Below are 264,768 nucleotides of genomic sequence, written 5' to 3'. Positions count from 1 at the left end.
TATATTAGAATAAAAATTATGATAAAATAGCTATAAATCTATCAAAGGGGAGTTTGTATATCTAGATGAATTTATGGCTGATGACTTGGAACATTTTGTCTTCCTGTAATTTTGAAAGAAAAATTTTATGTGCAGTCATTTTTGTGTACTTATTTATGCACTTCAGTGATATGATTAGTTGTGTATCAAAAAAAATTAATCTGATTAATTATATCAGTGGAGTACGTAAGAAATACGTAAAAATGATTGTACGTAGCATTACTCATTTTGAAATAAGTGGAAGGAAACCGAAGATCTCTGCCTCATTTCCGACACCTTTGAACGAGTGGTTAAGCATTATTGCAGATTTCTTGCAGTTCCCCCCGTCTTTTCTCTCATCTTATATCCTTTTCACTCTTTCTTTCGACCTTTTTTTTTCTTTTTCTTTTTTTCCCTTTGCCTAAATTACTTATAAATAAAATTTGTTTGCCTAAATAATTTTCATTCTGTTTTTTTATATATATAAATAATTTATAATATTACGGCATTCTTCTCTTACTCGGTATATTATTTTTAACTGGATTTATGATTTCTCTGATCTGTATTAGATATATCGGTCATGACATGATGATCAGATGGTATGATTTTAATCTCCTTTTTGTTAAAACACATGGCGAGGAAGGAAAAAACAACAGTGATCTGACACGTAGCTTGCATTAAATATCAGATTTCAGATCATAGGACCCACGACTGTCATGCCATGTGCCTCAATCCCCAAAGCTCATCTCTTCTTTCTCTATCAACAAAACTGGCAAACTGCGATCTCATCTTTCCCATTCTTGGTTAATTTTCAAACTTGCCCGGATAATTTTCAGGGTTTGGTACAGATCAAGGAAACAAGAAAATTACTGTACAGAATTTGAAGTAGTATTATAACTGGTTGTTCAGTTGGTTAGGACTATTAGAAGTTTATTTGATTGTTAATTTCAGGTGTGTGAAATTAGTCAAAGTGTGTACAAGTTAGTCCAGACACTTACAAATATATATAAAAAATTAAAAATTAAATAAAAAATGGTAATATTCGCTGATCATTATGTGACAAAAAACATACAAAAAAATATAGGATCAATGTTTCCAAAGCTGGATGAATAAATTAGATCAATTAACATGTGCTTAGCTAGCTCGGGTCGACAACTTTTACGTTAATTAACATTATTCATTGTCCAAATGAAACTCACATGTTAAAAATGCAGTTAGATCGGAAAGAAAATTGCTACAGATACAAATAAATTATACAAAATAAATTTATAAATTGATGTATTTTTTTAAAATTTATTAGATCTACTTTATAATAAAAATAACTTTATAATTTAATGTATCACATTAAGTCACATCAACTTATAAATTTATTTATATATAATCTATTTATAGCTAAAATATTTTTCGATCGAAAATATAAGATCAGTTGATATGTTTTTATTGAACATCAATAATTTATCGCAAAGCACTAAATTAATTAGATAGTCAATTACTGATTATCACCGTACAAAATAGGAACCCTTACTTTCTCGAATTATTTATAGAATACATTTAATTCAAATCATAATATTAAACTATATATAGATAAACCAGTTTTTTAATTGGCACTCCACAGTCCACACATGTGAACGTAAGAATAATATTTTTATTTTTTTTATTCCGAACATACCAATTAGCATGCACGGAGAAACAGAGAGAAATAGAGAATAGGGCCAAATCCCACGACTGATGGCCAATGTTGTACGGCCTGTCTTCTTCTCTAATTATTAATTTTGGGCACTTGGTGGGATTTCTCTTTCCACTTAATTAGAGGGGCACATGCAAACCTGTCTTTGCTGAAAATGGACAGGATAATGCTAGTCCTGCGTACAAATCACGGTCACTGATTTTTTGTTTTTTTTTTCAGTAATTAAAGAGTTATTTTTAAATAATAATATAAATTTTTTTAAATATATATTTAAATATATAAAATAAATATATAAAAAAATAAAATGGTCTATTCAAGGGCCACATCTATAAATTTTATACGTGACTGTAGCAGTACCTAAACGTAAAACATTCAAAACAATATTGTATCTATTATGTACATGATCTCCGTCAAGCGTTGAGTATCGAGATATATAATTATTTCTATTTTTCAGTCCCTCGTCTTATTTTTATTATAACTGTATAAATATGATATTCTCTCATTCGACCATTAAATCCACAATAAAATTTTATAAAATTAAATTTATAAATTAAGGTTATTTGATATATCACGTGATACATTGAATTATAAAATTATTTTTAAAAAAATATATATGCCCATAAAATGATCAGTCAAAACAATCCAAAAAAATATTTATGCAGGTTTTTTCATTTAAGAGAATTCGAGATCTTAGTTATTTATGCATGGGGATTACTACGTCTATCGTTGGGTGCTTCCGCTAACTTTTTATTTATTTATTATTATTATTATTTTTTTTTTTGCATCATATTTTTTACACTTTTAAATATTTTAAAATTTTTATAATATTATTAAATAATAATTTATTAATTACTAAAAAACTAAAAAATAAAAAAAAGAAAAGCGGTAACTTCCAGCGTGATCCATCATTTTCTTTACGCATGCAGTACTGCTGATAACTGATTGATGCCAAAATTGTCTGTTAATATATATGTTTTGATTGAACATTGCATTTTCGTACGTGTCTGTTGTTGATTATTTCTCGTTGCATGTGCTACATACGGCCTCAGTCTGGTCGGGTTCAAATGCCAACGATACATCGATCCAGTACTGATAAAGGCTCGAACTCGAAGCGTTAATGGGGCCCCAAAAGCTAGGGACGTAGTAGGCTGTAGTACCCTTTTGATCTGTTGAATTATCAGTAGATCGAGTAGGATCCACGTGTTTATGGTCAAAATTCACGACACAATAGACTGAAAAACTGCACTTTCCTTTTATCTTCCTTTTATTTATTTTTTATTACGTACCTTATAATAAAGTTGCAATTGCACCACATGCCTGCCTTTACCCAAATGCTTCGTAATTATTTACACTGCATCGGCTGTCACATGACCCTATTCTGTAAAAGGGCTTTATTACGTACAGTCAGTAAATATAATTGGTATACAATCAGTTATATAAAATGAATAAAAAAAATTATAAATTTTTATTTTTATATTTAGGAGAATTTACATAAATAAAAAAAAATTATAAAAATAAATTTTTTTTATATAGGTCCCGTATTAATTTATTTTTTTACAATCAACTGTACACTGATTGTATCTAACGACTGCAAAAAATATTTCTCTCTGTAAAATAATTCCAAGTACTGCTGCATGGAGCTGGCGATGGGAATGGGATAGCTCCCTCTTCGAGAAACCCCCAACACACACACACATATCAATATTGAGAATACGATGGTGTAGTTATTGAAACAAATTGTAATTATTTATTGTTCTTTTTAATTATTATTATTATTATTTCATCATTATTTGATATCGTATTAATTTATTGAAAATTATTTGTTAGCTAGATGTCACTTATCTATCAATGATTTGAAATGAGAAAATAATGATAATTAAAATGTTAAATGGTTTCCATTTTGCTGATTTAAGTTTGAACAAAATGCAGTGAACGATTTTATTTTCCTTTATTTTTATTATATGAAAATGTTTCTATTGTCTTCTATCAATAAATTTGGTTTGATTAAGAACCATTATATAATTTGTATGGAAGTGAAAATATATGAAATAATTTGTATAGGCTTGGAATATACAAACTTGTTACAAAGTACCGTTTAATAAAACTATTTTCATCTAAGCATAAGGAGTTCTATTTTCTTAACTCCAAAGCCTATTAAAAGTTACAAATGAAGGCCAACTCGTAAGGTATGTTTGATTGTTGAACTAAATTCAACTCATCTTAAATCAATTACAAATGAAATCTATTACTTTTTCAACTTTTCATAAAAAAACTTAATTTCATTTCAACCTATTTTATACATTTCAGTCTCAAAAGTTAAACTCATGATCTCAACTTAAAAAAGTTAAACAAATTTCAATACGACCTATAAAATATTATTATTCACAACTCAACTAGTACTCAACTTGAGAGACTGAGTTTCCATAATGAGGATTTTCTCGATCCTTTCTCTTTGTTGTCTTGTAGAAAGGGGATAATTTATTTAAATTTATAAATAAGAGAGATCATAACTTATTTATAAATCATGGTAAATGAATAATAAATAAATAAATTATGGGAACGAAATTAATTTGTTTCTAATGACCCATAAAAAGGGGTCCATTTTGTCGACGTAGATTATATTCATCAAGCTGATCATACCATTATATATAGCCATTAATCCATTTGCGCGTCGATTATATTATATGCATGCATGTAGATAGGAAGATATATATCTGTGGACATTTAGACACTCTTCCCAACTTGTTTATCCGCCGGCAAAACGGCATTGCCAGAAGCCACCGGAAGTAGGCTGCTGGACGACTTACGACCTAATTTAGCTTTTGTTAACGTACGTACATGATACAATATTTCCACCATTACAATTATAAATCATGTACATATATATATAGCAACAAAACCATGCATGCACAGACATGATCGTGCTGGACAATATCATTTTATGGCCACATGAAACTGCTTGAAGGTGCATATACGGTCGTGAAAAACAATATCAAAACAGCTTGGTTGTCCTTTTATAAATTATTTACATATCCAAAGCTTATCTGAGTTGATCAGTGCGTGCATGCCCATCCCATCCCATCCCATCCCATCCAGCTCGCATTTTGATGATCTGCAATTGTATGCATGAACAATAATTGCACCAGCTTATCTTCTCACATTTTATATATATATATATATATATATATGTGTGTGTGTGTGTGTTGTGGAAATAATGTTCTCCATCTTTTCCCAAATTTTTTGCATCTGTGCGTTGGAGATCAACTCATCAAGTCTTTTAACGAATCAATCATTCCAAAATGTCAGCACGTCGATCGCAGCTAGAATATTTAATATATACATTAATTAGAATTCTTTTCTGGGAGTCGTCGACTGGTTGCATAGTCCCTCAAATTATACTTTGATTGTTTGTTTTCTTGTTGATTCTTTTCGAGGCATAGGCACTCTTGATTTCTTTGGTTTATGTCGGGGGGTTGGAAAACACGTACGTGGGGACTTTATTGATTACCATTTTGGATTTCTTTAAAAACTATAAATATGAGGTGGGCCAAACCCCACACTATAGAGGCCCATGAACCAGAATTACAAGCCCGTCTAATAGAAATTAATTCAAGGCCGTGACCGCCAAACATACTAATATTGAATTCAAGTGTGACCATCATTAATAGCGAATTAATAATATAACGTATTAACGATAACGATAAGAATATATTTTCTCTAATTAGATACTCCTGTGAGAGGATAAGATCAAGTCTCAACCCAAACCTGGCCTTAAAATCTTTATCTCACATCTCTAAATTTGATCATAAAACACACATAAAAGAGAATGGAAGGCAAAGCCATAGCAAGCTCCATTAATTAAGTGGATTACTCAAACGTCAGACAGACAGTACCACATTAATCATTCGAGCGAGGAGTCGATTTTGTGAACAGCACGAGAGAAGGCAAGCACATCGTCAGGAGCTTCAGTACCATGATCACCTTGATGATCTCCACCACTGTCAGTAACGATGGTTTCACGAATCAATATCTTTACCATTGGGTCGAACCCCGTACTGCTCTGTGTTGTTGTGTTTTCGGGAACGTTGTTGTCGTTGTACTTCTTCTTCTCTCCTTGACCTCTGATCTCTTCTTGCTTCTTGATCTCCGACTGATCCCTTCTCTCTTTATTCGCCTCCATCTTTGTTAATCTTTTGAATCTTTCGCTTTAATTTGCGTGAGCGTGCATTAGAGATTAGAGACGAGCCTTTTCATGGGAAGGGATTCGTTCCCTGTACAAATACATGCAGGGGGTATACGTGTCCGTTGTCGGAACTCTTACGTGGATGATCCTCTCGCATGCATAAAGCAATGGAGATACACGTGTGACAAAGTTGTTGATTTTACGTAAGATCCGCCAAAATTGCACAGAAATTAAGGCGATGTTGAGATGAAATCCGAAATTTTTTGGTATAGAATGAAATAATTTAAGTTAAAATGATTTGAGGTAAAATATTTTATTAGATTTAAAAAAAATGAAAAGAATAAAAAAATGAATAAAAATATTATTTTTAAAATTGAATTTATTTTTATGTTTTGTTCTAAAAGTTTGGAAATATTCTTGTTGATAGAAGATTCTAACAGGCATTAGCCTAAAGCCCACTAATTATGGTTAAATTTAAGCTAAAATGGTAGCAAAATTATTTTGTAGACAAACCAAAACCCCGACATAAACAGATTCAGAAGAGGCTCATAAGAGGAAGATATACCAAGCCTGAAATAAAACCTGCTACATAGTACATGCGGACGCTAGAACATGCCCAAGCCTGCCATGTTGGACGAAATAATTAACTGATAAAAGAAAATAACCAGACCTTAATATGAAAATACGAAAGTATATTGAGGCAAATTGAAACCCATGCCAAACTAACAAGCTGCAATGTGCTGTTGAGAACAATAATGCCCTCTAGTTGACTCTAAGAGAGGGGAGTCAAGTCTCTGACAACTTCGAAGAACAATAACATGCCAGGTAGAATCTCAAAATTTTAAAGGGGTAAAGACCTAATTCATCCTCCGGATGAGCTCATTGATGTAATCTTCGCGATTTCCAGCATCACCTCCTTCAACATAGTGATTCCTCTTCTTCTTCAAACCACCAAGGGGAGCCTTGAGCTTGAATGGCCATAAGAAATTGTTTGCCTCCTTGAAGTGGGGTCCAACAGTCAAAATCTCATGGATAAGGTCTTCCGTGCAAATAATTCCATGCTTACCCAAAGCCTGTGATTGCATGTCACGTTAGTGTAAAACATGGTGTATATCTCAAGTATTTCCTCTAACCATAAAAAGGCCACAAACCTGTTCGACGATGGAATTGTCAGTCAAAGCAATTCTCTGCTTGTTAAGTTTCCCATATCCCCTTTTGTAAATCAATTCTTTGACACTCTTCAAATTTGGATACCTGAAATCATCTACTCTCCATCAACAAGACATTTGAACAAACTACTCATCAAAGAAAAAACACATTTGAACATAAGATAAGCACTGATATAAAATAAAAATGAACAAAGACAACTGCATACCCATAGGTCACATAAGGCTCAACTCTCTGCAGCATATTCACTGTCGCTTTGTTTACTTTCAGAAAGACACCATTGAATATCTGCAACCACAAAAGATAGGTGTGTATCGTGTAACCATTCTATCACTCCCATTTGTTTGTTTGAGACAACAAGGTGACCAAGCAAGGAAAACGATTCCAACCGTATGAAAAGAGGATAATAAAAATGAATCAAGACCATAACAGGGCCAACTCCAATACATGAGCAGCATGCATTACTTCATATTCCATACAAGATCATAATACATTGCACAATAACTCCAAGACCGAAGAAAATATATGGGTCAACACAACCCAGGTTCCTCAAAAAGCACAATCTCATTCTTACCAAATAGTTAGAACAGAAAGAATAGCTTTTGATGACCTAAGGGCAGCAACAAATCCACCAATGAAGAAGTTCCCCTCCAAGGCCATCATTAATTAGTTAATCTCAGGCCATTTTGCTAAAAATTATGAATCCATTTATGTGATCCTATGAAGTTTCAGTACTTGAAACATTGCATCAAAACTTACAAAAGGCAGTAGATAAATTAGAGATCATCCAGCTAGATATCAGTATAGAAATACTCAATAAATATACACATTTGAAATATTTACTGATTCAAATTTCTCTGTTCTTTTGATTTTTGTCTCCAATAATATACAACTTAACAGTTTACCAGACAACCATAGCTCAACCAAAAAGCAATATGAATTACGTAGAATATAAAAAACATAGCTCAATTTATTTTACAAAGCTCACTACTCATTCTTCGAACAACTCCATGTTGCCTTCCTATCCCTTCTTCTAAATTGTTCAACAAAATCGAAGATTAACCAAACAAGATAACAATTTCTGGCGATAAAACCCAGAAATGTTTCTTAGCTATGGGCATAGAATTCAAGACAGAATTAACTTGTGGGTGGCCCACTTTTTCTTACTCAAGATGCTTCAAAGAGGGAGTATAGTCATTAAAGGATACGTTATAAGTCTCCTATTTGGATTATTTAATGCGAATTTAACATTTCACATAACTATGCACATTCCAGCAATGCGCATGCCATATATTACATTTCTGACACAAGTAATAGTAATTTACGTTGTAGTGTTACCTGTCTCAATCGCAGAAGCTGCAAAATCTTCCTTGTCTTTGGGTGCATGGCATTGATACTGAAAGTTTCAAAATTTCCAATAAATCAGAATCAACATTCTGGAATGAGCAAGTACAACTGAAGGACTGTAAAAGACATACCCACGGATCCGGATAATGAACAGCAGCTTAGCTTGTGGGTCAACATAAAAACCTCCCTTAAGTTTCGCCTCACGCTTCAATCGAATCAGCTCTTTTTGCTAATGAAAAAAATTTAGAGAAGAACTTCAGCAAGATATAACACAAAAACAGAAATTCATTCACATACCAATAACTAATGCCTATGACTTCCTATACCTGCTCATCATACTCCTTTGCATAGAGTTTGGCTCTGCTATAAATCAGCTTCCGGTTTTCAGCCCTTTTCTTCTTCTCTGATTCAAGCTCCTGCTTCTTTGCCAAGGCCCATTCCTCATTCCTTTTCTGCTTCTTCAAAACTGACTCTGGAACTACTGGTCCTCCCTTCACTTCCTCTTCCCCCATCTTTCTGTATCGAAATAGAGATAGAACGCTAAATTGTAATGAGCTGAACACCCAAGAACCTCAACTTCATAACAACCCATTGATACTAGTACACCGGTATTTACCACAGCCTCTCTTAAGAATTTGAAAGCAAATTCTATCCCCATAATTCTCTGGCAAAGCTGTCTCCATTTTATCTACGTTAACAATTTACCATGAAAATAAACCAGGCACCAGTTGTCAAGAAAAGCGAAGTGAAGTTGTTTCGTCCAAAAATTCATGCATTTTTAAGATGAGTCCATGTAAACTTTTCTTGAATTGAAAAATCAAAAAGTCATCAGCAAGTTAGGGATGTAACGGGTCCGGTTTGGTCCCATTTTGGACAAAATGACCGAACCGGTACCACAGGTTTTGCATTTTTTAAAACCGATTACGCATAGGTTACCCCCCAAAACCAGTATTTTCAGTTTTACCAATTCTGGTCCGGTTTTTCAGTTTTAATAAAAGGCAAATTTCTAAAAATAAAATCTGTCTTAAAAATAAAAAATTAAAAAACTGCTTTAAAAAATCTGTTTTATTGAAAAAACTGTAGTCTATTACAAAAATCTGTTTCACTAAAAAAATTCTGTTATATAAAAAAGAAATCTGCAATAAAAAAGATAGAACACAACAAAGAAACAAACAAAATAGTTAGATAGATTCACAGCAAAAACAAAGCCAGTCTAGCCCCAACATGTTCACAAACTGATTTAAGAACATGAGCAGAACTTGGGGCTGTTTTAGTGATAATACCGTCACTAAAACAGCCCCAAGTACAGCCCCACTTGGAGCTGTCAGTAATTATGCCATTGATGACTCCAGTATTGGTTCAAAAGTCTTATAGAATCAGACCCCATGTTTTAACACAAAACATGCATTGCAAAACATAATATATAAGCATATATATAAGTGAAGGTAACAAAATAAAATAAATAAGATAAAAAGTAATACCACCACCTTGAGAGCAAAATGTAACAGACACACAAAAGGGTAAAAAAGAAATGGAAGGATCCTTCAATCTCACAAATAAGAAAAAGCAAAATTCTTGAGTAACAAGCATGAGTTATTTGTTCGTTTTTCCTCTGAGAAAGCCAAACCATACCATGAGCCCATCACATTTTACGCCCTAGATCTCTCAACGATCATACGTATCGGAATCCAACCAATTGAAGGAACAAATATTTTCCAAAACTCATTCACGTCTAGGAAAAGATAGTCAAGTATAAAGAAAGAAAGGAGAAGTTAACAGACGGGAGCCGCAAAAAACAAAGAAAAAAAAGGTGGGGGAAGGGAGAATCTCACCTGGCCGAGTCGCCGACGGCGTTGGAATGAGAGGGTGGGCGACGGGTGGGTCTGAGGGAGGCTAGGGTTTTTTTCTGAAAATGGGATTCGGGAATGTGTAGATGTGGGGGCATAAATGAGAAGGCTAGAGGCCAAAACGGCGCCGTTCTCCTATACAAAACGGCGCCATTTTGGCTAATTTGGGCTGGGTTTCACGGGAGTGGGTTGGCCTTCCATTTTCGGCCCTTTTGAGCTTCTAAATCCAATTTTTCCTTATGTTTTAGATTTTTTATATTCCTAAATACTAAATTAAACCATATTTAAAAAAATATTAAGTTAAATTTTAATCTTCAAATTTGTCATCAACTTATCATTCTATTTATAATTATAATTTTCCCATCACTCAATTTAAATGTTAGTATTGATTATTGGCAATTACATATTATTATACGATAATATTACATGTTATTTAGAATTATATCTTATAGTCTATAGACTTATACTATAGTGATTAATTATATGTTATAGTCTATAGACTTGTACTACAGTTTTTATAAATTTAGTCAATTTAGTCTACTTATATTATTTAGGAACAATAACTAGATCATATTAATATTGAATTTAACTAACTACAAAACTTATAAGTTATAGTTATATGAAATATAAATTTATAATAAAATGTAATGATAATGTATAATAGCTAAAGTATAATAACTAGTATTATATATTTGTATAATAGTATTACAAATTTACATGTCATTACAAATTTATAGATTATTAGTGTTTGTACGTTAGTATTAAATATTATTATAAATTAGTATTATAAGTTATTACATTAGTAGGTGTTTACATATGTCATACACAATTATTAGTCAATTTAGTCTACTTATATTATTTAGAAACAATAACTAACTTATAATAATTAATCCATAGGGCCATGTTAGTATATTATTGAGTTTAACTAACTATATGCGATATAGTTATATACAATCTATATAATTAATACTTTAATTATTAGTATTATTATACAATCTATATAATTATACATTAGTATTACATGATATTATAAATTTATTATTTATATATTAGTGTTTATCCATTAGTGTTACATGTTCTAATACATTAGTATTACAATGTTATATGTTGTTATGCATTTTAGTGTTTATATATTTGTATTACATATTACACATATTTATACATTAGTAATTTAGTGTTACATGATAGTAATATTGAAATAGTTATATATTAGTATTAATTATAGTGATTAGAATAACTATATATTAGTATTTGTTAATTGTTCTAGTGAGTTTAATTTATTATACTAATATATATTAGTATTATTAATCTACTAATATCTTATGTACTTATCAAAAAAATATTGAGAATTTATTAGATCATCAAAATTTAGTAATAATATTTGAGTGATTTTCTTTCTATTTTGATTCTTACTTCTTGAAATAAAATATTATTTTTATATATATATGTTATGTTTAAAGCATATGATTAATTAAATTTGCATGTTTAATGTTAAAGTCGTGTTTCGTACGTTCTTGGGCCAGGTCGCTCGGCCGATCTGGCTTTCACTCAAACTATGTAAGGCACGTCGATGGCATCTTTGGGCCTGGGTCCACGATGTTCTGGTGTAGTGGAGCTGGGCCAAGACGAGGCTATGTAAGCCCCCGATGGGTCCAATGCGATTGTACGTAATCCATGCTCGTGACCACGGTGGTGAACTGTGTATGAATACACGGAAAATAAAAGAGAAGTAAACATGCAGATTTACGTAGTTTAGCACTAAGCCTATGTCCATGGGAGTCTGGAGAGGGGAGAATCTACTATATAAGTTTTATTTACAATCTCTCATCCTCATTGTACAACTGATTTAGAAATCACTCAACCAGTTTGGACACTGTCATTGGATGCCGGGTCTGGATGTTGAAGAAGGCATCCCATAGAGCCTCTCAGAAGTCTGGCCAAGAATCCCTTAAAAAGTTCCATCGTCGATCCTAGAAGAAGTCCCCAATCCAAAGTCTAGCCACCCAGAAGTCCATAAAAGATCCTCCTCTAGTCATCTGTCCCTCCCATTTTATCTCTTTATTTTTCCTTCTTTATGTCAAATCACCTTACCTCCCATGTCTTTTCTCTCATCCCATACCCATAAGCCTGACATTGTTTTCTTCATTCCTTTCATTTCCTTATCCCGTACTCCCTCATTTCTCCCTATTTCATCATCTAGTGAAGCCCCTTGGTGGGCTTGGGCTTGGGCTTTGAGGGCCTTAATGAGCCTAGGTAAAAAATCGCCCCTAACATTTAAGATTAAACTGTTATTTTATAAATTATAATAACATTATTTTATATATGATTATCATTTATATTATTATATATATTATATATAATATAAAATATATTATTAAAAATAATTTAAATTATATATTAAATAGAACCTATTGAGGCCAAAAATTTCGAGAACCGAAATCGGACCAATTCTAAACGGGCTTTCAATTTCGAAAACTGGTTCCGGACCGGCCCAAAACCGGATTTTTGGGTTTTTTGAACTCCCCTAAGTTTCTTTGAAGTTTCAAATAATTTCATTTTAATTCATAATCTCAATTCAGAAATACAGAGACAAGACAAATATTTCCGAAAGATATTTTCATGAAATTATTTTTCAGAGAAATAATTAGAGCTGAGAATCGGACGGTCCGGTCCGGTCCAATTTCTAAGGGACCGAAAGGGTTCGGTCTGATCCCGTTTAGGGGGTTTTTCATCCCGGACCAGACCAAATAGAAAATTTTAAAAAAAAAAATTATTTATATATATTATTTATATAATAGTTGTATATAATTAATTATATAATTATATATGGTATAAAAAAATATTAATAGTAGACTATAGTTATACTTATACTAATATAGTTATACTAAATCACTATAACTAATATTTTAACAATAGCTGTAGTGACCTATACTAATAGTCTACTATTAATATTAATATTACTAGTATCACCATAACTAATATTACTAATATATATCTATATTAATGGTCTAATACTATTATAATTTATATAGTTATACTAATCATAATAAGTTAATAACTAAAACACTAGAAATATAACTATATATATTTAGTATGAATGTATTATTATATTATTTAATATATAACTATAATATATAATACTAGTATATATTAATATATTATAAGAGTTATAGTATAAATATAATATATAAATTATAATATACTAAATTACCATAACAGTATAACTAATATTAATATATAGTTATACTAATAGTTTATTATTATATAGTTATACTAATCACTATAATTAAAACTAATATATAGCTATACAATATACTTATATAGTTGTACTAATACTATTAGTTTATTATACAGTCTAAGACTCAATTCTAATATAGGCTATATAGTTATAACTAATACTAATATTTATATTAATACTAATAATGTAGAATATAGTTATACTAACTGACTGATTCAACATAACTAATATTATTAATATAATATAGCCAAATTGAATTACTAATAGTCTAATACTAATACAATTATATAGTTATACTAATCATAAATTCATAATAACTAAATCATTATAAGTCTATAACTATATATATTTAGTATCAATGTATTGATGTAGTCTTTAATGTATAACTATTAACTATAATATATAGTACTAGTATAACTGATCAAAAAAATATATATAGTACTAGTATATATATTAATGTATTAACATATTATAAAAGTTATAGTATAAATTATAATGTATCATATATTATAATTTATAATAGTATTAGTATAGTTAGCTTAATATGTAATATGTTAGTATTAAATCATTATAACTACATAGAGTATTAGTAATAAGAGTATTACTATTATTTAATATAGTATTACATATAGTATTACTATCATTACATATAGTTATAACTTTATTAGTTATAGTATTAGTATTAGTATAGTTATTAGTACTAATAGACTAATAGTATTAGTTATTAGTATTACATATAGTTACATATATAGTTATCACTATTACTATTATTACATATAGTTATTAGTTATAATATAGTTATTATTACATATAGCTATTAGTTATAGTATTATTACTAATAGACTAATAGTATTAGCGTATTACTAATATATATAATAGTATACTATATATATATATTAAATATATCACAATATAATTATATAAGTATTAAACAAAATGTCATTAGATACAAAAAAAAAAGTCAACCGTGGATCGAATGGACCGACTAGACCGGACTGAACCGGTCCTAAGGGAGTTCGGTTCGGTCTAGGGTAGAAAAATCCTTAACCGAATAGGTCCGGTCCGGTCCACAAAACCTCCCCGAACCGGACCGAACTCACCCCTAGAAACAATAACTATTTTCTACAAGACATTGCAAAAATACACAAGGATCTATGTTTGTCAATTATCTCCTAAACAACAAAGTGAGAATGTGTGATTTCATTTCACATGAAAGATTAGCTTAGCTATGCAAATAACTAAATGTACATGAATCTTGTAAGATCAAAACAGCTATCTGAACTGAATGTAAAATAAAAATAAAAAAATCGAGTGGAGTAATGAACCCACGCAAAACCTTGAAGAACTTTTTATATTGAAGTGTGTTATGTGTCCATATATAGCCCAAGAATTTACACCCTAGAAAACCATCTTGCTAGGGGAAGGTGCCCCCAAGCTTATACGCACACATACTATTTGACTCATAACTAATGTGAGATCATAACATACCCCTACCTTTTAAGGCTAGCGCCCACGTTGGTCCAGCACTATGAGAGGGACTTTCACTAGGTTGGGGCAACACGACCCATACCACTGGATCCATAGCCGGTCATTCCGCAAGCCCAACCCGTTAGATGAGACAGCATGGGAGCCCACAACCTAACTCTGATACCACTTGTTATATATCCATATATGACCCAAAGATTTACACCCTAGAAAACCAGCTCGCTAGGAGAAGGTGGTCCTAAGTTTGTATGCAGACATACAATCTCACTCAAAACCAATGTGGGACTATAACAAAGTGACCGAACTGGTCGTAGATTTCTACCTTTCAAATACATATTTTTCTTCATATGGAAAAAAAAAAAACAAGAGAGAGAGAGAGAGAGAGAGAGAGAGAGAGCATATGTTTACTTTGGTTCCAATAGAACCAAACGCGCTTAGGAAATGCATAAAAAATCTCAGAATAAGAAAATGCAAAGGATTTGAGAGTGAAAAGAGAGTTGCTTAGGGATCGCCGGTGTTTTGAGTTTTTTTGGAGAAATGATGGGTTTCGACGCATGGAAAATTGGAGTAGAGGGCTTGTTATAAAATGGGAACTAAGGTTTTGTGGAGGTTGCTTTCGAAGAGTTGATCTCATCGACGGTCCAAAATCGGCTACGATTGTTTAACGGAGTTGACCTTGTATTAACTATTAGATTTGGGTGTTTTGGGGAGCCTGATTATTGGGCTTGAGAACCACAACCTTGGGCCCTGATGACCAGACCCACTGTTAATCCCTCGCCTTAGTCGTGCTTTTTACTTCTCGAAGCCAAAGAATAGATTAGAGCATTCCTATTGAATTATTCAAATACAAATATAAAATTTATATAATATAACATGATTTTACATTTAACCATTTTACTTAAAATTTATTTTCATATTAGATTATTCATCTATTATTTAAAATAATAATAAATTTAATAATATTTTTTTAATTTTTTTCTATTAATTTTTTTTCTAAATTAAGAGCTTATATGAAAATATATTTTTAGTTTTTATTAAATAATATGAAAAAACAATGCACGTGGAAGAATGAGAATGAGGAGTGAGAATAGAGTGTGTGTATAAAGATATTACTTTTTATTCATTTAGATGTGAAATAATAACAATTAAATTTGATTGTAAACTTTAACTTTACTGTAGTTAAAAGTTAAAAATTTTAAAATTAGATAATTCAATATAGAGTATTTTTAAATTCTATTACTTAAATTTCTCATTTGCATAATTCAATAAAGATGCTCTGACAAGTTTTTTTTTTTTTTTTTGAAAGGAAAAACCTGTATATTGTATTCATGTAATTGCTGAGTTACACAATATATCAAACTTTACACACTTAAGAATCTCTTTTGGATGATCTTCCATCTACACCCTCTCCTCTTGTATACTTAATGCAATTTTAGCAAGACTATGTGCCACATTATTACAACATCTATTAACATGCACCACAGACCAGCCTCTCCTCTTCCTCAAAACATCTTTAAGATCTTCAACCACCTGTTCGTGCCTCTCCCAACACTCCTAATAGCTATTCACAGCATTCACAACAGATAAAGCATCACCTTCAAATTGAACTTTTCTTAAATTCAGTTCAGCACACAGTTTCATGGCCCTCCATAATGCATACACCTCAGCTACCATTGCATCTTGCACCTTTGTTCTAGGACAGCAGAGAGAAGCAATTATTTCCCCACTACTATCTCGGATCACCACCCCAATTCCACTTCTGTCCTCCTTGGTTTTCCATACTGCATTCCAATTAACCTTCAATATTTCACCCATAGGTGGTTTCCAATGAGTAGCCTTATTGCTTATAGGACCACTACTGTTTGCTTTACCGGTCTGCTTCACTTGAGCCAACTGAAAGTCTGTCAAACATTGAACAGCCTGGTTAAACACTTCATTTGGCCCTACAAGCTTATTATCAAACACCATGGCATTCCTTCTCAGCCATATCCTCCTCATCACCACAACCATAATTTCCAATTGCTCTTGAGACAGCTTTAGAAACCAGTCTGATCAGAGTTCAAACATATCCCTCTCCCCACTCGACCATTTATGCACTGGACTCCTCTCACAAGCCCATACATCACTTGCCCCCTGCAACTCCATAAGGCATGACAGACAGTTTCATTTTCATTCAAGCAAACTGGACAGGTAGCTTCCTTCACAACAAACCTCTTCATTAGATTCATCTTTGTTGGCAGACAGTTCAACATAGTCTTCCAAACAAAAACTTTGACTACCCCTGGTATGTTTAACAACCACACCTTCCTCCATACCTCCCCTGACTTGTTAGACATCTCCCCTCTCTCCCTTCCTCCTCTATTGATTTCCACATGATATGCACTTCTAACTGTGTACAAGCCATTTTTTGAATATGCCCATATCTGCTTGTCTGGTAGCCCCGAGAGACTAATAGGTAATTTGCATATTATTTCTGCTTCCTCTTCATTCATCACTTCTTTCACTAGCTCCACATTCCATTCTTTTTTCTCAGCTAAAATTAGTTGCTCAACCTTTGGCTCAGCATGCAAAATACTGATGGGGGATTGAATTTTAAATGTAACAGCCCTTGGAACCCATTTATCCTTCCATATCTTAATACTCCTTCCATCTCCCACTCTCCAAACCAATCCTTCCCTCAACAAGTCCCTTGCATTCCATAGGCTTCTCCAAATAACTGAGGGTCTGAATCCTAAGGGAGCATGCAACAAATCAGTATGTTTGAAATATTTCTCTTTAAGCATCACAGCTGCCATAGATTGGGGTTTCATCATTACTCTCCAACATTGTTTTGCAAGAAGAGCTTGATTAAATGCTTCAAGCTCTCTGAAACCCAGTCCTCCATCATTTTTAGACCATCCTATCTTTGCCCAACTTCTCCACTGGATTCTGTTCTCCCTTTGCTTAAATCCCACCAGAATTTTGCCATTAAATAAGCTATCTCATCACTCAGCTTTTTTGGCAATTTGAACACACTCATATAGTAGGTTGGAATTGCTTGAATGACTGCCTTAATTAATACTTCTTTTCCTGAAAGTGATAGAAACTGATTCTTCCAATTACTCAACTTCTTCCCTACCTTATCTTTCACAATGCTGAAAGCCTGGTATCTTGATCTACCAACCATGATTGGCAATCCTAGATATTTCTCACAGTTATTTTGCTCTCTAGCTCCACAATCCCTGATAATAGCCCTTCTCATTTCACTAGCAACTGTTGGACTGAACAAGACTGTTGTTTTATGCTTGTTTAAATTCTGACCAGAAGCCTTTCCATATACCTCCAGAATCCCACTGATCTTCCTCCATTCATTCCAAGAAGCCTTCACAAAGATTAAGCAATCATCTGCAAACAACAGATGAGTCATCTTGACACCCCCACAAGCCACTGCCACCCCATTCAATTCATCTCTTTGCTTTGCTAGCTCAAGCATAGAGCTTAGACCTTCAGCACATATTAGAAAAAGATAAGGAGATAAAGGGTCTCCTTGTCTTAATCCTCTTTAAGGAGAAAAAAACTTCCCTGATCTACCATTAATAAGAGTAGCATATGTTACTGTTGAAATACACTTCATTATCAAATCTGTCCATCTTGCCCCAAATCCAAGCTTCCTCATAACTGCCTCTAAGTATTGCCATTCAACTTTGTCATAGGCCTTAGAGATATCAAGTTTTACAGCCATGCTCCCCACTCTGCTTTTTTGTCTACATTTCATGGAAGAATCTCATAAGCTGCAATAACATTGTCTGTGATCAACCTTCTAGGTATGAATGCACTCTGACATCTTGAGATAACTCTATCCATCACCTTTTTGAGTCTGTTTGCAAGAGTCTTTGCAATGATCTTATAGAATATATTGCAAAGACTTATCGGCCTGAAGTCATTAACAGACTTTGGATCATTAATTTTAGGAACCAATACAATAAAGGTCTGATTGATAGATTCCTTCAACCAGCCTCCATTCAGAAATCTCAACACTGCTTCACTAACATCATTCCCAACCACATTCCAAAAGGATTGGAAGAAAACAGCCCCATACCCATCAGGTCCTGGTGCTTTCATAGGCCCCATCATTTTCAGAGCCACCTCCACTTCCTCTCTTGTAAACTCCTTCTCGAGCCATTCATTCATAGATTCAGTCACCCTGGGCTCCAACTCAGCAATACATTCATCAATACTTTCTTTAGATGGATGTGCACTAGAATAAACTTGTGCAAAATGCTCTCTGAATGCAGCTTCAATACTCTCCTCACTATCCCTCAAAGCTGACTGGTCATCCATTATAGCCATAATCTTGTTTCTCTTCATTCTTTGGTTAGCACATTCATGGAAGAATCTAGTATTCTTATCTCCCATTATGTACCAATTCCTCTTGGCCCGCTGTTTCCACTTTATATCCTCCTGCTCCAATAATGTGCCAACTCTTTCTTGCAGCTGTTTTAATTCAATCATCCCTTCCTGAGACAGTTCCCCTTGTAGCTCTTTAATTCTCTTTGAAATTGTTTCAATTTCCTTAGTTCTGCCTTTATCACTCTCCTTAAAGCAAGTTGACAGTATGCCACTGCAAACACTTAGTTTAGTTTGAACTTTCTGTACAGGTTTAGAGTCAACTATCCACTTCTCCCATCCCTGCTTAACTACTTGTTCACAGCCTTCCTGCTTGATCCAACAAGCCTCAAACCTGAATGGGACTTTCGACCTTCTTCTGTTATAGTCACCATCACCACCAGTGAGCAAGATTGGTAAGTGGTCTAAGCATCTCCCAATCAATGTCTCCACCCTCAGTTCCTTAAACAGTGATCTACAACTATTATTTATCACAAACCTGTCCAGTCTTTCCTTTGTAAAGGATAGATCCTCTTGTTTATTTGACCATGTAAAACCATTCCCTCTGCATCCAATGTCAACTAAACCACATTCCTCCAAGGCTTCTCTAAACATTTCAAGCTGTCCCTCTGGTCTGCTCCTACCTCCTACCTTCTCATTTTGCCATAAAATCTTGTTGAAGTCTCCCCCTACACACCAAGCAGAAGCATTGGCAGGTTTTAATTGCCTCAATAATTCCCATGATAGCCTTCTTTTTCCTGTTTCAGGGTGGCCATATTAACCAGTAAAGTGCCAATCACTTCCTTGCTTCTCCCCTTTAACCAGAACATTAACATGCCAGTTTGAGTAATTGATCACCTCCACTTCCTTCTCATACTTCCACATTAACACCAAACCTCATCTTCTTCCAACTGGATCCACAATTAGGCACCCTTCCATGCCTAATCTCCTTTGCAAACTAGAAATCTTACATGATCTAGCTTTTGTTTCACAAACAAAAACTATATTGGGCTGCTTATCCTTAACCAGCAGGCTAAGGTCTTGAACTGTCCGAGGGTTCCCAAGCCCTCGGCAGTTCCAACACATGATTTTCATAATACCAGGTGATGCTGCTCAGCAGCAACCACCCCTAGTCTGTCATCATTGCAGACCATCTCAACATCTCCTTTCATTCTTTTTCCTTCACTTACCACCTCACTAGCACCTTCAATTGACTCATGATTTCTTTTCAACATAGAGTGAGGACTAGAATACTTACCTGACTCAGGTCTAGCTCTAGTTCTTCTCCTCCATCTACCAGCCTTTTTGTTATCTGAAACCTGGTCAGCTTCATTAGAGTTCAGCTTTTCAACCATCAACCTACTTTCCTCCACAATAGTTTGCACATCTTCCACATTCACATAGGACTCTGTGAGTTCCTTATTCACTTCTTGCTTCATTACTATCAACTGTTCTTCATTAGGCATCATCACCTTGGAGCTCTCCTCACTCACTTCCACTTCCTCATCACCAGTATTCTGTTTGTTATTCCCCCATTCATTCTCTCCATTAACATATTTAGATCTCAAATGATCCTCACTCTCCTCACTCCTAACCTTTGTTTGCTTCCCTCCACCCCTGCCATCATTCTTTCTAGCTTGAGGCATAGCTCGAAGCCACACACTATACTGACCAGAAATCCCTTCCTCAGCCTTACAACCTTCCTTTTCATGTACAATTCTGCCACAACCAAAGCAATCCGAGGCAATTTCTCATATCGAAAAGGAATCCAGCTTTTCTTTCCATCTACTAGAATAGTTCTCCCTCGAGCTATAGATCTCCTTAGGTCACATTTCACTTTGACTCTTAGACACCTTCCCCAAGCAGAGCCATCCTCCTGAACATCCACTCCTTCACCTCCCCTATCGACCTCCATATAACTTCCCCCATCTTCTGATTCATATAGTTTAATGGCAAATCCAGCATTTGTATCCATAGACATGCATGATCAAAGTCTATTCTACTAGGTTTTGTTTCACCATCAAACTCTTTAATCATAAACAGATAACTGTCAAACAGCCATGGACAGCCTTCTAACACTCTCACTTTATCTCTTCGAGTAACAAAAGTAATTACAAAACAGTTACTCCCGATCTCATAAAATTCCAGTGGCTTACTAACTTTCCATACCTTTTCCATCATCGACCTCACCACCTCTTTCCCTATCATTCGATCTGAAATAATCTTCCCTACCAGACTTCTTTCACCTTTCAATCTCAATGCTCCAATTGTATTTTGCTGGATCTCAATCGGCTGCTCTTCTTCATCATTCAATTTCAGACGCTTCCATACTTCCTCCATTTCCTCCATCCTCTCCTCTGCTTACACTTGCAAGTACAGAAAAATCTTCCCTCCTCAATTGAGAAACGAAGACTCACACTTCTTTTCAGTCACTTGTCAAAAACGAAAAGCGGTTGAGAGAAGATTGAATTAAAAATTCTGACAAGTTAATAAATAATAAAAATATAATTATATATTAATATATGTATTAATTTAATATAATTAATTAAAAAATAAATTTTATTAAAAATATGGTTGCTTTAAATAATAGATAGAGCTAATCTATTAGATATCTCCATAGCGAAAGACAGCGAGCTTCAAAAACCCTAATCCCTGCATGCTAAACCCTCCCACACTGCCATAGGTTTATGTCCTCGACCCCGGGCAATTCGGTGTTTGAAGGGTTCACTCGCATGCCCAAAACCCTAATCAGCCAGAATCCACCTGTGGACCCTGCCCTTCTGGCCCTGAAGCCTCGCCAAGTTCTGCTTGCAAACCCAAGCACCATGAGGAAGCCCTGCTCCGATAAGGCCTCCTCTGGCGTCCTAACTGCGGACCAGAATGTCCTCCTCCTCGAGGCTGTTGCCCATTTCATGGACCGCAATGGGTTCTCCAAGGCCCTAAAGAAGTTTCGATCCGAAGCTCAAGTCGAGGTAGATACGGTTCTGTTTGTTTACAGGGACAAAGTAGAGGAACAGGGCATTTGAATGTTTTCGGAGTTTGCGTATTTCTTTTTCAATTTAATGCACGTCGCATGCACTAATTTTTTAGATTTTTGTGTTCTCGCAGAATTATTTTGTTGCTTGGTTAAGTGCATGTTTAGAACTGCAGTGGGTAACATAAATTTTAACTTGAAGTTTATAGTTGTAGAGCTTAAATGGTAAGCTCTACTATTAAAAAATTATTTACTTTAAGGAACCACATGTCAAACATTTTCAAACATGTCACATTTATTGAAAACAATATTAAAAGTACTTTTTGAGGCATAAATGACTTAGAATATCATTTGAATTACGTATGGCATTATTCGAAAAAGCGTGATTGAGGAAAAATCAAAATGATACTTTTTTTCAAACGTTCTTTTTAACTTATTTGAGATTAAAAAGTATTTTAATACGGAATAACCAAACAACCTAATTTTATTATTAAAGAGCTTTTAGGCTATTTAAGCACTTTTTAAGACTTTTAACACAATCCCAAACATGCCCTAAATGTAATTTGACTTGTTTAGGGGCGACAAAGATTGAAGATTTAGAAGGAACTCAATGATGTGACCTGGTGTACAAAATAAAATAAAATGACGTGACTAACTGACCATTTACTCAGTTGACCTGATCTAAATAATTGTGCTCTTGGAATATCAAGTTTTGTGGCCTTGCAATTCAAAAGAATTGGGAATGTTGTTGACCTTATAGCTATCTGAGTATCTCTATTATCAATGAATTAATATGTAATATTGTGAAAATGAACAGGGTTTTTTTCCATTTCAAAGTGTTGTTTAACTGAAGTTGTAAGATGGAGTTTTTCCCCTGGCTTCTTTATACCACGACGGTGATTGGTTTTAAAATTGCTAGAAGTGAGGCTAGCTATATACATTGCTGCAAAAATCTGGTTGCACGAGTTTTCCCCCTGGCTTCTCTATTAGGTTCAAAAATCTGGTTAAACATGTTACATTGGAGAGTTTAAGGTTTTCCATTATAAAAAACTTACAGTCCGATTTGTAGGGGAGATTTGAAAACCATAGACAATAAAATACTGCCATGTAAAGTATGGTTGAACTACTATTTGTCTTCCCATGACAAATCATTCTCAACATTTTTTAATTTAATTGTGCATATCACATGAATTTGTTTTTTCATTTGCCTGCATTCAGTGCTAAAACTTATGCAAAAAGGATGTCTGAGCAAACCGTTACTTTGTATTCATTGATGAGGTGTTTATTTATTGATAATGTGTCTAGTTTCCACTTGCCCACTTATTTTCTTAGAATGCCCATTTCTTGTTGTTCAGTATTTGATTTTTGATACATGAGCTTAGAAAAGTTTTTCAATACTTTACTCCATTGGTCGGTTGTAATTTATTTTAATGGAATGAGCTTCCATGAATTTCTTGTATCATTGAACTAGCATGCACAGGCAATGCTCTTGTATATGTTTTTTTTAGTACCTGGGCTTTTGCCTATTCTTATGATCAATAAATTTTTTTTGCCGGTCAAAAAAAATTATTTGATAGCCTATCTCAATGTTATTGGTCCTTTTGTTGCTGCAGGAAGATGGTTTGAAGGATTCAGCATTGGATTTGGAAGAGATTTACTCCAAGTATCTGGAGGTGTGGTATGATAAGAAATCTCCAATGTTATATGTTTGGTTGTGTATGCACACAAATTAATCAATAATGATATCCTCGTTTATAATGGCTCTTGTGTATATATTACTGTTGTGGTCGTTGAGGTGGGGCCTGCCAACTCCCTTGGTTTTTTTGGGAATTATCCCAAATGTTTTTTACGGGCCTGCCAAATGTTGAAAATGGGTTCTTGGCAAAGCATGGAAAGGGAAGGTAGAGGTTGTTAGCACTTGAGCAGAGCCTATTTGCATCAAGTTGTCAATTGAAATAGGAGAGTAGACAACTCAAATGCCAGCAAAAAAACTGAAACAATCATGTTGTTCAAAATTTTATTATTCTAAGATCTATTGCTCGGTTTTGCACGTTCTGCTCCTAAAACAGAGAGACACTTTCAAGGGAAGATTCGGGTTGGCTGGTCCGGAGGTTCATGGGAGGGGTAGCCTAAGTGAAAAAAAAAAAAATATCTTGGTGATGCTATAGGATCTTGTGAATTATGCTTGACACACTTTCTATATTTGCATTGCCTACATGGTTAACGTTGCAGGATATCTTATCCATAGCGAATATCTTTGAAATAAATTATGTATTGCCCTCGAAAGTTTCTACTTGTTTCCTTAAGCCCCATGTGGCAAAAAACTTTGTATGTTTTTTATTGGGTGTGTGCTGGGCTTTATTGCACGTTTGTTGCAGCTTATGATTGCTTAGTTAATCCATTTGGAGTCAGCAACATTTTTTAGCTATTCCTTTCAGCCCAATATCTCTTTGCCTGTTGACTATTCCCAAGTTCCATGATGTCAAATGTACCTTCAATTTGCCCAGGCGAGAGCCTGCCAGTAAAGCATCTGCATTCTATTTATACAGACGCCATAGCTGATGAGAAAATTCTAAAAAGGGACATGTAAGGGAATAGAAAAGAAGAGTTGGAAAACGTGAGAGGTGAAGGATGCCTTAGCCTTAAGTTTTATAGATCTGTATGGGTGTGTGTAACTGAAGTTGATATCAATAGCAAACTCTACCGCTCACATATATATTTGTTTGTTTTTTCATAGGTAAAATATTTATTAATATTGATCGAGGCCTAGGCAAAGCTTAAGTAATGCTTGCTGTTATTCTATTGTTTATTTACAACAACAAATTCAAGTTTCTATTCTCATGTTATTTGAGCTCTCTGTTATTTGTAGGAATCATTCCAACACAAAAGTCAAGTTCCAGAATGAGCAACGTATGAACAAATTCTTTAACACTGTTTTCTGAATTATGATGTTGGTGGGAGTTATTGCTTGTCTCCCTACCCCCACCCCCCCCCCCCCCCCCCCCCCCCACCAACAACCCCTCCCTCCCTCTCAGTGTCACACACACTAGCAGGAGGATATGCTTTATTTCATAATTCTTGATAGATCTCATATTCTAGTTCTGTTCAATTTCAGAAATAAAGAATGATGACATCATTAAAAGAGATGGCGAACGTGCCTCCACTGTGGCTTTGGAAAATGGAAGTAAGAAAAATAGAAAAAGTAGTGAGGGCGATAAATATGACGTCAGTCAATCTGTAACCGCAGTCCCTCGTTCTAAAAATTCCAAGGAGAAGCTAACAAATGGTGCTGCCCCTGAATCAAGTGTAAGATCTAAAGAAATGAAAGAAGGCAAGAAGATTTCTGATTCTCTTGTGCATGGAACTGAATCACTTGTGGAGGAATCTGGTAAGAAAAGGAAGGAGAAAAAGAAAAAGAAAAGCAACTCAGATTCTGGATCTTTTATTAAATCTGTAGAACATTATCAATTGGAATCCCTGCCTGTAGCAAGTGAAGAAAAACCTAATGAAATGGTACTCTCAGAAGGCCAATGTGCTTGTGATGACACGGAAAAGAGATTGAAGCATAAGAAGAAAAAGAAAGATAAGCTTATTTCCAATTGTCTTGGCAATGCCAAGCAAGGTGGCTTGGATGGAAAGCAAGGGGCAGTTTCTACAACATTTAAGGATGCAGAGTGTTCAAGAGATCTCCAAGTCAATAATTCAGGCTCTCCTCTGGAAGTGAGCAGCGCCAAATCCAAAAGTAAAAAGAAAAAGGTGGATGGTTCGGTTTCTGAACGTTTACTTAGTGCAGATTCAAAGGATATTGATATAAGAGATGCAAATGGAAAGAATGGGAAAAAGAAAGAATGTAAGACACCAGATGAGGATGCTACTAATAATGGTAAGAGGAGTTCCAAAAAAAGAAAGAGATTGAGTTCTGAAGAAAGCGATTTCCAGCCTGTTGAAAAAAAGGCAGCTGAAGAACAGAAACTTAGGAAGGTAGAAGGTGTGGAAGAATCTGAGAGAAGTGAGCAAGAAGCCATGGTCAATGCATCCCTAGGAAGTGATAAAGGTGCTGAAAAAGTAAGCAATGTGAAAGTTTTGAAGTTAGTTCAAAATATTTTCTAAAACCACCTACACGTGGGTAGCCCGAGTGGTAAGGGCGAACTTGTGTGCATGTGCCCCATGTCACAAGTTTGATCCCCCTGGGATCAACTGCGATTTAAGTGGGAGGCCATGGCGGTGGGTTGCTATGCTTGTCTTCCTGGGAGTTTAGGTTCCATTGGGTTTTGTTTTCTTATTTTTTTATTTTTTATTTTTTTTTATTTTATTTAGGTAATAAGAAATTTTATTGATAAAATGATAGGCATAAGCCAGGTACACCGGAAGTTAGGTTCCATTGGTGAGTCCTAAGGGCTCTGCTGTGGAAGTGGTTCCCCCATCATTAAAAAAAGATTCTGAAACCATCTAACAAACATATTAATGGACAGGCATATGGAAACCTTGAAGAAAATGGAGAGGAACTTGCCTTTCAGAAAAACAAGAAGCAACGTAATGGTTCAATTGAGGTATGTCTCTAACTCAACTACTTTCTCACCAATTTTACCATATGAGTGAGGAACATAAGTGGACCACCTTCAGAGTAAAAAATCATATCCTTCAATTAATAAAATGCCTCCAGTGTTTTGATCTATCTGTTCAAAGAATACTATCTCACTGTATGTCCTTTCTGTAGGAACTGTCATATGTTTTTTGTGTTAAATTTCAATGGCATGCAATTTGCATATGCACTTTTCTAGCGATGCCTTGTTTGATTTGTTTTGCAAACTCGGGAGTTGTTGCTCAAATTCAGCTCAATATGAGAAAAATGTTGAGAATGCTATTTTCTAAATTATAGCCCTGTTTTGTCACTATATCTTATAAGGTCCAAAACATGAAGGTTGTGGCCTAAAGGCTTGGTACCTTTTCAAGCAACTGGTCAAAAGGAGTGAATGGAGGGGTGAAGATTGTCCTCCCAAATGTGGATAGAATGTTCTTTGTGACTTATCCAAGATCATACTCTACGACTTATCTCTATTTGTCATAGCCTTCTTTACCATGTTTGCCTATATTGTTTTAGGTCTCCTTGCTATTTATTTTAATGTGAATGTCTTTTTTATTTGATAATTAATAAGAGAAAATTTATTCCAAGTAAATAGGCGTAGCCCAAGTATACAGGATGTATACAAATGAGAACACATACTTACTAGCTAAAACAGAAAATAACTAGGACAGAATAGTACAATCATTCCCACTCCGTACAAGATTATTCACTCAAAAGCTTAGAGTACTAAGAAAAAACTCCGAGTTCCCCCATTCCTTAATGTGAATGCTGTCTATGGCATCATTGTAAGTTGAGACCTATCATTCTCTCTGGAATTCACATTGGACTGGAAAATTAAAGACAAGTTTACTTCAGTATAACAATTATAGTAGATAGTGTGAAGAAAACAGAAAGGTGTAGTAAATGTGAAATTCTTGGTTTATATAAGCCTTGCATATGGAATTGACCCCGAGCTATAAAAAAGTTTGAAGCTTTGAATTGGTTTAGTTTGGTTCTGAAATGCCCCTCAAATAGTCAGCAGTGAATTGGTTTTGATTTATATTCAGTTAGTCAGAACTTTAAAGTAATCACAGTTTCTACTCCTAGGGTTTGGCTCAAGTGGTAAAGGCCTTGGGCTTGAGGGTATGCTTCCCTCAAGTCTAAGGTTCAAATCTCCTTGAGTGCAAACAATTTTTAGGGCCTATTAGATTAGGAGATTTTCTTGAATTACCCGAAGTGAACTTGCGGGAAACTCCTTGCCAAGAACCTGTGCACCCCCGGGATTAGTTGAGACATTGTTTTATGAGACCCGTGCCAATTAAAAAAGAAGAAGAAGTTAAATCACAGTTTCAATTTGTATGGAAATATATTTTTTTATAAGTAAAAATATTAAATATATCAATATGAGTAACCAAGTACATTGGACGTATACAAGAAAACACCTAACCCATACTAAAGAGCCTATAAAACACTACCCAAAAACTCCAAACCCGAATTAGAAAGGATCACACCTCTCCAACCCCAACCCCTTGTTCCCCATAGAACTAATCCTCTACCCGAAAAACCCACTACGAGAACATCTTCACAGTGCCCTCCCTCTAGTCTTCCCTTGACTTGAGCCACCTCCCTTAGGATCATAGTTGATTGTCCTTGAAAGACGTTTTAACTCCCTACTTTTTTTAAAATATGATTTGGTTTCACATACGTGGGTCGCCTCAGTTGCATGTACCATTTCCATATTAAGAAATTTACCGAGCACAAACAAGTTAGCAGTTAGTCGCGCTATTTACAGCTAGTCTCAATTTATACTTTGTTGGGCATGTTCCTATATTTAATGGTAGGCTATCAAAGGTCCTTTCTACATTATAGTTGGGCTTTTGTCTATTTTTATTGTAGACGAGATTTGATGAAATAATACTCTGTTCTATTATTCACAGTGTACACACAAGTATATATACCCTAAATACAAGAGACCCATATACCCTTATATAAACAAATTATAGACAATATATTCTAACACTCCCCCTCAAGTTGGAGCATATACATCATATAAACCCAGCTTGAAACAAATAGGTTTTAATCGACTCCAACACAAGGATTTAGTAAACACATCTGCGAGTTGATCTGCGTACTTCACAAAAGGTGTAGCAATGTCACCACTTAGTATCTTATCTCGAATGAAGTGACAATCAATCTCTATATGTTTAGTCCTCTCATGAAACACAGGGTTAGAGGCAATATGCAGTGCAACTTGATTATCACAAAATAGCTGGAGGGATAGGATCTGGAAACCCAATCTCTTGAAGAAAGTGTCGTAACCATGTCAGCTTACTAGTAGTATGTGCCATTGCCCTGTATTCAGCTTCCGCACTAGAACGAGTTACTACTGTTTGTTTCTTACTCTTCCATGTAACCAAGTTACCTCCTACAAAGGTATAATATCTCGTAGTAGATCTTCTATCTGAGGGAGATCCTGCCCAATCAGCATTTGAAAATGCTTCAACCCTAAGATGTCCATTTGGTCGTTATAGTATTCCAAGGCCAGGTGCTCGCTTGAGATAACGAAGAATATGAATTATAGCATCCCAATGTGAGATCCTAGGCGTTTGTAAAAATTGACTCAGTACACTCACTGCATAAGAGATGTCTGGTCTAGTGATGGTAAGATAGTTCAATTTTCCAACAAGTCTTTGATACATACCTGGATCTCTAAACAACCCCCCTTCCTCTTTTAAGAATTTACGATTGGGATCCATAGGGATGTCAATAGGTCGTGCACCCAACATGCCGGTTTCTTCCAAAAGATCAAGTACATATTTCCTTTGAGATAGGTTGATGCCCTCTTTAGATCTACTGATTTCAATTCCAAGGAAATATCTAAGCTTGCCCAAGTCTTTCGTCTGAAACTGATCATGTAAAAATTGTTTTAGTCTAATAATTCCAGCAGAGTCATTCCCAGTAATTACACTATCATCCACGTATACAACCAACAAAATATGACTTGCATCACTATGCAAGTGAAATACCGAGTGATCTGTTTGGCATCTGTGAAGACTAAATGTCAATACAGCATCAGAGAACCTTCCAAATCATGCTTGAGGAGATTGTTTCAAACCGTATAATGCCTTTTTCAACCTGCATATAGTACCTCGATACTCCTCCTGAGCAACAAACCCAGGTGGTTGCTCTATATAAACTTCCTCATGCAAGTCACCAAGGAGGAATGCATTTTTTACATCCAGCTGAAATAAGGGCCAGTCTAAATTAACAGCAAAAGAGATTAGCACTTGAACAGAAGAGATTTTGGCAACTGGAGAGAATGTCTCTTCTTAGTCAATGTCATAGGTTTGAGTGTAGCCCTTTACAACCAAGCGGGCTTTCAGACGTTCTAAAAAACCATTAGGATGAAATTTGATAGTGTATACCCATTTACAGCCAACAAGCTGTTTACTAGGTGGTAGTGGAACAAGATCCCATGTGCCGTTATGATGAAGAGCATCCATTTCATTTTCTATAGCTATCCTCCATCTTGGATCAGATAATGCATCCTGAAGTGTCTTAGGAATAGAGTGTTTTGAAACTTGAGATGTAAAACATGAGAATGAAGGGAATAAGGCATGATATGAAACAAATTGACTAATAGGATGTTGAGTAACACAAGTTCGATTACTTTTGCGAAGAGCAATAGGTAGAGAGTCCGAATTACTGGGCAACTCAGGATTTGAAGATGGAGGCACGACTGGTTGGGACATGGGAGCCGGTGGCCGCAAGCGACGTGAGTAAACCTGTAAAGGAACGGGGAAGGTTGGGTAAGGTTGGGTGAGTGTGAGGTAGGTAATGGTAGATGATCACACTCAACACTCGAAGATGTGTTTGAAAAATAGGGTATGGACTCAAAGAAGGTAACATCAGCACTCGTGAAATAGCGTCTAAGAGCAGGACTATAGTAGCGATATCCTTTTTGAGTCTGGAAATAACCAACAAAGAGATGCTTGGTAGAACGGGGGTCAAGTTTATCAAAACCTGGACCAAGGTTATGAACAAAGCAAACACATCCAAAGATTTTTGGCGGAAGAGAAAAATGTGAATATGATGGAAACAAGACGGAGAAGGGAGAGAAACTATTAAGAACTGATGAAGGCATACGATTGATAAGATGACAAACAATAAGAACATCATCACTCCAAATCCGTTTAGGAACATGCATATGTAGCAATAGTGCTCGGGTTACATCTAACAAATGTCGGTTTTTTACGTTCAGCCATCCCATTTTGTTGGGGTGTATATGAACATGATGTTTGATGAACAATTCTTTTGTCACTTAGGTAAGTAGCAAAGGCACTAGATAGATATTTTCTAGCATTATCAGAACGCAAAATCTGAACCTTTTTGTTAAATTGAGTTTTAATTTGTTTCCAGAATCTGAACCTTTTTGTCACTTGAGTTTTAATTTCATGAATGGATGCTTTTCGAGTTATTTTCTTTCACACTCTACTCCTTTGGGCATCTACTATAGTTTTGAATGGAACGAGTCTTAGTGACTTTTTCACTACTATCTGTAGCACTTAGATTGTAAATAGGCTTTTTTCTTGTATACTCCCTGTGTACTTGGGTTTGGCCTATTTACATGGATCAATAAAATTTATTTACCTATAAAAAAAAAAATTGTTTCCAGAACACTTGAAATATGGAAAGAAGTTCAGATTTGGCCTTCATAAAAAACAACCATGTCACACGAGAGTAGTCATCAACAAATATAACAAAATATTGAAACTTGTTTGATTCAATATTGATTGGTCCTCATATATTAAAATGAACCAATTCAAAAGGACTCAATGCTCATTTATCAATACGAGGAACAAAAGACACACGATGGTGTTTACTAAGTTGACACCCTTCATAAGAAAAGGGAGACACTTCCCAAGTTCCTAATTTGACACTTCAAAAGAGAAAGTGAGGGGTGACCCAGGCGACAGTGCCATTCAAAAGCAGATGATGAGGGGGTTGTAAGGGCTCGAGTGGGTGACTGTTGAACATCAAGGTAATACAGGCCACCGGCTTCATGCCCTGTACCAATCTTGTTCCCCGTCTTGAGATCCTGAAAAACACATGAAGAGAGATAAAAAGTCATTTTACATTGTAGATTTTGAATAATCTTACTAATAGACAACAAACTAAAAGGAAAACTCGGAGCATGTAGGATAGATGACAAGAATATGGAGTCAGTGAGTTTAGTGGATCCAATGCCTGTAACTTTAGCAAAAGAACTATTAGCAAGAGTGACACTTTTTACAGATGGTACAGTATTTGACTTAGATAGGGCAGAAGACAAACCGGTCATATGTTCATTAGCTCTTGAATCAATGATCCATGGACCTTGAATGGATGAGACAAGACATGCGGATGCTATACCTGAGTAGGTAAGAGTAGCTGTGGAAGATGAAGCCCCTGTGTGACCCAAAAACCGCTCATACTCATTTTTTGATATACTAATCATATCTGAAGATGGGTTGGAGTTCGTTGACTGTGGATCATCTTGGGAAGTGGCTTGATTAGCAGACCCAGATGGTCTACCATGTAGATCCCAACAATAATCCACTGAGTGGTTAGTGCGACCACAATGGGTGCACTTACGAGATTCACGACCTTGAGTATAATTATCTCTGGTATCACGTCCCCCACGTGCACCTCTACCACTCCGACATCTACGCCTAGCAGGAGCAACATAGGAAGCAGTTAAAGCAGATCTCTCATTACTCTGATCAGAAGACAATGTAGCTCGCTAAAGTCGAGAGAATACATTAGGAAATGAGGGAAGCTGTGGACTTGCCAAAATTTGATAACGCACGGACTCATACTCCGATTTTAAGCCAACAAGAAAGCGAACAATATTAAAATCTTCTCGTTGTTTTAGTATACTTGGAACATCAGAAGTGATGTGTTGATACATTTTGAGTTTTTCATATATGCCCATCACTTGAAAATAATATTCTTCCAGGCCCAAAACATTCTGTTCCAATACGAAGAATTGTTTACACAACTCATAAATACGAGTTATTTTTCCAGCATCTGAATACATCTGTTTGAGATGCCCCCACACCTCTTGAGTGGTGTCAAAATGTATTAAACTTGAGCAGATACTAGGTTCAATACTAGTCAACATCAGAGATAATATTTGAGCATCTTTCTGCTCCCATTGAGCAAATGTGGAACTAGTCGAAGCAGGAATTTGATCAATCAGATGAGTACGACGAAGACCCTTGCCTTTCAAAAACATTTCAACGGATCTTAACCACAACATGTAATTCTTTCCATTTAACTTAACCGAAGTTATAGGCATACTAATATTTGGTGCAAGTGACATTGACTCAAATTTAGTTGCCATGGAAAAGATACCAAGATATCACAACAATCCACTTAGAAATAAAGATTTCACCCAACAAACATGAAATATGGACGAAAAACTAGAAAATACAATCTAGAAAAGTAGAAATCCAGATTAAAAACCCAAATCTCGGGCCTGTATCGGGTAAAACAAGTCTGAACCGGTCAAAAAAGTGTTGTACTGGTTCGGAACCGGTATGTATCGGCCGGAAAGTGGCTGGAACCGAACTGTATCGGCTGAAATCAGCTCTGTATCCGTCGGTATCGGGTCTGTTTCGGCCGGTATATGCCCGATATGGGCCTGTCTCGGATCGAGTTCGGGTCGGTCTCGGATCGGGTCCGGGTCTGGCTCGTTTGGATCTGTCTCGGATAAGCCTATCCTAACCCAGGATAGGTTTAAGCTATCCGTGTTACCAAACGGGTTTTATTCCAACCTGGAATAAAACCTTATACAGGTTTGGGGTTATGCCTACTCTAGAACTGGAATACGAGCTTACTTGCAACCGAACAGTATTGGATCGGCGACTGAAGACGACAGCAACCAGGCTTGGTACCTACAGAAACTGCCGGCGAGTTCACCCCTGGTGTCCAGTACCAGAGATGATGCCAGAAAGTGGCCGGAAAGCGCTTCAAACCACCACAAGCCGCCGATGAGCATGGAAACACGCCGGGGAATACAGTGAGCTCACAAACTACACCCGAAAAACACTCTCAAACCATACAGAACTCAGATTCGTGAGAATCGCACTCTGATACCATGTAGATGAGATTTGATGAAATAATACTATGTTCTATTATTCATAGTGTACACACAAGTATATATATACCCTAAATACAAGAGACCCATATACAAACAAATTATGGACAATATATTCTAACACTTATAATCAATTATTATAAATCAACTTGTATTGTATGACCACATTTAGCCGTCGTAATTGACCAAGTCGTAGTCATCAATTAAGACTTTTGTACTCCTATATATATGGGTGTTTCTAAGTTCAGAATATACAATCAATGAGAATGGCTCTCTCATTCTCTCTTTATCTTTGAAACTCTCTCTATTTTGATTGATTCACAACACGTTATCAGCATGATATCTCTAAATCAAACGCGTGAAAAACCCAACGCTCAATTTTTCAACTATGAGAGCTCGGTGGTGGTTCTGGCCTACGATCTGGGCATAGATGCCCGTACCCAGACCCGTATTCCGATTCGGATGGCTGCTTGTACTCACTCTTCCGCCCAAATCCAGATCCATGTTCCGATGATGCAAACTTTTGTTTTCAAAGGCTGGTCAAAGCTCCATCTTGGCTGTACAAGCAGCACTCGTGGTCCCTGGAAGCTTTCTGCGAGCAAGCATGGCTTCGTGTAATCAAAATAAGAAACGGCTGTGGAGACCCTCATCCTCCTCTTTCCTCCCCATTTGTAGATCTGGAACTGGAATGGCATGGAACGTGTTCTAGTTCTGTAAGGCACTCCTTGCCGCCTCTTCATAGAAATCTACACCGGCCTTGTTTTCCAGCCTACTATAGATCCCTCCAACTTCCATTGCTGCTGCTTCATTTGCTTACAGTTCATAGGGTTTTGATCCTTCTAATTACATGAGCTTCACCGAGTGTTTGCAAACACCCATGGGCTATAATTCCATGGCAAGCGCCTTCGGTTTGTCTCCTTCCTCCGAATGTTTGCTTCAATGGAAAATAGCCCAAAGCCGATGGAGGTTGGAGATTTAGGTGGTGGTGGTAGTGATATTCTTGTGACTCCAAACTCCTTGATCTCTTCCTCCTCCGCTGAGGTTGGTGTCGAAGAAGATTCAGGCAAGAGTAGTAAAGATAAGCAGCCAAAAGAAACAAAAACTCTCGTATTCTTCCGCTCGAAACTATCGTACCCTTTGCTCCAAAGCCAATTCATCACAACCTCTGATGACGAGCTGCTGCTCTTTCTGGTCAGGACCCTGAAGAAAGAGGAAACCAGACATTTTAGAGAGTATTGAATGAAGGGTTTGAGGTGAAATACTTTTATGTGATGACTTTTGTATGTAGCGTGAGAAATCCGGTGGGAGGTGCAGCTCTAACAAGAGCAATAGTACTGCGCCGTTTGTTTGCTTTTGCCGTGGCGAAGTGAACTATGTTATCATCTGTCGAAGAGACGATTTACAATACGGAAGGGCAAAGCGCGACCTCATCATCGAGACCCACTGAGGCTGCTCAACTCACTCCGGCTTGAAAATATTTCTACTCCCATTTTCTTTCTCTTAGTTTACAGCCCCATCATTTTTTTTTTTTGTCTTCTCATGCACCTTCTCTCTCACTTACAGGACCCACACCACCAACAATGAAGACTAAGACCAATGCACAGATCCAAATGCGGGCCATAGTTTTGGAAACAAGGCTCTCTCTATTTTCACGAGTTCACACCATGTTATCAATAATATAATCTTCTTGGTGGGACAAGACTTTAATACTTTTAAGACTTTAACATGGTAGAGCCGTTTGTAAGGGACTTTCTTGGTGGGATAAGAATTTAATACTTTTAAGACTTCGACAAAGTTTTTAAAAGTAGCTCATAAGATGATAGAAAATTATTATTCCATCTACTATCCACCAACAACTACACTTATAAGTTACATTTTATTTTAATCAAATGTTGGTCAGATGAGTCTATTTTTTCGGTGACACAAATAGGAAGTTCGAATAGGAATGATGAGAATTCTAACTGTAGTACTTCTTGTATAGCTAATGGTTTCAAGTTGTGGAAAGAATCTCATACTTTGAAAAAAAGGAAAGACAAGGAAGGAAAAAATGGCAGAAAAGCCCATTCTAAGTGCACGAAGGTTCTGATGATTCTGAAGTTAGTGATCTTCTACTTTAAGTAAGTTTTTCAATATATTATTTACAATTCCTGAGATAAGTATTAATGATTATATTCATTGTTATTACTTGATAAATTCTATGTTTATTCACATAGTTTACATCTCAAGTTATATTTATGGTAAATTAAAATTTTCATAATTTACATTTCAATTATATCTATGGTAAATTTTTATTCACATAGTTTATATACAACTTTTATTTATTTTTTATATACTTGTTATGAATTATTGATGATATATTTAAAATGAATGTCTCGAATGTGCTTCTGAAGTAGCAATATCGAGTGTGCTCTTGAAGTAGCAATATCAAGTGCTACCAGCTTTCGGGCCAGAAGCTTGTATTGGAAAAATTACTAGCTTTCTCTTTGAGATCATATTATACAATTATTGAATCAAATATTATGATGCATCAAAAGTGATATGATTCAAAATATTTGTATCTTTTCATGATTATCTTGATAATCCAAAATCAATTACGATAAGTCGAATAAATTTTCATATGGACGTCCATAAAAGAACTAGAAGATTCTTTTTATAGAAATCTTACCTCCAGGAATGGAAAGAAAAATTTGCTAGAAGCAAATAAGATGAAATAATTCAACGTTATCTTGATTATCATATGTGCACTGGAAGTTCAGATGATAATTAAATTATGGATGCAATAAGATAAAAATGTCTCATATCCTAGCTGCTAAAATCTCAGCGAGGATTGAAGTCCTTGTAGGACAATTAAGAAATTCAGCAGTCTAATGAACATAAGACATGTCTAAAAGCATGCGAGACTTATTGATACAAAAGATAGAGTATCTCGAAAGAGAAAAGCACATAATTTGGTGCTCCTGAAGATGTCAAACTCACAAAATAAGCAATAAAGTCCATCCAAATTTTCTGTATAAAATTCTTCTATATAAACTCTTGAAGAGTGCCTCCTGAAGAGGTTTTTCATGAAATGTCTTCCCTTGAAAATGGACAGGTACCTGAAAATAACGAGATTTCGATACATTTCATGAATTTTGGAGAAATTATGGATAGAAATAAAATCGTTGTCGACAACGTATTTCCATATAAGATGGCAATTGACATTACTATAAGTAATGATGAAAGTGAATCAAGAACCGTCGAAGAATACCGACGTAAAAATATTGGCCAAATTTGAAAGAAATAATTCCTGCAGAATTGATATCACTAGTAAAATATGATGCATATGGACTTGTAGTCCAAATACCTAAAGAGGTGATGCTTGTTGAATATCAGTAGGTATTTATATAAATGAAATGAAAATTTGATATATAAATCACGAGTCAGTTACTCGCAGATAGTTCTTGCAGAGTTGATATCACTAGTAAAATGTGATACATATGGACTAGTAGTCCAAACACCTAAAGAGGTTATGATTATTGAATATCAGTGGGTATTTATATAAAGGAAATGAAAATGTGATATATAAATCACGAGTCAGTTTCTAGTAGACAATTCCTGCAGAATTGATTATCACTAGTAAAATGTGATACATATGGACTCATAGTCCAAACACCTAAAGAGGTGATGATTGTTGAATATCAGTGGATACTTATATAAACAATATAAAATGCCTGAAACTTTTAATATGAAAATATGATACAGAAATCACAAGTCGGTTTCTCGAAAAAACAATATTGATATACTTTTAAAGTGGTTGAAATTATATTGAGGTTTTTTATTAGCTTGAAAGTTACCGAGAGTTTGGATATGCATGATTAACTGCATATTTATATGGATCATTGGATCATGACATATATATGAAAATTCTTGAAGGATAGAAAATGTCTGAAGCTTCTAATTAGAATACATTTAGAAATATGTATTCTATCAAGTTTCAAAAATTCTTATATGATCTAAAACAATCCAAACGCACGTGGAACAAGCTATTATTGCAGTTTATATATATGATTTAAATGTCATTGAGACTCCAGAAGAGCTCATGAAAACTGCACATATTTGAGATATAAATCTGAAACCATTGCGGTTTCAAGGGGGAGATGAATGAAATTATTAGTTACGAAATACCATCTCTTAAATACAATTAGTATTTCAGATTCATATTACGATTTTGTATGAAGTGTGCATTATTAAAGGAGAAATAAAATGGAGCACATAAAACATCTATTAGAAGATAGAAACACAAATATGAATATTTGTGAAATATTATTTTATTATCTCGAATCAAAATTACAAAAATTTAATGCTCTCCGCCTCATTCTTTAAACGCTATTGTTTTTCAAGAATCTGCATGGCATCCTTATCTAAAGGAGTAGGCAATCGAAAAGAAGATTTAAGCAAAGATTTTAAATTCTTATTCTCTTGCTTTATTGCTCCTATCTTCATGTTGGACTCTAGAAGAAGTCGCTGAAAGATAGAAATATTCTCGTGAAATTTGTCAACTCCACAAGTTTTGGATTGCAGTCGTTGAGAAAATACGACAATGGATGATGAGTATCGGATACCGAGACTCACAAACTCGTAGATAGCTTCATTATCTGACTTATTAGTTAGATCATTATTGTATTGCATTATAGCAGCTGTGGTAGAAACATGAACAACTGATAAACGAGGTGCAGAATACCTCATATATTGGCAATGAGAAAATTGGTGAGCCATTGCAGAGTAAGAATGCAGAAAGAGATTGCAGAGTAAGAATGCAGTATAATTACAGAAAAGTAAAGAAGATGAGATGCAAATGAAGATAAACTGAATATCTCTTTTATAGAGAATTATGACAAAGCATCTCTATTGCTTCACAGCATCTCTCGTGAAGCAAGAGACAAGATATGTAGCATAATAGCTCTGCGGCGCCTAACAGCTGCAGAAGAGCTGAAAATCCGCTGTGCTTGTTTGGTCTAAAAAGCTGGCTACCGTTTTTTGTTGAAAAATCCATTTCGTCATTGTGAAGACGATGAAGAAATTCTTGGTCTTGAAGTACCTTATCTCCAGTTCAATTGAAGCCCTGAATATTTGATTATTTGGATCAAGTCCACAATTAGTTGGATATACGGATGCATGTTATCTTTAAGATCCACACAAGAAGATCATTGCAATTCATGAGAAGAAAAGTGAAATTGATGCCAAGAAGATACGGTCAAGTAATTATCTGGGAGATTTATTCACTAAAGTATTACCAACTGCAACATTTAAGAAGATTGTGTAGAACATTGGAATGCAGAGACTTGAAGACATATTATCATGCACTTTTCAGGGGAAATAATGTCTTGAAGACTTGTGCTAATTGTACTCTTTTTTCTTCGCTAAGGTTTTATCCCACTGGATTTTCCTTTGTAAGGTTTTAATGAGGCAATCATAAAGCACTTGGCGGTACATATGAATATTGTACTCCTTTTCATTCTCCATTGGTTTTTTCCCACTGGATTTTTTCTTGGCAAGGTTTTAATGAGGCATATTCTTTAAATATGGTCATCCAAAAGGGAAGTGTTTTAAACCATCTTATATTGTATGACTATATTTAGCCGTCGTGATTGACCAAGTCATAGTCGTCAATTAAGACTTTTGTAATCCTATATATGTGGGTATATTGATGTTATATCATACGGATCAATAATATGAAAACCTTTCTCTGGTTCTCATTGTCTCTCTATCATCAGAACCTTCGTGCTCTTAGAATGGGCTTTTCTGCCATTTTTTCCTTCATTGTCTTTCCCTTTTTCAAGACATGAGATTATTTCCACAACATGAAACTATTAGCTGTACAAGAAGTACTACAGTTAGAATTCTCATAATTCCTATCTGAACTTCCTATTTGTGTCACCGAAAAAATTGACTCATCTGGCCGACATTTGATTAAAATAAAACATGTGACTTATAGGTGTAGTTGTTGGTGGATAGTAGACGGAATAATAATCTTCTATCATCTTATTAGCCACTTTTAAAAACTTTGTCGAAATCTTAAAAGTATTAAATTCTTATCCCACCAAGAAAGTCCCTTACAAACGGCTATACTATGTTAAAGTCTTAAAAGTATTAAAGTCTTGTCCCATCAAGAAGATTATATTATTGATAACAGGGTGTGAACTCGTGAAAATAGAGAGAGCCTTGTTTCCAAAACCATGGCCGGCATTTGGATCTGTGCATTGGTCTTAGTCTTTATTGTTGGTGGTGTGGGTCCTGTAAGTGAGAGAGAAGGTGCATGAGAAGACAAAAAAAATGATGGGACTGTAAACTAAGAGAAAGAAAATGGGAGTAGGAATATTTTCAAGCCGGAGTGAGTTGAGCAGTCTCAGAATCCGTGTGTCTCGATGATGAGGTCACGCTTTGACAGATACGTCGTCGCCCAAGCTGTCGGACCGAACTGATAGCTCATCCATTAGTTTGAGAATCTCGTAGCGAACATCGAGCAGAGTCATCCTGGCGTTGTTGGTCTCGACGTCGGAGGTGTTGTGTGGTGGATGAACTGGTTGGAAACATTATCATCATGGAGGTGCTTCGGGGAAACGAGGTGGGAGTCGACGACACTAGCGAACTGAAGAGAATAGGATTGTTCCCACCGTTTCCGGCGGCGAAAGTGAGGGTCAAGACTCAGGAAGAGCTCCGATCGGTTGAGACCGAGTTGAACCCATTTGGGTGCAATCATGGATTTGGAGATGGGTACGAGTGGCTTTTTCTTTTTCCAAATCTCAAAGGAAAGGGTGCCGGAACACTCCTTCTAGTGCCAGATCAAGTCCAAGCTTTAGCTCGACTTCAATAAGAACCAGCTCGTCGAGAAGCTACGCCGTTTGAAGAAGTACTGCAACGTCGTCTTGCCTCGACTCGACGTCGTTCCCGTGTACGCCAGGTACGCAATCATATTCGTCGGCGAACTGAGAACTTCTTGTTAACGATGCAGAGAAATGGGATGGGAACGTTTTGATCACCGCCGGATCGAGACCATGTGTCGCCGCAGCACCGCGCCCGGAGAGAACTTGCGCACGGACGCTGTTGGCGGTCTGTCTTCTCGAAGAAGATGGGCTTCAGCTCTGCTCATAATTCCGCCCAGATCCATCGATCTGGCGGCTTCAGCTCTGCTCGTAATTCCGCCCAGATCCACCGATCTGGCGGCATGTCCATCCTCATTACCAGCGCTCTTCATTCTCACACTCTAATCTCAGTGTTTGTCACTCGGGTTGGTCGAGATCTCCTGCAAGGTGTAGAACTGTGGAGGAGTTGGGGCTGAGAGGAGAGTCGGAATCATCATAGCCTCTCAAATCAGGAGCAGCCAAAGAGACGTACTGAGAAAACATGCTAGCAGCTTTGCTTAGTGAAGGGAACAAGATCGCCAAGGGAATTGAAGGGCTTTTGGCCAGAAGGAGGACGGAAGCACGAAGAGGATTGCTGGAGTAGGTGGAAGAATTTTCAGCTCGTGCTGATAACGTGTTGTGAACTGATTAAAAAGAGAGAGAATGAAAGAGAGATCAAGAGAGAGGTTCTCATTATTTTGTAAGCTGAACTTAGAAATATCCATATATATAGGGGTACAAAACTCTTAATTGACAACTACAATTTGGTCAATTACAACGGTTAAATGTGGTCATACAATACAAGTTGGTTTATAACACTTCCCTTTTGGATGACCATATTTAAAGAATATGTTTCATTAAAACCTTGTCAAAGAAAAATCCTATGGGAAAAAAATCAATAGCGAAGGAAAAAGAGTATAATATTTATATATACCGTCAAGTGTTTTAGGATTGCCTCATTAAAACTTTGCAAAGGAAAATCCAGTGAGATAAAATCTTAGCGAAGGAAAAAGAGTACAATTAGCACAAGTTTTCAAGACATTACTTCCCCTGAAAAGTGTATGATAATAGGTCTTTAAGTCTCCGCATTCCAATGTTCTGCACAATCTTCTTAAATGTTGCAGTTGGTAATACTTTAGTGAATAAATCTGCCAGATTATTACTTGACCGTATCTTCTTGACATCAATTTCATTTTTCTTCTCATGAATTGCAATAATCTTCTTGTGTGGATCTGAAAGATAACCTGTATCTGTATATCCAACTAATTGTGGACTTGATCCATGTTGATAAAATAATCACATATTCAAAGTTTCAATTGCACTGAGATAAGGTACTTCAGGACCAAGAATTTCTCCATCGTCTTCACAAGGACGAAATGGATTTTTCTGCTCATCAAATTATCGAGCAACCATTGGAGTACTCAGGGGATAAGTTTTGTCCATATAAAAGTGCTTCAAGACTTTATAGTGAAATTCACCATATTGATTCAAGATCATTTTAACATTAAATTCACTACTCTTCTGGAGTTGTGCTCTTCTGGAGTTCTTGTAAATAACATAGTTAGTGAAGAATTCATTAATATTAAGCCGCTAACCTCATTTTTCAGCAAAAACAATGGCTATGAAGAGATATTATTATATCGAAGAAAAATTACAGAAATTTGAGGCATTTCGCCTCATTCTTTAAACACTCTTGGTTTTCAAGAATTTCATGGCATCCTTATCTAAAAGAGTAGGCAATCGAAAAGAAGATTTAAGTAAGAATTTTAAATTCCTATTCTCTTACTTTATTACTCCTATCTTCATGTTGGACTCTAGAAGAAGTCGCTGAAAGATAGCAATATTCTCGTGGAGTTTGTCAACTCCACAAGTTTTAGATTGCAGTCGCTGAGAAAATGCGACAATGGATGATGAGTATCGGGTACCGAGACTCACAAGATCGTAGATAGTTTCATTATCTGACTTATTAGTCAGATCATTATTGTATTGCATTATAGCACCTGTGGTAGAAACAGGAACAACTGATGAACGATGTGCAAAATATCTCATATATTGGGCATGAGAAGATTGTTGAGCCATTGCAGAGTAAGAATGCATAAAGAAATTGCAGAGTAAGAATGCAGTATAATTACAGAAAAGTGAAGAAGATGAGATACAAATGAAGATGAGCTGAATATCTCTTTTATAGACAAAATTATGACAAAGCATCTCTATTGCTTCACAGCATCTCTCGTGAAGCAAGAGACAAGAGACAAGAGACAAGAGATATAGCATCATAGCTCTACAGCGCATGACAACTACAGAAGAGCTGAAAATCCGCTGTGCTTGTCTAGTCTAAAAAGCTGGCCACTGTTTTTATTGAAAAGGTAGGTTAGCGGCTTAATGTTGATGAATTCTCCACTAACTGTGTTATTTACAAGAATTTCAGAAGAGCACAACTCCAGAAGAGTAGTGATTTTAATGATCTTGAGTCAATATGGTGAATTTATTTACCAAAATATTATCAACTGCATCATTTAAAGAGTTGGTACACAATATTGAGATACATCAACGCAAAGGCCTTTCACCATAAAGTATTAAAGCACTTTTATATGGACAAAGCTCATCCCCTGAGTACTCCAATGATTGCTCGATCATTTGATGAGCAGAAAGATCCAGTTGTGATTATTTTTGGATCAAGTCCACAATTAGTGGGATATACAGATGCGGGTTATCTTTCAGATCCACACAATCAATAACAGAACCTCCTATATGGTCATCTAAAGGGGAAGTGTTATAAACCAACTTGTATTGTATGACCACATTTAGCCGTTGTAATTGGCCAAGTCGTAGTCGTCAATTAAGACTTTTGTACCCCTATATATATGAGTGTTTCTAAGTTCAGAATATACAATCAATGAAAATGGCTCTCTCTTATTCTCTCTCTATCTTTGAAACTCTCTCTATTTTGATTGATTCACAACATCAATAAAGTTTTGTTTACCAATAAATAAAAAGATATTTTCTGCATGTTCAACTAGTTTTAGAAGCCATGGAGATATAGGATTTCGTGCACTATAGATAAGTTTGAGGAACATGGTTGGAGGGCATCGCTGAAAGGTTTAGGGAAGTTGGGGGATGTTGTGATGATGATGGTATTCTTGAAGCACAGGTTTTTTTTTCCCCCCTGTTTGCATGATTGAGGTTGTTGCTCCTGTTGACTGTTGCTGGGATTGATGATGTGGTTTTGTTTATAATTGTAGTTCTTCAGCGTCATTTCTGTTGTGCAATGATGAGGATGTTAGTATATTCCTATATTCATGGTTATGGATTCTATTATTGCAGCCAAAGACAGCGAATGCATTCCAGCGGGTAAAATCTGACGAGGTGGTATTTACTGATGAGAGGCTTAAAGATAATTCTTACTGGGCAAAGGTGTGTTTTGTTTTCTTCTTGTTCGTCCTTGTATGTTTATTTGTAATTTCTTCCGTTTGTGTTTACTTATAAAAAAAACAAAAAAAAACGTATGTGTATCAGAAATCACCTTTTTGATTGATCAATTCCCTGCAGGGTGGTGCAGAAAGTGGCTATGGCGCGAAAGCACAAGAAATTCTTGGGCAAGTTAGGGGACGGTATGTTTGTTGTATGGCATGTACATATAAATGTTAGTTGGAAACATTGATATTCATTCAGTCATTTAGGTAAAAGCCAGTCTTAAAGCTGTTCCACTATTATCATTCTTCGAAACCAAAACTTACCAAAAACAAATTGTTAGAAACCAAGGGGAAGATTAAGCCGTTAATCGGTTCACTTGACAGTTCACTTGGGCTCTTCCACTTTCTTACCGTCTCCTTTTTTTTTTTTTTATAGTTTGCCGTATGTATTTGTGTACCAAATGACCTCATGTATAGAAAGCTAGAGCTGGTGACTTCATAAGATGGTATGCAAGGCTAGGCAACTTTACAAGAGTGAGGCTAGCAACTTAGCCGGGGGAGCTTGCCTTCTGCACCAGGAAGATTATGCCCCGTTTGAATATTAAGAATATCTCATAATAACTGTAAATAATAGTGAAATAGTGTGAGTTAAAATTTTGAGTTAAAATAGTGAAATAGTTTGAGTTAAAATTTTTACTTAGTTTTGGAAAATGAGAGAGAAGAAGTTGAATAAAAATATTATAAAATTAATTGCTTGAATATAATTTTTATTTGGAAGTTTGGGAAAGTTGTATATGGTTTTGTGTTTTGTTTGGGAGTTTGGGAAAGTTGTAACGAGTCGATGAAAAAATTAAAAATTAAAAAGTGTTATGTGTTTGAGTTATGTTTGGAAATGAAATATCTGATAATTCCCTTCACAGATGGGCCTAGTGACCATTAATATTTCCTTTTCTTATGGCAAAAAGTCTTAACTTTTCTTGCATCATGCACGGATTGCATCTCTGCAACAATTTTTTTTCTAAAACAATGGAAGCCTGCTTTCTTTATTTTGTGATTCTGGTCATCGAGTGAGGATTCTGGCTTCAAAAGCGTGATTGCACATGATCGCTACTATTAGAATGTGTTAAGGTGTAGAGAAGCATCCTAACTCTCTCTCTCTCTCTCTCTCTCTCTTCCTTGCAGGGATTTTCGGCATGAAAAGACCAAGAAGAAGCGTGGGACTTACAGAGGAGGGCAGATCGATTTGCAATCACACTCCATTAGGTTCAATTATTCAGACGATGAGTGACCAGAAATATTTCTTTGCTAGACAGGTCCCTGCTTTTTATTCTTTCCATTGCTTTTGATCGAATAAATGGGAACACTACTTTCTTTTCCAATGGGCTATAATAATTTTATATCGCTTGGTTCTCTTTCCTAACTGTTCCATATTCAAACTAAGTATTGAGTTAACTCAAGGGCCTGTACATCTCGATCTAAACTACTTTGGAACTTTGAATTCTCCACCCACTTAAGTGCTGTTCTTATAACTCCTTTTTTAAGGTTGTGTTTGGATACTAAGAGTACCTCAACACTTCTCACTATTATTTATTATTTTATTATTATTTTTCACCTACTTTTAATACTATCCATTATTTTTTACATATTTTTTTATTACTATTCATTACTTTATTATTACTTTTCACCTATTTTTTACTACTATTCACAACTCTCTTCAACACTTCTCAACACTTCTCGACACCCGAAGTATATACTTGTAGTAGGACAATGGTTTTTTTTTTTTTTTTAATAAATTATCTATAGGCAAAAATATAGGAGGGGGCGATCCAAATGGCTTGCCTACCCGGCTGTGACTATAGTAATACCAATAAAAAAATGGAAAATTCTTTTTATCATCTTCACACTTCACACACCACACTTATTTTAATTTTTTTTATTATTTTTTCTATAATAAATATGTAATGTGTAGATGATAAATATAATAATTTAATTAGTTTAATAAGAATAAAATAAAATAAAAAATAAAAAAAAATAAAAAATATTATTTTAATATATAAAGTGTGTGATGTGGGATGATGTGTAACATTTCTCTAAAAAAATTAATACCTTACCTGCTATGAACCAAGTAGGGGGGCCTAGAGCGAATGGGTTGGATTACATTTTCTTAGCAATATTTGTGAAGTGAGGAACTATGTATACGACTTGAGTTGACAACGCTACGCACCTGACAACATTTTCTAACCTACGCATAGATACATTCTAGCTTAGTATGGACTTTGTCGCTAAAAAAAACAATTATGGAACATTTATTTGTGGCCTTTTGGATGTTTGGGCCTAAAGATACGTATGCAAATCACTTATCGAATAATATGCCTAAAAGTAGTTGAATAAACACTCGAATGGTATAGCCCGTATGTATTAAAACTTCCAAGTCTCAAGATAAATAATCCAAGTAAGTCTATCCGATAATCCAGTTAATGTTTTCACCGGGTTGGTCCGGTCTGGTTCAGTTCTAAACCCAAAAGCCTACGCTACCTAACCGTGCACACCCTCTTCCTCTATGGCAGAGGTGTCGGATCTACCCTAGGAGTAAAAGCAGAAACTATGGGGACTTTCTTTGTGGTGGAACGGTATCTGCTACAGGGTTTTGGGTTGTAATATGATAAACTTTTATTATTGGGAACATGACAAGAGTAGTTCCATCGGTTGTTGTAGTGGAACCCATGTGAGCTGGGTTTATTCCCTTTAAGAGAGAACCACCAGCACCAAGGACGAGATGGTAGAGGACAAGAGAACTGGCAATCAGTTCAGCATGCCTTTCGTTACGTGGATTACTGCAACTTTCATAGCTAATACCAATGAAGGAACGGACCATTCTTTGGCCGAGTAGATTCGACAAAATCATGTGAGACTATTAGGAGCTAATAAGCTTAGCTGGCAAAAGTTACATTTTTGTCCGTTAGTTATGTTAATTTAGTTAGCTTATAAATATTTTGGACATGTATATAAGTCAGCTTCTCGTTGTAATTATGTACTGTTCATTCTGATTGTGAAATAGAGTTTACGAGCAAGAGGAACATTTTCCCCAAATACTCTTCCTATTCTAGGGTTTCTACATAGACTTAAATAACAACAAAAAATATAAAGCCATATAAGCTTAGGGTTTATGGTTTATTAATTCAGTAATTATAAGTAGGATACTAGAAAGCAAACTAGAATACAGTATGATATACATTTGAAGTCCATAAGCTAATTATGCACAACCCAACCCAATCAAGGTCTCTGCGATCCTATATATACGCAAGTCCGCTTACTATAGTAATTTCATCTAATATTTTTTCTTCCAATTTTGTCCTTAATTTTATTTGAAAATTGCGATCCTTTTAATTAAATTTTTTTTGCCGAAAGATGTTTTGGTCTTTTCATATATTTTGACCGTTTGATTTTTTTCCTATTTTGTTTCCAATTTTGCCCCTTAGTTTTATTGTTTACTTTGTTGTTCTTTCTGTTGTTTTGCTTCACCGCCTAAATGGTATTGTCTTTTTACATTTCATCTTATTGCTTAGTCTAACAGAGTCAGTTGGAATCAAATTTAAATGTTAATATTTGCCGTTTGTGTTCTGCATTAAGCTCGCTTTCTTAAAAAAAAAAATTGTTCATGTGCTTAGATCTGGTTCTACTTGTGAATCTTAGGTCTGCTTCTTATTCTTTCTTCTCTTAGTATTGTATGAATGAATTTGTTACAGTATAATTACATCATATGCATATGCATTTGCATCACAGCCAAAAAAAATGGAAACAAAATAAATAGCATATTTGCATATCCGTATGTATATTTCCTTGTGGATATACATGACACTAAATCCATACAGATATACGTAGCACCAAAAAATCAAACAAATCGCCAGTGGTGGGTTTAGGTGTTGAGAAGTGTTGTGAATAGTAATAAAAAGTAATAATAAATTAATGAATAGTAATAAAAAAGAGGTGAAAAGTAATGAATAATAGTAAAAGTATGTGAAAAGTAATAATAAAATAATAAATAGTAGTGAGAAGTGTTAAGAATACCTGAGGTACTTTTAATATCCAAGCGCAGCCATTCGCTCTTTAGGAGAGAGGGAGGCAAGCAGGAAGGTATGTACTGAGAACACAAAAAAAAAAAAAAAAAAAAAGGCAATCAGCGTGGGAAAAAGAACACACACATCTTCTGAAAATTTTGATATGTCGATTGGGTTGTTTATGGTACTGGCTCCACATAAGCACGGAGATGGTGGAAAAGTCGTGAGGGAGAGAGCATGTGAGGGTGAGCTACATGGAACAAAGACTACTCTAGGTTGAGATCACAAGGAAAAAAAATTTTGTTATGCAAATCTAAAAAAGACAAAACTAATATACATCAAACACCGAACAAGAAAAAAAAAGGAATGAAATGCAAGGGGGCAAAAAAACTTGAATAAAAAACACAAAAACTCTAGGAACACAGATTGAGAAAAAAAAAATCGTACAAATATGAAGAATACAAATCTAATATATATCAAACGCCGAACAACAAGAAATAAAAATAGAGGAAATCGAATGCAAGGAAAAAAAATAAACTTGAATCGAAAAAAGAAAAACCCTATGAATACAGATGGCAACAAAACGAATATACATGAAACGCAAGGAAAAAAATTCATTCTACAAATCTGAAAACTATATCAACTCAGACGCAAGGAAAAAAAATTTCCACATATGAGACGTGTAGAAAGCAATATACATGAAATGCAAAAAGAAACAAAAGATTTCTACAGATCTAGAAAGTAGATCAACTCATACGCTAGGAAAAACAATTTCCTGCATATGAAAGGCATACAAAGCGAATATATATGGAATGTGAGGGAAAGAAAAAACACCCTACAGATCCAAAACATGGATCAAGTCAGAGGCAAGGAAAAAAAATTTCTACGAATGAAAAACACCAAGCCAATATAGATGAAAGGGAACCATTTTTTTTTTTTTTTTAATGTGCAAATCTTCAAACTGCAACCTAGGGGTGGGCAGCGGGGCCCCGTTACCCGCTGCCCCGCCCCGTCCCGTATCATATATAATATATAACCATCTTAGATAAACCAAATCCGTAACCCAAACAACATAATCCTAACAATCTAGAAACCATAATGTTGCGAAAAACATCACTTACCTTGGGTTGAATCAGTCCAAGTAGGCTACGGCAGAAAGGGGTGAGTGGTGAGTAGTGGCACCATGCGGTGAAACTTGTTGGATCACAGTGGTTTGAATGGAGGGCAAGTAGCGGCTCGGCTTGATGGCAAGATCAAAGCAGTGGGTGAGAAACAGAGAGGGAAACGGACAGAAAGAGAGGCGGGTAGAGAGGACTTACCGGTGGCTTCGTTCGACGTCGTGAGCAACGGTGTGGCAAGTGACGTTCTCGAAGCGGAAGGGCGGGCTGATGAAGAAGGTTCGCGAACTCGCCGTGCTCTGCGACGTGGAACTCGCGAACTCGCCGTGCTCTGCGACCCCGAAACCCATACCCAGAAAGTTTCTCCCGAGTCCCTCCCCTCCCCTCCTCCCTCTGCCACGCCGGACGCACGCCGTCCCTCCTCCCTCTGCCACGCCGTCCCTCCTCTCTCTGCCACGCCGGACGCACGCCCAGAAGGGGGGTGCGGGGGGCCGGACGGACTGCCCCCCCACCCCGTACCCTATCATGCGGGACGGGGTACCCCGCCCCCGCACACCGGAGGAAGGGGACGGGGGGGATTTTCCCCATCCGCCCCATGCAGGGGCGGGGGGCGGGGGGGTGCCTACCCCGCACTGTATGGTGCGGGTAGCACCCCTACTGCAACCTCAGATTTGTAAGTTTTTTAAAAATAAAATGTGCAACAAACTAATAATGAGAGAGATATATATATATATATATATATATATGAAAAATCTGGAAAAAGGTCAAATGGGATGCTAAAGGCATAAGGATAGTTTTATAGTGTATGACTAGAGTTACGGTGCTTTTTTTTTTTTTGTTAAAACACTGCTGTTTTGTGCGTAAAACGGCGGTGTTTCGAGTCTTGGGTTATTGGGCTTCATGGGTCATTCCGGGCCTAGATGAATTGGGTTTCTTTTTTCTTTTTTCCAAATAACAAAAAATTACATTATTATGTGTTTGTTTAGATAGCTATTAGCATGTAGTTTATTTAAAATTTTCCACTTAGCATGTAAATTTTGCATAAAATTGTATTAAGAATTTAAAATGTAAAAAAATAAAATTTAAAATGTTTTAAAATTTTGTTTGTTTTAATCTATACATTAATAATTATTTCAAATTTAATAATAATGTTTATAAAAAATGTTCAATCTAGTGTTGTCCTGTGGAAAAATATAAAAGATCATGCATGAGTTGGGGTTGACTGTGTGATAGGGGAAAATGGGGAAAAATATAGATGGGCTATATTGAAATATAGAAACAAATTAAAAAAAAAAATTAGTTTAAAAAAAAAATTTGAACATTAGATATTATTGCAAATAATTAGGAGATACAAAAATGTTAGATGAAAATATTGTTCCTATAATATTCACATTTATATATATGGTAGATTTTTTTTTATATTTTGTTTTTTATATAATAAAAATATAAAAAAATATAAAATTAAATAAAATTTTGAACATTAGTTTATACCAATTAGTAAGATGACATCATTATTGTATTATTTTTATAAATATTGTATTTTTTTTTATGTTATTGTCATTTGGACTAACTTGGTTATTAACACTACGGTTTTCATTATTTCTAAACAGAGTAAGAGGTTTTTAGAAATTAGCTACAAATTAAAAACAATATTTGTTGTTTATTTTAATAAATATTTTTTCATAGGAATAGTCTGAATGGAAATCTTGGGAGCTCTTAGATTGTTGGCCATGTAATTGATTTGCAATAACTTGCTTAGGAATGTTGGCAGTAAAGGTAATCTCTGCTTTAAATTTTTTTGACTGACATGAATATCATATTTATTTTTTATCACTATCATTTTTTTTCTTTGGTTATTAACGCTATGGTCTCCATTATTTCTAAACAAAATGGAAAGTTTTTATAAATTGACTGCAAACTAAATATATGCACTAGAAATGGAGGTATAATTTTCCTTTTTAAAACCAAATATCTTATTTTAAAAAATAAATTTCATTTTTTTACATTTTTTCCTTTTTTTTTTTTAATATTTTGTTGAAATATGGAGACTGGAAGTTAGTTGGGATGAAATCAAGATGGAGGATAAGAGTTTGTAAATTGTGTGCTGTGGATTTCGAACTGTGCATGTGCTTAAACTTAAACTTAAAATGTTAATTATTTTTTTGGTTTAGTTTATGTGTTAATCTTGAATTTCAAATTCCTCTATACACTATCATTCAAGGAAAGGGGGGAAAAAAACCCTATAGATCCAATCTATATTGACTCATACAATAAAGTTTGAAAAACTTATTTAAAAAATTATAAACTTTTTAACAAAAATAAGTTTTTAAAGATATTAATTTTAATGCTGCAAATAGTTCAATTTCAATCGTAAAATTTCTATTCTAATTAGATAATTGAATAATTTAAGTGTTTATTTTTAAATTAATGGATTTTTTATTTATATTGGACATGATAAATATGCGACATATACAGTTAACTATAATTTTTAAAATTAGTGGTGATAGTTTTATTAACATGAACATATTTCTTTTAATGCATAATTTCATGCTTCTATTTGTTTAAATTTAAACCATAATAAAATGTATGAAATTATTTGTTTTTTAGATTGAAGTGTTATGCTAATATTGAATCTTGATTGATGCACCTTATTGTTTCGTTTTAACGCAGAGGCACACATTTTTGGTTAAAGGAAAATCTAGAATGGTTGATTTACATCAATCATTCAATTACATGTCATGCAAAAGTTGCAATAAAGCAACTAGATATGACCGCAGTGAGAACTTTCTATGTTATAGTTGCAAAAATGTAACAATTGTACAACCAAGGTGAACATTTTCTTCATATTTTCAAATTAAAAATTTTAACATTATAATTAGAACATTTTAACTACTAACATTAACAAATAATAATTTAATCGCTACTATTAGGTGTCAAGTTTATCTAGATGTGTATAATGACAACGCATCTACACCAGCAATCATTTTCAGATCCTTGGCAGGCAGAAAAAATCTTGGATTATACAACGATAAATCTTATAGAACATACAAGCGAGGTAAAATCTATACATTTAAATATGTTCAAAAATTTTAATACATTATATTTTTATATGTTTTCATGATTACAGGAACATCTACCATATCTTGAGGACATTGTAAACAAAATCCAAGATAATGAATGGATGATAGTGTTAGGCGTACAAATGAGTGAATCTGGAAAATTGCGCCAAAATAAGCTTACTGTATTATCAGTTAATAACATCCCAGGAAATTAGGATAACTTTTCAAACCTTTTTTTTTAAACTTTTAGTTTTGTAATATATAAGTACAGAGTATACGTATGTAGTTGTAAATATGTTTGTAAAAATTCTATGTTGTAGCTATAAATATTTTGCAGATAATACATATAATATTTAGATAAATACTTTAGTCACAAAAAGATTATATAAAAGTGAATCTACAAACTGATGTGACTTAATGCAGTATGTCAGATTATAAAGTTACTTTAAATATAAAATAGATCTAATGGATCATATGAAACCACGTCAGTTTGTGGATTTACTTTTGTATAATCTCTTTGCGTCTATAGCAGTTTTCTAATATTTATTATGAGTAAGAAAAAATTGAAAATAATTACTATATAAATTTCGCCTAAACCAGGTTCCAAGTTAAAACCTGGTACCTGGGTTCTATATATATATAACCCATTAAACCCTTCGAAACCCTAGCTCTCTCTCTCTAAGTCAAAACCTTGGCCATCGTTGCTTGTGACTAGCAGAGGCTACCGTTTGGCTAGATCTACTCTTTTCTTTTTGGGTTTTTTTTTTTCGCCCAGATCTATAACCTGTTATTGTAACGCCCGTCCTTGTGGTGGGTCATTTTTCATATCGATTTTGATAAAAACTGACGGGAATTACGATTCCTTTTCAATCTCTTTTCTGTACATACCAGGATACAAAAGACTCCATGTTATAAATAAAATCTCATTTTTTCTTGATTAAAACTTTCAGTGGAAAACATTACGTTACAAAATTAAAGCTTTTAATGTGAAACATCTTGCCTAGGCCTTCGTGCTCTTCCCCTTGGGCTGTGCCTGTTCTGACCTGTCAAGCTCATCTTATGCCTGGGAGGACACACATAAAAACTAAAATGAGTCGATGACTCGTAAGCATTACTTCATACAGTTAAAATATAATAACATAGTTTTTCAATCATGCAGTTATCATTCCATACATACATATCTTATGTAGCATGCATACGTCTTTCTTTTCGTTTGAAAACGTTTCGAGGTGGGGTTTTTATTTAAAACATGATTTCTTCTTTAAAACAGATCCCCACGCATCGCTGCCTTCGTTACTTAAAGAATCTTTTCATGCATTTATATTTCTACGTACATTCATGCATACATACGTTCATTAAATCATCTTTTCTTACTTACGTACATTCATGCATTCGGTCCATTCATTCATACATACATACATGCATCCATTCTTAACATGCATTCGTTCATTCTTATCGCTTTCATGTGGCCGTTGCACACTGTTACGCCCCGTGCGCTGGGGTTAGCGGTCTTTTGGACCTGATTCCGTCCGTGGCCGCGGGTTGGGAATCCATTCAGTCATGGTGCAGCACTGGGTGCACTACCAGTACTACTTACCCGGCATTGCAATCTGCCCATTTCTTTGATATCATTTCCAGTCCAGTCCATGTGGCCATTACGTATTTTCATACATCATACATTCAATCCGTTCATTTCTTTACAGTCCTTTCCTTTTCATTCGTATCGTTTGAAGCATAATTTTCTTTATTTTTCATAAAAGTTGCTTTAAGAGAAGTTTCTTTAAGAGGAAACTGATTTTCTTTCTTTTCCATTAAAGTTGTTTTAAAAAAGAGTTATTTTATTTTAGAAAAGATAGTTTTCTCTCTTTATCAAACCTTACAGTCCTTAACAGTTCTAACGTCTTTTAAAGCTTCATTTCGTTTCCTTTCATAAATATACATACAATACGTACTACTTATAGCATCCATTCACATGCATACACGTACATACTTTGGGTGCATAAAAAGGGGCTGCCAAGGAAGGCCGCTACTTACTTATACTTGAAAACTTACGTTTTATTTTCCTTTTTACAGAAAAGCTTTCGTCTTATTGTTCATTTTTATAGAGAAAACTCTATAAGGGTATGAACGTAACACTTACCTGGACTTCATGCCATACTCAATTCATGCAGTCCATTCATGTGCGTGTCAGATGGCAACCTACATGCATACACATAACTTTATGTCATCATCTATCTAATGCATAAGTAACTATTCTAGAAAATAGAACTATGCTTTGCTTGAAACACTCTATATCCATCCCTGGGCTCTTACGTATTATTTACTATATTAAAACCTTCGAGGTCTTATTCCTTAAAGTGAACCTCTGTGATTCACCTTAGGTTAAGACACTAAGATCTCTGTCTCGTTCTTCTATTTACACAATCCAACGCATGATTCTGACATACAGAGCCATGCGTCCCAACCTTAAACTATATACTCTTCACTACTTTCACGTATCCTAGCCCACGCTACATCCTTATTTCCATCCATTCAGGCTACATGAAGTCAGCCAATTCTTTGGCTAAAATACCATGTAACCATGATCAGGACAGATTACTCATTACATATGATAAATCTGTCTGATACACTTGTCTTGCCAGAGACACATGTATCTCATCCCCTTTTATCACCTAAGAGCAACTTATAATTCCAATAAACGCCTGCTTGTATAAACAAGCTCCAAACTCCAATACCAACTTGTTAAAACCCGGTCGATAGGACTTTTCCTACTTCCCGGCCCTTTATAAGTTCATCCCAAAACTTAATGGGAGAGGATTGCATCCATAAATGCACCTCTGTCACATCACGTAATTCTAGATAAATCCCGAGTCACATCACGATACCCATCATGCTTCCGCTGCACGCTCTGATACTTCTCCATCACTTCCTTATACTCTTAGTCACAAGTCAGTCTCAAGGCAATACCCGTTACCTTGGACTACAGGACACATCACTACTGCTTCGGGACACTGTTACACAGTTCCCGCCACTTGACAAGAGGACTGCATCCACAAATGTGCCTCTGTCACATTATGCAGCTCAAAACAAAATCTTGAGTTACACTACGGGGCCCATTGTGCTTCTGTTGCACTCTCTGATACCTTTTCACCACTTCCATATACCTTTAGCCATAGTCAACCACAAGGCAATATCCATGACTTTGGACTACAACCACATCACCACTGTTTCGGGACACTGTTACACAGTTCCCGACACTAGACCATACACTCCACACTTCTCTGCTACGTCATCCAACCCTTCGTGACACGCCATCCAGTGTATCACGACCTCGTATAGAGTACACTCACGTGAACTCTCTTCCATCCACACTATGACAACATTACTACGATACACGCCTCACGGTGCATCGCTACACGACACGGAGTACGCTCCACGCGTACTCCTTTTGTTACAACACTCATCATCACGATGCACATCACACGGTGCATCGCCATACAACACGGAGTACACTCCACGTGCACTCCCTTTCATCTACGCCACACATCACTACAGCACACGTCACACGACGCGTCGCTGCATTACACAGAGTACGCTTCACGCGTACTCTCTTCACACTACATGCCGTATCACATCTGTGGCATCCATCTCACGCCCATACTTCACAACATAGTCCACAATGCTACACAATCAAGCCCAACACTTCACAACTACACTTCGCTTCACAATTACGCAGCGAACTCCACAATTACTAATTATGCAGTCTAAAATCTAACCAATCAACTACTTTAAACATAAATAACTAGAGATAGAAGGTTATACCATCGACGGGCTAACCCGTGCGTCGCTCGCTGCGCGTCACGATTAAGCGTCGGAGGAGCGTACGTGGCGGTAACACCGCGTACGGTGGCTGTCCATCACATAAAGTGGCGGTTCAGGCTCGAGGATAGCTAGGCGTGGCCTTGGAAGGCTCATGGTGGCCTTGTGGTGGTCGAAGGTGGCGGAGCACGGCGGCATCATGCCGTGAACAGTAAATCCGAATGGTGGGTGTTTGCTTGAGGTGGTGGAAGACCATAGAACTTCATGGCAAGCTAGGGACAGGTAGAGGAACATGTGGTGGAGCTGTGGTGGCGAGGTGGTGGCCATACGGTGGCTCACGGCGGCGGATCGGCCTTTTGAAGCCATTTTCGGCCTTGGAGAGTGAGGGAGAGTGAGAGCTCTACATAGCTCCGTTGGCCATGAAATTTCTTGGGGAAGTTCGTGGTGATGAGAGGAACAAAGTGGTGGTGGTGAAACACCATGGGTGGCCGTGTACGGTGGTGCACGGCGGTGCAACCGAACGTGTGTGTGTGAAGACCCATCGGAGAAAAAGTGAGAGTTAGGGGAAAAGAAAGACATGGGGAGGAAGCTCTTGACATGGTGGTTCCATTGGTGGTGCTTGGTGGCCGTTTCAACCGTGTATGGTGGTCCAAAGAGGTGAAAAATGGTTGAAGACCCATTTCTTTCAAGGGAGATAGAGAGAGACTCGGTGGCCGGAAAAACACACCACCGGTGCAGTTGTGGTCGCCGGTGAGAGAGGGTCACGCCGGTGTGGGAGGTGAGGCACGGTGGCCGGAGGTGGCGCCGGCTGGGAGGCTTGGACCGAACGGTGGAGGAGATGCATGCATAGTGAAGAGCACGGCTGGACGTGCACGAGGGAGAGAGAAAAGAGAGAAAGAAAAAAAAGAAAAAAGAGAAAAAGAGAAAAAGACTGAAGGGAAAGGGTAGGGGTCTGGGTATTTATCTTCAATCATACGCTACGAGATCCTCAAAATGATCTAACGATGAATTAAAACACTGATTTGAAAACGCGTAAGTATTTTATTTTAAATAAAACACTTTAATAAAACACTAAGAGAAATTAAGATAGAATGTTATTTTATAAACTAAGGTTTATAAAATAATATTTTCTTCATCATTATATAAAATGATAAAGTATCATTAATTAATCAAAGTGCATAAAACACTTAAACAAAACACTAAGAGGAATTAAGATAGAATATTATTTTATAAACTAAAGTTTATAAAATAATATTTCTTCATCATTATCTAAAATGATAAAGTATCATTAATTAATCAATGTGCATAAAACACTTAAACAAAACACTGAGAGGAATTAAGATAGAATATTATTTTATAAACTAAAGTTTATAAAATAATATTTCTTCATCATTATCTAAAATGATAAAGTATCATTAATCACTCAAAGAGGATAAAACCATTTAATTTAAATAAGAGTTTTCAACGTAAAGTTAAATCTCTTAATATTTTAAAACAACTAAAATATCTAATATAAGATATTATCCACAATTATAATATTTTCAGAGCTCATTAAAATATTATAATTCTGCTACATTAAAACAAGCTTATCTAATAATACTGAAAATATCTTCTATAGATATTTTCTGAAAATATCTTCTATAGATATTTTCTGAAAATATCTTCTATAGATATTTTCTATAGATATCTTCTATAGATATTTTCTATAGATATTTTCATAATATTAAAATATCCATAAACTTTAAAATATCTTTCTTACTTTGAAATTCGCATAATAACTTTCAGAACACGCCATCGAGATACAATACGTAGGATAAGATTCAACATGTAGATCAAGGCTAGTCAGATAGACTGACTCTCGACACGTAGAGCAAGGCTCAGCACATATACCGAAGTTTGACACGTGGATCAAAGCTCGTAAAGAAGAAGAAAGAAGGAGCGGATATTACAGTTATGTTGTGGTAGTGTGTGAGTAGTGTTTTGGTTGGCTAGATCGACTATTTTCTTTTTGGATTTTATTTGTTAGATTTTTGTTTAGCTTATGTGGGTATAAAGTGTATGCTGTTATTTGATATATATATATATATATATATTTTTGGTTATTTTTTAAACATGGGTATAAAGTCTATCCAATGGGCCAATCAATGGATGTTGATCTTCGTATGACTCCTTACCTTGTTTTGCTTTCTTGATTTGATCAAACAAAGGCACTGCCCACCATGTATTTGGCAGATTGACGAGTTGGGTTTACAACCCTAAAACACAACACTACATCTCTAAAGTCAACCCAAGGGATGACTCTCCTTCCCTTTTCTTCCCATCATATATTTATCACTGTCGTATTTTTTAGCTCAAGCGTGAGTCTTGCAAAATATCTCTCATGATGCTCTATTGTTCAAAGGCGTAGTGTCAATTTACATTTGCATGGGTTGTAGGGTTCACGGCTTTACTTCTGTTTTTAGGTGTACTTCATCTGAGCTTTATTTTTGTTTGTACTTCCAGCTTTGAACATTTACGGCGGGTGGACCCTATTCTAGTCCGATCTTGCTCTCGATGGTTCAAGCTTTTGTATTTCTCTCTTGGGTAGCCCTAAAACGAACTTCTCTATTAGCCTTAGTTTCACTCGTTAGTTACTGTTTGAATGTGCAAGAGAGGCAAAGGCTAACTATTTTGTTGCTTGGGTGTAAAATTCTTTTGCTCTTTAACAAATGGTGCTCTGCTTTTGAGGAGTTCCTCATTGTAAGCATTTAGACTGTTTTGTGATAATGCATCTTCATTTAGTGAAAATGCAGAGAAAGTTCTATGCTGCACAACCACAAAAACTTCATGGAATATACCAAATTTACGTGTTTGTTTATGATGTAGCAACTTATTCTCGTACAATCAGAAGCATATTTACTTAGACATGTTTTTTTTACCAAATGGCATGTCCACTCGGTTCCCACAAAGGCCTTTCATCTATACAGCTCTTTTGTATTAATGTGCATCTTCTTCCCCTGCATCATTTGTTGCTATTGATGCTCACTTCCCTTGGTACAGGTAATATCTGCAAATATAATGTTTAATTAGATTAAGATCCTCTAGATTCCTTTTAGTAACTCCCATCTTACATATGATTTTTATCCTAGTTGATACTTCAGTTGTACGAGTAGAATTTGATATTGCCATCATTTTTCTTAGCTCCATGAAATGTTATTGCCAACTAGCAACTTTTATGCAAACTGCCCTATGAGTTGTTAGCCCTTTCGGCTGCCTATCCATCAAGACTTATTGGCCATATATTGCATGTCTATAAGGTTTAAATTCATTGCAATAGTGAAATACTTGTGTTTCAATTATGCTAATTGTTTTTAGGTGTGTTCTTTTGTAGGTTTAAAGGTTCATTTCAACATTTTGAAACTACATTTTTCTCTATACTATTATTGGACTTCTGAGGAGCAATGTCAATGTTTATAGTCTTTTGGGTGTAGAGGTTGCAATAATGTTTTTACCAAATTAGCTCATGTTTGTTGTTGTGTGTTGGAGTTTAATTAAAACAATGTATGTGGTTTGTAATGTTCTAAGCAAATCAGTTCAAACAATGTAATATGTAGTGAATTTTTTTTTAGGTTAATTAGTTATTTATAGCATAGCTAATATATATGTGTTAATTAGTTGATATTTTTATCATCATAGACAATGATATAAAAAATATAAGTTTTTATATAATAAAAAAAATTGCATTTCAACATTAATTCTGGAAAAATTTGTAAAAAAATATTGGATTTTTGATAAAAAAAAAAAAAAATTAATAACAGAATGACTTTAGTTATTTGACAAAAAAAAAATCGGGTTGCATCCCGGATTTCCGGGTTATACAAAACCCGGATTAATTTGGATTTCAGACCTGGCATAACCCGGGTATACCCGGTCTGGAACCCAGCCCCGATTTGAAATCCGAGTTTCGGGCTGGGTATACCCAGATACTCAGTCCGAAACCTGGCTGAACACCCCTAATCAAAAGTAAGATCCAAGAGACAAACCAGCAGGCAGAAGTTAGCTCTCAAACAAACTCAATCAAATCACACAAACAAAAAACTTAAGATGACTACAGGCTAGCAATGAAGAATGCGATTAGATAACCAACATACCTGCAGCTCTTATTTCTCTTCCTATTTCAAAATCTAATTATTTTACATGTATCTCTTATCATCTCGTTCTCCAATCGAGATATTAATCTCATTTATGTATTTATAATATTTTAATATATTTATTAAACGTCGTATTTATTATGCATTTGAGTCGAGCCCTCAACAGCTTGTGTCGTCAGTGTTGGGCTTGCGAACACAAGAAAAATACCACAAGACAGTAACCGAGAAGTCTTAGATACTAAAGTCAGTATCGCCTTTACAAAAGCGTGTAAGTGAGTAGAAAGAGTCCAGAGAGTCTTAACCCTTATCCTAATACCAGGGGGCTGTTTTTATACCTGGTCCATGAGGTCAAATGCCAACTCTACGACAGGGAAGACATGGAGGTATCCTCTCCGTAGCCTATTTTGCCATGCTTATTTAATGTGATGTGACTTTTTGAAGTGTGCATTTAATGCGGCATGACCCTCTATCCTGTTTGCTTGTCACGTGTGTGATACATTAGGTCACTCTTTCCTCTTTGCTTGTTGTCAAAGGGTCATGGGTCTCTAGCGTCGGTTTGCTTACCCGTTCGAACCTTTCGGGGCTAGGTGGCACATCAGAGGAGCTTTGACACTCATTGTTCTTCTTCCTTTAGGGCCTGGAGTTTCCCCATGGGTCGAAGAAATTATCTGTTTGGTTCGGGCCTCTTGCATCCTTGGGCCTTGAGCACGGGAAAAAATACTCTTATAATATATATAAATAACAGTAAAATAATTTGAATTAATAAAGAGGTACGATATAAACAATTGAAATCCAAAAAACCTTAGTAATATATATTGTTTTGTTTTCTCAATTTAAAATATTAAGATGTTTAGATGACGATAAAAAACTTTAATTAATCTTAAAAATTATATATTAAAAAACATCATATATATATATATATATATATATATATATGTGTGTGTGTACACACATGTATTACATATTGGACCGTAGTGCATGCATGCATCGATAATTTAATTTGTTTTGATATGCATCCATGCGAAGTTTCGAGGAAATTTCGTGATTCATTAATTACCCCACTCCTGGCCATAAAATGCCATTACAATGAATCAGATCGAACTGGACATGTCCATGACAGGTTGCAATCGGTGTCGGTACTCATTATGTACGTGCATGCATGTCGTTTAATAATATTTTATACAATTATTTTTTTGTAATTTTATATATATTTTATTGACATAATTAAATATATTATTTTTATATATATTTTATTGATATAATTAAATATATTATTTTTTTAATTAAAATTTTTGATAAAATTATATATATATATATATAATCTTAATTAAAATTTTACATAATGAAGTTAATTTGTAATATTGCAACTGAATTGTACGTGTGTTGACGCAAATTATAAATTAAGGAAAATTCTTTTTATCATCTTCACACTTCACACACCATATTTATTTTATTTTTTTATAATAAATATGTAGTGTGTGAATAATAAATAAAATAATTTAATTAGTTTAATAAGAATAAAATAAAATAAAAATTAAAAAAGTAAAAATTAATATTTTAATCTATAAAATGTATGGTGTGGAATGATGTGTAACATTTCTCATAAATTAATGGTGTTTTTCTAGCCATGTATTGATCAGCAATATTATTACATATTCAAGTACTTTGCCTTGCTTATCATAATCTTGTTCTTCCTCGTCATTCGTCGTCATATGATTTTAACAGTTAGAACTCGAGATTTTTATCCAAGTTGCTAGGTGCTCCCCTCCAAAATTATCAGCATCATCATGATTTTATTAACGACTAGAACTCGAGATTTTTATCCAAGTAGCTAGATTGCAAGCATCTATCATGATTTTAACAACTAGATCAACTCGAGATTTTTATCCAAGTAGGTGCTCGATCTCTCAAATATCTTGGGGTAGATCAGCTGATATTTTTACGTCGGCCGATCGGCTAAAGTAGTACTGCAGATTCGATTGAGTTGGTGTTATGTCTAGCTTTGATTCTCAGCAAATATCACACCGACGAAAATTTTTTTAAAGGTATATCCTAATATTATATATGCATGGCTGTTATTTGCATTCTAATTTCTTCCCAGCTGGCCCTCTTCCATCTTTAATTTGGGGGATTAATGAATTAATAATGATAATTAATTGGCTTCTGATTTTCATAAAATTAATCTCCATAAATTAATTCTAATTAATTTTGTAATTTCTTTTTAAAAAAATCTATTTACAATTCCAAATAAGAGATTACATGTACAGATCCATTGATGTATAGAAGTAAAAGAAGAAAAAAAATTATTTTAAAAAGTACATTATTGTCATTTTAAAAAGCTTTTGTACGTAGAGAAACTATTTTTTTGAGAAATAAAAAAGATTACGTAAAATAATCAATTAAATTGACGTGTAGTTTTATATGATTTATTAAATCTATTTTATAATAAAAATAATTAAATAATTTTATAATATGACAAACCACATTAAACCACATAAATTTATATGATTGATTTTATATAATTCATTTATAGTTAAATTATTTCTCTTATAATTAAGCTCTTCTATATATATTATATCTCCCATTATCTTTTTTAATGGCACATTTTCCACGTGGCTGCAAGATCAATTCATGCAACATTTAAGCCAACCATAATCCAACATGCAAGCATGTAACATATATATCAAGCCGGCCCCAACTAGCTGGCCATTCCAATGAAAATAATAATAACAATTTATAAATTCTCTCTAAGATCAATAAAAATAACAAAAGGCATGAAAAATAATAAAAGAAAACAAAAATTGAAATACTATAATTAAATTTGAATTGACCAATTTTTTTTTTTTTGTTCTTTTTAAGATTGTTTTAAACATTTAATGGGAGTTTTATAATTCTTTTATTATTAAGATGGTGCAACGTGGAAATAAAATGACACGTGTTAAATTTTGGTTGGCCAGAGATATTATATATATATGTGTATATATATATATATTTTTATAAACATATATTATATATGTGTGTGAAGTTTTTCATTTCTGAAAATGTAAAGATGCAGACGGGCAGCTCGATTGTTGACAGAGTGAATATGCACATGGCCGCCACCAAAATAATAATAAAAGAAATTAAAAAATAATGTTAGGTATAGACGTAAAATATATAAATATTATATAGTTATTTTAAAAATAAGTGTAACATATTATTAAAAAATTAATTTTCTTTTTATAATATAAATTTCATATTTATTTTTTTAAGTGATTATTTAATATTTACACACTTATTATAAAAAACTCAAAGCATGCGTGGAGTTCCACTCATCCTCTATTTCCGTAAAAATCCTTCTTAAATTAATTTTTATGTTTAGAAAGCATCACCAACTAGCAAACATAAATGTTGTTATCATTCATGTGTGTTAGTTCACGTTTTTTCTAATAATTAGCAGTACCTAATAATGTTAGGTAAACGACTAAAGAAAAGGAACAAAAAAAAAAAGTTTTTGGTGGGTCTTAAAGGCATATAAACCTTATCAATGTGACATAAATTTAAAGTTCACATTATTGAAAAGCATTGGCCACCCTTGTTTGGGTGGAAAAAATCTTTATTCTAGCTTGACATATTTTTAATCAAATGTACGTTAATCTTTTTCAAAGGCAAAAATAAAGCATATAGTATATATATATATATTTAAAAAACTCTCATCCCAAACGTACACTTTTTTCTATTAATAATTCCACCACTTCAAAAATATCATCAAAATTTTATTCCTGCTAATTCATTACAGATCCGAACAAGAATTTGAGACAGTGTACATGTGATGTAATTCTATTAATGTTTCTCTTTCGATGATCTCTTAATTTTTTTTCAAATCTAGCTTATATCCACTTTGAGAAAGTCTAAATATAATAATAAATAATTTAACTTTTTTAAATTTTTAAATAATATTAATATTAAAATATAATATTTTAATATTTAATTTTAAAATTTAAAATTCTCATATAAAAAAACTCAGTAACCAAAAAAATCTAATACAAATCACATTTTGAAAGATATTATTCAAACTATTCCCGCCATTTTCCTACCTACTTTCACATAATCGAATAAATGTACATTTTCTGCAAGACTTTAAGAAAGTCATACCAACCAAACATCTTTTCTCATAACTCGGAATTATTAATTGACTAGCTAGTAAATGTAGTTGGTGGCATTCGTAATTAAGCGAGGGACTTAATTTAAATGTAATAAAAGAACGAGACTTATGTTTATAGATTTTTTATTAACTCAACTTCTATTCAAAGAGAAATGTTTATTCTTTGACGGAACCCTTTCTCTCACTCAAAAAAGAAAAAAAAATAAAAAAATCTAGATCTAATTTTCGCCAGAGGCTCCTCGTCCTTCTCTCTCTTTCCCTAATTTTCTCATTTTTTAGTTTATTTTTCTTTTTTTAAAGTCTAAAAATCTCTTCATTCTCCATCTTTTTTCTTCATGTCTCCTCCTCATTCTTTCTCTCATTCGCTCATTTCTTAATTTATTTTTCTTCATTTAAAGTCTTAAAAGTTAGATCTATAATTTTTTGGTAACTCTTAATAAACACAAAAAGCACAATGAGACTCTCAAGCCGTAAATCATTTGGAGGATGATGACAGTTTTGCAGAAATTACCATGAGCATGGTCCTCACGCACCTTTTACAATTGCGCGTACTCAATCCTCACAAGCCATCCATTATGGCAGCTCTTTTGGCCACACGTGCCGGATCACTAAAAATGCCACAACCAGATCTTTTATACTAGACTTTTGTAGCTGAAAAAAGATAAATTTGTTGCTTTCATGCGCTGTCAAAGTCTATCGAAATTGATCAAAACTGTAATTCATTATTTTTCGTTCTTGTTTTTCTTATTGTATAGTAAAAATTACAAAAAATACAAAAAGAATAATAGTCTCTTAGACAGTTGTGCCTGTAGAAGTTGAATCCTCTATTTCTATGAATGATGAGGCAGAGTGCTATTTTTTAGACATTTATCTATAGAGAATATTAACGGCAATGAAGTCCAAATCAGTTCAGTAGTATACTGGTGGAATTCCAAATGGTTTATACAGGGATATTCTCATATGTATATAGTTATAGATGTAAGTTTCTTTTAATGAATTATAGAATAATGATTTTTTCTAAAAAAGAGAAATATTTTAGCAACAAAAAAATTATACAAAAATAAACTTATAAATTGATATGACTTCATGTTATTCGTAGATTGTAAAATTATTTTAATTGTAAAATAGATTTAACAGATTACATAAAATTATGTTAATTTATAAGATTATTTTTGTGTAATTTTTTTATAGAATAATAATTTAAAAAAAAAATAAGAGAAATATTTCTTTTTAAATAGATTTTATAAAAATAAATTTAATTTTTTTAAAATTGCTTATAAAGCAGATGAGAGAGGTAACATTCCAAGGAATTGCCGCGAACGATCAAAGGAATTGCCGCGAACATTCTCCACTGACTATTCCACTCATGAAAGTGGAGTCAATGAATGCGGGACCATGATGGTCCGTTTATCATGACCCGCGTGCAATATGGTTTAGATTTTTTTTTTTTTTTCATTTTTAATATTTTAACAGTACATTACCTCCTCCTCCTCCCTCTTCTTTCTTTCTTTTTATTTTATATTTAATTTTATTATTATCGACATCATCATTTATTTTAAAATTTTAAATAAATAATAAATGATAAAATATGTAAAATATTTAATCAAGTAAAATATAAAATTAATATTTAAATTCAACAATTTTATGATATTATATAAAATTATCGTTTGTCTCATAAATTTAAAGAAAATATTAAATATATTTAAGAAATATTTATAAAAAATTTATTTTCTTATATGTCAGTAATTAATATGTTAAAAATTATAAAATTTAAAATTTATATTTAAAAAAATTAATAAAATAAATATTATAAATAAAAATATAAATAAAATTATAAATACATGTAACGCTACGCTAAATTTACACTAAAAAAGGTTTTTGCAACAGCCAATGATAAGATGCCACGTAGATATTTCAGGAAAACTCAGAAAGAACCGGCATCCATCCGATCAATCTGTTCCTCCGAATCTTTCCCCCTTCCCCCATCCCTTGTTTCCTCCGAACTGGAGAACCACCATCGTTCTTAGAAGATGGTTCGTCCTTTCCTTTATTGGTGTTCCTATTCATAGTTTTCCTTTGTACTTCTCTCTCTCTCTCTCTCTCTCACCGGAGTTGTGGTTGTGCTTTCGCAAATCTCTTTTGCTCGCTTGTACCTTTTGAAGTTTTACAACAGTTTTCTTAAATTGCTTGCCTGTTTCAACTCCTTGGTTCTCCATTTTTTATTTTTCTGTTCCTTCTCGTGCTTGTTAGGTTTTATCCTTAATTTTATGTCTAATCTCCTTCTGTGTTTTGTCCGTTCACAAACTATTTTGGTTTTTCACACCTATATTAGGTATGAGATAACACATTTCCCCAATACGAAGCACATGCTCTCATGGGTCTTACTAATTCTGGGTTTCTTTGTGACCAAATGTGCAGGAAGTGGATGTTAGCTTAGAATGGCTTTTCAGTATTTGTGGAAGACTGTCTATCCAGCACTGGAAACTGCCTCCCAGTACCCACCGGTGTTCAAACCACAAGTACAACCCCAAAGCCCTTAAGACCCTTGCAGAAGACCGAACAGAACCCAGCTTCCCTGCAAACTTTTGTAGTGCCAGGCAAGGCTAGAAGCAATAGAAAGAGGGTGGTTCTCGGGTTCGGAGGAAACAGAGGGATGGGAGAAAGGGAAAGATTCGGAGGAAACAGATCGATCCGGCTGTATGCTGGTTCTTTTTTAAGTTTTGAAGTGCCTACGTGGCACCTTATCATTGACTGCCGTGAAAATTCTTTTACAGCATTATAAACTTTTTATTATTATTATTTTTTAATTTTTTAAATTAATAAAAAAAAGTAAATTTTATTATTTATTCTATATAGCGAAGGCAAAGCACGAGCACTTGCATTAAGCATCCAAATTTTTCAGCTTGTTTTTGGAGGAAGTCTTTGGAATGCACTGACTTAAAACTGGAGCACGACAATTGACCTTTTATGTTTCTGTTCTGTTGCTAATGCGGTATGCTATTAACGCTGGAGAATCAAATGATATATAATTAAGGGGCGGTCCAATGTGGATGGAAGCTCCTTTATATTGGTGATTTATGCGTAATCTACGATCCAGATCTGATGAGCAGCGAAATATATATGCTTCCTTTTACAGCTACATATATGCATCCTTGTTGATCTTGTTCCTTGACGGCAGTAGTACTGCAAAATATTATTCAAGTAGATCTACGTACGATCCGGGGAACAACGTGAGGAGATAGATAGATTCGAGTTTCTTTTTCATCAATTGGACAAGTGCAGAGGCGATCAGCTAGCTTCGTCGTTCCTGGGGGCTGCTTCCTGGCCGGCCTCTAGATCCGCCGGTCGGTTTCAACCAGGTACGTTGTCTTCTGCATTATTCTAATGTATAATATATATTCCTTGTTCGATCGCATCGATCCTGTCTCTTGTTCGAATATTATAAATGTCACTTCACCTTCAAAGTCGTCCCAAATAGCTTTCCTTTTTTTAGCTTTCCGGCCCACTCAAAATGCATGGTGGCAGAAAAATGAATCATATATATATATATATATATATTCGCTGCACATCCTCTTTTGACAATTCTGAGCACCACTGCATCGAAAAGGGGCCGGGGCGGGATCAGATCAGGGATAGATAGATAGACCATCAGGAATATGATTCTGGTCGTGGACGATTAATATATGATATAATAAATATTAGATCATGATCATCATGTATTGATTATATATAATTGTTAACAAAACGCCACCGCCGGAAATAAAATGACAGGAAACTTCGAAGAAAGCTTCGTAACTTTAATTCACGATAATTGTTACATATCCAAAGAAATATAAATTATATAAAGTGAACTCACAAATTAATATAATTTTATAAAATTAATTAGTTTTATTTTATAATAAAAATTACTTTATAATTTGACGTACCATATCAAACTATATTAATTTATAAATTTATTTTTATATAATTATTTTAAGAACAAAGTATTTTCCTTAATTCATATACATGACATGTACAACTGCTAGAAATAAATTAACTTACTCCACACATGCAACCCATAGAAATTACGCTACGTCGATCGGCATATAACTCAACACACGGCCGGGGCGGTGTTTCCACATAGTATCTTCCCATCAATCTCGTGAATTTCTCACACCTTTCTAACTTGTCGACTAATGTATGTTCAAGTTTCAGTACGAATACCATATCCATTAATTAGAGGGTAGTCATTTATCTGCATGTTGGGTTAGTTTACATTTTTAATTCCTCCTCGAACAGCCAATCTGCTAAGAGCAAAATAACAGCCCCTAATTATAAATAGACACATAAGACTGAATTTACACTACATATGCAGAAATCACATATGGAGTAAGTAAGTAGTACTGCTGTGCGTGTATGTGCAGTTCTGACTCGTGAATGACATTGACAAGGGCCACAATTTCAGGACCGTGAGCCCTGGGTTAGAATATTTAGGCTGGACTACTATCTATTATTATTTGTGGACAGTTTATTATTATTATTATTTTTTATTAATATTCACATATATATATATATATACACACACACATCATGAGTGGCAGGATGATCCATGCCATTCAATTTAGCTAGCTTTAGTCACAAATACTTGCTAGAGCTAGCTAGTGGACAGATCCATCCATGCCTTTCAATATTCTTTGAGAAGATGAATTATCTTAGTATATATACCCCTTTATATTTACTTATTTGTTTTTATTGACACGTAAGTTTTAAAATTCTATCTCAACATCATGACGGCCTCCACGTATTCTATATATGCTAGCTAAAAATGGAGACGAAATGTTTAACATTTTAAAGGTTATTAGTGCATTTTAACCTCTCCTTGATCCGCGCTACGTTGATTAATATTTTGCTTCGTCCAACTTCCAATTCGATGATGACAAGTAATACGTACCACTCAATACGACTCTTATCTAAAAATGACAAAATCGATCATGTCTTCGTCAAATTCCGCGTACAGTATGTTTTGGATTTGTTTCAATATTGGTTTTATCTAATTCCTTTAAAGTCTTGGCATGTGCGCAACATATTCCAACAACGTACCATTCTTTTCTTCAAATTTCTCTTAATTTTCTATATATAGGCCAGTCATGACTCTTCGTTCTTTTCAACATTTTATTATTATTATTTTCATTTATTAATTTCCTCTCTTTTAATTCACAGATAGAACTAATTAAACGTTAAACATATTATGTTATTCTAGTGTTTGCTTGCGATCTTTCGGCTTCATAAATATTATTGTACTTCATGATATGTCTTAATTAAATATGTTGATGATATTCTTTGTATCCTAATCTATAAGTAATTTTTTTTAATTATTTTGATATTAAATATATTAATTAAAAAGAGAGATGATTTTTGCAGTCATAAAGTGTGTAAGTGCCGCACACTTTTTTCAAAAAAGTGAGTAAATATGAAATCTATATAAAAAATAATTTTGTAATAATAGACTTCACTTTTTTCATAAAAAGTTATCGACGCTTACACAATCATAACTGTATTACTCATAAAATATAAATTAAAATAAGAATTTTGCTACATACAATTATTTTTGTGTATTATTTATATATTCTATTAATATGATTGACCAAAACAGTTATTTTATATTAAAAAAAATGATGCAACTAATTACTAGAATATATAAAGAATATATAAAAATGATTGTATATAGAATTTTTGTTAAAACTAATAAAATAGTTATGAGAAAAGTCACGCTAGATCTACTTTGATGTACTGTTCAAAGTCATGCTACTTATTATTATATGTATATTTATGTTGAAAATTCATGATATGTGCGTGTTGGCTAAGAGCATCCCCATTTGGATGCTTATAATATTATTCTCTCCAAAACGTGGGAGAAAATATAGGGAGGATGGAAAATTGTCTTCACATTTAGATCTCTATTTTAGGTTTTTATTTTAGGGGCACTACAGTAGTCTCCTAATAGTAGTCCCCTATATTTTGGAAACTATTGTACATCTCCAATCCCTGTCGGCCATAGGTCCCGTGCTATCCCTCTCTCTCCACTCATTATTGCCTTCTTCTCTGACGTTGCTTCCGTCAACCACGAACGATTCTGTTTGGTTTCTCTCAGCAGAGCAATACCCATGTAAGTATCCCTCTCATTCCCGTCATGATTTGACCATCTGATTTCCCTCTCCCATGGATGGAACCTATATAATCTCTCATACAATTTTGAACTGATGGGAATTCTATAATTTTTTTCTCTTCGCATTCCCGTAGCTTCTAACTTTGGGCTTCTCCCTATATTTGTGTGAACCCGTGAAGTGGAAGGGTTGTGCTCTAAGGGTTGAAAATGTTTGAAATTTATTGTCTTCTGTTCAGTGTTTGGCTTGTGAATGGAGGTTTTTGTGGCTTATAAGGTTTGTGTTGTGGTTTTTGGTGCGGTATGCTGTGTTGTGTTGCTGAGCTTGTGTTGTACTATGTCCATGGCTTGTGCCTGTGCTGTGCTATGATGTGCATGACTTGTGCCTATGCTGTACTATGTGTCTATTGCTGTGCTTAGGGGTGTCAAATTATGTTAATAGGTCGTGTCAAAGAATGTATATTATATTATATAGGTCAACCATAACCCGACTCATTAAGATTATCGTGTCAACATTTCAAATCCTAACACGATCTATTAACAGAATGGGTCATGTCGTGTTAACTCATTTTGACCCATTAGTAAATATTACGAAATAGGTTAATATAACACAATACAATCAATTTCAAATTGTTTATGTAAATGGGTTGAATAGGCCCGAAATTTATCTGTTTGACACCTAATTAAATTTAGTAAAATTTTATATAAATGTTAAAATCACAATATCTATAAAAATTATAAAACTAACTACAAGTCTAATATTACAATCCAAATAATAAAAATATCAAAATTCAAATTCTAACAATTTTATTTTTAGGTATAAGAGTATAATTGTAACTTTAATTTTCTTAACATGTCATGACGGGTCAAAACTTACCCGTTAAGACTAAATCCTAACCCGCTATTATCTTATCGTGTTCTTGTTAGATTAACGAGTCGTGTAATATATTGCCATCCTAACTGTGCTGTGTGTCCATGGTTTGAGCTTGTGCTATGCTATATTAATGTGGCTTGTGCTTGTGCTATGTTGCTATGCTTGTGCTGTGTTGCCATGCTCGTGTTATGCTAGTCCATGGCTTATGGAAGGGTTGTGCTATGTTATCATGCTCGTGTTATGTTATGTGTCCATGGCTTGTGGAAGGGTTGTGATGTGTTGTTGTGCTTGTGTTGTGCTATGTGTCCATGGTTGTGCTTATGCTGTATTGTGTGTCCATAGCTTTGCATATTACTCAAGTATGTGCGGAAAAAATAAAATTAAAAAACACCATTGTGTTAGAAAATGTACATATTTAATTAAAGTATTATTTTTAATATTGATGGTTTGAAAAATAATACTATATCCGGAGAAAAAAATCGTATAAGTATTTAGAAATAAATTTAGAATGTAATATTTAAAAAGAAGAGAATAAGATAAAGAGTTAGTGACTAGGAATGGAAATATAAATGATAAAAAAAAGTAATAAAAAAGAATAGATGAATATTATTTTAATAGAATGAGAGATAATAAGGAGTGAGATGTAAGAGATTTATTAAAGATGAGTAAAATGTGGGATAAATTTATAAGAAATGTAATTTTTAAATAAAATTTAAGAAAGGGAATGTGGATGCTTTAAGCATCACCGAATAATCAGCAGTGTAAATCAATCCATTACTCCCAATCTTTTCTAAACAGATATTATATTATTCTTTAAAACTATATATTTTACTCTCTTTTTATAAATGTTTTGCAGAAGAAGACATCAAATTAATTACTTAATCCCCCATCTAATGCAACAGTACGAGTTGTATTTTAGCAATTTTTTCAAGACTACCGGAAGATCTTGCGTGTGCTTCGATCCCGTTTAAGGAGTGAGATCATGATCTCAAGAATTTTTAGTTGGAGATATTAATTGGATTTATGATATTTATTAAACATTCAATAAACTTTTAAAAAATAATATAAATACCATAATTGTTATATGATCTAATTTATTTGACTTTCTCTTTTAAGAGTAACGTTAGAGCATTCCCAATGATTTATATATCTATTACATCCTTTAAAATACATCACAAAAATTTATTTTTTTTATTTTACATACTGATTTTTACAATATATTATATATCAACTTATTTATTTTTTCTTTATATAATTTAAATCTTATACTTTTTATTTTTTTTATTCATTTTAAATATTTTCTCTAACTATTAATGATATATTCATATATTTTGATATTTGCAATATTTTTTCATATATAATGTCATATAATTATATTATATTTTAAATTAATCCAAATTTATAAGTTATAATAAAATATAAATTAATTTAAAAAATAAAAAGAAAAGATTATATAATAAAAATATTCTCAAAGTATATTATGAGAAAATCTATTTTTAATAATTGTAAAAGAATACTTTTAAGATATTTAAAATATTGAATAAGAAGAAATAGAAATGAATTAAAAATATTTAAATTGATGTATAGTATTCTTTATATGTAGAGGAATTATTGAAGTAAAATGTAAATTAATTTAAAAATATAAAATCTAAAGGAGTAATATTTTAAGAGTATTTCTTTAAATTTAGAAGAAAAATATATTTTTGAAGAACTATTGGGAGTGCTTACTAGGCTAAAAGAGATATTTTCGTACAGATATTATCTATAAATGTGGATTCGGTTTATTATAAACGACAAACCTGTAAGATACGTGAAGAATTTTACTGCTAAACAAGGGGCTTTCTTTTCCTTTTTTGTCTTCTTGGACGGTTATATAAGAAAGTAACTGTGTCTTATATCTTTCCCAAAGACAGCGTTTATCAGCAACAATCTGGCATCTCTCTCGTGATAACTGATCTGCAGTCTAAAAGTACTCTCTCTTTCTCTCTCTCACTTGATTTAATTTACCTGAAGCTTTTTAACAAGCGGTACATCAAGACATGCGCATGAATTGTCCCGTAGGTAGGGCCTAATTTTTCTCCGTAAATAGGTTAATGGATAAGTATTACAGCCGCCTTGTGCTGTTGTTCTCAATATTACTCTTTTTTTTTTAATTTTTCTGTGTTTTTCCCCTCTTGGCCACATAACTCGATCGGCTGGATGAATATTGGAGTCTGTTCATTATGAAAACGTACGTACGGGCCTGGTTTTGATATGATTGCAACCATATCTACTGATCTTTTCATTAAGATCCTACGGACTTACACATGATGCCCTTTTCATTCTCGTCAATGTCGTCATCATGAGTTCAAGTGATCATCATTTTATCTTTATTCCTAGTGCTAGCTAGCTGTGAATTCTACTTCATTTTAGCGTTCATTATCGTACGTATAATACGTCCGTGTTAAAAAATAAATCAGAGGTATGGCCAGCTGCTAGTAGGGAAGTTCGCCGACCCGATCCGAAAATGATTCCGACCCGGCCCGACCAGATAAAGGGATTCATACTGATTACCCGGTTCCAAATCACAATCACCAACGTGATTCATGTTCAGGCCTTTTGTTCAGCCATCGTTGCCCTCCTCCTTCCTCCTACGTTGTTGTTCTTCTTGTATGCCATTAACTTCCTCGTGCCCCTCTCCTTTGAGATCAATTGGCATTAAATTGAGACGCCCTTGCCTGTGTTGGTGTGCTTGAAATACCTAACCCCCACGTGTATTCGCCTCAAGATCGCGAAGAACTCCTCCTCCGTCACGGCGTCTTCTCCGGCCTGCTTCTACCTCCTAGAATCGATGTCGTACCTCGTCGAGGAATCTTCTTGGGCCCTCTTTCGCGGCTCCGCTTCCAGGAAACAATACCGTCTTCCAACTTCTTTCTCTTCTCAATACCCACCGTTCATACTTCTGCTACTATTTGCTGTAACGGTAGCCATCAAATCCCATCCTCGTGGACCACCAGTAACAGTCTCTCTCCTCTTTGAGCAAATGAGGAAGACGGAGGAAGAGAATCGCCTCTCTTTGCGGTACCACACAGGACTGAGAGTCTGAAAATCGTAATGGGTTAAAATTGGGTAACCCGTTTTCGATTTTAATCGTAAACGGATCGATTTTCGAGTCGAGTAAAAATGAATTTTCAGATTGGGTCGAGTTTTCGGGCTTTTTGTCCAGCCCTAGCTGCTAGGATCATATATGATCACAACTGATATTTTAAGATTAATTAATATAATGGCATGACTACTTACTTGTTTAGACATGAGCATGACATGCACGACGAGACGTTACGTTACGTAGATATATTGTTACCAAGTTTTGATATATGGGTGAATGTGCTAGCTGCACACGCGATACTTTATTCAGACACTATAAGAAAAATAGTTTTTTAGAATTAATTTATAACAATGAAAAAATTAGTAATAATCTTTTTGTTATTATAAATTAATCTTAAAAAAAATAATTTTTTAGAATTAATTTATAACAATGAAAAGATTAGTAATAATCTTTTTATTATTATAAATTAATCGTAAAAGGTTATTTTTTTTATAGTGAGATATACTACACGCTAATGCTAGCTGGGTGTCTGTGGGTAAGCTGACAAGAATCAACATATAATAAGTGACCACGTAAGTACTACGCAGAGGCGCCTCAACCAAAAATATCCCATACTGAAGATGATAGGTACGTATATTAATTTGATCAAAGCACGCAGCCTTCAACCCAATCGCACCTAGAATTTTTGCCGACAAACATCAAATTAAGCATTACCTGCCACTTGAATTGGTTGGAAAAGCTTTATAATTATTAGTCATCCTTTAGAAATTACTAGAGCTCATGAACCTGTGACTCATGTATGCCAGCCATTTAGTGCCTCAAAAAGAAAGAAAAATAAATCAGTTGTAGATAAACATTATCGCTTGCAATATTTGTACATATATATCTTGTTCTGATCTTTGGCTGTGAGGGTCGCTGCAGCAGTTCGCCACGTACCCTTAGATTAACTTTTGCCATGCTTGTTAGCCGTGCACCACGTCTTCCTTATGACTTTTAGTGATATGCTTTTATACTGCATGCAGTGCCAGCCATAGCCACCAGGACATCTCCATCGTTGTGCTGTAAACTTCTTTATCATTGACCTAGACATTTGTCTGCTTGTCGGATCAGTTTTTAGCAGACAACTACACAGACAAATTAAGTTGCAAATATTGACAATAATTTGTTCATGATAGTGTTTGCTGCTTATGAATATTGCCGTTATATGTGATCTCTTGGTTTAATTGTTTTGGTCATGTAGCTTCGACTTTTAGGTATCTCAATATTTAGGTATCTCAATATTTAGAAAAAAAAGTTTTGTTATTAATGATTATCCTATATATTAAATTTATTCTAATTCTTTTTAATTTTATTACTATTAAATTAATTTAGTTCTTTTATTCATCATTCATGGATTATATATTTATTAAATAAAAAAGAAATATATATAATATAACAAGAATAAAATTTTTCTTTAAAAAAAGACAGTTCTATATTTCTATTTTTTAATTGATGCCCTTCCCACCGACCCACCCAACCACTACCATAAAAAAAAGGTTAGCAAGTTTAAAGTCTTTTTTTTTTTTTGGATTGACAGCTTAAAGTTAGTGGGCTTGTTTGGTATATTTTATTTTAAAATTCTCTTTATCATCTTATTTTATTTTTTTTAAATATAATTTAAATGTAATTTTTTTATTAATTATTATAATTTTTTCAAACTAATAATTACAATTTTTTTAAAATTTCAAACAAAAAAATAAAAAGTAAATCAAATTTTAAATCTATAAATAAAAATTATATTATAAAATTATATAATAACAATATTTTAATTTTATAATATTTTTTATTTAACTATTTCTTTCCATTAAAAATATTTATTTTAAACTATTTCATTATTATTAATAAAATTTTTATCTTGTCTCACTCTTGACTTTAGATTCCACAAACAAATTATTAAGAGATTCTATAAAAAATAAAATTATTTTTATTATAAAAAAGATATAATATAGTAAATAGAATTATATCGATTTATAAATTTAGATTTATAGATTTTTTTTTTTTTTTTTTTTTTTTTTGTAGGTATAGCATTTTTAAAACTAAAGAAAATTTTTAAGAAGTAAAATCAAGGGGAAGTTCGCAGAAGCTGATGAGAAAGCATGCACTGGGAAAGTGAAACCCACTTGACAAGGAGTAGTGGCCCAGTGGGAAATCCACTTCAAGATCGGATCGTGGGGGATGTGATTTTCAAAACTTTGAACCGATACTTGACGTGTTGATCAAAGATCGGCAATTACTTGACAGAAGCATGTTCCTACTAAGAGAAGGAAAAAACGCGTCAACTGATCATGATCATGACGCGTCGTTCTCAGCTTACTTCTCAAAATTACCCAATAAGAATAATTAAAAAAAAAACTAATAACGCGTCATTAATGATCTCCTCTGAGCACGAGAAAATAACGTTTTGCTTTTTTTTCCCTTTTTTTTTAACTGCTTACCATCTTTGATAGTTTATTATTTTTTGTGATAATTCTAACATTCTGATCGTCCATGTTTTATGGGAGAAGTCAAGGTTTTGCAACATAAGAAAGGCAAAGAATTCAAAAGAAGACGTATACGCAGGGAGATAGAGGCTGCTCTTCTAGGAAAGAAAGAGTAAATTGATTTTTAGTTCCCTCGGTTTGACAAAATCGTTCCCCAGGTAAGATTTTCTTTAAAAAAAAGAAAGAAAGAAAAAAGTACTGCACATTCTGTAAACGTCTATAGATTTTTTTCTAAGCAAGTAATTTATGGATAAAATTAAAGGTTATACGATACATAATTTAATGAGGTGCAACAAATATTTCAAAATAAATAAAATGTAATACCGTTGAAAATAAAAAAGGGTATCTAGAGTTAAAATTGGCTCACATCAAATTTTCATTAAAAGAAAAGTTACTTGAAGTGGTTTTAAATAGTCTGATAAACAGACTATTAAATTGCGACTTCTAGTTGTAGGGAGACGGTGTGTGCTGCAATTTGTTTATCTAGATTGGCTGCAGAGTCTTCCATACCTATTTCATCTTTTATCAATTAGAAAAAATAGAAACATAATAACTGAAAGGCGCATTAATACACCAGAAAAGAACCACACTAGGAAGGGAGCTATTGATTGGACTTGAAAGGTTCGTGGCCACTGATTTTAGTAAATTTGCGTGTGATATTAGCAGAGTCTTGCTGGTACAGCGGTGCGTGAATTTCACGCTTAACATAAGCCGTATGTGAGATTTGCGCCTTTTACCGTCCAACAAATCGGTGTCTATGATTTTTGTTGGCGTGTTGTGGTGGTCGGAGAGGTCTGGTAGGCAATAGATTAACACTTCTTTGTATTATGGCAATAGATTAACACTTATTTGTATTATGGTCGAAAAAATATGAAAAGAACAAAAAAAAAAAAAAAATTATACACGGTCGATTATATGAAAAAAAATTATACACGGTCGATTATAGGAGGGAAGCTCCAAACCCCCCTTGCCAGAGACAAGAAAAGGCTTTGATGCCGACAGTATTTGAGAGAAAAAGGCACCGGAGAGAAAAAGGAAAAAAAAAAAAAAAACTCAGTTATTATTTAATCATTTTTTATTAGTGAACAATGGTGTATTGACTATGTTTTTAATTTTTTAAAATTATTTAAAAAATATGAAAAAAACATTAGAAAGAACGATTTAGCCCTACGAGGGCTCGCTAGGCACGAAACAGTGACACTTTCTAAAGTCTCGAGAAGCCTCAAAAGTGTTCTGGATTGCCAGTGTTCTGGATTTTTGTTGAATAATTGAAGAATTAGATTGTAACGGTGCCATCTGTGTGTTTGATCGGTATAACGGTGCCATCTCTCCTGCGACAGAAATGAGTTTCTTCAAGGGCTCGCCCCGCCGCCGGAGTAACAACGATATGGAGGCCAGGGGAAGCCCCTCCGGAGGCGAACTAATCGACGAAGATGAGTCGTCTTCCGATCCTTTCGATATTACCAGCACTAAGAATGCATCAATCGAGCGTCTCCGCCGCTGGAGGGTACGTTTTCGCTTTTCAATCCTCTTTCTTTCTGCTTATTTAGAATTTAGTTTATTCTGACTTGTCATTTTCATCAGGATATTTTCCTATAGTTTTGTGATTGGGTGGGTTCTTGATTGATTTCGTGTTTCTAAGTTCGCTATCAGGTGTGTTTTGTCATGCTTCTTTAGGAAATAAAACGAACATGGTCTAACTGGTCAGAATACACAAGCAGATGAAATGAATTTTTATTGCCATCGTTATATGGATATGTGCGCTGCAAAATATAGACGATGCGTGTCCCTTTCTAGTGAAAACTTTCTCGGGGTTGCTCGATTCACTTCGTTGTATTTGAAGACAATGTTGCATAAAACTTTTGGGCTAAACTCCACTTTTTCATCTGTAGCAAGCGGCACTTGTGCTGAATGCTTCTCGCCGATTTCGTTATACCCTGGACTTGAAGAGGGCAGAAGAGAGGAAGCAACGGTTAAGGACTGTTAGAGTACATGTTGAAGCCATACGAGTAATATAATTCCTTGGGCCTTATTTTACTTGTCCTCTTCGTAGCTGGAATATGTCTCTGAATTTATGAAATTGGTTATATTAGGCTGCTAATTTATTCAAGGCGGGCGTGGCTCCAGAAAATGGTACTTCTACATCTTTACTTTTTTGTGCTTTGTTAGTGTACATACCTCCAATTCTGGTTGAACTTTTAACTTGTTACAAGTTTTTTGTGAGATTATCTGTTGTTTAAAGATCAATTATGTGACATTTTGGTTCCCAATTATTTAGAACAATCACATTTTGTTGTCCTCTTGTTACCAGACTTGTACTTGTGTTTGCATTAATCTTTTTATATATATTTTGTTTTTGAGATTTTATATATATATGTAATAGGTGTTAGTAAGTTTCTTAGTGTTATTAAGGGGATGTTTGGATATTGAGTTGAGATAAAAATTGAATAAAATATTGTTAAAATATTATTATTATTTTGAAATTTGAAAAAGTTAAATTGTTTATTATATTTTGTATGAGAACTATAATGCCCTAGTCTCGTAGGGGTTGGAGAGTTACTTGCTGTAACTTAAAACTCACATTTTATGAAGATATTTACAGACTCCAAAATTTAAAGTCATCAGAATATTACAAAATATCTTAATAAAATCCGTCAATCCTTAGAAATCTTCTATGATTAATCCACTATGCTTAAATAATCATCTCACCCATGATCTTGATCCTTAGTTGAACTATTCTAAAATCATCTGAAAAATATTGTGGAGATAAGGAGTGAGTTATTAACCACTTAGTAAGTAGTGAATATATACTAGTGTGCAAACATGAGCATTTACAGAGTTTAGAATGCAGAAAAAATATTTTTACTTTCAGAATGCACAATCAGAATAAGTTATCAAAAATATCAGAGCTAAAGTTTTAGAAAATATTCTTATTCAAAGTTCTTTTGGCATAGCGTAGATGAACATAATCTTATCATGTCATATCATGATAGAAACCATATTTAACCCCCGTGGTAGGGTTGTACAAATCCCTGTAGCTAACCGAGTAGAAACAGAATGTAAATCTTCTCCTCATTTATTCTTGGAGTTTCAAGTGTGCATATAGGAAAGACCACACAGAAAATCACTTTGCTTCCAAAGTGGGTGCATCGGAAATAGAAAAGTTGGTACCAACCCGAGTAGAGGCCACAGTTTTACACCTGTGCTAAGGTTAGAACGGAACAGAAACATAAGCAGAATGTCATGCTAGAGGTTTTAAGAAATCATATCAGAGTATAAAACATTTTTAGAATAGAACAAAACAGAATCAGATTACAAAATATAATTTAAAGGTTGTGCATTCTGCGGAAAGCCAAGTAGAACATAAATCACCATCATACTAAAGCGATTGCACTCAGAATAGAGACCACTATTATATCATGTGGTGGGGCCCAATGTCACAATTATATCCCATGACAGGGTCAGAGGTCACTATTATATCCCTCTGATAGGGTCAGAGATCACTAGTATATCTCGTGATGGGGCTAGATGTCAGAGTAAAATAGAATCAGAATTACCATATCAGAACCATAATCAGATGAGATGAGTTTAGACTAGTTGGAGGGACTTTTGTATCCAAACCAGGCCAAAGGGTGTAATCTTTTAAAGATGGGACTAGCAAAACTGATCCTCCTAGAAGAAAAAAAATTTTGAATCATCGATGGAAGGTGGTCAATGGGTGTGCATTGTATAGAGAGGTAGAAAGGTGGTGAAGGAACTAGTATTGGGCACATTTACGGTGAAATGGGTAGTGAAGACCCTAGAGGATTTCTCCCGGTCGGATGCCAAAGAGTTTATCGGTACTTCTCACGACGACAGTAAATCTTTCATAGCTCAATGCAAATCCAATGATTACAGCATATATTTGGCAATTATAAAGTACGACGGTGGTGGGAGAAGAGGCGTCCTTATCATCTTGAATAAGTAGAAGGGAAGGGGTGGAGACAGTTGGCTTTGGAGCTGAGGGGGACTTTGTGACAAAACACCTGACAATGTAACGGAAATTTTTGGTGTGCCAAAAAGAGGACACACTTTGAATCATCCATGGTTTATAGCTCCAAGGCAAACATGAAATGGGCAACTGCCGGCTGTGTAGGTTGATTGACCAGGGACTTCAACCCTGAAAAAGCAATTGCTGGACGTGAGAGTGCAGTGAAGCAGCTTTTAAGGAGAGTGGATGAAGAAATGGGCATATGCATGAACCTAGGCCAAGAGCACGTGGGACTCTTTAAATACTTTGGTCTTTTGCGGGCTGAGAAAAGGAAGTTGAGTTGGTTGCACCTTTTGCGGGCTGAAAGTAGTGTTGTATTCAAGCTGGGCTTGGGAAAGCTTAAGTTTTCTGAGCTTGGCTCGTTTAGTAAGGAAACGGGCTTGGGCTTAGCTTGATTATAAGCAGAGCCCAGAATTATGTCTGAGCTCAACTTGTTTAAATGAAAATTGAGACTAAGCTTGGCTCGAATCTTGAGTTGAACTCCTCTAGATGTTGAGTTTTTTTATGTGAAGTTTTCTTAGTATGAGTTTATTAATTATTAACAATGCATATGAATACAAAACATGCATATTATATATATAAGATACTACTGATAATACGTGATAAGTGATAACTATAGGTAAGCATAAATACTAATATACTACTATGCTTATATGTAAGCATATTCTTGTATGACATTTGATAAGTTATAGCTAATATTGTATACACATAGCATACATAGACAACATATGTATTCCTCATAACTTCTATTTTTATGAAAGGAGGAAATAGTTTTCGTATTTTTGAACGTAGCAAAATGATAGCAAGTTCGTGTGTCTAGTTGGGACGGTAGCTTTGTGGGTGGCTAAGGGGATTGAGGATTGTTCGGAATGGAAAGAGGAAATGTTTGTTGGTGATTCCGGAGGGCGCAAATGACATTGGATGGAAAAGCTTTCTATAGTCCCTTTGAAGTGTTACTGGGTCCAAAGCCACTATTCTGGAGCATGCAAATAGTGGGGAGATTGTTAATGGAAAAACAGTAGAATGACCTTCCTTAGTCAAAGGTGTTTCGTATCTGCTGTGTCGAGGTCACTGGTGGGTAGTCCAGCCTAGATCAGCTCGCGGCAGAGGGATAGGGTGAGGCACTTGTAGGAGACAGAGGCATTCAGGTGACATTGGGAGAAGTGGAGGGAGTCCTGTGGGATGTCAAAGCTCAATTAATGAGAGTTATGGAGTATGTGAGAGATCTAATGATTAAAGTGGATAAGGGGCTGGACCTAGTTGTGGGTTTTGGTGGTGGATGAGGGAGGGCGGGGTGTAGATCCGTCGGGTTTGAAGGCCACAAGTGTGCTGGCAAAGGGTGTTTCAATGCCGTCATAGATACGGTCATTGGATGCTGGCATCTTTGTCCATGCCAGTGTCACTTAGGACATTGCTGGCCAGTTGAAGATGTGGGTCCGTCCAGGGTCTTGAGTACTTTGGAAGAAATTGTTGAGCCTCTTTTAGAAGATACAAATGGGGTAACAAAAGGTAGTAGTAGGGTCTGACAAAGTGGCATTACAAGGATTGTTTGGAGGTGGAGCACATACAAGCAATGTAGATGAAGGGAAGGAACATGTAATGCTGACAGAAACAATGGACAACAACCATATGGTGGGAAGGAAAGTTTGTCTTTGGTGCCTCGTGTGGAGGAAGGTTTAGAGTTTGAGAGTGCATTTGTGTACTGTGTTTGGGGTAATGTCGTTCTCCTGGTTTCTCTTCCTCCATTAAATAATATGGCGGGTTCGCCATTGGATTAGGTTCTGAATAAAGTTAATGGGTTTCAGCAAATCAAATTTTAAGAAAAGCAGAGGAATCAAATTTTAAGAAAAGCAGAGGGTTAAAGTGTCTTTCATGGGCAATCAACTACGATGTTAAGGGAGGTAGCTCAAGTCAAGGGAAGACTAGAGGGAGGGCATTGTGAAGACGTTCTCGTAGTGGCTTTTTCAGGTAGAGGATTAGTTCTATGGGGAACAAGTGGCTGGGGTTGGGGAGATGTGTTCCATTCTAATTCGGGATTGGAGTATTTTGGGTAGTGTTTCATGGGCTCTCTTGTATGGACTAGGTGTTTTCTTTGTTACTCCTAAAGATATATACGTCCAATATACTTGGTTACTCCTATTGATATATATAATATTTTTACTTATAAAAAAGAACTTTTATGTTGTGTATATGTAGTTTATGTAGTGGACTATATACATTATAATATAATGTAGATATAGTCGTGTATATATGTACAAACATATATGAGTTGACCTGATGAGTCGAATCGAGCTTTATACGAGTTTATTCATGAACATTGAGTCGGGCGAACTTTATACGAGTTTGTAACATTTAATAATTGAGTCGAATTCGAGCTTAATTGAGTCTAGTTTGAGTTGCTTGTCGAGTAGCGTTGTTCATTCACAGCCTTAGCTGAGAAAGGGAAACCAGGTGGGGTTGCGTTGGCTGAGAAATGGAAAAATAAAGCCCTTGAACCCACAGGCAATCCGATGACTCTTGAGGGGGGACTGCATAGAAACCCTTGTCAAAAGTGGCGAGTAGGTGGCTGGCATCTTGGTGGAGGTTACAACAACGATAACATCAACGACGTGTTTTACTGATTAAAAAAAAAAAAAATCAACTACATGTTGTGGCTGTAAAATATGCTTCCAATGCGGAAAGAGACACTTGGAGAATGGAAATTGACAGAAATGGCAACGAAAAGGCACTCGAGACACCTATTGAAGCACCGAAACATGCTGAAGAAGGGTTGAGTTTGACTAGGGCTTGGGTAGAGAAAGGGCATTGTGAAACACGTGTAGTAGGGCAGAACCCTTACCAGAAATGTTAGGGGCTATGGTGGTATACAATATTGATGGGGCTATGGAGAACATTGTCAAGGGCAGAGATATGACATGGAGAGGCACCCTAGATGAGCTTCACACAGAGTGAAGGGGAAACTTGGGAGGAAGTCCTTCCACGAAATTCTATGCATCCAAGTAGAAACAACAATATCCAGGTGTCAGAATGGGTACTAAACAAGGCAAAGGAGATCCAACATTGTGTAGGGATTATCATTGATTGCTTTAAGGACCCATGGCCCTTCTTATTGCCATCGAGGCAGGTCAAATAAACTCAAAAGATGAGTTCAGTTCAGCAAAGAAAAGAGTTAGAGAACTGAAAAGGTCTAACCTTTGAGCAATTGATTTTGGAAGAATTTTCTTGGAGGCTAAAATTAACAGGACTAACCTTGATGCTCTTGAGTCACAAGAAGTAGCACGGCTTGAGCTACCCTTTGAAGAGATGGAGATCTTTTTTTTTTTTTTTTTTGATAAGTAAAAGAAGAGAAAACAACAGTAAAGAAAGCAGTAAAAAGTATGGTGGGTGACAAAGCTCCAAGTCCATATGGCTTCTCTGTGGCTTTTATTCAAACTTGTTGGGAAGTGATCAAAGATGACATTATGGGCATCTTTCATGAATTTTATGAAAATGGCAGGATTGAAAAAAGCCTCAATGCAACTTTTATTGCTCTCATTTCCAAAAGAACTGGTAAAGGTAAAAGATTATCAACCTATTAGCTTGGTGAGTGGGATGTACAAGATCATATCAAAGGTGTTGGCCAATAGATTGAGCTTGGTGATGGAGAAGCTAATATCTAAGCCTCAACATGCCTTTTTTAGAGGTTGGTAGATTCTTTACTTGGTACTTATCGCAAACGAATGTTTGGATAGTAGACTCAAGTCGGGAGAGCCTAGACTTTTGTGCAAACTAAACATGGAAAAGGCCAATGATAGGGTCAATTGGAGCTTTTTGCTTTACATGATCAAACGATGTGGCTTTGGTTTGAAATTGTGTTCATGGATTACTCATTGCATCTCAATTGCTTATTTCTCTATCTTCCCCATGGGATTTTTAAAAGCTCACGGGGTTTTGGACAAGGTGATCCTCTTTATTTGTTACTATTTGTTTTTGTAATGAAGCCTTTATCAAGATGATCTTAGAAGTTGTAGAGGGTGGTTTCCTTTGTGGATTTTCAGTGGAGGGAGGCAAATATATCCCACCTATTATTTGTCGACGACACTAATATTTTGTGGGGCCAGAAGCGATCATATTCAAGCTTTGAGGTTACTCCTTTGCTTTGAAGCTATTTTCGGATTGAAGGTGAACTCAACTAAATCAGAAGTAGTTCTAGTGCAAGAGGTCACTAATGTGGAAGGCATGGCTTCCATCTTGGGATGCAAGATATCTCATTTGCCGATGAAATATCTTGGCCTCCCTTGGGTGCACCATTTAAATCTAAATCAATTTGGGATGTTGTATTAGAGAAAATGGAGCAAAAACTAGCTAGTTGGAAAAGGATGTACCTATCCAAGGGTGGTAGGGTTGTTTTAATTAAAAGTACTCTATCCAACTTGATGTCTTATTTCTTATCACCATTCCTGATTCCTAGCCAAGTGGCCCAACGCATGGAGAAAATTCAGCGAGGTTTATCATGGGGTGGGGTTAATGATGAGTTTCAGTTTCATTTGGTAACGTGGGCTACTATATGCTCCCACATCTCAGAAGGAGGTTTGGGTATTAGGAATTTGTAGGTTTTTAACAAGGCTTTGTTGGGCAAATGGTTATGGAGATACCATCAAGAAAGAGGTATCTTGTGGAGAAATATAATAGACTCGAAGTCTGGTGAAGCATGGGGAGAGTGGTGTTTAAATAAGTGGGCCATATGGCATGGGGCTTTGGAAGCACATAAGAAGAGGATGGGATGTGTACTTAAGAAATACTTGGTTTGAGGTGGGTGACAGACTCAAAATCAAATTTTGGCATAACATATGGTGTGGCAACAAGACACTCAAGGAAGCTTATACAAAAGTCTATGGCATAGCAAGAAGGAAAGATGCCTCAATTGTAGACCTTCAGGTATCAAATGGCGCTCCTCAATGGATTGTCACTTTCTTTAGAAATGCACATGATTGGGAAGACATAATATTGATGTTTTTTGATCTCATATATTCCACTTGCATGAGGAGGAAAGTTGATGACAAGATTTTCTGGCGTCACTCCAAGAAAGGGAAGTTCACCGTTTGCTCCTTCTAGCAAGCAATGAACACATATACAACAAAGTCATTCCCATGGAAGAGTATTTGGAAGACAAAGACACCATTAAAAGCACTCTTCTTTGTTTGGACAGCTTCATTGGGAAAGATACTCAGACCTCGTTTGGTTACACAGATGAGATGAGATGAGATGAAATAAAGTTGAAAGTTGAATTAAATATTGTTAGAATATAATTTTTGAATATGATTTTTGTTCTGGGATTCGAATAAGTTGAATTATTTATTATATTTTGTGTGAGGGTTTGGGAAAGTTGTAATGATTATATTGAGATCATCTCATCTCATATCATCGCATCTTACCAAACCAAACTAGGTGGAAATGTTGGTTCATTGTCACGGAGTGGTGTTGCATGTGCAAAAAGAATGGGGAGTTAGTTGATCATTTATTACTTCATTGTGAGGTTGCCACGACCTTGTGGAATGACTTCTTCAATTGGGTAGGACTCACTTGGGTGGTGCCGAGAAGGGTGATCCATCTCTAAGCTTCTTGGAGAGGCCTCTAAGGTAACTCTCATATTGTAGCAATATGGAAGGTGGTCCCAATATGCTTATGGTGGTGCATTTGGAGGGAAAGGAACGATAGAAGCTTCGAAGATTGAGAGTGATCAATGAAGAGTGTAGGAAACTGTTTTTCAATACTTTGCTCCATTGGTAAGTTGTAATTGATTTCAGTGAGTTTCCATGAATTTCTTGTATCACTAAATTACCACGCTCAGGCGACGCACTTGTATATATCCCATGTACATGGGCTTTTGCCTATTTTTATGATACTTTGTTTACCGATAAAAAAAAATTTATCTCATATACAGTGTTTTTTTTTTTTTTCCTTTTTCTATCGGCAGTTAATTCTTCTTCACTGACTCATATCCTACTACTCAAGCATTGTTAAATCTTCTTTGCCATTGTAATTCTTATCCCAGATTTATCTTATTACTTGGACACATTTGTTTTTTTGCTTTAGCATAGTTGCTTCTTTACAAAGTTATGAAAATAGACTGGCCAACGGTTCCATGAAGAGAACCAGTAGTCTGGTTTATGTTCTAGTTACTCAGTCGTATAATTACTTTGATTCTGCTGGTCTTGTTGGGGGAACTTTAGCCCAATGCTTCCTCTATCATATGCCAGCTTGGGATGTTCTATTTGCAGCCAGATCATATGCTGTACAAGGATCCAAGTTTATATTTAAATACCCTCTATATTGGAATTTGCCTTTGAACGTTTGAGCATGTCTTATGCCATGATATGCTGTTTTATCATTTTGTAAATTGCCTATTTGTATACTGTGATTTGTGGTACAGTGCGGCTTTTTAATTCATTCTTTTGGTGTGGATCATTTGTTTAAAAATGTTATATATACTGTTTGTATACACGATAATTTACTTGCTGGATTCAACTGTCAGGAACGGCCAAACCACCTCCAACCCCTAGTGGCGATTTTGGAATTGGACAAGAACATCTAGCTTTAACGTCAAGGGATCACAATGTTTCGTCTTTGCAGGAATATGGGGGGGCAAGTTTTCCACCAAACTGTCTTTATTGTATTATGGATATTTTGTACATGCAATTTATACATGTTATTTGCTTCCACGCCTTTACACAGGTCAAAGGGCTATCAGATTTATTAAAAACAAACTTGGAGAAGGGGATTCAAGGAGATGAGCCTGATTTGCAGAAGAGGAGGAATGCATTTGGATCAAACACTTATCCTCGAAAAAAAGGGAGGAGTTTTTGGGTAAACCTCATTATGAATAAGATATTTATTAACTCATTTTTTTAATCAGTAGAATTACCTTTCTTTGTTGAAGAATAGAATATGAGCTATTTTTTTTTACTGTTTCTCGTAGATGTTTCTTTGGGAAGCTTGGCAAGACCTCACATTAATCATTTTGATGGTAGCTGCGGTGGCCTCTTTGGCACTGGGTATAAAGACTGAGGTAAGCTTGGACAGGGAACATAAAATAGGTTATGCTTCTGGGTGTTGTGTTGAAGGTCCTTGGGAGGGTCTTAAGCATTAATTTCATCAACTTTAGTGTTCCTCTTTCTTTGCAAGAAATTGTCATTGCTTTTATGAAGACGTCTTTTTGCTTGAGCTACATTGTTTTTTCTCTCTATGTTTGATTGGCAATGCACAATGGTTTCTGATCCTACAACTTTCTAGATTTCATGGAGTCTTCTTCTTTTCTTATCCCCCAAGTTAGGTAGGGGCACTTTGGATAATATTCTCTTACATAAAAAGTTATATGATAAAAGCAGCGTGTTTGCTATGAATTTGTCAACTAAGTAAACAATAGAAATCCTTGTGCTATGTATGTATAATGTGGCTAAGACATTAAATTTCGACATTGTCCTTCACCATGCATCTGAGCTTGGAGCTTTTGAAGGTTTTAGATCATAATTATGCATGGCATAGAGAGTTGTAAACCATAGAAATAAACAGCAATGTTTTTTTCTCTGTTTGTGTGTGCCTCTGATGACCAAATAGAGTTTCTCGCCAGAACTCATTTCTTATCTCCAAGGAATCAACAAAACAGGGCATTGGTTATCTGTGGTAGACTTTCATTGAAGCTAAGAATTTTTAGTCGTTTGTTGGAGAAGGGGTTTTGGTGTCATGTATATTGTAAAGAAGGAAAGGACTTGTTTGAGTTGTAACACTGGGAAAAGTAATTGAAGCATGGCTGGTGCTCAGCTTCAAATGGAGACCTGTTGTGAATATTTGAAAAAAATCTTAGGTGGGTAACTTTCGATACATAGCCCTGTGTTGGAGGTACACAACATTAGTGGAGTAGGTGGTCACAAGGGCTCATTATCATCTTGGGAAAAGATGGACATGGGTGGCTATGGTTCACACTCAAGCTTTGAAGGGTCTTGGATTTTTTTAGGCTTGTTTTGGTGATGGGGTGGCTAATGTTCACACTCAAACTTTGAAGCCTGGAGGATGATTCCTTTGTGCCAATTGCTGTGCATTTAACAGAAATGTAATTTTAGAAACCTTTGAGGATGGTGAGAGACGGTGTTGGAGTTGATAGCCATTATGCTCAAATATCGTCATGGTTGGATGGTTGCTGACAAATTTCTCAAATTTATTTTTTGATGAGTAACATTGCTCATTTCTAGTTTTTTAGCTTTTATGTGCTTTTTTTCTTCTTTATTCATAAAAATATGGGTTTTTGTTCCTCTTCATCTTTAGTTAGTAGGGTGTGTCTCGTATACTTTCTCTGTGCACAGGTTTGTGTCCCTCTGGCCTCTGCCATTAAACAGATTGACGTATTTACAAAAAAAGAACTTTTTAAACTGAGTTCAGCAAGTAATGCAGAAGCCACTGAAGATGTGAGTGTATAGTTTTAGATTTAGGTTGCAATCTTCTTCTGTCACAAGAGTCATGAAAAGTCAATATAAATTCATACAAAAATTTGTATATGTAGATATGAATAGGTGCACATGTACATTTACATTTATTGAAATTTTTGAGAGATCAAGAGAGAGATGGTTCCTAAGTTTTAGGTGGGATGTCATTGTGCATGAGATTTTGTTTCGACCATGAGAGGTGTGGAAGCAGAAAAGTATTGCTGAAAGCTATCCTGGCTGTCTGCTGTTATTCTATATTTCCCCCTGTACACATGGGTTCGGCCCCTTTGCTATTTTTAGCATGTGTGGTTCTAGGAAAGTATGAATAGATCAAGGTTCATTTTTACAGCTCCTCAATGGTTCTCTGTTGTGCTTTTGATCGCTGTTTGTTTGTGAGATGCACTTTAGTTTTATTTTCTTGGAGATTTGCTTTTATTTTCACTTATAGTCTTGTGTACTTAGACTGGATTTCTCTTATCAAATATCTGAGACATGTATTTTTAGTCATTTCAAGAATACATTGTTTTTCATTTTTCTGTTATAGGGTATTAAGGAAGGGTGGTATGATGGTGGGAGTATTGCTTTTGCAGTTATTCTTGTCATCGTTGTTACAGGTATGGAACTGAATTTTTCATTAAAAGTACTCATTTTCTTGAAGTTTTGTTCCATTATCAGTAGATAACTATTGCATGTTGGATTGATGCACCTGTATTTTACTTTGAACTCTAAGGTTGCTCAAATGTAGTGGGTTTTTATTTATTGTTTATTGTTTTTAGACACTTCCTTCTTTTGGACATTTTCTTGGGGTAGACATGTGAACAAGTGGACTTGGAAGTGTAGTAATTATCTTTGGATTCGTGGGTTCAAGATAAAATTACAGCTGTGAAAAGAACTACCCCCATGTCATGCATGGAGCTTTATTCTTTATATTTTCTTTTTAAATGTGTTGGCCAAAATACTGGTCGATATTTAAGAAGTAGTTGTTGAAAATTTTAGTTACCTGCTCGTGGATAATTTAAGAGCTTTGTTTTTTATGGCAGTTTATAAAATTTCCTGTGTGCATGCTTGCTCCATTTATAATTTCTGGATTAACAACTTAGTCCGAATGTCTTGTCCCTATAGATTTAGTTTTTCAATTTAGTCTGTTTTACTCTTATGTTTTATGCATCTGAAATTCTATGTGAATCTTGGGCATGTACGGTAACTGTATTTTGGACTTGGTTTCTATTGTATTTTTAATCAGTTAGTGGCATTAAGTGAAGCCAATTGTCCAACCCTAGGGGTTGGCTCAAGTGGTAAAGGCCTAGGTCTTGGTGGTATGCTGTCTCTGGCTCTAAGGTTCGAATACTCTTCAGTGCAAACAATTTTTAGGGGCCATTGGATTGGGGGAACTTCCCCTTGAATTTTCCGAGGTGTACTTGTGGGAAACTTTTTGTCAAGTGCCTGTGCGCTTCCAATATTAGTTGAGACTTTGTTCTCGGACACTTGGTGCCAATAAAAAAAAAAAAAAAAAAAAAGTATAGCCGATTGTCCTCAGATATGCAGGAAAATCTTGTCAGAAAAAGTCAGAAGAAAAAAGACCCATAGGGGTGCAATAACACTAACTATCTTTCTGCACAGGGGGATGCCCCCTTCCCCTCCCTGTCACAAGGGATCATCCCTCTCCTGTGCTGGGGTGACGCTGAGGATCATTCTCTCTGTGCCATCTTTGCCTGGAGTGAGTGGTGGAGGGCTGGATGTCCCCTGCAAACCACATTTTTAATTGTTGGGATTGGTTTGGAAAGTTGTTCTAAACAAATTTTATAATCCTTGCTGACAAAAGTCCTTTGTAGAGATTGGTTACCCAACATTACCTTTAATTGTCAACCTTCTTGTTATATATCATTACTTTATTCTCTACAACGTGGACACTCACTTCTTAGTATTTTAGTTTTTGGCCCTTTATTTATAAATGATTTCTTCCACAGCTGTAAGTGATTACAAACAATCTCTTCAGTTCCAAAATTTAAATGAGGAGAAGCGAAATATCCATATGGAGGTATATATATTTTTTTTGGCTTCATGTCTCTGCTTTTCTATTTTCATTTATATTTTTCTTTAAATTTTTTTTTAACAAGTAAGAAGTAATTTTATTGGAAACGAATGTATAGGCGAAAACCCATGTACACAAGAAGGATACAAAAGGAAGCACCTAAATACATTCTAAGAAACAGAAAACTACAACAGAAAATCATGAGCAGATGCTTCGTTAATCACTTAAATAGAAAACCAAAGCAATAAAGAGTGCACAAAAAAGTTCCGGATTTGCTCCAAAGTACGCTCCTTATCATTAAAACACCATTAATTCCTTTCCATCCAAAATGCACCACATAAGGCAAAAGGCACCATCTTCCAAGATGAATCCATGATGCCCATTCCAACACGCAAGAAGATCAACCACTCTCAAAGGCATCACCCAAGCCAACCCGTTCCTACAAAAAATGCCATCCCACAAAGCCCTTGCCACTTCACAATGCAAAAGTAAATGATCCACAGTTTCCCCGTGTTACTTAGACATGAAACACCAATCCATAATCCAACGTCAAAATTTTCTCAAGAGAGTCGGTCCATATGAAAAAAGCAACTTTGGAAGACACGTGAGACCTCCAAATACACTTCCAAGGAAAAGGACTATTCTGCAAAGTAAACAGCTTATAATACGATTGAACAGTGAACTGTTTACACCCCTTGAACTTCCACAAAATCCTATCCCCATCATTACCACCAAGCCTCAAAAAGTATAAAAGGCTGAAGAAACCTGAAACTTCATCAAATTCCCAATCCTGAACAGCTCTAGTGAAGCAAACATCCCACTGAATGGAGCCATTAGAATGAACAAGCAGATCAGATACATAAGCATACCGATCAGAAGCCAAACGAAAAATAGCCAGAAACACTCAATAGAGGGCTTGATCACCACACCAAATGTCAAACAAAAAACGGATCCTAGATCCCTCTCCAACAGCATAACTAACATGGCTAGCAAAACTCTCCCAACCCTTTCTAATGAACTTCCAAAGACCCACACCGTAAGCCCTCTGTATTTCATTAGAACACCAATCCCCTGAAGCACTTCCATATTTCTGATCAATAACCCCTCTCCAAAGTGATTCCCTTTCCAATTGAAATCTCCATAACCACTTCCCCAATAAACCCTTATTAAAGATCCTCAAATTACAAATCCCAAACCTTCGACCGAAATAGGAGAACAAACCTTATTTCAACTAATAAGATAGAATTTAGTTTCCTCTTTCATTCGACCCCACAGGAATGCACAAAATAACTTCTCGATCCGGTTGGCCACCCCTGCAGGCAATGGAAACAATGATAGAAAGTAAGTGGGGAGATTGGAAAGGCTACTCTTAACTAAAGTAGTTTTGCCCCCTTTAGATAAATATAACTGCTTTCAACCTGCCAACCTTTTCTACTTTCTCAACAACACCATCCCATATAGCATTAGCCTTAAAAGGCGCCTCCAACAGAAGGCCTAAATATTGCAAAGGTAAAGAAGCAACTTTACAACCCAACAAACTTGTTAAACTACTGATGTTGCACACCACACCCACTGGAACTATCTTTGACTTCCCAAGATTTACCTTAAGACCCGTGACAACTTCAAAACAAAATAACACAACCTTTAAGGCTTGTATCTGACCACGATCCGCATCATAGAAAATAAGAGTGTCATTTGCAAAAGGATGAGAGGTTGATAGTCCCATTATTAGCATTACCAACCGAGAAGCCTAAAAGATCCGACCCAACGCCTCCATGATAATGACAAAAAGGAAAGGGGACAAAGGATCCCCATTTCAAACCACGAGAGCTATGGAAAAAACTAGCGGGGTTACCATTAACTAACACAGAAAACAGGGCAGTAGAAACACAATGCCTAATCCACCACCTTTCACCAAAACCGCATCTTCCATGCCTATAGAGAAGGAAATCCCAATTCACGTGATCATATGCTTTTTTCATATCAAGCTTACAATGAACACCCGGCACACCCTCCCTCATATGACTATGTATACATTCATTAGCAATAAGTACCGAATCAAGGATTTCTCTCCCCCGAACAAAGGCATTTCGGAGCTTAGAGATAATTTGCTTCATCACATTGTTTATACGATTAGCAAGTTCCTTCAAAATTATCTTGTAAACCCCACTCACAAGACCAATAGGACAAAAATCCTTTTAACTCTGAAGCCTCTCGTTTCTTAGGAATTAGAGCAATGAAAGTAGCATTTAGTGATTTTTCAAACTTTTTACAGGAAAATAACTCTTGAAAACCATGCATCACGTCTTCTTTCACAGTAAAAACCCGTATTTAGTGATTTTTCTTTTAGGATTTATATTTGAAGGTTCAACTTTATAGGTTATTAGAGGTGGCAGAAGAATTGAGATATCGATATATGACATTGTCGTTGGTGATGTGGTGCCTCTCAACATTGGTGATCAGGTACGTGTCTCTTTTGTTCTTCAAGGTTTATATTACAATTGTGCTTTAGAGTTTTAGTTGAGTTGACTTGGTCAAAATCTTTCCGTAGGTCCCTGCTGATGGAGTATTAATTTCTGGTCATTCTCTCGCAGTTGATGAATCAAGTATGACTGGAGAGAGCAAGATTGTGAGCATTCGAACCCATCTTACAGATTCAATTTGTACTTTATTATTTCTTTCTTCTTTTAAGATTGATTTTTTATGCAGGTTCACAAGGATTCTAAGGATCCTTTTCTAATGTCTGGCTGCAAAATTGCAGATGGTAGTGGCACCATGTTGGTAAAATAACATTTTCTTAGCTCTTTTATTTTCTTTGCCTATTACTTGTATTATCTTCTACTTGTGGTTTTAATCTTTATAAACAATATTTAAAATCACGAGAAGCTTCTTTTGCTATGTTATGTTAGATAACCTAATATCTATTAGTACCATTATCTATTAGTACTACAAAAAAGATAGTTTACTATGGAACATTGATGCAATCCACAGACTAAAAATTTTCTGGGAAAATGCAGAGTTGTTTTTATTACTATTTATTTTCTACATGCATTTTTCCGGAAAGCATACATATCCATCATGCTCACACATGGATGGACCTCTTTTTATATCTCTATATTTTTATGTATGATTTTTTTTTTTACATCCTTAAAAAACCACTTCCCTGTTATTTTAAAGTCAAATATCTATTTTTTTAAACAGTAAACAAAATTTTATTGAGAATAGGAATAGGCAAGAACTCAAGTACATAGGACTTAAATATTTGTGGTTTTATACTTGTATTTGAAACCCTTTTCAGCTTGTCATTCTCCTATCTTCTACCAACTTGCTCTGTTGCCTTCTCATATTAAATCCTCCTTTTCTTAGGTAACTAGTGTTGGGATCAATACTGAATGGGGAATGCTGATGGCTAGTATTTCAGAAGACACTGGTGAAGAGACACCATTACAGGTCTTCTATTTATCATCATTTTTCGTGGAATGTCATCCCTTGCATGCTTTGTTTACTTGTGAAGGAATTTTTATAGGTACGCCTAAATGGGGTTGCGACTTTCATTGGTATGGTTGGACTTTCAGTGGCTGTCTCTGTCTTGGTTGTCCTTTTGGTCAGGTAACTCAAATATTGGGACTGATCTCTCTCTCTCTCTCTCTCTCTCTCTCTCTCTCTCTCTCTCATACTGATATATTGCGGATGACCTCGTATATTTAAATTATTCAGATATTTTACTGGCCATACCAAAGACACAAATGGAAATAAACAGTTTCAAGCTGGCAAAACAAAACTTGGGGATGCAATAGATGGTGCCATCAAAATTGTTACTGTTGCAGTATGTTTTTTTTCCCTTTTTTCTTTTGATAAGTATATTTTATTATTGTGTAGAGAAATTTATTGATCTACGACATTTTCAAATGTTAGGTCACCATCGTGGTAGTTGCAGTGCCTGAAGGGCTTCCATTAGCTGTTACCCTAACGTAAGTTTGCCTTGCCTTGTAGATTAATTCGTTGATAGGGTTCTTGATGTTTTTCATTTATGTGTCACCTGATTCATTTGGGATTTGTGCTCATATTTTAGGGGCAACATGTTTTCCTTGATTGTTGTTATTTTTGTTAGGTTTTTCTTCAAGCCAATCCTGCTCCTTTTTTTTTTTAAATTTTTTTTTTTTTTTTTTTATATCTATTTAATTTCCCTTAGTCCTTGTAATTCCTTACTTAAGATATATAACAGATTGGTAATTGCCAACATCACCATTTTCTTCTTGGCTCATGCTGCTGAGATAGTCTGTATACTTTCCCATCAACTAGCAGCAGTGTGCTCAGAAATTATTAATCTGCATATATTAAAATATATTTTTTCATTGTTTATTTTTCTATTTCCCTATATTTAGTGGCTGACTGATTTTTTTTTTTGTGACTATGATACAGCCTTGCCTACTCTATGAGAAAAATGATGGCAGATAAAGCCTTGGTATGTAATGACAATTTTACTTTGTGCTTACACTAGATCTTAAACCGAGGTCCTGACACTTGCGCGCGTGCACACACGTTGGGTGGTTGTAAAATATATATATTTTCATAACAGTAGTCATGTTGCAGGTACGAAGGCTTTCTGCATGTGAGACGATGGGCTCTGCCACGACTATTTGCAGTGATAAGACTGGAACCTTAACTTTGAATAAGGTGAATTATTAAGCAGTTCCTTGATTTAGTCTTTGCTGTTCAGAAGTGCCTTTTGGCTGTAGGTTTTGGTTGATGATTAATTATAGATTTTTGAGAGTGCACTTCCTCTTGTGGGATTACAATGAGTTGAAATATCAAAATGAACATGTCCAGGTCTTATATACTTCGAGACATTAAGCATCTTAGACATTTCTTAAATACTTCTATTCAAATCCAAAAAAGAAAGTGTGATAATTTTCTGTTGGGTTGGTGTGGTGGTAGGAAACTACTAGGATTTCCAGCCAGAAGTTTGGGACAAAAGTTTGCCTTGTTTTTTTTTTTTCCCTTATACCCTCTAAGGGGAGAGGTTTTTTTTTTTTTTCCCTTTTTAATTGGGAGATTTTCTTTTATTAGATGGCAGTGGTTGAGGCTTATGTTGGAGAGAAAAAAGTTGATTCTCCGGAGAACAAGTCAGAGTTATCTCCCTTGGTATCCTCTTTACTTATTGAAGGCATTGCACAGAACACAAATGGCAGTGTGTATGTGCCTGAGGTATTTTCTTTTTCTTAGTGAATAATTCCGCTAAAGTTAAAATAGTAAAGCAGTCCACAGAATTGTAATGCTCTCGCTGGTCCCCTGCAGGGTGATGGAGATGTGGAGGTTTCTGGATCACCAACAGAAAAGGCCATTCTTTCTTGGGGACTCAAGGTTAATATCTTCATACCATTTTCACTTTGAAGTAAATTTATTTTTGAAGACTAATAAAAGTGACGGGTGTGTCACTTGATGACTGCATACGATTGTTTCAGTTTCTCTCATTTTCCATATTTCATGGAATCATGTTCTCTTTTTCCACATGGTTGGGTGTTTCCTATTTTATACTTCCTATGTATTTGGGAATTATGTTCTCTTCATCCACATGGTTGGGTGTTTCCTATTTTATACTTCCTGTGTATTAGGGAGTGCCCCTCTACGCTTTGAATAAGATTGCCTTACTGATAAAAAATTAAATTGACTGGTGTCATTCTTGACAGTTGGGGATGAGTTTTGAGGCCATCAGATCTGAATCTTCAGTTATTCAAGTCTTCCCCTTCAACTCGGAGAAAAAACGTGGTGGTGTTGCACTAAAACTGGTAATGTGATGCATTTGTGTATGGCCATGATAGGATTATTATAATGTACTTAATGGTTGGAAAGACTAATATTTTTGTTGGGCTATTATTTTTTTAAGGAAAATTCTTTTTATCATCCTCACACTTCACACACCACACTTATTTTAATTTTTTTTTCACTTTTTATATAATAAATATGTAATGTGTAGATGATAAATAGAATAATTTAATTAGTTTAATAAGAATAAAATGAAATAAAAAATAAAAAAAATAAAAAATATTATTTTAATATATAAAGTGTGTGGTGTGGGATGATGTGTAACATTTCCCTTTTTTTAAAGAAAAGAGTAGTTTTCAGTGATTACCTCGAGAAGTTGAGGTTATGTTGTGTTGAGAAAATCATGACAGCAACTGAATCAAATATAACTCATATGTCTTCTATTTTCAGATCTCATTATTGTTAGAACTACACAAAACATGCACTGCATGTATTACTGTGTGGGTGATGGCGTATGGTAGTTATTGGAGAATATACAGATGCAGGCTCCAATCAATTGGCAAGTGGGAGAAAGAATCCCATGAATTGAATATAGTTGGTCTTACATCATGATCTTGGATTGTTGATTAGGCGTTAATTACAAAAGGAACGAATAGAAGATTAATTTGAACACACATCTTGGGAAGTTAATGTTTGTTTGGTCATACAACTATGTGCACGTGTGCACGTGTGCTTGTATCTGTTTGCAGGTAGGGGAATGGCAACAGAACAAGAGTTCCTTTGCATTCTTTCTGTTTTTCTATAACTCACTTATAGACCAGTGTCATTCTCTTGGGCATCATACATTTATTATTGATATCAAGAGATATAAACTCAGATACGGTGGATAAATATGGAATCCTGACTCTCTTAGTTTTTAGAGAAGGTCAAATCTTATATTAATATTAATAATGCGAGGTTCCCACTTTCAGAAAAAGTACTAGGTCTTGGTGGGAGGGCATAGAAAACAATGAAAAGATTGTTGATGAGAGCTGTCCTAGAGAATAGGAATACGCTTCACTAACTATACTTGAATCGTTTAGTTTGGTCATCATACACCTGTAGGATTAAGTTTGTTTCTTGTTGACTAATTTCAGACTTCAAGTAGCTCCTTTGTCTTACACATAGGCGATGCTCTTGTATATGTCCCGTATACTTGGGCTCTTGCCTACTCTTATAATCAATAAGATTTTGTTTACCGATAAAAAAGAATTGTTGACTGGCACTTGACTAGATGACAAATATCCTTGAAATTTCTTCTCACGCACCTCCAAAACAAAATTTGGATATCAGTAAATGAAAGCAGTGTCATTAGAGAAACTTATCCAAAAATGAAAAAAGAAATTGCATTGTCATTAGTGAAAGTAATACGACTCAATAATACTGAATGTGCTTGATGCATGCGTTATATTATCAAAACCTAGGAGATTATAATCAACAATCGAGTTATGAAGTAGTGTCAATAGAGGAGTCTTGAAAGCTTTACTAATACTGGATAAGAAATGTATCATGGATTTCAGAAGTCTCTGTCGTCATACATCTTGAGGTTCTGCTTCATGAATGGATTTCTTCAATTGAACCTGCAAAATTACGTACTTAGTCCAAAACAAAGTTGTGTCAGGGAATCCATTTATCATTCAGTAAAAGGTCTACATATACTGTGTTTTGGATCTAGGAAATGTTGTTACATGTGATTCGTTGTCATTTCCTTCAGTGTATTTACTTGTATAAAAAAAAAAAATTTCTGATATTTGCAGCCTGATGGCCAAGTTCATATTCACTGGAAAGGGGCTGCTGAAATAGTTTTAGCATCATGCACACGGTTTATTGATGCAACTGATCAGTTGGTAGCAATGGATGAAGACAAGGTTTGAGAGCTAATTGCTTTTCAAGTACAATTTCTATTGTAGTACTTAACTGGGTTATCTCTGTCATTTTGCTTTATTTCTTTTTCCCTTTTCCCTTTTTCCTTTTTCAGCCAGGGTATCATTTGGAAGGGTTGTAATGTCTAATCTTAAAAGAAATATTGTTAAGAACTTTACCTAAGAGAACAATTTGCTTTACTTAGCTTATAAAGTATATAAAATCTGTGTGAGCTGGTAATATAGGTATTTTGCATGTTGCGGCTATAACTTTGTTGTTTTAGTGATATTCAATTTGGTTTGTAGGTGAAATTTTTTAAGAAAGCTATTGAAATTATGGCTGTTAGTAGCTTGCGTTGTGTTGCCATTGCATATCGATCCTGTGAGTCGGAAGAGGTTCCATCTGATGAAGAGCAACTAGCTCATTGGTCATTACCTGAGAATGATCTTGTATTGCTGGCTATTGTAGGTATCAAGGTAAAAATTTTCGTGGAAACTAAATTTAGAAATTCATTGCTGGAGCTGTATTGTCTATTTTTGGTGGCAGCTGCTAGATTGTGACATAATTTCTATAATTGTCTTGGTTACATTTTTTTTCTAAAATTTATGCCTGTGTTTCTGTTCATCTTTAAATTTTGGTTTTAAATTGTGGCTATGTATATGGCCGAGATCAGCCCCTGTTTTGCCTGCCCATTGGGTGGATGCGGGTGAATAGATAGGGGCTGGGCTGGGGTGAAACTAGACCCCCACTTTTAGCGGGGACAGGGTATCAGGTGCGGTGATAGTTTGTCTGTATAGTGCTGGTATCACCCTAGGTGTATATGGAGGAAAGAATAAAAGTTGACATTATTGGCATGTATGGGGATTGTATTGGAGATACGTACTTGCCATAGTGCTGTAATGCCCTCTTGCATGTTTTGCACTCTGCTTCGGGAGACCTGTTAAAAATATCTTCCATAAACTTCTTATCTGAAGTTATTTCAACTCTTTCCCAAATGTAATACATATCAATATTTGGATGCATTGCTTCATTGTAGTGCTCTTAATCACAAAGTTCATCAGCGATTTTGACTCTTTTAAGGCTTTCTATTGAAAGGGGTTGTCTTTGGGGCATCATTTAAAATTTTGAAGATTTTACTCTAAAATCACCTTTGAAAGTTATTCATTTCTTAGTTTTTATTACTCATGTAGACAATGCAATGCAGGATCCCTGTCGTCCTGGTGTCAAAGGTGCCGTGCAACTATGCCAAAATGCTGGTGTTAAGGTACTTTTTGTGTTAATATTTTAGTTTCTTGTAATGTTGAGAACCTGTTTCTGCAATTGTTCTTGTGGTTTACACGATTGATTTGTTGCATATACATCTTCAATGCATAGCAATGACATTTTACTTCTGCTATTTAATGTTTTATTGTCATTTGGGTTCCTAGTGTTCGTCAAAAATGCTTGTGTGCTAGTCTCCTTGTGATGTTGCTTGCTCGTTAAATCTTCATTTTTTTTTTTTTTGGGGGGAAAGCAAGCAAGTTTGTTCCTCTGTAAAGAAACTGTGCAACAAGTTAGATAGTGCCCACAATGTACAACCTGATAACACTAATAGGAGGGTATTGGTCTCCTACAACCACTACCAAAACCCCAGAGAACCCCCCTTCGAAATCAGCAACATGCATGACTACTCAGAGTCAGCTATATGATGGCATTACTTTACTGCCTCAATTTGGACTTGCAATGGGGCTGAAGTCTACTTATCCTTGTACCAATATTTACATTTGCAGCTTGAATTATAATTCAGAGATATCTAAAACATGTAGAAGATGTGTACTATGTCTGTATACCTACTACATATGTATGCTATAATCTCTGATGTTATCTGTAGTACTGCATATAGTGTCTTTTATGTATGTCATCTCTAACGTTATATAATAATGTTAAAATTCTGGTCTAGCATTGCTGCTGCAGCAATAGGTAAAACTATTGCTAGTTTTATCAACCAAGGGGATTTTTTTTGCTTCGTTCTTTAAAGATTTTCCATGTTTGGTATTTGGTCACTGTGTTGATCATGGTGGTATTCCGTTTGATTAATTGCTTTTGCAACTGTGATGCAAATGAGTGAGGAGTATCCATTTTTTTCTGACCTATAGGTGCGGATGGTCACTGGTGACAATATTCAAACTGCTAAAGCAATTGCTTTGGAAGCTGGAATACTGGATTCGACTGTAGATGCTACTGAGCCAAATCTCATTGAAGGACCAGTATTTCGTGCCTTATCAGATGCAGAAAGAGAAAATGTTGCAGATAAGATATCTGTATGATCTTCTCCCTTTGCGTAATTTTTGGTTTACGTTTGTGTGTTTACTTTCACTAATTATATTATTGTGGCCAAACTGGTAGAAATATTATATTTTTGTCCAATATGTAGGTGATGGGGCGGTCTTCTCCCAATGACAAGCTTTTGCTTGTGCAAGCATTGAGAAAGAAAGGGCATGTTGTTGCTGTAACTGGGGATGGCACTAATGATGCCCCTGCTCTGCATGAGGTTTTTTTGTTTCTTCCTTCTGTCTTTTTTTATTTTTAATGGAGTGTTAAATTTGGCCACATCCTTTTGTATGGTTGTTCCTGCTACTAGTAGTATTGTCCATAAAGTTAACATTTGAGTGGTGAATTCTTTAACAAATATATTTGATTATATATATATTTGGATGTTGTGATGAATCCCACTTAAATGGTTACCAATCCTGAATATGCCTTGCTTAAATGTGCATTTTCTTTGTTGAGCAAGAGAAGGGTTGGTCGTCTTGCCTGTAAACTTAAAATCCTCCTTTCATTTTCTAGAACATAGTTTTTTTATTTTCCTGGTCTTGATTGATATTTTGTTATTTTGGAGTTCAGGCAGACATCGGCCTTGCAATGGGTATTGCAGGTACAGAGGTTGCGAAGGAGAGCTCGGATATCATCATCTTGGATGACAATTTTGCTTCTGTCGTAAAGGTTAGTATTGTCTTAAAAGTGCCCTCTTTTTTCGGGCAAGTGATTTTTTTTTCTTCAGTTTGTGTTTGTGATAATTGATTTTGCTTTGCAGTATTTTCGTCTAATTGATCTATAAGATTCTATGCTATTTGCTGTTAATAGACACAATTGACTAGAACTGGGACCCATTAACTCATGAGCTTGTCTTTAAGATTATCCTGGCCGCAATATATATCCATTTCCAGTTTTTAATTCAAAAGAAAATGGTTAATATTTTTTTCTACTATATGTAGGTTGTTAGATGGGGCCGATCTGTATATGCAAATATTCAAAAATTCATTCAGTTCCAACTTACAGTGAATGTAGCAGCTCTGATTATAAATGTTGTGGCAGCGGTTTCCTCTGGTGCTGTCCCACTAAATGCTGTGCAGGTCGCTGCCCCTCTCTCTCTCTCTCTCTGTCTCTCTCTCTCTCTCTCTGTGCTCCATACTGATTCTCTTGTTATAGCTTCTCTGGGTCAATCTTATCATGGATACTCTTGGAGCTCTAGCGTTGGCTACAGAACCACCAACTGATCACCTGATGCACAGGCCACCAGTTGGTCGAAGGTAATAATTTTTGGATAATGGGAGCATTAATTTTATTATGGTTTTTTTAAAACTAAATTTACCCTGTATTTTATTCCAATTACGTGTCATGGGAAAGTATTTTGAAGTTGCAATGTCATTTAATTTATGTTCTTGTTCATTTCAGAGGAAGTTCATAAATTACTTTTTAATGGTGGATCAAAGTTCTCTCTTGTATGCTTTCTGTATACTTGGGTTACACCTTTTGGATGGCATGATTCTGAAATGAATACGTTTTAATTCAATCTTGAACTACTTTGTTAAAAAAAGAAAGGTAGATAAAAATTATTTGGTGGCCTTGTGAACTAAAAGCTTTTCAGGACCGACCTGGAATCTTCCCTTCTGTTCTTTCTTTTCTTTCATAACGTTGTTCAGAGCCTTTTAAATTTTTGTTGGCTGGCATGTCTCCTCTATTTTGAGCTCTTATTTGAACATAAATGAATTGGTTATTGTTTCTTTGATGGTTTGGTGACCATACTGATTTATTATGCGTTTCCCAGAGAACCTCTTATAACAAATATTATGTGGAGGAACTTGCTCATACAGGTACATGCTTTTTCTTGTTTCTTTTGTCTCCAGTACTTCATTAGCATTGCAATTCATTTCTCTCTCATGTTAATAAATTTTGGAATATTGCAGGCTCTATACCAAGTGATTGTCCTGCTTATTCTCCATTTCCAAGGTAGGAGTTTACTGAATTTGGAGCAATACGGCAGCGATCGTGCCAACAAAATGAAGAATACTTTAATATTCAATTCCTTTGTCCTTTGTCAGGTAACTTCTTAGTTGCAAAAATAATTTGAAAAGAAATCTAAATAATTTAAGCTTCTCTTTCTTCGACTTTTAATGTCTTAACTATTTTTTTGGTACTCATTTATTCTATTAAGGCAACTTTGCTGGAAGATCCTATAACTAGGTATTCGAGGTCTGCAATCTAGATTTTATCATGTACAATATGCAATTTTGACCCGCATGACTTCCTCAAGGAATTGATTCGACCTTTTGTAGAAGTGAGATGAAATGGTTTCTTTCTGACTTTATTTTGCCAATGAAAAAAAATATAGAACTCACTAGGTGTAGCTCTTCATCATGCAATTTCTTTCGTATTCTCTGTTTATCTCCATCCTTGTCTCTCGGTTTTGACAAGCTAGAAGTTAGAAGTTAGTGACCATGACTACCTAGTAAGGCTGTGTGTGTGTGGTGTGTATAAGAAAAGCACATGCATTACAGGAAAATTTTCATGGTCGCATGAAAATGTTACGTGTGTTGTATAACACGTTTACAGGACTTTGAAAGCACTGTAGGGTATATGAAGGCACAGTTCTGCTGCCGACTCAAATCACAATCCAACTGAGAATTTATCAATTCACTTGGTCCATGAAATTGTCTCGACTATTTTTCATTATTATTGCTGCTAGTTTTCCGTTATGCTATTTATTTGTGTCCACAAAGTTAACAGCCAAGCTGATCTCACTCCCATGTTTTGTAAATTGCTATATTATGACGGTTATGTGCCAAAGATTAAGCATGTGAATGATCTGATTGGTCCAACTGCAGGTTTTCAATGAATTTAATGCTCGGAAGCCAGATGAATTGAATATATTCAAAGGAATTACTAAAAACTATCTTTTCATGGGGATAGTGGGACTAACCATTGTGCTTCAGGTGAGACTCGAATGGGCTTTGATTTACTTTTTTTCACTTTGTTTTTTTGCTTGGACTAAGCATTTCTTGCTTTTGTTAAGGTTCTTATCATCGAGTTTCTTGGGAAGTTTACCACGACAGTAAAGTTGAATTGGTCGCAATGGCTGATCTCTGTCATCATTGGGTTTATGAGGTGGGTTGATAATGATATGAAAGTTCTTATATTTGGTGGTACTTCCGAAGATGTTTTTGAGCATCTTGCATCTCAACCCTGTTTAGTAGGGGGAATCTCTCCGTCAAAGTGTATTTTTTTTCCTTTGACGACCATTAGCAGACTTGGAAGGTCTACCCAACTACTTTGAAAAGACTCGCCCGTGTGAAAACCACAGGCTTCTATCTTTATATGTTAATGAGTTTATCGTCCCTTAATAACTAACGTCTCTGTGTGTGTGTGTGCGCATTCAGTTGGCCCCTGGCTGTAGTTGGGAAACTGATTCCTGTTCCAGAAACTCCCCTTAGTAAGTTCTTCCATCGAGGACGAAGAACTTGAAGAACTCAAGAGTGAGAAAGTGGAACTATTTATCATCTTAATGGGGTGCATTCAAACTGTTATGGCGTTTTAGATTTGGTTAATTTTTGTATTTCTTGTCTTACAGGTTAGTGTTAGTTGATAGAGGGCTTGAAGAGTTACAGCAGTGCCATCGGCATTTGCCCTCATGTGGATATTGCGTATTTCCTCCCCTGCAGTTAGTTGTATTGTGGAAATAAAGTTCAGTCTATTTCCTTGGTGACTTTTTGGGTCTCTTTACTTGGTGAGACTTTTTGGGATTAGTGGATTTCATTCACGGGAATTGATTTTAATGGAATTCCGATACTACAAAGTATGTATGTCTTTGTTTCGGATTGCTTATAGTTTCAAAACCACATGGTTGTCTCCGATGGCATTGTTCTTTTTCTGTTGGAATGGGATTTTTCAGTTGTAAGCTGTTTTCTTTTTTGAATTTTTAGTGGGGCCACTCATGAACCTCAGGTACGATCGGGAGTAAACTGTTTTGCTTATAAAATTCACGTCGCTTCCTCTCTCGAATGTTTTCCCTATGCTATTCTTCCCTTTCATCCCCCCCACCTTTCTCTCTCTCTCTCTCTCTCTCTCTCTCTCTCGTGTAGACACAGTGCCCCATGCGAAACAATCACAAAGACCAGGAGAGAATAGCTGGCAATAGGTTGAAGATCAAAGGGGCAAAATTTACTAGGGTCAGTTAATGCTTTTGGGAATTTTAGAACCTTTCCCCAAAAAGACAAAAGACAATCTCATTTATAAGTTTTTGATGAAATAGACAAGGGTCAGTCAACGGTAGGAGGGTATCTGCCAATTTGATAGATATGCCGGTGACTTAAGGTCCTTCTGATCATGAACACCTTCGCATGGCACCATATCTTCCGTCTTCTCTCTTTTCAACCAATTGCATTAGGCTAAAAAACATTACTCTGTTACTTTAATTTCCAAATTGATGGACTAGAAATAGTGTTTGTACTTTCGCTCTTTCACCCTCCTCTAAGCTTCTCTATGAACACGTTTTCCCTCCTTGGGTGAGTGGGAAAAAGTCTAGCTCATTAGATTACGTTTCATTTCTTTTTTCTCATAAATTTATAATGGACCGGCCAGTGTTACGAATAAAATTTTTTTCATTAGTGCAATACTATAAAACATTGCATTTTTTATTTTTTGTATTATAAAATTCTCTATGCCCTAAATCTCGTTACATGACATCAATCGCTTTAATCAGAAAATAAAAAACAAACGCACAAGAACGCAAAAATAAAACACACGGGTTTGCCAACATAAGTTGCCACAAGCCATCAAAAACTCTAAAAGTACTTATTTCATATGTATCTCTCACAGGTTGATCACTCTTCGAGCAGATTAAAGGTATATGAAGGCGGCTCGCACTCAGGCAGATGGTATTCCTGATGGATTCCAACTTTAAGAGAACATCAAGATATACACAGCTTATCAGTGCTATTTGTCATGTTGTTTTTATGACTAAATGTTAAGATGTGGGGGAAAAAACATTGTCACAGGACACAGCTTATCAGTGCTATTTGTCATGTTTTTATGACTAAATATTAAGATGTGGGGGAAAGGAGCTTGCTACGTCCACAGAAGATTTCTACAGAAATCTTCTACCGATCAGTGCATTTTTCTTTTTTTTTTTCAATTTTTCTTTTAACATTTTTTAAAACTATTTAAATATTTTTTTAAAAAAAAAAATCACATATTCATTTAAAAACACTTACTTAATCACTAAGAAAAAAAAATTAAAAAAAAATCAAAACAGTTTTCGGTAAAAAATTTCGGTAATCCCTTTCTGTGGGATTAATGTTTTCCATTTTGTTTTGAACCCAAAATGATGCTTTGTCAGGTGGTACTATTTTCCCCGAATAAGGTTATGAGATACCTAGCTGCGTCCTTGTCAAATGCCGTCACAATAAAACATTTCTTCGTCATGGGGCGAAAATTAAAGCGACTATTGGCTGGTTTGGGTAACGAGATTTCAGATATTCTTTAAATAGTAGTAAAAAAAATAATTAAAAAAAATTGAATAGTAATAAGTAGAAGCACAAAACAATACAAATATATAAAAAATAATAGTAAAATATTTTGATAATACTTCACCGAAACTAGCCATTAGACCCAATATATTTCAGCCTGGTTGGCTTAGCCGGCCAATTCTTGCATAAGTTAATCCACAGACGCAGTCTGCCAATATATACATACACACACATATATATATATATATATATATATCGTGGTCAACGTTCGACGGAAGTAAAATATATATATTTACGTAGACAATTTGGTTTTTAAAAGAAATCAGTTTTTAATTAATTAGTATTTGCAATTTTTTTTACTCGTAATTATATAATATATATATATATATATTTGTATCATACTAATCGTTTTGCCTGTTAAGACATATTCAATCTACTGTCAGACAATTAGTATCCTGCATATATGTTTAACCTGCACGCAAAATAAAATAAAAAGAGAAATATTATAATTACAAAAAATATATCAAAAAACTAAATTCACAAATTAACGTAATGATGTAATATATTAGATTATAATATATTTATTTTTATTATAAAATAAATTTTATAAAATCATATCAGTTTACAAATTTATTTTTATAAAAGAGTTTTGTCGTTATAGTAATTTTAATAAGGGAGCCGCTACAGGCCGGACATCGTAAAATTAGAAGATTTACACCCACTAATGGGAGGGTGACACGTTGCAGATATAGCAAATTTACAATAGATGCATAACACAAAAACTAACTACTACGCCTCTTTCAGAAATGCAATCTCCCTCTCCCCACGATGCGCTCTCTCTCTCTCTCTTCACTCTCTCTCTCTCTCTCTCTCTTTTAGAAACAACAATCTACAATCTCTCTTCACTCTTTTTCTCTCTAGAAATGCAACCCCTCTCTTCACTCTCTCTTCCTTTCTAAAACTATGATCTATAATATCTCTTCACTTTCTCTCTCTAAATTAGAGATACGTGCCCTCCATTGCCATATCTCTCTCTCTCTCTCTCTCTCGTATTAGAACAAACCAACCCTGACACCATCTCTCTCTCATTCTCCCCGTTAACACAAATTTGATATCTGTCTCTTGAGATCTCATATGTAATTTTTCTGTTAAATGTGAAAGCACTTGATCTTTCAAATACAATTTATTTTAGTATTCATATAAATTTGTTGAAGGATAATAAATTACTCATGACAATCAAATGTGAGATATTTTTGGCGGACAATTAAAGTTTTTTTCTCATATTTCTTCAAACTTGTGAATATGCTAGGGAGTTCATGTGAATGCTGTAGGGGTCCATGATTTCCTGCAAATTTTGATGTGGCATATCAAAATATAATAAATAATTTAATTTTTTTAATTTTAAAATAAAATTAATATCAAAATATTATATTAAAATAATATTTTATATAATTACCAAGCAGAAATCTTATTTCATTTAATCTAAACTCGTTTTGGGGGAGATTTTGATTTCTGAAGGCTAATTGCCTAATAAATAAGTAGTGGTTAGGTATTGGGAATATTTGATGATTGGAAAGCTAGCTGTTCGATCAATCAGAATGATCCATTAATTCATTGAGTATTACGTACGGTGTACGATCAAATAATAATAATAAAAATAATGGTAGCTTAGATAGCTTTTAGTCAAACTTTCCGCAGTCCTTTTCGATGTCAATATATTATTCCCTTTTAATTATTTTTTATATTAATGCAAAGCATACGGATGCTGTCATATTTACAGCAACAGATTAACGTTATTTTTTTATAAGAAAAATATAGTTACAAATATAATTATGCATTAATCTGTACATTAATGTGATGTGATTGATCAAAAAGTAAATTTTATTGAAAACAGTATTAATTTAAAATTTAAATATGAATAAATCAATATTGGTACACAGATTAGTGCGTAACTGTACTTATATGTAGCAAAACTCTTTTTTTTATATGATCATATTATATATTCTTGAGCTGTACGTACGTGTAGATGATCATAATTATACTCTTTAATTTCTTTACGAATTTTCTTACTTTTTCGCTAATCTTTCTATTATTATTATTATTATTATTATTATTATTTAGATGTGTATATATATATACACATAGGGTAATGATTATTATTTTACTACTTGTAGTGTATTTATTTTCTTTATTATTTTTTTAAAATATTTTTTTAACATTCTTAGCCATTAAAAAAAAATTAAAAAATATATAATTTTAGTGATAGTCACTTGCTTAATCATTAAGTAAAAGAAAAATTTTTTAAAAATTAAAATATTAAAAAAATGATAAAATAATAATAAAAAAGTGGTAAGTGTATCATTATTATACACATAATACCTTCTTTTTTCTTGATCCGGTGGTATTGCAAATCTGCGGGCTAGAATGATCATGAACCCTTTGAAACCGGCCATATGGACCATGTTAAAAAGCATCATAAGCTGATTAAACTATATATTAATTATATATATATATATATGCAAATTCAAGGCCTGGAAAGTAGTGCATGAATGCTATCATGCTTTTTATGATGCCAGTATTACCATTACTACTCATTATTCTTTTTATTTTCCACATGTAATAATTATGAATAGGTGATCATATATTCTATCCGACCGTCCAAAAAATGCACCGAGAAGTAGTGCTTGACCATTGCATGAGTTTAACCGAGCTCCATATATATATATATAGCTAGCTAGGGATATTAAAGCAAAATAAATATTCATCATCATGCATGCACAAAACCACTAAATTTTAATATTATTTTTCTTATCCATTGTCTTATCGATCTTCAAAAGAAAAAAAAGAAAAGGAGTTGCAAAGTTGGATAAAGTCGTAAACAAAATAATAGCAGAAAGCTGCATATATGATGATATATTGGCCCGAGATTCGCGTGCAGCCGAGAATGGGGTTTCAACTTTCAACACAAAAGGAGGGGTTGACCTGATCAAGTGGGAAACATGGCCACGCAATCCCTTAGAATACGGCCGTTGTACTTCACCACCTTTCCCAAAAAAACAAAAACAAAAACAAACGTCAGGCACACGTGGTGGGTAACTGATGACATCAACCCGTACGTCCTTACAGTCCTTTCCTTTGAATATAATGACGGGTCTAATTTCTTGCCAAACAAACACAAACACAAACAAACAAGCCTGACTTATTCTCTCGATGATCACTTCCTTATTAGGTTTCTATTAACAACGTTTGTGTCATTTTCTCGGGAAAAGATCAGAATAAGTACTAATTTCTGGGTTTCTAAGGATGATGTACGAACAGCATCAGCCTCAACAGCAGCTGCAGCAGATGAGGAAGGCGATGGAGAGAAGAAAACCCGCAGAGGAAGAGAGATTAATGGAAATAGTGGATTTAAGTGGGATGTCCTTGGAGTCTCTCCCTACTCCTTCCCTTAATTTAGGCACTATTTGTAAGTTGGACCTCTCCAACAACAATCTTCAGGTATATATTAATTCAAGCTGATTTTATTTTTCGCCAAAATTCAAGTGATTTTCCTTCATCAATACCCTATTTTTTCTTCTTGATAATTTACAGGAGTTTACAGTAAAAGAAATATGCTTGTGTTCTTGAACTAAACCAGTTTTAGCAAGAAAAGCATCCTATATTTACTCGTACGAAATAAGTTCCCGGCCATAATTGTTTATCGCTCGTATGAATCTCTCTTTTCATCTAAAGAAGTACCCCATCACCCATCAAGTTTTGATTTCAAATTTGGTTTTATTTTTGCATTCCTTTGGCAATAGTTACTTTCCATCCTCTCTATCTCTTTTGGCATCTCTTTCCCTTGGAGAAACCATGCGTTCAGCTTCATTAATATCTTCTTTCTCTCCTGTGGCATCCTTCGATCTCATTCTCTCTGATGCAATCTCTAAAAGGGAAAACAAAGACCACGAGAGGAAATTAAAGTTGAATATTTTACTTTACCAGATCATGTTCTATTGCTTGTAACATCCTCCGATCCGATCCTAAAATATAAAATGGCGGGCCGTAGAAGATTGATTAAATTTTATATCTTGAAAATTGATCCCTATCTCTGAGTCTTCTAAGTGTTGATTATTTCTTCGGTTACTAAATTGACAGAGCATGCCGGAGTCCTTGATTGCGAGACTGCTCAACCTGATAGTGTTGGACATGCACTCAAATCAGCTTAAATCGCTCCCAAATTCGATTGGCTGTCTTTCTAAGCTGAAGGTTCTCAACGTCTCCGGCAACCTTATCGAGTCCCTACCAAAATCCATTGAGAACTGCAGGTTTGTCCTCTCCTCTTGAACTTCTTACATGTGGCACGTGATCATATCTATGCTTTTAACAGTAACATCCCAATTAGTCACACTGCATGTCCGGCGAAAATACCAGCTTTCTTATTAGTTATGAAAAACATATATCGACCGTATAAGATCCCTTGAAACTCTTGTATCGCATCATAGAGGTGGACTGAAATATCAAATTTTGTTGGATAACAAGTTTTATTTGGGTACCTCTCATGAAATATTAATCTGGTCGGTCGACGATGACTTCTTTTTCTTTTACCTCAGTAGCCGGTCGACATGTTTAGAGGGTCCAAGTACTCGTATAATAGGGAGAGGGATATACTTAGAAAAGGTGCTTTTGCTGAATTTTATAATTAATGCATATCTTTACTAAATTAAAATTCTGCCTATTGACTCTTTCCTTCGTTAAAGTAACAAGCTGCGACGAAGTGTTGCAACACTAATAGGGTTGTAAAAAAAAAATTGGTGAACCGGTAAATTGGATTGGACCGGATCAAACCAGTGGGATCGGTCCGGTCCTAAGTTTGGTTCGATTTGGTATCGGTTTTATTTTTTTTAAAATCGATCAAAATCAATCCGGTTCCGATTATTCTTTTTCTAAAATCGGATCGGTTCATATATATATTAATTTTTTCTATTATATAATTTTTATATATAATATATAATTATATATAAAATAATTTTGTAATATATAATAAATTACTAATTAATATATTATTTAATTTTAAAATCTTATATCATTTTTTTATTATATTAATAGTTATACCAATATTATATAGTTCATATTAATAGTTATACTAATAATATATCACTATAGTCCATAATACAATTATAAATACATATTATAATATACTATAATATATTATCACAATAATATTATATACTATAATATATAATATATAATATAATACATTAAAACTAGAAAATCGAAACAAACTGGACCGAAAACCGATAAAATTGAAATACCGGTACTTAATCGATTTTAAAAAGATAAAACCGGTATATACCGATTAGGTCTTAAATTTTGCCCAAAACCGAAATGGTTACACTCTTAACCACTGGTGAATGTCCCTTTGTGCTTCTTACTGTAATCTCAGCAAGCGAAAAGATCCTTATATATATATTCTTAGTAAATTAAGCTGTAAGGAAGGGCGCTATCGATGATGAAAACAGACTTTTGGAAAGTGGTTCGGCTAGCTTTCAAATTAATTACTCATTCCCAAAGTAGATTTTTGCTGAAATCCGTAAAAACATTTTTTTTTTCCCGTGTGAACAATAATTAAATCATACCCTAGCATTTGCGGTTGAAAAATTAACCATCACTTTGGGTGTGAGAAATGATACATCTGACTCGTACAAATACGACAGCCCGAAAAACTGCAAAGAAAGTCGCAAAAATGTCCATGGCCTTGTAGAAAATCTAGCAACAGTTTAGATCAAGCGTCCACTACAAGAAAAAATGGTATTTGTGATCAAATCTTTACAACCAAAAGATTATTTATGACTTATTTTCATTTTGCTGGAAATAGTCATGCTGTTTTTTTTTTTCATTTGTAGTTGCACCAAGATGCCGGAAATTTCACTGATATTTTACTGTTTCATGACTCGCCGTCAGATCCTTGGAGGAACTGAATGCCAACTTCAACAAGCTGATGAAGCTCCCAGACACCATCGGCTTTGAGCTTACTAACCTAAAGAAGCTCTCAGTCAACTCAAACAAGCTGGTTTTCCTCCCAAGCTCCACCTCCCACCTGACCTCCCTGCGTGTCTTAGACGCCCGCCTGAACTGCCTTAGGTCTCTTCCCGAAGATCTCGAGAATCTCATCAACCTCGAAGCCCTCAACGTGAGCCAGAACTTCCAGTACCTCGACAGCCTCCCATATTCCATAGGCCTCCTCATCAACCTCATCGAGCTGGACGTCAGCTATAACAAGATAACAACCCTGCCCGACTCCATGGGATGCCTCAGGAATCTCCAGAAGCTTAGCGTGGACGGGAACCCGCTCACTTCGCCTCCTACGGAGGTGTTGGAGCAGGGGTTGCATGCAGTGAGGGAGTACCTGAGCGAGAAGTTGAACGCAGGCCACAGAAGCCCGCAAAAGAAGAAATCATCATGGGTTGGAAAGTTGGTCAAGTGCGGGACCTTCAGTGGTATCAGCAAAAGACACCCTCCTCGCGCAGAGGAGAGCGACGGCTTCATCATGCCGGAGTACAGGTCCATCGACAGCCTTGCTTCGCCGAGGTATATGGGGATGTTCTCGCCGCGTCGCCTCTTCTCTCCCCGCACTTACTTCACTAGATGATCATGTAGAGGCGCAAGAAGCAACATGGTCTTTGGAACAGAAAAAACCCTGTGAATTAAGTTTCGCTGTAAATTAATGTTTTGTTTTGTTTTTGAAATGGGCTTTGTGAAATGGTCATGCATGTATACCACTAGTCGTTTTGCAGGTTGTAAAGTCAGTGGTGGAGGGTTTTGTTGGGATTGTACGTACGTAGGCCTTTCGAAGACTTCTCCGAGCCCTAGGTAAAGGGCGCCGGTTTTTTTCACTCTGATCATGTACTAAGTATGACGTTGATATGTATGCAAATAGCTAGGATGATGGGTATCATGTTTTGGTATCGAACCTAAATAAACATCACAAAATTGGTTTACCTTAAAAGGTTTTATAAAGGAAGCTGCTGTTTGGTCATCTGACCAGTTTACAATCTAAATGGACTGCTTGACTTACAGTGCCGTGGCCTGGGGTACTATATATAAATTATAATGCTAACGAAATATCAAAGCTTATGATGAGCCTTGTTTTATAATCATTGCTGTTAATAAAAAATAAAATGAGAAATGGATCCAAATAGAAAGATGCATCACAATTGAGGAAAAAACAAGTGTTATTTTCTTTCTTTATTTAGGAAAAGGCTAGATAATATCTTCAAGTCGCAAGTGTATTTTTTTTTTAAATATTTAAAAGTTACTTAGTAAATTTGTATTTTTTTTAATGTTTAGAAAAAACTTAATTAAAAAAAAAAAAAAAAAAAAAAAAAAACTAGTAGACACGTCCACTTGAGTAAGAGCTGTGCAGCCCACTATCACTACACTTTTTAAATATGACTTAGCAACCACGTGGCACTGCTAGGTGAAGCAGTTGATCTGAGCAGTAAACCCTTTTATAAATAAGCTCAATATATATTCACACAGAAAAATGGAGTGAATACTCAATAAGAGTATTAGTAATAGCCTAGTCATTTGTCAATATAAGTTTAAATTAAAACTAAATACTTAAAAAAATATCTACATTGATATAGCAAAATTTCTCAAGTTTGATATTTATGCTATAGTAAATCTGAGCTCCTCTTCATCTTTGGCGAGTTACTGTACATGGATAAAAATATTATTTTATTATTTCTCTACATTCCGCTCACTCTTTCCTTTAAATTTTCTTTGTCTTTATCCCCAAAACCCTCAATTTCATTTTTCTTCTTTATTTCTCCCAAAACTCCCCTTTTTCGACCGAGGCTTCCCCTTTCTCTCCGTCGCTATTTTCTTCTTCAACCTGCAAGCCATATTCTTTTTCAATCCCATTCTTACTACCTCACTTTTTCCCAGCTTGCAAGCGTCCCCTTCTCTCCAACGGTTGCCTTCTCCAGTGGTTGTCATCGTCTTCGTTCTCTCCAAAGTAGGTCTCCCTTCCTCGCTCTTCTCTCCCTCTTCTCTGTGCATTCTTTATGCCGTTGTTATAGATCCCTCTTCTCTTCCTATTCTCCAATTATGACTTTATCTTCAACAACATGATTAAATCACCTCTTGTGTTGCAAGGACAAATAGATGGACTAAATCGGCTTGCTCCACAAATCATCTAGAAGGTTCTTCAATTTCTTCCATGAATCAGGTTGGCTCTACCCTATACAACAACATCTGTTGATCATCAAATCTGCCATAATAGTTGTGCCTTTTGGGTAAATGCTTTGCTTTTTTTTTTCTTTTTTGGATGAAATGGTATTTTGATATCGTGTATTAAATTTGCTACATATTTGTTTGGTATTTTTTTGGGCAACTATTGATATTGCTTTTGATTCTCCGTTTTGGCATATTGTTATTGAGTATGGTGTATTGCATTTTTTTCTCTGAAATGATACGGTGTATTGCATTTGATATTGGGTATTAATTCTCTACCATCTCTATTTTGGCATATTATTTGTTGATTTTGGCATATTATTTGTCTGTAATGACCAATTATTTACTGCTAGCTTAATGGTTCAAAACAATAGATATGGGCATATGTAGCTTGATGTTTACATCATGATGTGCAACTTTGATGAATGAATGCTGCATGATGAATACAATTGTTGTCTGCAGGGTAGTATAAGATGTTATATTTGTCTAAAGTCTAAACAGGCTGATCTTGAACAATATTTGTCCAAATTTTTGTTCCATTTTTTGTTGTATCCGTCCAAAAAATAGCTACTAGCTTCTACAATGAGGTGTAGAAGATGTTCCCTCGGATATCATTGCAATTGCTTGTATCATATCCAACTCATGATAAGAATAATCATCATCAAAATTCGAAGAGGGATCCATAGCAAATTAATGGAAGAAAAATAGAAGAATTGGAGAAAGAAAGGTTGGTTTTTGATCAATGTAGTTAGAAGATGGGTTTATTTATAGGGTTTGATACTCGACTATTAGTTATAATTAAAAAAATTGGTAAAAGAAGAAGGGTTAGCAAAGATTAGTTCATTCAAGAATTGTAGATGATGATTAGTTGGTATAATAAGTCGTTGGCATGTTTGTTGGCTTCAACCACAATTTTGAAAATGTTGGGTAGAAGAAATGTCTGTATGTTTGTTTATGTGATTATTGGGTGAATGATTGACAAAATATATTTATTGAATAATTAGGTTGAGGGAAAAAATATTTGAAAAATAATAATTTTATTAAAAAATAAAATTATGAATTAATATATAAAGTGTATTTGTAAAATATTAAAAAAAATTATCAAATATTATGTAAAATATTAAAAAAATTATCAAATATTATTAAAATAAATAATATTATATTATTATTTAGACTTTAAGATCGATAGCTAGTTCAATGTGAACTAATCTAGCTAGAAGTCCATATTAATTATGACCTAAAAATAACATTCTAGCTAAATTTTAAATTTGGCAGGCATTGCTAATGCTCTAACAAGTTATTAGAGTGGATAATAGAAGGAACATGTGAGAAGAGAGATGGTTGTTGAATGCAAGAAACGCTGAGATTTGATGCGTCTTTAACGTAATGATGAGCTAGCTAGCAAAACCACAATCAGAAGTAGAATTCGAAAGAAATAGGAACCGATACGATTTCGGATTGATCATTAGGGAATAAGCTTCAGATATAAATACTTTTACACCACTTGAGTCCATCAAAGGCCATTTCCCTATTTACAGTACTCACTCCCTTCTGCCCATTTTTTCTCCTCAATTCCCCACAAATTGCAATAAACGGATCTTCCATGCATGCAAGGGCAGAGGATTACTAATACAAGCAGAAATCGCAAACAAATGAGAAACTTTCAGCAATTTGGAATTATATATAGAGCAAGATTTGAGTTGGCTAAATAAAAAAGCCTTGGAACCTATTGCATGAGCGCGCAGCTCTATCTAATGTGAGCTATAAGTTTAGTAATTTAATGATGGGCAAATTCAATTAAGCATGAAATTAATAAGAAGTACTGATATCTCTAAATTAAGGGAAGCAAAAAAGTATGAGCAGTAAAAGCAAATGCAAAAGGCATAATAATTAAGCACGACGAGAGTACACAGGTGGTCCATTCCATGTTTAAAGGCCTAAAATCAGCACGAATCATGGAAGCAACAAACGCATGCGCCCAGACACGAAAACAATAAAGGCTTGAACTTATCAAATGTCACTTTCTAACCTTAATTTTCAATTTAAAACAAGTACCTAAATCCTTAAATATTAAACCCAAACGATTATGCTTAATATTAGCTCCAATGATTCAAGTTGTAAAACTCCCCAAACATTTCTGAAATCCCCACATGTTTGGATGAAAAAGGGAGTACACCTGCCGCTAGTTATAGCCTTCCTTTTGTGCTGCTTTCCTGGTCCTGATCACCCCAACTATTCACCAGTCGCCACTTCAATCAAAGTCCTAGTGATACCCACGACCACTTCCATTACAAAGACAGAGATTATGAATTAAACCTTCAACGAGTTGGATCCCAACATATATAGTTGTTCTTGAGGTACTCGATTCTTTCTACCATACAATTCACCTTATAACCATTCCAATACACCTTATAGGTGAATCCTCACAATAACTGTATTGCAAGACGTGATAAAAATCCCCTATTAACACAATACCTAACAACAATAGCACTTATAACAAGAGTACACGTATTCACTTTACCTATATCATATTCACCTACCGTCTTGGTTTAATCTGTTTCCGATAGTATAGAGTCTAGATACGCTTCAATCTATTGTTTGACTTACATGAGCGACTTGTTGGCCCCAAGGGCCTACTGACTGCATCCTAACAAAATCTAACATACATATACTGAAACTAGCTACTCATAGACCAAAAAATACAAACAAAAAAAGAAGCATGATATCTAATGCTCAAACTTCATATTCTATTTAAATCTCAAGGTTGGGCTAGAAGAGAATACAGATAACTTCATATTCTATTTAAATCTCAAGGTTGGGCTAGCAGAGAATACAGATATTAACTCCATCACAACACACACATATACACACAAAGCAGCTTTGGTCCAGCCCCGAAATACAGCATTACAGCGCATGCATAAGCTACTCCCTATTCATGTCACAACATTGAGCAATCAGTTCACATCATTCGAAGTAAAAAATTACATTCCAAAATTAAATGTTCATAATAACAACACATGTGCGAGCAAGTATAAAGACCTGAACTCTAAATGATTGTCACATTCTACCTTTATGTTTAAAAACAACTTTCTAAATTCCTAATATTCTTAAGAGTTATTTTCATCCAAGTAGGGTTTAGAGTTTAGATTTTAATCTGTGTATGAGTACAGAGTATGCTTGAATCTAATGCTTACTACTCACATGAACGCCTTGTTGACCCCGAGGGCCTGCTGGCTGCATCCTAACAAACTAGCGATTGATAGACCAAAAAACTATGAAAAAAATGAAGCATGATATCTCATGCTCAAACTTCGTATTCTATTTAAAACTCAAGGTTGGACAAACTGAGAATACTGATGCTAACTCCATCACAACACACACCCACACAAAGCAGCGGTTGATCCAGCCAGGAAATGCAGCATTACAGCGGATGGATGAGTTACAACTTATACATGGTTTCAGGTGGGGATTAACTATTTTTTTTTTTTTAACTATATATATATACACATATATATTTATATCATAGCATCCAGCAATCAGTTCACACCATTCGAAGGTATAACTTCAATTCCACTATTAAAACGTTCATTACACTATTTCCTCTATAAACAAATAGTAGAAAACGAGAACGGAATATATAATCCAAACAACTGATTAAAAATATATATATATATATATATATATAATCCAAACAACAGTCCTTTCATGCAGAAATGTCGTACGCAAGCAGATGAAAATCATGAAATGCTAATAGCTGAGGGGAAAAAAAGGAGTGATCACATCCCACTAATAATAGTAGTAATTGTAATTCAGAAATAGGAAAACCATAACATAAGGCGCTAGAGATGTGAGAAAAGATAAATAATTGTATAGAATAAATCTATTCAAGAAACAACCTAGAAAGGAATCCCGCAAACATACAAGAAAGGGATATGACTCCCCGATTGAATTTCAAAATTCATCTTAGATAAGCCGGGATCTTAATCCGAATAAATAGCATACTCATCATGTAGGCAATCACAACGGAGGCGATCCCCGCGGTGGCGTAGGAGACCTTGACGGACTTGGTGCGGTTGCGATCAAGCGCGAGGTCCATGAGCACGACGCCGACGCCGCCGAGCACGAACATGAAGCCGGAAGAGAGGCCCTCGACAATGTACTGGCCGTTGACGCGTCCGGGGAGGAAAACGACGGGTCGTACGGATCCTGTGGCGCGGTCCTGGGTGGAGCCTATACCGGGTGGCTCGACAATGACGTCGTATACGATACCGGAGACGACCATAAAGTAGGTGAGGAGAACGAGGGCGTAGACGGTCATCGGGGAGGGAAGGGTTAGGGTTGGGAGCTTGAGGCGGAGCTTAGGTGGGCGGAGGAATCCGAATGGAAGGATTCGGAGGAGGTGGAAGATCGGGTCCATGGACGTGGATGATGGTGGCTCCGTTGCAGCGGTGAGGCTTTGGGTTTCGGGTTTGGACCTCATGTTGGGTGGTGGGTCGGGTCGAACAGAGGAGGGGAACTCTGAACTCGAAGGAAACGCAGCTGTTGTACACTAGCAGACTAGCAGTGTAGCTTGCGACTTGTGGGGGTTGGACTTCAAAGGTTAAGAGCAGGTTTGATAGATAATAATTTTTATCTCAAATTTAAAACTTTTAAATATAAATTTTTTTTTATTATTATAATTTTTTTAAATTTTTATATAAAATATAATAAATAATTAAATTTTTTTAAATTTTTATATAATTTTTTTAAATTTTAAAATAATAATAATATTAAAAATAATATTTTAAATTCTTATCTCAAATTTAAAATTCTCATCTCAATTAACTATCGACTCAATTGTGGATGTGTTTGGTTATGAGAAGAATGTGCCCTGATTATGGATTAGAATATGGTGTTACGCCATTCTAGTTTTATCTAAAGAAAAAATCTACACAATTTCTTACTATTTATACAACCTCCACACACCACATTATTTTTAATTATTATTTTTTTATCAAATATTTAATATATGAATAATGAATAAAATAATTAAATTAATTTAAAATAATAAAATTAAAATATTAAAATATTAAAAATTTGAAAAAAAAATGATATATGGAGGTATGAAAGTTTTGTTAATAGAAACCTGCAAAATTTATGTTTAAACCCTTTTGATCAAAGTTGAATTCAAAACAGTTGAGAGGTGGAAATATAATTCAAGAAATATTATAATCACGAATAGATTTTATAATTTAATATATTACGTTAATTTATAAATTTATTTTTATAAAAAATATTTATAGTCAAAATATTCTTATATAAATTGTGACTATGGCAGATGATCAAATCCTTATCTTCATTATCTATACCTTGAAAAATTCAAGTTTTGTAAAAGAAAAAACAAGGAATACCTCAGTGACACACAGATTTGTCCTGTATTCTCATAAGAGGTCCTCCACCCACCCCATCAATTATGGTACCATGCACATCAATACGACCGTATCTAGAGAAAGATGGGCTTCCCCTAAGAAGAAGTCGGGATAAACACATAAACATTTGAAATTAGATTAGATAGAAACCAGTAACCGTTACAAATTTATCACGATCTATCAGTCTGGTTGGTAGGTCTGTCCGTAATTTACGACAAAACACGATGATGATGATGATGATGATGATGATCAAACTTTATAAGAGTTCCAGATGGCCGCTTCTTTCATTAAACTCTCTTCTCACAGCTTCATTTTCCGTGATCATCGTTCTCCTCACTTCACATGTTTCCACTTTTCCGTCTCCCTCTCACACTCACAGGTGTGGATTGGCTTTGGTTAATGTGCTCCGGCGTGTATTTTTTATCGTCTTTTTTATCTGGTCTCTCGGGGTCTTCTTTTTTAACAATTGAACTCTTACTGAACTTGTCCGGTTCTGCACTCTCATTCATGCAATGCTTCTCTCTCTCTCTCGACGGTCTTAGAGAAAAGCAGACCCCATTTTGATTTCTCTGAGAGGGCGTGGACGAGAGAGAGATATCAGAGAGTGAAGAATGCTGTGTAGCGGTAAAATGTTCGATTTCTTAGGAAGGAAAGATATCAGGAAAATTCTTAAGCGCAAAGATAGTGATGCCGGACAAAAAGGTTACTACTTACGACATCCTCATTTTTTTGGGTCCTTTACACCGAGTTTGCCTCTGTTTTTTGATCTATTAGCTTTCTGGGTGTTTTCTTTTTATAGATTAGGTTTTTGAGTGTACATCGGCTGTGATGGATTTCTTAGTTTTGTTGATCTGGTCCGCGCTGAAGCTTGTGGTGATGAATATAATGAATAATATAATTTTGTGCGGTATTAATTGATTTCTCCTGTTATTATTTATCTGTTACATCTGGCAGTTCTTGGCATTATTCATTTATTTATTTCGACGAATTTAATGAACTGTGTTAAATTCTATCGCTTTGTTTTACTGTTCGGTACTTAGCTGTTATTAGTGTTGTTACCATCATGTTTTTACCATACCTTTTAGCCTTGAGTGGTGTTGTCGAAAGAAAATGGGGGAAGCAAGCGAGGAACGAAAGTAAGAAAAAACAGAGGAGAGGGAAGAGAGGAGTGGAGAGGGTCAGGTAGAGGAGAGGAGATGACAAGGGGAAAGGAAGGGAAGAAGCTCCTGTGGCTGTTTTTCTAGAGAGAAGGCGTAGCGTTTCCTCTCACGGGCTCTCACTTAATGCTGGTTTAATTTATTTGATTAACAGATTGTTTCGTGTACTTAATTTCCTTTTTCTTGAACTTCTTGGGTATTGGACGAAATGATTCTATATTGATATAAAATGTAGTATAACATGATTTTTTTAATTTTGAAGGAATTTTAATCTCAATTTGATTGATTTTTGTCCATTTTTTTCTCTCATAAACGCAGTGAAAGTGCTGGAAGAGTTAAGATCTTTTGTTTTTAACAAATTTTGCTCATCTGAAGGAGCAATGCGTCAACCACAATGTAGATGTGGCCCCATTACTGCTCTCACCTTCAATTTTGTGGTTGCTGTTGGTATTATTTTCATGAATAAATTGGTTTGTATTTAACCTTTTTTTAATATATGTAATCTAATTATGTAAATGCCATAATGTATTATGCACTCCATACTTCCCAGCTCGTATCTGATTCGGCCTTATTTGTTTTTTCAGGTGCTCAATAAAGTTAAATTCAAGTTCCCCATATTTCTTACTTTTATTCACTATGTTATAAGCTGGTTATTGATGGCTGTGCTAAATTCATTTTCTATTCTCCCTGCGTCTCCTTCCTCAAAATTGACACCTTCATCTACTTTAATTGCTCTGGGCACTGTTATGTCTCTATCTACAGGGCTTGCTAATGTCAGCTTAAAATACAATAGGTGAGATATGTTATCTCCTGTTTCCATGATTTAAGTATTCTGTTTCTGACACTGAGTTGAATACCTCTGTTTTCAGTGTGGGATTCTATCAGATGTCTAAGATTGCTGTAACACCATCAATTGTTCTGGCTGAGTTTATATTTTATAAGAAGAAGGTTTCTTTCTCCAAGGTAGCTGTTTATAGTTTCTCTTCTTATCTCTTGAGATTATGGCAATTTCGTAAGCTTTGTGTAGACAATACCGGGTAGGTGCTTGTACAGGCCTGGGTGCATTTGAGTGTCAAGTGTGTTTTGCTTTCTAAAGATGTAATATTCTTGTTGAATTGCTCACTGACGAGAGTTAATGATTCTTTATGTGATCTGCCCATGTTACTGATGTAGGTCATCGTATCATGCTTTTTATTTGAAATCTTGACAATGAAATCTTCCAGGTGCTTGCACTTACCGTAGTATCTATTGGTGTTGCTGTGGCTACGGTCACTGATCTCCAATTCGACCTCTTTGGTGCTTGTGTAGCATTGGCATGGATAATACCTAGTGCAGTTAACAAGATCCTCTGGTCCAGTTTGCAGCAGCAGGAGAATTGGACGGCCTTGGCGTAAGTTTCAAGCTCTTTCAAATGTCTCCCCTTTTTTCATATAGCTCTCACCTATGTTTATTTGCTTCTAGAAAAGTTGGATAAATTGTATGTTAACAAGGATGTTAAATAATTTAAACAGCTTGATGTGGAAGACAACGCCGATCACTTTGTTATTTCTGGTTGCCTTAATACCTGTATTAGATCCCCCTGGTGTCCTCTCATTTGATTGGAATTTGAATGGCACATTGGCTATTCTTACATCAGCAGTTCTTGGCTTCTTGCTTCAATGGTCAGGTGCTTTAGCACTTGGGTAAGCAATCTCTGTTCATTCTTTTGACTATTCCATGCCACAGCCTGTTTGGTCCCATAGCTTGAGATATATGACTTTCTATCTCTCACTTTGTTGTTTTGGTCAGTTCATACTCTGGAGTGTAAAGTTTGCAGAACTCTGAGAAACTATCTTGTTAATCTTGGTTTGTTTTCTGTTTGGTTCTTCTCTCTCTCAGGGCTACATCTGCCATAACCCATGTTGTTCTTGGGCAATTCAAAACATGCGTTCTTCTTCTAGGAAACTACTCTCTGTTTGGATCAAATCAAGGAAAAACTAGTATCTGTGGAGCATTCACGGCAATTGCTGGTATGTCTATTTACACTTACCTTAACATGATGCAGAAATCAGGCAAAACACCTCCTCGACAGGCCTCCTCTTTGCCTATATCCAGTTTGAGCAAAGAAAATGGCAACACGTGATGATGGAAATTATGGCGGGGAATCAGACAAACAAGAATACGGTACCTAAACTTTTGATATGAAGATTAATGAGGAAGATGAATCTCTTTTTAACTCGAGTTGTTATATCAACTGAATTTTGCTCGAACTTTACTGATTTCCATGTAAAGGATCTCTGTCAACGTTTTATAGACTAATGGAATGCTACATAACATTAGATCATTGTTATAGCTCCAGTGGCTTGTGTAGATCACCATGTGGAGTGCTTTACTAATCTCCTGCTGCAAACTGAACACTGTAAAAATGAATTGTCTGAGGGATTTTTAACCCGAATACAATTTCGGGCTGTTCTTTCTCCACACACACACGTATTTGGTATTTTTTTCAAGACAGATATACAGGAGTTCCATATCATATAACGCAAATTAGTGTTGAAGAAGTTGACCAAAAGCATTATCTCCACAATTTCTTGTTCATTGCGTGCTGGGGCAAGTGACTATGCAATGATATAATCCGAAAGCAATAGAAGACCAGGGGAGAATAGAAAGTACTATATAAAAATAGTACTGAAATTGTTTCATTGTTATTCATAATTTTATCTAAATCTGTTTCCATTGTAATGAGTTTATAGTTGACCTAACCATTTCAATCAAAGTTGAAAACTTGGCTTTTGTCCGTTGTCAAAAACGGCAGCAGACCCACAGGCCAGAGAGAGACGTGATAGAGTTCTTTGGTGTGACTTGGATGCATGATGTCGGATAAGTCATATGTCGGTCCTATGACATACGGGAATTCCTCGGCTCTTATTGCTTATTGGAGGGATGTCTTGGAGCTAGATGCCAAGGGATTCAGAAGCAGAAGCCCTTCATGTGCGTAACTCTAGATCGACTACTTCCCATCTTAACTCACAAGGCATTCCTCAGTTTAAGATGAGATGGTCTAATTTTCCAAAAAATTCCTTGGTATCTGTTTGATAATATAATTATTTTCAAGTATTCTCATAATATCATTTAAAAAACAAAACATTTTAATTTTAAATTTTTAACTTTTTATTTAATCATTACAATTTTTCTCAAATTTCTAAACAAAACACAAAAAATAATATTACTTTCTTAAATTTCAAAACAAGAATAATATTAAAAAAAATTACATTCAAATAATTGTTTGACTTTTTAATATTTTTTTTCAATTTTTTCTCACATTTTTTAAAATTTAATAAAACATCTTAACTTAAACTATATTACTATTATTGATAGATATACTCGATTATTTTAAATAAAATAATACTAAATACAAGCTTTTAAGTAGATAAGTCTTATGTGTGCCATTTGTTAAAAAAAAAATGGATTCCACTATAAAGAAGGATTTTTTTTTATACTTTTTCAATGTGGGCCCCACTTTTAATATTAGGTATATATAAATTTAAATGTACAAACTTTTTGCAAAAATGTGGGTCACATCAAGAAAAATAAATTTTTTTACATTTTTTCATGATAAAATCCATTTTATTTTATAAAAAACTTGTGCAAAACCTGTATATTTAAAATTTATATATATCATTTTTCTTTTTATAAAATTCTACAGAAAATTTATTTATTTAAAATTTATACAAATTATTTCTCTCTAAATATTCAAAGTTTCCTTAACGTTGAATGGGATGAGATTTAATTCAGTCCTGGGATTGATGAGACTCCACCTAGCCAAGGCCTCAATTTAGTGAAAAGCTATATAGGTAGGAAAATGCTTAGGCTACGGCTGGTACTCCCATTGAGGGCTATTGTTGACTTCTTTTTTTTAATTTTTTTTTTTAATAATTAAGAAAATATTTTTAAATAATATTATAAAAAAATTTTAAAAAAATTATATATAAAAAAAATCAAAAATAAAAATACATTATAATTAGCGGTAGTTCCCGCGGTAGTCGTAGTGCTACCCAGATAGATATGCTCGCAACCACGTAATGGGCCTGCCTTTGACCTAAGCCGCAGTGGTTCTCCCACTCGTTGAATTTCTAAAACCACGTGACGTGTGTGTGGGACTAAAATAAAGAAAAAGAACACACACTCGGGCGCATCGATTTTATGTTATTTGGTCAACTTCCATGTAGCCGTCGGATTGGATTGGTGGAGTCTCATCCAACTGTCAAGCTAATGGCTAAATCAAGTTGAGAAAACTATGTGAAGTCGGCCAACAGTTCACTGATATCTTCAAAGCAAAAGACATTATTTGACTGCGGACCCCACCATTAATTTAGATGGTTTCCCCTCCATTTCCTCGGGCTTTATCTTTTTATGTATAAATAATGATTGCAATTTGCAATGAAATTACCAAGAAATTACGTTCAAACGTAGATCAAACAATGTTCACGTTGATATAAATAAAAAAATAAATTTATTAAAAAGAGTGGTATTTGATTTGTCCCCTAAAAGCCAATAAAAGAGAACACATTCTAGTGGAAAATATTGTGCATATTGCTTTTGACTTATAAAATTGTAACCCCACTTGCCACTTTCTCTTATCAAAACCATAGAGATAGAATCTTATCTCAGAGTTGATGATTTAACTATGTACATTCAAGTACGACTTTTTCAATAAAAATATAAAATAAAAAAATAATTTTTATAATTTTAAAATATATAAATTTCACGTATTCTTTTTTAAAAAATAGATAAATCTATAAATAATATTATTTATTATCTTAATTTTTATAATCATTTTATTATTCCATAATTTGATATTAGATGATTAGAAACATATAATCTAATACCACATTATTAAATAATGAGAGGATGATAAAAAAATAGATGATAAATAAATTTTTTCTAGATGCGTAATTCACATAAAAATTAATTTTTTAATAATAATAAATATATTTTTTTAAATAAAATGCGTGAAATTCTATTACCATATTCCAACCTATTCTAAGAAAAAATCGCTGAATTTTCCTATTCTAAATTCCAACCGAATTAGTGAGTCAACTATAATAATAATTGATCATTGCATTTGCATTGCTTTACCTGTGGAAAATTCAAAAGCCAGCGCGTCACATCGCTGTTCCTTTACCTTTGGTTTTTCAAACCTTCATGGGACCCACCAACCACACCTCTTTTAGACCATTACAGCAACCTCCAACCAATTTCCAACCTTCCATCCATGGAATGACGCCGAAACCTCCTTGACTTTGCCACCCTCTCATCTCTTTTATAAGATACCTTCCCTCACGTCTCTCACCCTTCATCACACAAAGTCTACGCCTTTTTCTTCCTCTAAGCTCTTCGTTGTTTCTCTGCTTCTTTCTGGTTTTCTTGCTACTATGGCCATAGATCTGGTCGGCTTCTCCAAGATGGACGAGCATACTGCTATACAACATGCAGCATCGGCTGGGTTGAAGAGCATGGAGCAATTCATCTCCCTACTCTCCCATCCGGCTCCCCAAGGTCAATACCTCGGCCTCAACCACGACCACCCCGAGCTAGACTGTCGTGAAATTGCCGACTTTACCGTCTCCAAATTCAAGCAGGTTGTTTCCATTCTAAACCGGACCGGCCACGCCCGGTTCCGCCGCGGACCGTCTAATCCTCCTTCCTCTTCTTCCGGACCTGCGTACCCGGTCGAACGCCCCGAGATCCGGTCGCAACAATCTCGGACCTTCAAGCTCGATTTCGCAAAACCTAAAGCTACTACTTCCGAGTCACGATCGGAAGTGTCGGCGATTCAGTACTCAAAGGAGCGCTTCAGCATATCTCCACCCGTTTCCTCCACGACTTCTTCCTTTATGTCATCGATTACCGGAGATGGCAGCGTCTCCAATGGTAAACTAGGTACCTCGCTCCTCGTAGCTCCAACCACTACCTTCTCGGCCGGAAAACCGCCTCTCTCGTCATCTCACCGTAAAAGATGCAACGTGGATCATTCTCTCTGTGCCGGCGTGGTGGCAAAGATCTCTTTGTCCGGCCGTTGCCATTGCTCCAAAAGAAGGTCGGCATCGGATTATCCGCTCGATTACTTTTTCTATTTTGTTCACCGATACTTGCGATCTTGAATTTTCCAGCAATTTCTAAATTTTATGTTATGTTGCTTCTTTCTGTGTTTTTTAGGAAATCGCGAGTTAGGAAAACTATCAGGATACTGGCTACAAGCTCGAAGATCACCGATATAGAACCGGACGAGTACTCGTGGAGAAAGTACGGTCAAAAACCGATCAAGGGCTCACCTTATCCACGGTACCATTCTACTCCATATATATTTATATTCCTTCACCATAGATCTTTTGGACTATGTAAAAGTCAAAGACGAATCTCGTGGCACACGTGAAACTTCTAGTAATTTTCTGTTTTTTTCTCCGATTGTGCAGAGGGTATTACAAATGCAGTACCGTGAAAGGGTGCCCGGCGAGGAAGCACGTGGAGAGAGCGCAAGACGATCCGAAGACGCTGATCGTAACCTACGAAGGGGAGCACCGTCACCCACACACGCCGATTCCCTCTGCGAGTTTCGTGATTCAGTCGGCGTGAAACACACGTTGGGAGCCGGGATTGGTATCATCCTTAATCGGACGGCGGGGATTGAGCCGTGACGCCAGCCCGGCACCATCTGCTGTGACGGTAGTTTTGCCAGATGAAATTGGTTAAAAGAGTGAGGAGATGGGAGAGAGAGGAATTAATGAAGTCAACTATGCTGGGTGGTGGGCTCACGCTTGGGGGTTATTCCGTGTAAATTAGTCAAAAAAGAATGGTAGATCCGTAGATGAGACTGAGAGAGATAGGAGATTGGATTCTGTGGGTCGCAGCTGGAAAAAGCAAAACGCTGGTGGGGCCCACCCATAAGTGAGGTGAAGGGGGAATCCTTTCGGGACTAATTTTCCGAATTTCATGTATATTGATATATATATATATATATATTTTTTTTTTTAGTTGCAGAAAATGCTTATTACTTATTATTGTAAAATCTTACTTCATAAAAAAAATTTTTCTTGTCATCCTCATACTTTACACAACACATTTATTTTAATTTTTTTTATTTTTCTATAATAAATATGTAGTATGTAGATGATAAATAGAATAATTCAATTAGTTTAATAAGAATAAAATAAAATAAAAAATAAAAAAATAAAAAATAATATTTTAATATATAAAGTGTGTGGTGTGGGATGATGTGGAGCATTTCTCTACTCTATAATGTGTATATACTCCCATCGAAAAGCCCACCTTTCTTTTCTGCATTTAAATTTTAATATTTTTATTTTTTTAATAATTAAATATATGTCAAAAATACTTTAAAAAAAAAATCATTTGCATTGGTGTGCATATTTAGATGCACACTGAATGTGCATCTTAGTATTGTCCAACCAGAATAATAAGTAAAATACACCATTTACATTATTTAAATAATAAAATCTGATTTATAAATTTATAAATTTATCTTTTAAAATTAAATTATATCATATAAGTATTTCACTAAATATACTAAAACTTGTAATGACATTACTTATTTGTTTTGTTTTAACTAATTATTTATTTAAATAATTGACTTCTAAATCACTAAAAATATGAAATATTAATTAATAAAATTGAGTTTCAACTTTGATAATTATAAATTTCTTCGTAATTCAGTTGAAAAATACTTTGGTCATAAATAGATTCTAGAAAAGTAAATCTATAAATTTATAAATTAACGTAATTTGATGTATTGTATTAAATTATAAAATTATTTTTAATATAAAATAGATATAATTTATTATATAAAATTATGTCAATTTATAAATTTATTTTTATAAAATTTGGATATAGTAGTTATTCCACTAACAAAACTTACGAATGGCGCTTGAACACAACAACAAGTTGTCAAGTGTCAACGCATTCTATCGATATAAAAGGTAATAAAGAATACTAAAAACATATAAAATGAGATTAAATAATAGAATAAGTGGGCAAAAACATCTTAGTGCGTATGGGCTCGCACAAGGAAAGGTATTTTGGTCTTAGAGAGAGTAAAAGTTTGGGTTTATAATTATCTTCGGCTGGGTCCAACTTTACTTGCAGTAATGGGTCTTGACTTTGAGAATGAGTAGGTTAGAATAAAGTGGATATGGCATGGAGCTGGGAGGGATTAGGCTTTACTCTCTAGAGCTAATAGTATGAACATGTAGCTTGTTTACATGGAGAAGAAGAATTTATAAAGAATAATTTTATTTTTAAATCGGTGAGTAGAATATACTTAATAAAATTTTTATATAATATTATTTAATTTAAAAGATGAATTTAAAATTTTAAATATTATAAAAATTTGTATGCTAATTCGTAAGTATAAAATGAAGTCTTTCTATACTTACAAATTTGTTTATATATATATATATATATGAATTCGTGCAGGCCTGAGCCCCGCTTCGGCCCCTTTCCTTGGCAGCCGAAAACGTGGTCGGATGGGGTGGTAGGTGGCAGAGCCTTGCCATCCACCCCTATCCCCGAACCCTTGCCCCAAAGAATTATAAACCAAGAGCAATATTTATTTGAGAAAATTAGCAATTTAATCAAAAGAATTAGAGAGGGTGTAACACGGCAATATGAGTTTTCTCTTCTTGCAAGTGTTGATGGTAATTCTCCCATGTGCGCCACCCATAAAAACAAGTTCATCAATCCTCATTAGAAATTTAGAAAGATCATTAAAAAGTGGTAGGAAATTTGTCCTCCTCCTCCTAATCCTATTAGGCCTGTGGAGCCTGGTTTATTTTGTGGCAGCCTGTTTTGATGACCTGACTTGACAATGATTCGTTGCAACTTTTTGATGGAGTTTCAATAAGGATTTGGCTATGGAGTTAACCTAATTTGCGACTCGAGAAACTCCAAAAACAGAAAGTTTTTTCGACGTTCACGCAATAAGCCATTTGAGTGAAGTTTTAGCAGGAAATTTACTCGACACTTGCTTGAGCAAATATTAGAAAAAGAGTTTGCTCAAGTGAATAACACGATAATTGAAAAATTAAGATTTTCGCCGTGTAACCATATATATATGTTTGTTATGATGCACAATACCATGACCAGTTTTAAGCATTGTATTTTGCCCTAAAGTGTATTTTTTCATTTCTCAAGAGAATAAAATATTTTACAATTCCGTAGTATAATGACCCGGCCCAATAATTCTAAACTCAGAATATTGATAATTTTTATTGGGCCTAAATTTTATTTAATGGGCCATATCAGATAAGCACGTGAGCAATAAATTATTGAGATTGATTAAGAGTTTTAATTAGACTCAATAGCTAGGTTAAATCTAATTTCTTATTTATTGAACAAGTTAGACTCCTTTTAGATTTTAAAAATCGGTCATTAGAAATTTATTTTAATTTAAAATCATTACCGATTGAAGTTATCTACACAGTCTTAGTCACTATCAATCCTACATTGAATGAACTACTATATTGTGTTTTTAAATTCAAACTCTTTTCTTAGATAATCACGACTAAGTGTTTAACAGATTAGTGTCACTACATGTATTAATCAAGTTCAACTCAAACTCGCCGACGCTTTCTCCTAAATCTCTCTATAAATATCTCCATTCCATGTGTTATTTGAAAAAATAAAAAATAAAAGATAAATTTCCGTAAGTGCAGCGATCAAATCCAAGATACCCAGTCGAGTACCGTGTGTGTTCCGCATTCACCACGCCAATAGCTAACTGCCTCATTCCTCTAACAACATCTCTCACATTTTCTCTCTCTTTCTAGTTCATATAATTGGTTTCATTCCAGAAATATTGAATTAATGCTACGAGGTAAGTTGCTTGATCATAAATTAGGATTAACATTCGTTAACTAGTTATAGATATTATTATTAAAGTCAGTTCTTTGGAAGCCAATGTTTTTGTACCACGCATGTCATAATATTTGCATGCATGTCATTGATCATGTTTTATTTTGCATATTATAATTATATATGTATTATGCATCTCACGTTGCATAAAATATGTAAGCTTTTATAAGATAAAGTGTAAAATAAGCTCAGAATAGTTAACTAGATAACCATTGAGATGTATGATATCAATGCAGTTTTAGGGTAGATATGTAAGTCACAGACTCAAGCATGGTCTACCATAGCATGCCAAAACACTATCAGCAACTCCCCTTACAACTATGGGATGTGAGGCTGATGGACAAACTCATACACAGGGTTAAGTATATTAATCAATCAAATAAATTATATTAATCAGTAAATTAAGATAAATAAATCATGCATAACATAAGTATCAATATGATCAGTTATATTTTTAAGCTCATCATGAAATATTTTATGAAAACCTTATGTTAAGTAGGTTTACGTTATGATGAGTATCTATTTTAGTTTGTTTTTATGTTTTTAAACCACCCTATGTTATAATATTTATGAAGGTATAGCTGTAAGACGGGCTTAGTTTAGGGAAGTGTGACAGTGACCTAGATTATGTACATAAATTTTAAGTTATGATTAAGTTTATGGCACGGACTTTGAGAAATTTTAATAAATACTTATGCGCACTCTCTCTTATGATCTCAGTATTTTAATAAAAAGTTATTTTATTTTTAAGGAAATCTTTATACTTTGCGCTTTATTTAAAATAAAAGAAAATATTTTAAGACACGTTCAGTAGTAACTAGTATTTCGACTTTTCTGAAAATTTTTAAAATTGATTTTATTTTTAAATTTGGGGAGTGGGACGTTACAAATAGACAAAGACATCGTGTTATCAAACCATGTAAATTTTTATCTAAATTGATTGATTTCTTATTTTGTTATACTAATTTTCGATCGTTGTTTTTCACAACAAATCGATGATATGTCGACATCACAATTTGTTCTCCTAGTCCACAAAAATCGTCCATGCTGTGATGATTATATAAATATATATGTATATGTTAAATGCTGGATATAGTCGCCTGTAGCAAACGGCACACAAACGGCTGCTTATGTGGCAAAAATGTTATATGCACCGTTTTGACTTTACCACATGCATGATTTGATTCAGCCTTGTTTCCTTCTTTATCTTTAATATAATAAAACCATTGTCCTCATCTACTTAGCAACAAGAACATAATAAACTATCAAGAGTTCAGCAGCCAACCAACCTAAAAAAATTCATTATTTTTATATTGTTATTTTAATATTTCTTCATTTAAGGGCAGCAATGAGAACAATATCCTTATTTCCTCCATCAAGAAGAGCTTGTTTCAGATTATCAAACATTTGTGCAGGAGGCCGAATGCCCATGTCTAACATCCGGCATGAACTTTCTCTTCTTCGTTTTATCAAACAACTCTTGGGCTTTTTCTACATGTCTTGACTTGCTTAGAGTATCAATCAATCTATTATAGTCTGACAGTTCCAACTTCAATCCAAACTTCTCTATCTTCTGAAACCCTTCTATGGCTTCCTTAGCCTTCCTCACTCTTGCATATCTCTCTGCCATCAATGCAACTGTATCTTTACTCAATAACCCTTTACGTTTCATGTCACTCACCAAATCCCATATCAACTTGAATTGTTTGATCTTGCCCAGAGCCTCAACCAAAGCATTGTAGGTCTTTGTACTATACTTAAACCCCTTTTGCTTTTCAGCCTAGCGAAAGAAAGACAGTGCAAGAGCACTCACACTGCTCAGCTTCTTTAAAACTTTCACAACTAGCAGTGGCTATACTTGAGCTGTAATAGAACCGAGGGAGGCTTCGATAGAAGAACCAAGAGCTTTGCAATAGCATTCTACAAATTCATGGAATATAAGCAAGTAAAGAAAAGATCTTTACCCCCACGAAGAAGAAGACCCACACGAAAATCTTACGACTTCTTGAAGATGATCCACACAAAGATCTGTGACCAATGAAAATACCCGCACAGATCCACTTCAAGACTTGAAGCTCTCGGTACCGAGGACAAGCTCGAGTAGAAGACAACACCATGAAGTCGAACACAAGCTCGAGAAGAAGACGATGCCACGAACCTTATATGAGCACGAAGACCACATTGTAGACCAAAGAACCAACAAGAAGCTGAAATCCGTTGAAAGTTTTGTTTTGTTTTTGCCTCGTTTGTTTGTTTTTTTTTTTTAATAACAGCTGACGTGACACAGTCGACCCCATGGCGACTAAATAGGACGACTGCACATAGCAATTATATATATATGAAAAATATAGTTGCAAGCATAATTGTGCACTAATCTGTGTACCAATGTGATGTGATTGGTCAAAAAGTATATTTTATTAAAAACAATGTTAATTTAAATTTTAAGTATGAATAAATCAGTATTAGTACACAGATTAGTACGCGACTGTGCTTGTATGTAGCAAAACTCATATATATATACATGAGTTCTGTTATATAGTCATTTTTGTGTACTCTTTATATATTTTATTGATGTAATTGGCCACAATAGTTATTTATATAAAAAAATAATGTAGCCAATCACATGAGTAGAGTATACAAGAAATACACAAAAATAGTTGCACATATAATTTATATATATATTTGAATCACACAAAAATAATATTACAAATTAATATGATTTTATCTGATCTGTTAGATATATTTTATAATAAAAATAATTTTATAATTTGACGTACTACATTAAAGTACATCAGTTTATAAAATTGTTTTATATAATCTCTAAAATATTTACTTATATATATATATATATATTTATATATATATAACACTCTACCCCATCAACGCAATAATGGGATTCACACAGTACTGATCCTCTTTTATTCGATCCCACGTAAACTTTGCTGGGGAATCAGTTCGCTAGAATTTCTCCATTTAACACTCTGAACGTACTGTCCAAACGCAATAATGGGTTTCACACATTCCCTTATTCCTACGTTAATTTTGCCGGTAGATTCGAATTGTGGTGCTGGAGTCTGGAGATAAGGATCACGGGGTGTTTACCCATAATAATTTGTTCCAGCTTGTCCCAGTATTTATATGCACGCAAGCAAAACCAGCTAGCTCAAGAGAAAAAGGAGATCGATGATCGATCGGAGCCGGCTAGCTAGCTAGCTACGGATGTTAAACTAGCGCTGTAATTGTACCCTTTGACCTAAATAAACTAATAATGATGAATAATCATGATACAATTCTTACCTTGCTAAAAGTTTTTTTGTTTTTCATAAAATAAAAAAGGGAATGTGCAAGAACAAGAACATGAGACAAAGTAGTATTAACAACGTATATGAACGCCAGGTTGACTAAAAACAAATGATCTGCATGCAAATGGTAATGATCGAGGAAGAGACAAGGATGGAGGCGCATCCGAAAGTCCCAAAATCCCAACCGGGGAAGCGTTTCGTTGCTGGAGGCCACATTAATAGGAGAGGATCAGCTACCATCTGTGATCTTCTTGTCATTTACTTAACCCCTGCGTTGCTTCCTTTTTTAACATCGATCTAACATTCAGTACTTCCACGCCGCACACGCAATTTACCTTTTATTTTTTCTTATGTCTTCTTCTTGGCTCCGTGCCAACCATCTTGGGTATTCGTGTCTTCATCATTCCTGTCTGTACCTCCCCCACCTTCACCCTTACGCGTTCTCTCTCTCTCTCTCTCTCTCTCTCTCTCTCTCTCTCTCTCTCTCTCTCTCTCTCTCTCATCATTTACCTCTCAATTGCCTCAGCATATCTTCTATATATCTCATTCTCTCTCAAAATACCCTGGCTACACTTACTTTGCTATTAAGTCCTTGCCACCTGAGAAAACTCTCTCCGAATTGTAGTACTTCCTCTACCGGCAAATGGGTTTCGAAACTTTAGAAGAAATCCGGCCTGTTACGCCGATACGAACAATTTCAATAACTCGAAGCTTCAACCATGCTATGGAATTGTTCAGCCCGGATGAAAGAAAATATCAGCTCTTATATGATGAAGAGTGTCACACACCCAAGATTTCAGATCAGGCCTTGAAGTCTCCCTTGGTATGCCCACCGGCTCCCAAGAAGCCTCGGACGGCAAAGAGAAAGCTGAGGCCGCCTCCAAAAAGGTTTTTAGAAGTTCCCCAAGATCTTGCTTCGGTGTTTATGGTACTCAACAAGCCTTCCAAGAAGATCAGAGCCAGTTAAAAGGCAGTGCTCCTGTACGTGGTATATGTAGTTGTTACCATAATTCCGTATTCGATCTATTTGTAGCTAGCTAAGCTTTTAAGGACAGAATAAGGAGTACTGTAAATGCATGGAAATTGGTAAATAAATTAGATGAAGTTACCATCGTTATCTATATTTGTTTTTAATTGTAAAGCTTCGGATCCTCTGAAAGTTCTTCCATTTTCTTTTAGATCCTCGCTGGTTGGGCTTGGTACGTAGAAAGATTTTTCCTGCTCCATTTCTTTGAAACCTAACAATACATGATATGAAGCTCAATATTGATGTGGGATTTCCAGACAATCGAAGCGCAAGATTTAGAGTGTCTTTTTGCATCTGATCCTTCTCTCCCTTCTCTTTTCTATATATAGGTTCAACCTTTTAAACTTCTAACGATTCTTTCATGCGAACGTTCCATTTATTTTCTTTGATCTTCTGCTCCTCTTGGAGAAGCGGTACACTGAGAGAGAGATTCTGGAAACGACCGAACTTCTGGCTAGAGGCTACTAGTTCAGAGATGATGAACCAATCGATCAATATGTCAGCAATATTTCGGTTATGAGTTTCGGACATATATATAGGCCTGATCCTTGTATGGAGCTGTACGTAGTAGTTATATATAGGTGGGGGGACCTGGGGATCGATGCTAATTCGTCCATGGCCTACACTCTTGACATTCAACATCTTGTCAGCTTTGGTCATCGATCAAGTACCGGCCGGTGCCTATACTAATAGTACCCAGAAAATTTAACTGTAGTAATACGCAAGGAAATCACATTTCTTTGCTTTGTTAGATGTAGTAATGCCACTCATTTACACACCAAATGTATATGATCAGTATATATATATATAGTAACTTGCAGGTCTGGATCGAAGCTTTTTCTAAAAATTTCTGAATTTTTTAAAAATACTTGGAGATAATTTTCTGAAGCAGTCTGTATAAACGTTTGAATTAGGAAAGCTTTCTGTTTTATTAGAGTTCGTATGGTGGTGATATCCACTGAAGTGATCTTTCGGAGAGGGAAAAATATAGTTGCAAGCATAATTGTGTACTAATCTGTGCATCAATATGATGTGATTAGTCAAAAAGTAGATTTTATTAAAAACAGTGTTAATTTAAATCTTAAGTATGAATAAATCAGTATTAGTACACATATTAGTACACAACTGTACTTGTATGTAGCAAAACTCTAAAAAAAATTCCATTCAAATTGATTATATGAAAATTAATTTAGAGAGATTATTTTTTTTATTGTGTAAAAAATGTTTAGTTTGATTAACAATTTTTTTTTTCTTTTTGCGAAAAAAAAAATACGAAAGAAAAAAAAGGAGAGAAAAATGAATCCGCAACATTCGTGACAGAGAATGCTTAAATACGCGAGAAGGCCAATTTCTGTCCTATCGTCCGCATTTAGCAATTCTTTAGAAAATAGGATGATTTTTATCTCTAATATAATATAAAATATTAACGCTATGTAGTCACAAAGTGCGTAAATACTATACAGACATTTTGAAAAAGAACTACAGTTAAAAATTCAATTTTGCTATATACAAATAAAATCGCATATTAATTTGTGTAGTAATATTAATTCCTTCATATTTAAAATTTAAATTAACATTATTTTTAATAAAATCTATTTTTTAACCAATCACTTTAGATTAATACATATATTAATGCGTAATTATACTTGCAACTAAATTTTTTTAAAAAAAATTAGTTTATTTTTATATAAATTTTATATTTATTCACTTTTTTGTAAATAATTACTTGGTGTTCGTGCACTTCCGATGCAACAATCATTTCTCTTTTACCTGTGTTGCCAAGAGAACAAACTGAAGTAAATTCTGCAGGGGAGTTCAGAGAAAAGAAAATGAATCTTTTGAAATGCCACGGCGGAAAATAACACAGGAGTGCTGGATTTCGAAGTCGGTGACCATTCATCACACTATTGTATCTGCAAGAGCTGAACGCTCTATCTTGGCACACATTTGTGCAGTCTTGAGCATACAAATTGGTTTGGAATATTAGTCTCAAAGATAGTAGAGCAAGCCTCCAGGATCAAGATTCATATAGCCGACTCGACTAGTACTTCAGGTGACGCGAATTAGAAGTACCACCATAATAAAAATGCATGTCATCACAAAGATCAGAAGCCATGTGAAGCATGTAGTCTTAGAAGTCAGAGAGTATATCTCCATTGCCCGTGCATTAGCACGACCAGTGCTTGCCAAGCTATGCTCAACAGCCTTCTCTGTAGAATCAAGTATCTGCACTCAACCATAATCAACTTATGAGATTGCTTGATCCTCAGTCTAACACCAGAACATGAAAAGGAAGAAAGTAAAAGCTCTTTGCCAATACTAAAAACCAATCATTACAGTTCCAAGTTATTGGTTAGATTCCATCCCCACACCCTCCAAGTTATGTAGGGTCAGATTCTTTTAGAATTCTTTTGCTACAATTAATATACTTATGAAACTACCCATCTCATGTGTTTCAACTATAAAGAATCAAAGTGATGCAAGACCTCTCCATAAATCGTGGGTACTTACTTTTTCAGTGTTTTCCACCGACCGGCTTATCATTAGACTACTCTCCTTGAGTTGTTGTGCCAGTCCAACCATTTCATCAGTTAAGTCCTCTTGAAGCTTTCTGTGGCAAGATAGAAAAGGTAACAAAGATTTAAAGCAGCACAATGTGCGGAGAAGTTATTACTGACGACAGATCTTCTTTGAGTCTTAGACGCATAATCCCTGTGTTTACAGTCGTTTTAGGAAAGCTGAACAAAAAAAGCATAATTTTCAGTCCGGGAATAATAGATTGCCGGGAGCTATTGTAAATTGGAGACAAGATCCATTAGCTTAATGACGTTCACACTTACACCACTCACTAGGCACAAAAGGGCAAGCCACCTCACTAGTGTCTCGCTGAAGCACTTAGGTGAACTCAGAGTTCCTTAGACATTACTGATTTAAACAATGATGTAAGCACATTGCTTTTATGGACAGTGCTCTGGAAATACTCCACCACATAATGGCTTTTTATGTTTGGAAATATACGAAATTTTGTAACAAAAGAAATTTACAAGGTTTCTTTTTTTTTTTTTTTTTTTTTTTAAGGTAACCAAGAAGTTCTATTACCAAGGTAATAGGCATAGCCTTGCATAGGATGTATACAAGAGCCTAACGAGGATTTACAACCAAAAGAAATTTTAAAAGCTTACCCGTGCTTTTTTATATGTGCTTGTGCGGCAGCATCCAGTTTGACAGGCACTGATGAATGATCCTCAGCATTGTCATGAACTCTATCTTCAGAATTAGATCCAGGCCTGGTCAATGATCCAAACTGTCCAAAGATTAACATCATAACATAGAAAAGAGCCAAGAAGCTAATCAAATCATGTTGATTCAAAATTTCCAACTACCACGGATTCACATACACAGATCTTTTTCTTAGTCCAGGAGTAGGGAGAAGATGATTTTCTACTCCTGTTCTAGAAGGGCTCTCATGTGTGCTTGTCTTTGCAAAGGGCTCCTCAGATACTTGCATATCAGACTGCGCAGCCTGCAAAAGTGTAGTCAAGCAGAACAACATTTGGAAGGGATACAACTATATCAGAGAGAGACAGAAGTCAATAACCTCCATGCATAGTCACACCAAATTATACCAATCAGAGCCACCATTTCAATCCAGTGAAAGAAATGAATAGCAGCAAACACAATAATGTTGTGCCTCTGGCCTGTTCAAAATCACACAAGACGATATTTAAGTGGTTCAACAAATTGCCTACGTCCATTGAAGCCTCTTTTGCTAAGTTTGTACAAAATTACAACACTCAACAAATTTCTCTCATGTCCTATCTTTCTCTCTGTTTTTCCCCACATAGATTTACATAACTGAGCTCTCCTTTTATAGGAGAAGGCATCTACAATTGCTGACTAAAGGAAATTCGGTGCAGTAAATTGCTGTAGAAGACTTGGGTTGCACCTAATACAATAAATAACAGACGGTGCTGAGCAGACTAAGTGGACCGGTTTCACACATAGGGTGGTTTTCAACAATCACCCCCTCCACCCAAGTGTGCCATACCAGGTTGCTTACAAACTGATTCATTTTTCAAATAAATGCACCTTATTCTTTGACATGAGAGACTTCCGCTATCGAATGCGCTCCAATGCATCTGAGGGTGCTCAGCAGTGTACAATATTGATCAAGTCCAAACAGTGTTGGAACTTGATCTCTGTGACGACTTTCGTCAACATATCTGTTGGATTATCTTTAGTGCCAATCTTCTGAAGTTTGATGTCCTCTTCTTCTAATATTTCACGTACAAAGTGAAATCGGACATCTATGTGTTTTGTTCGATAGTGATATTCTTTATTCTTGGCCAAATGAATTGCACTTTGACTGTCACAGTAAACGGTAACCTCTTGCTACTTAAAGCCCAAATCTGTTACCAATCCCTGTAACCAAATGGCTTCTTTCACGGCTTCTGTTACAGCCATGTATTCAGCCTCAGTAGATGATAGTGCAATTGTCGACTGCAAAGTTGATCGCCAACTAACTGGTCCTCCTGCCATAGTGAACACATATCTAGTTGTTGATCGGTGTTTGTCAAGATTATCTGCATAGTCTGAGTCAACATATCTAGTTACTAGACTATCTTCACTCTTCTTGAACATCAAACCAATATCTACTATCCCTAAAATATACCGTAAGATCCATTTAGCTGCATGTCAATGAGCCTTTCCAGGATTATGCATATAGCGACTAATTAAGCTAACGGCCTGGGAGATATCAAGTAGTTTACATACCATTGCACACATTAAACTTCCAACAATACTTGCATATGGAAAATTCCTCATGTAGTCCCGCTCTTCATCATCTTTAGGAGACTGCAATGCACTGAAGTTGAAATATGGAGTCATAGGAGTACTCACTGGCTTCGTCTTCGAGTTGATGTTGAAGCGTTGCAGTATTCTCTTTAGATACTGCTTCTGAGTAAGGTGAACTGTACCTTTCACCTTATCTCTGCTGATCTCTATCCCCAATATTCTTCGTACTTCTCCCAGATCTTTCATTTCAAACTCATGACTTAACTGAGTTTTTAAACGATTTATCTCCCCCTTGCTTTTACATGCAATTAACATATCATCTACATATAGAAACAAATAAATGCAAGATCCATTTGCAAGTTTTCTGAAATACACATAGTGATCGTATTGGCAACGAGTGTATTTCAGATACATCATAAAGCGGTCAAACTGCTTATACCATTGCCGAGGTGACTGCTTCAAGCCATAGAGAGACTTCTTCAGACTGCAGACCGAATTTTCTTTTCCAACTTCTTTAAAACCTTCTGGTTGAGACAGATAAATCTCATTTTCAAGATCACCATATAAGAAAGTTGTCTTTACATCAAGCTGTGCTAACTCAAGATCATATTGTGCAACCAAAGCTAGCAATATCCGAATGGATGAATGCTTCACAACAGGAGAGAATACTTCACTGTAGTCAATTCCCTTTGTCTAAGCGCAACCTTGGCTACCAACCTAGTTTTGTATCGCACTCCATTTTTAGCAGCTTGATTATCTTTCTGATTAAAGATCCACTTATAGTCAATTGTCTTCCTTCCTTTTGGAAGCGGCACAAGTTCCCAAATCTGGTTCTGGCGAAGAGAATGCATCTCTTCATTCATCGCCTTTGTCCATTCAACTTGTTCACTGGACTGTATGGCTTTTCTGTAAGTGGTTGGGATCTCACCCCCTTCAGCTGGTAAGGCATATGTCACATAGTCTGCAAAACTTGTCGATACACGTTTCTCTCATCTCGGTCTATTGGTTGCTATTGATTCGGGTTGACATGAAGGTACTGTGACTGGACTATCAACCTTATCTTGTCCATGCTTTCCGAATTCTTTCAAGTAATAAACTTCACATTTTTCGAATCATCTGATGTTTCGCCATCATTGTTGCCTTTATTGGAATCTTTATGTTTATGTGACTTAAACATCTCAGATTTGTTGAATGTAAGATCTCTACTGATGATTACCTTTTTAGACTCTATGCATCAGAGTCTATACCCTTTTACACCAGTACTAAAGCCTAAGAATTTTGCTTTCTTGGTTCTAAAGTCAAGTTTACTTTCTTTAACATGATAGTAAGCAGGATATTCGAAAACGTGCAAAGAGTCATAATCAGTAGCATGTGTACCTTTCCACATTTCAGTAGGTGTCTTCCCGTCATTGGCAGCTACGGGTAGTCGATTGATGAGGTGGTAGACATATGTCACAGCTTCAGCCCAAAATTGTTTACTGAATCCAGCATCCAGCAACATACATCGCACTTTCTCTAGTAAAGTACGATTCATCCGTTCTACCACACCGTTCTGCTGCAGTGTACCTCGTACCGTGAAGTGTCTAACAATTCATTCTCTCCGGCATACTTCCATGAAGTAGTCTGAAATGTACTCACCTTCATTATCAGATATGAGCTGCTTGATCTTTCTGCCGGTCTGAGTCTCAATCATTTTCTTCCAATCAAGGAAGATTTTCAGCACTTCATCTTTATTCTTCATCGTATACACCCACACATGACGAGAATAATTATCTACAAAAGTTACAAACCAATGTTTACCTCCCAAAGATGCATTTTGGGTAAGTCCCCAAATATCGGAGTGTACATAGTCAAGTATCTCCTGTGTATTATGTACAGCAGTTCCAAACTTGATCCGCCTCTGCTTCCCCAATACATAGTGCTTACCGAAAGACAGTTTGCCAGTCTTGACACCTTTGAGTAAGCTTTGCAAACACTCTACACTAGTGTTTGCAAAGCTTTTTCTTTAGCGTGTCCCATACGCATATGCTAAAGACTGGTGGTGTCGGTATCAATCTCATCTAGCTTCTCACAGCATGTGGAAGCTCTTCCATCAACAATATTTCCTTGTAAGAAGTACAAATTTCCTCGTCTCAAACCCTTCATAGCCACCTGATCTCCAATTACTACTTTGAGAGTTCTGTCTTCAATGGTGATTCTGAATCCCTTTGAATCCAGAGATCCAAGTGAGATGAGATTTTTCGGCAAGTCCGGAACGTACCGAAGTTCTGTCAGAGTCTTGACGCTGCTATCGTGTACCTTTAACCGAATGCTACCTATTCATTGAGTCTTACAAGCACTATCATTACCCATAAGTACTGTTCCACTCTCAATCTTTGTGAATTCAGTAAACCAGTCCCGATTGGGACACGTGATAGGTATATCTGAAATCTATAATCCATTCATCGGAATGACAAATGAATGATGAACTTGTCAAGGAAAAATCTGAATTGTCATCTCTGTCCACGACATTGGCTGTGGTGGGTTAATTCTGCTGTTGTCCCTTCAGTTTGGGACAATCTTTCTTCCACTGTCCTTTGTTGTGGCAAAAGGAACACTCGTCTCTAGCGAGTTTTTTGCCGACTAATGAATCACGTGATGTGACCCAGATTTTCGATTGAAAACCTTTCTTCTTTCCAGGATACCTTGACTGTGGTCTCCCTCTTGCTGTTAACGCTTCACTTGATATATCTAGTTGTACCTGCTTATCCTTTTTGCGGTACTCATTGTTAATTAAAGAACTGAATATATCGTCAAAAATAATCTTCTCCTTCCCATACAGTAGAGCAGTAATTAAATGCTCATATGTATCAGGTAAGAAATTTAACAAAAGTAAAGCTTTATCTTCATCTTGGATTTCAACATCCAAATTTAATAAATCATTAAGAATTTTATTATAACTATTCAGATGTTTAGACATAGAAATACTTTCACGAAATTGAAATCTAAAGAGCTTTTTCTTCAAGTGCAAACGACTCTCAATGCTCTTCTTCATGAACTTATCCTCCAATTTCTGCTAAAATTCTCTAGCATTTGTCTCTCTCATGACAAAATACTTCTATTCTTTGATAAGGCATAACCGGATTGTACTACAAGCTTGGGTATTAATCTTCCTCCAATCATTTTTAGTTATATCATCTAGTCTTTTTTTCAACGCAATATCCAACTCATGTTGGATCAAAACGTCCATAACCTCACACTGCCACATGCCGAACTTGCTGGTTCCATCGAATTTCTCAACTTCAAACTTGGCATTTGACACTTTGTACCGACGCCCAAAGCTACTGGCGTTTCCCGAATTGCTATCTCTTCCAGATCATTTCATTTGAGTTTAGAAAATTTAGACAAAAAATTTCAAAATTCTAACCGTGTGGATGAGTCCGGAATGATCCAAATAGTTGGAAAGCACTATTTGATCGTTGAAATCGGATTCCAAATAGCTTAGATCAAGCTCAAAATGGATTTAGAAAAACACCAGTCTTGATCGTCTAGCGCGTGAGATACACGCGCTATAGTAGCATCTGGTGGGCATGTGGAGTACACGCGCTGCTGCTGCTGGCGCATGGGAGAGTGACCTACACACGCTGAGGGCCTCTAGGGGGCATGGGGGCGCATGGGGTGCGTGTGAGTCACGCGTCTTCAACCTCTGGGCGCGTGGAGGCAAGTGGATGTGAGTGGGGGCACGTGGAACGTAATTTTCAGTCGTCTTCAACCTCAGATGCGCGTGGACGCGTGGGTTCAAGCCTCGATCTTATACCGGCGCGTGTGGGCTCCTCCGACCTTCATTTTTGATTCCGTTTGCGGCAACGAATTCGTTTTAACGCGAGGAATACCCTGGAGTTATCAAAAGTTGATTTGGATCAACTTGATTTATGGACAGTGCAAACCAAAGATCTAATACCAATTGTTAAGCCTCTGACCTGTCCAAAATCACACAAGACGATATTTAAGTAGTTCAGCAAATTGCTTACGTCTATTGGAGGCTCTTTTACTGAGTTTGTACAAGCTAAGTGTGAAACCAGTCCACTTAGTCTGCTCAGCACTGTTTGTTATTTGTTGTATTAGGCGTAACCCAAGTCTTCTGCAGCAATTTATGGCCATAAATTGCTGCACAAGGAAATTCGGTGCAGTAATTGTAAGTGCCCTCTCCTATAAAAGGAGAGCTCAGTTATGTAAATCTGTGTGGAGAAAAACAGAGAGAAAGAGAGGACGTGAGAGAAATTTGTTGAGTGTTGTAATCTTGTACAAACTCAGTAAAAGAGGCTCTAGTGGACATAGGCAATTTGCTAAACCACTTAAATATCGTCTTGTGTAATTTTGGACAGGCCAAAGGCACAACAAATAAAGTACTTGGTCTAGGGCCCACTAGGTTCATATGAATTTCAATCTTAAAGCTTCTATTACCATATAAACTCCAACCAAAATGTTTGGAATGCCCTATTCATTAACATTTTAATTCATGGCAACTTATTCTAGCAAAAAGAAGTAATGGATTCTCTGGCTACTCAATGCCCGTCCAATTTAGTATTGAGACTTTCCTTACACTACTTTCCTAACACTACTTACCAAAAAAAATCTTCCGAAATATTGATTCAACCAAAACGACTATTACTTTCATCACTACAAATCCCTCACGCAGGTTTTGCTCACCAAAGTAGTTCCGGTTTTCCTCCCTGATTTAATGATATCACCACACAAGGTATTTTAGGTGTCGTTAGTCTTTAGCTATTGCAGCAAAACAACAAAAATATAAGCAATTTGCTTTCTATTATTAGTCATAGAACTCTCAGATTTACGAACTCAATTGTTAACCAAATTTAGTCTTAAGTCATAAGGAAGGTTTCATTTGAACTTACAACAAATAAATTATTATTTGTTTTTCGGAAAAAGTAAAAACAGTAGCCTCTTTAATATTAAGTACCTATGGAAACTTTATGTTGGCTTGCTAATTAATACACACGCACCAATGGGGCTGTTAATTTGGAAGCAATCACTTCGATCTTCTCTGAATACTCATTCACCTTGGCCTTTGAAACCCTGTGCAAACAGCACAGATACAACACCTGAATCAGCCATTTGAAAAAACCAAGAGTGAAGATAAATATCATTTTAAAGTCAGTCAATTATGAAACAATTTTTGCCAAATGCCAGTGTTTGCCTTGGATCTAGGAAAACTAACAATGAAGACTCAACTAACTATTAATTAGCATTTTCTATTAAATAAATCTTTGTAGTAAGCATCTTTCCAAAGCAAGTACAGTCAAAAAATTTATCATTGCAAGTCTAAAGAGCAACCATAGGCATAAACTCCATTTAAGATTTGGAAAAGTAGAGAGAGAGAGAGATAATCTTTCAGCTATGATTCATTATATATGTTATTGTGCAGGAAAAGTGATTAGAAAACAATGTTCAAATCTCTTCCAAACTTCAAAATCCTTAAGGAAACATAACAGATCACAAGTTAAAAGCTAGTATAGTTCTCAAAAACTAAGGATTGGGCAAACCGTATGTTATCTTCACATTCCAAGAACCATGATCCTCAGTAGTCTTGTCTATGACCCATGACACTTTTAGATATTCCATGCAAGTCACTGACACAGTACTCCAAAGTAAAAAAGATCTAATGCACAAAATTGACTCGTTGGATGGGACAGTAAGGATCTACATATATATATATATTTTTTTCCATTGGACAAGTCCAGACCAAAATCTGTCCATTTCAAGGCAAATTTCAGGCAATACATATCTCACATCTCCCAATAAGAGAAAGAAAACATGATTCTAGAGTAGTTCATTCCAAAACAAACATTTTAGTTTTGTAACCTAGTCTAAGCATCAAGGTAGTCAAGGCCCTCAAGGCAGTTGAAACCCTAGATCACATGCAGTAATACTTCATGCTAAAAAGGTACTCACCCAGGTGAAACTGGAGACCTGTATGGTATTGGTTGACAGCATCTAATGATATATCATAAATTATATTAGCATATTTTGAAGTCATTAAATTTATTCCACACCAAATAGAAAATCTATTCTCTAATGGTCTAGGGTAAGAATGGAGTATAAACACATACTAAGAAAGAAAAATCATGTAGACAGGCGTATCTTTCAAAGGACTTAGACATTTTGATCGACTTTAACCAAACTCAAGAGTTAGCTAGTGAAATAGGCAGAAATCATAGAGACACTATAAATGAATAGTTATACTAGTAAAGCAAAACCAGGAAGCAACTAAGAGCAGAATCAAAGAAAAAAAAGAGGGAAATAAATGAGTATACTGACCTAGGTAAGCCTTCAGGAGTAGTCTCTTCAGCTACTTGTTCCAATTGTTCTCGTAATGTTGCAACATACTGCAAATTCACATGATTCATATGATCATAAAAGGCATTTCACTAAAATCAGAACACCTAGATATAAAATCAAGAAAAAAAGTTTAAGAGCCCAAAGAAAAAGAAATAGCCAAATTAAATATCACTTCAGAGAACTTTAGACATACATGTACAAGTTTTGCCAGGTTTTGTTGATGAGGTGCAGCTGCAAGCAACCTCCTCAAGTTCACTTCTGTTTTACTGATTCCCATCACAAAATCCTAGAGCGTTGAACAAACATGGAAGCATTTAAGTAGATAGATGAGTATGGATATTCAACAATAAATGAAACTCAAATCGCAAAATTGTTTAGCAATTCAAGTGACCACAACTTCATGTTTTTGAAATGATAAAAATTCCCACTTTACCAGTAAGACAGAAGACAAACCCAAAACTAACCAAGCAATGTAGCGACCATACGTCCATTACGATCTGATAACTAGAGCATAATATCAAAAGAATCTGAATACTCTCTGTAAGAGTAAGAGAAAATCAAGATTTCAATTGCTGGAAATAAAACCTCTGTGAGGCGCTGTCTCAAACATGTAACAGGTCTCCGAAAAAGAAGAAAGCATACAATTTCGATTTGTTTTATGAATTGATGTTGTCTCTTTTGCCACAAATGCAATGTCCAAGATGGTAGATTTACTCGCAAAGTTGTCTCTTTTGCTACAAATGCACGATCCAAAATGGCGGATTTACTCGCAAAATCATATGCAGAAATTATATATAAAAAACAGCGTAACTTCAAAGATCGTCAATTTTTCCTTCTTTCTTTTTCAAATGAAAAGAAGTTGGTTTCCACCTTCACATAAATGTGGGAATTAATAGGAAGCACTGGATTTTCGTCGTATGAAAAGCATGCCAATGAAACATTTCTTAATAAATTCCCGAGGTTTCTGTCTAACAAAATAAACTGACTACAATCGTGTGTACATTTTCAAACCATAAGCAATTGAATTGGGTTGCCAAAACCTCACAGAAATGAAATCCAAGAATCTAGACTTCCAGCAACTCAAAAACATTCCTTTAAAAAAAAAAAACTCACCTGACAAAGATTCAGAATTCGATATAGAGAGCGAAAACAATGGTCTCGGTGCAAATTCGCTGTCAATTCCACTGAGAGAAAGAGCGCCACGATGCATTAATTTGGAACCAGATTCAGTTCGGCTTTATAGTTTATACCGATTCTTTCTTCTCACACATTATTCTCACCGTCATCGTCGTCGGCATTATTATTATTTATAAATAAAGTTTAACAGAATTAATTTTAGAGAAATGTTTGAAAGAAAATTATGATGTTAATTTATAAATTTATTTTTTTAAAATTTTTATTATAAAATTAAAAGAAAAACTTCGTAATATTTTAATAGAAAAATTTTATACATAAGTCCTAACATTACATATTACATTTTTTTATTTTTTTAAATTTTTTTATTTTATTAAATATTTAGTATATAAATAATAAGTAAAAGAATTTAATTAATTTATGAAAAATAAATTTAAAATAAAAAATATAATATGTGACTAAATAATATAGAATAATATTATATATAGTCGTGAAATTGTAAACGCTGTACAATCGCTTTGAAAAAGAGTGGGGTCTACGATTAAAAAGTTAGTTTGTTTTTTTCATGTGGGTCATATATTAATTTATTTTTTTTAAAGCGATTGTACGTTGCTTGTACAATCATAACTGTAAATATCATTAATTTTTTATATTTTAACTATAAATAATATATAAGACAGTTTCCACGTATTTAGCCTCACAATGCCTACTCAGACTCCGAGCTCCGACAGTCTCTCTCTCTCTCTATCATAATCGGATTTTGGAACGCTTAAAAAATAGATAAAGTTTTTACGATAAATCTATGAGAACAAACTATTAAGCAGGCGGCGGTCAGGAAGTTAGGCAACACGCGCCCGAACCCCGCACACCGTTAGCTGTAGCGGTAGTCTAATGTGAAAGTGATTCGAAGCGTTTGCGTAGGCTCCTCAAAAGTTCAAGACTCATCAACAACCTACTAGAAAGGTAAAAGAAAATCCTCTTTTTCCCTTTGAGAAGTCTTCTACTTTGAAGGTTGAATTTCTTCTCCAAGCTAACTTTGATTCTTATCTGAAGTTTTCGGATCAAAATCAAATAGGTTGCAGTCTTGCAGAGATATCAAGAGGCAGACAGAGACAGACAGAAACTGTGTGGAAGAAGAAGAAGAAGAAGAAGAAGAAGAAGCGGAAGAAAATGGCGTACGTCGACCACGCTTTCTCGATAACGGACGAGGACATAATGATGGAGACCTCTTACACGGTGAACAACCGGCCTCCCATCAAGGAGATCGCTCTCGCCATCTCCCTTCTCGTCTTCGGTACCCTCGGCATCATCGTCGGTTTCCTCATGGCCTTCAACCACGTCGGCGGCGACCGTGCTCACGGTTATCTTTTCCTCATTTTTTCTCTTCCTATGTTAATCCTAACCTCTTTTTATTCTTCTTCTTTTGGTCTTTTTCTTGAATTCCCGTGTTCTACTATTGTTTTTAAAGAATCATCGAATGTGCATGATCTAAGGGCTAGGGTTTTAAAATTTTCTGGATGAAATAGCGTTTTAGATTCTCTTTCTTCATTTAATTTCTGGTAGCCAAACAGATCCCAAAGCGAAGTAATTCTTTTATTTTGTGGAATTTCTTCTACAATCTTGATTTGTTGGGCTGCTGAGAGATTAGTAGATAGTAGTACCGGAATTAAATCAACAGAGCATTGTCAGGGTTAGGGTTTTCTGTTTATGGCTTTCGGTTCTAATATTGATTATGTTTTGATGATGAATGATTAGGGCTCTTCTTTGCAATACTGGGTTCGATCTTGTTCCTTCCGGGGTTTTACTATACAAGAATTGCGTACTATGCATATAAGGGATATAAGGGCTTCTCTTTCTCCAACATACCTGCTGTATAATGCACGATTGGCTGGAAGTTCATGCTCGCCTTCTACTCCTGTACAGATCTTTCCTCGAGATGTAATTTTTAATGAATTCTGTGTATTAGCTGAAAATAGTTCTGAACAAGGTAATATTTTTGGAGTTTCTTGTTGCAATATAGTTTATTTGCATTTTGCAATCCTTGTGACGGTCTTGTGACCTGTGAATTTCATGATTCTGTCCTCTTTTGTATTTGTATCTGCTGTTGTCTTTTTTATATAGTGGCATAAGCACATTTCTCTGGTTGCTTGCAATTTTTCTTTTATATGGTTGCTTATTGAAATATGCAGAAAGGGGAAATGTAGATTATTTTCTGGTTTAGTTTTACCTATCTTTGCCAGCCGTGTAGCAGATGATAGATACTAAATCATGATTAAGAAGGCAAGCCTAATGTTATTTATCTTTGGTTTTGGGTTTTCTCATCTATTGAGTGAAATAAAAAGGGGAAACATTTTCATGTTCAAAAATAGCTTATATAAGATCTGTTTGTAGTTTATAGTCCAAATGGCGTGGTCTGGAAACACCACTTCCAAGTTTTCTGTTCACCTAATAAATGTTTATTTCTCTGGTGGAATGGTAGAACCATCAGGCTTTGAGTTGGTATCTCGCTTGGTTATGTTCTAAGATAGCTAGTTTTAGACAATATAGAAAATCTGAATGTTATCTTTCTTAACATTTTTTATGGGGGATTTGCAGCTAATCCAAATGAGGCCTAAGTGGCAAAGTTCCTTCCTCAGCTGCATTAGATATTGGATTTTACCGGACCTTCATAGAGTGGCCTTGTGCCTGTTTTGACGTTATTTTGTGCATAATTGAATGTTGCGAGTAAATTTCATGATTGTATGTAAAACTATGTGAAATTTTAGATTAAGGACAACGTATGGAGTCATAAACTGGAGGAACAGAAGGTGTGGAAAGGCAAAAGGGTTTTTGGTGGTTTCTCAACATCATATTATTATGGTGTTTTTAACCTATACTTTTTAAAATAAACGTGTTTCTATGAATTCCTGCGTGCACTTATATGATATATATCTGTGAGGTGGTGTCAAAGGAAGGTATCTGTTGTGATGCATGGTATAAATTTGATTGTTTGGGGGTTTTTTTTTTTTTTTTGGTGGTGTGTGTGGAATTTAAGTTCTTTTAATGCAAGGTGCCTCTGTTTTTGACCTTTTATATGTACTTTTTTGTTGTTTCCCAAAGAAACGGTTTATATGTGTTCAACTTTGTAGACGGTATTCCTCCGTCTGTGATGCATAACTAAATTTAGAATGCCGTGACGCGGGTTTTTGGTGGGGGGGGTGGCTGGGGAGGGAATTGGAATTTAAGTTCTTTTAATGCATGGTGTCTCTGTTTTTGACCTTTTACATGTACTTTTTTGTTTGTATTCCCAAAGAAACGGTTTATATGTGTTCAACTTTGTAGACGGTATTCCTCCGTCCGTGATGCATAACTAAATTTAGGATGCCGTGACGTGGAATACAAGAAAAATTCTATACACTAAATTACTACGTGGAAAGTTGGAATTTAAGTTCTTTTAATGCAAAGTTTATCTGTTTTTGACCTTTTACATGGACTTTTGTATTCCCAAAGAAACGGTTTATATGTGTTCAACTTTGTTGACATTATTCCAATGTGATGCATAACTAAATTTTAGAATGCCTTGACGTGGGATATAAGAAAATTTTATATATTAAAACACTATATCACTTTCACCTTACAATACAAAATGTGGTATATTTATCACCATTAGATTATTTTTAATTAGATGATTTTTTATCATTTAATGGTAATAAATATGTCACATTTTATATAGTGAAATAAAAGTAAAATAATAGTTTTTCTCTCAAGCTGGTCTAGACATCCATGGATATATATATAAAAAAAAAAAAAAAAAAAAAAAAGTAAAATTATGGTATGGTGTATAGCATTATTTGAGATATAATGTTATCCCATACCTTGATAACAAGCGCATGGTTCGAGCTTACTCTGTAGCAAAGCATCCAACTCATATCAGTGATTTCCTTTAAAAGATCATCTTTATCATCTTCTTCCATAGCAACACAGAAATCTTGGCCAGCTCTCTGTAACACACCTGAAGATGCTTGAAGAAAATGAGAAATGATATTTGCAGTCGTGGTTGTGCAAGCAGCGTACAGTCGTTTTGAAAAAAGTGAATTAATATAGGACCCACATGAAAAAAAAAATATTTTTATAACTTTTTTTTATTCATTCCGTACAAACGTTTACATTTCGCTTACATGTGCCAACTACATCTAGCAATTTTGGAAGAAAATTCACCGAGAAATAGCTCACTTTGAGGGAAGTAACCTCCAACAAAGAAGAAGAAGATAAAATGGAAATAAGATTGTATTCAGATTCTAGACAAAGCAAACAGTACGCTCCTCACAACTATATTTAGGAAATCTCTAATGAAAGGCTTCCCATCTATTGGGTCTTGTGGGCCATGGTTTAAACAACTAACTTAAGCCCAATAAAAAAATAAAAAGAAATCCATTACAACATCATTACACTACTGAAGCCAAAGCCCACTGTAATTAAAATATACTAGATCTCCAGTCCAGTAGCCCTGCTTCCAAGCCCAAGCCCGTAGCCCACTTCCTCCCTCCCGTTCTTCGGTGCAGCTTCCCTTCAACAAGACCTATGAACTGAACTATTGCACTCTCCTCCACTTTCATATCTGGAATGAATTTGCTGAGGAGTTTCACGGCATGATTTTTAGGTTCTTAAGATCAATCTATACTACGATTGATGGTTCAATGGACCATAACCGTTCAACAATCTATAGCTACCATTGATGGTTCTTAAGCTCTCGACAAACACTTAAATTTGTTACACATCACATGTTTTTTTTTATTTTTTTAAATATATATATATATATATATATATTTTATGGATGCAACACTTTTTATCTCGCAACGAATATGTACGAAAAGAAAATACATAAAACATGTATAAAAATTTAAAAATTTTATATGCATTTTTGTGCACTCCAGTGATATGATTGGTTGGATATTAAAAAAATATTAATTTAACCAATCATATCAGTAGAATATATAAAAAATACGTAAAAATGACTGTATATAACATTGCTCATAAAAATTTATGTTTTGATATTGTAGGAAGCTTTGTCTAGCTACCCGTACGCAGCAGAAAATACAACCCCCCCCCCCCCCCCCCAAAAAAAAAAAAAGAGTACCCGAACCAATTGAAAGTTGAAACTAGTTGCAGGCCCCAGGGGCAGCAGACGGCAACGCAACCGCACGGCCTCGGTAGCATGAGGAAAGAATGGAGGAGAAGCATGAGATGAAGAGCGCACGCCGAAAAAGGAAAAGCAAACCCCAGACTCTCTCTTACGACAACGGTAGCCTTCACCTTCACCCTCAACTTCGACATGTTGATGCCGACACCATTTTCGCTCTGTTACTCGCAGCGATCTCCAACTCTCACAGACCCGACTCCCTTTCCTTGATCGAGAAATGTCTAATCAAGCTCCCTCACTCTCTTCTCTCCACCAAACCCAATCACATCCTCTCTTTGCTTCCCTTCCTCCTCAGTTCCAAGTAATCTCTTTAACACGAATCCTTAAACTCGATTAACTCAAACGAGCCCATTATGAATGAATTGCGGCTGATTCTTCGATTTTCTTATATTCTTTCATTGCAGAAGGGCCTTCATAACGTCTCGCGGCGCGGAGATTGTGGGCATGGCGTCGCTGTTTTCACTCGAAATGAATGAACGGATTGCTTTCGATGCTGATATTGTGAAAGGTCTGGTTTCGGCTTTGGCAAGTTCTAAGAGGAGTGTGTTGATGGCTGCGTGCAATGCTGTTCTGGATATGTCGACAACCTCGGTTGCTCGAGAACGCCTGCTGGCATCCTCCGCTTTGGAGAGTCTAATGTGAGTGTCTAATTAAAGATTATCATGTTGTTATAGTTTCTTGCATTTTCATTTTCATCCCAGTTGTGGCTTTTTGTTTTTCGGATCTGCAAGTCGGATAATTTACTGTTTGCTTGAGAATTAAGGAAAATAAACGAGTTTCTGTTCTTTAGTGTTGCGGTGTTTGGTTTTTTTTTTTTCCCTTCTTCTTTAGTGAATGGGACCATATTGTTGTTTTAGCCATGAAAAAGGGATTATGGTTTGGCGTTGTTAAGAGGGAAGAAAAAAGGTTTACGAGATTGTTCTCTAGTAGTGTGCATTAAGCGTGAGCAGTGCAAAAAGAAGAAGAAAAAGAAATTACGGTGTCACCTTTAGTTTAATATCTTTGCATTATTTGGAGGGTTTGTGCTAAACCATCTGATAAAATCCAAAATATAAATTAAGATTTCTGGAAAGTTCTTGAATTTTTTATTTTACCTATATAAAAAAAAGGTTCTCGAATTCCCTTTCTATCAGTTAAGCCCTTTGAATAGCACAGGCTTAACCCCTGTTCTAGTTCCATCCAACAGATTTATTTGCTTGATAATATCAATCCTGTTTAACCTTTCCTGTCTTCTTATATGCGAGCACCTTGAAGTATCGTCTGACTCTTGCTCTAGATGAGGTTCAAGCAGTGAAAACTGGGATTAGAAAAATGCAGTTTGATGTCTTGGCAGATTGTTACTGGTTTGCTAGTGACAGAGACAGAATGACCTCTTGATTTCACTTTTCCTTGATGTTTTTTTCCCACTAACTTAATGGGTTTCCATTAAGTTATAACTATTCCCTTCTTCCTATGAGCGTTCTTCACTTGAGGAAGGAATCTTCATGATGCTTAAGTTGATTGGCTATAGTTGTAATGAATTTTTTTTTTTTTGCCATTTTTAATTCCTGCTGACAGAAAATTTCTCCTCTGCTTGTTTCACATCTTAATTATATGCCATTTTGTATATGGGTTTCCATATTAGATGGTATATTAATACTTTGAGCTAAGGGTTTTGAATAAATTGACTTCATTTTCACTAGGTTTGGATTCCTTCAGGTTCCTAAATCTCCAGTGATGCAAGTCTCTCTATGCACTGTAGTTGATGGAAATGCTACCTGTCTCAAGATCGGGTTTGAGGAAGAAGAACTCCCAATATTACTTCTTACTGCATCTGTAATTCTCATTAACTCCTGCAACACGGAACAGTTGGAAAAGATCCCAACAAATCTATCTGAAACTTTCTTGGTCCTTTTGAAAAAGCTGTGGGCTAAAGTGCATAATCAAATGTTGCTTCCCAACACCATGAGATCCATCCAAGAGGCACACATTTATGTAAGCAACATTAGAACTGATAATATCGCTGAAAGCATCTTTAGGCTTTCCATTAATAGTAGTCAAGCTACAGCAGCTTTGCCTTTTGAAGTGGTCAAAAGAAGTATCTTTGGTTTGGGTAGTTCTAGTTTTGAAGATTTCATGTTAAATCATTGGGAGGTATCACCCTTTAGAATTTCAAGGGCTGTGGATGTAAGAGATGATGTTTTCAGTTCATTTTTACAGTCTCTACACTCAACCGAAACAGTTCCCTCTTTTCTTTCTTTAATCCTTCAAAACACTGTGTCTTGTTTTCCTATTTCTTCAGATGAACTAGGTATCCTTAGTTTTTTGGAGGAGGTGAGGAATAAATTGGGTTGCCCTATAATCTATCAGCAAGACATACGGGTGTTAAGAACAGAAAGCCAATTGAAAAGAGAGGTGCATTTCTTTAAGGAGAGTCTCAACTCTTGCTACAAAAATGGTTCCCACCTTTTTAACATTGATGATGTTTTGAAATGTGAAGAAGCATATCAAGAGGGTTACACAGTAGCACTTCGTGGCATGGAATTTCGCTTTGAGAGCATCGCCGCTATTGCAAATGGAGTAGCATCTATCTTTGGCCAACCATCTGTGGGTGTCAATATGTACTTGACGCCGCCTAATTCTCAGGGTTTGGCTCGTCACTTTGACGACCACTGTGTGTTTGTTTGCCAACTTTTTGGAACTAAGAAATGGACTGTTTTTTCTCAGCCAAATGCTCAGTTACCTCGCTTATATGATTCTCTTGATAGGCTACCTGGTGCAGAGGCTGAGGTTTCAGTGGCTGAATGCAGAGAGATTTTGCTAAAAGAAGGTGATATCTTGTATATTCCCAGAGGTTTTCCTCACGAGGCATGCACAGATAATGGCGGTTCCAATGGCTCTGCCGGATTTTCCTTACATCTTACACTTGGTATTGAGGTCGAACCGCCTTTTGAGTGAGTAAATGTTTACTTTGACTTTGTTTCAGATTTGGTTCTAATGGTTTAGCTTCTTGTGGTTTCTTTCAGTCCTTGCATGTGGGAAATTGTGCCTTTCTTGTGCGTATCTTTTTGTGCTACTTTCAAGTTCAGATTGATTGCTGACGTCCATTAAGTCGAATTAAGATTTGACTATAATGCTGAGTAGAATGTTTGTATGACCCTTTTATTCCTCAGCTAGACAAATTATTCAACAGGGGAAAACATGGTTAACATGAAAATAGAAGGATACATTTCTCCACATATGCTGCAAATAGCCAAACATATCTTCTTTATATAGGTAAATAGCCAAACATGTTTACATTTAAAATGTCTGCAATTTTAAGGTGATTGTTAAATTAGGACTCTGGTAATTAATTGAGTTGGTTATCTATACATCTATATCTGGCCAATGAGCTCTTCATCAAATAGTACTTCTTACTCAGAAAAATGGATTGGAGACTAAGGTCGTGGGTTGAAGATCTACTAAGTGTGTGTAACCTGTCAATAAAAAAATTAAATAATAATTCTTCTATATTGAACAGTAACAATGTGGAAAAAAGTTAGCCTAGGCCTATCACCATACGATTGAATCAAGTATCTCGGTTCTATTTATTATACCGTGGCACATTACCCTGTTGGCGTGTCCTGTCGACTCTTTTGATTGAATTCTATCTGATATAATTATAAATATTCTTTTCTCAGCTGGGTTTAAAAGATGGCTTTTGGAACACATCCACTTAATTACAGGAAGTGGTTATACAGCTATACTTGTGAAAGTACACACTGTCAGCTCTTTTCCCTTATATTTTGACTAATATTTGGGAAGTTGAACGAGATTATGAATTTATCAACAGTCTTCTGATCAATATGACATAATAATTTAACAGTTATCTTAAATGAACCTTGTTTATTTATTAATTGCTAAGTTAGATGCTGAAAAAGACCATTTACTTGATAACTTTTCTTAGCATCAGCTTTTTTATCAATATTTAAATAAAAAAGAAAAGATATAGTGATTGATGATATGACACTTTACAATTTTTAGAAACGGAAATCTATTTTCTCTGTAAATTGGGATTCAATAATTGTTGATATTTTGGGCAGAAAGAAATGACCCTTGGCCACTTGTTTGACACACTTGCTTGCCTAGATCTATCTTGCGGTAGATATGCTGTATAGAAGAAACTGCCCTTTATCCACCTGTAGTTTGGATTGAGTTTGAATTGTCAAATCCGGGGAGGGGGAGGGGGGGGGGGGGGGGGGGGGGGGGGGGGGGGGTGTCTCCAATTTTTAAAAAATCTCGTGTGTAGATCACCCTTAAAAAGAAAGTCTCGTATTCAAAATATCACCATTATTACATTTGAATAAATTAAACTTAAGGACCAAAAGCAAATACTACTAGACCTTAGGTGGGCTAATGCAGCTTTTAAACCAATTATTGGCAATTCGAACTCATCATAGTGCTGGAGGAAAAAGTGTAACTTATCCAATTCTGGATGATTCATTAGATACCTCTGCTCGTTACGGCATAATGCTCATTTTGTTTGGTGAACAACTTGGATTCAAATCAATCAATCAACAACAACGTATTGCTTGAGCCCAGCTGTCTGATTCCCTATTGATTTAGACCCCAATAGCCATCTTTGCCTCCCACACCCATTGGTCCACTAAAAAAGGGCTCAATTGGATTTGTCAGTCAATTAATTGATGGATCTGGGGTCTTTTAACAGGTGGGTTGGCCATCCATTGCAATCTAAATAATAAGCAGCGCCAGCTCTGTCATGGGTGAACGTGAAAAGGACTTCCTTTAACCTGTATGTTGTTATTGTTAGCCCCCCTTCCCTATGAGTATGTCCGTGTGTGTGTGAAACACTTCCATCTAAAGGCTACTTCTAAATAGTCATCGATGCACATTATTATTGTTTTTCAATGCTTTTTTCTTAAGTCCTCTATGCAAACCCTCCCTGTAAATATGGCAAAGTTTTATTCATGATTGGAATGATAATGTTTGTAGTGCTGAAAACAGAGCACGTGGGCTGACCCATTTTTTTGACCAATATAATATACATGTGTGTCTATGAGACAGAGACAAGTTTTAGGACCCAGTAGCTCAGAGAGCTGAATCACTGTATGTCTTCAAAATGTAATACGGTAATCTTAGATGTTATAGATTTGTATCAATTTCCTTGCATATAAGTTCAAAATGTCATTATTATGTCTCTGTCTGTGCGCGCGCGCGAAGTGTTAGGTTTCTAAACGATTCGAGCTAGTGAATCTAATGCCTAGTGTTGTGTGACATGGTGAAATCAGCAATATTTGTGTTTGCAAATTGACTTTGTTGTAGTTTGTAGATCTAGACAGTGGGCTTTTCTTAGTATTTATATAAACCATTAAATATAATAAGACAACAAAAAGAAAAAAGTTTTGATCCTGACATTGTGGTTAAGAGCTTGTTAATTTAAGAAGTCGCCAGAATCTTTGGAATTGAAATAACAGGAGTTTGAGATTATATTGAACCTGAAACTATCCAAGTACCAGACACTTTATTTTGTGTCTTATTTGACCCAGGTGGGAGGGATTTGCTCATGTTGCACTTTGTTGCTGGAGCCAGACCCAGAAGCAACCTCAGTTCTCTCTTCTCGATTCTGCAGTACTTCTTGATGTTATTTCTGTGAATGTCTTGCATGTTGCAATTGGGCTAGTAGGTGATTCTGATCCTACCTTCAGGAAGGCTTGCTTAGTTGCTGCAATTTCTTTGTCATCAGACACTGGTTGCTGGCTTGATCTGAATCAGAGAACCATTTTCAGCCATTTGATTGATAAAGTCAACACAGAGTCAAGGTTCTTGGAAGCGTTTAGGAGCATTGAAGTTGCAATTCAGAAAACTGAAGACCCCTTTCATCAGATAAGATGGCTCCGGCTACTCAATATGGAGGGAGAAAGCATTGAAGGAATTGATTGGGATGTGCCTTTCGTGGAGATGGCCAAGTTATTCCCTTTATGTGTAAGACACAAAGATCAGGTAGAAGCAACATTCATGCGTGTCAAGTCTAGGTTCTGTGATGAGGTGTTATTTGGCGATGTAGTAGATAGCTATAAAATGCTACTCGACAAGTATAGGAAGGTCAGAAAGCAGTACATGAATGGAATGGTTTCACTGCACCGTACATCGTGATTCCATACATATATGTATCAACTGATTCTTCTTTCATGGTTTGCTCTCTCTCTCTCTCTCTCTCTCTCTCTCTCTCTCTCTCTCTCTCTCTCTCTCTCTCTCCAGGTAATAAATAAAATTGCATTTGGCGTGGTGAGATTTTGCTGCATTTCTTGTGTGAAGTTGTGAATAAATCCAAAGGGCATCCAGCAATGTCCCAAGTGCATCTGTTGATGTAAAACAAGGTGCTTTCCTTCTTAACATATGATTTATGTTAGTGGGACATCATACTAAAATTTGAGTGTTGTATTGGAACGTTTCTTCTATTGAAAGTTCTTATGTTTCATGCACTTTAGGACAAACTCATTCGACATGTGTGCAAAATTCATCCTGATAATTGAGCTCTTACTATCATTTAAAAGGAAAAAAATACTTTCTCAAACTGTTAAACATTTTGCACAAGCCTCTTATCGTTTAGAAATAGCATCTCTCTCTTTACTTTCCTTTTATATCTTTAAACACAGTAGATAATTACATTTCCTCATAAAAGCGAATAAGCTCTCTATGATTTGGGTTGTTTTGGAGTTGGAGTTGGATGTGTTGTCACCCCATGATAATCAATGTGGTAGACAATCTCATCTGAATTGTCCCTGCTGCTTGTACTTTTAAATGCCACTGAACCTTCTTCGATAGTTGATCCTTTCATCTCTTCACCATCCTGCATTACACAAGACCCAATAAGGCAGCCTGAAGTATAATTTTAATTGTAAAGCTGGCGCGCATGGTCCATCTGGCATGGGGAAGCTGAAAGGTAAGTTTGGTCCCCTTTCTTATAATTTCAGTAATATTAATTCTAAAGAATATTATTATACTGATTATTAGGGAGCTGCTTGTCATAGTTAGCTTTTCTTTCTTCGTTTTTTCTCAGAACATGAACTTGAATATCCTGTTTTGAAGCTAGGCACGGCTGAGTTGATTTAAGATTAGAACTAGTAAGTTTGAGTTTACTTCTGTGAAATAAGAAAATAATTAGATCCATATATGCTATATATAATATGGCATCAAGCTCGTTTGATAAATCTTGTAATAAACTTAACAGTGAGGGACTTTTGAACTTACCTGTATTTTGTGGTATTTGTGCTTGTCGTAGGGCAGTAACATGCTCAGTTTTCTCATGGGCAGCCTTCGTTGGAGTAAAATGAGGGAAGGGGAGGGAGAGGGGGTACTGATAGTTGGGAAGATGTGGGAGAAAATAGTCATAAGGAGACATAAGAAAATGATGGAGGATGATTTCATTATTTATTTGGCCGACATATAACAACTTCCTAGCCTTGGGGAGGAAAACGGGAAGAAAATCTAAGTATATATAGAAAGGCATGGTATTTCCATGTGGAGAGAGTGTATTATTGCTGAAGAGGCTGGGGAAACATGTCTCTGCCCATGCCTATGATTATGCAGCTGATGAAAATGAGAGAGACCCCCCAAGACTCTAGGCCTGGAGACAAGTTATGTCCCATCCTCTTTCCAAATTATGGACTCCTGTAGTGAGTCCTGTCCTGTGGGATTATTATAGGAGACATTTTCTCCCTGTATTGTTTTGGGCAGGTAAAGGGAAGATATTGGATTCACGTGCGTGTCCATGCCAAACGAAACCGCTCACGATTGAATCATTAATCCATGTTTTGCCCTCATCAATAATGACTGGATGTAATTATGTTATATTAGGTCTGTGTGTGTGTGTGTGTGTGTGTGTGTGTGGGCATGTTCAAGAATCAAGATGCAGTTACTAAGGTGTTATTTATCTCACTTTGTGACTTGGCCCATGGAAACATCGTATTTTCAGTCACATTTAGCAATTTCTATCGATTCCTATAAGGTTTGGGAATATATACCTCTAATGATGTCAGCATATTGCTATCATATCAAACGAGTATTTAGACTGTCCAACTTTCATCTTCATAGAAAGTGACATGAGATCTCATAATTATGGTTGCAGAATCTTTAACTACTGTATGTGCCCAATGAAAGTTTTCCTTGTCAACTACAATGGCATGAATTTATCCAATTATTTTCTTCTGGGTATAAAGTTAACAGCATTACATCAGATCTTGGCAAGAACTGGGGTTGCCCAGTGATGAAGTTCATCATTCTGATGAGGTGAACTTGGATTCACTATCTGAATTGAACAGAACTAGTTTGAACAAATTATCACTTATTAATACTCGACAAGACAATTTCACGAGAGCATTGCATATATGCAAGAACTTCAACAAACTAATTAAAGATATAGCTCACTGATTACTGGACTTAAGACGCGATGGAGGACAATGCATATTGAACTAAGCCTTTGCCCCTTTGACAATCATTGGTATTAGTAAGTGAGAAACTGCGAACCGGTTCTTCTCAAGCCTTTATCAAAAAGGGGAAACAAACAAGCAAATGGCACGATGACTCAACGAAGAACAAACACAACCAACCAACGGTCTTCCCCAGCCAGGGGTAGCTGCCCTAGCCCTTAGCCACATAGGAGATGCAGTCATCCCCCCCGAGCTTCCCCTCAAGTAGAAGATCATTACCAAACCCAGCCCAAGTTATCTATATTTACAGTGGAAATTTGTTGAAAGAAAAATGGTCACGAGTAAAGAGGTCCACTCAAATTGAGGTAAAGTGGGAAACCCAGCAGCTAAAACTTGACCCAGAATGTGGGGTTGTAGTCTTCTGTAGATCAGTGCTGGGCTTCGCTTATATTGTAATATGGTATGGCTGTTGGCGATCGAGATTTATTCATTGCCAGCTCAGGCTATGGCCTATGGGTATGTGGATTCTTTGGGGTTGGAACTGAATGAATTTCCCCAACAAATGGTTCAACTTGATCATTACTAGACTCCTACGTAACTTGACTGTCTTGAAATCCGATGCGTCAGCTGATACACATTCAGGGAGCGGTCCTTTTTCCTTTTTTTTTTTTTTTTTTTTTTTTTTTTTTCAGATTCTGACTATTCTGGAACATACACTTTAATTCTCAGAAGTTTAATGAATGAATTCCCTTTAAACAAAAACATATATAAATAAACAAAGAATATGACAGTTCAGTTTTGGAAAGCAGTCATAATTCATAATCTAATACTGCTGTTAGCGACCTCAATATCATCGTTGCAATGGAAACTCACAAGTTTGGTCCAACTGCACGAATAGGAAGAAGAATAATCGACTGCATAAACGTACGGATTCAAAAAGGAGTAGCCGTCACGTAAATTCATCAATAATTTACACCTTTTAATTCCCAATCCAATAACATTACTTCACAATCTCATCCCTTTGGCCAAAAAATAAATTAAAATAAATAAATCTCACAAAATCATATTTATATATAAAAGAAAAATAACTAAAATATTAATATTAATTCCAACACGACCCCACATACCATCCATATTATAGCATCAACCCCTCATAATTTTATTTCCTTTTCGATCTTTTTTTTTTTTGCCCTAGGCGATCAAAGGATTATTACTGATCAGATATTGGGATCAGCAAACTATCATAATTCAAAGGAGAGAGGCTTGGAAAGATGATCATGATGTTGTGGTGGTGCGGTGTGGACAGTGGACTCCAAGGAAAAAAATCCCGAAGAATTCGTAAAAGTCAAACATCTTTCCTCTCTGCATTTCTCTCTTTTTTTTTAATGGTTTCCTAAAAGGAGTCAATTCTAACGCATCCCATTACTCTTTCATACTATAGTCTCGAGATATAAATATATATATATATATATATGTCACTGCTACTGATTGGATGAAATATTAGATTAGTCTCACACCTACTAATAACAGTTTTGAAATTTAATACCCCAATTTATTTATATTCTCTATCAAATCCTCCTCTTGATTTTCCCAAAATCCTCGTCTTATCCCCCTTCAACTTTCCCATTTGACCATTATACTCATCTCTCTCTCTCTCTCTCTCTGATGGAAGGTGATGATCAAGCATGCAACACAAGGCTCAACCTCGGACTAGGGTTGGGTGAAAATGGTCCGAGGAAGGAGAGGGATGATCGGAATAAGGGAAAGCCTCTGGTTTGCTTGGACTTAACGTTTGCGCTACGGCCAAAAGACGAAGCAGTTAACGTGGATGATCATGAGAGAGCAGACCCAGCAACGCTCAAAGTGATCGATGGTTACGAGGATCAGTGCCTGAATAAGGAAAATGAGTCCAGTAAAAACCACCACAAGAAGGAAGGTGGAGGTGGGAGAAAGAAACTCCGGCTCACAAAAGAGCAATCCATCTTGCTTGAAGACAGCTTCAAACGCCATAGCACCCTTAATCCGGTAACTTATTTCCCATACAATATTTGATTTTTTTTTTATTTTTAAATATTTTGCATGATGAAGACTAGCACGTTTCATGATAATCAAGGTAATTGCAAAGCCAATATATATTTACATATGCTGCGTTGCACTGGGGTCTGACAAACTCTAGAGGCCTGGTTCAACATCGATCATTTGCATGAAATTGAAATAGTGATCAAGATGTCCAGTTTTGGGTTCTCATGTCATATATCATTTATTGTGTTTGTTTAATTTCCATTTAATCCTGTTTTATGCGTTGAAGAGACTAATTGATGGAGATCGGCAAAAAAAAAAACATGCAGGCACAGAAACAGACATTGGCCGAGCAATTGAAACTGAAAGCTAGACAAGTGGAGGTTTGGTTCCAAAATAAAAGAGCAAGGTAATGTTTAATTGTTCATTAATGAATTTTCGCATCCTTTTTGTTGTTTTTTTTTTTTTTTTGGCAATAATTTAAGGGAAGAAATCAATGCGCTGCAGAACCAAGTTGAAGCAAACAGAAGTAGACTGTGAATTCTTGAAGAAATGCTGTGAAAGTCTTGGCGACGAGAATAGAAGATTGAAGAAAGAATTGCAGGAGCTTCGATCGCTAAAAGTTGGACAATCACCTTTGTATATTCAACTCCAAAAGGCTGCGACTCTTAGAATGTGCCCGTCGTGCGAGAAAAATATCCTCAAAGCTAATGATGAAGGGAAGAACGCGGCCGTCTTCGATGTGGTCCGGAAGAACAAGAAATTGCAGAGCGGGTTTGGTGCTGCTGCTGCTCATGCAAACTAAAGATCATCAGATTCAAGCTAATTGATTCATACCCATATATAGGTGCAAGTTTAACAACAACAACACTTATGATCATATGCATCCAACCATTTGTCAGATTGAACCCCAAATAATTAATGTTGAATTGTTATGGGGTTGTCCCAAGTCTTCTCCACAGCTGCCTAGAAACTAGAGGTAGATTATAATAAATTGTTGAATTTTTAACATATGGTCAGACACAATATTCTTCACTCAAATTAATTTGACATGAAACTTGATGCACTGTTATCTCTCTCTCTCTCCCTTGATGGATAAATCCCATCGTTTCATGGAGACTGGGATTTGAAATGATCAAAGCATTCAGCTAGCGGCCAGTATTTTTTTGACGTGTTTGGTATGCTTTTCCACTTTTCAAATCATTCAAATGATCATATATTTAATTAAAAAACTTCTTGCCAACCATCACTTGGACCATGGTTTCTGGGATTAAAAAAAAAAAAAAAAATTAAGTTTGACCAGTACTATGAATAAACTATACATAGTGTCATTCTCATTGCCGCGGTCAGAAAGGTGTTTTTTTTTTTTTTTTTTTTTTTTTTTTTTTTTTTCTCTCTCGAGCAATGCTACATACAGTTGTAAAATTACAAACGCCACACAATCGCTTTCAAAAAAAGTGTGGTTCACAATTAAAAAGTTAGTTTTTTTTCATGTAGATCTCATATTAATTCATTTTTTTCAAAGCGACTGCACGCCGCTTGCACAACCACAACTACAAATATCATTTCTCCTCTCTCAAAACCTATCACCCCATATTCAGGTTTCTTTTCTCAAAATTTTTGCATGACAAGTCTGTAATTTTTTTTATTAAAATAAAGAGCGGCTGTATAGCCACCGACTCGAATTTTGATCCCAATTTAGTGTAAAAAAATTAATTTTTTTGCTTTTTTTTCATGAATTTTTAAAATACTCTTAAATATTTAAAAAATAAAATAAAATTCACAATATCAATAAAAAAATACTTACTTAATAAATAAATAAATAAACAAACAAATAGTGAAGGAAGAAATGCTCAAGACCCATTATCGGGATCCCAAAAATTTATTAAAAATAAATAAAAGTTCTTTTTTGATCTTGTACTCTTACTACTGTTGAGAATTAAATCTCACATCGCGTGTAAATAAGGTTTTGGGCATGTTTATAAAGTTGAAACAAACATCTCTCTTTAAACCGGTTTTAAGAGATGAATTAGATTCATAAATTTCTCTATGGTATCAAAACCTGTCACAGAACGAATGAAATCTCACACTACTTATCTCGTGATAAGGACCAGAAAAAATACTGGCATGCAAGTGAGAGAGTGTTGAGAAATAAATCTCACATTGCTTGTAGATAAAATCTTGGATATGTTTATAAAATTGGAACAAAACTCTCTCTTTGAACCGATTTAAAAAAATGAGTTAAGTCTATAAACTTCTTCAACGACGTGATAGGGCGATTGACATGATTATGCTGCATCATTTTAGAGTTGTAAAATATTTATAAAAAAGTTTTAAGAGAATTATTTTCAACTTACAAAAGATTTATGATATGAAACCGAAACATATCTGATCATCAACTAAATTATATATCCACATTAATTTCACAGGACAAATTTTTAAAGAGATTGTTTGAGATCTTTTAAAACAATTCTTAAACTACAACAGCTGTGACTTTTTTGCGTCACTTTTATTTTGAGCGAACGGATTCTCTTCACAAATAAAAACTTATTGAGACAAAAACTATAATCTTGCCGCATAAATTCATCACAAAGGATGATGACATGACGAGTTGAATATTTTACATTACCCCGCCATTAAATTCAACAAACCTTTAATTTAGGTACAATTAAGAGCTAAACATATACTGCAAATCTTTACTAAAAAAACCACAAGAATTTCATCAAAATAACAGTACTATAATATGTATTTACAATTTCATATATAAGATTTATTTTATTAATTATTTTTTAAATTTAAATTTTATAATTTTTAACATATTAATAATTTATACGTGGAGAAATAATTTTTTTTAAATATAGTTAGTATTTTAAAAATATATATATATAACCAATTAATGTAAAAATGGTAAGAATTCACGCAATCACGTACGGTTGAGTGCCTTTTGTGCACATTTTGCAAACACACGTGTGTGTGTATATATATATATATATATCTATGCGCTTGACTTGTTTGGTACTATTAATTGTTTTTTATTTAATTTGATATATGAGTAATGTTATGTATAATTGTAAAATGTATAAACGTCGTGCAATCATTTTAAAAAAAGTAATCTATGATTAAAAAGTTTAATTTTTTTATTTATATAGATTTCTTATTAATTTATTTTTTAAAAATAAACTATACGATACTTACATAATCACGACTATAAATATTATTTTTCTTCTTATATTTATGTGTTTTCTTGTGAAAATTCTTGATTTCTGTATGAATAAAAAAAAAGGTTAAAAATGCCAAAACATTAGAATGTCGGTCCTGTATTATCTGCGGCTGAAGAGGCGCTGGAATTCTAAATTGGTAAAGAGGGGAACCTATGATTGATTGCGAATGTGTGTACATATATAATAAAGGTTTTTTTTTTTTTTTGAAAACGTGTACAGATTTAAAGTTGAGTTCGTACTTCGTACTGCTTTAGATTAAATACACTAAAATAAATTATAATGGGGCTACGTACGTGTTTAAAGCAGCTACTAAATTTAAAGTATATTATCATTGAAACTCTAGCCGCCTCCTTTTCTCTCTAAAAAATTAAAAAATTAAATAAAGATGTTAGATCTGATTTTTATGGAAGATGCCCTCTCTTCATTTCTTATTCCCTCCTTTCTCTATTCATATATCTTGTTTATCAACATTTTTTTATTTAATTTTATTTTACTTTTTTCAATGTTAAAAGATATATATCTACAATTTTCTGACAAATTTTAAGAGACAAGCATGATGACACCAACAAATTCACATTTCAAAAATTATTTAGATAAAAGTAATAATTTTACAAAAATCATCACGTGTGGTTCTCATGCGCCAAATCACTTAGACCTTTCAAATATAATCTTTATGATTGAAAAAAGAGAAGTGGATTACCTTCAACGATTGATTCTAAAGTCTATTATAATTGGTTTAAACTATAATTTATCATTTTTTACATTTATCTTACTGCTTTCCTTTTTTGTTTCCTTATTTTTAATTTTTTTAAAAGAGTTTGTCTCTTGAACTTTTGTATGTAAAAGTTGATTCCTTTTTTTTTTTTTTTTTTTTTTTTTTTTTTATGAAGGGTGGAGTTGAGTCACTGTTTATGCAGATAATGTTGTCTTTTAGACTTTTGTCTGTAAAAAATATCTGTTAGTAATGAATAATAGACTAATCACAAAAGAAAATAATATACCTGTGGAGTTCTAAATGTATTATTTTAATTTTAATTTATAATATCATATTTGATATGGGAATATCCTAAAATATATTCGATCATGAATATAAGTTTCTTTGATGAATGAATTATGACAATTTCTCTTAAAAAATTTACATTAGCATATATATGTATATCCATCAAAGTCTCTGTGCATACTTATTACCTAATTAGGTTCATGTTTTTGCATGGAAAGAATTAATATTGGTGGCAATGACTATATATATATATAGTCATCTATACATATAGTTTTGCTACTCATTATATCTATATATTACTTATTTTTATTTTTATTTTATTTTTTTTAAATTAATTGAATTATTCTATTGATCATCTATATAACACATATTTAGTAAGAGAAAAAAAATTAAAAAATTATATATAATATGTAGTATGAAAATCATAATCATCATAAGCATCATTATAGATCTACTGTGTAAGTCCTTATGATTGTCCTCATGATGATCACTTTTCATCATCCCTAGCGTCCGTGCCCATGTGATCTGCCTTGCCTTTCGGTTCCAGACTAGTAATGTTTATTTTTTTGGTTCACCAAACTGATATTTTGCATCGGATAAATGCCAGTAGTTTGATTATGAACAATATTTGCCTACAATTTGACTTATATAACCAAATATAATAAGTAAAATATTTGCATTGAAACTGCTTTTGTAATTAACAAAAAAACAAAAGAATTGTAGATAACTAGATGTACGCAACATTTATGAAAGAGTGGAGCATTAAATTCAACTTTGCCTAACGTACACACATAAATACGTACTGCTCAATGAATAATAGCCTAGCCTAAGCCAATATAGCCCCCCCTCCCCCAAGTCTTTACGCGTCGTTAATGTAGTAGCTACATATGTACTGCAACGGCGATAATTATGATTTCTTTAAAATTGAGGGTAAGGCTATTTTCCACGTTCTCTTCATCTATTCACTGTCTACACAGTCTAATTATAGAGAGGGAAAAAAATGAGAGAATATATAATATTAATGGACACGTTTACTTGCCCCCCTCCATTTAGGGCAGAATTGACATAATATTATTATTTTATTTTATTATTGTAATTTTTGTGAGTTTTTACTTAGAATATAATAAATAATTTAATTTTTTTAAATCTCAATTTAATTATTTTAAATTCTAAAATAATAATAATATAAAAAAATATATATATTTTAACTTTTATCTAAAATAAACAATTCTCATCTTATCATCTAAACTTACTAATTATTCATTTTTTGTTCCAACATAGCGTTATTGGATGTTTATTTAGCATACTCAATATATATATATATATATATCAAAATTTTGAATACTGTTTCAGTGACTATTTTGATTAAGATATTGAAACGAAATATTTCGATATCAGTATATTTCGGTGTACCGTTTCAGAATTAATTCTATATTATATATAAATATTTATATGTATATATAAACTAACAACTAATAAAATAAATACATATATATGTAAGTGTATATCATATATATGTGTATATATATAGAAGTATTGAATATTTATAAAATGAATATATGTTGAAAAAAATCACAAACTTGAGTTAAGATACAAAAATAAAGAAAAAAAATAAAAGAATAGATAAATTATTAAAAATAATGATATTTAAAAAAATAGAGAATGGGGAGACATATTTAAAATTATAAAAAAAATTAATAAATAAGATTATTATTTTATTTTATTATTGTAATTTTTTTGAATTTTTACATAAAATATAATAAATAATTTAATTTTTTAATCTCAATTCAATTATTTTAAATTCTAAAATAATAATAATATTAAAAAAAATAATATTTTAACTTTCATCTAAAATAAAAAATTTTTATCTTATTATCTAAATCTACTAATAATTCATTTTTTGTTCCACATAGCGTATTGGATGTTTATTTAGCAAACTATATATATATATATATATATAATTAAGTAGCCAATAAATATTATAAGATGGATTTTAAGTTATTTGCTTCCACTCTAGGATTTAAGATTATATTTGGGTAGCGATATGATATTAGATATTCTATTAATAGAAGTGAAAAAATAATAATAAAATATTAAATAATAGTGAATAATAATAATAAAATAATAAATAATAATGATGTATTTTTAAAATACTCAAATACCCAAACTAGTTGTTAGAATTCAAACATAAATTCTAATAAATACCAATAATTTTTACACAACCATAATTAACATTTTGTGTTTATTATGTACACGTACGTACATGAAAGATTGGAACGTGATCAAACCATTGTTTAAAAAATAGTGTCATAAAAAAAAAAAAAAAGGAGATAATTTAAATTTCACCACCATATATTCATATCATATGATCTGAATATCCATCCATGGGTGGACAATGAAGTCAACGTTTTACTATTTAAAAAGTAGATTTGTCAAAGCTTTTTTCTAGTGAATGGCTCATATTTTTCCAAAAAAAAAAAAAAAAAAGTACATTATTATTATCTATTTGTTGCCTAGCTATAGTAGGCCAATCCAATAACAGCAATTGAAAGATTGGCATAAAGCATGAAAACCATGTCAATCAATTGACAATACCTACAATCATATTTTCCATTATCTTATTAACCTTTCCACAAGAGTTCATGCCTCAAAATTCATGATAAGGCCATTTGACTGAACCGTTGAAGACGGATTCTTCCGGGATGATTACTAGTGGACCCCAGGTTTAATGGTCTAAACCAAATATTTCATTTCTTCGGCTTGAAGCAAACGTTCATTATTCTACTATGTACAGTCTTGAGATGTAAATCTCACGCATTCTCTTAAAAAAAAAAAAAAAAAAAAATCTATCATTAAAAACAAATATATATATATTTTTTATGTACGTGAGACTTGGGGCATCCTAAAATTGTAAATATTATTATTTTTTATTTTAATGATCAATTAGATATGGAGAGAGAGAGGAAACTAGAAACCCACAATGACAAGGTAATCAACAGTATCTATCATTAATATCCATTAACAATAAGACTTTCCTGTCATGTCCAAGCAACTATATGTGAAAAACATATTTAAAAAGAAATGAAAGAATTGTTTTTTTTTTTTTTTTTTTCCCCGAGTAATACATGACTAGGAAGAATTAGTAGCAGTTCTTTCTTAATTTGCAAGTTTTCTGACTGTAACTCCACGTAGAACAAGTAGTTTATCGTACCCAAGATTCTCCGAAGTTCTTAAAGCAACCCCACGTAAGAGTTCTTAATGCATTATATCTCATAAATAAGCAAATATTCATGAAGTGGTGAAGTATAATTTCGAAAACTCGACGTGGAGTTATGCAAGAAAATCTAGAGGATGCATCATATGATCCATGACTTCATTAAAGGAAAGAGTCATTGGATTTTTTCTTCGTACCTATCTGTTGAGAAACCAGGGTAGCATAAATAAGCTCATTCCATGCATCAGGGACCCCAGGAAGACACCAATGGCTGCAATCCTGCCTCCTTGTGGAAACTTTTTTCCCAGCAGTCACATTCTTGCCATAGATTGAAGGGTGGCCATCCTTGCGGAAATTGGTCAACCTTGTCACGTTCAATAGTTTCACAGGAACCTGCATCTCCTTGAGCACTTCATCTACTATCTTCATTTTTTGTGGATAGTTATTGAGGATGGTCCCACTCAAGACAGGTCCAGTCTCCCCATTACATGAGCCGCCTGAGTCCCAATCTCCACCTCTGTTTCAAATAATTCTGAAATAATTATAGTTATTTTTTCCAAGGTATTCCAATTTGTGCAGTCACCACAACTATTCTGATGGAATAATCACATTTTCTTTTCCACCTATATTTTGGCTTTATTAATCCTGGATAGATCAACTAACAACAGCCGCAGTTATAAATTACCCCATTAATAAACCTCGAACGATTAAGCTAGCAATTCCTAAAGTCAACTTTTTTGCACTTCCCCACTTGTAGATAATAGATATTATGAGCAACACATTCTCCATTTATTTCTTTAGTTATTAACTTTTTCTGTGTGTTCCAAAGACAGTAAACTAAGATTAAGGCTGTGTTTGGGTAATTCCACTACTATTCAATATTTTATCATTACTTTTCACATACTTTTCACTACTTTTTACTACTATTCAATATTTTATCATTACTTTTTCACAATTTTTTTGCTACTATTTACAGATCATCTGAGATCACCTCACTACCCAAACATATCCTAAAGCTTTGTGGTTAGTTGGCAGATTCTAGCACCCAAAAAGATTTCAAAAAAAAAGAAAAAAAAGATGAAGGTGAACCGGAACTGGAAAAATGTACCTGAAATGGGCAGAAGAGTATCCCCGATAGAAGACCAACTGCTTCTTAGGATTCACATTTTTATCAACCCAATTTGCCCAGGTCCTCAAAGCCCTTTTATACGCAACAACTGAATCAAACTCTGGATAGAGATAATCACCTTCTTTATAGTAATTTTTTCTGCACCAACCAACAAAATAAGTCTTTTATACTTCTAGGAAGGCTAGATTTATTTCCATGATAAAATAAGTCCCATCATCCAAAATAAGTCTTTTATGCTTCCAGGAAGGCTAGATTTGTTTTCATGAAATACAAGACTAAAAATCAAGTCCTGATCATCCAATTGAACTTCTCACCAATTTGATTTTAATGTCTCTAAAGCTTAAGAACTTCCACAAAAAGATAAACAAGGATGTCTACATCTACCATTGTCACTAAACAAATTATATTTTGGAGAAGAAAGACTGTTCTAAATGACTAATAAAGATCCAAATGATTAACGGAATCAAATTCATAGCAAAGGTCAAACCATTTTAATCTATAGATCAAATCCAACAAAACACAGAATAATAAATTACAACATAGACATATAAGTCCTACCAAATATATGACAAAGATGCATCCTATATCCAAAATACAATTTGGCAAAACACTGAAAGAGCCACACAGTTCCATGTTGAATGAACTAAAATGGCATTACATATCTGAACGGTTATGAAAAATAAAAATCGCGAACTGTCACCAATGATTACAAACATACCCCCGAGCAGTCTTTCCATGAGCCCACCAATGGCCAGTATTAAAGACAAGAATGTCAGCCCGCTTCCAACGTTTAGCTGTCTTGTCAATTTGGTCTATGGATAGAGTTGGATTTGAGTTCCCATGAGCATTAACACGGACACCTTCCTTTACAAGGAAATGTGACCTCACAAACTCCACTGTACAGTTGTAGTCCTGCCAAGCATTTTGAAAAACCAGTCAACTACCATCTGGTGAAAGTTATTCCCCATACTCCCTACACCAAAAATGACTCAATAAATAATGTTTCCTTAGTAAGTAATGCTTATATGTAGATAAAAATGCATTTAGCCAAGAAAAAATATTTTAAGCTAATCATAAAACCAGTTATAAATAATATGTTACATGTTGTATTTCCAGAAAACAAGCAGTTAAGATGTTGTAGAAGTTCCTTTAAAAGAAGAGTGAAGCTATTAAGAGTTGCACTCTCATCAGGTGCCGATGGAGATTTGGGTCAGATACGGAGAAAAATTAAGTGTTGATGGCTCCAGATAAATGCCTATAACAGTTTATATACCTTGGGACCTACACAGCTGCGCAGTGAGCACAAGCAAACTATTCTCTCTCCTTTTACTAAAGAATAGCGTGTGCTCGCCAGATGGGGACAAATAAAACCCACCTTGGGTCCACTCAGTAAGGGTCCATCAATATCTACCGTCAAAACTATCAAATATAAATTACGTGCTTTGAGAAAAATATCATATGCTAGCAATGTCTTTTTCTTGTATTGTTGTTTGAACCATTGCATTTAGTTTTATAATTTAGTGTAATGAATAGAGTGAATCTCAGCCAGGAAAATGTCTTTCTAAATTACAGGTTCGCAAATTGAATTCACCTTATACCATGCAGACAAAACATAGTTTGACAATAAATAAATAAATATACCATAAAAGAAAGCACGCTTGTCTCTCTCCCTCTCTCTCATTACTTTATTCTCACATTTCTATGTCTATAACTCCAAAACTCTCTCCCCAAGAGAACAAAAATGAGGTTCCTCTTATTACTTCTCAATAGCATTAGAAATGAATTCACCTCATAAAACTGTATCCCTATTTCAATAGGAGAATACAACTCACGGACCTATAAGAGACTGAACTCATAAAAGGTCATTTTGTCTACAAAACAACCATGGGGACCAAATATGGGTTTTTCTATGATTCAACCTTCTATTCATTTTCTTACAGGTTAAGATTCCTCTGATTGATTCTGTCATGAAAAATGGAATGTCTCCATTGCAATATTTATTGGGATGCAGCAATGAATGTTTTGTTGGTTGGAATTGCCGAAATCTCGTACAAATTATTATTAATACAAGGAATAATTTATAGCACTTTGATCTTTGGGAACTTGTTCCTCTTTTTCTTTTATTGCACGTGTGTTTATATGGTAACATTCTGTCGTAATGACCCTCAGTTGTGTTGTAATTTTTTTGTGCAAATCTCACTATGGTTCCTGATGCAAGGGATAATAGAGAAAGTTACATTTACTTATGAAAGCAATCTCAGTAGCACTACCCTCGGAATAAACACACGCAATCAGACATGCTGTTAGAAAGACATACATGTGTTTTATTATCTTTTCAATAACAAAAGATAAGAAATATGAACGAAAAAATTCCCAACGGTATTTCTTACCATTCCAACTTGCAACCAATCAATGCATAAGAGGAAAACCAGATTGCAAAGAAAAATGTAGAAAGAAAAATGTCTTTTTAAGTCATAAAGAAGCAATATGACTGCAATAGTTTTTAGCTACCTCAAATTTGAAGACAAAGTAGCCTCTTCCTTTTGTTATTTTGTGGCCATGGATTTCATACATTTTGCTCTTATTATGCAGCCCTTCCCGGAGGAGGCAAAGGATTGACTCAAACTGGTTCCGGTTCATGGAATCTCCAACCAGCATTAGCCTTTTACCTCTTATTCTCGCCAAGAAGTCTGTTGCATTAAACCTACAAGTGAAAAGTAAATGCAGAAAAGATACAAACACCAATGGATCTGATAAATTATCATGAACAGAAGAGCAACGGAAATATTGTAGCAACTATATGCCGGCAAGTCATTAAGAAGAAATTTAAAAATAAAAAATAAAAAAATCTATATAGTGGCAAATCATTTTCAGGTACTGGAATCAAATTTCTTCCAAAATTAGAATGAAAACATTGCCCTCACATTTAGAAGAGTTTTTTTTTTTTTTTGATTGGTAAACAAAATTTTTATTGATCAAAAGAGTAGGCAATAGCCCAAGTATACAGGACATATACAAGAGCAATGCCTAGGCGTGCTAGTTTAGCGATACAAGGAAATCATGGGAGGTCATGCCATGAAAATTGATTACAATCGACCAATAGAGTAAAGTATTGAAAAACAAAGTTCTAAGCTCATCCATTGGAGACTGAATTCCAAGAAAAGCATACAGGAGTCAATTTTCTTCCACATATCCATTAGTAGATTATGAATTCTTGTGAATATTCATATATCTTTATGACTCTCCCAATTAAAATTACGCACACATACTCAACCTACCCAAAAAGGATACAAAATGTTTTGCCCTCTACTCATAGGAATTTAAATAAGGATGAAATTGAAAATTCAAATCTACTGGTGCACAATTTAGAAAGGTTGATGAAAAGAGGAAGGTCATTTAGCAAAGTTTGTCATATACCAAGCCGAGAACGAATAGGTGCAACATGAAGCCCAAATTCTTATTCTGCAAGAAAATGAATCTTTTGAAAAAAATCGCTCATGAATAGGCAGACATAGATCCAATCAGAACAATGTTACATGCTGTAGCAATGTGAATGCATGATATTCTTAATCTTAAACAATGCTTATATCAAGTAAGTAAAACAAGGGCCAGTTGACTAGCAAATCACCTCTTCCATCCGTTTTGGATCTTAAATTAACAACGGCATACGACTACCATATGGTCTGATTTAGTTCGGCAACTTCCTAAAGATCAACGCATACCAAATCATTGGGAAGACTAGTGTGAAGAATAAACCACATTTATGCCAAGCATGATTCAAATTTAAAGGGGATTTTTCATGGGAATGTTTAATTTTATAATCATTTCCCACCGATGGAGCCATAAAGGTGGTAAACATAAGACGTTTCAGAAATTGTGTTTATTTCCAATTTCACTCCATCATCATCTGTGAGAGTTCACTAGAACATAATGCAAGCAAACGAGAACACGAACCAAAATTTGTGCCCTGATAACGAAATGGGAAAACCCAGAACGCGTACCTCGGAAGATCACAGCCGTCGGGCTTCCACCGCCACTTGAGATAATCGGAGTCACCCCTACCATTGCTTTGGCAATCAAAAGCCTCATCAACATAAGGGCAAGAACCCTGTTTGTAAATTGGGTACCCTTCATCTTTCACCCAAGTGCCCATGTAGAAATTACACTCTTTAACTCCCTCCATCGATAAATCCCCGCCATTATCATCCGTTACACCAAAGGACTCATTTTCTTGCACTGGGCCGGTCTCATCTTGAACAGAGAACTCGTCGCTGATGCTCCGGAAGCTGTTGTTTTGAGAATTGGGAGGGACGAGCGGGTGAGTGGGTGCGTGTGCTGGTTCTTGAGAAGCAATAGAGAGAGTGGCATCTGATGAAAAGGAAGGGCGGGAATTGGTTAGTGAAGAAGAAAACGGAGGGGGTTGGGAAAAGAGATCTCTGTAGAGGAAGAGAGTGGGCTCGAAAGCTCGTTTGCTGAAGAGGAAAACAGTGAAGAGAAATAACGAGAGGAACAAGAGAACAGTTATGGTGGAACGATTCTTACTCCGAGAGAGAAAGGAAGTTGCCATCTTGTGAGCTGGGATGACATAGTCTGTTCCGTTTCTCCTTCACCGGCGAGAGAGGGAGGAATGCGATTAGCAAATCGGCTTTACGGAGGAAATATTTTCTTTGTATTGTACTACTATTGTAAATTTACCTAAAAAAAAAACCATATCTGACATTTCTGTACATTTAGGTACGAATTAGAAAATTATAATGTAAAATGATGCATTTCCGGCAAATGAACCCATCGTTCATCTCGCCCAAGATTTGGTGAATGTGTGTCCGCTGCCTTTTTTGAAATTTTTGTCTTCTACTTTTTGGGACAGAATATGGGCCCTAATTGTCACCCATAAGAACTTGGACTGCACTTTAGCAGAATGGAAACCTTGGGCTAAGTTCTCAGCCCAATTACCTTGTATTCTCCAATTTTATGCTTCATGGTCAGAAAGAAAAGTTGTAAGCTCTATAACTTTTGAAAAGAGAAAACAAGATTTTATGTTGCATTAATGCTATAATCAATTAGGAAAATGAGCATGACTGCAAGAGAGCTCAACAGACTAGAAATTGGTTGGAGTTATAATGGAATAAAATTGTAAGAGCTGAAAATTGTGATATTTGGGATTTTGGATAACGAACATGGAAGGATGTATTAGAGCATCCACATTGGCTTGGCCAAATGAGGTGTTTGGCCAAATTTTACATGATTTGGCTCAAAAATCTTTCACATTGGATTGGGCAAATCTAAAATAATTTAGACTTTTGCTATAGTGGTTGGCTAAAGATGGAAGACCACTATTCATTCATCAAACATTAAAATATTAATTTCTCATTCCAAACAAATAAATTAAATTAATTAGAATATAATTAACATTTAACATTTAGAATATAATTATTATTAACAATATTTTTTAATATTAATTGAATATAATATAATTATTATTAACATTTAACAATACTTTTTTTAATATTAATTTAATTAGAATATAATTACTATTAGCATTTAATAATACTTTTTTGTAATATTAATATTAATTTAATTAGAATATAATTATTATTAACATTTAATAATACTTTTTTAAATATTAATTTAATTAGAATATAATTACTATTAACATTTAATAATACTTTTTTAATATTAATTTAATTAGAATATAATTACTATTAATATTTAATAATACTTTTTGTAATATTAATTTAATATAATATAATTATTATTAACATTTAATTGGTAGAATTACAAAATATGAGAAAATAAATTAAATAAAAAATTTATTAATTTAATAATATTTTATTATTATGTAGAGAATAAATGGCTAATCCAATGTGGGAATTGAATTTTGATGAAGTAGGCAAATGTAAAAAAGTGTTGTTATTGGCTAAATTTAAAGATGAATTTAGCCAAACCAATGCCAATGCTCTTACGAGGCTCGACCTTGAGAAGAAGAGGGTATATCCAAAATCAAATACTCGTGCACAGAATGTTACCAGGTTCTCTTTGTTTCCAGCCCAAATATTACAACACTAGAGCCCCTGCTACCTCCATTATTTTCTCATTCTATCAAAAACTCCATCACAGGCGTGCTTTACAAGCAAATGTAACCGATGTCTGGTCACAACTCCGCCCTTAAAGTTTCACCGAAAGTTCCTACGATTCCTTTTGTGAGTATCAAGCTTTTGATACGTGGAGACTCTGCTCTGAGAGCAAGTGAGAGAGGCTTCATTGATGAAAGTACTTTCACGTAATCGCATTGGGTGTTCAGAGGGGATTGGGAAGAGGGAGAAGTTAGGGTGGCCAGCCATACACAGAATGTTTGGCTTTTAGGCCTTTTGGGTCTTCCCAATTTCACATTCTGTTTTGTTTAATTCGTAATATAAATGTCCAGTGGAATTCAGAGCAATAAATGCGGTTGTTGAAGGTTCTGATCGGAGAGGTATGATGTATCGTAGTATTCCAATGCATATCCGAGGTACCATAGTTAATGTCCCTATTCCTCTCCCCCAGCCATTCCTTTCTATTCTAATGCATCTCCATTCCTTTTGCCTTTCTCTCCCTCTATCAGACGTCGCTTTTCAACAACACTGCCTTCTCGTGGCTTTCGACGCAGATCTGTCTTTTTTTTCTGTTTTTGTCTCTGTAATTCATAAAGACTTTATTCCATTGAAGCATTCTTGCAATGAGATTAGCCGAGTTCATGATTCTGCTGTGTCTTTTGTCATTGGCTTCTCTTTGCTCTGATGCAGTGGCGACAAGGACCGTCTTCTTCATGACTGACGCCGATGGTGCTAAGAAGAGGAGCTCCAATGAGACATTTGAAGCCAAGAGACTCCATTTTCACTCAGAGCAGTGCTCTAACTCTGAGAAGTATAACCACAGTTCGGTCGACGACAAACGAGTGGTTCCCACTGGTTCTAATCCCCTACACAACAAGTAGAATGAAGAGGTTGGTTTACAGCTTAAAGCCATGCAGTATTTCTCTTCTCAATGTTTCTGTTATCGATAGGAATTAATTTTAAGGTTTTTCTTCTTTCATGATATGCCTTTTTCGATTTTCTGTTCTTTTTCCCTTCTGTTCCTAACTTTTTGATTGCTTAGAAGATTGATCAGAATTTCTAAAGTCGGGTTCCTAAGCCTTTATCAGTTTACCAGTTTATACGAGGAAGGTAAACAACGAAAGAACAAAAGATGGAAAGAAGTGCATGGTTCTGGAGCTGGATTATAAGCTTATTTTTTCTGTTCTGGTTTTTCTTTCTTTTGGAATTTTAACACGAGAAATTAATTTATCCTATGTGATCACTATTTTCGTTTTAAAGAGTACTGGGTTCGAGCCCATCCATGGCTGCAAGTAAGGTTATTTTCGCAGTTTTTCTTGTAGTTGCCCCTTGTCTCCATGTGTATGGTCTCTCTCTCTCTCTCTCTCTCTCTCTCTCTCTCTCCCCTTTAAGCACGCATTAAATCATGAGTACTTCTACTACTTCCCAAGTCAAAATGGTATTAAGACACACACCACTTACACAGAAAACTTTGATATGCAAGATTTCAAATTTAATTGCTCTTGCGAGCGTGTTATCCAAACTAAAAATTTTATATACGATATTGTCATTTTATTTGTATTTTATTAAATAAAATATGATATATTAATTATTATTAAATGATCAGTTATTACATAATTTTTTATCATTAAATAATAATAAATACTTCATATCATATATAATATGACACAAATAAAATGATGGTGTTATGTATAATATTACTCAAATAATCATTATAATTTTTTAAAATTTTTACATAAAATATAATAATTAATTTAACTTTCTTAAATTTTAAAATAAAACTAATATTAAGCTAGATGCGGATGCGAAGGTTTAGTAAAATTTTTTACATGGCATGGCGCGTGGACGTGAATGGTGGGTGTGTTGTGAAAACAATTCAATAAAACTGAAGGAAAATAATAAATCAATCATAGACATAAAGATCGATGTAGATTGGTAATATACCTACGTCTACGAAGTTATATAAGATTTTATATCTTGAGTAACGTCAAAATACATTTTAAAATGAAATTTTATGTTCTAGATAATCATACATTCATAATAAATATATATAAGATGATACGACAAAAGTCTTAATTTTTTAATCATTGCATTATTCGGGCAAACTCTGTATTTAATATCCACTTGAGCGATATATTAAATGAGTGTCAATTGAACTCTCTACTCAAATACCGAACACAATGTTCATCTAACATTTGTAATAGAGGTATAACCGGTCCGGTTCGGTTTGATTTTGAATAAAATTTAAAACTGAATTGATATGTATCGGTTTTTTATTTTCAAAAACTAATTACGTACCGGTTATCTATCTAAACCGGTATGTCTGATTTTACCGGTTCCGATCTAGTTTTTCAGTTTTAATATATTAAATATATTAATATTATTAATGTATTTATCAAAAAATATATATTGAAAATTTATTAGGCAATAAAATATATTTAATATATATTTTTTATATTTAAAACATATGATCAAATAAATATTCATATTTAATATTGAAATGTTATGTTATAAATTATAATATATTATTTCATACATAATTATATATATTATATATAAAATATCTTATAATTAATAAAATATATATAATATGTGAACCGATCCAATTCGGTTTAGTTCGGTATTGGAAAATATAAAATTAATTTTGGATCAGATTTGACTGATTTTTAAAATGAAATAACTAATTCTAAACCGAATAGATTGAAAATCGGACCGAACCAAGCAGTCTGAGTCAATTTTCCAGTTTATTATTACATCCCTAACTTTTAAAATCACAAACCGAGAGTCAGAAATTTTTTCTCTTGAAATTCTATCAAAAAATTATAACAAATTTTTATCTAATCAGGTCATTAAATCGGGCCAACACACGCATAAACGAACCCAACAGGGTGAACAACACCGGATCCCTTTTGAATCTCTCCATTCAACTTTGCGGGAGAAAAATGGTGGGATCATAAGGAAAAGAAAGTCTATAAATTTCCCCTTCTCACGGAACTTCCGAGTAATATCAAATTGACATGTTTTCTTGATTAGTAAAAGGGCATTGAATTAGGTCAGAAGAGAATTTAATGGTGCTCCATGCAGCTAGCTAGCTAGCTTGCTCCTGAACGCGGCAGCAGCCTGGCCTGCATTGAATTCGTAGCTACTCTTTTCCACTGCACTATTCGTATGGTATTTTGTCATGAAAGGTTTAAAAAAAAAAGCCACTTCCCTGCAGAAGTTATGTTAGGTCGTGTTCCCGCCTCCCTCCCAAAAAATAAAAAATGCAGTGCAGGGTAGCGCATGCTGCATGGTGCAGAGGTAAAAAAGGCAAGTACTCGGACAGAGGGGAGGCTAGCTAGCCATTGGATTTCGTGCATGGATAGAGAAGAGAGAGAGAATGATTTAGTTATGATTGTGTCTCTTGTTGTTTTACTGGTTCCCTAATCCATTCAATTGAAGTTTGAACTAGGAATCATGATCAAATGAGCTAATCCCCCCGTGGTGGATTTGACTTCTACAGTTTGGGGATAAGAAAGGTCGGGTGCTTGTTCCAAATACCTCTGATCACCTGTCACACTTCATGCACGTAGCATATGCAAGAATGTGCATGTAAATATCGCATGCATCCAATTGAAAGTGTGTTGCTTTAATGGTCGTGATTTCGTTCAAGGTATTTTCTGCAGAGTAACCTTAGATTTTGCGTGGGAAGAAAAATTGAGAAGGTTCAATATCGGTGCGGAGTAAGTTGAGATGTAAAAATTGCCAAGACGAAGTACCTCAAATAGTTTCTGAGAATCAGTTGAGACTTTTTGAATGTTCGAGTTTCAAGTCACTGCCCACATCATTTTCGAATGTGAAATTCTACGAACTTCTTGAGTTATATAAATCTATGAACGAAATTAAGATTTGGTGTTTGGGAGTGATTGACAAAATGTGCATTATAGGGGTGTTCAACCGGATCCGGATCCGGATATCCGGCCATAACCGGATCCGGATCCAGGTTCTAAAAACCGGGCGGTTATCCGCCCGGATTAATCCGGATTTCAATCCGGGCGGATAACCGGATTCTATCCGGATATCCGGATTATAACCGGATATCCGGATTTTTTTGCAAATTTTGCCTTAAAACCCGGATTATAACCGGGTTTAATCCGGTTTTTTTTTTTTCTTTTTTTTGAAGACTTTAAAACTCCAAAACAAAATATATAGCACTTTAAAAAGAAAAAAAAATCTGATATGTTGTTTCAATTGCCCAATTTGTTTTAAAAAATAATTTAAACACTTTTTATTAGTTTTTTAAAAAAGTAAATTAAATAACTAAATAAATAAAAATGCAAAATAGATCATATTTTTGTTTACATCTCAATTCAAAACATAAATTTACAAAAAATAAAATAAATAATAATACATCACAACTAATTAAACTAATACAATGCTACTACTATTTCAAAAAAAATACAATGCAACTACTCTTCACATCTTGAAAGTTGAATCTGATCTTGAAAGTTGAATCTGGAATTGAGGAAGCTGCACAAGGGACAATGAGTCATTGACCAGCACAAGGGGGTTTCCCATATTCAAAACATGCTGCAAGACATTATATCCATCTTAATATTTAATTAGAGACCAACAAATCAGTTTAACCTGAAAGCATCTAAAATTTGAGTATTTTACAACAGACCTTCAAACATGCCATATCAAGAATATTTCCAGATAATGCTACTACTGAATGTTTTGGAAAGCAAACAAAACCAACCTGCGTGATATAATTGCCATACTGATCTTGAGCAAGAACATAAGCAGAGTCCAATGCTCCAGAATTCTCTATCACAAATCAAAACATAAAAAATTCAATACCAAGCCACAACAAAGAATTAGTAGAGCCTTTCCACCAAACAATCAGTGAGCAGATTACCTGTATGACACGACAACCATAAGGAAGAATAAGAAGGCGTGTGTAAAGGTTGTAACATTATGAATTTGATCCAGCTGGTGAGGCTTGGTGATCAATTGGTTCAAAGTCCTGAGGGCACCTTTGGGTTTAGGTTTCATTACAAAAAAAGATGGTTAAGCATGGGTACCTTTGGACTATGAGCAATGCACAAGAACCCCAAAATTGAAAAATGGCAGTCAATTGCTTCAAGTAAAAATGTCAAAAAGACTCGAATTCTACACTAACACCAGCATAGAAGTAATCAAAGGCAGTAAATAACCATGGTGATAAAAAATAAACAAGAGCAATAGGTTAGCCATAAGCACCAAGCCTACTCACATAAAGAAATTACCTCGTTTGCCTCTATAGAGGACAAATAGTTTATTCCAGCCACATGCCAACAGTGGCTACAGTGATAATTCTCGATGTGTTCAGCAATGATGAAATGCTTCAGGCAATCCTCCAAAGTACATCCTACCATCTGTTGCACCTCAGTTATAGAAAAAAAATGGCTCTGCCACATAACTTTGGGAAATCTTATGACTCTGAAACTTCTCCACGTTTGCACAAAATGGTAAGGGGAATGATACAAAACTAGTTAATTTAGTGGTTGTTCAACTTGATATAATAGTACTTCAATAATCTTCCATTGATTATGATTTGAATTCTGTAACAAGTAATGCGTTTACAATAAACTAATATATCGTAATCAAAGCACAGAAAAATTCCATTAGAGAGAGCATATGGAGAATAATAAAGCTGAGAAACAACAGGTATCATGGATTTCAAAACAGGTACAATAGTGAATTCCAAAGTGAAATTACACGTGAATATGGAGAGTTCAGTAGGTGTGTGTGGTCCATACATATAATGCCCAGTTGAATCACAGCATGAAAAGTGCTCCAGAGTAGGTGTAAAATAACCCAAAAGGCCCCTACCATCGGTGGAAAAATAAAAAGCCTCTGTTGTCTGTCTATTTGATTAACTCATTGGTCAAGTTTTACAGAACAACTTGAATTTGGCTCGAGTATTGTTAATTTAAAGTCTCTCTATTAACATAATTTGATTTAAAAAATAAATTTAAAAATTTAAATTTTACAAATTAAATTTTACTATATAAATCAACTGCCACAAGTTTTTGATATGAAACAGGGCATTAGGATTTTCTCGTATAAAATCGAAAGAAAAATATAGAGAGATATATGATCCAAATTAGATCTAAACCTAATACCTATTCATGGCCGAAGTCAACTCAAAATACTAATGCTATTTCTCAACAACCATTGGTTCTTGAAGCTAGATGATGCAAACCCTAAGATTTAAAGGCTAAATCTTGCAATCCCTTTTGGGACTTCCACTTAAATGCATGTACTACTAAATCAGAATAAGTTTAGACAAAACACATGGAGATAGTGCTGACCCAAGCAAAAATCAACCATAAACCCAGAAAAGGGATCCACCCAAACCGAGAGAGAGAGAGACAGAGAGAGAGAGAGAGAGAGAGAGAGAGAGAGAGAGAGAGAGAGAGAGAGAGAGATTAACACACCTTAGGTTTCGAGACAGAGACGGCGGATTTGCAATCGCGGCGGCTAGGGTTGAGAACTTGAGAGACGACAGTGACGAGGGTGAGAGAAGACTGAAGAGTGAGACTGAATTCGTTCGAGTCTTCGAGAGTAATTTTTGTTAGAAATGTGAGACAACGGTGTCGTTTTGGGAGAAAAAAACATTTGACCGGGTGTATAACCCGGTTACGGATTACCGGGTTATAAATCCGGATCCGTAACCGGATCCGGATTTATAATAACCGCCCGGGTGTAATCCGGGCGGATAACCGCCCGGATTCACCCGGATCCGGATTTCCGGACCGGTCCGGATGCACACCCCTAGTGCATTACATGTCAGTATAAATAATATGTATTTTTTGTACGTGACTATATATATAAAAATAATAATCATATGTTGTAAAATTATACAATTATTCTCATTTTACTCACATTTTTATAAATTTAAAGAAAAATTTATAGATAAAAAATAAACTTGAAAAATATCTAATGATATAAAAGTTTTAGATTTTTATTATGTAATTTGTATAGTTGAATTACTATTAATAAGTGAACAAAAAAAATCATGTGAATAACTAATGAATTATTCACAAAAGGAAATAAATTATTCACATATTCTTTCAATCTCCATAGAAACTTATGATCAATCATCTAGCTAGATAGATCTGCTTTCCCCCATATACAAGAATCTTCCAGATTTTTTAACTATTAGATAAACTCTCTTAAAGCTTCTAGCTAGCCAGTTAAAAATCTCAAAGGTTATAAAAGGAAGATTATAATATACAGATGATAGCCAAGAAACTCAATGTACAACGCTGCGTTCCACCCCTGTATAAATCCAACAGAGTATTTCGACCGATGTGTTCGCCACAACTTAGTGACTTTGTCATGGTTCCTCTGTTTTAGTAGTAGATAAAGTTTTTCAATCCCTATCGTGTTACGTTTCGTTCTTGCTTAATTTGAATTGGGATATATATAGAAGTAGTGCCGAAAGTGAAAATGTCCAACAAAATTATCAAAATGGATGCTGCTTGTGCTGATCATTCATTAGTTGTGGTCTCTATATCTGATTGCAATATGTTAGTTCACTCCTTAGATTACAACAAATCGCAACTAAAGCCCAGTTTAGTTACTAAATAAAATATTATTATAATATAATTTTTATTTTTAAATCAAAAAAATTAAATTATTTAATATATTTTTTGCGTTGAGAACAGGAAAAAGAAGATAATCTTTTGGGCATCCAAAGACACGTAAATCACATGATGACACCTATGCAAAGGTCCCACCTTCTTTGTCTTCGATCTTCAAATCCCTCCCGTGAACTCTCCTTTCACCCAACCAAAAGCTGGGGTACCTCTCCTCCAAGCTCCGCTCCGAGCATCCTCAACAAAAAATGAGCAACTTCACTTATGCTTTTCTCCGCCTTATCCCGGCCTTGTTCTTTTTCCTCCCTATCGTCATCTTCCATCCCTCCTACGCTGCAACTACTAATCCAACTCAACTGGTGCTCCTTGTATGCCGGCGGACCTCGGATTACGCCTTCTGTGTCGAGTCTCTCTACAGCGACCTCCACACCTCAAACGCCGCGGATGCGTACCAGCTCGCCTACGTCCCGTTCCGCTTAGCTTACCTCAATGCCACCGCCACCCAACACCACATAGCCACGCTCCTTAAACATTCCTCATCCCCAGGCCAGAGCCAGCGTCTCCGTCAGTGTAGCCGCGATTACGAGAAGGCCACTTCCGCGCTGGAACGGGCTTTCAATGACCTGGACTCCGAGACCTTCTTCGAGTTGGCTGATTTCGCGGGTGTTGCCGCCCATTCTGCTGCTGATTGTCAGGCCGCCTCCAGGGGAACCTATACCTCGCTTGCTGTCATGAATGAGAACTTGAAGGGTCTTTCCGAAATCTGTAATGTCGTAGCTAAACTATTTTCTGCATCTTAGTTTCTGTGATCACTCCTTTCTATTTAACATTAATGGTTTTAGCTTTTCTCTTCATTCTACTCGAATAAATATTGGCAAATCATATTTTTCATAAATTAATAAAAATCTTATAGTTGGAAATAAAATAAAAATCTTACGAATTTAATTTTAATTTCTTAAAAAAAAAAAATCTCTTGCATTTAGACGAAGGCTCGAAACTAAAGCTGCACTAAAAAGAGAAAAATCGTGGATATTGTTCGTTTGAACCGTACTAAAGGAAACAAATCGACCGCCTTTAGAGAAATGCTTCAGCACCGATTGAAGACCAGGGTTTTAACTTCTCACAGCAATATCAAATTTTTACACCACGAAGAACTCTGTAAAAGCATGTTTATTAAAAGGAAATTAAGGGGAAAAAAAATATCAAGTCATCTGAAAGATACAGGTTGCTTCAAACAAATTCCCAACAAATGAATCATCTTCAATCCGTCTATGTCCAACCATAATCAAAATGATTCCTATACTGCGATTACTAAAGGATTTGCTACCTCTAACCTCTCTACATGGTATACATATCTAGGAAAAACTTAAAAAGGAAAGGAGGCCATGAAAAGAAAAGAAACTGCGTAGTTATAAAAGTCATGTGAATTCAAACACCATTAATCAATTCTTCTTCCCATTCTCCTATAGAAAAAAATGGAAAGTATAAAGTTGCCCTTAGTTTGGTGTTTTCGGAGATGAGGGGGACTCACTTTGCATTTTAGAACGGAGAGCATCAGAAATGATATCCCAATAAAGATTCATCTTACGCCTTCGGTCCAAGAAGATCGGTCTCGGTGGTGTTTTATCCAATTCAAATTTACATGTTAATAAGGCCACGATCTCTGACATAGGGGGTCTGAGATTTGTATGATTCTGAAGGCACAAGAAGGCTACATGGATTGCTAGCAAAACATCCGTCTCCACAAACCCATCTTCTCGCATATTCGGATCAACCAGATCAAGCACCCTTGACCCCTCATGCAGCTTCCATGCCTGTAATGACTATCTGAATCAGTAACAGTGTCTTGGCAAAGAAATTGAATAATGAGGATTAAATAGGAATTATGAAATGGTGAAGACCTACATATTCAGGGAGGTACTGCATTTCCGATGCTAAACTAAAATCTGTGTTTTTCCTGCTACCAATGATTTCAAGGACAAGGACTCCAAAACTATGGATGTCTGCCTTTTCAGATAATTCTCCCCTTATAGCATATTCAGGTGCAGTATAACCTCTGAACAAAAGGGAAAGAGAGAAGGCAGTTACAAACAGTGTCAAACCTGCAAAATCACTAGCCTAAAAGATCATTATAATGCTAGGAAGTCACTTGATTGTGCATGATATTACTTTAGATGACATTAACGTAATCAGAGCATTCCGATGAGGTGAGGAGATACGCATCTCTTGGTTTCGAGTAGTGATAACTTCTACCTAAATACACAAAACATATCATATTGACAGTAATATTGGGTGAGGGACTCACATAGTTCCAGTAAATGTAGTGCTAAGATAAGATTGATCTTCGGGAAAAAACCTAGCCAGCCCAAAATCTCCAATCCTAGGCTGAAATTTCTCATCAAGAAGAATGTTGCTAGCTTTGATGTCTCTGTGAACAATTCTGAAGTGCGAATCCTCATGTAGGTACTGCAAACCTCTTGCAATGCCAACTATTATCTGGAACCTGGGCTCCAATTCAGGAACTTATTACTTTTACCTGAATACAGGACAAAAGTACTGAAGACAGTGAACCAAATTATTAAGGACATTGCACATGGTATGATAATTAAACTCTGCTTTCTTTTGTTGATCAAGCTGCAAGTGGTTTCAGAGGAACGAAGGCCTGACATAAGTTTCTAATACAATTCCCAATTAAATATCTCTTGATGATGGATATCTTCGAGTTTCGAAATTGTGTTCCAGAATCAAGCATCCCCACCAATATCATAGAATTTACTCATCAGAGAAGAAGGAAATCAAGTAAATTATTTCATAGAGTAGACGATGTTATCCTTCAAGCAGAAGATTAATGATACTTCTCCCAAATACCAAGAAAGAAACCGATAGGATAAGGCGGGGTAGAAAATTATACCATATAATATAAGGTCCAAGCTTCTATTCTTCAAGTATTCATAAACAAGTAGCCGTTGAGGCCCATCGTCGCAACATCCAAGAAGGCGAACCAGGTTCCTGTGTTGGATGCTCGGGATCGTACTGACCTCTGCAAGAAGTTCTGACTCTCCTTGTCGGGATGTGTCGAAGGACAATTTCTTCACCGCCACCAACCTCCCATCTTCTAACTTTCCCTTTCAAGGGGAAAAAAAGCACATATGAGTTTCCTGAAAACAAAATACTAAGTTCTGGTGACAGCCAAAAGAAAATTGAAAATATCACATATCAATTAGTGCTGGTAAAGAGTTTCAGTACTCAATATCGATTGTTTGGATAAGTAATGATCCAATGAAAATGATTTATCACCTGACTGAATTTCTGAATTGGGGACATCAAACGAGATAATCATTTCCTTCTGACCATTAATATATACTAGGCCACAGATAAATTGACATCCATTTGTTTTCAGTATGCCATGTGACTAACATTCCACTAAGACGCATATAAATTTTCAAACATTAAAGGTTCTTAATTTTGCTAATACCAGTAGATAACTTATACAATTTCTTGGGGTTGGCATCAAATACCAGATAAACAGGCCCAAATCCACCTTTTCCAAGAAGATGATCAGGATGGAAATTATTGGCTGCCTTCTTAAGTGTCTGGAAATCAAAATAGCTGACTGTTCGAAGATTACCACTAAATAACTCTGCAGATGCTGCAACATAAAAAAAAAAAAAAAGAAAAAAAAAAAAAAAGGAAAAAAAAAGAATGTCTTCAGATGTTGTGCTCTCATCCAAGATATTGTCTACTTTTCTCTCAAAGTTAAGAAAGCACACTGAAGATGCTGCAGCCACCTTGATGAAGTACAGTTGCAGCGTCAAAGCAAAAGATACTGCAGCATGCACACTGCAATGTCTACATAGCAGAAAGCACACCAAGGCAGTAGGCACCTTTAACTTCTCCTTAGTGTGAAGATGATTATGTGTTTCAGTGCATTAGTGTAAAGTGTAAAAGCAACCCTATATAGCAGTAACAAAAAAGCACTTGTCTTTTCCTTACTTTCTAGTTTTTGTACTTTGTTAAGTTGTTTATAAAAGGAGCTCATGTAAAGACACTAATCATCATCACAATTTGAATGAAAGCAGTTTTCACTTGCTTCACTAAACTATTGTGAATCTCATTTTATTTTCCTTCAAAGTTTTAACATGGTATCAGAGCAGGTCTGAACCTGCTACCCAAATCATCCTATCATTCATGCATCTTCCCTTCATTTTTTTTTTGTTCACTTCATCTGTAATTTATTACTTCTATGACTGAGGCAACACCACATCAAAATTCTCCATCGGAAGATCCCAATAGCCCATTTTTCTTACACCACAGTGACAATGCAAACACTGTGGTGGTCACACCTCATCTCACAGGACCAAATTATCTTTCTTGGAATCGATCATTCACCCTAACTATTTCAATCAAAAATAAACTCAGTTTTCTAGATGGGACCATTGAGACCCCTCAACTCAACAGCACCCTTTATGTGCCATGGCTTCGATGCAATAACTTCATCCTTTCATGGATCTTGAATTCCATCTCAAAAGAGATTGCATCAAATGTACTTTATGTCAGCGCAGCCAAAGAAGTTTGGGAAAAACTTAAGGCTAGATTTGCACAACCTGATAATGTGCGCATATATTAGCTGCAAGAGCAACTGGGATCCATTACTTAAGGAACACAACCTGTGAGTGACTATTTCACACAACTCAATGCAGTGTGGGAAGAACTACACAACTACAGGACCTTGCCACATTGCTCATGTGGTCTGTGCACCCGCAAAACATTGGATACTGTTGGTGAAATTCAACAAACAGACTCAGTTTTCAAGTTCCAATGGGACTCAATGATACCTATGATGCCATTTGAGGACAAATCATCCTCATGAGTCCTATACCCTCACTAGATAGAGTTTTTTCTTTGGTTTTGCATGAAGAAAGGCAAAGGCAAGCTAGGACCTTTGCATTACCTCTAAATGAGTCCTTTGTATTAGCTGTTTATCGTGGCTAGAACAAGAAGAAAGAAAGGTTAGAAGTCATTGTGGAAAGATGGCTGTTACCATTGTGGAAAGATGGGCCACACAAAGGAGAAATGTTATCGACTAGTTGGATTCCCACCTAACTTCAAGTTCACCAAGTCTAAGCAAGGATATACACCTGGAAGTCACTCAGTAAATCAAGTTACTACTCAGGAACATGAGATCAGCACCTCAAGGACTCCACAGCTTCCACTGATTGAAGCACAGATTCAACAAATTGTAACTCTTATCAATGCTCAAACTTCTCAGCTCAACTTGAAGGAAAGGAACTCACCAATCAATCCACCCACCAATGACTTTTCAACCTCCACAAATGACCAGATTCACACTCACCACTCTTCCAACATGGCAGGTACAATCCCTCAAACTAGTAATGAAATTTTTACACAAACATGTTTTGATTCTTCTACAAATCAAGATCAAAACTCACACACACATTGGATCCTGGATGTAACAGCCTGTTAGAAATTCAATTGTGAAATTTCTATTAACTTTAGGAACCTCGTGAAAACCCCATAAGTTTTCACGAATCCATTAATCGTATAGGTTTTTGTCTAACTACATAGTTAGTGTTATTATTTACTATGGTATCAGAAGTGTGTTTTTGATTATTGGAAATAGTTAGAAGTGTCAAAATGTATTATGGTTTGTGCCATTAGACTCGGAGGGTTATTTAAAGTCTTATGGCGCAATAATATTTTTTCATATTTTCGGACAAAACGTCTGTTCAAAACTGTAGATATTATTGGATAAAAAGAAATATCTTAAGGTAATTTTCATGAATATTATTGGGTAAAAATATTTTGAGTTGATTTTTATAGATATTATTAGATAAAAATATCTTAAGTTGATTTTTTGTAGATACTATTGGATAGAATATTATGAGATAATCTTTTATAGATATTTTGGGTAGGAGAAAACTACACTCAACTCTCAACTCCAGCCTCATCTCTTCCATATCTCATCCATAAGTATCTCCAGCCACCTCTCCCCACGAAATTATCTTCATTTACACTTTCCATTGAAAGAATATCAAACACTCTCTCTCGGACAGCTTTTAGGAGGTCTTTTGCACACCCATTTCGAAGCTTTTGTATGTGTTTTATCATAAATTCTCCTTCATAGAAGTTGTTCCTTTTTGAGTCTAGTTTACATGGATATATTATTTGCCCCATTTGAAGATCATTTGATCAGTCAAATATTATGTAAACTATAAAAAGGTCATTCTAGGAGATAAACTGGAGAATATGTTATAGTTTGGAGTTTTTGACCAAGCTAATGGATAGATATTGGTCCGAAATTTTTATGGAGTATTGTTAAAATGTATATATGACTATTGGTTGAGGATTTTTGCATGATTAAAGGTTTTGATGAAATATTTTCTTAGATTTAGAAACTTAGAAACTGGAAGAGGAAAAACAGTTTCTGTTTTGAGAAAGTTTAACTCTTTGGTGGTCTAAACCTATTCTAATGACTTTGATAATTTTATTGGAGGATCCTAAGCATCTTATATACATGTTATATTATTATTTTGAAGATATTTGATTTTAGTTTCAAAGATATGAAATTTTATGCAAAGAGATATTCAAATAAGCCAAAGTGTGGATATTCTTGGCTAAATTTATGTTTTGGTTAATTTCTAACCATGTGATCTTGAATTAGAAGCTTATATATGTTTTAGGACATATTTTTAAACCATGCGATGGTTTGGTTTGAAGATCATATATTTATAAGTCATAGATCAAGAGATTTATCAAAACTAGTTGAGGAAAAAGTTTCTGTTTTTGGACTAAGTGTAAAACCAAAAACTCCAAATGTTATTTTGTGATTTTGGTGACTTTAGTTTGATAATTTAAAGCATGGTTGATGTTAGGATGATATTATGAATATGTTAGAAGCAAGATTTGATTTTTGAAATTCTTGGAGATGTTTTGATTTAAGGTCAAAACTTGTGATTCAAGTGTTTGGATCTTTTTACAAAAAGTTTGGTGTTAATTATTAGCTTTTTCTAAATGGATGTTTTAAGTATGGTTTTGAACTTAGAATTGGAAGATGTTTGTTACAAAATTTTGGTTTAAGCATGAGTTTTGAAGTTGGAAGGAATTGCAACAAAAATCAAGGGAAATGGCCTATGGATGTTTCGGCCATAGTGTGTTCTTCATAGTTGTATTTTGTTTTAAATTTTTCTGAGTTGATATTTAAGTTTAAGACAAAATTTACATGAGGAATGTAAATTTTGAAAACTTTTGGAATTAGTATGCAAAATCCTTAAGTTATGGGTAAAACGGTAATTTTTCCACATGTAGAGAGTAAAATGAAAATTTTACTCTTTAAGTTAGTATTTTCCATATTTCAAATTATTAGTGATTTAGTTCTAACTTTTAGAATCACTAATTACAGTTCCTCATGATCGCACTTGAAGTTTTATAAGAAACGCGGAGATCGAGGTAAGTTAGCTTTTAACTTATTAGCAGTCTATTGTGTATGTGTGCTAAGTAAAGGAACTATAGTGTATGTATGTGTGTTATCATATATGTCATGCCATGCCAAGTTATCACGTAATTGTCTATTATACAGAATTTATTCTGTCATCAATTTTTATCTGTTACATAATATATTCTGTTATGTATTACTGTACATTACAAGTACGTCATGCTAAGTATGTCATCTATTACATGTATGTCAAGTCATGTAATATTCATTGTTGCAAGTATGTCATGTTAAATATGTTGTCTATTATATGTTATACCATGTTACGAAATGTTTCTATCTCAAGTTGGTCATGTATTTCAAGTTATGTTCAAGTTACGTTATGTTACGTCAGGGCTTCAGTCCTTTCGTATTCCAGTCACGTTTCATCTTTATTACTTATGTATGGGGTCACAGCAATTGTGACGCATACACTACGTGAGACACAGCAATTGTGACACGTAGAATACATGGGGCCACAACAACTGTGGAGTATGTATTTTTCATGTTAAGTCAAGTTTGTGTAGAATACATGGGGCCACAACAACTGTGGAGTATGTATTTACACGTAGAATACATGGGGCCACAACAACTGTGGAGTATGTATTTTTCATGTTAAGTCAAGTTTCAGATCAAATTCATGTCAAGTCAAGTTCAGTTCATGTTTCAATTTAAGTTATGTCAATTATGCTATGTTGTACGCTAAGTTATGTTTTAATTACTTATGAATTTGATTATACATTTATGTTTTTACTGTCATCCATGCATCATTAGCTTGTGTGGAAGTTTGTTGTTAACTTACTGAGATTTGAAATACAATCTCACTTTGGTAGTCCCAACTACCATTCCCCCCGAATGGTAGATCTTGTTACAGGACCTGAAGGAGAATCAGAAGCTGATCAACTAGACACAGTTGACTAAGCGACGGTGTGACGTCAATGTTAATATAGTAGTTAACGTAAATTACTACTTGTACAATGGAGTTGCATCTTTAGTACTTTTTGAATCATAATCATTTTGGACTAGTGTTATGATCTATTCAATGGGTCTTTATGTATGAAGTATGTTTTAAACATTTGGAATATTTTCAATTTGGTGCATAGTATTGCTAAAGAAAAAAAATTATCCGCTGCGAATATTGCATAATGTTATATGCATGTTAGGAACATTGCATCTTATATGTCATGAACGGGGGCAGGTAACCTTGTGTTGCATGTCTCGATGCTTCAAATGTCCGTCCGATCCCAAACGGAATTTGGGGGCGTCATACTGGACACTGGGGCTACAGACCACATGGTCTGCTCCATTTCATTACTCACTAATATCACCTCTAAGAAACCAACTCGAGTTCACCTTCCAAACAAAACCTATGCTGAAGTCACACACATTGGTACCTGCAAAGTCTCAAACAAACTCATTTTGAATGATGTTCTGTATGTGCCTAGTTTCAGCTTTAACCTCATATCTGCTAGCAAGCTGACCCAGGATTCCCATATATGTCTCATTTTTCTTCAAAAATTTTGCTTCATGCAGGACCTGTCTTCATGGATGACGATTGGTTTTGCTGAAGTCTCAAACGGCCTCTATTTTCTCAAGCCTCAAACCCCTTCATGATATGCTGTTTAAAGCACCTCAACAAACCAAAACAGTTCCAGACAAGACATCCAACCCCCTCACAATGAAAACTTAAGCTGTAGCTAATCACCAGAATTTGATTTGTGGCATTTTAGATTAGGACATATACCTCACCAGAGGATTAATATCATTCAATCTTATGACTCAAATGTAAAATGCAATGCAACATACAATGCACAATCTGTCATTTAGCAAAACAGAAAAGAAAGTCATTCCCATTGAGCACTATTTCTACATCTTTTCCTCTTGAGTTAATTCACTGTGACATATGGGGACCCTATTGCCAACCATCCATTCAAGGTCACCAATATTTTCTAACCATAGTGGATGACAAAACTCGAGTAACTTGGGTCTACTTAATGAAGTTCAAATCAGAAACCAGAACCATTCTACAAAACTTCATTCACATGTGTGAAACTCAATTTAATGCTAAAATCAAACAAGTGAGATCTAATAACAGTTGGAATTTCAAATGATAGATTTTTATAACTCACACGGCATCATACACCAAAAGTCTTGCATATACACCCCTCAACAGAGTGGGGTAGTAGAAAGAAAGCATCAACACCTTCTCTCTACTGCTAGAGCCCTTCTTTTTCAAGCATCCCTTCCATTAAAGTTTTGGGGAGATGCTGTATTAACAACAGCACATATCATTAATAGAATCCCAACCCCTGTACTCAACAACAAATCCCCATATGAGACCTTCTTCTCATCCATTCCATCATATTCCCACCTAAAAGTCTTTGGATGCCTATGTTTTGTCTCTACTGTGAAGAACAACAGAGGAAAACTAGACTCTCGAGCCAGAAAATGTATATACATAGGCTACCCTCCTGGAATTAAAGGCTATAAAGTCTATGACTTTCAAGATCATACATGCCTTGTATCAATGGATGTAGTCTTCTATAAATCAGTTTTTCCATTTCAAAAACAAGTTGCTGAACCCATAGCTCAAACCCAAAATCTGGTCCTCCCAATTCCCATACCAGAACCAACACACTCAACCTTCACACACCAAAGCCTTGATCCCTCAACTCTAACTCTCAACACTGATCCCAATTTACCAAACATTGAACAGCACCTAGATATGCCTTCCTCACCTTCCTCTCCAAGCACCTCACCTGTCCACCTTAGAAGATCTGACAGATCACGAAACCCACTTGCTTACCTTCATGACTATCACTGCCAATTAGCTCATACCAAGTCCATCTCACACCCTTTACACAAATATTTCACCTATTCCAATCTATCTCCCAAATACAAATCCTTTGCTTTCTCAATCTCTCTTCTTCAAGAACCTTAATCCTATCAAGAAGCTGTCAAGTCAAAGTATTGACAAGATGCCATGAATATTGAGTTGAAAGCCTTAGAGGACAATGGAACTTGGACTTTGACTAGGCTGCCTGAAGGAAAGAAGGCAGTGGGGTGTAAATATGTGTATAAAATCAAGCTTAAATCTAATGGATCCATAGAGAGACATAAAGCTAGATTAGTGGTAAAGGGATACGCCCAAAGAGAGGGGTTTGATTACCAAGAAACATTCAGTTCAGTTGCCAAGTTTACAACTGTTCGAATCTTCCTTGCCTTGGCTGCTACCCTCAATTGGCACCTCTCCCAATTGGATGTCCACAATGCTTTTCTTTATGGAATATTGGATGAAGAAATATAAATGGAAATGCCTCCTGGTTATCACAGTAAGGGGGAGTCCACAGCAAAGGGAAAAATGGTTTGCAAGCTCCACAAATCGCTTTATAGACTCAAGCAAGCTTCTAGGCAATGGCACTCAAAATTTTCAGAATCCCTCATTTCTATTGGATTTCAACATTCTAAGTTTGATTACTCCCTTTTTACTTAAAACACTAAAGATGGATTCATAGCATTACTTGTCTATGTTGATGATATCATCATAGGTAGTTCCAACATTAAAGCCATCAACCAAGTCAAAGCATATCTGCACTCTCAATTCAGAATCAAAAACCTTGGAACCCTCAAATTTTTCTTGGGCATAGAAATTGCAAGGTCTACTGCTGGAATTCATTTATGCCAGAGAAAATACAGCCTAGAAGTCTTGGAATCTGCAGGTCTCCTAGGGTGCAAACCTACAAATACACCTATTGAGTTGAACCACAAACTCTCACACTCACCCTCAGATTTATTAAAAGATCCTACAAGCTACAAAAGGCTCATAGGGAGACTGATTTACCTCACCATAACAAGGCCTGACATCAGTTATGCAGTAAGCATATTAAGCCAATTTATGGACAGACCAAGTGAAATTCATATGCAAGTTGTACATCGAGTTTTAAGGTATGTAAAAGGGTCTATAGGTCAAGGTATTCTCCTCTTTTCCCAATCTGACCTCCACATCAAGGCATATAGCGATTCAGACTGGGCTGCTTACCCAAAAATAAGAAAATCCATGACTGGTTTTTGTGTATTCCATGGAAACTTGTTAGTCAGTTGGAAATTAAAGAAGCAGGCCACCATATCACGCTCCTCTGCAGAGGCAGAGTATCGAGCCTTGGCTCAAACAAGTTGTAAATTGATTTGGATAATTTCCTTGTTAAAAGATTTTGATATCACACACACTAAACCTGCCATTCTTTACTATGATAATCAGTCAGCATTGCACATTACAAGAAATCCTGTTTTCCATGAAAGAACCAAGCACATTGAGTCAGATTGCCATTTTGTTAGAGAAAAGGTGTTAGCCAAGGTCATTCACCCCATGCATATTTCCTCAAAATTCCAGCTTGCTGATATTTTCACCAAGGCATTAGGAAGTGCACCATTCAAATTTTATTGTCCAAGATGGGCATTTTAAACATCTATGCCCATCTTGAGGGGGAGTCTCAAAGTTAACAAAGCACACTAAAGATCCTGCAGCCACCTTGATGAAGCACAGTTGCAGCATCAAAGCAAAAGATACTGCAGCGTGCACACTGCAATGTCTGCATAGCAGAAAACACACCAAGGCAGCAGGCACATTTAACTTCTCCTTAGTGTGAAGATGATTATGTGTTTCAGTGTATTAGTGTAAAGTGTAAAAGCAAACTTGTATAGCAGTAACAGAAAAGCACTTGTCTTTTCCTTAATTTCTAGTTTTTGTACTTTGCTAAGTTGTATATAAAAGGAGCTCATGTAAAGACACTAATCATCATCACAATTTGAATGAAAGCAGTTTTCACTTGCTTTAGCAAATTGTTGTGAATCTCATTTTATTTTCCTTCAAAGTTTTAACATTTTCCAACCCCATCAATTTTACTACCTCACTGCTTATTTATTCCTACTACCAACTTCAATACCTCTGGTGGATTAACTCTTTTGCGAAGGATTAATATAAGGATCAGAAATATCACAAGCACAAGCAACCCTCCTAGAAAGAAGAACAAGGCTGAAGAACCCCACTGAGCAGAGGAGCTCTACATTCGCAATGCAGAGGTCGCTGGATCAGTCACTGCATCTGCATGCATAAAATTGTGAATGAGATTGACTGAAAAGAGTGAGATGGTTTTTCTAGTGTAGCAAACCTTCTAGTACTCGGGAAGGCATTCTTATCGGCGATCAAGCAAAGGACCAGTGATGGTTCTACAATGTCCCCCATCTTCACTTCTGTTGCAGTGACAAAAGTAACGGTAATATCAATTAGCAACGGCCATTTTATCCTATCTCTCTCTCGGAAGAATTGAAGGGTCCAAAGAGAGAGAGAGGGAGGGGAAGAGAAGGTGAAGCAGCTGTAACAAAAATTATCGCGGGAATGGCATGTCGAACGAAACAATATTGAATGAATATCCGTTGTGTGAGAGAGCAAACGATAAGAATGGTCCAATTGTCTTGTGAACAGTAGTTATAGATAAATCGAAATAGCAACTCGTGAGTTCGCTTGAGACCCGCTCGACAGTCTGCTCAAGCAATGTGACAACCTTAACGTTCACTTGAGGAAATGTTCTGTTTTTAGGACAAAAACGCCGTTTTTTATAAATACATCATATTCTTGATGTATTATTTCGTTTTGGGTCATTTGGAGTGGCTAGAACACGAGGGGAATGCCAAGAAGAGAGAGACCTCCTTGTGAGTTTTGAATTTTAATGTGTCGCAGTCAAAATAATTGTTGATTCCGCCGCTAAAACTAAAAGAGAGAGCGAAATGAAGCACACAAAGAGCTCTTGAAGAAAGAACAAGTTGCTGCACTGAGAGCTAGACTCGAGCAATCTGGAGCAAGTGAGGAGGAGATCAACTTGAAGGTGAATGAGAGGACTCTGATTCTGAAACATGAGCTTGAAAAGAAACTGGAGGAGTGCTAACGAATGACTAATGAGTTCGTTGAATTAGAAAGAAGAACTGAAGAAGAATGGAAGAACGGATATTGCAGCAACAAAAGGAAGTTGAATTCTTGAGACAGAGGTTGGAAGAGATTGAGTATATATGAGCTATGCCGTTCAAGGGATGCAAGTAGTGATGAAAGTGCATCAAAAGACGTGGATGGAAGCGGATTTGGCAAAAGATTATTACGGATATATACCAATGAGGACCCAGGAATGGTAAAATCAATGGATTTGGACAAGGATGACCAAGAACTACTTATTCATGAGGTGAAACATGTTGGCGGATAAGTTTTTTGTGCTCTTTCGTGCATGTACTTCTTCTTGGCTCTTTTCGGGTTGTATTTTGGTTTGTCCTGTATTGGTTATCTATTGTTTGAGTGTTTTAGTTTTTGATGCCTGGGTTTGGTCTTATTGTGTATCTGTTATCTCCAGGTGTCGGGTTGTAACAACGGTTTTCTTCTGTCAAAAGTGAGGGTTTTTAATAAAATTAAGGTACCGTCTTCTTTCTAAAAATATATATATATATATATATATTGGCAGATAAGTTAATCTTATAAGCAATCCATCTGTGGGTGACAAAGGTGGTGAGCGCAGTGGAGATGGTGGGGGCGACGAAGATGGTGGCGTCAAAACTAGTGGCTAACAAAACTGGGCGACAGATATGAAATTTGTGAGGGGCTCAAAACGTTCGACTGGGTTAAGGCATCGAGTTTCTGAACAAATCATGTTGATTATTCAGTGTGATGACCCTTATGTGAATTGTGTGAAATCGCTAACGTGATGGGCTATTATTGGAGGCTGGTAATCCCTTTGCAACAGACGGACCGCTGCAAAGCGCTTTTGAAATATAATACGTCTGTATCAAAATGCGAGTTAGGATTGAAATTGAGGGAGTCAAAGGTTTGGCCCCAACCTTGTAACTAGGCACTTCTTTTAGAATAGCGGGTACGACAAGTCAAAAAACCTCTTTCATAACAAACCACGAGAGAGTAAGCCTGTAGTTCCTTCCTTCCTTTTGACATTTCAACCAAAACGAAAAGCTTAGATGGCGTCACTAACAATTATTTAAGATTAATTATGTATCAAATTATAATCTTCCGTCACTTATTTGTTAAATTGGTTGTTAATAGCCTTTTCGTTATTATAAATTATTCACAAAAAACCATTTTTCTTATAGTGTAAGATGATATTAGAAGAGTACGGTGCTCATTAATTACAGTACTACAGTTAGGGACCTAGGGTTATAAAACTAAACCAGATCGATGGAATGTTGAAAATTTGCCCAAGACGCCCTCAAAAGTCTAAAAACAATCCAAGTGGTTGGGCGTTAGAACCATCTTGATTAATTGGATGTACGTGTATCTTCTAAGGATAAAGTTCTTAAAGTCCCTCTTCCGCACATCTTCTGAAGAAAGTATAATCCACGTTAGTGACTTGACAAGATCAATCATCTCAGGATTCTCATTTTCTTAATTTCTATCTTCTTATAATATGTTATTAAATGATTGAAAATTATTTATTATATTTTATTTATAAATTTATCATCTAATATCACATCATAAGTCAATAATAAGAAGATGATAAAAAAATAAATAATGAATAGATTATACATGTGATAGAAACAATATAGACAATGCATCATTTGCATTTGACTTACAGATATAATTTTTATTTATTTAATTTATATATATTGGGAAAAATCATTCTAGATAGATCTCTTGGTTGTGTCCTATCAGTACTGATCAACGTGCCATGAATTAATGAATTCCAGCCTCCAGGAATATGACTCCTAGCTACTGGCGTGTAACACCATAATTGGAATGTTAATCCAATATCGCATATGTGCCTTTCAATCTGCTCTATTTCCGTCTAATAGTAATTATTGCTACCACTCAGATCATTCTTTCTTAATGAAACTTCTCATCCATTTTCTTTTTTCCTCTTTATCTATTGATAATGGCTTCAAATGCATTGCCCATTGCCTTACTCATCAGAGGAGATTATTTGTATACATCACTCAAATAGAAAATACTTTTTACCTTTTTTTTAATCTAATCATTACTTAAACATAAAAATTAACACAAGTTTTTACCTATTTCAAAATAAAACACAAAAATCATTCAGGATATGTAATTTACCCATTAATAATGTGCCAACTTTGCACGAAAGAAACAATAGTTGACCTGCGTAAGAATATTAAGGCTCGGTAGAATTGACATTTTCACCTAATTTATCTACCCAATTCCTTCAATTAAATGCACTTTTTATACGCAGCTTGCTTATTTTGAATCTATTATATACAAGTAATTAAGTCATGTATTTTGACCTTCATGGCTACGGGTATATAACATAGAGTTATAATTTATACAAATTATGTAAAAGTCTTATATATATATATATATATATATATAAAGCTTCTATTATAAAAAGCTAGATTTCGATGAAATCTACCTTTATATATATATAATAGATTTGTACGAATTTTATACGAATAACACTTTTTACTAGCATTATGTTAGACTTCTATTACATACATTATGTTTCGTATTCTTTGTATACTTTATTGATATAATTGACCAAAATAATTATTTTTTATTAAAAAAATAATACAACAAATTATATTAATAGAATGCATAAAAAATACGTAAAATTGATTACAGATATAACAACACTAGTAATCAAAGACCAGGGTGTATTGGTGTTAATTCATAATTAAAGCAACAATCAATATCATGTGTTGGGATCCGAGTGGAGATCAAGAGATGAGCTAGATGTTAGAGAAAAGAAATAGTGGAAGCAAAACAAAGATCAAAATAGTTAAGCCAAAAGCAAGCATACAAAGACACTAAAATTTAAGTTGTTCGGCTTAAAACATAGCCTAAGTCTACTAGTGGAGTCGATCTTTAAAGGAATTCATTATCAAAGATGGAGTACAAGAGAGATATAACAAAACACTCCTTAATCCCAAAGTCACATTACACCCAAAATGAACTCTCAAGCTCACAAATGGAACTCACAAGGAGGTCTCTCTCTTCTTGGCATTCCCCTAGTGTTCTAGCCACTCCAAATGACCCAAAACGAAATAATACATCAAGAATATGATGTATTTATAAAAAACGGTGTTGTTATCCTAAAAATAGAACATTTCCTCAAGTGAACGTTAAGGTTGTCATATTGCTCGAGCAGACTGTCGAGCGGGTCTCGAGCGAACTCATGAGTTGCTATTTCGCTCAAGCGTACTGTCAATTCAAGGTTGAGCCACAGTCAAGCCAAGCCTCAAAAATGACATTTTCAATAAAAAATAAAGCCAAACTCAACAATATATACAAAACAAACAGAAACACGACTTTGATGAACAAAAAAAATAGAAACACGACAGCTAGCTAGCCGTACGTACGTGCGTAGATTGAATTGTTGCATTGCCTCCCCGCAACCGCGTAGGGCAGGGGAATTTTTATATATATATATATATATATATATATATATATATATATATTTTATGGGAAGCAGGGGAATTCATGAAAGAATAGTTATCAAAACCTAATTACAGGAGAACGCTTGGGGCGTCATTTCATTAGCTGTCTTGACTCCTACTACACGCTCTAATTCCCACCATAGCCGAGTCAACTCAGATCTCTTTCAATCTGGCATGCATGCGTTTTCCCAACCACTTCAACACCTCCACTGGGCACTTTCTTCTTCATATAATTACTGGCTTGGCTTCTCCCATACTGCATACACACCCCAGGCCCCACCAACTCTATATAAGTATAGATTCTGATCACCACTTTTCCATGCACTTCACCCACACCTTTATTTTCCTCCACCATCTTTCTGATCAGAGCTAAGAGTTAGTCATGGCTTCTCGTAGTACTTTAGTTGCGACCAAGAATATGGCTATGGTTTTTCTTCTATCCAGCTGCCTTTTATTGGCAGCATCGGCCGGTAATTTCTACCAAGATTTTGACATCACATGGGGCGATGGGCGCGCAAAGATACTCAACAACGGGGAGCTTCTCACGCTGTCTCTTGACAAGACCTCTGGCTCCGGTTTCAAGTCGAAGAAGCAATACTTATTTGGCAAGATCGATATGAAGCTAAAGCTTGTACCCGGCAACTCAGCCGGAACTGTCACTGCTTACTATGTAAGTATTTCAAATGCCTTTTTTTTCTTTGCTATGTATTTTATGTTCATCTCGTTTTGTCACTCTATTTTCATCCTTGTTAAAAAAAAGTAATTAATGCTCATGTTGACATGTTGTTGTGAGTTAGTCGTAACCACCTCTATAACATTTATAAATGTTGCAGCTATCTTCTCTGGGGTCCGCTCATGACGAAGTCGACTTTGAATTTCTGGGTAACCTAAGTGGTGACCCATATATACTCCATACTAATGTATTCACACAGGGGAAAGGCAATAGGGAGCAACAGTTCTATCTCTGGTTCGACCCCACCAAGGACTTCCACACCTATTCCATCCTATGGAATCCTCAAACCATCATGTCTGTAGCTCTCTCTCTCTCTCTCTCTCTCTCTCTGTGTTACTTTTCATACTTCCCTTCTACATTTTTATGATGCTTTTATATATATACAGTTTCTCTGTGGATGGAACCCCCATTAGAGAATTCAAGAATTCGGAATCAAAAGGAATCCCTTTCCCAAAGAAACAACCCATGTCGATATACTCCAGCCTCTGGAATGCCGATGATTGGGCCACAAGAGGTGGCCTGGTGAAGACAGATTGGAGCCAAGCTCCGTTCACTGCCTCTTACAGAAACTTCAATGCCCAAGCTTGCGTCTGGTCTACAGGTTCCTCCTCTTGTTCATCTAATAAATCCTCCGCTAAGTCATGGTTGACGGAATCCCTTGACGCGACGGGGAAAGAAAAAATCAAATGGGTGCAGAAGAATTACATGATTTACAACTATTGCACCGATATCAAGCGCTTCCCGCAGGGATTCCCTCCCGAATGTTCACTTTCATGAATTATAATTTAATGTAACATATAATTAATTACCACTTTCGATCGTTTATCAGAATTACACATGCTATATATTTCAAAGCGAAAAACTACCATAGAAATTCCTTTTAAAGGTTTTAATTTTATTTTTTACATGACAACCGAGTTTGACACGTACGAAGTCTATCACATCAATTATATTTGAAAATTTTAATGACTAATGTGGACGTCGTATATATAAGAGCGCGGCTTGAGCAAAATTCTGAACTAATGAACCTATGATTCATTATTCATTTGATTATAGTTGTAAACTAAATAAAATTAAATGAGTAATGACTTTATTATATATAATGGTATGTATATTTATATATTATATAATAGAAAAAAACTAATGGTATTTACTTTCCTTGCTCTTACATTTTTAACCCTTATTTAATTTTCATGTAAACCACTAGCTAATAGCTACCAATTAGAAGCAAAGCCACGTACATATTATAAGGTATTCTTACCACCATATAATTAAGATATTTAATGGTATTATATATATATATATATATATATATATATATATATATAAGAAAAATTACTACGTACCGGGCCTCAATATATCTAATACTGTATTAGTAATGCTATGTATCCTCGTTTAAAATGCGCAAATATCGTATAATTATTTTAAAAATTAGTATAATTTATTATTAAAAAAATTAATATTTTTTTCATATAAATTCTATATTTACTTATTTTTTTAATAAATTACGCGACATTTATACACTTTACAATTTCAAATATTATTTTTCATATTACATAAAACAATCTTTCACGCATTTATATATATATATATATATATATTGTATGCAAATAATAATTTTTCGTCCTTTCATCGCAGCTGTCTCTTTTGTTTTTCTATATTTACTTTTTTTTTTTTTTTTTAAGAAGTGGAGATATTCGAACAGATGACACAAAAGATCACACGTCTCAACAACCAGTGATGAGCCATCCAAATCAACGGCCTTTATTCTCTTCAACTGGCCGGGCAATCACCGAATCTATTACGGATTGCCCGAAAGAACGTTCGGACCTGAGTCCCATAAGTTCTCTTAAAGGAGCCGGCCCAGTCTCTTTAAATATAAATTTTTTCTTATCTATTTTATAAATGACCTCGTTTCTAATTCCACAAAAGAAAAAATACTTACTGAAGTTTGAATAGCCTCCATATGATCTATAACAAATCAGAAAAGGATCTCTAGATTTTCACCTTTCATTAAAATTGTGTTTTTGTTTTTTTTGTTTTTTTTTTTAAGGTTATTTGTATTTTTGTAGATTATTATATTTAATTCAGCAAGGGTGAACTTCTATAATTTTAATAAAAATCAGATGTCTCACTTATTATTAAAGGGTGTAAAAGAATTTATTTATGAGTTATTCTATTCTCAAGCCTCTACACTACTTACCGTTTAGAATAATTTTACTTATCATCCCCACACTACACACCACACTTATTTTAATTTTTTTTTTCATTTTTCCTATGACAAGTATGTAGTGTATAGATGATAAGTAAAACAACTCAATCAGTTTGACAACAATAAAATAAAATATAAATAATGATAATAAATAATTTTAAAATATATAAAATGTATGATGTAAGATGATGAGTAGCATCCCTCACTTTAACGACGGAGGCAAGTTATGACTACAAAAAGCACTAACCTTTAAAAGAATTGGGATCTGTTAACTCAGAATTGGGCTGTCAATAACAATTTGAAAATCATCAGTTAGAAATGACATAAAAAGTTGAGAGATGATAGGAAAAAACCATGTAATGATTTACAGGCGACAGTGCACATCAAGATAATTCTCAATATCAATGAATATGTTAAATTTTTTTTTTTTTTTTTTTTTTTGATAACCTTGGGTGTCCGGGCCAACTTACGCGCACCTTGACTAATCCCAAGGGGCCCTGAAGTTAACGATCAGGTAAATCCTCCAGTGATCCTGAGGGGACTCGAATTAGTGACCATTGGAGAGCAAACCCAAGACCTGACCAATTGAGGTACCCCTCGGGCTTAATGAATATGTTAAATATCAACCTGAAAGCATGCGCATCAAGTCAATGTAACATTGGATTTCTGCTCAACGAACAAAACAATATCAATATCAAAATGAAGTTAAGCGTTCTGAAGACGACAGAAACCAAGCAACAAAGGAAGAGCACGAGATGGGGGAATATTCAAGCATAAGAGCATGATAACCAAAACTGAGAAATTTTTCCAAGAATACATGACGACCGCATAGCATGAAAGCTACCTTTTTCCAAGAAGAAATTTTGGCTCGAAGCACACAATTTATCTACTAGGTAGAACGAGATTTCTTTTTCTTCAGGCGTTTAACGGTCGGAGAAATGGTTTTTATTGCCTTACGGGCTTTCTTTGCAGAAACAGCTCGCTGTTTCACCTTTTTAGTCGCAGGAGGGATCTCCCTGATAGGACCTGGAGGTACCCCTTTCTTAAGTGCACTTCCTCTAGGCGTAACAGAGGGAGGCAATCTTAGACTTTGTGCAGGTAAGGGACACTGTGGTTTCCAGATCAAATTATTTTTCATGGAAAACCTTACCTTCTTTACACTCTTTCCCTCTCTCTTAGCACATGTGCCAACTTCAGCATCTCCATTATTTAGCTCGGGATTTTGGGATTTCTGTGTATCCATGCTCTTTGCTCTCTTTCTCTTCTTGGATACAGTACCATTAACTTTAATTTTGGGCAACTCGCAGGCACTTGGAACGTCAATATCCAAACCTACTTCAGCAGCAACGTTCTCAAACTGCATCTGGAGGTTGGAAATCACAGATTCATTTAATGTTACGAAACTCCCATCACTAGCATATTCATCATTTGAATTCTCCCTATTTACAATGGCTACATCGTTGTTCTCTTTCTCCGCATGACTGTTCTCTAAAACCATATCAACAATCTCATTCTTCTTCAACGACTCCATCTTCTTAGACTTTTTGCCAGTGCCACTGCCACCGGAGTCTTTCTTCTTTTTCCTGCACTTCTTCAGAGGCTTATCATCAGAAGACACATTCACAGCATCCGCAGCAACCTCGGTAGGTTTAGAACCAACCACTTCCATCGCAGTGCTAATAGGAACCAAACTTGGTGCTTCTTCTCCATCATCTTCAACGGCATCAGGAATCGAAACCTCAATCCCAGAAGACGCCAAATCCTTCTCCAACTTGGAAAACTCCTCGTACAAACCAAACAACACCTTCCTATTCCCCTGACAGCTCTGAATCGAAGAACCCAATTCATAAAACTTGCTCGAAAACCCCATGGTCAATGCAATTGTCCCAACCACCACGGCTTGGTCACCCGAATCAACCTCATCCCCCACTTTCTTGATCTCCAATAACTTTTTCCCCATTTTTAACAACTCCTCAAACATACTAGACCTGATCTTCCCTAGCAACACTTTATCAGGCAACTTCCCCATCACAGAAACGAACGGTTCCAAGAGAACCTCTACTATTTCGGAGCGAACCGGAAGGAACAGCCTGAGTTCTTCAAGAAAAACGGAGGCAATATGGTAATTGACGCCAACGCCCCGAAATTTATCGTCAGAAAAGAAAGTCGTCTTCACCAACACACCCATCAAGCGCCTCGAAAGCTCCAAGTCCCACGAACTATTTTTCAAAAAAACGAAAGAATGGTGCAAAAACCTTCGAATCAAGAGGTAGAACTTGTCTAACCTGAGGGCGTCGATGCCGGGCCACTCGCGGCGCATGGTGAGGAGGAAGACGGAGAAGTAGTGGAGAGAGAGAGGGAGATGGAGGCGGAGGAGGAGAGAGGAGAGGCCGTCGATGAGGAGGGACTGGACCGGGAGCTTGTCGGCGTGCCAGACGCAGTAGAAGAGGGCCTTCCAGAGCTTCCTCATGTCGTCCTCAGGAAGATCGCGTTGGGAAGGAAGCCAAGTCTTGAGAAGGATGCAGAGGGCTTTGTTTCGGGTGCTCTGGTGGCACGCGCCAAGCTGCTTTATCAGCAAGATCCCTTCTTCAACTTGCGCTCCGTCGCCCATTGATCTCAGGCAGCTGATTTAATAAGCCCTAAAACTACAAATTTTGGGGGATTAGCTTTGAGGAACAAAGATTGCACAATTCTGCAATTTCAAGACACAAATAAGTTCCGAATGATTCGGATGATATAGCAGCAGCACGCTAGCAGCAGCTGCGAATGGGACCTTGATAATTTTGCCAGACGGTGGGCTGCAAAACCCTAGGGACTGTTTGGCCTTGCAGTGCACCGGATATTCTAATTGTGCCATAGCCCAAATTCATTTTCAAATTTAACCAATTTCAATATTTTTTTATATTTACTTATTTTATTTAAATTCAACCTCTATATTAGACTGACGATTTATTATCTATATAATAATAAAATATTATTAAATTATTAATTTTTTATTTAATTTATTTTATTACATTTTATAATTCTACTAATTAAATATTAATAATAATATTTCTAATTAAATTAATATTAAAAATATATTATTAAATTTAACAATAATTATATTATATAAAATTAATATTACAAAAAAGTATTATTAAATGCTAACCGTAATTATATTCTAATTAAATTAATATTAAAAAAAGTATTGTTGAATGTTAATAATAATTATATTATATTAAATTAATATTAAAAAATATTATTAAATGTTAATAATAATTATATTTTAAATGTTAAATGTTAATTTTATTTTAATTAATTTAATTTATTTATTTGGAAGAAAAAATTAATATTTTAATATTTGATGAATGAATAGTGATTATTTATCTTTGGCCAAACACTGTAACTAAAGTCTAAATTATTTTAGATATGCCAAACCTAATATGAGGTTTTTACACATTATTTAAATTTTGGCAAATCTCTTCATTTAGCCAAACCAATGAAGATGCTCTTAAAAGTCCGTTGTGCTTGTGCCTCGTAAGTTGGTAACAATCTATCTAAATAATTTCAAGTTTCATTAGTGGGTTTGTTTGGAAAGTCCATCTTATTTTATTTTAAAATTTTTAAAGTTTTATTTTTAAATTACACTTAAATATAAATTTTTAATTTTTTATTGAATTATTACTTAATTATTAGAAATATTTTAAATTTTTAAACAAAACGAAAAACAATACTACTTTTTAAATTTTAAAATAAAAATTATATTATAATAATATTTTAATTTTAGATTATTCTTATCCATATTTTTCTTCACTCTTTTACAAGACTTAACAAAACATTTTTACTCAAACACTTTTATTACTATATATAAACTATTTTTTTATTATTCACATAATTTTTATCTTATCACACTTCCCAAACATGCTCTAATTGACTTCTTTTTTTTCTTTTTCTTTTTTATTTTATTTTATTTTATTTTTTTATGTGAGGGTCTAAGTGACTTTTGAGACCGGTACATGCCTATCAGCTTCTAATATTATAAAAGTTAAGAATTATTTTATTATCAAATTTATGTGTACAACACACTAGTCACATCTAAAAATATAAGATTTGACTTTTAATATTTAAATTTTAAAAATTCTCTTCCAAATCAAATTATACTATATAAATACTTTAATGTGTGCTATCAACATCAACTTATAAATAAAACTGTTTAATTTATAAACTAATAAGACTTAATATAATACATTAAATTATAAAGTAAATTAATAAAAGAAATCTGTCTTATTATAAAATAAAGAAGTTGGAATTTATAAACCGTACTATTCTAACAGTCTATTTAGGGTTGCAGTAGAAGTATTAAAAAGTGTTTAAATAAAATTAAAAACTCTTTAATGAAAAATTTAGGTTGTTTGGGTATTACATATTAAAACACTTTTAATCTCAAATAAGTTAAAAATTACGTTTGAGGAAAAAAATAATTTTTTCCTCAAACATGCTTTTTCGAATAATGCAAAACATAATTTAAATTTTAAAAAGACTGTTAAGGGATAAAAATATCTATATAACTTTTAGATAATCACAACTTTTAAATTTTTAAAAATATGGCCATAATCTTTAAAAATTTAAATAATTGTCATTTCTACCTTAGAAATCACTTTTTTTATTTGTTTCGAAACAAATATAACATGTTTGAAAATACTTTAAGCATATGGTTACTAAACAGTAAATAACTTTTCAATAATAGAACTTATTACTTAAATTATAAGCTATAAGTCCCAAAATTATAAATTATATTTCTCACTGCAATCCGAAACATGTACTAAAGTCTGTCTGTTAACTTTGAGCAAAATTCTATTTATAAGTTAGAGCAGATAATACACAGGAAAGTATTTACACGACATAATTTAATTTAAAAGAAAAATTTTAAAATTTAAATTGTATAAATTAAATCTTAAATATGGATGATGTGCTCTACATATTGATCTAAAAATAGAATTATACTTATAAATTTCTTTTGATAGTGTCAATTTATAAATTAAACATTTCTAACTATTGAGTCACTATTCATGAAGTGTGTTACAACATAATTGTTAGGGGGGTTTTCTCCCCCTTACGCCTAAGGCCCAGAAATGCAGACCAGGCCAGAGAGGCCTAGGCTAACTGGATAAATCCTGGTCTATAGAGGGCCTTCGTGCCCCAAAAGAGAGGAACATGGGATGCTATGATTTCCCATGGTGTCATCCAACCCTTGAATGGATAAAATTGACAAATAGCTCACACAAGCGGGGGGACTCATGACCCTCTAACAATAATTAAAGATGGAGGGGCGATCCGATGCATCACACCTATAACAAACAAATGGGATAGGGTCACGCTGCATCAAATGTCTATCCCAAAAGACCATGTCGCATTAAATGAGCATGGTTGAAAAAGCTATTGGAAGTCGCCTCCCCCTACCACAGGGCATGGACTCCTGGTGCCAGAACCTAGGTATAAAAACGACACCTAGGCATCGGGATAGGGATTAGATTCTCTCTAAACCCTCTAAACTTTCTCTACTCTCACTACTTTCTAGCGCATTTACTACAAGCATTACTGATGGGCTCCAATGCAGACTAAATCTTAATGATAAATTACAAGATTAAGAGTCAAAAAGATTAAGGAAGTAATGTAAGAATTGGTGCAAAATAATTGGGATGAAATTAGCAAGAGCCGGTTCTTGAAATGAGTTACTCAATGGATCTAAATTCTCCATCCATTGATTTGATTTGGCTTTCTTGAGTTGGTTTTCCGATATTGTTATTGGGTCTCAAAGCTAGTTCATTGAGATTCACATCAATTACTGATCATAACTTTAACATCGAAGGCTCCCCGACCACCACCTCCTAATGCTTTATTTGCATTTGTAAGCTCAAGATTAAAAAACCGAGCTAATGAAGCCCTAGCCTAAAAATATATTAAACACGATGCAAATAATAATTTTAAAAAACAACGTCCCTTGGCATCCTGTCCTACCATGCTATGATTGCTTCTTTTAAAAATAATAAGATAATCTAAATTTCCTTCTATTATAAAATACAATATCATTAAAATACTTAACATAAACATTAAATTTTAATATAAAAAATATATGTAAATTTGAAATTAGTTAATAATTATAAATCATACCAGGTTCTTTTCTTATGAATTGGTTTATTTTGTTTTAGTGAATCTACTTTCAAATTATGAAACATTAAATTTACCACTTATTTGGCATTATATATATAGAGCCGCATGTTAAACTGTTATGACGTAGAGAAATAAGTAGGCTATATATATATATGCGCAATTGAATAGTAGAGAAATTAAACCGCAAAGATAATATTTAAACATCTCCCTTCCCTTGTTTTATACATTCCAAATGGATAATTAATATTTGTTCCCAGCGCGCGGTTCATCCAATCCTAAAACTATTGATCCCTTTTTCGGGACGAATGATCCCAGAACTTCTCAGACGTCGAGACTAACTACTTGATCGAGTAGAAATGCAGAATTACCATCCTTCGGCTGTTCAAAGCATTGGCAATGGCAAGACCATTGCCCAATGCAAGTCTAAAATTTAGACTCTTGTAATTATTTTTCTCTGCATCAGACTAGCCACACAACCAAAGTTTAAGACTTGAACTACAGTAAGTCTTAGCCTCTCACCATACCTGTGGAGCTACTGTTTTCTCTAGATAACTATATTTTATTATTTCATCAATCGGTAACCGCTCTCTCTATCTCTTTCGCTCGTTCTCCTCTTTCTTCAACCCGCAAGCTGCTTTTGGTTTTCTCTAATTATGTGAAAATCTGAGAGAATTCTGCTTCTTATCCTTTTTCTTTTCCTTTTCTGTTTTCAATTTGTTGACGATGGTCAACCTGAAAAGGTAGTGAACTGGAATCAAGAACAAGATCAAGCTGAGGAACCCTAGATTTCTGATTCGAGCTCGAAAGAGGAACCCTACTTGCAGAGGTGATTTCCTGTCATTTGTAGTGATTTGTGGGTGACGTATTGTGATTTGTGTTTGATTTCTTATTTTTGCCGTCGCCTATAACCTCTCTAATTTTTTATCCCCTGCCTTTTTGGGTTTCTATTTTGAGTAGGAAAAAGAGTAATGTTTGTTATTACTGATTTGATTTGATGCTATTTCTGTATTTTCTTATTTCCTGATCAGTTTTGCATGTTTCCAACTCTACTGAACGCCTTGTGCATTCTTCAGTTACATGCTTGAAAATTTCTTTTGCTTATGTTTTAGACATTAGCAAGTTTGTATTTTGCATAATCTGAGGATGTATTATTATTGACAGTGATTATGTTAAGATGCCGGTTCGATCTATTGGTGCTGTAAGGTACGTCTTAATATTTTCAAGAAAAGGAAAACATACTTGCTTTGGTAATTGATTTTCCTCTCACCTCAAGTTAGTAAAAGTTTTCGAGTGGGAAAATGTTACTCCTGGACAGGATATTGATGAAATATTAGACTTCATGGCCAAAGACATACATCTTCTTCATCTGCAAATGGTTTATGGATGGCCCAAGATCAACATAGAAAATACTCAAATCCAAACATCTCTCGGTCTGGTTCTACAAAGGGTACCCTTCTTGCTGGTGGGTCTGCTAAAGGTTTATTTAGTATTGAAGAAGACAACAAGGAAGCAGAAGCAGATGAGGAATCAGATGGTCACAGACTTCTTCTCTATATATTCATCTCATTTTGTTGCTCTTTTCTTTCCTTGTAAAAACTAGGCAGTGGCCTGGCTTTGAAGCAAAGGCTTTGGCGCAATTTTCTAATTTATGTTTCTGCTTTCTCCTGCACAAATGGTCAATGAGATAACAACCTTGATTATTTTTTTTTAGCAGCTGCACGTTTTGTGCATCATTAGCATTGAATTTGTCTTCTAGCTTCTGAAAGCAACATGTGACAAATGGCAAAGATATACAAATCTGTGAGCTACATATTTATTGTCCATGAAAGAGTTCCTTATATAAAATTATGAAAATACCCAGACCAAGCCTTGCCTTCTTTCTTCTTGCAGCTCTTTCCTCTGTCCTGAAGCTGAAAGGGGTGGATAAAATTGGGGACTACATTTTGTTTCTGCATGCACTCAAATATTTGGAACAACTGGCATTAAAATAAAAATAATTATCATGTTTGTATGGAATGTATTTGTAAAATATTAAAAAAAAATATTAATTAATACATAGAGTGTATTTGTAAAATATTAAAAAAATTTATTAAATATTATTAAAATAAAAAATAATATATTATTATTTAGACTTTAGAATGGCTAGTCCAATGTGGACTAATTTAACTAGAAGTCTATATTATGACCAAAAGACCCTATTAGAGTTTCATTTAATTAGACTTGGCATTTCCAATGCTCTTAGAAGTTACGATCCAGTATCTTTACATTTTGCCAGGGCTATTCACATGGCTCGGTCTGGAAAACATGTTCGACTCGACCCGATTCTAATTGCTTCCGACTAACCGATTATCCAACTTGAAAATAATTTTGTAAGCTTGGGCTTTCCGATCTTTTTTTATTTTTATTTTTAAATTTGATTACCATGCATATTCCCATTCCATATAAAAATAAATAAAAATCCTTTTAATAAATTTTTAATAACTTCTTAATGACACAAAGTCGACTCGAAGTGCACTCATGAACCCGTCAAAATGCATGGTATTTTTAATTCATTGACTATTTCCGATCTTGAATATGATTGCATGTGACGACTTCTGATTAATGTACATGTTTATTTTAAGTCACATTAATTATCTTGTGTTGTTATAAAATATAAATGAGAGTTTGATGTAAATGAGAAAATTATTGTATTAATTACGTACATCATTAATGTGATATAATTAAATTATATGGCATCACAATAAAATAGAATAAAAATCTATAATATAAATTATATCAAAATTGGAACCGAAAAAATCAATTTTAATGTGGCATCACAATGTAGTGCCACGCACTTACTTAAAAATATAAAAATACAAATATAAAATGGTAGAGTGAATATAATATTTTAGTCTTCACGTTTTTGTACTTTCAGGGGTGTTATTTTATTTTGATTACATATTTTAAATTTTTTCTAATAAGTCACGTGGCACCACATTGTAATTTCACTTCAAGGGACAAAATTAATAATATATATTAAGGGACATAGTAGCATTACCATTTTACATTTATTTACACAATTATATTTTAAATTAACTGCAATTTTATAAAATAATTTATAAAAATATTTTTAATTAAAAATATAGTTATATAAAAAATTTTGAGTAATACTATACGCCACACCATTATCTCAGTTGCATCATATTATAAATGATATGGTGTATTTATCATCATTGGATGAGAAAGAAGCATGTAATAAATGATCATTTAATGGTGATAAATATATCAAATCTTACTTAATGGGATGTAAGTGAGATGATAGTATGGTGTATAAAATTTTTCTTAAAGAAATGAAAGAAAGGGAGAGAGCGTTTTCTCTAACCAATTCTCTATTTCCTTGAGGGACCAAAATCCTAACGTGGAAAAGGAAGACTTTCTATAACCAAAACCCAAACTTGAAGTACTTGTTTAACGTGGAAAAGAAGCTTGCAGTAGGTAAGCACTCAAATCGCCTTTTCTTCTTTCTCCATCAAGGCTTTCCTATTCATTTTCTTGAAGCACTCGATACAGATTTCTTTTGATTTAGTTCCGACTGTTACTTACCTTTCTCAGTTGGAAGAAAGAAGATGCACTCAGTTGGGAGAAGGGTAGAACAAGAGAGGCCTTTTCCATTGAAAGAAGATGTAGAACGACATAGGCATTTTTCAAAATGAACTTACACTTCTACTCGGTAAAAATTCAAAAAAAGAAGAAACTTGCCTTGTCAGTACGTAAGCAACACTATGTTTTTTTATCCATATATTTAGCATTTCTCTTATTTTTTATTTTTCTAAGCAAAACGTTAGGTTTATTTAAATTCCTTGGGGACAATGGAATAGTTGTCCAGTTTCAATAATACTTAAAAAGAAAAACAAAAAAACTGCAGAAAATAAAATGAACAGGAGGTAAATTAAAAGATGATTTTTACTACATACAAACAAAATTGCATATTAATCTGTACTGTTTTCAATAAAATTTATTTTTTAATCAATCACATTAAATTAATGTACATATTAATATATAGTTGTGCTTGTAACTAGATTTTTTCTTAAAAGATGCAGAGTTGTGGTCTACAAATAAACGATGGCCGTGTACGGCGAAGGGCCCATTTAAAAAAAATAAAAAAACATGTAGAAGAAGAACAGGAGGTGATGGAGTCCCCACTCCCCAGCGCCAAATTGTACTGCAGGTATCGGGGAATTACCCCGTACCGAATCGTTTTAAACGTAAGCTGAATCATTTCCATGTTTTGGGTTTTTTGTCGGTTAATTCAGGTCGGGTCGAAACCACTGCCTGAATGTTTAGGGCTGCGTTTCGATTGCTAGTCCACTCGCTCCCCCAATTTCAGTCGGTCTCGATGGAAAGACATCAGACAGAACAGTCTTGGATTGCGGAGCAGCCTTCAACAATTCTTCAGATGATTTGCTTTCTTCAGTCACATGCTTGAACATTTCTTTTGCTTATGTTTTAGACATTAGCAAGTTTGGCTAGCTAGCCAGCTGCATGATGTGTAATTAATTAGGCGGATATATATATAATATATATTTGGTAGATGCCAGAAACAGTAAATTAGCTGATTACAACATTTTGTTTGCAGATATGTATATATTTATTATTGTTTGTAGATATATATGCTCAATATGGTGATCATGTTCCCCCCATGGCAGACGACGTATATGCTTTTGGTGTTGTGCTCTATGAACTAACACCAGTCAGGTATATATGTATCTGCTAGCTCTATCAAATTGTTCACCGTAGGGATCGAGTGACTTCTTTTGTGTTTTATCTGTGTGAAGTGTGAGGTGTTTTGCCCTCAATAGATGCTTTGGATGATGAATGTTGGAGCTATGAACTTGATGAAGGTGGTGGTGCAATAAGTACGGCTAGATTTTATTGAATTTTTTTGGTTGTCTATGTAATTTGAATTACCCTTTTTCTATATTGCATAATCTGAGAATGTGACTTTTTTTTGTTTTTTTTTTGTTTAATCTTTGGAAGTCCTTACATGAAAATTTTAAAGAACAAGTATTGCATGTATATGTGCAAAAGGTTATGAAGTCAACAATATATATGACGAAAAAGAATTAGAAGAAGAAAAGCAAAATAGAGAATGGTTGTATAGGGGTTGTGTAAGAGCTGTAACTCACAGAATTCTTAGTTTAGATACATGTGTTCTTCTTACTCTTTTAGATTCTTAATATTTACACTTTTTCTTTTTTTAGATTTTAGACATCTGTTTTTTAAATTTCTTTTAAATATCTTTTTTTTTTAATTTAAAAAAATTTTTTTGTAAGGTACGTATCTGTTTTTAGATTTTCTTTATCTTTTTGGGTATGAGAAAACTGGATACCAAGTTTTAGATTTAATTTGAACCTTAATTAAAAAATAAAAATCAACTACACAAAACTGATTTAAAAGTTTAACAAAAAAAATCAGAATTAAAAATTTAACAAAAATCGTCATTTTTCTTTACATTGAACTTTTTGGTGCATATATACAATATATTATAGAAAAAAAGAGAGGTAAAACCGGATAGGATTACATGGTTTTTGCTTAGCATCTAAAATTGGATATTGTAATAGTCAAAAGGCAAGCGGTCTGATTCACATAACTCCCAAACCTATCAAATGAAGGTCTTGCAAATGTATCAAAAAACAAAATTGAATATTGTAATCAGTTATACTCGAACGGATATCCACCCGATTTAAACATCTAGTACGGATAGGATAGGATATTGCAACATGATGCACAGCCTAATTACTAGGGTTTGAAGACATGAATTGAATGTTCACATGCTAAACCTTTAGTGTCCCTGTTCCTCCTTAGACATATCCCACTTCCTCATCACCATCATCATAACGATCATCATCACCTTTATTCCCATCATCCTCAGCTTCACCTTTAACCCTCAGAAGTTCCAATACCTGTTTCGATCGACTCCTCAATTTCAGTTGGTCTTGACAGGAAGACATCAGTCAAAACAGTCTTGGATTGCAGTGCAGCCTTAAGCAACTTCACACACTGGCAACAAATAAAATCGAGAAAAAAAAAAAAAAATAGTTACTAGAGTCTTGGTATGGGCATAACTAATATATAATTATTTTACAACTTCATCATATAATAATATTTTCTTGAATTCAAACGCATGACCAAAATCAAACCAATCATAAAATAAAATAAAAAGTTAATATCTTATTATATGATTGTACGTACGTACAAGAATTAATTAATTGTGTCCTTACCAATTTTGACATATATATATATATGTATATATTATATCGTATCAGATTGCCAATACGATTAATATATGATCACAAATAATATTTCAGGAGGTGATCCATGAACTGATCAGGAGGATGGCCGGATTGATCAGAAGTACTATTAATTTCATGGTTTATGCAAACCCCCCCCCAAAACACACACACACACACACACAGGACTAATTTAACGACTTTTCTGTCCAACTTTCACCAAAAAGCTGAAAATCATATTCATATATGTTATGAATAACAAATAACCAAAAATAGAAGAAGAAGATCAAGGCTGGTATGACATACGTACCTCGTCCTTGCCCAGAATGACCACTTGCTTTTCAAGCGCCCCTACGTCCGTGATATCATACTCATTAAGCAGAGTTATGAAATTGTCGGTAGAAATGGGCTCCATCTCCAGATCATCAGTCACCATGTATGTGACCCCCTCTTTCAACAAATTCAAATTACCACTCGACTTGTTTCCGCTAAGTAGCTCTTCAAACCTTACCTCGTCATCCATAGATGACGACTTGCATGCATAACAATGTCCGCCAAATGTAGAAGACAAGCGATAATTACGGATGCTGCAACTTGAGTTCCGACACTTGTAGAATTTCTTCTTGAGCGTATAGGACTCCACCTTTGGCAAGAGGATGGAGTCTGTACCACCGTACATGACTACTTTGGGCTTCAAAACCAAATCTTTACTATGGCTTGGCAGAATGCAAGTATCGCTCAGGTTTTCAATGCTCTCGTACAGGCTTTGCAGGCAGCTGCCTAACTGCAGGCCTTCGTTCTTTAGGAACCTGGTGATAGTTACGATCGGCAGGGTGAAAGTTTCTAAGAGAAAATCAACAAAGTCCTTACCTGTTTCGGCAAACAGCACTCGCTTTCTCTTATTGTCTATCAAAAGATTCAGGCTTATCCTGGGGGCTACCATTTTTCAGTTATCTAAAATAATGATCTTCGATTAATGAATGGGGATATAGAGAATGCCAATGGCCCTTTTATATAGAAGTGGGCGCGGAAAAAGTACTTGAGAGAAGACTGAATATGAAAAGATTTCCAAGTTATTGAGTTTATATATCTTTGCTCTTCAACCGCAGGCTAGGGTCTTTTCTTTTTCTTCATGTACTCTCTATCTCTTTCTATTTTTCTTTTTCATTTTACATTTTATTCTTCTTGTTTCCTCTTTCAAGTTCCACGAACCAGACGTAGCGGAGGCTGAGTAGATTTGATCTCGTTTAGTTATTGTTGGTATTTTTAAATAAATAGTTTTTTTTATAACTTTTCTTTTCAAAGAGGTTATTACCGTTGTTTTTCTTCCATTAACTTTGGCTTTTAACATTGACGTTGCCTGCTTTTATTGGCTTGCGGTTATAAAAAGCATCATTTACTATTTATTTTATTTATCTTTTTATTCAATCGCTTAGCCGAGCCTTTTGAAAAATCTACGGTTATAAACTCTTTTAAGTTATTAAACGTTATGAGATTTATTGCTTAAACGTTATTGCCTTTATTCTCTTGAATTGCCGAATCTCTTGGTATTAACGTCTATCTTCTATTAAAAAGTAAATAGAGATTGGCGTCCAGTGTAGAGTTTTAAATTAAGAGGAATATTATTTCTTTTTTGATGAAAAACAACGTGTTGTTCATTTTGTAAAAAAGATAAAGGTATATAAATTGTATATATATATATATATATATATATTTTTTTTTTTTGAGAGATTTTTCAGATAATAGAGAGTTATTCTTTGAGTGGATCTTTGGGCTCAACCACTTGTGCAGAGTTGGTTCAGGCTATATGACGATCAGTTAGACTGTTGTATTCTGGAGAAGTCAAATCAAAAGGAGTTTTGTTGCACTGGTTAAATTAAGACTTTATACACCGCAAAGGACTTGAATTTCTTTAAAGAAAGCGAGATTTTCGTACCTCAATCCAAACTAGCTTCATTTCAATTTTAACTTTATTGTAATTTTCATTACATTATTGTGTAATTTCACCAACAATTATACAGATAAAACGAGATAAAATTTATAAATAATAATGAGATAATTTATGAATAATAACAAAATTATTTGAGTTAAAATTTATAGGAGGTTTTGAAAAAAAGAGAGTGAAAGTTAAATAAGAAATTATAAAGTAAAAAAGATGGTTAGAATATAACTTTTTATTAAAAAAATAATTTTTTATTATAATTTTTATTTTGAGATTTGAAAAAGTTAAATTGTGTTTTGTGTTTTATTTGGAAGTTTAAAAAATTTGTGATGTTTAGGTAGTAATTAAATGAAAAAATTTTTTTATTTGAAAAATTGAATTGAAAAATATTTGTTTTTAATTGTTGTTTAGATGTAAAGATGAGATGGAATAAACTCATGAGTTTTTTACTCATCATCCTCACACATTATACTTATTTTTATTTTTATTTTTTTATTCTTCTTAAACTAATTAAATTTTTGTACTCATTATTTGTATACTATATATTTGATAAAAAAAATAAAAATAATATATGGTATGGAAAAACAATGTATAAAATTTTTCTAAAATAATTTATAATATTTGTAGAAACAAAGTACCCGGCCATACTCTTTGAAAATCTAGGACTGGTTCCGTCTACAAACTAATTATTATGAAGCCCAAAGTACCAGTTTTTTGCATTATTCAAATTTTAAAGTAGTCATGAATCATGGGAGCATGACTTGTATAATATCTCAGCCAGCTGCATCTTTGGTCCTTTTCTCTTCTTTTTCTCCTAACTGGCTAGATTTTCTCTTTTTGTTTTTGTTTTTGCTTTTGCTTTTACTTTTCTCGTGATCTTATCGATTACTAATTTCTTCCATCCGCATCTCTCGTCCTTTTCTCTTAGCTAGGTTTTCTCTTTTTCTTTTTGCTTTTGCTTTTCTCGTGATCTTCTTGAGTACTAATTTCTTCCATCCGCATCTCTTCTATTAGTTTTAGTAAATTGGGTTGCAAAAATAATTATTAATTGACCATCTGCGCCTGGTTGGTCCATTAATCAACCCCTTAGGGCCGACGACACCTGCATCTAGAGACTAGACCATTAATGGTTTATATAATTCCATCATTAAATGCTTCGAGCACAGAAATTAACTAAAGTGATAAAACGTACAATGTTGTTTTATATATAAAACTCCTTCAGTTGTGACAAAATAGATCTGGGAGGGAGTACTAGTTCAGTGGTTATTCCATCATCTCATGAAATTTGAATTCACCATGTGAGTATAGATCATGATTGCAAAATACAGGACGATCGAGCATACATGGCTTTTGTTTGTAAACAAAAAACGTACGTAATGCTCCATCCAATACCTATCATTCAGCGTGGTCAACATTAATACTAGACTGGCTGCACGTACACCTTCAAACATGTAGATCGAGAATCAACCATGCATTAATTGGCCCCATGATCTTTTTTTTTTTTAATTTTTTTAAAGAAAGTTTATCAATAAACCAAAGGTTATATGATACAAAATTTAATAGAGTAAGAGTCTTCAATAACCATTCCAGAACAAATAAGTGCAACACCAGTAAAATAAAAAAAGAAAAAAAGAAAAAAAAAAGGATTTAGGGCCAAAAAATGGCTCCCACCCATTTTCCACTTAGGAGATGCCACTTGAAACAGTTTTAGAATAGTTTAATAAAAAGACTATCAAACTGCGACTAAAAGTGATCACCGTGTAATGAAGTGTGCTGCATCTTGTTTGTCTGGACTGATTGTATGAGTCTTCCATGACCACTTTGTCTTGATCATTGGTTAAGGAAAGGAGGAATATAGGAACGTAGCAATCAGAGGATGCGTCGATATACCGGCAAAAGACCTTCACTGACTATGGTGGCACGTGTGGATTACGCGCCACTCTAAGAGAAAAACTGGTGGTTGGTTATGAGAGAACCGAAGCCACGGATTCTAATGGTGCCGCGCGTGACAACGGCAAGCTTGTTGAGGGCCTCGGTCAAGTCCCCAAACACTAAGGGTTCTATTCTCTCCTTGTTGCTCATCAGATGACTGATAAGACTCTTTTGCTTGGTGTAGATCACGTGTAGCCTGAAATGGAGTGTTGGTGAAGTGAGACTAGGTGATCTCGGGTTGGGTGATGATGGTGCACGACAATGGGTCTCTCTTGGGAGCTGGGCACCACTTGAGATCTAGGGTTGAATGATGAGTGATGGAGGCTAGGATTTAGTGTGAATTTCGGCCAAGGCAAATGGGGGTACACGGCTAGGGCAAAGGTGGCAAGTAGATCTCCTAAAAGATAGGAATTGTGCAATTCCTAAAATGTAAGAATTGAGATTTGAGATCTAGGTTTGACAAGGCTGGTTGAAAATGAATGGGATGGATAAGGGGTTGATTTGTTTTAGTGGAAAATAGAATTTGATTGAATCAATCAAGGGATATTTGATTGGATTGAATCAATCAAGGGATATTGACCAATCAAATTATAGATGGAAAAGTGAGATAAGAGAAACTAGGATCTAGGGTTTCGGCCAAGCCAAGGAGGCTATGGCCGAATGGTTCAAGTGAGATCTAGGGTTTTTGTGGCTTGTTTGGTTGTGGGAATAGGGAGGTGGCATGTAGGGCTTGTGAGGGAACTAGGGTTTTGTGGTTAAGGGCAATGATGAATGACGTGAAAGGTAATGGAAATGGGTTGGCCGAATAGGTGTTTGGCAAGTGGGAAACTTCAAGAATTCTTAAGGAAAACTTATGAACATGTGAGAAAATCACATGAACACAAGAGATCTTGAGATCTACATACAAGGCTGAAAATCCCAAGGAAGGATTCGGCCTCTCCACAACAATTCAATCAACAAAACTCCAACACAAGCACCAAGAGAAAAATGAAAAAGAACAAAGGAACCAATCAATCTTTGATTCACGAATTGCAGAAAGAATTGAAAGGAAACCTCAAATATATTAAATAATAAATAGAATCATACCTATCCACGAATTGCAAAGTGTGATCCTTCTCCTTGAAAATTCACGAATTGCACCCCAAAAGAGCCCAAGTGCAAAGTACCGAAATGATAAATCCAACCCATGGCCCGCCACTCAATGTTTCAAATGACAAAAAAAAAATCTTAATGAAATGATTAAGGGTTCTATTTATAGAGTTTACAAATTGGAAACCCCCAAAAGGTCCCTAGCAAATTAAAATAAATCAATAAAGCAAATGAAATAATAATTAAACAAGTAATTAAATAAAATAAATAACAAATAGTAAAATAGATAAATGACCCATGGTGGCTGTGGCATGCATGGCCCATGGTGGGCTATGGTGGTGCATGACCCACGGCTAGACTAGTCTTGGTTTGGTCCGTAACTTGAGGCATGATGGCATGGTGCCATGCGTTGGTCTGATGGTAGGCACGACATGGCGTTGTGCGTGGTCTGCTCTTGGTGGGCATGGCATGGTGCCAAGCTTAGGCTTGATGGTGGGCACAAGGTGATACCTTGTTGCTGTTGTGATGCTCAGTCAAGTGGCTTGGGCGGTGGTTTATTATGGTCCCGGATTGGTGGCCTGGGCGATGGGCATGCATGGCCTAAGCTGACGGTTTGGGCTCTGGGGCTGCAAGGTACGGGCTGAAGCCATGTGTTGGATGGCATGCCTGGTGGGTATGTCACTAGCCTCGCCTGCAAGGCACGGGCTGGAGCCGTACGCTGGATGGCGTGCCTGTGAGGGCACGCCACTAGCCTTACTAAGTGGTGCTGGGGCACGCACGCATGGGCGCAGGTGCATGCTCAAGGGTATGCGCAGGCTTGCAAATAAGGTTTGCGTGTGGCTAGTAGCCTCCATGGGTGTCCGCTGCGTGTTAGGGCCTGAGCCAAGGCATACAAGCAGGTAGCTATATGATTGTCCTGACTCTCCAAGAGCCGTATCGAGTTTTGATCCCGGGCAATCCTCCTAGGACTTGTGACAAGGCTCTCACTGGCGCGGTGGCACATGAAACTCACAAGCTGTACTTTTGGACAATTTTCTTTGACTGTCCTACAAATCGAAGGCTGGAGAGTCTACAGGTGAGGCACGTGGTAGTCTTTGGAGGTCGGTAGGTAGCAAATCGGCGCATTTTGGTGCTACGGAAGGTAAACAATGGAAAAATTAAAGAAAAACACTATAGATAAGTCTAATGGTGATCGAACAGGAGGAGGGAGGGAGGAGCCGAAGCTCCAACCCCCGCTGGGTAGAGGAAACGTGAGGAAGGCCAACGATTAGTTTGAGAGAAAAAACCTCTAGAGAGAGAAACGATATTTCTCGTGTACAAGCCCCCATGATCTTTCTTATTACTACCTGTAGGCTTGTTTCATCAACACAGGTAATGTTTTACTAATATATATGTTGTTGTGCAAAACACCCACACACCAACGATGACAAACAAGTAAATGCAATCATGATCAAGCTAGCACACGATACACAACATACGTACTTCTGTAACTTAATTGCTTATGTCGTTATAGAAATCTTATTAAATATAGGAGATTATAATCACTCAGTCTCAACTCACTCTCTCGATGCCTTTTTATTCTCTCACAAAATATGCACTCACTTGACAACTGTTCACTTTCAAAATATGTTGAAAATTGTACAAAAGAACAAAGAATATAACATATAGATAGCAAACGGTGTTGAAAATCCTAATTGGCCAAAATACGTCATTCGCTCGATCGATATGTCAAGCATGCCTCTAGTAAATAGTCAATGAACATTGGCTTGAGCAGTAAGTCGAGCGCAACTTAAGTGAACACTCAAGTTTGTGTCTTGCTCAAGCTCACTGTTGCACTTGAGCCCGCTATCGAGCGCACTTTGAGCGAACTCTCTATTTCTCGATTTTCTACTCACATACTAGTCTCCACATGCAACCCAAAATATATTGTATTCTCATAATTATATAAGTGAGTAGGAGGTTTGAGTGCCTAAAATTTCCTAAAACAATTACATGCGCTACAACACATATGGCTTTTTGCGACGACTAATTCTGCTGGGATAAGGAATCCGTCGCATAGGTATCGATTTGGGCAGTGAATAATCCATCTGTTTCGGGGACTTTGTATCTCGCGGTGAGTTTGCAAATATTTGTTGCGATAATTAGTGGCCGCAAAAATAAGCACAGGAACAGCCCCTCACATCTGGTAGTTCGCGTTGTCGCCAAAAGGAATGGTCATCAGCAGCGGGCAAATTTCTCCGCAACCACAATATTCATTTCTGTGTGCCGGCAGTTACTAAAATCATGGCATGGTGTGAAATTTGCTGCGATATTTAGCTCCCGTAAATTTCCCTGTTTCCAACAACCAGCATGCACCGAAGACTCAATCTAGGAGCGCAAGAACTGAAATCCTATTGCGGCAGTGTGTAGTTGCCGCAAAATGCCCCTGCAAGCCCCTTTGGTTCCAGCAAACTTGGTACAGCGCGGCAGCAACTGTCTTTATATCTTGGATATTGATGAATCAAAACGACCGCGTAGTGCATCGTCTATAATTTTAATGGCCAATTGAACTGAGTAAACCCATTATTGCTCGAGTACTCTGTCTCATCTCTTCTCTGAGCTGGAGATTTCGTCGCCGCTCACTCAACGTGATTCTATTGCCACGCCGTAGGTTTGTCGATTTGCCACCGCCGTCTGATCTCCCTGCCCCTCTCTCTCTCTCTCTCTCTCTCTCTCTCTCTCTCTCTCTCTCTCTATTTTAGTGTCTCTCTCTGAGTCTTACTTGGGCTCCTCACCCCCTGTTTGTAGGCTGCCCCACCATTGTCTCACCGTACCTAGCCCACTGCAGTGCAGCACATCCTGCGGTAAGGTTTGATCTCCATTCTCCCATAGATTTGCTCTTTTTTTTTTTTTTTTTTTGAGAAATACCATAGATTTGCTGTTAAATGTGCTTATATAAGTGTATATAATTGTATGCTAAACGGTATAATTCTACCAGTATATATATACTAGCATATCGTTTAATTAATATATATTTATATAAGCGTATATAATCATTGTATGTTAAACGCATACGATTAATCTGTTCATTTTTGTACCCACACACGATTTCAACTATCCAATTTTCTGCTTCGAACATATTTTTTCCCCAATTTGAACTACCCACATGATCATTTGTATGTTATAACTTAGAACAACACGATTGAACGTTAGTCTGGCTTTTTGGTTCACATTGAAATAGAAAATTTTATGCTGGCCAATTATACCACATGGCTTGTGATGGTTATATAAAGGGTGAATTAAATTAATTCATGTTTTATTTGTTCTTGTTTTATATAAAGGGTGAAACAAGGGTGAACCCCAATTTGCATGATCGGCTGGATTTTTCAGGAAAAATACCAGTTCATCAGTACCTGGCTCTTTTCTTTAGAATTTTCCAAGTCAAGCAATATCTTCATGAAGACCATGCATATAACTGCCCAAATATGCATATTTATATATATAAAGCTCGTTTTGATTGGATCATGCGTCTGATAATCTATGGAAAGTCTAGAATTAATTTACATGTTGAGATTGGATTTTTTTAAGTATTTGGAAAATGACAACATAAGTACTTATAATTGGATTTCATAAAGTAATAAAAATTTGTAAACTGTCAAGTAGTAGTAATTTTTTGGGGGAACATTAATCTGAATATACAAACCACTAATGTATAGCGTCATGACCATCCATATAGTATATGGCATGATAATTGGTGGTTGGGTCTTCTATGGCATATCATGTACATATATAATACATACTGGCCCTACCACAATATGCATAATGGCATTCCATGCTAGAAGATGTCATGGCCATATGTCTCTTAATCCGAAAAATTTAAAACAAGTACCTCAAGTACTAGTCATGTAGAAATTAGTACAACATATAATGGGTGAAACCAAAAATCTGCATTCCCTATTAAGGCTGAAACAAGGGTAAAACATCACTTGACTTTTTTTACCAATACATAAACTCTAGTATCCAGCATGCTATTGATGGAGGGCTAGGACTATTATACTCTTTTATGCTTTCCATGATTATTAGCATATAGTGAAGGAGGACACTTACACAAAAAGTGTGCTAGCACGTGTACATATTTTCCCAAAGTATGAACATCCATGCATATTTTCCTGAGCAGTTAATGTACCTTTAGAGATCATCAATTGGTTTTAACACAGCAAATGAATTTTTTGCACTGTCTAGTAAATATGGTGTATACCATTTGGTACTTGTTTTGCTCTTTGGAAATGGTTTTGTTTTGATCAACATGCTTAATTATATGCCTTATAGATTTGCTTGGTTGAAAAAGTCAAAACTCGATTCTATCTCAAATGGACAAGACTTGAATGCACGTGCCAAATAGGTTCACGTCACGTGAATATGGTGAAGGGATTAATAAACTCCTCGCAATGGCAAAAGCCCATGCACCTATAAGGTCTACCTTCAGGTGTCCATGTCAGATATGCCATAATAACATTTTCCCCCACTCAATGAACTCAAAGATCATCTATTCACCATAGGTATTGATCCAAGTTATACACATTGGATATTTTATGGGGAAGGTGAAAATTGGAGCGTGAATTCGTCAGATGATGAAGCTGATACCATTAATGAGGATGGGAATTATGTTGGTGATATGGATGAGATGATAGACGACATTCGGGCTGCATCATTCATGGACCATGCAGGCGGAGAACATGGTACTACTTCGGCACCTTCAATGAGTGATGGGCAATCAAAAATTTTCCAGCAATTGTTAGAGGATGCGAGACGCCCACTTTATCCAAGTTATCAAAAGTTCTCAAAACTTTCATTTATAGTCAAGATGCTTCATAATAAGACAATTGGTGGGTGGACTATCAAGTCATTCAACATGGTTTTACAATTTTTAAAAGCAGCTTTTCCAGAAATTGAGATACCTAACTCATACCACGACGCCCGACGCTTAGAGCGTGGTTTGGGTTTTAGTTATGCCAAGAACGACGCATGCCCAAATGACTGCATGCTATTTTGGAAACATGACGTAGACAAAGAAATGTGCACTAAATGCAAGGAGTCAAGGTGGTATCAACCGGGGTGAAAAAGGGGAAGATTCCTCATAAGGTCTTGCGATACTTTCCTCTTAAACCGAGGTTACAAAGACTGTTTATGTCAAAGAATATAGAAAAATCCATGAAATGGCATAAAGAAGAACAAGTTGATGACCATAGTACTCTAAGGCATCTTGCTGATTCTAAGATGTGGAGGCAATTTGATAAAGACCACTGTTAGTTTACAGAAGATGCTCGCAATGTCAGATTGGGCCTAGCTAGTGATGGCTTCAACCCGTTCAATAATTTGAGCAAGCCTTATAGCATATGGCCAGTGATACTAGTGTCGTACAACTTGCCCCCTTGGTTATGAATGAAAGATCCGTATCTATTGTTGTCATTGCTCATTCCTGGCCCCAAAGCACTAGGAAACGATATCGATGTTTATTTGCAGCCTTTAGTTAATGAATTACAAGAGTTATGGGAGGACAATGTAGATACCTATGATGCATCAACGTCTAATCACTTTCGCTTACATGCTACACTTTTGTGGACCATAAATGATTTTCCAGTATATGCCAATCTCTAAGGCTGGAGCACCAAGGGAAAACTGGCTTGCCCTTTATGCAACGAGGAAATAGATTCCATGTGGTTGAAACATGGGAGAAAATATTGTTATATGGGTCATCGTCTTTTCTTGCCAACTACACATAGTTGGAGAAAGAAAAAGGCTGCTTTTAATGAAAAGGATGACCATAGGTTGCCTCCTCCAAAGCTCATGGGACATGATGTACTCCAACAACTGTTACAGGTTGGTAATGTGGAGTTCGACAAAGGTTCTCAAAAGCGAAAATGTAAACTAGATGAATTGAATTGGACTAAACAAAGTATATTCTTCCAATTACCTTACTGGTCATTGTTGCCTTTACGACATAATCTTGACGTTATGCACATTGAAAAAAACATTTGTGAGAATGTGTTAGGAACTTTGATGGCTATTGAAGGAAAAATGAAAGACACTGCCAATTCACGTTAGGACTTGATAGAGCTTGGACTAAGGAAGGAATTACATCTACAACCGTCATCTACTGGGTTGTCCATGGTCCTTGGAGCCTACAAGTTGGATTTAGATCAGAGGAGATGTTTCTATGAATGGCTTGCAGCTGTTAAATTTTCAGATGGTTTTGCCTCGAACATTGCAAGCTATGTTTCAGTTCGTGATGGAAAGATATCAGGGATGAAAAGTCATGACTATCACGTCTTCATGCAAAGATTACTTCCAGTTGCAATTGGTGGATTTTTCCGACCTGATATACAGCTTGCATTGACCGAGTTTAGTTCATTCTTCTAGGCCCTGTGTGCACTGACAGTGACATTAGAAGTATTGAAGCAACTATAGGCCAACATTGCAATCATCCTCTGCAAGCTGGAGATGATTTTTCCACCTGCGTTCTTTGATATCATGGTGCACCTCGCCATTCATTTAGCCTGTGAGGTTTTCCTTGTAGGGTCAGTTCAATATAGGTGGATGTATCATTTTGAATGATATCTTGGAAAATTCAAGCGTTATGTCAGAAATATGGCTCGCCTGGAAGGGTAAATTGCTGAAGCCTATATTCACGTTGAATGCTTGACCTTTCGTTCCTTGTACATCCATGATGTTGAGACCATATATAATCGGGACGATCGAAACAAGGATATAGATAAGGATACTGAATCTGAATCTTTCTCAATTTTCTCACAAAAGTTACGACCTTTGGGCTCCCCTACCTCCAAGCGTCTTGAGCCAACATTACTTGCAAAGGCAAGTTGTTACGTGCTCAATAATTGTGAAAAGATTGGACAGTACCTTGAGTAAGCATTTTGTTCTTTCAATTTATATCAAGTCTTGGGAAATATATTTTAGATTCCAATACGACTTTGTTTTAACTACTTTGTTTGTTTTGTCGATATGTAGGGAGCACTATTTGAGGATGACAGAAATTTCATCTGAAAATGTATAGCGCAGACATCAATTCGAATTTCCAGATTGGTTTTGTAGTCGAGTAGGTTACCTATATAATCAAGGCCCTCAAGTAACTAAGTGATTTAGTTTTGTAGATTATTTCTTACCTTTTAAACACCATTATGGACAGATTCAAGAACTGTGCGAATCAAATCTTGATGTTGTCTCTGATGACATGTATGCACTCGCTTGTGGGCCAGATCCATGAGTTGCTTCATATGAAGCTTGCATAATGAATGGCACAAGATTCCACACCGTGGCTCGTGGACAATATCGCCGAATCTAAAGTAGTGGGGTGGTTGTTAATGCGTTTCATAGATCTTAACCTATTGATTTCTATGGGGTTTTGATTGACATATTGCAATTGTGGTACATGGGTTGGCGTCATGTGTTTTATTTAGATGTGACTAGTTCAATGTCGGTGATAAGAAGAGAGGAATACGTGTTCACCACCACATTACTAGTGTCAACACATCTCGCAAATGGTATAAGGATGAGCCATTTGCTCTTGCCTCTCAAGCAGCCCAAGTGTTTTACCTTAAAGATAACAATTTGGGTGGTAATTGGTCTGTCTTTCAAAGGGTGACCAATAGAAACATGTATGATGTTCCAACCATACTAGTAGTCAATGAGGATTTGTTAGATGAGCAGATTGTTGATATACCTGCTCTGCAAGAGAACGAAGCTGGCTACGTTGAAGTAGCACTCGTAGACAATGAGTCTGGCATCACGCTTCACTTGCATAGATCAGAGGTAGAACCAATCCATCTTGGTGTTTAAACAAGTTTGGATGAGCCAATATCCCTGCCCAATGATGACGACTTCATTGATGATGACCCAGCTGAGAACAATCATAATGATAATGGTAGCAGTGAGTAGGCACTAACGGGCAGTGACACTTCGTCTTCCAATGGTGTGCATTGCGACAACTAGTTGAACCCAACATATTTTAATCCATATTATAACATTAATATAACATGTTACTCTATTTTATAGATGCTTCTATTCTATAAAAGTATAGAATAGAAAGCTTTTTATAATCATTGTTCTGTATAGATGCATATCATAGACTTTAATGCATTTTTCTCCTCTGATGACATGTATTAACTATCATCTCATGCAATTTCTAGGTGAATGAAGTAATGAAGTGATGGTCAAATAGCTGATACGCCGAGCAGGCATCTCTCTTCGCCCCTCCACTAACAAACCTTTTTTATTTGAATGATTGTTATATCTATTATAATGTCAGAAATTAATAATTAGTAACTGATATATTAACTCTAGTATATATATGTATTTTATGATGCATGCTGGCAGTTGTTTATCATTTACAACCGTGTCTGTATGGAAAGGGTGATATTGTGTGAGGAGACCCAAAACCATCTCCTCATTGCTGTTTATACATGTCATATAATTGGTTTAATTCATATAGCAAATGTTCTCATATTTAATATATTTCTGTACCTACCATATTTAATATGGTAGCATCTCTCTTTTTTGCTATGCCTTAAATATGAAGCTTTTACAATTGTTTGTACTGTTGTCATTTAGGAACTAACCCCAATGGTATGGGATTGTACATTTGATCAGTATAGGTGTTCGTGCACTGGACATCATGTTGTGTATGAATGCAAAGCCATTTTCATGGAAAAGTCTACAACCGTTATAAATTGCTCAGCTAATTATTTCAGATTGATTTCAACCCCCTATTTTCGTGGAAGGCCTTCAAACGCTGCCCATCGTGAGACACTGCACCCTGTTCACTAGACGCCTTGGTTGTGTATATTGTATATATCAGGCATCATGGCGTGGATGATGGCAGTGATCCGAGTGTCAAAAATAGAGTCGTTATGTATGACAACGTGTTTTATATCTAAAGTGTAACTGCAATATATGTATATATAATTGCACTTGGAGTTGTAAATGTATGGTTTGGTAGGTGTAACACAATACTCTTGTTCTGTCGAGTATGCTACTAATTGATTGAGGAAATCTACTTTATTTGCTTGCACTATTATGATCCAGGTATATACATTAATATGCATAAAAAATATATATATATTTTTTCTGAGACATATATAAATATATTTTTGATGCATATAAATATGTATTTGCATAACATCATGGAAACATTCTGGTTTTTCCATGATATGGTATGTAAAGGGTTGCCTTATCTTGATAACTCCTGGAAACATTCTGGTTCTTCCTGTTGCTAGTTATTTTCTCATTTTTCCTGTTGTACACCACCGCAGTCAAATAGACCCTACGAGATACCTCCGGAGTTCCTTGTTGTCCGTGTAAGCCGGGTAGGCGTGTGAAGGACGTTGAAGGGATATAGAGGTTGTGCTTTGGTCTTGTGGCCCTCCGGTATGTGTGAGTCCTGCAACTAGGAAAAGGAAAAGACCTAGGTCTAGGATGTACCAAAGAATTTTGTTTCAGTAGTTACCAAGGTGAGCAAGATGTTTAGATCTAGCTCATCTGCTAGTTCCCAGTCAGGTATGCCTCCTGATATTATTAATGAAGAAGATTGTGAGATTTCAAAAAATGATTCAAATAGTTCTGATCAATGGCACATGCCAAAGATCAAAATTGATTCTCTTTATAATCGCAATTGGATTCAAACAAAAATGAAAAGCTTGTTTCAGGTTAAAACCATAGAACAAACTTTTCCTATTTACAGAACACAAGAACATTGTGTTCTATTTCAAAAGAAAACAATAAAATCTCTTCAAGAAAAAGGTTATAAGTTTATGCATATAGCTTCTGTACAAGTTGCTATTTTACCTTTAGTAAGGAAAGGTATTGATGCTTGTGTTCTTCTATGTTTACGTGATGGTAGACATAAGAATTTTAATAATAGTGTTTTAGGGATTGTTCAAACCTCCCTGATTGATGGACCAGTTCATTTTAATTGCTATCCTGATTTAACTGTTGATTTATTTGATAAGAATGTTTTATCTACTTTGACTTTGAATGTTAAAACCTCTGGATTTGATTTGGTTGAAGGTAGCAGACCAATATCTTTAGTTTATCGCATCTATTACAGAGTCTTAAGCACTAGCCTTGAGCCAAAGGCTAAGATTAAGTCTCTAAAAAATGAAACTATTCTGATGTATAGTTCAACATCGAACTCTAACATCACGACACCCAAGATGCTTTTCTGGAAAGATGTAACTCTTCCGGATGAATGGGTACTCAAGCAGGAACTTCCTCCAGTAGAAGTACCAGCTCAAAACTCAGACCTTAAGTATATCCAACAGTATCTTAATGGTACTGTAAAGATTTCTTTTGACCAACCTTTAATCAAAGAAAGAAGAAATTCTTTCGCTGGTTCTAGGTCATCATTTAACTCGGACCAAGATCTAAGAGATAAAAATCTCGAAAGATACTTGAAGGATCGCAATAATCCTACTCGTCCGATCATGATAAGGGAACTTCACTCAAAAGAAGGACCCTCAGACCAAAACATAAAGTTGGAAGGAATTTCAACTAAGTCCCGGGTTACTTCTGCTTACTATTCAATCAAAGATGATCTTAAATCCAAAGGTAAATCCGTAAAGGAAGAAGTACATGTAGAAGATGATGCTGAGTCGACATCTCCTACAGCTTCTGATATGGTTGCTCCTATTCATTCCAGTCTATGTGTATTGGATAAAGCATTGGATGATTTAGATTCTAAATTATTGGTGATTGATATGATTAATTTACATGCTGATTTTATGTCTAAAGAAAACCATGATAAGCGAAAAACTTATCATAGGATTTACTCAATTTCGGAGAAACAGAAGATTCGAAAAGAATGGAAGAAAAAGATGTACAAGGATAACAAGCACATCTTATTCTTCGATTTCCTTGAAAATCATTATGCTTCAAAGAAAGATAATTCAAAACAATATTTAAATGTTTTAAAAACAAGTTTTACTAAAGAAGAAGGCAGGAAAGTTGTGAAAACCAGCCACCCTCCTTTAGATACCATCCTTGTTTCAGTTAAAGGAAAAGAAGTGAAAGCTTCACCTTTTAAAATCTCGGAGTCAGGTCTGAATGAAAACGTTTTGGCTGAAACAAAAAAGGTCATAGAACAAAACAATTTCGTCAACCAGACCCTCCATACAATAGGTCAACAACTCGACCATATAGAGGATAAAGTTAAAAAGCCTATTTTTGAAAAACCTGCTTCAACAAGTTTAAAAATGGTTGAAAAACCTTTGATCATCCTACCAGAAGACAGGTCAAAGATCCATTTTGGAGTGACCAATACTATGGCTAAACTTGATCAAATGCTTGCTGAAGTTAAGTAAGAAAAACCCTCTGTTTCAACAATAGACAGAAACAGCCCAGGGGTTAATTTCAATGATTTCTTTTCTGTGCATACTTGGAATGAATCTGATGATGATGTTTCTTTGTCTGATAATTCCTTAGTTTAGAAAATTGATTTTCTTGAAAAAGAATTTTAGGGTCTTCAAGTTGAAAAACCCGAACTTGCCAAGATATATTCGAGAGACATTAAACCAATAGGTCTCACGAAAAACTGGTATTCTAGACCCACTCCTCCTGATTTACAGTACGAAGAGAGATGTTCACACTCTCAATTCTCCGTATCTGCTGACCAAATGTATGAATGGAATATTGATGGATTCTCTGAACAAGAAATCCTCAATACTCTGAATCGTATGTCTATGGTTGCTGTTGCTTATTACAACAACAAACTCAGCCAGATTGAGATTGTTGTTATCCTGACCAGTGGATTTTCAGGGATGCTTCGTGCTTGGTGGGATAAACATCTCGTTGCAGAGGACAGAGAAACTATTCGTTCAGCCATTAAAAAGGATGAAGATGGTTTGCCCATTTTAGAAGATACTGAAGGGAACCGATGGGAAGGAACCCAGGGGTCCCCTGATGGTGTCAATACCCTAATTTATATCATAGTTAAACATTTTGTCGGAACCCCTTCCAACATCACAAATAGAATTTTTTATTATTTGAATAACTTGTGATGCAATAAAATGTCTGATTATCATTGGTATAAAGATGTTTTTATGTCTCGTGTTATGCTTAGAAATGATTCCCAAAAACCTTACAAGAAAGACAAGTTCATTGATGGATTGCCTCGTTTGTTCGCCGTTAAGGTAAAAGACTCACTTACTGATATCTCGGGGTTATCTGAATTATGATAATTATACTTACGGTGACATTGTAAGTATTATTCAGAAACTTGGTATTAGTATGTGCAATGATCAAAGGATGATTGCTCAACAGATGAAAGATAGAAAGAAAACCAAATACGAGATGGGAAACTTTTGCGAACAATTTGGCCTTCCTCTTATTGCTCCATCTGTACAACATAGAAAGAGTTTTAAAAAGTTTTCAAAATCTCGCCGGAACTATAACAGATCCCATGAGGAGTTTTATAAAAAACTTGTTTCAAAACCGGTTTCAAGGAAGAAACCATTTCAGAAAAAGGTTTCAAAGGTCCCTGCAAGGGGAACATGTTTTAACTGTGGCCAACCTGGACACTATGCGAATAAGTGTACAAAGAAGCCACAAGGTTTTAAGAAGAAGCTTAATGAGTTGAATATCAATGCCGTTGATCAAGAAGATTTGTTTCGTTTACTCGAACATAGATCTCCTACATCTTCGGATGAGGATGAATTTAGTTCTAATGGATCTGATTACCACTCGAACTCTGATCATCTTAATTCACCAAATATTAAGCTTGGTTGCAATGATTCTTGTTGTATTTCTAAAGTCAAAATAATCAATATTTTAGACGGAGGAAGAGAACAAGGACCTATTTTGAGTAAAGAGCAGGAACATGAAAACATGCTCCTCTCTATCATCTCACAGATTCAAGACCCTGAGCTAAAAGAGAAATATCTCAAGAAGCTTAAGGAAACGATGACTCGTAAAGAACCATTGACTTCCAAGGGCAAGATTTCTTTTGAAGAAACTTTGGGACGCTTTCAAAAATAAAAACCCAAAGATATTTCATTAAGGGATTTACAGCATGAAGTATCTCTTGTTAAAAGAGAAATTACGGAACTCAGAGAAGAGATAAAAAATCTCAAATCTGAGAATGCTTCTTTTAAACAAGATTTGGTATGTTTAAAGTTGGATAAAGAATTTGATCATGAATGTCCTTCTGGTGAAAAATCAAACCAGTCAGACCATGTTGAACCCTCTTGTCCAACTAAGGAACTTTGCTTAGTTCACCGTTCTGCTCCACATAAATGGTTTTGTTTGGTAGAGATTATTGTTAATCATGAATACAAATTCTCTGCTGTTTCTTTGATCGATTCAGGAGCGGATCTTAACTGTATTCGAGAAGGCCTAGTTCCTACCTCCTATTTTGAAAAGTCCAAAGAGAATTTATTCTCGCCAAACGGATCTAAGATGAAGATTCGTTATGAGTTGAACACAGCTCATGTCTGCCAGGACAATGTTTGTTTTAAAATTCCTTTTGTGCTTGTTAAGAATTTGACCCATGATGTTATTCTTGGTATGCCTTTTCTTAACATGATTTATCCATTCCTTTCTGAAGCAGATGGGATCACTACCGACCCATTTGGACAGAAAGTTAAGTTTAAGTTTGCTCTAAGTTTGAACGTAATACTGCTAGAAGATCTGTGTTTTTGCTTTCTGCAAAAAGAAAACATTTAGATTTTCTGAAACAAGAAATCAAGTTCAAGTGTGTTTCTAATAATTTGCATGATTCCTTGCTTAGATCAAAAATTGAAGATTTTCAAAAAACTTTGATTTATGAAGGCTACTCGGAACTTCCTAATGCTTTCTGGCATAGGAGGAAACATGTGGTTTCTTTACCTTATTTTAAAGATTTATCTGAAAACTTAATTCCAACCAAAGCAAGACCTATTCAAATGAATAGAGAAACTTTGGAGTTGTGTAAAAATGAGATCCAGGATCTTCTTGCTAAGAATATCATCAGGTATAGTAAGTCACCTTGGTCGTGTGTTGCTTTTTATGTCTAGAAAAATGCTGAGATTGAGCGAGGTACACCCTGTTTAGTCATTAATTACAAACCATTGAACAAAGTGTTAGAATGAATCCAGTATCCCATTCCTAACAAGAATGACTTGGTTCATAGGTTAAGTGATGCAGTTATTTTCTCCAAGTTTGACCTTAAGTCCAGATTTTGGCAGATCCAAATTAGGGAGTCAGACAGGTACAAGACTGCTTTCACTACTCCATTCGGTCATTATGAGTGGAACGTGATGCCATTTGGGCTGAAGAATGCTCCTAGTGAATATCAAAATATTATGAATGATATTTTTCTATCATTCATTGATTTCACCATCGTCTACATATATGATGTTCTTGTATTCTCCAAATCTATTGATGAGCACTGGAAACATCTTAAAACGTTTTTTGAGATCATCAAAAGAAATCGACTTGTTGTTTCTACAAAGAAGATTAAACTATTTCAAACCAAGATCAGATTCCTTGGTTATGACATCTTTGAAGGCAAAATCAGGCCCATCCAAAGAGCCATTGAATTTGCTGATAAGTTTCCTGATGTCATCCTTGACAAAAACCAGCTTCAAAGATTTCTTGGTTCTTTGAATTATATTTCAGATTTCTACAAGGATATGAGAAAATAATGTCGCCCTCTCTTTGCAAGATTGCGTTCTAATCATTCTTCGTGGATTGATGTTCACACTAATGTTGTTAAACAAATCAAGACACATGTCAAAACTCTTCCGTGTCTTGGTATTCCTACTTTAAATAGCTTCAAGATTGTTGAAATTGATGCCTCAGATGCAGGCTATGGCGGCATCCTGAAACAAGTTGTTTCACTAGGTTCCTCTGAACAAATTGTTCACTTCCATTCCAGAACTTGGAACCGTGCACATCATAATTATAGTACTATTAAAAAAGAGATTTTATCTGTAGTACTATGTATTTCTAAATTTCAAAGTGATTTGCTTAATCAACATTTTCTTTTACGTATTGATTGCAAAACTGCTAAAACTGTTTTAGAACAAGATGTTAAAAACATTGCATCAAAACAGATTTTTGCATGATGGCAAGCCATTTTAAGTGTTTTTTATTATGATATTGAATTTATCAAAGGTTTTGATAATTCAATCACTGATTTTCTTACCTGTGAATTCTTGCAGAAAACATGAGTTAGAATAAGAAACCCGTCTTACCGGTTACTTCACCACCTCCCGTACCTGTTTTACCAATGCTTATGCCTCCGGCATCTGCATCAACTTTGGCTTCCTCCCCACTGGAGATAGCCAACAGATTTACTAGTCTAGGACAAGTTCCTAGACCTATCCCCCGGTTCATTTGCTTCCACCTTAGCCATGCCATACGATCCGTATGTGAACCCTTTGGCTACGGTAATCCCCAGATTTCCCTCTGCCAACAAGGCAGAATATTTCATGAAAGCATGGTTTCAAAATCTGTTTTACATTGAGAAATCAGTAAAAACAAATCCCTTCCAGATTGCTTCAGATTATTTTCCCTGAGGTTTCCATTGGATCCCAGATGATCTAAATAAAAACCTCTCTTTTTACATTGGAATCTTGGTCAGCACCGGTTCCGTTTCCATTAAACCTATTTATTGTAAAGTTGATCCCTCAAAGATCATCTTTCACAATTGTTTTATCATTTCTGTTATGACTGAAGAAGAATGGGAAACCCACCCTTCTACCTTCAAAACAATTAAGGATTCTAATACTCAGTATAATTATTATGATTATATTGAGGCTTGGTTAAAGTTTCCTTTGTTTCAAACCCCAGTTATGCAGCACTCTTGATTCTTCAATTTCGACAAAAAGTGCAAACAGTCTTTTCCTTTGTGGTTTCAGAAATGGTGGCATTTCTTTGGCCCCATTACTGATTTATTTCCTGATAGTCTTTAGAAGGCTATCAAGCATTATACCATTTCTAGTGTACCAAAGATGAAAGGACGAGACACGAAACTCCCACCCTTACTCCATTTTTGTGCCAAATACAAAACTCCCTGGATTTGTAGATGACAGTACACTAAAAGACATGACATCTTAATTCGTCAATATTTTGTCAAATGGTGGGATAAATTTCCCTACACAAGTGACATTATTTCAAGAATTTCAACTGATTTTCCTCTTGTTGTTCCTAACCTTAAGGATAAACAAGAATTTCCTTCCCCCACCCCAAGTCAAGCTTTGATTACATATCCAACCATTCTAGGTTCAAGTGACCAAGCTTCAGATTCAGAATCAAAGAGTTATTCATCAAAGCAAAAGAAAAAATCATCTTCAGCAAAAAAGAAGGATTCTACAGGTTCTCAAGGATCAGCCTCTTCTTCAAAAAATCCATTTGACAGATTGAAGAAGTAGGATTTGCTCCTACAACAGATTGAACTGTTGAAGAAATCCATTGAAGGAAACTCCAACAGTGAAGATTCAGATAAGGAGTCAGAAGCTTCGTTAGCAGACTCAGCAACCTCTGCTCCCTGCAGCAATACTTTTGGTCATGACTCAGAGGACTATCCCCCTAGACTGGGGGATAATTGAATCATGCCCGACCATTTGGCCTTTTCTCAACCTGGCTCTGATACCATAAAATGCGGAATCAAGTTAAGATAGAGAGAAAATGAGCTCAAAGATTAATGGCAAGAATTAAACATGAACATAATATATTTGGAGTCTCAGACTGCCAATGCATGAAATGTGAAATATGAAATAAGAAAATAATGAACCAAAACATTCAAATATTATTGATTGAAAGTAAATATTTAAACAAAAGACTTACAAGCTTGAAATAAAGAAAAGAAGAGAAGGAAGGTGAATTTGGGCTTGCAAGTAAGTAGGGGAAACAGTTCTTGCTGAAGGTGTGTTCAGCTAGAAAGTTCTGCTAAACAAATGAAATGAATCACCCTTTTATAGATGAAGGAAGCGCTTTTACAAACAATGAATCCCAATGACTTTTTTACTATTCACTTTTCAGAAGCATGCATCCGTCGAAAGTAGTTTTGTCTTCTTTCGCCGAAAGTGAAATATTCTTTCTGCACTCAAACCACCGAAAGCATTTCTATCTTTTTGTGCTGTCTTTTTGTGCCGAAAGTAAACTGTAATGAGTAAACCATCTTTCCGCCCCGAAAAAGCTGAGACTCTGGGGTTGAGAATAGGCCAAATGGTCGCGCATGATTCAATTATCTCCCAGTCTAGGGGGATAGTCCTCTGAGTCATGACCAAAAGTATTGCTGCAGGGAGCAGAGGCTGCTGAGTCTGCTGACGAAGCTTCTGACTCCTTATCCGAATCTTCACTGTTGGAGTTTCCTTCAATGGATTTTTTCAACAGTTCAATCTATTGTAGGAGCAAATCCTGCTTCTTCAATCTGTCAAATGGATTTTTTGAAGAAGAGGTTGATCCTTGAGAACTTGTAGAATCCTTCTTTTTGGTTGAAGATGATTTTTTCTTCTGCTTTGATGAAGAACTCTTTGATTCTGAACCTGAAGCTTGATCACTTGAACCTGGAATGGTTGGATATGTAATCAAAGCTTGACTTGGGGTGGGGGAAGGAAATTCTTGTTTATCCTTAAGGTTAAGAACAACAAGAGAAAAATCAGTTGAAATTCTTGAAATAATGTCATTTGTATGGGGAAATTTATCCCACCATTTGACAAAATATTGACGAATTAAGATGTCATCTTTATTAGTGTACTGCCATCTACAAATCCAAGGAGTTTTGTATTTGGCACAAAAATGGAGTAAGGGTGGGAGTTTCATGTCTCGTCCTTTCATCTTTGGTACACTGGAAATGGTATAATGCTTGATAGCCTTCTGAAGACTATCAGGAAATAAATTAGTAATGGGGCCAAAGAAATGCCACCATTTCTAAAACCACAAAGGAAAAGACTGTTTGCACTTCTTATCAAAATTGAAGAACCAAGAGTGTTGCATAACTGGGGTTTGAAACAAAGGAAACTTTAACCAAGCCTCAATATAATCATAATAATTATAGTGAGTATTAGAATCCTTAATTGTTTTGAAGGTAGAAGGGTGGGTTTCCCATTCTTCTTCAGTCATAACAGAAATGATAAAACAATTGTGAAAGATGATCTTTGAGGGATCAACTTTACAATAAATAGGTTTAATGGAAACGGAACCGGTGCTGACCAAGATTCCAATGTAAAAAGAGAGGTTTTTATTTAGATCATCTGGGATCCAATGGAAACCTCGGGGAAAATAATCCGAAGCAATCTGGAAGGGATCTATTTTTACTGATTTCTCAATGTAAAACAGATTCTGAAACCATGCTTTCATGAAATATTTTTCCTTGTTGGCATAGGGAAATCTGGGGTTACCGTAGCCAAATGGTTCACATACGAATCGTATGGCATGGCTAAGGTGGAAGCAAATGAACTGGGGGGATAGGTCTAGGAACTTGTCCTAGACTAGTAAATTTGTTGGCTATCTCCAGTGGGGAGGAAACCAAAGTTGATGCAGATGCCAGAGGCATAAGCATTGATAAAACAGGTATGGGAGGTGGTGAAGTAACCGGTAAGACGGGTTTCTTCTTCTTACTCATGTTTTCTGCAAGAATTCATGGGTAAGAAAATCAGGGATCGAATTATCAGAACCTTTGATAAATTCAATATCGTAATCAAAAACACTTAAAATGGCTTGCCATCGTGCAAAAATCTATTTTGATGCAATGTTTTTAACATTTTGTTCTAAAACAGTTTTGCAATCAATGCGTAAAAGAAAATGTTGATTAAGCAAATCACTTTGAAATTTAGAAATACATAGTACTACAGATAAAATCTCTTTTTTAATAGTACTATAATTATACTGTGCATGGTTCTAAGTTCTGAAATGGAAGTGAAAAATTTGTTCAGAGGAACCTAGTGAAACAACTTGTTTCAGGATGCCGCCATAGCCTGCGTCTGAGGCGTCAATTTCGACAATCTTGAAGCTATTTGAAGTAGGAATACCAAGACACGGAAGAGTTTTGACATGTGTCTTGATTTGTTTAATAACATTGGTGTGAACATCAGTCCATAGAGAAGGATTAGAATGCAATCTCGCAAAGAGAGGGCGACATTGTTTTTTCATATCCTTGTAGAAATCTGAAATATAATTCAAAGAACCAAGAAATCTTTGAAGCTGGTTTTTGTCAAGGATGACATTAGGAAACTTATCAGCAAATTCAATGGCTCTTTGGATGGGCCTGATTTTGCCTTCAAAGATGTCATAACCAAGGAATCTGATCTTGGTTTGAAATAGTTTAAATCTTCTTTGCAGAAACAATAAGTCCATTTCTTTTGATAATCTCAAGAAACGTTTTAAGATGTTTCCAGTGCTCATCAATAGATTTGGAGAATACAAAAACATCATCTATGTATACGATGGTGAAATCAGTGAATGATAGAAAAATATCATTCATAATATTTTAAAATTCACTAGGAGCGTTCTTCAGCCAAATGGCATGACGTTCCACTCATAGTGACCAAATGGAGTAGTGAAAGCAATCTTGTACTTGTCTGACTCCCTAATTTGGATCTACCAAAATCCGGACTTAAGGTCAAATTTGGAGAAAATAACTGCATCACTTAACCTATGAACCAAGTCATTCTTGTTAGGAATGGGATACTGGATCCATTCTAACACCTTGTTCAATGGTTTGTAATTAATGACTAAACGGGGTGTACCTCCCTCAATCTCAGCATTTTTCTGGACATAAAAAGCAGCACACGACCAGGGTGACTTACTATGCCTGATGATATTCTTAGCAAGAAGATCCTGGATCTCATTTTTATAAAACTCCAAAGTTTCTCTATTCATTTGAATAGGTCTTGCTTTGGTTGGAATTAAGTTTTCAGATAAATTTTTAACATAAGGTAAAGAAACCACATGTTTCTTCCTATGCCAGAAAGCATTAGGAAGTTCCGAGCAGACTTCATAAATCAAAGTTTTTTGAAAATCTTCAATTTTTTATTTAAACAAGGTATCATGCAAATTATCAGAAACATGTTTGAACTTGATTTCTTGTTTAAGAAAATCTAAATGTTTTCTTTTTGCAGAAAGCAAAAACACAGATCTTCTAGCAGTGTCACGTTCAAACTTAGAAGCAAACTTAAACTTAACTTTCTGTCCAAAGGGGTCGATAGTGATCCCATCGGCTTCAGAAAGGAATGGATAAATCATGTTAAGAAAAGGCATACCAAGAATAATAACATGGGTCAAATTCTTAACAATCACAGAAGGAATTTTAAAACAAACATTGTCTTGGCAGACATCAGCTGTGTTCAACTCATAACGAATCTTCATCTTAGATCCGTTTGCCAAGAATAAATTCTCTTCGGACTTTTCGAAATAGGAGGTAGGAACTAGGCCTTCTCGAATACAGTTAAGATCCGCTCCTGAATCGATCAAAGCAATAGCAGAGAATTTGTATTCATGATTAACAATAATCTCTACCAAACAAAACCATTTCTATGGAACAAAACGATGAACTAAACAAAGTTCCTTAGTTGGACTAGAGGGTTCAGCATGGTCTGACTGGTTTGATTCTTCACCAGAAGGACATTCATGATCAAATTCTTTATCCAACTTTAAACATGCTAAATCTTATTTAAAAGAAGCATTCTCAGATTTGAGATTTTTGATCTCTTCTCTGAGTTCCGTAATTTCTCTTTTAACAAGAGATACTTCATGCTATAAATCCCTTAATGAAATATCTTTGGGTTTTTGTTTTTGAAAGCATCCTAAAGTTTCTTCAAAAGAAATCTTACCCTTGGAAGTCGATGGTTCTTTACGAGTCATTGTTTCCTTAAGCTTCTTGAGATATTTCTCTTTTAGCTCAGGGTCTTGAATCTGTGAGATGATAGAGAGGAGTATGTTTTCATGTTCCTGCTCTTTACTCAAAACAGGTCCTTGTTCTCTTCCTCCGTCTAAAGCATTGATTGTTTTGACTTTAGAAATACAACAAGAATCATTGCAACCAAGCTTAATATTTGGTGAATTAAGATGATCAGAGTCCGAGTGGTAATCAAATCCACTAGAACTAAATTCATCCTCATTCGAAGATGTAGGAGATCTATGTTCGAGTAAACGAAATAGATCTTCTTGATCAACGAGATTGATATTCAACTCATTAAGCTTCTTCTTAAAACCTTGTGGCTTCTTTGTATACCTATTCTCATAGTGTCCTGGTTGGCCCCGGTTAAAACATGTTCCCTTTGCAGGGGCTTTTGAAACCTTTTTCTGAAATGGTTTCTTCCTTGAAACCGGTTTTGAAACAGGTTTTTTATAAAACTCCTCATGGGATCTGTTATAGTTCCGACGAGATTTTGAAAACTTTTTAGAACTCTTTTATATGATGTACAGATGGAGCAATAGGAGGAAGGCCAAATTGTTCGCAAAAGTTTCCCATCTCGTATTTGGCTTTCTTTCTATTTTTCATCTGTTGACCAATCATCCTTTGATCGTTGCACATACTAATACCAAGTTTCTGAATAATACTTACAATGTCACCGTAAGTATAATTATCATAATTCAGATAACCCGAGATATCAATAAGTGAGTCTTTTACCTTAATGTAGAACAAACGAGGTAATCCATCAATGAACTTCTCTTTCCAGTAAGGTTTTGGGAATCATTTCAAAGCATAACAGGAGACATAAAAACATCTTTATACCAACGATAATCAGACATTTTATTGCATTGCAAGTTATTCAAATAATCACAAATTCTATTTGTGATGTTGCAAGGGATTCCAACAAAATGTTTAACTATGGTATAAATCAGGATATTGACATCATCAGGGGACCCATAGTTTCCTTCCCTTCAGTATCTTCTAAAATGGGCAAACCATATTCATCCTTTTTTATGGCTGAACGAATAGTTTCCCTGTGCTCGGCAGCGAGATGTTTATCCCACCAAGCACGAAGCATCCCTAAAAATTCACTGGTCAGGATATCAACAATCTCAGTCTGACTGAGTTTGTTGTTGTAATAAGCAACAACAACCATAGACATACGATTCAGAGTATTGAGGATTTCTTGCTCAGAGAATCCATCAATATTCCATTCATACATTTGGTCAGTAGATACGGAGAATTGAGAATATGAACCTCTCTCTTCGTACTGTAAATCACGAGGAGTGGGTCTAGAATACCAGTTTTTCGTGAGACCTATTGGTTTAATGTCTCTCGAATATATCCTGGCAAGCTCGGGTTTTTCAACTTGAAGATCCTGAAATTCTTTTTCAAGCAAATCAATTTTCTGAACTAAGGAATTATCAGACAAAGAAACATCATCATCAGATTCATTCCAAGTATGCACAGAAAAGGAATCATTGAAATTAACCCCTGGGCTGTTTCTGTCTATTGTTGAAACAGAGGGTTTTTCTTGCTTAACTTCAGCAAGCATTTGATCAAGTTTAGCCATAGTATTGGTCACTCCAAAATGGATCTTTGACCTGTCTTCTGGCAGGATGATCAAAGGTTTTTCAACCATTTTTAAACTTGTTGAAGCAGGTTTTTCAAAAACAGGCTTTTTAACTTTATCCTCTATACGGTCGAGTTGTTGACCTATTGTATGGAGGGTCTGGTTGACGAAATTATTTTGTTCTATGATCTTTTTTGTTTCAGCCAAAACGTTTTCATTCAGACCTGACTCCGAGATTTTAAAAGGTGAAGCTTTCACTTCTTTTCCTTTAAGTGAAACAAGGATGGAATCTAAAGGAGGGTGGGTGGTTTTCACAACTTTCCTGCCTTCTTCTTTAGTAAAACTTGGTTTTAAAACATTTAAATATTGTTTTGAATTATCTTTCTTTGAAACATAATGATTTTCAAGGAAATCGAAGAATAAGATGTGCTTGTTATCCTTGTACATCTTTTTCTTTCATTCTTTTCGAATCTTCTGTTTCTCAGAAATTGAGTAAATCCTATGATAAGTTTTTCACTTATCATGGCTTTCTTTAGACATAAAATCAGCATATAAATTGACCATATCAATCACCAATAATTCAGAATCTAAATCATCCAATGCTTTATCCAATACACATAGACTGGAATGGATAGGAACAACCATATTAGAAGCTGTAGGAGATGTCGACTCAGCATCATCTTCTACCTATACTTCTTCCTTTACAGATTTACCTTTGGATTTAAGATCATCTTTGGTTGAATAGTAAGCAGAAGTAACCTGGGACTTAGTTGAAATTCCTTCCAACTTTATGTCTTGGTCTAAGAGTCCTTCTTTCGAGTGAAGTTCCCTTATCATGATCGGACGAGTAGGATTATCGCGATCCTTCAAGTAACTTTCGAGATTTTTATCTCTTAGATCTTGGTCCAAGCTAAATGACGATCTAGAACTAGTGAAAGAATTTCTTCTTTCTTTGATTAAAGGTTGGTCAAAAGAAATCTTTACAGTACCATCAAGATACTGTTGGATATACTTAAGGTCTGAGTTTTGAGCTGGTACTTCTACTGGAGGAAGTTCCTGCTTGAGTACCCATTCATCCGAAAGAGTTACATCTTTCCAGAAAAGCATCTTGGGTGTCGTGATGTTAGAGTTCGATGTTGAACTATACATCAGAACAGTTTCATTTTTTGGAGACTTAATCTTAGTCTTTGGCTCAAGGCTAATGCTTAAGACTCTGTAATAGATGCGGTAAACTAAAGATATGGTCTGCTACCTTTAACCATATCAAATCCAGAGGTTTTGACATTCAAAGTCAAAGTAGATAAAACATTATTATCAAATAAATCAACAGTTAAATCAGGATAGCAATTAAAATGAACTGGTCCATCAATCAGGGAGGTTTGAACAATCCCTAAAACACTATTATTAAAATTCTTATGTCTACCATCACATAAACATAGAAGAACACAAGCATCAATACCTTTTCTTACTAAAGGTACAATAGCAACTTGTATAGAAGCTATATGCATAAACTTATAACCTTTTTCTTGAAGAGATTTTATTGTTTTCTTTTGAAATAGATCACAATGTTCTTGTGTTCTGGAAATAGGAAAAGTTTGTTCTATGGTTTTAACCTGAAACAAGCTTTTCATTTTTGTTTGAATCCAAGTGCGATTATAAAGAGAATCAATTTTGATCTTTGGCATGTGCCATTGATCAGAACTATTTGAATCATTTTCTGAAATCTCACAATCTTCTTCATTAATAATATCAGGAGGCATACCTGACTGGGAACTAGCAGATGAGCTAGATCTAAACATCTTGCTCACCTTGGTAACTACTGAAACAAAATTCTTTGGTACATCCTAGACCTAGGTCTTTTCCTTTTCCTAGTTGCAGGACTCACACATACCGGAGGGCCACAAGACCAAAGCACAACCTCTATATCCCTTCAACGTCCTTCACATGCCTACCTGGCTTACACGGACAATAAGGAACTCCGGAGGTATCTTGTAGGGTCTATTCGACTGCGGTGGTGTACAACAGGAAAAACGAGAAAATAACTAGAAACAGGAAGAACCAGAATGTTTCCAGGAGTTATCAAGATAAGGCAACCCTTTACATACCATATCATGGAAAAACCAGAATGTTTCCATGATGTTATGCAAATACATATTTATATGCATCAAAAATATATTTATATATGTCTCAGAAAAAATATATATATTTTTTATGCATATTAATGTATATACCTGGATCAGAATAGTGCAAGCAAATAAAGTAGATTTCCTCAATCAATTAGTAGCATACTCGACAGAACAAGAGTATTGTGTTACACCTATCAAACCATACATTTACAACTCCAAGTGCAGTTATATATACATATATTGCAGTTACACTTTAGATACAAAACACGTTGTCATACATAACGACTCTATTTTTGACACTCGGATCACTGCCATCATCCACACCATGATGCCTGATATATACGATATACACAACCAAGGCGTCTAGTGAACAGGGTGCAGTGTCTCACGATGGGCAGCGTTTGAAGGCCTTCCACGAAAATAGGGGGTTGAAATCAATCTGAAATAATTAGCTGAGCAATTTATAACAGTTGTAGACTTTTCCATGAAAATGGCTTTGCATTCATACACAACATGATGTCCAGTGCACGAACACCTATACTGATCAAATGTACAATCCCATACCATTGGGGTTAGTTCCTAAATGACAACAGTACAAACAATTGTAAAAGCTTCATATTTACGGCATAGCAAAAAAGAGAGATGCTACCATATTAAATATGGTAGGTATAGAAATATATTAAATATGAGAACATTGGCTATATGAATTAAACTAATTATATGACTTGTATAAACGGCAATGAGGAGATGGTTTTGGGTCTCCTCACACAATATCACCTTTCCATACAGACACGGTTGTAAATGATAAACAACTGCCAGCATGCATCATAAAATACATATATATATACTAGAGTTAATATATCAGTTACTAATTATTAATTTCTGACATTATAATAGATATAATATATATTCTAATATATATATATATATATATTAGAATATATATTGGCTTATACATAGTTATATATATATATATATATATAACTTCTAATATATGTAAATTAATTATATATAGATATAATTTTATATAGATATTGATACAATATACATTAAATAATAAAACATATATATACATTAATATATATAAATATAACTCCAATATAACTAGAATTGAAATATAGATGTGACACTGTTCTCTTTAGTACTAATTATTGCCCAGAATATAGAGGAACAAGTAAATAACCTGTATATAAAAATGAAACGAAGAATACGATTTATTGAATAAGCCTGAATGGAAAAATGTACATATGGCTAAAAAGTTGGTAAAAAGAACCTATTAAAAATGGAAGCTAATTACACGTGTGCTACTTCCCCACAACCAGCATGAAACTGCTTCATATGTCTCTATAGCAAAGCTCTAATTAGAATAAAAGAATTACATTAACTAGGAGTTGATGGCTACAACCTATAGCTGTCATCTCATGTCAGTAGATATACAGCAATCCAAGTCTACCAGTATAGCCCATGCTTTTGGCCTTCATCTAGCATTCACTTGCGCGGGAGAAGCAAATCAGCTTGAAAGTGGGAGAAAATTTTTTACCAACCCTTGGCTCCTCATATCTAGGGACCAGGGTAATTTTTGGTCATTACAAACAGCTTGTGAGATATTTTGCTTGGGGAGCCATAGGTTTTGCTCCTCCATTGTTAGCAAGACTTGGTTTATTTCTGCACGTCCACCATTAACAGGAGGCACTACAGCATATACACACAACTTGGTAAGCCTGGAGTGACCACTTTAAGAGATGTTTGCTTGCAAAAGTGCTTGGTACTGGATATTGGGTACCAGGTCAAGCTAATGCATGAAAATGTTTCTTATTCCTCATTCCCGTGCAGGAGAAATGAATCAGGCAATGAGAGGTAGAGGTCGAGGACGAGTGTTGTCTGCCACACTTTGTCCACCTTGTCAAGCACCAGCAGCTTGGAGTTTGAGAGATGAAGCTGAGGTTCACTCTGATGACTCCACTCAACCTCCAGATGACCTATGCTCAGCTAGGTTGCCTCCATGTATTTCTGCAGAGGTGAATAACACTGCTGAGGGTAAGTATACATATTTATACTCAACATTTTCAATATATATGACTAGTTAACAACTGAGCTAGTTGTGCTATGGTGATGGAAATATATGGCTATTAACTAACTCTATTGTGGTTGTGCTATAGTGGAAATCAGTAGTAGTACTAAATATGTTAGGGGAGTAGTGAAAGGAACGGAGTTTGAGAGGTTGCGCAAGTATGGGAAGATACCATTGGAGATCAAAGATGGTAAGATAGGCCATCTTACAACAACCGAACAGTCTACACAACAAGAGTGACCTGGGTCGTGAGACACTATGCAGATATGAGGCATATTAGTTGGAGTGTCATTGACAGAAAGGGGATGGAGGAACTTATTGAACGTGTTAAAGTATGGGTTTCCAACTTTAATGATTTATATAACTATTTCAAGAGTGGCTTTCTTCCAGTTTTCTAAGTATTAAATCTTTGTTAATCTGTGTATTTAATCTATGTTAGCTCATTGTCCTACAAGTGAAGTGTATAATTAGTTTTGCAGAACTTAGGATTTGTGTATATAATCTGGCTTATATTTGACAAAATTAACATGTTAGAGAATGGTTTAAAAATTGCTAATATGTTTATAATCAGGCTTGACTACACAGGTTTCTTCATATGTAGTGTAGCACATCTGCCATAGCACATGCCCTTTGATGAGGATTTGTTTGAGCTAATTAGGATATTGAAATATGGAAAGTCCTTTCAACACTTACACGAAACTATAAGCTATCTTTAATGCAATAAACAGTTCTAGATATAAATGGAAACATTATACATTAACAGAATATATTTAAGACAAAGCAGTTAATGATAGGGTTAGTATTAAGACAATGTATCCAACTAAAAGCAAAGGACTAAACATGGGTGTTTAATACACAAACATGTATAGGCTGACTTTGTCTTGGATTGGACCAAGAAAAATCATCAAAGGACAGTGACGAGTCAGCTATCTCATGCTTATAATGCGTTTCATTACAAGCTACACCGTAAATATAACACTTATGCAACACATGAGGAGGCATTGGCAAATGGAGGCAGCTTGGTAGAGCATGATGTTTGGGAGTGGCTATGTCGTCGGTGGTCGAGTGAAGGATTTAAGGTAAATTTAATATTTTATGCTCGGATGTTATTCATTCAACTAGAAATATGCTCAGTGAAATTAATATGAAAAGAGTAATGCCTTTCAAAGTCCTTGTTGTCCAGAAAAGAAGCAAAACTAATTAAACATATTGAATATTGTTTATGAACGAGAATGGAAGATTAGATGATGCCATATGGGTAAAATAAATTTTGTGTTTGTAGGGGTTTGTTGTGGTCTCTCCTACTATCCTCAGAACAAATTGATTAATAGTACTAGGACAGTGGGTTTGAGCACAAGAATATAGAATTTGCTGCACATCATAAGCACCAAGAGTTGATAACTGCAGGAACACATATAATTTTAGATGTTAGTAATTATATATACATCTCATGCTGCTTTTATTGCGGAAAATGTTCACCCAAAACAAAGAAAATAGGAGTAAACAAAAGGTCAACCACACAAGCTGGCGGACATCATTTGTTGTACTAATGGAAAGAAAGGTATGGTAAAATCAGGATGTTATGAATTTTAAAGTAATGAGGATTATTTGAAATGCAACATGATAGCTTATATTTAAAAGGTTTGCTTATGTTCAAATGTAGAAGGAGAAAAATCTTATTGATTTATATAGAGATTCGCATTAGTCGAATAAAAAGGGCAGATTTATAACACCAACAACCGAGGAGAATTATGTGAGTGGTTAATAGTGCATTTATAACCATCTTAAATATACTTATGTCAAAATGTATATTTTTTACACCTGAGGTTATGGGTCCAATATAAATTTCAATCTGATAATTATGTTCATGTAGCCATATTCTGAGGGTAAATGCATTGAAAAAAGATAATCTGTAATATTTTCTTGCTTACATGCGACAGACTGTTTATTATCAATTAAATAACTGAAGCCAAAACAGTTTTATATAGGAATGTGGACACATTTATAAACTATGTTATGATTCATTTCATGCTGCTTTTTCCATATGTTAGCCTTGGGACAGTATGAGCTAGGTAGAAGATGAGTCCATATTGTATCATGCTAATGGCCAATGTTTTTTTATCCATAGAATGAGATGGTTCAAATGATGAATGCGAAGGAGCCAGACGAACAAACAGATGAAGCAGCAGCAACCATATTTAGGGAGGTTTTGGGACATAGGTCAAGCTATTCGTGAGGGCTAGGACACTCTATTTTACCTGATTTGCCTAAAATGCCTGGAGTGCCCAATGAAGAATATGAACGTCTTGCAACGGAAAATGCAGAAAACCAAAAAATTGCGAAGACATATAAAAATCGGCTTGAAGAAATACAAAATGGTTTCCTGGCTATGAGGGACCATATGCAGGAGTATGAGGAACGTGTAAACAATCGTATGTCAGGAGTTGAGACAGAATTAGAGTCTCAGAGAGAGACTCGAACAATGCCTTAGCCAGCAACATGCCAGCAGTGCTCCACTTTTGAATTTTGACAACCAGTTTTTGCTACACTTTTGATGGAGGTGGTAATGGGGGGGATTATTTAGTAGTCTTGAATTTTGGTCAGCCCTATTAAAGATGTCTTGCTGGAAAGGGTTCATACGCAGTAGGTAATTTTGTTTATAGGTATTGTTTGTAAATGCTTGAATTAGTAAAACAATTGGTCTCCTATGCAAGTGAGTCAATGATTTGTATAAAGTCAATAGTGCTTTGCAACTTGCTATTGAAAAGATATTCTATCAACTTAGCATAGGATATGGGAGTACTGGACTATAAACAAATATTGTCCTATTTAACTATATGAATATAATATAAAATTTTGATGTCCAAGTAGTAGTATTCAGATGAAGATCAGTTTGTGGCCAAAAATATGTATAAGTGTTTATTCATAAGTAACTCCTGTATATATACTTATAAATATATATAAATATATATAAGAGATATAGTGAAGGGAACTTAGCATACCATTTTGTTAACGTGGCAGTGAACTCATACCAGGGAGAATTTACTTAAAAAAGGACAGTTCACATGCATGCTCATATAACCTACTTTAATGTTATAATATATGACAGCATATTTTGCAGTCAATGAATGGAGTTGGTTTTTGTCTATAAATGACAACTATCCAATTAAGTGTCATCACATAAACATACAGTTTCTGTGATGGGTAAGGTTTCCAATTGTGGCTATCATATAAAAATCCATCTGTATGTGGGATGCCAATTTTCCTCTGTTTTATTTCATTACCTATTACTGAGTATCTAACTTGGCTATCGATTTTAACATGAACTAGGGATAAAATCTCAGCAGCTAGTTATGACAAATGAGACGAAAACATTAAGGTCATATATAAAATTTTTCATCATCAATTTTAGGGAGAACAAGAGCAATATAATTCTTGTTGACCTTTTTCCCTCTGTTTATTTGAACTTCATATAGATGCAGGGTAATCCATTCTTAGGCAGTTTCTTGATGGTCTGAGTTTATGCTAATTCAATTTGTTAACAAAGTCTGAGTTTATGCTACTGATATTTAAGATGTTGATGGGAAAAGCCTAATGTGTTGTAGTGATGCAGTACTCAAAGCTAGCTAATATGGGGCGGGAGAACTTGTACAATAACAATTGCTCATGATCATCTATCTCCCTCTACACGCCTTATATCCTTAATTGGAACAAACTACCAAGGGAAAAACCCAACGCACGACATATTAATCAAAAACCATATATATTTATATATATAATTTTCGCGTCTACACGATTAATCTCGTTTGTGAGAGAAGCTGAGCCTTTCTCGGTAGGGGTGTACATAAAACCGATAAACCGCCCCAGACCGACCGGAACCGACCTCAGGACGCCGGAACTGGCCAAGAACCGGTCGGCGGTCGAGGGAAATTTTCATGAACCGACATCGGTCGGTTCGGCGTGCGGTTCAGGTCTAAATAAACCGAGAAACCGGCCGACCGTTTAAGTTATATTTTTTTTCATTTTTATACATATAAAACGACGCCGTTTGGCTAACGGCGCCGTTTGTAATTAGGGTAAAATACCCCCTCAACCTTTCGACTTTCTATTTCCGTCTCCCCTTCCCAGTTTCTAAAAACAGAAACCCCCCCCTCCGTCTCCCCTTCTCGGCTTCTGGTTCTCCCGGCGTTTGGCTCTCTTCCGGTCACTGCTCAGCAGTCAGCTCCCTACGTCTGGCCCTCTCTCGGTGTCCCAGCCTCTGCTCGACGGCGCGACGCGGACGCACCTTCCGGCTTCCTCTATCGGGGTAAGTACTAAGTAATGTAAGTTTATTTATTTTTAGTGTTTATTTTGCATATTTTGCATCGGACATTAGTGTTTATTGTTCAATCTCGAAGATCAATTAGTGTTTATTTTTTTAGATTAATGTTTATTTTTAGTGTTTATTTTGCATCGGACAGTAATAGAAATCCTTAGTGTTCCAACTTTTGTTCAATCTCGAAGATCAATTAGTGTTTATTTTTTGAGATTAATGTTTATTTTTAGTGTTTATTTTGCATCGGACAGTAATATATATTTTTTGTGTTCCAAATTTTTTGTATTTTGCATCGGACATGCTAGGATCTTGTTGTTTATTGAGTAAAGCAGCATAGTAATTAACAAAAGTGTGCATAATTTTTTATTAATGAAATGAAGCATAATTTTTTAACATTGATAAAAACAAAACAAAAAGTGAATGAACCTGTATATATTATTTTGTTATCTCTCAGTAAATGATATATTATAAAAACAAAACAAAACAATAATTAGTTTCTCTCAGTTATCTCTAATTGCATGAACCTGTATATATTATTTTGTCGGTGCCGTGAATGATCTTGATAATGTTTCTCTCACTTCTCAGTTATCTCTAGTTAGATGGATTCCTCATCAACTCCAATTGATCTTGATAATGATTCCCAAACCGTTGGATTTGGAGAGACCCAAACACCAAAACCTTCAAGTGCCCCTACTAGTACTTGTCCACTTCCTAGGAAACGGAAGGGGAAGGACCCGTCAGTTGTTTGGGATCATTTTACTAAAGTTGAGGGTTGTCCCGTAGATGATCCGAAGGCTAAGTGTAACTATTGTGGCAAGATTTATGCTTGCCACTCAAAGAGAAATGGGACTTCAACTATGCAAAACCACTTATCTGCATGTCCAAGAAATCCTCATAAACGCGGGCCTCTAGATAGATATCAACAAACATTGGCGGGTGAGGAAGTTGGAGAGAGTGATAGTAGCGTGGTAATAAATCTTGTAACCCACAAATATAGTGAAGATGCAGTGAGGTTGGCCATTGCGGAAATGGTAATTATTGATGAATTGCCATTTAGAATTGTTGAAGGACAAGGATTTAAGAAGTTGGTTTGGTTACTTGAACCAAAATTTAAAGTGCCATGCCGTGTTACAGTTGCAAGAGACTGTATGAAATTGTTTACATCTGAAAAGGCCAAGCTTAGAAAGTTGTTTAAAGACGGGGAGATGAGAGTTTCATTGACTACTGATACATGGACATCGATACAAAATTTGAATTATATGTGCCTAACTGCCCATTTCATTGATAATGATTGGAAGTTGAAAAAAAAAATCATTAATTTTTGTTTGATCCCTAATCATCGAGGGGATACAATTGGAAAATATATTGAATCGTGTCTCCTTGATTGGGGCATTGATAAGATATTTACTGTGATTGTTGATAATGCTAGCTCAAATGATACTGCAATTTCTTACTTGAAGCATTTTTTGACGGGGAATGTGTTGGGTGGGAAGTACATGCACTTGAGATGTTGTGCTCACATTTTAAATCTTGTCGTGAATGAGGGTTTGAAGGAGTGTAATGACGCCATCACAATGGTTAGAAATGCAGTTAGATATGTGCGCTCCTCCCCTACTAGATTAGACAAGTTTAAGAAGTGTGCAGAAAAAGAAAAAATTGATTGTAAAAAATTGTTGTGTCTTGATGTGCAAACCCGATGGAATTCAACTTACATGATGTTGGATGCGGCTGAGAAATTTGAAAAGGCTTTTAGGCGGCTGGAGAGTGAGGATTACAATTTTCTATCTTACTTTAATGAGGGACACATAGGGCCTCCTAGAGCTGATGAGTGAGAGACAGTGCGGGTTTTTGTGAAATTTTTGAAGATGTTCTATGATGCCACTTGTCGCTTTTCTGGGTCCCTTCATGTCACGGCAAATACAAGTTTTGTGGAGATTTGCATGCTCCAAAAAGAATTGGTTAGGCTCAGTCACAGTTCTAATAGTTGTTTGATGAACATGGCCATAAGCATGAGAACGAAATATGATAAGTATTGGGGTTCATTGGATAAGCTGAACTTGTTGTTGTTGGTTGCCGTTGTGCTTGATCCTCGAAATAAGTTAGGCCTTCTCACCCGCAACTTGAGAAAAATTTATGATGAGACTCGAGTATTACATTTGGTGTCTAGTGTGAGACAGTTACTATTCGACTTATACGATGAGTACAATGCTACATTTGGTTCTACTTCGAGTAGCCGAGAACATGTGCCCGTCTCGACATCTATACCCTCAATAGAAAGTGAAGAAGAGTCACAATTGTATATGGATTGGTATGAGACAGATAACGAGATTGAATCAACTGCTACTAAAACAGAGGTGGACTGATATTTATCAGATGGTTGTGAGGCACTCAGTTCATCTTTTGATTTGTTGATCTGGTGGAGACAGAATGAGGTTAATTATTCTATACTTGCAAGGATTGCACGAGATTTGTTAGCCATGCCTGTTTCCACTGTTGCTTCAGAGTCAGCATTTAGTACAGGAGGGCGTGTACTTGATCAGTTTCGGAGTTCATTGGCTCCGAAAACAGTTGAGGCACTTATTTGTACTCAGAATTGGTTACGACATCCGTCGGCGCCAATTGATCTTCGAGAGGCCATGGATAATGTGAAGAGCTTTGTAGTAGAATCTGGTAATGTATTCATTCAATATTAATTTATTTTTATAATTTAATTTCATTTATTTATTGATTATCCAAATTTATTAAAATTTGATGTTTAACTTTAATCTTAATTTGTTTTTTCATATTTATATAGAAATGGGAGCACAATCAGGCGTCACAACTATTGAAGATTGAAGACTTTTTGAATATGGAATGAAGAATTAAAGATCCAAGATTTTAATGTTTAATTTGTGTTAGTTGCTTGTTTATTGCTTAAAACAATTTGTGTTGGTTTGTATTTGTATTAAACATCTACTCATTTAGTGGATACTTTTATTGATTACTAAGTAGTTAGTTATTAACTAACTTATTAGATTTTAAAGTATTATTTAGTAATTATAACTTACTAGTTACTATTATTAGTTTCTAAAACAATATTAGTTTTATTGTTTTAAACTACTAATGAATTTTAAAAATACAAGAATAAAAATTTAAAATATTGTGAATATTGACTAATAAATTCAGTGATTCACTACATTGAGTAGAAAAAGCCCAATAATGAACAAAAAAAGCCTTCTGAAAGGGGCCTAAAAGAGGCCCAAAAGAGTGGCCCAAACCGGCCCAAACCGGTGAACCGACCGTGAACCGACCGGAATCGGTTCTGGCCGGTTCCAGCCCCTTGAACGGTCGGTTCTCGGTCGGCAAAGTTGAAGGAAAGCGTCTGGTCGGTCGGCGTCGGTTCGGTCCTTTACCGAACCGAAAATGTCGGTTTTCAGGCCTATTTCTCGGTATGTATATTACAATTATATGTTGTTTAATTAATACCAGAATCAAATACGATGCAATATAGAACTGATAAGAAGAAAAACGAATCAAAATTAATTAAGCGTGTAGACTATATTAATATTAATAATCCACTCACAATTCGATGCAAGACAGGCGTGTTTAAAATTAACATCTCAAAAATATAGATAAACGAAAACAATTAATACGTACAGTACATGACCTTGCATTTTGTAGCACACACTCAAATAATTAGTAGGCTCACCCGAAGTAACTCGTAAAGATAGTTCAGCAATATTGCACTTTCCAGCCATTTCCTAGTTAACAAATAAGGATTAATTCTCTTCTTTCCCTCGTTTTATATATAGGGCGAGCGAGCTGGAAGGGCAGTCTTGGATTGAAGAGCAGCCGGCAAGAAGACATCAGTCAGAGCAGTCTTGGATTGAAGAGCAGCCTTGAGCAATTTCACAGACTACCAATTAACAAATCAAATAATCAATCAGGACAGAAAAATATATAGTTTATATAATTACATTTGATGAAAACAATTAATGACGTCCCATAATTATTAAGAAATATTGTTGTTTTTCTACCTAAATTTTATCATATACTCTATCACATTACTAATGAAGTATACTTAAAAATACTCAGTTACTACTTAATTTGTACCAATTTCTTATTTTTTTATTTTTCAAATTATTATGCATGCCTGGCCGTACGTGGCGCTTCTGCTAAGAAACTTGCACAAAATGACCATATCGTTTAATGGATTAATTGACCAAAAAGAAAATCATATTCGCTCAAGAATAAAACATAACCAGACAAAAAAGGAAAAAAGAGCAAGGTCAAACAGCCATACCCCATCCATGTCCAAATCGACCACTATCTTTTCAAGCGCCCTTAAATCCTTGATATCATACTCATGAAGCAGAGTTATGAAAGTGTCAGCGTGCACGGGCATCATCCGCAGATCATCCATCACTATGAATTTGACCCACTCTTTCAACAAATTGAAATTACTAATCGCTTTGTTCGCGCTTATTAACTCTTCAACACTGAGCGATACCACGCGGTTCATTGATGCTGATGAGCATGGAATGGAATATCCGACCGGCAAAGTGAAAGATTGAAAGAGAAATTCAACAAAGTCCTTGCCTGCTTCAGCAAATAGCACTCGGTTTATCCTCTTATCTATGAAAAGCTTCAGGCTTATCGTATTGGTTGCATAGGCTACTGCTTCCATTTTTGAGCTATCTCAATGGATGACCTTCAAATTTGGTGGAGAATGGCAAGTTTTGTAAGTGGGTGTGTGGAAAAATTAGAGAGATCAGAGACCGGCAAATCATCATGACTAGACTATGAAAAGACTTGGGAGTTTACTATTCAACTGCAGTGTCTTTTCCTTTTTAACTGTTCTCTTTTTTCTTTTGAGAAATACTTTGGGTGCTGAAGTGTTTACTGAATGTTTTTCTTTTTTAACTTTTTTGTTATTTTTTATTTAGTGATTAAATAAGTTCTTTTGAGTTTTATTATATATAAATACAGTGGCGTATTAATCTATATATCAATATTGATTCATTCATATTTAAACTTTAAATTAATATTATTTTTAATAAAATCTACTTTTTGACCAATCACATCACATTAGTGCACAGATTAGTGCATAATTGTACTTGCAACTATATTTTTCCAATTCTTTTAAGCGGTATTGTAATTTTTTTTAATTTAAAAATATAAAAAATAAAAAGAAAAGTTGCCTTCGGTGAAAATTCGGGCTAGATCCTCCCATAGATGTAGCACCGTGTTTTTTTTTTCATCTGCTATGGTTTTTTTTTTTTTCTTTTCAGCTGCTAAATATAATTCTTATTTATTATCAAAATAAATAAATAAATTTTTGTTATAAGTTTGGCCTTTTTCTTCAAGAATTATCTCGAATTCACACAAATCATCTTCCTTTTCTTCACTTCTGTTTATTCTCACGTCTTCTCTTCCTCCAAGACTTCTTGCCATTGTTACCATTTTATTTTTTATTTTTGGAAAATATAAATACAATCATTTTTAGAACTTTTTATATAATTATGTTTAGATTTGAGTCATTTTTTTTTAAATAACTTATAAAAATAATACTATTTTATATAAATACTCTTATATTTCCATATAACTATAAAAAATTGTACATTACTCTTTCTGATTTTCTTTTGTTTTCTTTTGTTTCTTCCGTCACTTTCATTTGTACGGGAGTACTCGTGCCGTCCGGCAGTTACATGCATGAGCCTGATGGAACGATCGGGGATTGACTTGCTTTAGGCTATCATGTAAACAATGGTTACAACTATTTGAATTTTAGTAATAGTTGGGTCTACAAACTAATTATTATTGAGGCCCATATCTTAATAGATTGCATCATGTAAATGTAACGCAGTCTTGCGTGCATTTTTATCTATCGCGTACAATCGATTCTCTTATTCATCTCTTAATTAAAAATTTAATGGGTTCAGTTCTATTTGATTTTAGACATATTTTGAAATCAAATTTATTTAAGTCGATTTTGAGAACCGATATAGACCATTCATTCAAGAACCGGTTTTGGGGTCTAATGAGTTCAGTTTAATTTTTTCGATTTCGGTTCGGTTCAATTTGGTTTACATGCGTAATTCGATTTTAGGTTTTTTTGTTAGGTTAATTGATTTTTCTGATCCAAATGATTTTTTTTTTAATTATCTCAAATAAGATAGAGCCTAAAATATTATTTTCAAAAACACCACACACATAACTAATTAACCAAATAAACAAGAAAAAAAAAAAAAAAACCACAGACAATATCAAATGCAAACATAAAAGTAAAAGGTGCCACTCTAAAGTATATAAAAAAAAGTTACAGAATAGCTTATTACCAACTACTTAGTTTGAAAAAGTTACAATTAAATATTATATATATAAATATATAATGTACTCTTATACCTATACCCTATTATATATACATATATATATATATACATATATATATGTATGTAACTTAATATATCTAGATAAATATTAACTCATTAATAGCATAATATTCATACTCATATTTAATAGTAAGTTTATATAAGGAAGTATAAACAATAAGATTAAAATTTGATATTATTTTAATTTTATAATATGTGTAATACATATAAGATGAAAGTTTAAAAAAATTATAATATATATAATATAACAAATTAAATATATATTTTAGTTCAATTCAATCCAATTAGATTTTCAAAAGAGTAGTGCCACATCCTTGAGGGATGTAGCATGAGGATCTACTGAGAAGGCAAAAAAGTTCTATTTTTTTTTATTTGTTTTCATTTATTCTTTTGGTATTTTTAAATATTTTTTTACAAAAATTCATATGACATTAAAAAAATAATTAAATAAAAAACAAAAGTACACTTCTGAAAAAATACTCAAGATTCATTATAAGAATCCCAAACGTTTTTCTTTTTCAAACTTGATACAAATCAGTTTTAATTTATATAAATCGAAATCGATTGAATCGATATTGAAATTTGAATCAGACCGAATCAATCCATTCTATTTGGTTGGTTTTTCAATTTTTTCATAGGGAAATGCTTAGGCCACCGTTGGTGGCTCCCACTAGGGGCCACCGCTTGACTTTTTCTTTTTTTTAAAGAAAAAATTGTTTAAGATTATTATAAATTTTTTTATATTTTTTTAAATATTTAAAAGTATTAAAAAAAAAAAAAAAAAAAAAATTTAAACCTAGCGGTGGCTGGTGGCTCCCGTTGAGCTCTGGCATGATCCTTTTTCATATGCCCCTACTCCTAGTCCTAGCCTCCTAGGTTTTCTCTTTTGCCCTTTGTGCTTTTGCTTTTATCTTCCTTCTCTTCTCGTCGTAGATTTTCTCTGTTTCCTTTTTGCTTTTCCTTTCTCTATTCTTCTTGAAGGTTTCTTCCATCAGCATCTAATTTTCTGTTTCTTGAGTCATAAGTTTCTCTATTTTTAAACTTTTTTTTTTTAATTGCTTACTAGAACTTTCTCCCTCCATCTACATTTCCTTTTTCAAGTGCTTTTCCTCCTTTTTATTCATTTTCGCTAATATTTTCACATGACTCACTTTGAACAAATTTGGAAATGTTTATCTGGTGTATTCTTATTATTTTCAAAGAAATAGGAAATCACACTCTTAACTTTTGTTTATAGAACGCATTGAAACAAATTTTTTAAAAATATATGAGCCTTTTAATACTTATAAAAAATAAAGTTTTTTTTTTTTTCTAATTCTAAACTATATATTTTTTTAACAAAAATCCCTTTACGTATTAATAGATGGAACAAAAAACAAACACCGCTGAAAATTGAAATACAAATTGCCCACTATGATTTGATGCATTGGTGGAGGTTGCAAAATAAATTCTGAGGGTGGTGATTTAGTCACCCCCCAGGGCAACAAGATCAACTAATGGTTATTCCAACCCTTAAAAGGTTGTGTTTCATAAGCATGATTTTAAATACCGTACCGTACCGGCTACTAGTCTTATATATATATATTGTATACATGTTTCATATCAGTCTGAATATCGGCTGTAACTATTGGTATCAGCCGATATTTCGGCCTGTACCGACCGATATTTCAACCTTCATTTTTTCAAAGAAATAGGAAATCACACTCTTAACTTTTGTTTAGAGAACGCATTGAAACAAATTTTTTAAAAATATATGAGCCTTTTAATACTTAAAAAAAATAAATTTTTTTCTAATTTTGAACTATAATTTTTTTTTTTTTAACAAAAAATCCTTTTACGTATTAATGGATGGAACAAAAAACAAAAAGCAAACGCCCCTGAAAATTGAAATACAAGTTGCCCACTATGATTTGATGGGTTGGGGGAGGTTGCAAAATAAATTCTGAGGTTCTGATCCAGTCACCCCCCGGGCAACAAGATCAACTGATGGTTATTCCACCCCTTAAAAGGTTGTGTTTCATAAGTGAAGTAATTTCATACTAATTTATTATTTTTTATGAATATTTCATTACTTTTCATAAATTATTAACTATTTCTACTACTACTCTTCATTATTTTTTTTATTACTATTCATAGATCATCTGAGATAACCTCAGCAACCAGACACAGACTAAATATTTAAACTAAAGCCCTGTTTAAATATTTAGAATATCTCACTATATTTGTGAAGAGAATCATTTTAGCTACAAGGAGATTCTACAAAATTAAATCCATGAATTGATGTGCTTTGATGTGGTACGTTAGATTGTAAATGTATTTTTACTGTAAAGTATATCTAACATAACATGTGAAGACATTTCAATTTGTGGATTTACTTTTGTGAAATCTATTTGTGGTTGTAATATTTCTCATTTGTGAATAGCAATTAAATAGTTTGAGTTAATATAATTTATTGGGTTTTGAAAAATGAGAAGAAAAAAAGTTAATAAAAATTTTATAATATTTAAAAGGTGCTTGAATATAACTTTTTAATATTATTTTTCTTCATTCTTTTCCAAGACTTAACAAAACATTTTAACTCAAACACTTTTATTACTATTCAAAAATTATTTCATTATTATTTACGTAATTCTCAACTTATCACTCTTCCCAAACATGCCCTAAGTGACCCTTTTTTTTTCTATTTTTTTTTTTAATGTGAGGGTCTAAGTGACTTTTGAGTTTGGTATACGCCTGTCAGCTTCTAATATTATAAAAGTTAAGAGTTATTTTATTATCAAATCGGTGTGTAGAGCACACTAGTCACATAAAAAAAAGATAAAATTTGATTTGTAATATTTAAATTTTAATAATTATCTTTCAAATCAAATTATATCATATAAATACTTTACTATGTGTTATCTAAGCCGACTTATAAATAAAACCGATCAATTTATAAACTAATAAGGCTTATAATTCACTACAAGAAATATTGGCTTTTCCCATGAGTTTATTTTTCCACAGTCTACCTCCATGGTAAAAACTATCTGTGGGATAAAAATATACATTTTTCCACTAGAACACATCCGACGAGCAAGAATTTTTGGGAAATAGTTACTTGATGTTACAAACATTCATGGAAAAAAGAATTTACATTTTACCACGTAATCACGATTGACAATCGAAAATTCATATGGCAAAGCAACTTTTTGTAGCGACATGAAGTTGCTGCAAATAAGTATTTTTGAAAATTTTAATCCCCACCCTTGGATCACTTAGATCCCTAATTCCCTCCCTGCATATTTTCTCTCTTCTCTCATCTCCCTCCCTCCCTCCAAACACCATATCCCCTCTCAAAAAATCGAAAACTCCTACCTTATCTTAGTAGTGTTTTGTGTGCTACAATCCTTACAACCCTTGGCTCTAGAAAAGGTATAAAATGTGGGATTTCTATTCAAAGTAATTGTTATATAGCCTAATAGTTTCCTTTCCTTTCTTGTGAATGCTAAAGTTACTATGATAGAGACAGTATCAACTCCAAGAATCACAGTTACCTGTCTATATAGCATAAGAATGAGGAATTAATGACATTAAAAATTTCTTTTTACCATTTTTCATTGGCTTGGTGTAGCATAAATACACCTTACTGATCTCTGTTTCTAAACTTTAGTCTTAAATTTATGATGGTCACCTGGATGATTCTTTTTATACGTTGAATTCTCACTCACATAAGTAGAAAAAAAAATCTATAAATAGTTTCAAAAGTTTGATTTTATGTTAGAGTTAATTT

The 264,768-nt window shown here is 35.0% G+C and overlaps 18 protein-coding genes, 4 long non-coding RNA genes and 1 pseudogene across 44 annotated transcripts; 12 read left to right on the top strand and 11 right to left on the bottom strand.

The window, feature by feature from the left end:
• Window positions 1-6,437: 6,437 nt before the first annotated feature.
• Window positions 6,438-10,378, bottom strand: LOC122318882 (60S ribosomal protein L7-2). Of its 2 annotated transcripts, none has more exons than XM_043136603.1 (7): window positions 10,235-10,378; window positions 8,729-8,918; window positions 8,534-8,631; window positions 8,394-8,451; window positions 7,264-7,343; window positions 7,040-7,142; window positions 6,438-6,961 (listed from the first exon to the last, which is right to left on the bottom strand). In XM_043136603.1, exons 1-7 carry the CDS (start codon window positions 10,345-10,347, stop codon window positions 6,746-6,748), a joined length of 858 nt encoding a protein of 285 aa, XP_042992537.1. In that variant the 5' UTR covers window positions 10,348-10,378; the 3' UTR covers window positions 6,438-6,745. The 2 variants fall into 2 exon arrangements, with proteins under 2 accessions (XP_042992537.1, XP_042992538.1); XM_043136604.1 differs by having other exon boundaries at window positions 8,729-8,914; window positions 10,235-10,334.
• Window positions 10,379-16,526: 6,148 nt separating this feature from the next.
• LOC122318707 lies at window positions 16,527-16,982 on the bottom strand. The gene has a single exon (XM_043136281.1). The coding sequence runs from the start codon at window positions 16,980-16,982 to the stop codon at window positions 16,527-16,529; it is 456 nt and encodes a 151-aa protein (XP_042992215.1).
• Window positions 16,983-21,937: 4,955 nt separating this feature from the next.
• On the top strand, window positions 21,938-45,851 carry LOC122318805 (suppressor protein SRP40-like). Its single transcript, XM_043136444.1, has 8 exons — window positions 21,938-22,309; window positions 23,925-23,989; window positions 25,181-25,221; window positions 25,427-26,376; window positions 26,784-26,861; window positions 44,222-44,311; window positions 44,447-44,508; window positions 45,493-45,851. The coding sequence occupies exons 1-8, from the start codon at window positions 22,025-22,027 to the stop codon at window positions 45,596-45,598; spliced, it is 1,677 nt and encodes a 558-aa protein (XP_042992378.1). The 5' UTR covers window positions 21,938-22,024; the 3' UTR covers window positions 45,599-45,851.
• A 7,518-nt stretch (window positions 45,852-53,369) lies between these two features.
• Window positions 53,370-56,712, bottom strand: LOC122274232. Its single transcript, XR_006228258.1, has 3 exons — window positions 56,368-56,712; window positions 54,686-54,744; window positions 53,370-53,608 (listed from the first exon to the last, which is right to left on the bottom strand). It is a non-coding gene; the product is annotated as an uncharacterized LOC122274232 (long non-coding RNA).
• A 9,738-nt stretch (window positions 56,713-66,450) lies between these two features.
• On the top strand, window positions 66,451-67,484 carry LOC122318810. The gene is made up of 2 exons (XR_006244910.1): window positions 66,451-66,671; window positions 67,057-67,484. It is a non-coding gene; the product is annotated as an uncharacterized LOC122318810 (long non-coding RNA).
• A 27-nt stretch (window positions 67,485-67,511) lies between these two features.
• Window positions 67,512-105,760, top strand: LOC122318809 (calcium-transporting ATPase 10, plasma membrane-type-like). 5 transcript variants are annotated; one of them, XM_043136448.1, is made up of 37 exons: window positions 67,512-67,630; window positions 67,775-67,997; window positions 77,283-77,416; window positions 78,599-78,765; window positions 79,151-79,267; window positions 79,352-79,391; window positions 87,803-87,912; window positions 88,003-88,134; window positions 88,247-88,336; window positions 90,292-90,361; window positions 91,715-91,785; window positions 94,159-94,242; window positions 94,331-94,408; window positions 94,489-94,560; window positions 95,146-95,229; window positions 95,306-95,388; window positions 95,497-95,605; window positions 95,695-95,750; window positions 96,202-96,244; window positions 96,373-96,456; window positions 96,850-96,987; window positions 97,078-97,143; window positions 97,470-97,568; window positions 99,342-99,452; window positions 99,753-99,923; window positions 100,652-100,711; window positions 101,583-101,747; window positions 101,861-101,977; window positions 102,331-102,429; window positions 102,702-102,839; window positions 102,916-103,016; window positions 103,535-103,580; window positions 103,674-103,808; window positions 104,592-104,699; window positions 104,780-104,871; window positions 105,144-105,239; window positions 105,335-105,760. In XM_043136448.1, the coding sequence occupies exons 4-36, from the start codon at window positions 78,601-78,603 to the stop codon at window positions 105,226-105,228; spliced, it is 3,219 nt and encodes a 1,072-aa protein (XP_042992382.1). In that variant the 5' UTR covers window positions 67,512-67,630; window positions 67,775-67,997; window positions 77,283-77,416; window positions 78,599-78,600; the 3' UTR covers window positions 105,229-105,239; window positions 105,335-105,760. The 5 variants fall into 5 exon arrangements, with proteins under 5 accessions (XP_042992382.1, XP_042992387.1, XP_042992383.1 ...); XM_043136449.1 differs by having other exon boundaries at window positions 67,534-67,997; window positions 77,288-77,416; XM_043136451.1 differs by lacking the exons at window positions 67,512-67,630; window positions 67,775-67,997 and adding an exon at window positions 73,484-73,623.
• A 4,567-nt stretch (window positions 105,761-110,327) lies between these two features.
• On the top strand, window positions 110,328-114,219 carry LOC122317971 (plant intracellular Ras-group-related LRR protein 6-like). Its single transcript, XM_043135068.1, has 3 exons — window positions 110,328-110,729; window positions 111,369-111,538; window positions 113,175-114,219. The coding sequence occupies exons 1-3, from the start codon at window positions 110,535-110,537 to the stop codon at window positions 113,860-113,862; spliced, it is 1,053 nt and encodes a 350-aa protein (XP_042991002.1). The 5' UTR covers window positions 110,328-110,534; the 3' UTR covers window positions 113,863-114,219.
• Window positions 114,220-119,199: 4,980 nt separating this feature from the next.
• On the bottom strand, window positions 119,200-120,052 carry LOC122317972 (putative oligosaccharyltransferase complex subunit CG9662). Its single transcript, XM_043135070.1, has one exon. It carries the CDS (start codon window positions 119,926-119,928, stop codon window positions 119,407-119,409), a length of 522 nt encoding a protein of 173 aa, XP_042991004.1. The 5' UTR covers window positions 119,929-120,052; the 3' UTR covers window positions 119,200-119,406.
• An 899-nt stretch (window positions 120,053-120,951) lies between these two features.
• LOC122318112 (nucleotide-sugar uncharacterized transporter 1-like) lies at window positions 120,952-124,475 on the top strand. Of its 3 annotated transcripts, XM_043135250.1 has the most exons (8): window positions 120,952-121,235; window positions 121,399-121,558; window positions 122,332-122,483; window positions 122,598-122,806; window positions 122,883-122,976; window positions 123,237-123,403; window positions 123,525-123,695; window positions 123,892-124,475. In XM_043135250.1, the coding sequence occupies exons 2-8, from the start codon at window positions 121,468-121,470 to the stop codon at window positions 124,133-124,135; spliced, it is 1,128 nt and encodes a 375-aa protein (XP_042991184.1). In that variant the 5' UTR covers window positions 120,952-121,235; window positions 121,399-121,467; the 3' UTR covers window positions 124,136-124,475. The 3 variants fall into 3 exon arrangements, with proteins under 3 accessions (XP_042991184.1, XP_042991183.1, XP_042991185.1); XM_043135249.1 differs by having other exon boundaries at window positions 120,952-121,558; XM_043135251.1 differs by lacking the exons at window positions 120,952-121,235; window positions 121,399-121,558 and adding an exon at window positions 121,607-122,145.
• A 2,784-nt stretch (window positions 124,476-127,259) lies between these two features.
• On the top strand, window positions 127,260-129,092 carry LOC122317840 (probable WRKY transcription factor 11). The gene is made up of 3 exons (XM_043134881.1): window positions 127,260-128,092; window positions 128,212-128,337; window positions 128,469-129,092. The coding sequence occupies exons 1-3, from the start codon at window positions 127,428-127,430 to the stop codon at window positions 128,626-128,628; spliced, it is 951 nt and encodes a 316-aa protein (XP_042990815.1). The 5' UTR covers window positions 127,260-127,427; the 3' UTR covers window positions 128,629-129,092.
• An 8,973-nt stretch (window positions 129,093-138,065) lies between these two features.
• On the bottom strand, window positions 138,066-148,698 carry LOC122318951. Of its 7 annotated transcripts, XM_043136729.1 has the most exons (10): window positions 148,498-148,641; window positions 148,027-148,118; window positions 147,849-147,922; window positions 147,578-147,670; window positions 147,364-147,431; window positions 146,049-146,121; window positions 139,635-139,774; window positions 139,434-139,538; window positions 138,763-138,862; window positions 138,066-138,477 (listed from the first exon to the last, which is right to left on the bottom strand). In XM_043136729.1, the coding sequence occupies exons 3-10, from the start codon at window positions 147,873-147,875 to the stop codon at window positions 138,301-138,303; spliced, it is 783 nt and encodes a 260-aa protein (XP_042992663.1). In that variant the 5' UTR covers window positions 147,876-147,922; window positions 148,027-148,118; window positions 148,498-148,641; the 3' UTR covers window positions 138,066-138,300. The 7 variants fall into 7 exon arrangements, with proteins under 7 accessions (XP_042992663.1, XP_042992660.1, XP_042992659.1 ...); XM_043136726.1 differs by lacking the exon at window positions 148,027-148,118 and having other exon boundaries at window positions 139,635-139,765; window positions 148,498-148,698; XM_043136725.1 differs by lacking the exon at window positions 148,027-148,118 and having other exon boundaries at window positions 148,498-148,695.
• A 622-nt stretch (window positions 148,699-149,320) lies between these two features.
• Window positions 149,321-150,671, top strand: LOC122317789 (transmembrane protein 230-like). 3 transcript variants are annotated; one of them, XM_043134791.1, is made up of 3 exons: window positions 149,321-149,481; window positions 149,572-149,878; window positions 150,274-150,671. In XM_043134791.1, exons 2-3 carry the CDS (start codon window positions 149,689-149,691, stop codon window positions 150,393-150,395), a joined length of 312 nt encoding a protein of 103 aa, XP_042990725.1. In that variant the 5' UTR covers window positions 149,321-149,481; window positions 149,572-149,688; the 3' UTR covers window positions 150,396-150,671. The 3 variants fall into 3 exon arrangements, with proteins under 3 accessions (XP_042990725.1, XP_042990727.1, XP_042990726.1); XM_043134793.1 differs by having other exon boundaries at window positions 149,329-149,481; window positions 149,594-149,878; XM_043134792.1 differs by lacking the exon at window positions 149,321-149,481 and having other exon boundaries at window positions 149,488-149,878.
• A 2,936-nt stretch (window positions 150,672-153,607) lies between these two features.
• Window positions 153,608-160,158, top strand: LOC122318692. 2 transcript variants are annotated; one of them, XM_043136258.1, is made up of 5 exons: window positions 153,608-153,998; window positions 154,102-154,335; window positions 155,380-156,630; window positions 159,223-159,778; window positions 159,935-160,158. In XM_043136258.1, exons 1-5 carry the CDS (start codon window positions 153,724-153,726, stop codon window positions 159,995-159,997), a joined length of 2,379 nt encoding a protein of 792 aa, XP_042992192.1. In that variant the 5' UTR covers window positions 153,608-153,723; the 3' UTR covers window positions 159,998-160,158. The 2 variants fall into 2 exon arrangements, with proteins under 2 accessions (XP_042992192.1, XP_042992193.1); XM_043136259.1 differs by lacking the exon at window positions 159,935-160,158 and having other exon boundaries at window positions 159,223-159,865.
• LOC122318694 lies at window positions 159,869-161,282 on the bottom strand. The gene is made up of 2 exons (XR_006244899.1): window positions 160,928-161,282; window positions 159,869-160,526 (listed from the first exon to the last, which is right to left on the bottom strand). It is a non-coding gene; the product is annotated as an uncharacterized LOC122318694 (long non-coding RNA).
• A 2,003-nt stretch (window positions 161,283-163,285) lies between these two features.
• LOC122318693 (homeobox-leucine zipper protein HAT22-like) lies at window positions 163,286-165,190 on the top strand. Of its 2 annotated transcripts, XM_043136260.1 has the most exons (4): window positions 163,286-163,449; window positions 163,778-164,130; window positions 164,454-164,533; window positions 164,632-165,190. In XM_043136260.1, the coding sequence occupies exons 1-4, from the start codon at window positions 163,377-163,379 to the stop codon at window positions 164,927-164,929; spliced, it is 804 nt and encodes a 267-aa protein (XP_042992194.1). In that variant the 5' UTR covers window positions 163,286-163,376; the 3' UTR covers window positions 164,930-165,190. The 2 variants fall into 2 exon arrangements, with proteins under 2 accessions (XP_042992194.1, XP_042992195.1); XM_043136261.1 differs by lacking the exon at window positions 163,286-163,449 and having other exon boundaries at window positions 163,518-164,130.
• A 6,136-nt stretch (window positions 165,191-171,326) lies between these two features.
• On the bottom strand, window positions 171,327-177,481 carry LOC122319189 (protein trichome birefringence-like 5). 3 transcript variants are annotated; one of them, XM_043137142.1, is made up of 6 exons: window positions 177,231-177,479; window positions 176,690-177,056; window positions 175,200-175,392; window positions 173,407-173,600; window positions 172,668-172,826; window positions 171,327-172,076 (listed from the first exon to the last, which is right to left on the bottom strand). In XM_043137142.1, exons 1-6 carry the CDS (start codon window positions 177,253-177,255, stop codon window positions 171,722-171,724), a joined length of 1,293 nt encoding a protein of 430 aa, XP_042993076.1. In that variant the 5' UTR covers window positions 177,256-177,479; the 3' UTR covers window positions 171,327-171,721. The 3 variants fall into 3 exon arrangements, with proteins under 3 accessions (XP_042993076.1, XP_042993075.1, XP_042993077.1); XM_043137141.1 differs by having other exon boundaries at window positions 176,690-177,478; XM_043137143.1 differs by having other exon boundaries at window positions 171,959-172,091; window positions 176,690-177,481.
• A 9,075-nt stretch (window positions 177,482-186,556) lies between these two features.
• On the top strand, window positions 186,557-187,259 carry LOC122274230. The gene has a single exon (XM_043083248.1). It carries the CDS (start codon window positions 186,654-186,656, stop codon window positions 187,203-187,205), a length of 552 nt encoding a protein of 183 aa, XP_042939182.1. The 5' UTR covers window positions 186,557-186,653; the 3' UTR covers window positions 187,206-187,259.
• A 298-nt stretch (window positions 187,260-187,557) lies between these two features.
• Window positions 187,558-199,136, bottom strand: LOC122318705 (annotated as a pseudogene).
• Window positions 199,137-203,452: 4,316 nt separating this feature from the next.
• On the top strand, window positions 203,453-204,958 carry LOC122274229 (probable xyloglucan endotransglucosylase/hydrolase protein 23). Its single transcript, XM_043083247.1, has 3 exons — window positions 203,453-204,002; window positions 204,166-204,359; window positions 204,452-204,958. The coding sequence occupies exons 1-3, from the start codon at window positions 203,715-203,717 to the stop codon at window positions 204,840-204,842; spliced, it is 873 nt and encodes a 290-aa protein (XP_042939181.1). The 5' UTR covers window positions 203,453-203,714; the 3' UTR covers window positions 204,843-204,958.
• A 1,444-nt stretch (window positions 204,959-206,402) lies between these two features.
• On the bottom strand, window positions 206,403-209,130 carry LOC122319054 (ribosomal RNA processing protein 1 homolog). Of its 3 annotated transcripts, none has more exons than XR_006244987.1 (3): window positions 207,122-209,130; window positions 206,725-206,904; window positions 206,403-206,561 (listed from the first exon to the last, which is right to left on the bottom strand). XR_006244987.1 is itself a non-coding variant. In XM_043136929.1 (2 exons), exon 1 carries the CDS (start codon window positions 208,886-208,888, stop codon window positions 207,167-207,169), a length of 1,722 nt encoding a protein of 573 aa, XP_042992863.1. In that variant the 5' UTR covers window positions 208,889-209,130; the 3' UTR covers window positions 206,544-206,904; window positions 207,122-207,166. The 3 variants fall into 3 exon arrangements, 1 of the variants encoding a protein (XP_042992863.1); XR_006244986.1 differs by having other exon boundaries at window positions 206,754-206,904; XM_043136929.1 differs by having other exon boundaries at window positions 206,544-206,904.
• Window positions 209,131-213,010: 3,880 nt separating this feature from the next.
• LOC122319168 lies at window positions 213,011-214,424 on the top strand. Of its 2 annotated transcripts, XR_006245029.1 has the most exons (5): window positions 213,011-213,253; window positions 213,589-213,630; window positions 213,743-213,961; window positions 214,142-214,227; window positions 214,318-214,424. It is a non-coding gene; the product is annotated as an uncharacterized LOC122319168 (long non-coding RNA). The 2 variants fall into 2 exon arrangements; XR_006245028.1 differs by lacking the exons at window positions 214,142-214,227; window positions 214,318-214,424 and having other exon boundaries at window positions 213,743-214,127.
• A 3,600-nt stretch (window positions 214,425-218,024) lies between these two features.
• On the bottom strand, window positions 218,025-219,756 carry LOC122318087. The gene is made up of 2 exons (XM_043135221.1): window positions 219,007-219,756; window positions 218,025-218,466 (listed from the first exon to the last, which is right to left on the bottom strand). Exons 1-2 carry the CDS (start codon window positions 219,637-219,639, stop codon window positions 218,347-218,349), a joined length of 753 nt encoding a protein of 250 aa, XP_042991155.1. The 5' UTR covers window positions 219,640-219,756; the 3' UTR covers window positions 218,025-218,346.
• A 38,390-nt stretch (window positions 219,757-258,146) lies between these two features.
• LOC122319090 lies at window positions 258,147-259,419 on the bottom strand. Its single transcript, XM_043136981.1, has 2 exons — window positions 258,911-259,419; window positions 258,147-258,523 (listed from the first exon to the last, which is right to left on the bottom strand). The coding sequence occupies exons 1-2, from the start codon at window positions 259,292-259,294 to the stop codon at window positions 258,410-258,412; spliced, it is 498 nt and encodes a 165-aa protein (XP_042992915.1). The 5' UTR covers window positions 259,295-259,419; the 3' UTR covers window positions 258,147-258,409.
• Between the last annotated feature and the right edge of the window lie 5,349 nt (window positions 259,420-264,768).

This window comes from Carya illinoinensis, chromosome 8 (genome assembly GCF_018687715.1).
Source record: "Carya illinoinensis cultivar Pawnee chromosome 8, C.illinoinensisPawnee_v1, whole genome shotgun sequence".
In the NCBI taxonomy this organism is placed as follows: Eukaryota; Viridiplantae; Streptophyta; class Magnoliopsida; order Fagales; family Juglandaceae; genus Carya; species Carya illinoinensis.
This window is presented reverse-complemented; position numbering and strand designations above follow the sequence as displayed.

Coding starts and splice junctions, on each gene's coding strand:
- LOC122318882 (XM_043136603.1), bottom strand. CDS start 10,347: ATGCCCCCACATCTACACATTCCCGAATCCCATTTTCAGAAAAAAACC. Junction 7,344..8,393: donor AGCTTCTGCGATTGAGACAG/GTAACACTACAA, acceptor TTGTGGTTGCAG/ATATTCAATGGTGTCTTTCT. Junction 7,143..7,263: donor GAGCCTTATGTGACCTATGG/GTATGCAGTTGT, acceptor AGATGATTTCAG/GTATCCAAATTTGAAGAGTG.
- LOC122318707 (XM_043136281.1), bottom strand. CDS start 16,982: ATGGTTGTGGTGATGAGGAGGATATGGCTGAGAAGGAATGCCATGGTG.
- LOC122318805 (XM_043136444.1), top strand. CDS start 22,025: ATGTCCTCGACCCCGGGCAATTCGGTGTTTGAAGGGTTCACTCGCATG. Junction 26,862..44,221: donor AACGTAATGGTTCAATTGAG/GTATGTCTCTAA, acceptor CTATTATTGCAG/CCAAAGACAGCGAATGCATT. Junction 44,312..44,446: donor ATAATTCTTACTGGGCAAAG/GTGTGTTTTGTT, acceptor AATTCCCTGCAG/GGTGGTGCAGAAAGTGGCTA.
- LOC122318809 (XM_043136448.1), top strand. CDS start 78,601: ATGAGTTTCTTCAAGGGCTCGCCCCGCCGCCGGAGTAACAACGATATG. Junction 87,913..88,002: donor CTTTGCAGGAATATGGGGGG/GCAAGTTTTCCA, acceptor GCCTTTACACAG/GTCAAAGGGCTATCAGATTT. Junction 97,144..97,469: donor TTCTTTCTTGGGGACTCAAG/GTTAATATCTTC, acceptor CATTCTTGACAG/TTGGGGATGAGTTTTGAGGC.
- LOC122317971 (XM_043135068.1), top strand. CDS start 110,535: ATGATGTACGAACAGCATCAGCCTCAACAGCAGCTGCAGCAGATGAGG. Junction 110,730..111,368: donor TCTCCAACAACAATCTTCAG/GTATATATTAAT, acceptor CTAAATTGACAG/AGCATGCCGGAGTCCTTGAT. Junction 111,539..113,174: donor AAATCCATTGAGAACTGCAG/GTTTGTCCTCTC, acceptor ACTCGCCGTCAG/ATCCTTGGAGGAACTGAATG.
- LOC122317972 (XM_043135070.1), bottom strand. CDS start 119,928: ATGAGGTCCAAACCCGAAACCCAAAGCCTCACCGCTGCAACGGAGCCA.
- LOC122318112 (XM_043135250.1), top strand. CDS start 121,468: ATGCTGTGTAGCGGTAAAATGTTCGATTTCTTAGGAAGGAAAGATATC. Junction 121,559..122,331: donor TAGTGATGCCGGACAAAAAG/GTTACTACTTAC, acceptor TCATAAACGCAG/TGAAAGTGCTGGAAGAGTTA. Junction 123,696..123,891: donor TCAGGTGCTTTAGCACTTGG/GTAAGCAATCTC, acceptor TCTCTCTCTCAG/GGCTACATCTGCCATAACCC.
- LOC122317840 (XM_043134881.1), top strand. CDS start 127,428: ATGGCCATAGATCTGGTCGGCTTCTCCAAGATGGACGAGCATACTGCT. Junction 128,093..128,211: donor TGCCATTGCTCCAAAAGAAG/GTCGGCATCGGA, acceptor TGTGTTTTTTAG/GAAATCGCGAGTTAGGAAAA. Junction 128,338..128,468: donor AAGGGCTCACCTTATCCACG/GTACCATTCTAC, acceptor CCGATTGTGCAG/AGGGTATTACAAATGCAGTA.
- LOC122318951 (XM_043136725.1), bottom strand. CDS start 148,594: ATGCATCGTGGCGCTCTTTCTCTCAGTGGAATTGACAGCGAATTTGCA. Junction 147,923..148,497: donor GAATTCTGAATCTTTGTCAG/GTGAGTTTTTTT, acceptor TTACTCTTACAG/AGAGTATTCAGATTCTTTTG. Junction 147,671..147,848: donor TATGGTCGCTACATTGCTTG/GTTAGTTTTGGG, acceptor TCAACGCTCTAG/GATTTTGTGATGGGAATCAG.
- LOC122317789 (XM_043134791.1), top strand. CDS start 149,689: ATGGCGTACGTCGACCACGCTTTCTCGATAACGGACGAGGACATAATG. Junction 149,879..150,273: donor CGGCGGCGACCGTGCTCACG/GTTATCTTTTCC, acceptor ATGAATGATTAG/GGCTCTTCTTTGCAATACTG.
- LOC122318692 (XM_043136258.1), top strand. CDS start 153,724: ATGGAGGAGAAGCATGAGATGAAGAGCGCACGCCGAAAAAGGAAAAGC. Junction 153,999..154,101: donor CCCTTCCTCCTCAGTTCCAA/GTAATCTCTTTA, acceptor CTTTCATTGCAG/AAGGGCCTTCATAACGTCTC. Junction 154,336..155,379: donor TCCGCTTTGGAGAGTCTAAT/GTGAGTGTCTAA, acceptor CATTTTCACTAG/GTTTGGATTCCTTCAGGTTC.
- LOC122318693 (XM_043136260.1), top strand. CDS start 163,377: ATGATCATGATGTTGTGGTGGTGCGGTGTGGACAGTGGACTCCAAGGA. Junction 164,131..164,453: donor GCCATAGCACCCTTAATCCG/GTAACTTATTTC, acceptor AAAAACATGCAG/GCACAGAAACAGACATTGGC. Junction 164,534..164,631: donor TTCCAAAATAAAAGAGCAAG/GTAATGTTTAAT, acceptor AATGCGCTGCAG/AACCAAGTTGAAGCAAACAG.
- LOC122319189 (XM_043137141.1), bottom strand. CDS start 177,255: ATGGCAACTTCCTTTCTCTCTCGGAGTAAGAATCGTTCCACCATAACT. Junction 172,827..173,406: donor CATGGAAAGACTGCTCGGGG/GTATGTTTGTAA, acceptor TGGTTGGTGCAG/AAAAAATTACTATAAAGAAG. Junction 172,077..172,667: donor TACTCTTCTGCCCATTTCAG/GTACATTTTTCC, acceptor TATTTGAAACAG/AGGTGGAGATTGGGACTCAG.
- LOC122274230 (XM_043083248.1), top strand. CDS start 186,654: ATGAGCAACTTCACTTATGCTTTTCTCCGCCTTATCCCGGCCTTGTTC.
- LOC122274229 (XM_043083247.1), top strand. CDS start 203,715: ATGGCTTCTCGTAGTACTTTAGTTGCGACCAAGAATATGGCTATGGTT. Junction 204,003..204,165: donor GAACTGTCACTGCTTACTAT/GTAAGTATTTCA, acceptor TAAATGTTGCAG/CTATCTTCTCTGGGGTCCGC. Junction 204,360..204,451: donor TGGAATCCTCAAACCATCAT/GTCTGTAGCTCT, acceptor ATATATATACAG/TTTCTCTGTGGATGGAACCC.
- LOC122319054 (XM_043136929.1), bottom strand. CDS start 208,888: ATGGGCGACGGAGCGCAAGTTGAAGAAGGGATCTTGCTGATAAAGCAG.
- LOC122318087 (XM_043135221.1), bottom strand. CDS start 219,639: ATGGTAGCCCCCAGGATAAGCCTGAATCTTTTGATAGACAATAAGAGA. Junction 218,467..219,006: donor TCATTCTGGGCAAGGACGAG/GTACGTATGTCA, acceptor ATTTGTTGCCAG/TGTGTGAAGTTGCTTAAGGC.
- LOC122319090 (XM_043136981.1), bottom strand. CDS start 259,294: ATGGAAGCAGTAGCCTATGCAACCAATACGATAAGCCTGAAGCTTTTC. Junction 258,524..258,910: donor TCGATTTGGACATGGATGGG/GTATGGCTGTTT, acceptor GTTAATTGGTAG/TCTGTGAAATTGCTCAAGGC.